Source organism: Gavia stellata, chromosome 27 (genome assembly GCF_030936135.1).
Source record: "Gavia stellata isolate bGavSte3 chromosome 27, bGavSte3.hap2, whole genome shotgun sequence".
NCBI lineage: Eukaryota > Metazoa > Chordata > Aves > Gaviiformes > Gaviidae > Gavia > Gavia stellata.
This window is the reverse complement of record NC_082620.1, coordinates 5,384,202-5,637,280: the sequence shown is the minus strand read 5'-3', so window position 1 is coordinate 5,637,280 and position 253,079 is coordinate 5,384,202. Positions and strand designations below refer to the sequence as shown.

The following is a 253,079-nucleotide window of genomic DNA, read 5'->3' as shown; positions in this document are numbered from 1 at the left end:
GTTCAGCCGGAAGAAAAAAGGATGCAGAAAGATAATGTCGGAGATTATTGTTTAAGCATTCTCCGAGGTGTTCAAAAGGCTGCACTCGGAACAGCTGCAGTGGTTAAAAAGAACCAGCCTGGATTAGAGGTGAAGTGAAACAAACAGTATAAAAATATAACAAATGAACAGGGGAAAGCTAGTGTATATTGAAATCTAGGGATTATGGAAAATCGGTAAAGGAAGCAAAGCCCAAAAGGAGATGTGTGTGACCAGCAAAACTAAAAGGGATATTTATAGAGGAAACACTTTAAAAGGAGGCAAACCAAAGATTCCTGACCATGGTGTGAGTCCCTTACTGTGTGGAAACAGAAATAATAATAGTGAGTAGTTAATGATAATACAAAAGGTAGATGCATAACAAATAGTTCTGTTCTATGGACTGAAAAACCCAGGAAGTATAGTCATAGGAAATGACAAAGCCCTTGTCACTCCATGGTACTGCAGGTGGGTGTTAAAAAGCAAACACAAAACTTAGATGCTCTGGATTGGAAGGGCCAGAGAATTCACATCCAAGAATTTTACAAGACTTGAACAACAAAGGTCTTGGATCGCTGCTGTTCATTTGCAGTAAGTCTTGCAGGGCCATAGAATTTGCAAAGAAATTGCATAAGTTAATGGGGATACCAATATTTCAATGGGTAAAGAAGACCATCCGGGTAGTTATAGGTTTGTCAGTTGACACTGATTCCCAGACAAATGATGTAACAGCTGTTAGGGAGTTTGATTAACGTTAAGAATTAAAGGAGGAGAACGTAATTAATACAAATCAGCTTGGGGTTATGGAAATTAGATCTTGTCAAACTAATTTAATTGCTTCCACATTTGAAAAAAAATCATATTTAGTTAATATAAATAACAGTGCTGATCTAAGAAATTACTGTAAAGCACGTGATGTGGCACATCTACGCATAGTAAGACCCTGAAACACTACCGAGACTGTGAGATCCACAAGTACATTATAGACTGTCCAGCCGGTGAGAATCAATAGCAACCGTGAACAGGGGCTGTTCTCTGGGAAAAGCGTTTCTGCCGGCTGCTCCAGGGAGCAGGTTTTGTCTCCAGACTGTTTCGAGTGACAGTCCAGCAGCTCCATCTTGCTACGGTAGCAGAGAGGCTACAGGGATGCAGCGAGGCTGGAAGCGCCTGCATGGGGAACGGACCTGCGACAACCGGCTGGCAATGAGATAACACGAAGAGGTGCAGAGAAAGTGAAGCTGGACAAGTTGAACCTAGGAACAAGGCGTGCATTTTTAACAGGAAAGGTTATTTCTTACCGGAACAACTCGCAGAGGAGGCTTCTTCAACAAGGGATTTTTAAAACCAGGAGAGGATGTTTTCCTAGAAAATGTTTGAATCAAACTGAGATTTGCTCTGTGAGGTCTTACGGACATACTGGATGTGTTGGACTCTCTCTATTTGCATCTGCCTTGTCTCAGAACCGAAGTCACCCTGCAGTAACAAAATCAACATATCCCCAAAGAAGTAATTGGACAGTCAGGCAACACTTGCCCAGAGAGGGTTGCTGATAACGGACATGCCGTAAAATTTCCAAAAGGCCTCCGCATCTTTGACCTTTAAAAACAGCCTCTTTACCCCCCTCCCCTTCTGTCTTGTATAATCCATTAACCCTTCATGGCCGAGCAAAGCAACAGGACACCCTCCAGAGGGCCCCCATCAGAAACTCCGTCATTTTTACGGCAGGGTGCTTCTGCAAGCTCCGTTCTCTCTGCACAGCTGTGAAACAACTATCCGACAGCAAAGCCACATCCCAGCACCTCCTGGCAGAGAACAAAAATTACAGCGAACAGCAACAACTTTTATTCAGGAGAAGTATGATTCCTCTTAAGATCCATGGCTAACACGGTCAGCACTGTGACCAGAAATGTGCCGTTCCTCCAACATGTTTGTTCTAAATAAAACCTTACAGCTCAAAACAGTGATATAACTGCCTCTCTCCTGCTATTAATGCAGGTCCTGCCAATATCCATCATCTTGCTGACTGGGACACGGGTGACACCACCATGGCTGGCAGGGCCGGGTGTGACCGGCGGCTGGGGACAGCTCGCTCTCTTCGCGTGCTGGGCGCTCAGGCTTGCAGGGCAAGCTGCTCTCCCGGACCCCCATTGCTCTGCTTCCAGAGCACCGGCTGGGGAAGCAGTTAGACTCCAGACTTTGGAAAGACTTTTACAGCACGGTAGTTATTTATAGAAGCCCGAAACAGAAGCAAGAGCCTACAGAGCAGCGAGAAGGAGGACACGGCAGGGCTACAGCCAAGCCTGGCATGCCTCCTGTACAGCATCGCGGCTTAACTGCGGGGCTTGCAACACATGCATGGGAAAGTTCCCTTTCGGGCCCCATGGGATGTTGCCATGCAGCTTCTCATTGCTCTTTTCACCCCCTGCACCCCCACCACCGTGAAATGGGCTTAGTATTTCCCCCACAGGCAGCAGTGACCGGCAGCAGCTAGTGAAGATGCATCTGAGCTGTTGCAGAGCCTCCATGCTGCTGAATGGGGCCAAGCAGCTACGCCTGCCCCCAGGCAACACCCGCCCCCAGGCAAAATGCATCTGGCAGCTGGAGGTAAAGGAGGGTGTTTCCCACCTGGTTTTCATTTCCACTGCAGGGGAAAGCTGTCAACAGCATTGGAGATTGGGAGTCCTAGGGAGGCCAAACTAGATTTTAATGGTGGGGAGAGGTGTAAATCACAGAATCACTAAGGTTGGAAAAGACCTGTAAGATCATCAAGTCCAACCACCAACCCAACCCCACCATGCCCACTAAACCATGTCCCGCAGAGCCACATCTACACATTCCTTGAACCCCTCCAGCGATGGCGACTCCACCACCTCCCTGGGCAGCCTCTTCCAGTGCTTCACCACTCTCTCAGTAAATCTGCCTCTAAAGCCCCTATGCCTTGGGCTGGGCTTTTCCCAGCGGTCTCCAACACCATCAGCATCTTTGCCCTGCTCTTTCTGGGGTAGGGTGAAGGTGCATAGAGCAGCGGATGGCCCCAGCAGAGCACCCTCTCTGGGAACACGAAGCACCTTGTCCGCAGGACAGCAACCTCCCCAGCCAGGCACCCGGTACCAGCCAGCTGAGTGCAGGGCTGGGACCTGGGCTAAGAGCCGCTCCTGTAGCGCAGCAGTTCCTTCAAAGCTGCCTTTGGCTCCTCTGGCCTCCTCTACTAATGTCCACAACGGCAGGGCCAGTCCGAAGTGGCCTCCAGATGGGTGACTGTCCCTGCTCTGTGCAAATGCCTCGAAGCCTGGAGTGGCTGCACCCAGGCAGATGAGATCGGTGGCTGCTCAGGCACAGACGCACAGCAGCCTGCGCAGCAGCCTGCCACGCACACGCTCTGCCTGGGGCTCCTTCCCCACCTCTGCACAGGGCAATACGGGGAGCAGCTCCCTGCCTCCACAGGAGTGGGGCCAGGGAAGTGAAAAGGAAGGATGCCAGAGGCAGGATCCGGTATTCAAGAAAACGTCTTTATTGTACATGTTGGCTTCTATTGCTTGTATCCCCTCCCCAATCCCATGTAGTGCAAAAAATTCAGAGAAACAGAGTTCCACATAAATAAGTCAGATAACTTACAGAGAAATCAAAGTGACGACGGTTTGACATGGAGTAGACCGGGTCTGCCTACCAGTAAGGCCAAGCGAACCTCTCCCCCCACGTCGGGGCAAGGGCTCCTGCCTAGCCTTGCCGTCTCACTGCAGACTGACACCGGGGTCCCTGGGCGAAACACATCAACACACACAGCCTGGAGCCACCCGCTCAGGGATGCTCCTCCGCTGGGAAAAGCTCACACGGGAAATCGCACAAATAACATTTTGGGTGAGACATCACTAACTAAAACTGGCAGAGAAGCCACACACAGTTGACAGTTCTCCTCCCCTCAGATAGGGAACTACGCACAGACAGACAGACACAGACGCACATCCCCCCCGAGGCCTCCTGCTCAGCAAGGGATGTGCAGCACCAGAAGCAATTCCACCCTGGGATCTCCCGGGGCAGATGCTGACACCTCGTGTCCACACAGTGTGGGTTGGGGTGCTCTGGACCCCTGCAAGCTGCTGGGGAACTATTTTGCCCTTTCCTTCCTTCTTTCTCCTTTACAGGAAAGCAGTGAGCACCTGCATAGTTAGTACATCAGAGACACAAAAGGCTCCCTCCTCCCCAGGTTTCTGCAGAACAGGCTCAGTGGTGATATTGCTCAGGACCCAACCGGCGGGTGACAGGAGTCACGCTGCCTGTTTCCCTGATCCTCAAGAGGCAGGACAGCATTGCACGCCATTTGTAGTGTAAATTGCTAAAGATTACAAGTGGGGCCAAGGGCACACGGCATAAAAATTCTCCTCAGCCTGCTACACTGCTTGCTTCCCCTCTGGTTTTGCCTGCCTGCCGCCCCCCAAGGCAGCAGCCCCCCTCCGCGCTACGGCAGCCACAGTTGGACCAGACGCTGAGCCACTGCTGTAACGACTCGATCGGTGTTAGAAATCAGCCCTGTTTCTCCCTTCAGCAGTTCCCCTCTGGCCATGCACTGCCCCTCCTCGTCGTACAGTACTCCCTGCAGCAAGCTGGCTGGGCTCCGCTGCCCTTTCGCCATTCCTCACACAGAAGCTTCAGCAGGACCTCGGCACGTCGGGCCAAGGCCCAGCACCAGCACCTTTCACTTCTGACACGGCCATGGGGCTTTTAGGCTGATTGTCCTTCAAGGAGGACCCTAGAGCCAGGGGCATCTTGAATGCGCTGGTCTATATGAGTCCAGCAGAAGACCAAAATCCTGATGTTGCTTATAGGAATGGGAAGAAAAGGATTGAGACCTCGCTCACGCATAGGCACACGCATGCACACGCACACAACAGAGCAGACTTCACCGATTTCATCGTTACTTCGAACAAAGCAGATTCATGTGACCAACTTAGGGCAGCCCGACTGCCATGTTGACCAAGAGGCAACCGGCGCGAGCAGAGCCTGGACATTTGCAGCATCCTCTGCAACAGAGAGGAATGGGAGAGCTGTTGAGCTGTGACAGGCTGTGGCGGAGGCTTGGCAAGTGAGAGGGGAACGAAAAGCAGATTTAGAGTCTGTTCTAAAAGCCAAAAAGGCCGCCTCAGCCTGAGAAGCCCAGACTGTCCTTGGGGAGAGGCTGGGAGGAGAAGCAGCCCAGATTTTCAGAAGCTGCTGGTAATTTCAGGTGTCCAACATTAGGCACTGTAAGTGGGCTTGTAAAACATGCAGGCACCTGTCCAGGAGAAATCAGATCGCCATAAAAATCGTCTTAAGTTGGGGAGTCCCTGTCTCGTCTCAAATTCTCCTTTCACCCCAAAGAAAAAAGAAAAGAAGAAATCCCTAGCCACTTGAAAATTTAGGTCAACAAATACCATCACAAGTGAAATCTGAACTCTGCAAATGAGAAATTAGAAGGAGCAGGGGAAAAAGAATAAAGGAATTCGTTCAAAACAGACAGTTAGACCATATTTCCAATGCTACATTTGAACACTGTTGAGGTACCAGTGGTTGAGTCACTCCTCTATCATGTGGAGAACACCTGATAATACGTCTCAGTTCAAGGCTCATACACACACCCTACAGCATACGTGTTGAAAACACCACCCAAGAGGTTCCATGGCACAGGTGGGTCTAGGACAGGCCTGTGACTTACAGTACTAATTTATTCAACCTTTAGTTAATTAAAGTGGTTGCTTAATTGCCAGTGAGTCGCTAATTGCAAATGGTCCCTTCCATGCTGTTTTCACTGTACGTACGGTATCTCACACATGCACACACACCCACACATCTATAGAGAACGTCTTCCAGGACACAGTCATCATCTCATCAACAAATGAGAAAAGTAATTGCATCCCTTCTGCTGCCTTAAAAGCAGATGGGATGGGGTATATCGGAATAGTGTAAAAAATAAAGGGATATGAAGTCATTAAAAATTAAAATATTAGCATTCAAATAAAAAAAGGCAAAAAATTAACACCCAAAAGTGTAATGCCAGGCAATCTTCCTCATTTAGAAGGCTGGACTGTTCCTGTTTAAGAACCGATACATTTCCATAAACCCAGAATCTGCTTTGCAGAGAGGGGAACAGCGAACAGGCCGATCCGTTCCCAGCCGACCTGTGAACCAGGACCACGTGCAGAGAGCAGGCAGCCGCAGAGTCACTTGAACCGGGGACAGCGATGGCATGGATGCAAACAAGGTCATTCAACCCATCTGCCTGGCCGGGGACTCCCCAGAGCAGTGGTCAGCTGGGCTCTTAGTGAGTGAGGTGGGGCCAGCTGAGTATGGAAACACTGGAGGGTTCAGGATGCTGCATCCAGTTTTGTCTCCAAACCTCACCTCCTCCAGGCCCTGTCCCTTAGCTGGGCTTCGTTTGTGTATTTTAAGGCATCAATTAGACACCATTGAGAACCATACGGCGGCCTCAGAGTCTTTAACAGTGCACAATAGGCTTGGTAAAGAGTTTGGCTACAGTGACATTCAGAGGAGCGGTTGCACATTCAGCCGTGTCCTTGGGAGGAGTGCTGTCCACCTCTGCCACCCCACAGGACTCCGGGAAGCCTCCAAGGCTGGCTCTGCTCGCATGTGTGGCACCGGCTGGATCACGTGAATCCAAGAAGCAGCAATGGTTTGAAGTTTTCCCTCCCCAAAGAAAATATACGCCCTTTGGGTGAGTGGTGAGATGGGTCTGAAGGGAGGAGAGAGCACCCCCTCTCCTCGCCCTCTAGAAGGAGGGTGCTTGTCCAGGAAGCACATTTCTAACTGCTGTGGTCGTGCTGATCCGATGGGTGCACCAAGAGTGGGGATGGCTCCGGAGGTTCACAGGAGTGCTGGGGCTGGAGGCAGCAGCCGGTACCTTCGCTCTCCTCCTACAGCGACCGGCTGCCCCGCGGGACGGGCCACGCTGGCCTAGCGCTCCGCCAGGCGCCCTGGTCCCCTTGAGGTAAGGTAGGTCCTGACTCTTTGTCAAAGGCTCGTTGAAGACACCGACAGGGTGGGCGAGGAGGGGGGCGGGAAGTTGAGGAGTTCCAGCACAGCCACCCCCACGCTGCTCCGGCGTGTGAACATGCAGGAGGCTGCTACCCACTTGTTGGTACGGGGGTTGTACTTCTCGATGGAGTTGAGGCTGGAGCTCCCATCGTTGCCACCCACTGCGTACAGCCACCCATCCATGGCCACCAGGTCGTGGGTGCTCCTGGAAAGATCATGCAGAGACCACCGGGGTGTGAGGCTCGAACACAGCGTGTGTGGGGGGTAGGGGAGCTCAGCACCTCAGATGAACTGGTCAGAGCCCTGCCACCCTACAAACGGGAGTGCCCAGCCTCACAAATGCCCAGTGAAAATGAACTACCGGGGCTCAGACAATCAGTGGCAGAGTGTGGTATACAGCTTCCAATCTTCCCCTTCACTCTGATACCCTCCTCCCACTGGAAAAGTGCCACCTCTAAGTAACAGGCCCTAGGAGCCTAAAATCCTTGGACTTCCAAGCCTTAAGTCCTCCTGCAGCCCAGAAACATCTTCTACGTGGCCTCAGCCAACTATACCACCTGGGTCTTTACGGCCACACAGGCTGCTGAGAATAAATCCCCCTGCAGAAAACGCGGGCTGCAGAACGTCCCTGCTCTGCCCTCCTGGCACACAGGCACCAGTCCCTCGCAGTGCAGCGGGGAGTGTGGGCTGCCTTTGTGCAAGCAGCACGGAGCCAGCCAACCGCAGCGTTAGCCAGACCCTGGGGCACGGTCTGCATGTTACGGTTTGCCGTGCAAGGCAAGGCTCTCTGCGAGATGGGATCCCCATTCCTGACCGCAGCAGCTGAGGCTCCCCTGCAGCTCGGGAGTGTGGCAGGGGCAGAGCTCCTTACCTACGGATGTTCATGGGCGCCACGCTCTCCCATGTGTTGGTTTTGGGGTTGTAGCGTTCAACAGAGTTAAGGCAGCTGGTCCCATCATTGCCGCCAGCTACATAGAGCATCCCCTCCAGCACGGCCACTCCAGCACTGCTCCGGCGGCTTAGCATATTGGCAATGGGCGTCCAGGTGTTGATCTGGGAAGAGGCAATGTTTGTTCGTGAGCCAGATGTACGTGTCATTTTCCACGTACCTCTGCCAACCCAGTCCTGCTCCAACCACACAGCTCCTGACATAACGGTCCTCCCCAAAAAGACTTTTGGGAGGACCCCACTTCTTTCCCTTCAACTCTCCTGCAGGAAGAGCTGCAGGTCCCAGGAAAGACCTCTGCCGAGTGGCTCAGGAAAGCGCAGCCGCAGCTGGCTGGAGTCCTGCCACCCCAGGGGCCTGAGCACAGAGATCTCTGTGCCAGACCACCAGTCACGTCACAGCTGAATCCCAGCCCAGTCATGGGGGTTGAGCTGTATCTATTTCAAATCTGTACAAGCCACAACTGTGGCTTTACAGCTCATGAAAAACCTCCAGGACCTTCTCTTTGATCTTTTTGCAGTGATCCAGCCTGCCCTAACAGAGCCGTGAGACCTCAGGCACAACACATGTCCCCAGCCTGCCACAATCCCCGCTAACTGCTCTGGATGCGCACGCAGCAAGGACCTCAGCTGAAAGCTGGAGACAGCTCAGGGCATGAACAAGAACTGTTCTTCCTAGAGAACTTGAGCTGGCCTACCAGCAATGGGGACAGAGCGTGTTGTGGTGGTTGAAAATCTCAAAGAAGTATCTTGGATGAGCTTTGGCTCATTTTGCTCTGGATTGCACCCTGGATACTCTACCCCTGCAGAAGAGCTGGGGAGAGGGCTGATACCCACTCCATCTCATAGTCACACGTGATGGCTTAAGTCTCCAAGGAGGCAGGCAGGTCTGTGCAGCACAGGCGCACGTGGGCACACCTTCTGCTCCACTGCTGCTGCAGCACTTTGCTAGGAAGTGGTCACATCTCTAAGCTACGGCAGCGGTTTGCTAAGACACCACGCTCACTGCCTGCTAAGTTCTCTAGCAACTTGTGCAGCCCTCAGCTTTCTGCAGGGCCCTTTCAGGCACCCATAAGGAGGAGAGAAGGAAAAGGGTTACCAGGCACGCTCTCTCTTGTATTTACCTGGGGCTCATACTTTTCTACTGTGGCTAAGTGGGATGAGCTGTCGTATCCCCCAACGGCATAGAGGTTGCCTTCTGCAAAGACAGTCACACACGCACAGGAGTTAGCTAAAGAGCATGGCCCCAGTCCCAGCACGGCCTCCCACAACTCTTGCCCAGGGTGCCCCCATATAGGTATCAGCCGAGCCGCAGTGCCTCCCGCTCCCCAGGCAGCCAAGCTCCCCTCAGCAGGGCTCCCCCAGCTCCCCCTCCCTTGCAGCATGGAGCATTGTGAAATATTCATCAGGCAATTTCTCTGCCGCACTGCAAGCTTCCCAAAGAGCTCGTTCACCTGCCGCTTCTTGACCTCCTCATTACGGGAGCTGCAAGTGCTCCCCGCCAGAGCAATAGGTTATTTTTAGCAACGAGGCTGGAGCACGGGAACACCAATAAAGGCTGTGGCAGGCAGAGAGTATGAGCTGGTGATGGAGGGGAGGGAACCTCTGAGTCAGCACTGAGAGCTGAAACCAGAGAGCAGGGCAGGGGAGAGGCACCACAGGGACATGGGGACACTGAGCAGCAGTTCCTGGGACGGTGGGGAGCAGCATGCTACCCTGGCATCCCCAGGGAGGTCCAGCACCTGCTAGGGCGGAGAGTGGTACTTGCATTAACCCTATAGCTGCACTGAACAATGGAGTGGCCAGTCCTCACACTGCATCCTCCTTAAGGACAGAACTCATTCAGTGGAGTCAGGAGACATCACAGCATTGCACCTAATGTTGTGACACCCCTGGCAGAGGCAGTTTTGACCCCACACTACTGCTTGGATCATCGGTGAAAGGACTGTCCTGCTTTCATAATGAAGGAGTAATAAGGTTGTCTCTTCCTTTCTAGGGACAGGTGATCATCCACAGCCAGCCCGCTTGCTCCAAAGTAGAAGAGGCACAAAGGAGCTGAGGAACAAGCTGTGGGTCCCCTCAGGAGCTGCCTCCAGAATGTGATGAAACCCAATTACTAGGGAGATGGAGGAGGAGAGTAGAGGCAGGGAGCATGTCAGGACATGGCAGAGGAATGGCTGGGCTACCCGGACTTCCTGCTAGGGAATCTAGGAAGAAGGGGCAGGAACTAGAACAGAAGAACATCAAAAGGAACCACCAGAAATGCAAAAGACAGTCTGCACAGAAGTCAGTCGGGTCCTCATGCCATCACCCACCTAGTGTTGCCACACGGACGTAGCGTCTCCTGGTGCTCATGGCAGCGATGGATGTCCAGGTGCCTGTCAGAGGGTCGTACCGCTCTGCGCTGCAGCAGGCAGGGACACAGGAACATAAGGTGTGACACTGGCAAAGCCCAGGTCAAAGCTCTTTGACACAAGCCCTCAGGGGCAGCTCCCAAGGAAGCTTGGGAATAGACAGGGAAAACGGAGGGAAGAACTGACAGAGGCTGTATTCTGTTGTGGCAGAGGGCTACAAAATGGTTCTTTTCCCTGAAGAAACTTTGCCTGGGCCAAAGACACTGGAAGACAGCACTGGATTGCAAGACATCTACTCTGGGGCTAGTCCATCTGTCAGGAGCGGGCCTTGTGGGCTCCCCAGGCACCCAGCGCCAAGGACAGTGCATGCAAGAGCAGTGGAGGAGCCTGTAGCAAGGCAATCCCCTACCTGTTCAGGCACGAGGCCCCATCGTACCCCCCAGCAGCATAGAGAAGCCCATGAAGCGCTGCTACACCCAGGCAGCTCCTCCTGGTGCCCATGGACACCTCAGGTTGCCAGGAATTGGTGACAGGATCGTAGGACTCCACTGTGGCCAAGTCAGAGGTCCCATCGTAGCTGTAGGGAGAAAAAGGGAGACCGTGTAAGAGCTGGGAAGCCTGGATTGCAGGTGAGGCTGTGGGCTGGTCCTAGAGCTCTGGAGCTGACCAAGAGCCCAGATAGCACAGCCTGCCTTGGGTCCCGGTCACCACCCCTCCCCTCACCCCCCTGCCCAGCTTCCTTAAGGCAGAGTGCACCGAAGCACCTGCGGAAAGCGCAGAGCCCTTAGCTGAGCTCTCCTGGGGGTCTGCAAAGAAAGCAGGTCTCGGAGGGCCCCGCACGCCGCGGCAGAGGTGGGCTGGGGGGTTAGCAGGCTCGTAACAGCCTGCAGCGTAGGGCTAAGGCAAACGGGAGGAAACAGCGCAAGTCCAGGATGTAGCCACCACCAAACCGAGAGCAGGCAAACTCACTACTTGGAATTGCAGGGGCAGGGAAGTAGTTTTCAGTTGCTACTCTGCAGTTAGTAACCCAGAGATACCGGATCGCTTCATCCGGAGGCTGGCCCGGGGAGGCTTTGCTGGCCATCCCTGCTCCCAGAGCAGCTCTGTGCCGCTCTCACCGCCGGCTCTGTTCAGAGGCTGCCGAAGGTATCCCTGCCAGCTCCCCACGCACGGCTCCCGCGCCCGGCTCCCGCGCCCTCCTTACCCGCCCACAGCATACAGCTTGTTCCCAATGGCAGCAACGCCCACTCTGGCCCTGCGAGTCGACATGGAGGCCACCATGTGCCACCGATCCGTCCGTGTGTCATAGGCCTCGCAGTCCCCATGGATGGCGAACAGGCTCCCCCCACCTGCGCACGGGATGGCAAACAGAGCAAACAACGGCCCAAAGCCCTGGGAAGGGGTTTGCATGTACATGAGCGCATGGCAGGGCCTTACCCACAGCAAAGAGCACAGTGCTGGCTCCCTCGCAGCGCCGCGGCCGCGTCCTGCTGTTGCTAAGGACCCCTCTCTGCTCCGGCATGAGGTGGTACTTGAGGGCTTCGATCAGCAGGTCTTTGCACTCCGAGTGATGCCGCACCAGCAGTTCCGTGTCCACGTTGCTCATGAGGAAGTCCCGGCTCAGCAGGGGCAGCCGCACGCACTTCATAAGCTGAGGGGAGAGGGGTCGCGCACCGTCGGCAGGGTGGGAAGGGTTCGTCCCAGTGCTGCCCCCACATCCCCCCTACAAACCCCGGGGACCCTGGCAAGGCTGACTCCACCTGGAGATGTCATCCTGCTCGCTTGGCAGGACAGGCGCCCAGTGACAAAGGGCACCAAAGCACATGCCGCAATCCAGCCTTGATGTCACTGCAGAGGCAGGAGCCCTCATCCTGGCCGTGACACGTCCCACAGCCACCCCAGATCCCCACCTTGCCCTCTGCCAGTACCCACATCCTCTTCCCGCACTCATGCTCCAAGTAACAATCCTCGCTGCGGGGCTGCAGAGCCCAGACACCACCTCGCTCTGCCCAGCACGCCCCGTGTTGTCTGCATTGCTCACAGAAGGGATGTTTGAGCGCACACAACCAGCAAAGGTGGAGACGGAACTTCTCTAGGGTCAAGCCCTGGGGTAGGTGGAAACCCAGGAGAAACCCTCAGACAGAGTCTTCCTCATCCTGCCCCACCTCAGTCCCAGCCTTCAGGAGGACACCTAGGATGCTTCCTCCCACTGCTCCCGCCCGCTGCCTGCCTGGAAGCATGGGAGAGGCAAGATGACAGGAAGCCAGGGCTGCTGGAGGCACCAACAGCCTCCACTGCAGTGTGAGGCTGCACCCATGGGAGAGTGCCCACGCTGTGCCAAGCACTGGCAGCCCCACAGGAAAGAGCTTAACCACCTCTTCTCCAGTTGCACCTTTGGAAGGCAGGAGGCACGCGGATCCATGCTCCAAGGTGCAGATGCAGAGAGACAAAGGCATGAGTTAAAAGAAGTCCCTGCTCAAATTTGCCTGAGCTTTTTGTTTGATGATGCACGTGAAAGCTCAGGAAGGCTGCAGGCAGGGCTGAGCTCTCCTGCTGCCCACACCCTCCCCAGAGCTCTGTGTGCCCAAGCTGCCAGGGGTCAGACAGACATCCCCCTCGGATTTGTCAACACTTCGATACTTTGGACTTTACCCTATGAGACCGAACTTTCTCAGCAACACCCTCATCTACACCTGGAGTGGAAGTGGTGTGGCAGGGACCTGCTGTCCCTGCCCTCTGGCCACCCTGCAGCCGTGTATCCACCCAGACCAGGCACTCGGAGCTGGTGGGTAGAACCAGGCCACCTTCCCCAGCAGACTCACCCTGGGGACATGCTGTCTTCTGCTGTCCACATCATGTTTGACCCAGCTGAGCACAGCCCGGTACACCTCCTCCTCTGATGGCACATTGAGGCTGTCACTAGAAATGAGGTCCAGCACCTGCGGAGCGGGGTGGAAAGAGCAAGTGCCGGTTGGTACGGTTTGGGAGGAAAGGACACATTCACACACCCACCAGAACAGCAATGCCAGAGGTAGAGCCCCTGCCTCCTGTAGATGCTGGCGGTTGAGGGGTGTGCAGCTACTCTCTCTCACTGGACGTAGAAGGATCCAAAGAGCAACTGGGTCCCCCAAACCAGGCAGGTGCAGCTGTGCCTCCCCTCTCCTTGCAGCACTGGTGTGGAGACAACTCTGTGCTCCATCATCCTCCTTGGCTCATTCCCCGCCTTCTGTGTCTGAAGCTGCTGCAATGCTTGACACTTCCAATCAACATCAGTGAGATCAGGCAGACGACTCTGCTTGCACGCGTCCCTTCAGTATTTCATAGGATAGAGCCAGGTGCCTTGGCTGTTCCCAGCACACTCACTTCACCTGCCAAGGACGACGGAGCTGGAGCAAGTGGAGATGTGTACTCTTCTCTTGCTGCCATGCACCCCACTGCCCCAAGAATGGGTGAAGGGGAGCGTCTTGTCTCCTGGTGAAGGACCCTACAGCACCGGGTGATGCAGAGCAAGGACTGGGAATGCCTGCTGTCTGGGGCACAGCACCCTGCAGGCAGTGATGAGCCAGGAGCCATGCTGGCACCACATGAAGAGCAGCAGAAAACATTAGCTGAGCTCTGAATTAAACATCACAGTTATGTGACCAGGGCAGCCAGGACTTATTCCTTGGCCTGTGCTCGCACAGAGAGGGCAGTGTGCTCAGAGCTCACGTGGCAAGCACCAGCGACAGCAATTATCCTCCGTGCTACCCTCCCATCCCTATTTCACATGGGATCAAGCTCGCTCTCTGACAGCACTCTTCCCATGTATTGTCTCTCCATTGAACAGAGAAGACCAAACCACAGAATCTGGGTACATTCCCCCACCAAACCTTGTCCCCTCAGTGCAGGCTCCTTGGGCTCCTGACACACACACCGTGCCTTCCAGGACAGAGCACGAAAAGCCTTGCCACTCCCGTACCTTCACACTCCCATCAGGACCTCACCTGTTTAAGAGGCAGTAACATGAACTCCTCTGTTTTGGACACCTCCACGAAGTGTTGGAGGACATACTTGTGCGCAGACTTGAGGAGGTCGCTGCAGGAGTGCGTGTCAGCGAAACCCCGGATCCCCAGGCAGTTGGATGGGTCGAGCTGGCTGAGTAGGAACTTGCAGCAAGCATCCCGCACACCATTGAGCTGAAGCAGGCTGGCAGCAGGAAGAAGTGTCTGGCAGTGGAAAAGAATGGGGGAAAAGAGAGTTTCCAGGGCACGGAAACAATTTTCACCCTCGTCTCACTGCAAGTCAATAACAGAACAGGTTTACTGAACACCTTCAGGCACACAAGCACAGAGAGGACAAAGCGTTCTTTGTTTCCAACAGGACTAAGCTAAGGAAGAGCTGAGAAGGACACCCGTAACTCCCCACAGGGCCAGGAAACAGCAGGAGAACGGCAGGAGAACGGCAGATGCTCAGGACTAGACCTGGCCATTGCATAGTGCTTTGAGGAGCCATTCCCAGCCACAGCAGTCGCAGGAGCCACACCTCTGGGTGCAGGGGAGCAGATGAACTCCCTGACCACTGCTAGATGCAGGTGCCATCACAGAACAACAGCTGAAGGGGCTGAGCAGAGGGAGAGAAGAGCCCCCAGGAGGTAAGTCTCGTACAGAACGGTTTTGTGGAGAAGAGAGATTTGGGGGGAAGCTCCTACCTGCACATTCCCCTCGCCCACCACAATCTCAGCCGTGTAAGCGTATTGCACCAGCTGCTCCAGGGCCTGTGGGTCAATGTCGTGCAGCGTCACATGGGTCTGGCGGCTCTCACTCATCTCATCTGGGGCAACACAGATACTAGACATGAACAAAGTCCCACAGCAGGATTGTTTCCCCTCAGGAAGACTTGACCATGCATGGAACAAGCCACATCCACCTCCACAGCCCAGCATCACAGCCCAGAAAGGTCTCCTGCCCACATCTTAGCAAGGAGAAACAGCAGTATACTCTAGGGAATGGGGTCCATGTCTGCAGGATGGGCATCAAGATACCTGTGCAGGGGGTTATGGGCACAGGGCTTCATGGAAAGGAGCCAAATGAGGAATATTACTGCACTTGCTCATATACAGGCATCATATTTCCATAGGGTAGGGCAGTGAGAATAGGGAGCGGGACAGAAAGAGAGGACACTACTTGCTTGTGAACATGGCGTGGAAGTACGGGCTGCACGACGCCAGCACCACCTTGTGGGCCTTGATCTCCTTGGTGCCCACGTGGAGCACGATGTCGCAGAGCAGCCCACGCTGACGCATGCGGTTCATGCACACGAAGGCGTCGTGATAGTGCCGCTTGGAGTTGTGGGAGATGCTGTGACCGTCACGGTTGAGGAGCTGCACACCCCCTTCCATGGCTGCAGGTGGTAGATGGTGGGCTTTCCCTTCTCAGCGGCACTGACACAGGGGAAAACCAAAGCATTACCCAGGCAGGAATAGCTCTAGCCCCAGACAATTCCCTCGGCCCCCAACTATGCCCGCCACTGCTCAAAGACCCTGTGCACAAACAGCTCCTGTCTAACCAGCCCCTGCCAGGGAAACATCATCCTGCGCGTAAACCAGCGATAGAGAGGAGACAGTCCCTGGAAGAACACGAGTAATGCAAAGTGATGCTGAGACTCTTCTCTGTTCGGTGTCCAGTGCTGACACTCACTGCTTCCCAGCTGTGTTCATCTCTGGATCGATATCCTCCTTACCTGCCTTCAGAAGGGTACTGCTCTACAACATATGCGCTCACACTGGTTTTCCTTGAAGTTGCACAATCTCCAAATCAGCCTAACAAGGTGCATTTCCACGCAATATCAGCAGCAACATTGATCTTAGAAGCCTCACCAGGGCATGCCAGTCGTGCATTGATCAAACACAGCTTAAATAGACCACTAGAGACAGCAAACATGACCACCCTGATTAGCCTAAACAAAAAATAATGAGGGAATCCCATATCCTAAAAGGCAAGAGTCATGTTATGGACCACAGCTCTTTGAGCAGTGGCTGTTCCCTTCCAGCTTCCAGAAGATGCTAGGAGATTTGTAATGCACATACCTGCCTTCAAAAGTTAAGCTCAGAGAGCTGCTGCCCTTCCCGTGCCCACACAATTCAGGAGGATAAGGCAGAGGGCAAAGGCGATTGCAGGACAGAGCTCTACAGTTCCAATACAGAATCCTGCAGACCTGGGATTTGACTCTTCCTGCCGTTTTATATTTCAGGCCTCTTTTTGGACAGAGGTTGGGGATTCCCAGGTGGTCAGTTAAGGAACGGGATCCTGATCTCCACTTCCCACCAGCATCCTCTACCCAGGCACATCCAACTTCACCACAGCCTCAAGACTGCACCGAACGGTCCTGCTCCAGCACCAGGCTCCTGTTCTGCGCCCGCCTAGCAGGCAGTTTGGGCAAAGCAGAGCTCCTAGATCTCCCTGGAAGCAGCCCCAGCTGAGACCCTGGCTGTCCTTCCCAGAGGTAACTTTGAACTTCAGGTAGTTTTGGTTTGACAAGGCTGCAGGAGGGACAGACAGCAAAGTACAGAGATGCTGATCGGGCGGCTGGGGCCCGATGCAGAACTCAGTCTGCACGCACACGCCGCTGAGCGTGGAGCGGGATGGTCCTTCCACGCAATCTGGGACAGCCCAGGCAGGGAGCAGGAGTATAAACTTGATCGGCTCGTAGAAAACAAAAATTGCCTAATCAAGGAATAAGGGCATTTATTTGTGCAAAGATGTTTTCTCTTTCCATGCTGTCTGCATCTAGGCTGCTCACGGTGTTTCGAAAGGCGTTTGACTGTCTCCCTGCCAGCAGAACCCAAAGGAAAGGTGGGGGAGTGAAGAGAGAATGACTGAGCAGCAGGAGGAAGAAGGGGGAGGGAGCAGAGAAAAAGGCAGCTTGAAGAAAAAAAGCGCGTGTGCTGCACTCGTGCGCCTGCCCCCGCATCCCTGCGGCGAGAGAATCCCCTCAGCCTCCGTGCTCCTCACGACACCTACACGTCGCCAGCCGTGCTGTGCCTAAAAATAGAAACCCACCATGCTGTGCCTGCTCAGCCACGAACGCAGCCATCTATTGGTTTTTAAATAGCAATTGTATCGTGTACTAGAGTCTGGGGGAGGAAAAAAGATGAATAAACATCTTTCCTGAGCAGGAGAGAAGCCTGCAATGCCCTCTTCTATTTGCATCATCCCGCGTGATACGAGATTCCTCATCTCTCTGTCAGCGGGGAAGATTCACAGGCACACAACAAAGGCAACGCCTGTTGATGCTTTCCAGCAATGAGAGTAGGATGCCATTGAGCCCTTGACAGGAAAGAAGAGCCCATGAGTTAAGTAGCCTTCTCCTCCCACACCCCTCAGATGAGCTTTTCAGAAAGCTGCAACATCCCTAGGACACCCTCAGCGCATTAATTCACATGCGTGGTCACTGTTGGATGAGAGGTGCCTGCACAGAGGTGATTTATAGCTATTAGCATCTCTACCTGGGCTCAAAAGCTCCTTTCCCAGACCTGGTTTAGTTGCAGAGAGCGGATGGTGCTTTCACACCTTTATTCCCCTCCCTAGCTGCAAGCCTGAGGGTTATCCTGATCTGCTCGAGCTGGTTTATCTTTCTAATACACTGCTGAGCATACTTCTCCCCATCAGTATTAAAGTCATGCCCCAGCTCTAACTGAGAGCACTCGCCTCACCCTCCTGGGCGCTGGTAGCAGGAGATGGGAGCTCCCAGCTCCATAGTAGTGGGAGGACCATGGGGACAACGCGGGTCAGGACAGAGAGGCAGGGAGAAGATGGGACTGCTTCTCCTTGAGCTCTCGGGGACTTGTGAGGAAAGGTTTGCCACCCCGGCTGGGCAGGGAGTAGCACACAACTCGGCTCCAGCGGTCGGGGGGAGACACAGAGGGCAGAACCGACTGAAGGTTGCTGTAGCCGATGCATTGGCATCACAGCAATCAAACACATTTCCAAAGAGGGTCGGAAGTGCTGGGCTCTCTTCCCAGCCCTGCCACTGAGTCATTGCACAACTCTGGGCAAGTACAAATGCAGAGAGTGACAAGGGTGACATTATCGTTCCTTGCAATGATTCCCATGGCCAAGAGGCTATTGCTCACTCCCCTCTCCACCCACACCCCCCTGCTGTCACCGGCGAGGGCTGGCATGCACCTCACAGAGAGACTGAAACACCACCAATGCCTCCCTCGCCCACGCCGCTGTGCAGCACCCTGAGCTACACCACCGCTGTGTCACTTGGTCTCTGACGTGACGGAGCAGGGAGCAGGGCCAGAGGGAGACGCCATCCCACCCACCGCACTGCCACGGGGCTCCCAAGAGCATCTCTGCGCCAGGGGACAGTCCACAGCTGACCTGACCCACAGCTGCAGGCAGCCCGAACCAACTCTGCTCGATGGTTTTTGGCTACAGCCTCAGCAATCCCTCCCCTGGAGAGCAGCTCACCCACCCACCAGCACCTTGGGAAAAGGTCACCATCCTGAAGCGCAGGGAGCGCTGGCACGGGTCTGGCCTAACGCTTGCAGTGGATACAGCCCGTTCAGTCCCACTTCCCAATGTCCCCTCCGCTCTGCAATAACTCGTTCCCATCAGAGCTCTTTTGCTTTAACAGGTCAGAATATAATCAGTGGGGAAAAAGGGAAAGGACACCCCACTGCTGCTTGTGCTGCTCCCTGTGACTGAGTTCTCAGCCTCACTGGCAGCACTAAATATTCCTGATTTACTTGTAAAACTTCATTCCCAGGAAATGAAGGTCTATGAGCACCGCTAAGACATAATTAATGGGGAACAGTGCCTGGACCACAAGAGACAGTAAAGCAGTGTCCAGAGCTCCAGCGGAGGGAAGTAAATACAAGCCCACTTTTGTGGAGCATGCAGCAGCATGAATGCACGTGTTACGCATCAGCTATAATGGATGCGGTGGCTGACTTGTAATAACTCTTAGGTTATGACAAAAAAAAGAAGGCGTTTGTTTGGCTCCTATGCGACAGAGCGTGGCCATGCATAACAGCTCTGTTAATTAATGCAAATGATCCCTGCCCAAAGGGAGGTCTGTTCTCTCTGCACAAAAAAACATATTTTGCCGAGAGTGAAAAGAAGCGTGCTGAGCAATAAACAGGGAACAGAGTATCCTCCAGGGAAAAGTTCAGAGCCTGCCCTTTCCCCAGGAAGGCCCTGGAGAATGGCTTCTTGTTGACAGCCTGGATGGAGATTTTGTGTCCGCCGCGCTAGCTAGGAGACCGCAAAGACACGTCCTGTACAGCTGGTCAGATGTTGGGGACAAGTCTTGGCTGTGGATAAGGTGACATCCCCTACGCTAAGGCATGACATGTCCTAAGGCCTGACATACAATTGTGCTTAGATCCATCACTTCCACGTGTGCCCTATCCCTACGTTGATATCCCAGTACCTCTTTTCTGGTAAATCCGCTCCAAAGCCCTCTTTTGTGCGCAGCACGGCATCTCCCACAGAAGTGCTGCCATTAGACCTTCAGGATAAGACATGAAGTCCTCGCTGGCGCTCACCGCTACCCCAGTGTGTCACGGCACTAAGGAGCAGAGTGCAGCACAAGCTAGGACAATAAGGCGGCACCACGCTGCCAGTTTCCCTTTCAGACGAGTGGTTCCTTGGCGTTGGGGGGCCATCTGCCAGGCACAAAGTCCTTTTTTTGCCTACGACCTCCTCTGGCTCTGTCCCCAGGCAGGAAGGGGCTGCTGGCAGCGCTGCGCTGTTGTGCCCAGCAGCTTCAGATCCCCATCCCGAGCGGAGGAGCCAAAGCAGCGCCCTCCACAACAGCACAGCTAAACTCATCCTGGGGCAGAGCCACAGCATGGACCCCTGGGGAAGAAGGAGCTTGACAGTGGAGTCACAGGCAGGAATCGCTGCTTCCAAGTGCATCTCCATCTCCCCTACACCAGAAATCAGAATTCTTATTTTTAACCCCTCTGAGAGGAGTCCCAGGCCATTTGCCAGTAAGCAGCCTCCTGCAATTCAGCATTCCCCCAAAGAACCGAAACGCGCAATATGCATTAAAGCTCAGGGCAGGACTGGAGCGGGGCAGCCTCGGGGGGCACAGGCAAGCCCCTGCCCAGCCGTGTGGGTGTGCACACAAGCACAAGTGGCTTCTTTCCTCCTGGGAGCAGGGCTGGGAGGAAGATGTGCTCCTGTGTTCTCTTCCTTCCCTTCAACAGTCAAGGGACACAAACAGCTGAGCCGGCAGTAACAATAGCTGCTGTTGTGCTGTTGCAAAGGAAGACCACTAATACGGCTCGTACCAGCATCCAGAGATGCAGCTGAGGACACTGCAGGCCTGCAAATTTTCACCTTCCTTATTGCTTTGGGGAGGGCCCAAATTCGGCTGAGCTATCCCTTTTGTCGAACCCTGTCCATGGCTCTGAAGCCTGCGTCTGAAGAGAAGCTTTAAACTACCAGATGACTAGCAGTATTTGTGCATCAGTAATCCTCTTGCAGCAGGCGTGTCCAAGACACCAGGGCTGTTTTCACAAGCTACAGCAGATATACACTACCTGCTCTTACACCTCAAACTTGGATATCCCAAAGTCTTGCTTCTTTCAAAGGGTCTGGCGCTGCCCATTACAAAATATATTTCATTCCTACCTTTTCTGCTCCCTTCCCCACAATAAACACAATCAAAGAGGGTTGGAAATCATCCAGCTGTATATGGCCAGGACTCAGATGCAAAGCAGGCACTAAATCTAGGCAATTGTCCCCACCAGGACCCGTCACATTAGCGTCACTGATACAGACAGAAAACTATCCCCCTCAATACAACACTTTGGGGTTCAGTCCCTTCTCAGCCCCTGTAACACTTTACCTGCATGCAGGGAATTCAAACAGACACTGACAGTGTGCAGCAGCTCACATTCAGTCTTTTTAACATCAGGTTAATTGTGTGCTCAGCCTAGAAGAGCCAGCAATTGTGAGGAAGCAGAGGGACCTAATAGTTCAGGACCCGCAAGGGAACTAGATGCTCTGAACTGCAGGTCCAGCCACCGCTACTGTGATGGTTGATTTACGGCTGTACTATACAGAGGTCAGGACTGCAAATACTGATGGAAATGTGACTTAACGTGACAAGGGGAGCTGTCATTCCTGGCACCAGCTCTGCCTTCAGAGGTGGCAGGAGGGACAGTAGTATTAAGAAGCTGGCAGTTTCAGATAGCCAGATTGAGGACTTGGACACCTTGCACCCCTCTGCCACCTCCTGACGGACACGGCGGAGGACACGAGCACGCCAAGAACACACAACTGGGGTGAGCTGCAAGGAGAGGTTAGGAGCACACATCTCAGCCCCAAACACTTCTCTCCACCTCCTCTCCTCTCTCTTCTGCTCCCACTGCCAGCACTGCCCCTGACCACGTCTGCCTTCTATTCCCCAAGCTCCCCTGCTACGGATGGGAGGGCAAGGCGCGTGCTGCTCCTGCCGATCGGTGGAATTAATCTGCTCTGAGCTAGCCTCAAGGCAGCACGGGGCACCGCAGACAGCGCTGAGTCTGCAGGACTGAGAATCCCCAGCTCTCAGTAGGGTTTGGGTTTTTTTAATGAATTAGGCATAACTGACACGCACTGAATCCTCCTGTCTAGACATCTGCAGAGAAGTGACAAGCTGCCAGAGAGGATGTGGAGCCTCGGCAAGGGGGTGGGGAGGATGGGGGAAAACTGCACACAGTTGCCAGCTCTACAGCATAGAGACAGTGCTGGCTTCAGGCAAGAAGGGCATTCAGCACATTGACCTAGTCAGTGTCTTTCAGCAATTCAGTGCGTCGTAATCAATCGGCTCTGGTGCACACAGAAGGCTGGAGGTCTTTTCTCATTAAAGCCTCTCTCCCCATTACTCGTGGGGAGTTTTGTTTGGAAACACAGCTCAAAGTTGCTCTCAGGTACCCCAGCTCAGGCTCAGAATTGCTTTACCCGAGAGAGGAGGGAGTGCAAGGCAGAGCCTCAATGCCTGCACCGGGACATTCCCACAGCTGAAAGAGAGAAAGGGTATCCAGCGTCCTTAGTGCCTATCTGGGTACACAATCTTCTCCCTCTCTCACGCACACTTTGCACAGGCATAAACCCTTCCTGCAGACATCTTCAAATTCAGCTTTCGCTTTCAGTATTTTGCACAGAGGGGACCGCAGCAGCTCCCAGCAGGACTCCATGGTTGAGGGATTTAGAGGCATCTGTGCTAGTGTTTGGTTCGCTTTAAGTAATTGGTTGTACGGGTCAGGACTCGAATAGGTTTGGGACTGCCGAATTCCCAGGTTAGGGAGAAGTAGGAAATGGAAACTAATTCATGCCTCGAGATGCTCAGCAAAATGCGCAGGTCTCCGACTGCACTGGGATTAGACAGCAGTTCCTACAGTCCAGCACAAAGCACATCAAATCTAAGCGAAAGGAGCCCTTTGCCTCTGCCAAAGGCTGGAAATGTGGGTCATGTCCTAATTCCCCCCTCCCAGTGTCCCCCAGCGGACACGGGAGAGGAGCTACTGTCGCATCCAGGGCTATTTTATGGCACAAGCAGTGCCAAACCTCTACGCATAGGCATCAAGCAAGTCTCCTCTCCAGGCAGCACAGTGATGGTTAACAGCTTCAGCTGCACTATCCATCACTGTGGTATTCCTCGTCTCCCTCTAGCCGCCTCTGTGACAGATATCTCTCTCCTCAACTCATTTTTCAGACAGGTAAACGGACAAGACGAGAGCGCTCAGGTCATTGGAGGCAGCCTGTATCAGAGGATCTCAATATTCCTTGGCTCCTAGACTTACCCAGGAGCTCCCTGCCTGCAATGTCCTTGCCCAGCAGCTATTCAAAGAGGGATTGTGCCCTTTATCTTGTCTGCTGTGCAAGGTGATGGTGTCTCGAGTAAGTGGCAGTGGGCCAGTTCAGAACGGGTCGTTACCGCTCAGCAATGAGGTCAGACGAGAGCGATGAATCTGGTGAGACTCAGCAAGAGCTACCACTTGGCTTCTAAAGGCAAAGTTGACTCCACGACGTGAGGCAGCGTGGCCTAGCGGCTCCAGCACCAGGAAAGAAGGAAAAAGCACTCAGGTCTCCTGGCTGCAAACAGGCGAGCGGATCTTTTAGGGATGAATAAGCCAAGGAACAATGCTGCTGCCGCCAATGTGCTGTGAAGCGCTGCCCATGAGCGACTCTCCAAACCAGGAGGTCACCAGCTGCACCCTGGCCTCATCCCTTTCGCAGAGACTGCATGGCCCACGCCACTGTTAACGGACAGCTTACAAAGCTTCCTACCAGCCGCAGTCGTAGTGTGGGTCGGCAACGTAGACGTGCCGGACCACGTAAGCAGATCTGCATTTCCTCTTCCGAACAAGCTCAGTGCTTCACGCTGTGGAGCAGTGGGAGCCTGTTTTCAAGCCAGAAAACAATTAAGAGAATTCCCTCACATCTTCTTGCAGGCAGCAGCACAGGCCACGTACATGAAAACCGAGCTGTGAGGAGCACGTGACATAACGGCCTTGAGTTTGCCGGTACACTGGGGGCCTGCCAAGGCCAGCGGGACCCAGACCCTGGGAATTTCAGCTGAAGGAGCTTGAATTCCTGTCCCTGAGGAGTCACATCCTTTAGAGGAGGCAGCGTGGTTTGTAGCCAATTCTAGCAGGCCAGGAGGAAAGGGTGAAGCCTCTCTTCCTACCAAGTCCAGCTTGCCTAAGGGTCTGGAGACAAGGCTCCCGCACCTGAGAAAATACAGAAGCCAGCACTGAAATGTGCATGGCTGTTTGATTTTTGGGCTGCTGAGCCTGAAACGCAGCAAAGCAAGACTAGAACCCAGAACAGTCTCCCCAGCAGATCTCCAGTCTGCAGAGCACGCCTGCCTTGATTTTCACATGCCGCTCGATCTACAGAGCCCCAGACCAGTGCTGACGAGAGCAAGGGCGGATGGCCACCAGATGGGCTGGCAGAGCAAAGAGGTTCCATTGCCACCCTCACCAAGCTGACCTTAGCTGACAGAAAGCAGAAGGGATCATCCTAGCCACCCAAGATGCTAAGGAATGACTCCATTTGGATCCTAGCCTGTCAAGCCAAAAGAGCAGGTGACTGTTATGCCTGCCAGCTCCTGGTCCGCTCTGAATTAGATGCTATTTGCTGGGATTCATGAATCAGTCAGTTCTCAGGAAGGAAACTCAGATCTTTACAGCCAAGATCCCTAAGAGTCTTACTCACTGCCATGCTGCATAAAGTATTTCCAGCAGATGCTCATGGGCCAGGAGAGAAACTTGGGCTGCAGAGGGGAGAGATTCCACAGAGGTGATTGTTTGACTGTAGCGATTGTAACCAAAAGGCTATTGTACATTGAAGTGTTAGAGGTCCACATAACAGTGAACTTGTAATAAACCAGCACCTCCTGGTGCAAAACACTAGCACACAGACATCCTGAATCTGTTGCGGAGGCCCTGTCCCTCCTCCCATCCTTAAATGCAGCTCATGCCTTTGGACCATCCATACTGAGAAGGGGCAGTAGCTCCCTGAGGCTCATTTCAGCTGTGCCCTGTCCTAGGGACAAGTTACCTGCATCAGCCTGGCACACCTGGAGACTGTCAGGATTAAAAGCACCCGAATATCCACGTGTTGCTGAATCACTCCAGAACTAACCTCCCTCCTTGCGGTCTCCAGCAACGGAGAGCGCCCCAAGATAGCGCTCATTGGACAGCAGCCATTGAAGTCAAGGGAGAGCTGGCTTCCTTTAGAGAGAGACCCCATAAAAGCAAGGCCACTGTTTCTGCAGCTTGGCACGAGAGTCCGCTCAGTCGGTGGCCGTGAACGGACACACAGAGAGCAGGAGCAGCCACCCGACCGCCGCATTTCTTCCTTGCTGTAGAGAAGCCGAGGTGCCAGGGCCGGCACTCCTCGGCGAGGGAGGTATTTGCTCAGCCAGCAGAACCAAACCAGCTGCCTGCCCTGGCCTGCTGCCGCCCAGGACCACCTCCGCGAACAGGGATGCTGTAGCCTGAGCGGAGCCCTCTGCCCTAATGGTCACTGCAGAGGCCAGAAAAAAGCTGCCTCCTGCGTCCCCCCCTGCAAGTTACCAGAAAACCCGAGGCAACGTTTCTCCCTGTGCCCTTCAGCTCCCCCGCAGCCAGGGATACCAAAGAGCCCGTCTGCTTCCACTGAGGGGGAGCAAAACCGCCGCTGCCGGATCCTCTCTGCAGCGGCTCCCTGGGCCCCAGCACCTCGCAAGGCTCTGGAGCTGCAGCGTTTCCCTTTCCCAAAGGGATGGCTCCACGACTGGGCAGAGGACAGGGAAGGAGACGAGGCTTAGCACAGAAACGCTGCCGGCCTCAGCTACCGAGAGGTGCCAGGCTGAGAGAGCGGGCGGCCCTTCAGGAGCGGCACCGGTTGTCCCTCCCGCCGCGCTGCGCTGTACCCCGGCAGGCGAACTTGCTCTCCGAGGCGGGACGCGGCACCAGCAGCGCCGGAGCACCGGCGGGCAGCGGTGGAGGGCTCCTCCGGGGGGTCCTCCCGCCGCCGGCCCCCCCCCCCGGTTAACCCCGGGGCGCGCCCGCGGGGTGCCAGTGCCCGGCCTTTGCCCGCCCCGGCCCGGCCGCTGCTGCCGCGGGGAGAGGGAGGGGAGGGGGCGGCGGCGGGGCCGTGCCCCGGCGGTACTCACGGCTCCGGCGCAGCGACGGCCCGGCCCGGCCCGCGGGATGCTGCGGGGCGCCGCTATGCCCGCACCGCTGCCGCCGGCCCCGCGGCGGGGAGACGGGGCGGGGCGGGGGCGGGCAGGTGCGCGGCTCCTCCTCGGGCCGCGGCGGGACGGCAACGGGGCCGGGGCGGCCCCGCGGCTGCAGCTTCCTCCCTCACCCGGAATAACCCCGCCGCGGAGCCGTGCGAGAGGTCCCCACGGCACGGCACGGCACGGCACGGCACCCCCCCCGCAGTTAAATCCCGCCGCGCACGTGTCACCGGGCCGCGGGGGAAGGGGAGCTCGCCCCGCCCCGCCCCGCCGCTCACTTACCGGGCGCGGGGGCCCGTCCTGCGGGGGGGCGGGGACACGCGCGGCACCGGCCCCGCTGAGGCAGCCCGCGGCCCGGCCGCCGGAGCCGGGGGGGGGCCGGGCGGGGGCGTGGCCAGGGCTGGGCAGGGGCGGGGCCTCCTCGCCCCGCCCCGCCCCGCCCCACGGAGCCGCGCGGCACGCTGGGAGCGGAAGCGGCGGCCGCGTTGGGGCGAGGCGGGCAGCATGGCAGCCGCCGGCAAGAAGAGGTGAGCGGCGGTGGAGGGTGGGCGAGACCGGGGAGACCGCGGGCGGGGGCACCGCCGGGCTGGGGCACCGCCGGGAGGCCCGCGGGGCGCCGCCAGCCCCGGTGCGGCCCGTCAGCCCCGCGCTGCTGGCCCCAAGGCCGCCGTGAGCGGCTAGGCCCGGCGCTGCCGGCCCGGCTCCCCCTGAGCTTTCTCTCCTCGCCGCCCCCAGGAGCCTGGCGGAGCTGAGCCTGGACGAGTTCCTCGCCGCCGGCTCCGAGTCGGAGCGTGACGGCGGCTCGGAGGAGGAGGAGGAGGAGGCCGCCAGGCCCGCCAAGGGGGCTGCGGCGCAGCGGCGGCAGAGCGGGAAGGCGCAGCAGGAGGGGAAGGCGAGGCAGCAGCTCCAGGCCCGGCCGGCTGCGAGGTAAGGGCGCGCCGCTTCCCTGCTCGGCCGGGCCGTCCCTTCGGGACAGCCTGCCGTTAGTGCTCGCCTCTCGCCCGCTTTGGGTGAGGCTTGGCACCTCTAAGCACGCGTTCGTGGGTGGGTGGGTGTTTTACTTTTGCCTGTTCCTATAAGCAACGGCGGGACTTCCTTGCAGCATCTGTCATAGAGTGAGCTAGTTCTGGGACGAGCTGGATCAGAAGTGCCAAAAAGGGCTGCGTTCAAGACTGTAGCGTGGTTACAGGGTATGGCACAGTCAGGTTTTTGGTCGTACCTGTGTCAGTTCGGTAACTGCAGCAGAGAAAAGCTTGTGTTTGCTTTTAATCTTTTACAGGGTATATTGGAGTAAGGCAAAGCTTACTTTGTTTTTCCTCGGTTTGTGTGTGTTTGCTCTTACTGACAGGCATTGGAGTATCTGCAAGATAGGAAATGATGAAGTAGTTCTTAGGCACTGCTAACCACTATTAGAAGCCAAAACAATTCTTTAGTAGCAGATAAGATTTTACCGAGCTTTCATTGTCAGATTTCTCTGGCAGTATAGCTTTCAATATTCTTTATAAAAAGCTTGCGAGAGTAATTCTGAGAAATAGAGAAACAGATTTTTTTGGTTTTGCAAAATGTTTTCATGACCTCTGGTCAGCATCCCAATACAACCTGATAGTTTGCTATCAAGATTTCTCAGTGCTGAATGAAAATAACCTTTTGTAAGTTCTCTAGAGCAGGTGTTAAACGGGACACAGAACTGTGGCCACAGCCCTGATAAATCCATCACTATTCAGATTAGCCCCAGGTGTGCTTTAGTGTCCAGAAGTTGCTTGCTTTTCTTACAGCATCAGCAGAAGTTTGAGCAATGAATAAACACATGTTCATTCTTACCTACCAGGAAGAAGGGAAAGGCGTCTGAACATAAAGATCAGCTCTCCCGGCTGAAGGACAAAGATCCTGAATTTTATAAGTTTTTGGAGGAAAATGATCGCACATTGCTGAATTTTGATGCTTCAGACAGTTCTGATGAGGAGGAGGCATTGCACATACCACCTGATACACTGGAGGTACTAGGCCCTACTTTGGAGTGCTGAAGTCAATGATTTCAATTAATTACATGTTAAGTACTTGAGTTTCAGTGCAAGGCCTAAGTGTATTTGGGCTTATAGTGGCACAGATGGCTGGGGAGGAGCTTCCCCAAAGATCATCTGCAGGTGTGTGGGCTTGTAATCCAGAAATCAGCTGTGGATTTGAACTGAGCCTGAGGAGTTTGTTAAAGACTGAAAGCAGAGCCTTAGAGTGTATTTCCTCTGTGGCTTTGGTTTTGTGTCTCCTTTCCCACGGAGAGTTTGTTTTGCCTCAGGTGATAGCCTTCTCCTTGATGTTTTCTGTTATTGCACATTGTATTTTTGTAGCAAAGCCGCAGGGCTTAAGTAGCTCTTTTGGAATTTCTAATACCCACCACTTCATTACTGCTTTACACAAGGTGCTGATAACAGCATTAAGAAAATTCACTGCTGCCTGCCAGCCTTCCTCTTCAGTAGCTACTCAGCAAAAGGGATGGGGCCAGAAGAGAAGTGTATAAGCCTTTTCTCAGTCTTGGTACCGACTTCTCTAGGAAGCAAGTGATGAAGATGAAGAAGAGGAACATAAAACAGTCAAACGGAAGAGAGCTTCTTTCATCCCTGTGAGCTTGAAAATGGTTGAAGAATGGAAAAAAGCTGCAGAGGTGAGCAGGGAGTTGTTGGAATAGAAGGCACTTGAGTGTTCTTTAAACATTCTTCCACATGTGTCGCTGCCTCTAAAAGACCAACTTTTGATTTGTTCATCTTTCACAAAAATCTACAGAGATAATGTATGTCCTATATATAAGGTCGTACTCCTAGAGGTCTTGTTACTTCAGCGTGATTTGTCTTCGCAATTTTTCTTGGGCTGCAAGTTTAGAGTACTTACACTCTATCTGAGGGAGAAGCTGGAGAAACTTGTGTGGCTCAGAAGAGGTCAGAATGGTTAACTTGTGATTTTTCATCCTCTTGCTAAGCATTGTGCCTTTAGCAGCTCCAAGAAGTTTTTTAGTCATGTTTTGAGTAGTGATGAAATGGCTTGCTGCATCTGACTAAGAGGGGGAGGGAAAGGTCCAATTGGATAGTTGCTTGCAGCTGATTCATTTCTTCTCAACCCCCAACCAATTAAAAGCCCTAGAAGCCCATTTTAAAGCAAGTGAAGGCCACTAGTGTTTGTTAACAGTCTTGACGTTTTTCCTTGGCATTATAGGATGGAGCTATTTTTGCAATCAAACTTACAATGAATTCCAATGCTCCTGTCCCATGAAGTGCGTAGGAGTTTCAGAATATTGCTTGCTTTTTCTCCTCAGCAATCCTTTTTCTTCTTTCCCCAGAGAAGGCTAACACCAAGACTTTTCCATGAAATCACTCAAGCCTTTAAAGCAGCTGTAGCAACCACCAAAGGAGACAGTGGTGGGGCTGATCCCAGCAAGTTTCAAGTCACTGATGCTGCAGGTGAGTTGCTCACCATACTACTTCTGTGAGACAAGGGAAGTCATTTGGTAGGGAAAGTTTAGCTATTGGAAGAGAATGGAGATAAGTATTGGCAGGAGTTAACTTACCCTTTCATGGGCTTCATTTCACTTAAGTAGCTTATCTTCCTGGCGGCGAGTCTGTGCAGTGGTATTTCTTCTGGTGTCCCAGTGTGTAAGTGTACCTCATGGTGTGTGTGCCTGGAGCAGACTTATTAGAGTGAAGTTGAAGCCAGGTACTGTTTATATGTTTGTAGTGCGCGTTTTTTGGACAACTTTTGCTGCGGCTTCTTGCTGTTAACTCTTAGAACTAATCCTACAAGACTCTTTTAAGTCTTCTTACCAAATAGTGTTCTGTAACCTCACAACAGTTCAGAGGTCAGTTGCACCATCAAGTTCACATTCCCCTAGCCAGGACCTCTCAAAATACTGCATGTCTAGATCTCTTTCTCTACAGGGTTATCATGCCTGTAGAACAAATGAGATGCAACCTCTCTCTCCAGCCTAGCCCCCTTTTGCATAAGGTCCAGGTTTTGCAGACAGTCCTGTTTTAGACTCGCAGCAGCATGGCTGAGTGGGAAACATCTTAGTGTCTTGGAGGATGTGACCTGCAGCCTGCCTGCTTTTACCACTAAATTAGCAGGTACTTTCCTGCTGTGTTTTATCAGCTTCTTGTTGTGTGCCATCTGGAACTGGCACTGTGGGGTGGGACTACTTAAGCCCACATGTTGTCCTTAATCCTTTCTTGCCTGGCATAGGGCTTTTTATGTCTTTCATTGCTTTTGGTAAAATCTTATTCTTTAATGTAAGGCATTACATAGAATTCACATGTCCATTTCTGTGACTTTTTTATTAAAAGGTGCCTTTAATTCTTATTATGGTTTGGGGGAGATTGGTGGTAGTATAGACTCCTAGTCATGGGTCAGGCTGTTTTTGTGCTTGGTGCTGTTTACTGAGAGCAAAGAGATGGCCCCTGTGCCAGAAAGCTGTCAGTGATAATCTTGCTCTTTAGATAAAGTCTAGAGTAAGACAAACTGATGCTTTCGGGAAGCTTGTGGAAACGCAGTAGTTCTGCTATGGGAATTACTGGCTTCTTTTCTTTGTGGAGCTCTTCTCAGATTAGCTGAGAAACCGGGAATATATGGAAAATAATTTACAAATGCTTTACTGACTTTTTTTAACCAGTGTTCAATGCCCTTGTGTCCTTCTGTGTCCGGGACCTGTTCCACTGCCTGCAGAAGCTGCTTCTTCTGAAAGCCCCAAAGAACAAACTAAAGTAAGTCTGAGAACTGTGGGTGAGAGGAAGCTGGTTGGGGTTTTTCAGAACTGCAACCTGGCTGTGAAGCTGGAGAAAGATAGCAGCTCTTCCCAAACAGCAGCAAAGTTGCCTGATTATATCCACAGTTGTCTTAGCCAGGTTCTTCCCTTCTTCCCCAGAAGCGCGTCCTCTGTAATGTTAGACCCCAGCCATTTGCAGAGGACATGTGGCTTCAACAGGAGGAGATCTGGAATTGCATATGCTTGCACTCAGGAGCACTGTTAAGGCATTGTGAGTTGGCTTTCAGCGAAAGGGACCAGGCCTTCTGCCTATACGTAGGCAGAGTACCGCAAGTATGTGACTTCAGTTAATCCAGGGCTTTAGCAGCTATATTACACCCTCAAGTCTGGTGGTCTGAGGGCTGGATCATCTGAGTTTGAGCTGTTCACTGCTAGAGCCTAGATGGGATGGAAACAAGCGTGCAACTGGGCAAAGAGTTGTACAATTCATTTTTTTCCAGAATGGCAGCATTGGTCAAGTACCTCTGTATCCCATTCGCTGATGCAATTTGATTTGACTAGAGAGAAGGAATGACAGTTTTAAAATCTCAACTGCTGCCTGGGAGCCAGGAATTCTCTGGCTATTGTGTGGGTTGGTGCTCAAAGAGTTTTAGAGTCGGGCTGGGCCCATAATTGAATAGGTATCAGCATGGCTTACACAGGAGCAACTGGGAAAGGTGCTGGAAACTCAGTAAGTACCAGTCTGAACTCTTGCTGGATGAACCAATACCATAGCTGGGGACTATGAGCTCAGTTTCATAAAGCAAGCTGTGAAGTTCCCAGTATGTTTTGCAAGCTGGAGCAACTTTATTTAACTGCTGTGTCTGATTCCTACTAGACATTCACAGAAGCTTTTTTATCTCAGTCCTCTCTGGAGTTTCAGCAGGACACAGTTATTACTTGCTTCATAGTCTGAGCTCTTTTGTTTTTCCTGTTGTTGGGTAGAGTGCGGATTGAATGCCTTTCAGAAGTGCTTTCAGTTCCAGGGCAGTTATTTTTAACTTCTCGGTCACAGATGAAGGGAAGGGTGAGCTATACTCTAGATCCCTTGTTGACAGCAATGCCTAGTCTGAGAAGTAAATTCCAGTTCTTTGCGTAAATACCAGTCTCTTCCCTCCCTAGCCCTGACTTGTACAGACTGAGTCTGAATTTTGGGATGGCCTGGGGGTGCTGCTTCATGAGTGCGGTGTCAAAAGTTTAGAAGAGACTGAGCACATGTCTCACAACTAATTTGATCCCTAGACTTTCTTGCTACAAGCTAGCCTGCTCTCTTCTCAGGCAGTGGCTGCAGAATGCCTGGGTAGAAGATAACATCAGTGTGAGGGATTCAGGTCTCCACCAGGCTTTTTGGCTGTCAGCACTCCTTGTATCACACTTCCAGAGATCTGGGTACTTTGAATTGATTTTCTAATGCTGTGCTTCAGGCAGTTTTTAGAGTAGAAGTACTTCTTTTCAGCTGTAACAAAATTGTTACTTCTCTTCTTGCTTTGCAAGCAGTTGTTTTTACTCACTGGCAATATCGAGGAATTGAACTTACTGTTCTTTGTGCTGCTGAAATCTAATCTATTTGGGGTTTTTCTTAAAGCTAAACCCAACTCTTGCTCACTTCCAGAATGGTCCTCCCTTCCACCAGCCCACTTTGGAGCAAGCTGCGACTGGACATAAAAGTGTACCTCAGCTGTGCCATACAAGTAAGAAATTTCAGCATGTTTGTGTTACTGGTGTCAGTCTGTGCATCACGGGGCTTTTGTTCAGGGTATTTTGGAATGGGGCAGATGGGCTTTTGCATCTGTAAAGAACACTGCTAAAAGGAGAGCCAAACAATCAAGAAGATAATTAATAAAGCAGGTAACAGTGTAGCCTCAGGTGCTTTTCCTTTTGAAAAGACAGCTACTCCAGTTTCAGGGTGACTTTGTGGTCATCACAATACTGGGAATCTTGGGCGTTGGTTTCTATGCCTTCTTCTGTAGTGGAAAATAAATAAGACTTAGTGGCTGAGACTGCAGTGGGCAGAAGCAATCTCACTGAGTCTCGAAACCTTGGGCATCTGAGATTTGTGTGTCCGTCCAGTTCCCTGTCTTGTTATGGAAGTATTTGGTCTAACTAACAATTTGGAGGTCCATAGGACAGTTGGGTCACAACAGGTAGCCTGTAAAGAAGGGCCACGTTAACATTCTGGCAGATCTTTCTGTTTTAATTTGTCTGACAAATTAATATTTAGTGGGCTTTAAAGTAGTTTGCAGTGCTGTGCTCCTGCATGCTGCATCTTTAATCCAATTTTTGGCACTATGATCTTGCCACTTCTTGTAGTAAATACTGCGAAGATGTTATGTTGATAACTTCACATTCTCCCAAGTATGATTATGCTCCATCCCACTAGGATATCCCATCCATCCAAAGTTGCCGACATCTGGTGTTTCAGAGATAATTAATGGATTATTTCTGAAGGAAATTCCTGCCCCCAGTTAATTTTTTTTGATATTGCTTCATCATGCATCCCCAAATTTGGAATGTTAAAAACAAAACAACAACATTGAAATACTCATTCTTCAGAAGCTGAGGGAAGGGGATATAAGGCAAGGAAAAGAAAGTACTCATGTCTCTTAGCTGTAAGCTGGCAGAATGACTTAGCAGAAAGAGCATTTTGATCATTAGAGCTTTTTTCCTCAAGTCGTGGTGCCTCTCGCCAGCAGCAGAAGATTGCAGTAGAAAAGGAAAAGCTGGCAATGCAGTCCTGTTGAAGTAATCCCTGGTCCTGTTCTTGCTTCTGAGTGCCCTCAGTCCCAGGCTTTACTACAGTGTTTTTCTGGCGTAGTAGTTTCTGAACAATATCTTCTTTCCTTCTGGTGTGTGAGAGACTTTGCAAAGGAGACCCGCTCAGTCCAGAATCTTTGCAGAGCAAGGTGGAGAATGAGGAGGAAAGTTAAAAGTAGAAAAAATGCCTCTGCTTCCAGCAACTGGGATTGCAGGCAAGAGGGGGAACTGCATCACACAGAACCTTTCTCAAATTGAAGTGACTTTGAGCTTACCATTGTCTTCAAATTAGAAACTGCAAACATCTCTGGGTTTGGCTGCAGGTGAACGGAGCTGAACAACCTGGAAATCCCAAGATGTTGTTTCTTAAATAGTTTGTCTAATCTTTTCCTTGAGCTAGAGTTAACCTCTTGATAGCCAATAATATTCCAGCTTCCCATTAAAGAAATCCTAGTGAAATCCAGTAGGTCATCAGATAGCTCAGATGGCCTGTTTCCAAGCCTTGTGTAGTCTGAGGGAGTCTTCATCATGCTTTGACCATTTGTAGTGAGACGACCGAGGCATTGGTGTCATGCCATCTGCAAGATGTCTTAAGCTGTATATGGACTTAGCTTTTGAAGTATACACAAATGAGGTTTTATGTGATGAGCTCAGGTGCCATTAGCCATCCCAGTCCAGTAGCCTGAACTCCCATTTGCCAGGATGATGTATTTTCATGGGACTTATTTAACCTGCTATGTGCCTGCTCCTTTCCTGATACAGCTTTTGGGGGTTTTTTTTGAGCTACTTCCTAGGGAAAGCTGGTCTTCCAGTCATTTGGTAACACAGAAATACTTGGAAACAGCAAAATACGGATGCTTAATGGTAAAGGAAGAGGTGATGAGGGCTATGCACTAAATGTGATCGTGTTTTGTTTTTCCTCTGTAGCTCCTGTCTTGTTTAACAGAAGCCTCAGTTGGTGCAGCAGTCCTTCAGCATGTCAGTTCTATAGTACCTTATTATTTGTCCTTTCCAAAGCAGTGCCGTGCACTTCTCAAGGTAAGGTGATGTGCTATGATATGTCATTTGGATCTGAGGTACTTTCTTTACCCCTTCAGATGAGCCTCTCATGGTATTTGGGCTGGATCCCATGGCAGTTCAGTCTCTTGTAGTCCTCTTCCCTTGCTTTTCTTTTGGACCTGGAAAGGACTCCTGCTTCTCTTGCAAGGCCTTCTAGGTACCGTGAAGCGCTGTCATGCTGAGGTGAGCGGGCATGTGGCTCTGCGTGTAGCTGCTGCTAATCCCCATGCAAAGTGACACGGAGGTGTTCTGGGGAAGCTGTCTGCTTCCTCATTGCAGATGGAGTAATTGCTGCCTGTGTGCTGAGTCTGTGTGTGCGTCTGTGATAGTATTTCACTTTCAAGAGCTGGGGGTGGAATATTTTTGCAGAAACTTAGTCACAACTGCTGAGTACTTAAGAACAACAAAGGAGGTGTGGAAGAGTGCAACAGGGTGACATTTAAATGAAAAGCTGCAACGCAACATTTAAATGAGGCTGAGAACCCTTTGATGATAAAGATGACTGGTATACAGTGATGGTAGGCTGGTATACCTCATGTCTGAAGGTGTAGCACTCTGCTCACTGCCACACAGATTCTGTCTCTGGCTCCAAACCCTGCTGCTGCTCTACTGTTTGAATTAATACAGTGGATGTCCAGGGAACTGGAATTAAGTCAGAACTACATCTCCGTGAGGAGGTGTGTCTCAGGAATTGCAACCTATTTGCCCAGAGGGAAAACACGTTGGTAAATTCAGAAATCAAACCCTGGTGTCCCCTGTCCAGAGTCAAATGCATCTTTAATAACATTCTTTGAGAAACTAGAATTTGGTGTTCGTGGTGAGAACTGGAGTGTAATTGCAGTGTAGTTGTATTCTGAAGAGTTCAGTGTAAGACATAAAAATTACTTTTTTTGTTGGGCTGGAAGATGTATTGGCCAAATGTGTAATCTAGTGTGGTGTTGCTGTTTGGGGGATGGTGAGTAAGCTTTGCAAAGCCTAGGAGACTGAGTCACATGCACAGGCTGGTGCCTATGCTCAGAAGCTCAAATGTGTTTTTAGGCACGTGAATAAAAGTTCATGTATTTTTCAGAGATGCTAGTTTTGGACAGTTTCCTTTATTGATTGTGGAAACATCAACCTTGCCTTTTGTGTGGTCTCACAGCTAGAGTGGGAAGACAGAATGGCTATCAGTGCTGTTGTGACTGATTGTGTGACAGCCTGCCATCTTTGTGTCATCTTCCTCCTCAATTGTTTTTTTGGTGTGAAGGAGGGAAGTGGGAAGCTCAGGCCTGTGTGTAACCAGGAGGGGGCTCTTTGTCCCGTCACTCATCTGTATCTTTTTATTTTCTGTTCCAGCAAGCGATTAATTTGTGGAGCACAGGTGAGGAAACAGTGAGAGTACTGGCCTTCCTTGTGCTGAACAAGATCTGCCGCTACAAGAAAGAGGTGTACCTAAGTCCCTTGCTCAAGGTAAGGCTGGTACTTGCTGCACTCTGCAGCTTTTCTTTCTCACATTATATGTGAAGATCTTAGAGCATGAGCTGCAGCCTATTAGGTAGGGTAGGTGCTGGAGATGGTGCTGGCTACCTCCAGAAAATTAAACAGGGAAGAAATTCTATGTTAGGTCAGAGTGATATCCTGCTTCCTACTACTGCCCTTCCTGCTGGAGGCACACAGGGTCTTAGCAGGGAAGGCCTCTGGTACTCATCTGTCTACTGGATGAATACTCATCTTCCAAATTCTTGAGGGCTTTCATCAAGTGCTGACATGCTACTCGGCACTACTGAGCTGCTCTGATCTTTCAGCTAATAGCTGTGGTTCCCAAGTGTAGTTTGCTTAGGTACCACTGTTACAGAAAGAGAACTGTGACCAACCATAAGCATGTATGGCTCAAAGCCATCCCACAGTTCCTCTCTTCTTGCAGAGACGTGATGATAGGGGCATCTCCAAGTCTGTGCTAAACAATGTGTGAGTGCAAAATGATTGTGACTTTCCTGTCTCCCCTGAAGAAGGAGCAGACTGGATTACTATTTTTGCATATTCCTTTGAAGTGACTTGTCTTCTAAAAGGAATACCTCACCCCTGGTTTGGACATATCTGGGTGGAGAGGGTTAGTGAAAGAATGTTTTTGTTCTGGTTTATGTGGTTCTATCTTGTTGTCTTTCCTGCACAGCAAATGTACATCGCATTTGTGAAGAACTCCAGGTTCACCTCTCCCAATGTCCTGCCCATGATCAACTTCATGCAGCGCACACTGACAGAGATGTATGCCCTGGACACGCATACCTCTTACCAGCATGCCTTCATCTATATCCGTCAGCTTGCCATTCACTTGCGCAGTGCAATGACGATAAAGAAGAAGGTAGGTGCCAGTCAGTGTGGAGGGAGTGTACCCTCCTATGGGGAATGTGTGGAGAAGGGAGATTACAGTAGCCACTTCAGGCTTTCAGTAGTGTCTCTAAAGTATCAGTACTTGTGTCTGACCTGTTTCATAACGTGCCAAGGAATTTTTTGCCAAGGGCTGGGAGCTTTGGACATCACCTTATAGTAGCCTGTGTTAGTTCAGAATTTCAGCAAGGAAGGAGAGAAGACAACTGCAGGGTGGGAGTCACTTTCCTCTCCCCAGTTTGCAAGAGTTTGTGATGCACTTTCCATCTTTTGCCTTGGGCACCCTTTTTCCACTCTGTGAAGCTGCTGTTTGCAGCCTCTGTTGCAAAACCTCAAGGTAAAGAAGATTAGGAACCATCCTCATGTGTGCATCTTTCCAGTGAAGTCCATACTACTTAAAGGACAAAGCAGCTCAGACCTTTTGGGAGCAGCCCTGATTTCAGCCACCTCCTGTCTGACCTCGGAAATCTGAGTCAGATTGCTAATCCTGGCTTTATTCATGTTTAGCAAAACAGACCCCCTATAGATTAATTGTTCAGCTGCTCCCAAACATTGCAGGATTGGTGACCGGTTAAATCTCCTGGCTGTTCAGACATGGGGATAAATGAGCAGAGATAAATGAAGTCTGGGCTGCACATGCCCTAATTGGATTGCATTGGCTTCTTACACCCTCAGTCCTGGCCCAGACAAGACCTAAATCCACTTGATTTCATAGCTGGGCAGGGTTGTAGGAACTTTACATGACAACAGCACAACCAAAATATACAACTCCAAGTAATAAGCCAATTAATTTAAATTGAGCAGATTGCTTAGCTGTTCTGTGTGAGAGAAGCTGGGAACAGAGCTGCTTCGTACATCTCAGTGACCTGGTGAGAGCTGGGAGAGCTCTACCACTTCCAGCTGTGGCTTAAGTCCCTACTGCAAGGTTTGGTCCAGCAGCTGCATTTGAGGGTTTCTGTCCTTGTTTCAGGACTTACGCATCTGGCTTCATCCATGCAAAAGAGGAGATGACCTGGGCCTTGAAAGTCTGTCTGAAGCAAACACAAGTAGGAGCTGAGGCACCTTGTTAAGTGCAATCTCCTAAGTTCTTGGTGCAATTCTGGGGAATACATGGGCCTGCAGAACTCTTTGCAAAGGGTGTCCTTAAGGAACTCCTGCACTCTTCTGGGCTTTTATTTGATTTGGCACTATGGGCTGCTTAAGCACATGGCAGGGAGAGAGTAGGGGCTTGCCCAGACATTATTGAAAACAATGTCTCTTGGATTGGTGCAATACCTGACCCACACCTACCCATGCTACTGAGCCAGCCTGAAATGCTGGTTCAGTGTGTCATTGCCTGTCAGGCACGCTGCTGGCCTGTTGCATTGGTTTTTCTGGTAACCATAAAGACTGGCTGAGAATCAGAGCTGAAAGTTTGTTCTCAGCTCTGCTCTCTGTCACTTTATTCTATTCTACAACTGTCCTGGGTAGTGGCTTTTCCAAAAGCAGGGAGGAGTGCTGGGTTGATGATGCTTTGACAGTGAATGTTTGTAGGAAAATCTTTAAAATGAACACTGATACTACCTTTCAGAGTTAGTCGGGTAGTGGTTAGGGGATTAATACAGCTGAGGGAAGGGAAGCCTCAAGTGGGAATAACAACCAAAGGGGTTTGAGTGCAGGGAGGGGAAATCCAGATGAATTTCTTGCTAGCTTGAATCTGAGGTGTAGCTTTAAACACCCTTTTTCCCCCCTGTCTGGTCTGCAGAGGCCAGAAGGCAATTTACAAGGGTGTCAGAGAGGTACTACTTTCCATCCTTCCTCCCCGTGGGAGACCAGGGACTGTCCCACGGGCTGTGGAACAGTTAAAGGCTTCCTAATGCTTGGCCACATCCCACCATCTGCTGTGAGCTGGATCATTAAATCATCCTTCTCAAATGAGCCATACTTGTGAAGAAAAGCAGTCTGTGTGTTGCTCATTATTTCCTTTAAGGCACTAACTGGTACCAAATCATGTTGCCAGTGCAGCGTCTGAACTTGCTGGATGGTGGGTCAGCCACTAGCATCAAAGCGACAGCTAGAATGTTAGTTATTCCTCTCTAAACAGTACACAATGTCCTCTAAGAGAATGCTGGATAAAATGAGTCCTGTAGAGAAACCAGAGTGAACTCCTCTCAAATGCCACATTTTCAAGTCTTGTGCCTGTGTTTTTCCCTTTTCTGCAGGAGAACTTCCAGTCTGTTTATAACTGGCAGTATATCCACTGCCTGTATTTCTGGTGTCGAGTTCTCAGCACAATCTATCCCAGTGAGGTCATGGAGCCGTTGATCTATCCTTTGACGCAGGTCATCATTGGCTGTATAAAGTAAGTAGGATTTTTTTCTTCTTCTGTCTATACTTCTTTCTCTTGCTTGATGACACAGAGCAGTTACTAAGGGATGTTACTGCTACGTGATTTGGATTTAACCTTGCATTGTAAGGAATTGTCTGAGAGCTGCTTTCGGTTGAAGTATTCCAGCTGAAGATGTGTTGTGAGGACCTGTATGTTTAGGTAGTGAGAAAGTCTAGGAAAGAATAACCTACACCGCAACTAAATTCTCTGCATAAGGAATTTCAGTTCTGCCTGATTTGGTGTCCAGTTCAAGTCCTTCCACGAGCTCCCATATTGAAGGAGGACCAAGCAGTCTGTGACCCAGTGTCAAACTGCAGCCATTTCTGGGCTAATCTGAAAAGTAGCTAAGTAGTGCCCAGCAATGAGAACAGAAAATATTGTGAAATTCCTCTTCTTTTACACTCCAGAATATTTGCAGGATTTGTGTGGACTGGGCACGCTTCTGAATAATGCAAACACTTTTTGCTGTCATCTAGTGGGGAGCTGGGGAGACCCAAAGCAATGCAGTTAATTTAGGTGCTAAAAAACACATGATACCTCTGCTGCTGGGGAACTGTATTTCCAAGAAGACGTTCCAGGTAGTGTTGCCTTCTTCTGAAGGAAAGCTTAAAATAACTGAATTAGTCCCCAAGCATTTATATGAAGAACTATCCCAAGTGGGGAAGCTTAGCTTTTTAACATCCATCGGAATGCTTTGTCATGCGTAGAGCAGTTGCGGCACTAGGTAGTATTTGTATGTTGCTGAGTGTTCTTTCCAAGAGGTTATAGCTGTCGGGATATTTCCATGGAGAACAGTCCAAGTGCGAGCATGCCATGTGTAGCAGTTTCTGACTCTCAGAGCTGAGCTATTTGGAAAAAAATGAGGGAGGAGATGGGAGACTTGATTTTCGAATCTAAGTGTGTTTAGATTTTTTAAAACTACTTTTTCTCAAAATATGCACACCGGTAGGAAAGCCTGCTCAGGTATCTTTGGCAGTATGAAAGCTATTCTCATTTGTGGGTTGTTGGGTTTTTTGTTTGTTTTAGGGGTTTGGGTTTTTTCCTCACTTCCAGAGTATTGGCCAGGTATAGTGGTCTGCGTTTAAGCTTGCTGAACTCCACTAGTTCCATTAGTGGCGTTGAACCATGGTGGAATTTCTCCCAGTGGTTATCACGGAATCCCAGTGGTGTTAGTGTGCGTGCAATCGGAGACCAAGGGGAGATGAACTCTTCACGCCAGCCAGTAATTGCACATTGTGCAGTAGTGCTGCAGTAGTAAGGCTCTATTTTGAGGTGGTGTGCCGGGTAGACGGTGGCTCTCTGCTCCACAGAAGTTGCAACCTGAATAGCCTGGGCAGATTATCCTCCCAATTGTACAGAGTGGCAAGGAAAAATGTACTGACTTGCCTCAGGACCTAATAGTGTCAAAGTACAGAATCAAGTCCTCATTTCTAGCTCTGTAAATACAGTTAGATGCATTTTTTGGTGCATATTTGTTAAAATTTGAAAAACTAGGACGCCTTTATTGTTTTTAGTATGTCTCTCTGCTGAGAATTTCTTTCTTTTTTCCATCAGTTTATATGTTTATTACGAAATTTTTGTGCTTTGAAACAGCTGTTAATAATGAGTATTGAGGGAATTTCTGCATCTCTGGTGATCTTTGAAATCCTGTTAGCTCTGTTAACCAGATTCTCAGCTTTAAAACATCACTGCCTGGTCTTGAAAAACTCCTAAGTGGTGATGAGGATAAGCAGATTTAAACGATCGTTAGAGTATACATACATGCCTCTTCCCATCCCCCATGTGCACAGGCTGCTTCCCAGTGCTGTTGTAGAGCTTTAGTTGTCCTGCAGACTAATCTAGGCAGTTTTCTACCTGTCCAGGCAGATAAATCAGCTATCTGGGGCCAAGGAAAGGTGAATCAGGTGAGTCTCAGCAAGGGCAGCAAATAGAATTTCTTAGCATCTGCGATGGCCTGGGCTGCTTGGTATGAAGTACAGTTACTGTCTGACAAAGCTTCAAAGGTTTGGGAACCTGACAGATGGGTTCTAGGGTGGGGAAAATAGAAATAAATCCCATCCTGGCTTCCTTGCTGAGCCAAGTCAGCATCCAGGATATAAAAAAAGGGGTAGGCAGGTTAGCAGATGTGGGAATGGTGTGGCTCCACAGGCTTCAGTCTATAGCCAGGATCCCTAGTGGCTCCTTCCTGAGTATAGATGACCTCTTGTCCTCAGTTGGTGGCTGTGCTGTCCAAACTGAGACTAGCAAGAGTCAGTCTCTGTGCCATATCCCCTGGTGTAGGTATGTCTGTAGCAACTGAGTGTGATGGAAGAATTCAGGTTGTTTCTATTTGAGGTGAGAGGATAAAATAATCTGTCCTGCAGGTCAAGGGGTTTTTTTGCTTCATGTACCACTTCATGCCATTCTGGAAGGCCCATTTAGGGGTGTGCATCTGCTTGGGGGCTGCTTAGTATCTGACTGCTGCCGGCAGACTTTCTTGTGGAGGTGGTGTGGATGAGCTGGACCCTTCTCTTTGTTTCTCTTTGCTGCTCAGCTTTGAGAGGTGTGTGCATGTCATCAGATGGTGGGGCAGGATGCTGTGTAACATCTGGAATACCTTCTTGCATTTCTGCTCCTGATGTGGTGTGCTCTGGGGCGCATCCGGAGGGTGGTGGTGCTGGGAGACTCCTCTTTCCCCCTGCCTTTTTTACCGGGAGGTGGCGCCTGGCTCCAGCGAAAGGGTGGTGAGCGGGTGTCTGTCTGTCTGTGGGACCCAATCGATCGGCTCCCCGTGCCACCCTGGCCTCTTACCTGAGGGGGATGGGGAGAAACCACCATCCATCACAGGCTTTTTGCTCTAGGTAGGGACCAGGGCAGAATTTGAAAAGTGACTAAACAAGATAACTAGTAGAATAGGGTTGCCTGCTAAAATCAAAATTAGCTCCCTCATTTTCTTGCTCCTTCTTCTTGCTTTCCAGTATATAAAATGCATTGAAACAATTTTTAATAATACATATTTCAGAAATGGACCCCATGGGTGTCTGGAAGTTACCTGTGCTCAAGATGTGGTCCATGGAAGTTGGACTACTGAATGGAGAAGTGCTGGAATTGATGGTTTCTGACTTTTGTGATGCTGGGAAGAGCCTCATTGCTGAGTTTGCTCATGTAATTGCCATGTAATGAGTGATGCTATCCTCACAAACAGCTGAAAGATTGCAGTTAGTTTGACCAGTGGGGCAGTGTTGTAGGTATTCCCCCTTCCTTTCTCTGCTTTGTGCTTTTTCTCTGCCTCCATAGTCCACAAGTTCCTCCTTTTGATCTGTGTGCTTGTATTTGTCAGAGTTCATGGTTGGTTTTTTTGCAGCAGAGTTGTTGCACGAGCTCCTGTTATCCCTGTTAGCACTATCCTATGTTAGCCCTGGCTGCATGGGAGATGTAGAGCAGGCATTCCAAGACATAGTGATGGTAAGACATTAGAGAGCATTCTCTGCTGAGATGAAATGTGAGTCAGTTTGAACCCCACGGCTGTGCCCTGGAGTGACTAGACAGTTGGACCTTCCTCAGCAGAGCTGGGACCCAGCTGTGTTTTGTATTCCCTGTACATCCAGCCATTGGGAAGTTGAACAGATTGTTGCATTGCCACGCACTCTAAAATTAATGGTCTTGGTTTACAGTAAATCTATACACTTAACAGGTTTATTCCTCGATCAATTAATTCCTGAGAATGGCTTTCGTCATCTCCAGTGGTGCCAGATCAGGGGTGCAAAGTAGATTTATTTCTATAATGGATCCAATGATAATTATTTCACTATTTGGGGGGGAGATGCAGGTGATTTATAGTGCCTGGTCAGGCAGTTTTTTTGCTCTCCTGGATTGCTCAGCAAGCTCTCTGGGGAGGGGTTCATTTATCAGACTTGAGCCTGTTGTCTAGGAACTGTGTTTTTTAAAAAAAAATAAAAATCCTTGTTAATGCTGGAGGCATCCATGTCTTCAAGTACAGGTCATTCAGAGTGAGAGGTTTCTAGAGTGGTACAGTAATGAGGTCTGGTGTCTTTTAGGGATAGCTTTGCATTCTCCCTTCTGCTGGCTTATGTGGTGCTGGGGAGCTGACCCTTCTCGGTCCCAACCTTACAAAGGGAGTTGGCTCTACTTCTTTCTTAATATCTAAGTGCGTAATGGTTTGAAGTGTGTGTCAAAGAAAGGCTGGCCTCTTCCCCTCCATGCTGATTACTGGCTGTTCAAATGTACACATTGTCTCTCTGAAGGAGATAGGAATAGCTCAGGTGCTGCTCTGGATTGGAGAGAGCTGAACAGATTTGGCTGAGTGAGGTCATACTCATTCCCACTCTGTCCTTTCTGATATGCTGGTTGCTGCCAGTCCAGCTCCTTCTGCCTCAGTGACATTCCACAGTAAGAGTGTCACTGTTCAAGTGACAGCATGAACTGTGGGTACACAGAGGGTATGTAGCCTGAAATGGGGAACATCTTCCTCCTTGCAGTTCCTCTGGTATGCTGGGGGAGCTCTTTTCTTTGTCAAACTTGCTGCTTTAGATGGGCATTTTACTGCTGGTTCCTGCTACTTTTTCTTGCATACCTACCTGTGCTGGGAGCACGAGAGCCAAGTGTTGAACATGACTAAATGGCATCAGTGATAAACTTCATCTGCAAAGCTCTTGTCTTGTAGCACTTTCTCCCAGCAGAAGCTGGAAACCTAGTGCTTTGGTTGCAGGAATTTGTGTGTTAACGTTACAGCTTTAACACGTGTGAATTTTATTTCCAAATGGGATAGCTTCAGCAGCTCAAACAGTTTGCTGGGCAACACTAAAGCTTTCTTGTCTTTTGTAGAGCAGGAAGGGCTCTCAAGTGTCACTGAAGTCTGCAGGTGCAGTTCCTGTATAAACTTGGCCTAATATCCTTTCTTCTTTTTTCCTCTCTAGGCTGGTACCAACGGCTCGTTTCTACCCTCTGCGCATGCACTGCATCCGTGCACTTACACTGTTGTCTGAAAACACCAGGACCTTCATCCCAGTGTTGCCATTTATTCTGGAGGTTAGTTGGTTCCTGCTGACCTAGCAACGGCTGATGCCTACTACCTAATAAGCACACTCACTCACTATACCCACCAACAGCTCCCAAGGTTGCCCGATTTGCTTACTCCCTAAAATCCCTGGCAAACAGCATCAGACAGAATGTATTGTTTGGTTAGCAAATAGGATTAAAGTTTTATTGGCCTGTGAGCAGAGAGTATCTGAGATCAGCTGGGTGTAAACATACATTCCTAGGTGGTTTAACTAATGCAGCTGGAGTAGGCAAAGGGTTTGCCAAAGAAGAGATTCAGAGGCTTAACTGGTTACGGTAACTCCCCAAGCTGTTGTTACTTGATCCTGCTGATGTGTTCCTATCTTAGCAAAAGGAAGAGTTTCTCATAACTGCAGACAAAGGGAAATGGAAGGAAAAAGCCCTTCAAGAATTAAGAATTTATTTAGGAAAAAGATCTCTGTGAATGCAACCTGGCAAAACACAGTACGTTTGAAATACTGGTGCTAAGAGGCCATCCAGCTTTCCCATGTATCAGATGCCTGGCATCTCTCCACGTAGGTCTTTCTAGCCTTGCTGCTGTGAGAAGGTAGTACAGAAGTGGTGCAGCCAAATTTCACTGAAGAAGCATGAGCAAGGCAGGGTAAGGAATGCAGAAGTCCCAGTAGGTCAGCATGAGGCTGGACACTGAAGAGGAGGAGGGAGGAAGACTTCTATAATAAATGGCCTGAGTCAGCCAGGCTCATTCCTAATCAAGTTCTGTTGAAGCAAAGGCTTTTGTGGTTTCGTGTTGTTGTGAACGTCCTTTGCAAACCACATCCTCTGAGCCTGTGGAAGGCAGCGATGTTTATAAATCTACTGCCTCCTCCACTGCTCCCTGGCCTGTGTGGCTTTGCCATTCGCCTGCTTCCTTCCTCTTGTTCATGCATATTTGAAATTCTGCCAACCAGATTTAGTGATAGAGGCATCTCCATTCTGGGGTAGTAGAGCTTGGGGCAAGGATGGCTTCTCTGCTTTTTACTTCTTGGTACTCTGAGAGATAAAGCCTTTTTTTCACCCTCGGGGCCTTCCCCCCCTCTCTGCATTCTGGCCCCAACACCTCTGCTGTAATCTGTGTGTCGGGCCCCAGCCAGACGTTACCACACTGCACGCTGAGCTTCCTCCCAGCTTCCACAAGCCCCTGACCACATCCGATCCTGCTGTGTTTGTTTGTGAGGCACTACTCGGCTTAGCTTGTCCAGGTGTTGGTGACAAGGGAGGGATGGGGGCAGGGTAGATGTATGCATGTGTGTTGCTTGCATACCCTTTCACATGACTTTAGCAATTATTTTGCTTTAACTTCTATAACCCAAGGTGACTGGCATGACATTAAACTCCCAAATCTCCCTGCAGCTGTCAGCCTTTCCCTTCTTCCTGCATACATTCTACATCCCTCAAATATTCTGTGGCGTTCCCAAGAGCATTCAGAGCTATTCCCTTTGTACTTCCATCTCTTCCCAACTCCCTTCTCTCTATTACAGAGGTATCTGAACACTCTTACAACCCTTAGTGAGTCTCCACAAGCTGTCTTCAGGCAGGAGATGTATTCCAGCTGTGCGGATGAATAGTAGGAAGCTTTAGCACACAGGGGGGAAGTGACCAGCCCGAAGTCCCAAGGTGGTTGTGGTGATGTTGGAAGGAGAATCAGCATTCTGATGCCCAGCCTAGTGCTTTAACTATGAGCCTGTTTCTACCAGCTCACAAATTCACCAGTGACTTAGTCAATAGATATTAGTCCCATGCTACCCCATGTCATGGAACAAAATCTATTTTAAGCCCCTTGTCCAAACCATCATGAGATTGAGGGATATGATCAATGTGTTGGTACTAAGCAGGAGGGGACTTGAGGGGCGTGACTGGCGTTGGGGCAGCAGAATGAAGCCTTCCCAGCATAAGTTATGCTCCATTTGATAGGAAGGAGGAAAGGCTGCTCTGTCAGCCACTGTTGCAACTGAATCCAAGTGCAGTAAAAGAATGGCTGTGGAGTTTGCGACCCTATGTTTTGTGCACTTTTTGGAGAGGGCTTTGCACGGCCTTAAGGTGTAGATTCTGTGAAGCTTCTTGTGTAAGAAGTGACTGTAAGTCTGTTTCCCTTCCCCCTCTCCATCAAGGAAACCCAGCCCTTGCTACCTCTTGCCTCAGCCCTGTTGCTGCTGTGCTTTCAAGAGATGGCAGATTCAACGTTTGTGCAATTCCCATAAGCACAGGAATTCCCCAAGATCCTGCCAATAGAAATGAGAGCTGGCTGCTTGATGTGTCTTGACAAGGGCTGATGCTCTTCAGCGTGGGTGTCCAGTGCTGTCTGCTCCCTGACTCCACTTTCCAGGATGGAGCAAAAGAAGCAGCTTGCTAAAATTACATCTTAGATAGGAGGTGGCTTGTGAGAAAATATAAAGCAGGCAGGCTTTTATTTTTGTATTGTTACTCCCCTTGAAGGGCCTGTGAGTTCCCAGGCTTTTTTTTTTATCGCTTCAGTTATTGCGTGACAGGCACTAGTTTCTGCAGCAGGAAAATTGGTGGCTCATCTGCTGGAAGGCAGGTGTGGATAAACAAGGTGGAAATCTCCCCACAGGCTGACTTCGCATGCCAATTTAAAATTGGCTTCCCCTGCGGAGGGATGGGAGAGGAGGTTAACCCTGACATGCTTAGGAAGGCACGAGTTTTTCACTTTGACACTTAAATGGCTTGAGTCTTGGTTTGGATGTGCAGCTTGCTTTGGAGAAAGTCCCCAGGGGCTTGGAGTGCAATGTATATGGGAGTGGGCAGCGGATTGTGTCAGAGGAAATCGGGTGATACGAAGATTGTAGTTAGGGAGTTGATAATGCTGGACATTGTCATACATTTAAGCACAGATCTGGAATTAGTTTTCTACAAGACATGGGCTCTCTGTCCCCTTTACACAGGGAGGAAAAACTGGAACTTTAGACAGACTAAGCTGAACCACTGCACCGACTGAAGACGCATCTTTCCTTTTCCTCATTCTCCTGGCTCCACCATTATATTGTAGCTCTTAAATTCTGCATCACAGCCCTGCAGGTACCAGGGGTTGTTTGAGTGAAATCATGCCTGACCAATCTAACAGGCTTCTACAATGAGATGATTCCCTCAGTGGATGAGGGGAGAGCAGTGGATGTTGTTTATCTTCTCTCCTTCAAGGTTTTGGATACCATCTCCCATAACTTCCTCACAGACAAGCTGATGAATTACAGACTAGATAAGCAGATTTTGAGGTGTATTGACAGCTGGCTGAACTTCCAGGCTCATGATGTGATCAGTGGCATGAAATCTGCCTAGAGGCTAGCCACTGGTGATGCATCCCAGGGATCAATACTGGGGTTGATACTGGTTATCATATTCATTAATGGCTTGAATGGTGGGGCAGAGTGGCACCATCAGCAGGCTTGCAGATAATACAAAGTTGGGAGGAGTTGTTGATACACCAGATAAGTGTCCTGTAATTCAGAGGGACCTTGATATGTTGGAGAAATGGGCAGGCAGAAACCTCATGTAACTCGGAGAAATGCAATGTCCTGCACCTGAGGAAGAGTAACCCCATAATAACAATATCCTGGGGGCTGACTGGAAAGCAGCTTTGCAGAAAAGGACAGGGACAACATGTTGACGAAGAACCAGCGATGCACCCTTGCAGTAAAGAAGGCCAACGGCATGCTGGGCTGCGTTAGGCAGAGCTTTGCAGCAGTTTGACTGGTCTTTCCCCTCTGCTGAGCACCAGTGAGACCACAGCTGGAGTACTGTGTTTAGTTCAGGGCTCTCTGGGGCAAGAGAGACACGGACATACCAAAGTGAGTCTAGTGAAGAGCCACAGAGGTGAAGGGGTTGGAGCATCTATCATGAGAGGAGAGGCTGCAAGACCTGGGACTGTTTAGCCTCAAGAAGAGAAGGCTCAAGAAGGATCTTACTAATGTGTATAAAATACCTGAAAGGAGGGTGCACAGAAGATGGAGCTAGGCTCTCTTAAGTGGTGTTCAGTGACAGGACAGGATGCAACAAGCACAAACTGAAACATGGAAGGGTCTGTCTGAACAACAGGAAACACTTTTTTAATGTGAGGATCACTGAGCACTGGCATGGGTTGCCCAGGAAGGTTGTGGAGTCTCAATCCTTAGACATACTCAAAAGCAATCTGGACATGGTCCTGGGCAGCTGGCTCTAGAGCTCTCTTGCAACCTCAACCATTCTCTGAATAAAGAGGTTGAAGCCAGATTTTTCTCCATGACACTTAGTGACAAGATGAGAGGCAATATGCAGAAAATGAAATACATTTAAGCATTGGAGAGAAAAAAAAGAAGCCAACAACTTTATATGGTGAGGCTAGAACAGGTTGCCTAGATAAATAGTTGAGTGTCTGTCCTTGGAGATACTCAAAATCTGCCTGGACATGGCCCTGAGCAACCTGTTCTAGTTGACCCTGCTAGATGACTTCCAGAGGTCCCTTCCAACCTTAACTGTTTTGTGACTGAGTGCTTCAAGCCAGCTTCTGCAGAAAGTTGGCCAGCTTGTCTGAACTTGACCATAATCAGAGTCTGCTGGAGCAGCTTCACTGAGGGAAGGGCTGAGAGAGCCTAGTTAAGTGGGAGGGTGACTGACAGACCTGAGGGAAAGCTGCCAGCGTGCCCAGCAAAGCACTGTGTCCCTGCTGGGAGCTGACCGTGGGCAGCCAGCTTTGGGGTGATCAAAGCAGATGCCAGGAGGCTTTTGCTAGAGCCTGAGAGAAGGAAATGGGGGGCAGATGGGGCAATACAGTGGGAGTGCTGTGGGTGCAGAGTTGGTTCTCTGTTTTGCGCTGTGGTAGTGTAAACTGTATATCTGAGTACCCTTCCAGCTAGCCACGTGGAAATCGACTGTGAGCTTGAGATTGCCAAAAATCCTTCTCCTTCCTGCCTGTGTTGCCCTGTCCTTTCCTCTGTCTGCTAGTGGTTATCACTTAAGCCAAATTGCTGGCTTTTGACATTTTCTGGCCCTGTAGTCCCTCATTATTGCATTTCCACCCTGCCACAGGATTCCTAGACATCACTCATCCTCTCCTTCAGTTTGGCCGTTAGCTGATCCATTCTGCACAGTCTTGAGATGGGAACCACATTTTCCCCTCTTCCCACATGTCCTGAGCAGCTCCCTAGCACCTCCTGGGAGAGTTTCAAAACCTCTGGTTGCATTTCCCTGCTTGCCTAGTGGCACGTTAGGATCCCACAGAGCCTGCCACCTTTCGCTTTAATGCGTCTGACCTCGGGGATCAATACTACTGTTTTGGCCAAAGAAATAACCGTGCATAACGAGGTTTATAGCATCGATTCCCTAGGCTAGGGCTCTTTGTTTTCACAAGCCACCAAGCTTGTCCCTCCCTTCCAAATAACCTGGATTGACAAATAAAATGTAAAAAATCAATAGTCGTCTCCATGCTTTTCTGGCCTGGGGGCATCCATGTGACCTGAACACGCTCCCTTTCCTCCTCACCTCACCCTCTAGCAATCAGCACGCTGCATCCCCATGTTGCTGGGCTGGTTGGGGTCTGATGATGAATGTGTTGCTGCTGCATAGCGGGAATAGAAATTATTTCCTGCTCAGGAGTCTGATTTAAAAGCATTGGGGTCAGGGAGAGGAACTGTAGGTTGCTTCTCAGGTGTTCAAAAGTGTGGGTGGGCAAGATTTGTTCTTCATCAGCCCCCCTCAATGGTTGTCATCAGATATGCAAATGATTACTAATTGTTGGCTGTTTTGGTTTTTTTTTTTTTAATCAAATCCCATTGCTAGTGAACACCTCCCTTGATTGCCACTTGTTACCCCCTGATGGGGGTCTCTGGGAATCTGCCCCGAATCAAATAGTTTTTGTAGTTCTTAAATCTTTCTCCTGAGGTCTGCCCCTACCAGGCTGGGAAAGGGCATATTTGCATTGCTGCTCACTTTAGAAACCTTTTCCTCCTTCCTGTGTCACAGCTTCAGAGGAAGAGCAGCACAGCGCACAGGCTTACTGGGATAGTGTACCCCGATGTCTGCCCAGGGTGGTAGGGACCAAGGCAGATTCTGGCTCTAGCTGATTTCAGCTGAAGAGAGCTTTCCTGTGGGCCAAATGTAGCCTTTCAGGGAAGCGAAGGATGGAAATTCTTATTGATTCATGTTATGCTTCCCCCAGTGAAGCTGGGAAACCCCTTCCAAAAAGGAGGGAGTGGGGAAAAGGCTTTCGTAGTTCTTGGTCTTGATTACAGTTTGTTAAGTTTTAAGGAAATAATGGCTCTTCTTAATTAAAACCAAACTCGAGATGCCACCCTGGAGAGACCGTCACACACACATATGTAAACTTCCTCTCTGTTTTCTTCTTTCTGCTGTGTAAGCTTCATAGCTTCTGTTTTAGAAACACTCCTCTCCTCAACCATTATCATTAAACAAGCTCTGCAGAAACACAAAACTGAAGGTGCAGGTCTGCCTTTTGATATTACGTACTAGTCTACTGGGCATCCAGCTATAGCCTAGAGCTTGTGTGTGCGCATCATTTTGATGAGCAGGGTGGATGGTCTCCTCTCAAACTCTAGGAAGGGACGAGTTTTTCTCCATGTTCCTCGCTATAAAATGAAATGTGTCCATGGAGAATAATACGCACTTATTCAAAGGCTGTCAGTTATAATTGGTACAAGGGACGCCAATGGGGAATGTGTTAGAATAGAAACATTGCCTGGCAAAGGGTGTTTGTGAAAAGGACTTACCGGTCTCTCTGCTTCCTGGGACAATTATTTAAGTGACGATCAAAGGGTCATGGATTTGGTGTAAGCAGCATTTAGTCTTGCTGTTGAAAAGCTTCTCACCTTAAGGGACAGCTCCAAAATATGCTCAAGCTTTGTAGTACGATCTTTCTGACCATTAGAAACGTGGGTCTGAGGAACAAACCTCTAGTTTCTTGTGTTGTTGCTTGTGTTTGGTTTCCTTTTACCTCATACTTCTGTGGCATCTTTGACACTCAGGTGTCTAAAGCTTCAAGTGTGGTTGGTGTTTGCTCCCTAACTGTCCCTTGCTAGGGTGTTTAAGAAAGCTATGGCACAGTGATCAGAACAGGCAAGCAGGAATCAGGATTTCTGGATCATCTTCTCAGCTCTGCCATCAATTGCATGATCTTAGTTGAGTCATTTGGTATTTTGTTTTGCGGTGTGATCATCTTCGCACTGTTTTTTCTGTTGTAGGTTTTCCAACAAGTGGATTTCAACAAGAAGCCAGGACGTATAAGCGCTAAGCCTATAAACTTCGCAGTAATCTTGAAGCTTTCCAATGCCAACCTGCAGGAGAAGGCCTTCCGAGTAAGTGGAACCCCAGCAGCCAACAGTGCACAGCTTCTCTGTAAACAACAGAGTTGCCTAGCAATATGCTTTGTGTTCCTGCCCCATAAGGCTGGAGACTCATTTCCCAATCTGGGCACTGTAGGGTTTAGTTCCTATCTGATATCTCTATTTCTACTTCCCCTACCCAGGATGGACTCATTGAACAGCTCTATGACCTGATGCTTGAGTATCTCCATTGCCAAGCCTACAGCATTGGATTCCCAGAGTTGGTTCTCCCCACTGTCATTCAGGTAAGGTGTAAGATGCTTCTTGGCCATGCCATGAATACACACGAAGCAGGATAAAGTCATTTAAGCTAACAGTGAACTCAAGGTGGTCCTCACAATGTGAGGAGAGAGCCATTTACCTTTTCTTAATTAGAGTTTTTCTTTGCGTCTTGGGGGATTCTTGGGGAGGAACAGAGGCTTTACATCTAATTAGGAGGCTGAAGGTAGGTGAAAGTGGCTGTGGAGTTAGCCACTCTTGGGAGCCAAAGCGGAACAGAGGGCTGCGTAACTGCTGTGGAGATGTGTTTCTGACTAGCAAATGCAGATGAGTTCTTGGCAACTCAGAGTTGTCCGAACTGCTGCATTGTCTCAGAGCAGTACCTGTGCTCTGTGAGCCCATACTTTTCCTTGCCTTACAGCCTCCCTCATGTGCTCTCCACAAGATGGCAATCTTCCCTCCTTTCACAGCGTCTCCATCAGCTGGGGCACTTTCTCCCTAGGTCCCTCTATACAAAACAGTACAATTCCTGTCTCCATCCCTCCTCCTTGCTGCACCTAACTGCAGTACTGCAAAGTAGTCTCCTTTGCCTCTCCCCTGGCATTCCACCGTGCAGGGTGTTCTTCCTAGCTACTTCATGTTTACATACTTCATTGTCTGCAGTAAAACTGCCTAATAGTGCTGTGCATCTGGGTGCATAATCCTTCCCTAATACCTTGCTAGCTGGGTGGCTTCAGTTTTGAATGAGCAGTGATCTCTCTGCTTTGAACAGTAAGATTGCTCAGTGCAAACGTGTTGGAACTTGTTCCCTCCCTTCCTCCCAGTCCTTTCTATTTTTAACTCATAAGTGGCAGGCGTCATACAAGTTTGGCAGAGGGCTGCTGTCGTAGCCGCCATGGGGACACGAACCTCTGCTTTGCTTTAGTGTCTGCCATGAGCCCCTGTGTCTGCATAACTTCTTGCTATGATGCCTCTGGTTGACGTGGGAGCAATGTCTCGGCTGGGACCCACAGGCTGCTTGGGAGGCAAATCTTCTTCTTTCTGCTGTATGTAATAGGCTGGCATCTGTCAGGCGCATGACTCTTGGCTCGGTCCCGGCAGCCTGGCACAGGCCATTGCCTAGCTGGCAGTAGGCTGCTTTGGCTAATGTGAGCTGACAGGCACTCTCTGTGCTAGGAGAGCAGCTCCTGTGCTTGCTCTCGCTTTGCGTGCTTCTCACTTATCGGCAGCGAACAAAGCCTTTCCCCTCAGCCAGCAGCTGTTGAGAGCATCGAAGCTGTCGGAGCCGATGTTCTAGCTGGAATGAAAAACGGCTGACGGCACTCTGGCACCAAGCGGCCTGTGGCTTCCAAACACACCCTGGGACCAGCCTGTATTTCTGCAGAGAATTAATGCTATCGTATTCCTATTTGGCTGCCACTAACCACAGCCTCGTGGCGTCTGCTGGGCTGGGGTGCTGAGGTTAGCTTCCCAAAATCTCAGAGTCTTCGGGAAAGTGTGGGGGGGAGGCTTTTCTCCTGGAACAGTTCCAGTTAACTGTAAAAATCCATCTGTCCTGATTCTTCCTCCCCGATGAGCTCACGCTTCTCACAGTGCCGTGTCGTAGGGGCTGTGTTCCAGCTGGCGAGGGTTGCGTTCCTCATCTTCTGGTCAGCGGCTTTGGGAGAAGCTAGGCTGAAGTGCCTTCAAGCTGAACTTTGAAACCTCCTTGCCTGGAAGGCAGGAAGCACCCGGGCAGATCAAAGGAAAGGAGAGCCAGTTGGGGCGGGAAACAGTTCAAAGGCTTCTGTTCTGCCCAGCCGCTGGGACGACCCCATGGTGGTCACTGCCTACACAGGCTGGTAAGGAGCTCAGAGGGCAGAGCCTGCGTGGCTGGAGCCTTGGAAGAGACTGCCTCTTCCCTTCCCTAGAGCCCTGACAGGCATCACAGAGCAGAGGTGGGATGTTAAAGGGAAAAACTGGGCAGGCGTCGATAAGGGGTAGGTACTGCTGGGTAGAGGCAGAAGATGGCATGATCTAGGCATGACTTGCAGCTAGGCAGAAGGGCAGGAGGTGCTGGTTTGCCTTGCCAGCAGCCTTTTGTACTGCTGCTTGCTCTCTCTCCTGAGTCGAATGGTACCTCTGCTTTTTGTGAGTGGGGGATTGGGCTTGATTTGGGTTCCCTGCAACACACACGCCCAGCTGCTTCAGATCATTTATAGTTCCCTGCGTCGTTTACAGTAAAGAGGAGCTAGATTTTCGCTGTGGTCTCTGCTGGTATAAACCATTGGTGTTTAAGGCTGGCAGTTCGACAGAATCAATCCCGCTAATCACAGAGCTGCTTAGCTAGGAACCGATGTGAGATGTTAATGACATATACTCACACACACATACACGCGTATGTTCTGATTGCTTTTATTCTGGAAAGATATGGTTGTTGTATTTGGCAGAGTGGAAAACGGCATACACAGAGTCCCTTTCTCTCTCTCCTCTGTCTTCTTTTACCTTCTTGGTTGTTCCCTGCCTCTTAACACAGGACTGAGATCTCATTACATTTCATTAATATCTGTGGCAGATAGTGGTGGGACTGTGAGGGATTGCAGGGGTAGGAGAGAGGAGGGGGAAAGAAGAAATGAAGCATACGGCTGTGAAAGCGAACACACAACACCAAACTGCACAGATAGAGCCTGAGATTTTGCAGGATTTCTGGTGACACTTCTGCAACGAAAGAAAAATGATAATGTATGTGGCAGCGGATGAAATGGATCTGGGGCTGCAGCTGTGGGGATCAAGTGAGATAAATCGAATGACAAATGCATCTCTCAGTGGAGATAAATATGCAGCACCTATAAAAAAATAAGTATTTTAGAAAGGGAGGTGAAGGTAGGACAGGCTTCACCAGCAGAATAGTTTTGCTGATGGTTCCTTTGTACTTGTTTGATGGGCTGTTTGCTTTGTGGAAAGGGGGAGGGGTGTTCATTTTAACTCCCATTTTTGAGTTGGATGTATGATGGCAGGTGGGCGTATGCTGGGGATAAAGGGACGAGAGAAGCCCCTGCTGCTAGGTAATGGGGGACATGCTCCATGTGTAGCAGAGAGCAGATCCTGCAGCAATATACCCATCAGGAAAGCAGTGTCCTGACAGAGAGGGGCTAGGTGTGACTGTCACCTCTTAATTAACATTTAATACCTACCAACTTGGCATGTAAGATCAAGCCAACATGTAGGCTTGACAGGAGGGAGACATCTTCCTCCTTCCCCCAGCTCTGTCTTTTGAGGCAGAACATTTGAAGCTGTAAATAGAGAAGGCAGTACTGTATTTGCTGACTAGAAACCCTTTATCTCTATCATGATAGCATCTGCAGGTCCCAGCTGAGATGAAGGTTCCATTGTGGTTAACCATTTTCTTTTGCCTTGTTGGATCTATTCCTCTAAATCAAGTGTCTGTGTAGTGTGTGTGTGTATATATATATATATGGCTCTAGCAAAGAGCTTGGCTTGCAGAATTTGGACAGCACTTTAGAATCTTCTCTTGGGATTGGTGAAAACTGTTAGCAGACAGTGTAGTAAACTGGAATTCAAGCCACGAGTCAATCTGGACACCCCCATCTCTCATTCTGTCAGCAAGAGTGTCCACTGCTGCTTCAGCTTTTAGTTTGGAGGTGTCAGAACAGTGCAGTGGTGTTGGAGGGTGGTTTGTATTGGGAGGGGAAATCTTCTTTGGTGGGGAGAAAAGAGGTTTGCTTGAGGACAAGGCTACTGAGATTAAAAAAAAAAAACACAACACAAAAACATGCCCTGTTTATAATGAATTCTCATTGTCTGAGAATAGTGAGGTGTGTTTTGGATGCAGAGAGAGGGCAGGAGCAAATTCTTTAAGTAGGATGGTCCTTGCCCTTTCAGGCAGCATTAGGATTTGTGGTTTCCTGGCAGACTGGCTCTTGTCCTGAGGGTTACACATAAGGCCTTGGGTCTAAAAGAAAGAGTTATCTAGGCACATGCTGCACAAGTTGTCCACAGAGAGGGTTATTTTGTAAATTTTTGTGTGGTGGGTGTGTGGGTTTGCACCCTTAGAAAATCAGTGGTGCCAGTTGGAGCTGGGTTGGTACACTCAGAGGTTAAGTAAACTTCACCCCGTGTGACTCTGCAGATGGCTGTCTGTCCAGACCCATGGCTCTGCTGCTGTAGCAGCACCAAGTTTTCCCACCGAGCTATGCCAAAGACCCTTACTCCCAGTCACAGACACTTCCACCCCAATTTTAAGTCTCTTCTCAAGCTCTGCCTTCAATTCCAGCCATCAGTCTCATCCACAGCCTCTCGTATTTGGTATTCCCATTCCAATATCCACTGGTGTTCCACAGTCTTAACCCACAGACACCTTTCCCATTCTAATCCTGCCTTCCCTGTGGTTTTGGCCATCTAGCATCCATAGGCCTCCACTGTTATTCCAGCTCTTCATGCATCTGGTCCACCATCCCTCTTACTAGTTGGCTGAGCAGGAGACAGTGATATTGTAACTACAACGGCAGCTAGGAGCTGAGGCCTCAGAGAGCATAGACTTTTTTCCTGCTGGCTCCTTGAACTCCACTGATACATTTTTTTCAGAAAGAAGTAGTATTAAAGGGTGCAAAAAGCTGTTTTTGAGCAAGGCACCTGTGCTGGATTGCATACAAACATCTGGCCTGTCGCTGCAACTCTTTGCATCCTCCCAGCCCAGGGTGGCAGGACCCCCAGGGCTGATTATGGGTGATACATTGGAGTTTGGTATGAATTGAAGGGAAAAGGTGCCCCATGCTGTCTGTCACTGGGGTAGGAAATGCTATTTTGCTGATGGGATCTGTTTATGGAAACTATTACATTGCTTTCATTCTTCCTTTCTTTTCCTTCTCCCAGCTAAAATCTTTCCTGAAGAAATGCAAGATTGCCAACTACTGCAAGCCTATCCGGCAGCTCCTGGAGAAACTGCAGGAAAATTCTGCCTACATCGCCAGCAGGCGTCAGAAAGCTACCTTTGGCGTGGCCAGCGGGGAGTCTGTGGTGAGTCTGCTACTTCGATTTGGGCTTCCTGGAAAGACAGTCAGACTCCGGCTGCTGGGGTTGAGCGGGTGGCAGAGGGAGGAGGGACGGCGAGATCATGGAAACGGGAGTGTGTGGGGTGGGGCAGATGTTCACAAACAACTGAACTCGGCAGGGCTCTGATGCTATAGCGGGCAAGACTCTGCAGCTACGAGCCTCATGGAAAACAGAGTCCATAAATTATACCTTTCTATTATTTATAATGCACACACATGCATGGAAGCGCCCTTGCTTTGCTGGGGCATCTCTTTTGCCGAGAGGTTTCTTGGTTTTCATCATCCCATTCCTGATACGTGGGTGCCAGTTTGTGCCTAAAGTGATAGGGGGGATTCTGCCGCCTCTCTAAGTGTGTTGTTTCCTCCTAGTCTGTAGAGACCAGTCTCCAGCAGTGTAGAACCAAGCCACCGGCAGACTGATATGTAGCTGTTTAGGATCCTGAGGCAAACCTTTCCCCATTTTCCTGGGCCCTTGCGGAGACAGAGCTATAGAATCAGGAAAGTTAGGAGCTGTAAGAACAGTGATCAGGCATCCTGGGCACTGCAGTTGCTTCTCAAGAGAGATGCTGGTACATTCTTCTGTCTGCAGCCTAAGCATCCAGCCTGCTGAGAAAATGCTGAGGATTCTACCTTAGTGATGAGAGGAAGAGGAGTGACTAAGGTGATGATGGAGACCCCCCTCTTATCTTAGGAAATGAAGTGTAGCACAGCTAGAAAACAGTATATTAGAGGGTGTGTTAGCTAATAGTTGGCCATCTGGCTGACAGGCTTTTTTTTCCCTGCTTCAGGAGTCTGCTTGCTCTGAGCCAGGTCCTCTGAGGGATGGTGTAGCATATTGTCAGGACATTCCTTTCAGTGTCCTTGCTTGAAGCTTTTTTTTCTTTTGCTTTGCGCCATCCTTCTCTGGGGACCTGTTGACCTGACCTAAACTCCGAGGTATTTGAAATCCAGGCCCTATGTATATGAAGCCCAAGGGAAGGAAGTCTTGTTAATGAAGCTTTGTTTGTGTGTCCTTTGGGTTGGGCATTTTATCTTTGCTTTTTATCTAGCACAGCAGCCTTTGCAAGCCTGATAGCTGGTGAACTCTGTGTGTGCATGCCTCTCTGTGTGAGAGGACGTGGTGGGTCTGACTCTTCCTTGCCTGGCAGGAGAGAGGTGAAAATATTTCTGTCTGCAAGGTAATTGATGGGTCAGAGTGGTCTCTCTGGCCACATGGTATCATTGGAAAGTCTGGAGTTCCGCATCACTGAAAGCTCCACCTGTTGGCACGGAGCTGAGCACGGAGCAGAAGTTGCAGTGCACACTAATTTGTCTTCAGACACTAAGGGGCAGGGGCTGCAGGAAAATTAGCCTTTGAAATCCTGACATATCAATGGCAGGACACAGCAGCGCTATTCTGGGATTAAGGGGTTTGATGGAACTGGGTTTGAAGTGACTGAGTAGTCTTTGGTTCTGTAAATGCCATTCTGGGTTGGACTGTTTTGCTGAAGGGATTATGCTTCCCATCTGGAGTGAAGTGGTTAGGGTTTTGTTGTTTTGTATTTTTTGCGGGCAGTGCTGTGACCACTCACCCACTCTGCAGAGGCAGAGATTTCAGCCTCTAGAGCTCTCCATGAAACAGATGAGGCGGGGAAGGTCGTTGGCTAAATAAAACAGCGTTTCCAACAACTCTGCCACTGTCTGCTTTTCCCAGCAACTCTGGCTGCAGTCCCTTGTGTAAGAACTACATGATTATTTTAACATCTTGCTGCCTGTATGTCTCCTAGTTGACATTGGTGCACTTGCTTTCCCAGGGATATCTGGGTGGCTGAGCAGCATGAATCAGGCAGGGTTGGCTCTGGAGGGGCAGGAATGGGCACCTGCCTTGAGTAAGGGAGGTTGGTTAAGGGAAGCAGGCACCGGTTCACCAAGCCTGTTTGGAGACGGCTGTTCTGCCATTTAAGGGGATAGAGCAACAGTGTAAAGTGCTGCTCGGGGAGGATACCTGGATTGCCACTGCAATCTGTATTTTTGCACTGTGGTGGTGTCCTATGGGAGAAGGGAACCTTTCTCTTCCTTCGGTTAATGGGATATCAGTGCTCCTGGGAGCAAAGGAAACAGCCCACTCGGTACTTCTGTGGGGTGGAAGAGCCGTAGTGGCTTATCTTTTGTGCCCAGAGGTCAGGTTTTGTGCTCAGGTGGCCCTGTGTTTTCCTCCTAAGCCTTTGCAAGCAGATGGTGTAGATTCCCAAGAAGGGCCAAAGCTCCCACAGAGACTGGGCTTCCCAGAATGACTTGGAGTGTCCCTTGAAGTCTGGGTTGAGTTTGCCAGGCTGTCTCCAAGATATGTGGGGCATTGGCACTTACCATGAGCAAATGCTTCCAGAAAAGGGAAGGGGAGGGCTGAGGGGAGGTATTTGGTTGTCCCCCTTGCCAGCAAGAGCAATTGAAAGCAAATGCTCTCTGGTATTCACATCCATGCATTTGTGCCTGCTTTACTGTAGGGAGCAGAGTCCAAATTCTGAACTAATTCTTCCATGCAACATGGTAAAATGCAGCTTTAATGGGGGGAATTACAGAGAAATAGGTTTAAATGAGAGGAATAAAGGTTGTGAATGCGATTGGATCTGCACTCCTGAGTAGTGGGCATGCTTTAGAAAGCTGGATTTTACCTAAGGGTCTATATTATATAATTTTAAAGACGAAACAGTCTGTGGATTGAACTTAGTGCTGCGGGGGGAGCATAGTGGTGCAATGTTTTACTTAATGTTGCGGGACTGTGGAGAGATACCTCCTTGCATCCCAGGAACTGTGGTATGGAGAGATAGGCACACCAGATGTGTTCAGCCTTACTTCTTCCACGTTGTTTTAAGATTGAGAACTTTACTGTTGTGTTTTGGTTTTTTTAAGAAGCAGGTTAATATTTGAGAGTCAGTGCTTTTTTGAGAGTACAATGCTAATAGGTTACTACACTATTTAAGGTCTTTGTGAGGGGAGCCAGAAAAGGTGGAGCCTGCAGCTAAAGTTGAATCCAGATGCATAATGTGCAGCTCTGATTTTAGGTTTGTCTGCACTAGGTGTGGGCCCTGGATTGGCAGGGGAAAACGTAGTGAAGGAAAAGAGTGCACCAGGACCCACAGTGTGTGCCGGGCTGTGTCACAGCTCTGTGGCTCCCAGGCAGACCCTTGCACTGAGCTGGGGAACCTTCGTTTAAGAACAGTACAGCCCAGCAGGCTGTTATGCTTAATGAAATGTGAAGTGAGGGAATGAGCTGATGGAAAGCATTGCCTCATTTCCATGGGATTTCCAGATCTTCTGCATTCATCCCCATCTCACATTTCAGATGGGTGATGATCTTTGTTACATTTGTACAGGTGCTAGCACTGCGGGCTTGATTCATGCTGGGTGTTGCCCGACAGCACAGTGGTGCAAAAGCAGTAAGAGAAGGAGAATTGCAAATGGTTGAAGTGGGTGTGATGGCATCCACTCTCTCAAAACTCCTGTTGAGGTGTTCTCAAAGAAAGATGGGAGTGTTTTAATGGTCTTTTTAATCTCTGGATTCCGGCACACTTTAAAACCAAAAAAGCTGTATCAGACAGAACAAATAGACTTTTGCGCTCTGTAGGAAGAGTCTTTCTCAGAAGCTTGTCTATACCAAGCAGCATCAACAAATTGCCTGATTACCGCTGGCAGCCTGATATGAGCCTGATCTATAAATGGGGTGACTTTGTACTCCTCGGGAGGTACTCCTCTTGCGATAGTGGTGGGTCAGATTGACAGCAAAGCTGTGCTGTCTGCTGGCTGGCGTCTCCGCTGCAAGTGCTGCTGGAGTCGGCGATACATCAGCTATGCTTTCAGTCCGCCCGCCGGGGAGGAGACCGGAGAGCAGACGCAGGCTCCAGCCGTGCAGACCTGGAGCCGTGTTTCAAACGGTCCCGGGGGGGCTGTGAGTCTGGGACCTGTGATTACCAGAAAGGGCCTGTTTGGCTTGATGCAGTATTGATAGCGCCTGTTGTAGGATGCATAAATAGATTCTGCGCCATTAGAGTGCAGGTGACACAAGCTGGTCGCCGTTTAATTGCCAAAGTTCAGCTCCTGGTGCCAGCTGCAGAGACCACAGATCATCTCTACTTCCCTCCCAGTGACGGGCCAAATCAAGAGCTGGCGTAGACTGATGTATTTCACTTCACTATATACACTGATTACTTGCTTATTTGTGTAAGCTGGGAGCTCTGCGCTGCTATCCGTTGTGGAGACCTGCCCTTTCTGTCTTCTTGTTCACACACTGCTCTTTAAAGAAACTTTTTCCCGCACCTTGGTTCACAGGCTGCAGCCAACACATCATAGCTCCCTAGTTTTGGGGCTCAGCTCCCCAGAAACAGTTGATTTGGGATCTGCTGAAAAATATTTGAGCTGCTGCTGTGCTTTCTGCTGTGAAGATGGTCTGGCCTTTTGTTTCCACCCTCATATGGGAGCATTGTGTACACACAGCTGCCCATAACAGAGCTCTGGATTTGTTCTCAGCCCTGGATTCAGGATACTGGTTTTGGATCTGTGTTGACCTTTGAGTTTATCTATTGTAACCTTTGTTCCTGTTGCTTGTTCCCTCCTTTGCCTGTTTCAATTTCTACTTGCATGTCATGTCTTTCAGCTTACATTAGATTGACTTTTTACTGTGGGGTAATGCAAAGCCTCTGGGCACTGTGGTAATCCAGTTAACAGGTACAGTTCTGTGTGGGTTTTCAGTTAAAGGGATGTTGGCAGGTTAAGAAGAATGTGTTTTAATATGACATACCACCACCCCCCTTTCAGCACTAACATGCCAAATGATTGAAGCGTAAAAGAATTTTTAACCATCTCATTTGCTATCCACCATTTACGGAGTTTGCACCTCGTTATTCTCCCTGCTTGGACAGCGGAAACAGGCTCGGTACTTCTTCATGCTCTGCTTTCTCAGGGTTGGGATGAGTCCAAGACCCTGCAGGGGAATGTTTGTTTCAAAAATAAACACTTAGCTGTAGAACAGGGGGAGCAGGCAATCAGACATCTTTGATACTGAGGTCTTGTAAAAGCTTGCGTGAGGTTTTTCTAAATTAAAAAGTGAGAACTGAGCAGGTGATCAAATGCCTCCATTGAAGGAGCAGGGGACAAATTTTGTCCTGATAGATCCTCTGATCTGTCCCTTTGATTCCTACCTTCAGGTTTCAGTTAAAGTAATTTCTTTTTCATTACAGTAGGCTGCATCATCTGACTTGACTTCTGTGTCAGTATCTTCTCACTAGAGCTAGAGTAGAAGTGAATGTTCAAGGCCAAGATAGTAATAGTGGATCCCAGAAGGCATTGAGCTGATTTTTGGAGAGCCTGTTGTGAGTTCTCAGCAATTCTGAGAATCAGGCCTCTTCTAGAAGGGAGAAATAGGAATCTGGGAACTCACATTTCAGGCCACCATGCTGAGAAAATGTAGTGATCTTCCATAAGCTAAAGCATCTTATGCACCACCATACAGATGATCCTTTCTGAGGAATTTATGCTGTCCTTCAGTGCCATTGGTATCCTGTGCTTTGGAATTGCATAAGCAAGCTGTTGCATTGGCCAACCTGTCCATTTCATCTTTTGGCTTGCTTTGATTTCCCTGCAGTACCCAGGCATTGTTTTACCTAAGGAAGGCTGTCAGTCACACCACTCCTGACTCAGTAGTTGCTTAAATGACTGTGATGCCTGAATTCACACTTGGTCCTGCTTGCATTCTTAGTCATGGTTGCCATTTTCCTCCCCAGAAGCTGGGAAAAAGGTGGTTTGGGAAAGGGTCGTAACCTCTGCTCTTGACTCCCTGCGACTTGCTAAAGTTGTATTAGAAAACTGCTTTGAAAACCTTTCTTAAACTTGCACCCTCTCTCTCCACAGGAGCAATGGGAGAAGCAGGTCAAAGAGGAGGGGACACCTCTGACCAAGTATTATACTCAGTGGAAGAAGCTAAGAGAGAAGGAGATACAGCTGGAAATCAGCGGCAAAGAAAGAGTAAGAATGAAATGCCTAACTGAACTGGACATCATCTATGCCACGGGAAGACAAGAGAGCCACGTCCTGGCAGCAGGATGGTGGCTGGTCAAAACCTGCTCCTCTGGTGTGAGCTGAAATTGGCTTGAGCTGTGTGGGTGCGTAGGCTGGGCATTCTTGGAAGGAGCATGACTGTGGCTGGACAGCAGCCTAGCCGATGTCTTCAGCTCCCTGGGGATTTGTCTTGCTGGGATCTCTAGGAGCAACATCTGCATCCCCTGCCTGTAGCCTGTTCATTTCCCCAAGTTAATAGAGGATAGGTGAGATAGGGTGAAGTAGTGCTATGGTAAATTTCCCTCTCTCCCTCTTTAGGCTCATGCTGTTCAAGACCCATTGGTACAGCAGCCTTTGTAATTCAAGGCTGGGAAGCTGAAGACAGTAGTGATGGAGCAATTGTGTGTACTGGCAGGGGTAGGTTGGGTAACAGATTCGATTGTGCCTGAGCAGCTGGGGCAACAGCCTTATTGCGGATGTTGCTTTTGGAACAAGCGTGTGATGTAGTTTTGAAGTTTAGACTGTACACACAGTTCCTGTTCTGTGTGTTCATCCCCACATTCATGGGCCTTCTCACATTGCTTTGGGCAGTTTGCATCATTGCCTGCAAATTGCATTGCTTTCTTGATAGTAAAACAGAGTGGTTTGTGCTCCTGTAGGCCTTTAGCTCTTTTTCCAGCTCTGCTGAATGTGACTGGATTGCCATGCTAAAGCCTAACTTTGCAAGAAAGTAGGGAGGGGAAGATGCCTATCTTCTTACCAAAGGGAATATCAGAGATTAGTTCTATTTTGCATTTTCTTTTTTCACGCATTTGGGGGTGGCTGGTTGTGAGGTGGGACTTGCTGTCTGGACAGAAGTGCTCACACTGCCATTTCCCACATCTCCTGCCCAAGGGAAGGATCCTTGGCCACTCCTCATGGCACTGCACTGCAGGATGCAGAAGGTGGGGGTGGAAGCTTGCTTACATTAGGAGTCTAAAGGAAAGCTGTCTCGATGCTAATGCAATGAAAGTGGCTGAGCTAGGCTCTTGGCCAGGGAGCAGGAAATAGATATAATTGGTGTCTCCACCGTATGGCGGGGAACAATTAAAATAATCGATGGGACATGAGGATGATTGGCTCTGAGCCAAGTCCCAGAGTGTGGTAGAAGACCTGGGAGATCCTAGAAATGCTCAGTATCATATACCAGCCTGAGATAAGGACAGGAGGCTGAAATTCCCTGGGGCAGCCATGCAGAGGGAGCAAAAAGCACGCTTGTTTTCTGTGCAAACCCAGCAGGAGAATGTGACTTTTGCAGAAAGGAAATTGGTGGGGGGAGCTAAGAAACAGCAAGAAGTGGTGGCTGTGAGTGGGGCTAATCTCTTGCCTAAAACTGGCCCTGCTAGTGTGAGCTGACACTTCCCTGGTACTGAAGCAGCTATCACAAGGGGAGAGGAGATCAGGCCTCAGTTTGGACAAGCCCCCTCTCATGTTAAAGGGAGGAGGGGAGCTGGAGCTCCCTGGGGTGGCCAGGACCAGCTGAGGTGGAGAGGTCCCCTTGAGGGGGGGTTGCTTTCCTATAGCAAGGCTCAAGAGGGTGACTTCTGAAACCAGGGGAAGTCTGCAGGGCAGTGACAGGGACTTTCTTGGAGAAAGTGGGCTGAACAGATAAACTGTAGGGAGAGACAGACTTTGGAGTTAGCTTTCCGAAAGGCCTGTGGCTGCCTGACATCTTTGCTTGGTGAATGGGGCTGTTGTCTCTCTCGGTGGGGACTGCTAGCTTAATGATGCGGCATTGTGAGCCCCAGCAGGAGAGTGAACACCATGAGGCCCATTAGGGCTGGGAAAATCCATGTCCCATTAGCGGCCATTGGGGGGAAAAAATAATAACAGAAAAAAATCAGCCTGGCTCTCAGCTGCTGTGAGCTGCAGCTTGCCTTATATAACAACGCTGACCCCGTCTGCCCATTCCATTTGCTTTTCCCAATGGTTTTTAATGGGATGTAGACTAATCGGCTTCGTGAGACTCAGTAGATAGTAACCTTCTAGCTGGGGATTAAAAGACTGGCCCCCAAATTACCTAATTACTGCTACTGTGTGATGAACATAGGCTGTATCTGTGAGCTGTGGCTCAGTACAAGTCTCATTCCTTTGCTTTGTGATCACTCTGCAGCTAGTAGGGTTTTCTGGTGCCTTTATTTTGAGGTGCCCATCTTGAAGGCACTCCTGTGGAGTTGGAGATAGCACAACTCAGCATGATTCAACACTAGGTCCTTTTTAATATGCTCAGGTTGAGTTCAGCCAGTACTGATGTCACCCAAAACTGTAGGCTGCCTTTGGAAATGGGGACTTTTCCTAGGCAGTATGAAAATACAAAGGAGTCCCAGTTAACAGCTCCCTGCTGTACGTGCCCTGCACAGGATACTGGGGAAAATTTTCACAATATTGAGATAAATCTCTCTCTTTTGCTCCCTTGGACTGGAGAAGTTTGGAGAATTGGAGAAGACCGTTCTACCGGAGACATTTTACTCATACGCAGTTCCATTTCCACTTTAAATCTACTAAGTGATGTGTTCCATGGAAACATCCCAAGCTCAGGATGTGTGAGGAGGGAGAATAAGACCTTGGATGATTTTTGCGTTTCATTTACTGCTGCTGAGCTGTAACAGTGACCGGGGCCATGGAGAACAGGACTAGCCAACAGGGACTTGGGCAGTTGGTGCAGCAGTTGTTTCTTGTCAAAACTGGGTTTCTGCTTCTGTTTGTGACACTTTCAACCTCAACTATTTCCTGGTTAGGCAGTGCTGGACTCATATTTAACTGCTGCTGTTGCTGAAGAGTGATAGCTACCTATGCTGCCAGACAGGGACTCTGCAGGTAGCATGGCTCTTGGCACAGGAGAGGGTCCAAAGGTGCTGCCTGTGACTGGAGACTGCCAGAGTCAGCTCAGCCATACTGATGACATGCCACAGGGTACATTTCGCACTGCCTGTTGATGTGACCATCTCTGGGACATGAGAGGCCTTGACCCAAATGGAGCTACTGAGGGAGGAGGACATGGTGGTCCAGGTCTTGAGCTGCAGGAAGCACCGGTGCTTCTTCCTGAGGCTGGGATGATGTCAGCGTGACCTGGCTGAGGCACTTGCAGAGGCAAGGAACGTATAAACTGAAAGGGATCAGATACAGGGACTGTGTCTGTGATCATAGCCTAATGCTGGGTTAGAAGCATAGCTGCTGATATATTTTAGCTTCTGAGACCTTTGTGTTTTATTTCTGGAGCCTCTCATTGAATCAGTATTGCTGGAGCATCTCCCTCTGCCCTCCCACCCTCCATAAAGTTGTATGCCAGAACAGATGAGAGGAGTGAAGCATGATCCTGTCTTGTCCACCAGAACTGGTAGGGGCTAAGGAAAATGTTTTCACCGTAGCAGCTGCCCTGCCCCACAATGGAGATTGCTGGAGCATAGCCACCTGAGGCAAGAGGATGGTTACAGTTTGTCATTAGGTCAGCTGAGGGCAGCTGTTTGGCAGTGACTCTGGATTGCTGCTCTTGCTGCGTTTTGCTTCTCAAGTCTGTTCTCTGGCATGCAACGACTGCTGTTCGGAAAGCCAGTCATGTGCTGCTTTCTTCACGCGTCTTCCCAGCACAGAGACAGCCCAGCAGGTCTCTGCAGGGCTGGTGGAAGGAGAGGCATGTCGTAGTGGAAAAGAGCAGGTGGGAAGATGATTTAAAATTAGCAGCCTGCAAATGGTGGTTGGTGATTTGCTCCACTCTACCTTTCTCTGCCCAGCTTCTGACTTTCCATCCTGGTGCTGTAGGTTATTGCTTGTAAGTGCTCAGCTCCCAGAATCAATATTGCCCAGCTGGGGACCATAACCGTGAAACAGGCTGGGAGAAATTGCTGGAATTGGCTGCAGGAGGAAACGCGTGTCTCCATGTCTCTTGTTGTCTCTCCCCCTCGTCCCCGTACTCTCACTTTTTTTCTGTCTTTGGTGAGAGCTGCCTTTCTATATAGACTGTGCGTTGCTGCTGTTCCTGCTGGGGGAAGCTCACGGCAGGGTTGAAGTGGATGTGGTCAGAGAGGAGTGTGTTGAGGGGTGGTCTGACGGGTGGGAGAGAGCAAATGAGTTATTACTCGCAGGGCGAATGTTTCCAAGCAAGCTAATGTGTGCTAATGCATGAGTGCTTCCCAGGAGGTGTGCAGCCAGGCACAGGCAGCGGGCAGCTGATGTTCAGAGAGCACTTGGGATTTAATTTGCATTCTGATTATCTTTGCCCTGCTGGCCTGAGCCCTTGCAAGTAAATCCTCCCCCTAATCCCCCTCCGGAGAGGTGTAAAGAGCAGTGAGGTGGTGTCAATTGCAAGTACTTAATGGCATTGATATTGGCTGTCTGCAGCAGCAAGGCTCTTGGCCCATTGATCTCCTTAAGGGCTAGCAACCAGGGAAGCCACGGTGTAGACAGACCTTAAGCATCTTCAGCACCTTGCCATTTAACTGTGCTGAAATCTGCAGCCAAAAAGACAGTGGCTTTGCTATAGCCGTCACAGCTTTTGGCGTTGGTGGAAAACTGCTACTTCAGAGATGACCAGCGCAGTCTGGCTTGGTTGTGCTTGGCTGCCTAAACTTACAGGGCCTGTGTGGCTTTCACTCCAGAGACCTAGGACAGCCAGCTTGTCATGGATGTCTTGCATTTTTATCCATGCTAAGGTACCAGCAGTAGATGGCCCATTAGCAAAAGTAGTTTAGTAGGTAAAGATCAATAGAGCAGTGGTGCTTTGCATGTATCGTTCACCTTTGTAACTGACTCACAAATCTATCTGTTGCTCCCTTAGCTGGCAGCAGGCAGACCCAACTGTTCTTGGCAGTGTGGCTTACACAAACTGGGCAAAGCCAAGTTCCTGTGTTTAAGCTCAGCATTTTATGTTTAAAAGTACAAATTAAGGTTGTTCTTACTGTTGGTTGTGGTTTTTTTCCAGCTTGAAGACTTGAACTTCCCAGAAATTAAGCGTAAGAAGCAAGATGAACGCAAGGAGGAAGATAAGAAGGAATTCAAGGACCTCTTTGAGCTGGAGAGTGACTCTGATGAGGAGAATGTTGGATTCCCTATAAAAGGTATGGGGCTGGGCTTCTCCTTGTCCAGAATTCTGTATGATGTGGGTCAATATGGCCCTGCCCTAAGGGGGATGTGTGCTGGCCATGTTCAGTTCAGAAGATACAGTGTCAGGGAGAGACCACAGGATGATGGTGCCTTTTGGAGGCTTTTTAAAGTGACAGACAGAAGGTAGGTGGTAAGCTTTTATCTTTCTCTCCCTCTCCTACTTTGTCACTCCAGCTCCTTTTAAAGCCTTAGTCCTGCATTAGTCGTCTTCTGTACATGACCCATACTCTCTCCTCCCCTTAGCACCTTTCTTTTGTCACAGACACTGACCTCAACATGACAGCCCAAGAACCAGGGGATCTTTTGCTGAACACAGAACCTGCTTTCATAGGCTTCAAAGTCGCAGCCATGGTTCATATTGTAATTCCCAAAGAGCGAGTTCTCCTTCTCATGCTTATAACCTCTGCAGGTTCTGGGCTGAAGTCTCACCTTGGAGAACATAAAAGTGTTTGCTGTCTTTTTGCACTGTGAGCGGAGGTGCAGAAATTCATGTTTTGTTTCCACACCTATAAAAGAGGAGTAAGAATGTTGTTTTACCTGACAGCATGCTCGGTCTTTGCTGCATACGTCATTGCAAACAGCAGCTATCATAGGGGCTGGCTACCAGAACAAAGATCTTTGATGGAAGAATGGTTATCCTCTGTTTGCGTGCACTTCTGATTTGTTTATTTTGTAGTGACTGATGTTGCAAGTATTCTTGACAAGCCAAGAAAGTCTAGAGCCTCTAGAGAAAACGGAGTGATGTCACTCTCTGGCTGTGACCACGAGAGGGCCACAGTAAATTGTGGAACCTGCCGGAGAAGTTCACCACATAGTTGGAGGAAAAAATTAGATGTTCTTTTTGTAATTTGGAATGTTTGGGATATCACAGGTTTTCTAAGTGCATTGTCATTTATATAGCAGGAGGACTTGCAGGAATACAGAGTTTTCTTGTTTGGAGATTTAATCTATGGATAAAGTCCTAGTCTGTTGTGCACATTGTAAGGCGTGAGGATAAACCTTGAGACTTAGCACAGAACAGATGAGCATTGTCTTTCTCACAGGCATCTGTGACACAGCAGGAAGAAAAGGTTGGAAAACTCTTGTTTGATAGCTTGAGATTGAAGTCAGTAGATTTTTGTAGGTGACCCGGCAAAGAATGGGAGGAGAGCAGAAGTGAGCACATGACCCACCAAGGTACTGAGGGATCAGTGTGACATCAAAATGATTTGCTGAGATGTATCCTTGAGTTCTGGGGTTGTCCTGCCTGCCATATGAGTCAATGTCTTAGAAGAATCCCAGTGGCTTCTAAAAAGGCAGTGATAACTGCAGTTCAAAAGGCAGGTTGCTGGGAGCCAGGGAAACCCAGGGTCTCTTCCCGTGCTTCCCAGGAACTGACTTTTTATACGCTTGGGAGGTTTCTTGGACTGATGGACTTCTGGATGTGTATTGGGATCCTAACGAGGCACATCTGTGATGAACGTCACTGATGATACAACACAAGGTCTATGGCAGCTGTCTGTCTGGCACTTAATGTACGCAGCCTCTACCTTGTTTCTGGTGCTTGCCTGCTCACTGTAGAAATCTGCTAAATATAGAGGTTTGCAATCTACTTGTTAGGCATGGCTTTTACCCCCCTGCCTGTGCATGTGCTTGTGACATCTGTCCATGAGGTTCTTTGGCAGCTTTAAGGGGCTGACATGTATTGTGAAGGGAGTGCAAATGAGGACTAAGGTCCACGTGATATCAAAGGGCTCTCTCTGCTCTGTTTGTGTGAGTCCCACAGCTGCGGTATCTCGTCTTCCGTATCTAGTTGCTGAGCATGTATCAGCACTGCGGTGTCAGTAATGGGTCTTGCCTTCCAACATTCCTGGGTCAGCTGCCTCTCCATAGCCTTTGTTCTTAGTAGGGTGTTTTCTGGAGGGAGGGAACAGGACCTGAAGGCAGCTTCCATCTCAAGGAGCAACTGTGCTCAGCCCCACCATGGATCCTGAGGCACTGGGTGGAGACAGCGGAGCACTGGGTCTGTGCTGTAGCACAGGGTGAAGTCCCCTCCAGGCAATGGTGTGACTCCACAGTGCGAAAGGGACAGGGAGCAGGGGGGCTGGGAAAAGCGCGTGTCTTGGGAGATGCATACAATGAGCTCTTGTTCTTACTCTGTGTGGGGTGTGACATGTTCCCAGCCGTGCTCTGCATTCAGTAACTGTTAGGGCTGGCTGCAGATGGAAGTCAGAGGAGCCAGGGCTTCAATTTGCTGCAGTTCCCTGTCTTTGTGGCCATTGTTCTACCGGGTGGCCAGATACAAGGGAATTTGGGAGGCCCTGCAGCTGCTGTGGCCTGTGTATTAGCTTCTTTACCTGTGAGGTCTGAAGGCATAACAATCTCCTCTCCTCAAATAAGGCAAAAGGAGAATCAGGGACAATGGAAGGACTTTGGTTCATCTTGAATCAGCCTCAGACTACTTCCAAGAGAGATGTGTTGAGCAGTTGATGGCAGAAATCCAAGCAGGAAGACTGCCTGGATGGACCTTCTGGGAGAGGAAAACAAGAAATATAGCTGAGAATGCCCAGTGATGCTGACCTCCTTGAAAAGTGACAGGGAGAGACCTGATCCAAGACAGGGTGATTCTATGAAAGTATCTGTGACACTGATGTGTTGTGGGGATCTGGGAAGCTCGTCAGAGCAGATCAGCCCTTCTGACAACACTACTTCCAGCCGTGGGCAGGAAGAGACGGGGCTGGTGGGCTACGCCCTCCCTGCTCTGGGAATGGAAGCAGGGGCATGGTTTGGGAATGCCAAGGCTGATGTGGGAAAAGAATAGGAGGCTCTCTGGAAAGGTCAACCATACCCAGAGACATCCATGCTCTCCTCATTAGCAAGGCTTGGCAGTTGTACCCAAAACTCTGTTCAGAGTTCTTACTGGAAAGAGCCAGTTCCAGAGTCCTGGGGATATGTGGGTCTCTGCAAAGAAGGGGGATGGAGGGACTTCTGGAAAGGAAGGAATTCCCTGCTAGATAGTTGCAGTGGTCTGTTGCTGTAACTCATCCTCTTAGGCAACCCCACGGGTTAAATCTGTGAGGATGGTTGCCCTGGCCATCATTGTGGCTTTCTGGTGGGATGTTGCATATAGAGGCATAGTGAGAATGTCTCCCATCTCTCACCAACGACAGCATTTGGCTTGGCAGAAGCTTTCATGTGTTGACAGGATGTTCTTCTTCTGATTAGTGGTTGTTTTGGCCTGTCAGGTCCCAGACTAAATTCACAGGAGTGGAAAATTGCCTGCTAAAAGCTAGGAAATCATCAGTTTTCTGTTACTCAGTTGCTGTTCAAAGCCCTCCTCACCTTTTCTTTTGGTTTAAATTAAGTACTGTATCGGTGAAATGTTGATTTCAGTTTACGCTGTCCCTAATCTCTCTGGAAGAGGGTAGGCCTGGAGAGCGGCTAGAGTCCTTGGGTTAACCCAAGGACTAACCCAATTGCTAGCCAAAACATCTTGCTCATTAACTAACTTCTCCCTCAAAGACCTTTTGTATTTCTCAGAGCGGAGCAGGCTTCTGAAGAGGTCTTTCCAATCCCAGGCAGTGAGTGAACGGCACATTTTTCCCAGACTGAGGGTGTTGGGGAGCTCCCTATTCTCACAGTTTGCCATTACTCGTTCCTGGGGGGAGCCAAGGGTAGATGATGAAAACTGTCCGTGCACATGGGAAGGGGGGTAATGTGTTGTCCTCCAGCAGCACTGGTGCAGTTGTGCATTACCTTCCCTTCTGTTCTGAGCGTCCCCCTCTTGTCCATCCCCACCTCCACCATTTTCAGTTGTGCTGTAGCAGAGACGGGAGATTTGCTGCATCCAGCCCCAGGCACTGCTGCAGGAAATGGCCGCCAGCAGTTTGGTGTTTGCAGCTCGCACAGCCCTTGGCCCCAGTCTGTGCTGCTCCCAGATGGGAACCACGCGCCCCTGCTCTCCTCCCCCGGGGGAGCAGGAGCAGCAGCAGCATCTGGCAGAGGCACCTCCTCCAGAATCCTCCCGGAACAGCATCCCTTGCGCAGGCATGGAGGAGCCGCCGGGGACTGCCCTGGAGTTGAATAGGAAGCATCCTAGATTTCCCGGAAAGTAGGAGAAACTGTGGCATGGGCTGAGGAGCAGATTCAGATGGGGTAGGTTCCTGTGGGGAGAATCAGTGTGGGCATAACATTGTGGTAGTGGATTCTCACGGGGCAGGTGCTCCTGCAGGTATCCTTGGAGTGGTTCAGAGGCGAAAGTCGGCTCCAGCCAGGTGTTACAGCCTTGAATCTTTCTGCCCTTCAGCTCCAGGGCTGTGCTACGATTGCGTGTGTTGAGGAGAGGGGTTACAGGCAGGCGCATAAAGATGCAGGTGCAAGCTAAACACCTTGCAGTGTACTGAGATACCAGGGAAGAGGAAAATGTTATGTTCCGGGCTAGGGAGGTTACAGGGCAGTCAGCAGCTTGGAGATGTTCTGAACCAAGGATTGTGGAGAGACCGTTTTGTTTAATATCCACTGATTAATCTGTTAGTTCCCTGATTGTGCCTGATGCTCGTTGTTAATGTGGCTTCCACAGCATCCTCTGGTAACACGGTAAGACATGCCACAACTTTAACTTAAACATTATTTGAAAAAAGCATTTATTTTTTTTCTTTAAGCCTACTGCCCACTGAACTCACTGATCAACATCTTGTGCTAGCTACAGCAATCAGCCTGCTTTAATGGACCGTGTAGGATCCAGGCATAAACCTATCTCTTAGGCCTGTCGTCTTCTGAATCCTAGCCCCAGGTTTGCCTTAGGCCAGAGATGAAAGGCTGATAGCAGACCATCCTCTCCCCTTGGCCCAGGCCTTCTTCCGAGTCCTTCAAGTCCTGTAGGACCCAGCAGTAGTTAAGCTCTCTGATCCTTCCTTACCTTAACCTTAGCAGCCTCACAGCAGCCAAAACCATAAGCCATTTATCTTTGACAGCAGAAGCCTTTTCCCTGGCTCCGTAAGCTTTGCAGGTCTTCGGTCTCTTCTTTCCTGAGTCCCAACCCTGACTTCAGCCTTTACAGTAGGGAACAGGTCCCTGGTAGAAGCAGCCTCCCACCCATCGGAATCTTCATCCTCACTTCTCAGGCCTTGCTGAATCCAACAGTGGATGAATCAATCTCCTCTGAATCCTAGCGAGACTAGCAATAACAAACCTTTCTGTGTCTGGTGTTACATTTATAGATGTCTCATTGGGTTTCTTTGTGGTTTGAGCCCCCTGCTCTGTCAGTATGGGCACTTCTCTTTATTTTAGGGGTTTCTGAAAGAACAGAGAGGGTGGTGGACAGTTCTTTGGAATTTGGTCAGTGAGTTCATCAGCTCGACTCCATATGCGCTTCTTTCAGAACCTGGAAGTTAGGAGAGCTGGTTAGCTCCCTCTCAGTGCATCTTGTATTGCACTGGGAGACCTATAGTGAGATCGAGTTTGGTGGAGGGTGCTGCTGCATAGGGGGAAGAGTAGTCCCTGCTCACTGAGTCAATCTCAGAAATTCAGGTGTAATAATTGAGGCAGGGAGATGAGAGATGAGATCCCTCAAGAGAGGGATGTCTCGGCACAGTTGGAGTGGGGTTTGGGACAGGACTTTTGAGTTCCTATGTCCCAGCACAGTGGTCCTTCTAACAAGGCTACGCTGCCTGTTGGCTGGCTGTTTCTGCTTGGCTTGGTTTGGTCTGCACCTGGCTGTGGTGCAGCTACACCAGGGAATAAATTGCAAGCAGCGTATTGGTGTATGCAGCAGATATGGCCGCACAGGTAAAAGGAGAGTGATGAATTTGCAATTGTTTTTTAATCTTGTGGACCTGAGGGGAGATTCCCCCTACTCTTGCCTTCTGCAGGTGGAGCTGAAAGCTGCCTGCTCGTTTCAGCAGGATTGCAGAGCCCCGGCATCCTGCCCGAGGGGCAGGAAAGGTGCTGAACGCAAACAGTTCCATCGCATCAGGACAAGCTGCCCTCTGGAATGGAGAAAGCATTTGGCAGGCAGGAGAGACTCTTGCTTGGGTCTCTGCACGGTCTGAAGAGGGGAGAGAAACAAGTTTGCACATTTCAGGAACCCCTGAGCAGGCAAGGGCGGAAAGAGCCAGGAGATGGGGAGGAAAGAGCGTGGATTTGATCAGTCTGTGTGTCGCTGCTGGGGGTGGGGAATTCATGCATTCCTCTCATTTACCAGCTGACAGATCTCTGGGAGGAAAGGCGGCTGCTCCTGGAAATTATTAATGGCTTAGAAAGAGGTGCTGGACTGCCTCGTCATGAGGCAATTAAAGGCGAGAAGGGAGTGTGGCTGCCGCGTCTCTCCGGGCCTGCCTGTAATGAGTGATCTGTCCGCATTAGGTGTTGGTGTGCCTCTAATGAACTTGAACAGGTTTCTTCATTTATCCCTCACGTAATCATATTACATCAATTTAATGCCAGACCGGTGGGGGCCAGGGATGTGTGGAAGGAGAGGTCAGACATTTTCATTTCCTAGCAGAATAATTGTGGCTTTTTTCAGTGGCAAAATTCCTGGTGTGGGCTGTCAGCTTGAGGATCTGGAGGCAGAGTGAGGAGGAAGAGGGGAGAAGGCTAACCAGAGCACCCTAAGCATTGTCTTCTGGAGTCTTGCTGATACACTTCTGTCTCAGGAGACGGAAGCTTGAGTTCTGCGTGAAGGCTGTATCGGGGCGTCTGTGCGTGTACATCGGTGGAAGGGGAGGCAGGGGCTGAGCTTAGGGGAGGGGAGCAGGAGATTGGAGACATTCAGTAAATTCCTCTTAGTGGCCTGCTGCCTGTGTTGTAGCACGTGGGAATGACCCGAGGGCCCCATACCCAATTCCTGCCCACAGCTGGTTTCTCTGCATACTCCCAGATGAGCTGGTAGCTGGATCTGTCAGTGCTTTCGCTAGTGCTGCTTGATGGATGAGAGCGTGCCCCTCTTGGTTGTTGCCTGAGCTGCTCAGGTGCCCATCAATATGATGTGGGGAGGTGAATAGCACTGCAATCTATCTCCTGTGGAGCGGGTGCTCTCCGCATGGCTGCGGGCGCCCGAGAGAGCTCCGTCCATGAGATGTGGCTTCCCATCCCTCGGGGGCCAATTGCACAGAGGCTGCATGCTGGCAGAGCTGACAGATGGGTGAAGGCAGAGCGAGCAGGGTGATGACGGGGAGCTGGGAATGCTAGCAGCCAGCTTATTAATGGCTCTGTATCCAGTTCAGTGAGTAGCATAGGTCAGCTGCTGAGGAGGGAGGATGGGGCAAAAAATAGATGCCATGGTGGGACCCAAGAATCACAATGTGAGAAAGATGTACAGACAGTTTCCAAGCAGAGAGTTTGAAGTGTGAATAAATAGCTTTTTCAGCAGTTTTGTAAGCAAGGGCAGGCAACCTGCAGCACTGAGCTGGGCTTAGCTCAGGCGCGGTGGCTGGAAGGAGGCAAGACGAAGCTGGTTCTTTTGCTCCCTCTGTACAGAATTTGTATTCTGTCATCTAAATGCCTGGTGACTGACACTGTCTGGAGGAGGGAGAGAGGGGAGAAGCACTCCTCCACTGAAGTGAACTCCACATGAGTAAAAGAAGTCCTGTTCCAGAGGCTCAGAGGCAGATGATTTTCCCACAGGCCAGGCACTCAGAGGCTCTTAATACTCCCTGCCAGGCTCCCTGGGACCTGGCTAGCCATCTGCAGAGGGAATTTGCAGCAGTATCTGTTCCTAGACCTTTTTGTTGTGACTAACAGAGGGAATAAAGCTAAGAGAGGTTTTGAAGGATGCCCTGAACCAGAGTCTACTCCTGTTTTCAGTTACATACAACCATGGAGGGTTGGAGGTGGATATACGCAGGCAGTGTCTTTCAGTGGAACCAGCCCTTCTGTGGTCTCAGCTTCGTGACTTATTCCTTCTGCTTTCTCACATCTGTTTGGTAGGCCCATTTCGTCTCATTGTACTCTTCTGGCTGTCTTCCTCTCCTAGCTTTCCTGTCTCTCGGAGCAGACAGTTAGGTTCATGACAGACGCTTGGGTGCTGCGCTGGTGGTGCTCCATAAATACCGGGTAGCAGCAAATCCTGGGCTTTAGCAGTAAAACCCTGCTCTGGGCTTCTGAGGTGATTTCTCTGACTCTGTGTCGTGGCCTTCCTGGCCTCTAGAAGGTGCCCCTGAAATGAAATGCATCCTTCTCTGGGCCTCTAGTGCAAGGGGACATGGCTTTTGGAGAAATAGGGTAAATTTCCCCTTCAGTCTGTGTATGACTGTACTCCTGGATGAATGTTGGGATGAATGTTGGGATGGCGGTACTTTGCATATACTGCCTGCATGTATGCTTGTGTGCTGCTCTTTATGCTTTCATTTACATAGTAAAAATACTTGCAGGTAAAGCCAAAGCCAAGCAGGCATCAGACGACAGTTCAGAAGCAAGCAGCAAGGACTACGGCGAGGATGATGATGAAGAAGAAGGAAAGTATGAAATTGAGGAGGACGAGGAAGAATTGGAAGAAGACAGTGACTCAGATGGTAAGTAGTGCAGTTGGGCAAAGGGGAAGGGAATTACTAACAGCACTGGTAACAGAAGGCTCCTTTGCATTCTGCGGGTTCCCCTACAAAGGAACCTTATCCTCTTTTCTTGCTGTGCTGCTGTTCTGAGCTGTAGGGTGTCAGGAGGGACTTCTACACACAGACACACACACGCCCTGGCCAGGGAGACCTGGCAGTTCTGAGTTTGTACTGGGAAGAGAGTGAAAGGGTTAAGGTCTTTGCAGGCCTTGCTCTAACAAGCCACCAGTCCCTTTCATCTCTTTTCAGGGGCCTCCTGCAGAGAGGCTCAAACAAACTCTTGAAGTACAGCCCACCCCACCAGGGTACAGAAACCTTGCTTCAAGGCTCTCCACAGGTTACACATGCATGGGGGCGTGGAGGGTGCACTTCACTTCTCATGGAGCAGTGCCTGGGGTATGGGGTGCTGCACAAGGGTAACCCTTTAGCTGCTGCTTCTCAACAGCTCCTCCCAGGATAGGATTGGTGGGAGATCTTGTCCAAGTCCTGCATTCATCTGGGGTTTCTGCACTGGAACAGTGGTATTTGCCAGTATGTGTACAGACCCTGCTAGAAGTGTGGGCTTCGCTCTCTGCTTGGTCCTGATCACTTCTGCCAGTTGGTAGCTGCTGCCCAGAGACAGAATCGGTGAGAGTGGTGGGTGTCAGCATGAGAGGCTACCAGTATCGCGTGCTCTTAGCAGGGCAGAAGAATGGCTGTCTAAATGGCTACTGAGAAAGCTGCCAATGTGTCACCAGGGCTGTGCTAGACACCAAGCCAGGCTTTGTTGCAGCTGAGGAGAGTATCTTCCCCTTCTGTCCCTTGCAGAGAGCTAGAGAGCCTGCTCAGCACCCCAGCAGAGTGCAGCTCACCACGTTCGGCTCAGTCTTGCCTGTGTCTGCCAAGTCCCTCTGCTAACTTAGCAGACGGAAGCTGGGCCTGCCAGGGGCTCTGGCTGCCGTGGTGTTCCTTCGCTGGTTTTTGTGTGCCGCTTGCTTAAGCCTTTGTATGAGAGTGCCAAGCCTCTGTTCCTCAGCATGCCATTGGGTGTGATGTGTGGTTGTGGGGAACAGCCACAAAAGCTCCTGTGTGCAGGCTTTCTTTACTAGTTTGGGGAGCAGGGAGAGCAGGAAGGGGGAAAGAGTCCAAGTGAGAGCAAAATCCGACTGATTTAGCATGGCAGATGGCTGTGGCTTGGCATGCACACCCAAACCTCGGCGCCGAGAATAGATGGGTATTTGATGCATGTTCTGACAATGCTGTAAAGGATAAAAAGGGAGCGTTTTCCCTCTCTGCCTACTGGAGTACTCAGGCAAGCTGAAGGAAAAGCACCTTTCCTTGGTGTCTGGGGGAGTGGGAACTCTGATCGTCCCTTCCTTCACCCCTAATGGCAGCTTCCTTCGCTTTGGGCTGTAGGAGCACGGCGTAGAGCCAGCAAAGTCTCTTGGTGCCTGGATGCACTGGTGTAGCGGGAGTGACATTCAGGCCTGGGTGCTCCTGGCCTGCAGCACTTTTCAGAGATCAGGCAGGGCAGACAGGCAGATCCACCCCTCCCAAGTCTTAAGCTCTGTGTGCTGAGTGTTCTTGTTGTGCTTTTTACCAAAACACACGTGCGTGCAGCCTGGTTGGGCAATAGAACAGCGAGGAGCTCGTGTCCGTGACAGCTTCCCACCCTCCAGCAGGCCAGAGCCTTAGGGGAGAACTCTGCACGTGCACTCTGTGCCCTGGAGAGGCACGCACTTCTGTGGTCCTGATGCTCTGGTGTCACCAATGCGGTTTTGAAAGAGGTGACCTGCAGTGAGCATCCAGCCCCCCGATCCGGGCAGCCAGAGGTAGCTTTTTGTCCTTTTTGGCGAGTGAGCTGAACTGGCAGAGCCTGGCAGCTGATCCAGGGAGTGCCGAGGAGGAGGAGAGGCAGCCACGTCCTGCAGCTGCTGCTGCCGCTGCCCTCCGCAACCTGTGAGAGGCTGTGCGCATAAGACCGGAGGTAGGAATTGGTGCTGAGCAGATGCTTTGCTGGTAGAGACTAAGAAAGATGGTCTGCAGGGCCCCCTTTGGATGCAAGGTGTAGGAAGCTCAAGCCACGCTTCTGGAATGAGAGGGAAGGGCACCGGGAATGGGGACACGTACAGTCCTGCACAGCCCCTAGAAACCAGTTCTCACTTGTGCTCCCCACTATTAAAATATCACTTCAATAAAGGAGGGAGCTTGGGGCTGGTTTTGCATTTGGGAGTCTTGCATTTACCTATGACAGCTCCTTTGTGTCAGCTTTTCATGCCCAGCCTGACATCCCCAGTGAGGAAGACTGACCTGAGCTGTGAGGGCTGAAGGTTTGGAGGCACTGCCTGGCTCATGCCCCCAGTTCTTATTTTGCGTTTCTGCCTCAGGCACAACAGTTAGTTAGGCCTCATCTCCTATCGCCCCAAGTGCTTCAGAGCCAGTGCTGTACCGAGCACCCTGCAGCGCTCTCCTACCACTATCTGGGAGCTGCAGTGGCGCCGATAAATTAATGAGTGTCTGGGATTAATTAGCAATGAGTTGCCTCGACTCGCCTCACTCTCACTCCCAGTAAAACAGGATTTACACCTCTCACTCTTTCCACCCACAGAGGAAGGCACGGAAGCCGCTCGGGTTTCCCAAGGGTCACAGAAGCAGAGGAGCTGCACTCGTGGGATGTCACGCTCTGACCTTGAACAGCTAGCCCAAGGAGAAGACGACATCGTGGAGGACTTGGCTTTCTCTGATGATGACTGAGCACCCTCACGGCCACCCCCTCCACGCTTATCCCTTACAGAGCTGCTGTGTACTGGCTCACCCAGCCTTCAGCACCTGTAGCTGCTTCTCGAAGAGGTGGTAAGAGCTGGGGAGCACGGAGGGTGGGAGGCCAGCCTCCGCTGCCACCAAGGACTTTCTCCGTGACGCAGCAGAGACGCTACTTGGACTTTCAAACTTTTTCTACCGGTTATGTTTTTGGTAACAGTAAAATTGTGGTCACGTCAAAGCCAGTAAAACTGCTCAGCATAGGTAATAAAAAGCCCTCATTAAAATCTGCTGCTTTAAATAGCATAGGGTTCAGTTTCAGCTCCTGCTGGAGCCTGAGCGAGCTGACCAAGGGGCAGGACAAGTTCTTTTGTCTAAGCATCCTCCTGTCTGTTCAGCCAACCACCCATGTGGCCCCACATTTTGCTCTGGGGCCCTCCCCAAACCCTCCCTTTTGCCAAGACCTTCTTAAGGATTGCATAGGGTGTTTCAGAGCTTTGTAGCTATCTTCTTGACTGCAAATGGAAGCCTTTATCAGTAACATCAGAAGCAGCTCAGTCAGTTCAATCAAGCTGGCTCTAAGTATGATAAAGAAGTTAACTTTAAGTAAGTGCCTTAGGATATGGGATGAGGGGGGGAGGTTGTACAGGCAGGAAGGAGTAAGAAGAGGCAAAACTAATAATGTAGGAAGCATACTTTCATTTCTTTATTACCTCAGAGCCAACCACTGCATCACCTGGGCAGCTTCTAGATGCAGCTCATTACGTGTCTTCCTGTAGGAGTGGTGCTTGTGGGAGGATATTGTGTAGCTCAAGGTGGGTAAGGGCTATTTGTGATCTGCTGGGAAAATACAAACAGCTTATCTCCCGAGACCACTGTTAGTTTGCAGGACTGGCAGCTAGGAAACATATTTCTTTGGAAAATAAAACTGGAAATAAAGGGTATTTACTGAGAGAGGTAGGAGAAGTTAAGTATTCTTAGGGCATATCTGACAGAATCACTCCTGAAAATTAACTGTGCCTTTCAAGAGCACTGTTACTTGTTAATGCAGATTTTTGGAAAAGAAGATAGAAGGCCAGGACTAAATATGGTCTTTATTCTTCTCTGCCACCATTCAGTGAGGTCAGTAGCTATTGGTCAGCACTGGGGGTGGCCAAGCTACCTGTGCAGAGGTGTGCATCTCTGCCTTCTGCACTGCCTACATGTTCCCCTCCAGGCATCCTTACTCCTGCACATCACACGAGGACAAGATGCCTTTTTAAAGAACATTTTAAAAGAACAACTTTTTTTTTTTTTTAAAGTTCTATTCTTTTCATGGAGTCAGAAGAACCACAGCTCATAAACACTGCCTTATGGCAGATAGATAAAAACCCAAAGGTACTGTAGCCTGACTAGTGGTCTCCCTCTCACCCACGTGTGTGTGTGATGATGGCAACTCAGTGTACGTAAAGAGGTAATTATGCTCTTCCTGTCCTACAATGAGTGCTGCTCCTTTCCTGCTTCCAGACATCATTACCGCACAGGTAATTACTGCTGTAGTACAGTGTTGGGGGGTGTTTGCTTCATTCAGAGTTTGTTATGTCTTTTTGGAGCTTAGCGGCAGGAACAGGGATGGGGAGGTCTCTTTTTCCCAACTGCCAGTTACAGTAATTACTAGACCTGCCCTTCTTAGTCATGCATCCAGATACTCTTCGTCCCATAAGAGGGAGGACGTAACCTCAGAAATTAGTAATTACTAAGTAAGTATGTTTTACTATTATTAACAAACATCATTGTTATTATCATTTATAGCCCACTCTGAGAGGGCCAAAGCAGCTGCTGCCTCACTAGGCGTTTCAGAAGTGCTCAAGACTGAGGTTCCCTACGGCTGGTAAAGCCTGTGTCTTCAGGCAATTACATACGGGAGCCTGGGATATGACTGCAAAGATGAGACTTGTAAGGCCCTAACTATAAGAAAAAGGTTTTAACTTACTTACTTACTTACCTTTGCTTCCAAAAGAGAAAGGAGTTTCTCTAGCTTAGCTGGGCAAGGTGCCGTCTGCCTTATAGCAGCTGTGACCCGACCCTCAGCTTGGCTTTTAGGCCAGAAATGTAGCAGCTGGAATGCACCAAGAGTTACCAACACCAGCGGTAAGGTGTATGGCCCCAGTGCACACCCAAGGAAAGAAAGGAGACTTCTTGGATAAAGCAACCACTTACAAGGAGCTCAGGAAGCTAGGTACCATTTGTAAATTAAGTGTTTTTCTTTTTTATTTAAATTGATTGCTGGAAAGCATTTTTATCGTGATGTGATGGATAATGACTTTTTTTTTTTTTTTTTTACAATATAAAGAAGCTAATGTACCACCAAGCTATTTTGTAAGAAAAACGGTAGCACGTGCAACGTTTAAACAAAAAAAAAAAAGAGGGGGCGGGGGGAGAGAGAAAAGTACCACATGTGATTGTTGTTCACAACTGTACAAGTCACAGGTCACCCCCAGGAGTTACCATCTCATTCACAGTAGTAAAAACTCTACCCATTGTTTTTTGCCTGAACCCCCCCAGCATCCCTCCCCCGGGAACGCACAGGTATCTGTCTCATGGTCCACAGCAGGCCAGAATGTGCAACTACATCCACCTCTGTAACAAGGCTTTAAAAAGAACAAAACCAACCCTACAAACAAAAAAAAAACCCACCCCAAATGTATAAATGAGTCTGTTGTACACGTGAAGGGGGAGGTGGCCACAGTGGAGTGAGGCCTGTGACCCTTCATCCCACCAAAGCACATACTCTTTTCTTCTTCTCTTTAAAACAAAACATCTAAGGAAAAAAAATACCGCAAGACCTCTGCAGGGCTGGAGCACAGGCAGAGTCCATTCTCTGTGCGTGCTGAAAGGGACAAGTGCTGGGGAAGCGAGCAGCCCCTAGCTCGTGGGACAGCACTGAGCCGCCTGTGCCGTACCATCCACGCTGAAGTAAACATGGACCGGAACTTGCCTATTATTTTTTTTTCTTTTTTCTTTTTGTCTGTCTTTGGTATTGTTTTAAAAGTTGCTAGAGATGCATAGACACCTGAATGAGGAACTGAGTACAGTTTCCAGGGAGGAGGAGATACTTGGGAAGGTTGTTGGATTCAATTTTGATGGGTTGTTTTTTTGCTCAGGGGTGCCGAGTACCATTGGGAGGAGCAGTGCCCGTTCCCCTTCCCTGCTTGGAGTCACACCCGGAGTTCCTGAAAGCCGTGTTTCTTTTCTTTGAAGGCAAAAAAAAAAAAAAAAGCTTTCGTTCCCTGTCCACGGCTCTCCATCTCAGACTCGTGCGCGAGAAGGGGTGTGAAAGGGAACAGGAATGCTGCTGCCATCCTCTACAAAACTTTCTTTCTCTTCACTTGTGTTGTCTCAGTACATCTTTGGATAGTTTTCTTTCCTTCCCTTTTTTACAGTTTTTAAAACTTCTGTGTGTTTGTTTGTTTTTTTTAAACAAAAAGAAAATGCATCCAAAAAAATTAAAAACCTCCCTTCCTCACTCCTGTGTCTCACACTGCTGAGGGAGGCTCTCCTGGTCTCTCAAAATGCATTACCTTCAGTTTGTTCAACTGACTCTCAGTTCCAGAAGCAGTCAAGAGCTGTCCTGCAGTTAAGATGGAGGTTTCGTGGTGTCATTGATCCCAGCAATGATGGAGGGGTTTCCGTTTTCCTGCTTTGGTGAGACGCGGCTGGCGGAGGGCAGGCCACTGCTGAAAGGGGAGGCCACGCTGCCTGTGGAGGATGGCCGGAGATCAGCCGGGGGCAGGTCCCGCTCTGGTGGCCGTAAACCAGGAGGCTGCAGTGGGAAAGCCATGGGGAAGCCTGCCATGTAGAGAACGCGGCCCACTCTCTTGGCGACCTATTAAAAAAATTTAAAAAAGGAGGAAATAAATGCAGGGGGGCAAAAAGGGATGAGAATGTGCACAAACTGTCCTCAGAAATCCATAGAAGCTGCATTTTCATGCAGCAAGCCCAGGTTCTGTACTCCAAAGTGAATTGCAGATAGAAGACCATTCCCAATCCACAAAGAAAAGGAAAAATCCTTGGTGACCTACCAGAGAAGACTAGAGGAGGTTTCCTTCTCTCACCTCTTTTCTGAAGGACTCCATCCTGCGGTACTGCTCCCTAGCTCTGTTATACTGGGCACTTTGGTGCATGGCACCAAAGTGCAGCTGGAGCTGCAAGGTCTACCCTAGATCACGGCTCAGGCTAAAGATATGCTGGGCCTGGCAGTGCAGGCCCTTTTCCTGTGACGTGTTTTGCGTCCGTCGGTGTTCTTTGGCCAGAATGAGACTGACGGCCTTGCAGGTGCAGGCTGAAAGGCAGCGTGCAGCCCAAAGCTGACCCAAGTCCAGCCGCTGAGCTGAAATAACCAGGGCTCACTGTCTCAGCAGGGGACTATGGAAACTTGGGGCCTGTCTGCCTGGCTAGATAAGGCTGCATGGACAACGGTGATAGTGTTTGTCATCTTTCATGGACCCCAGCTCATCCCCTTCATGAATGAAACACGGTGGTGGTAAGCAGCAGTTCCTAGGGCATCTGCTACACAAGGCATTGGGAACACATGCCTGTAGCTGCCCTCAGGTGAAGGGTGTAGCAGGTGAAGAGGGCTGACCGATTCCTGCCACTTCTGTTATTTATTTCCTTAACAGGCGCCGCTGGATGGACTATTTGCTAGAACTCTTTGGCTAAGCCAGCTGGGGTGCTGTACAGCAGGACAGCACACGATGTCCACTTCTGAGGAGCGGGAATTGCTCTTAAGGGGACCCGGGGGGGGGCTGGGACAGCATGAGGGAGGGAAAAAAAAAAAAAATCTGGCTACAGGGTGGCTGCTGTTAACTGCACAGGAAACTATAAGGCTGCAGCCTCCCTTCTTCTGCAGTACCAAGAAAGCTCTCCTGAAGCAGTTCTCGCCTCCCAGCAAGGGCCAAAGGCCCCACAACTTTCCAGCACCTACACAGCTGTTTCACATTTAAGCTTAAACAAAAACACAGGCTTGTGTTCAAACCAGACAACTGCGGCATTATTCAGTTAGCAACATCAGGACTTTGCTCCCCACTTACTCCCCCCCTCCCAACCATGCCTTATTATAGAACTTTAAACACTATTGATTAAATCGAAGCAGGGTTTTTCTAGTTTCAGCCCATACCTCATATTCCCCCCACCAAATCCGAGCTAAGAATGTCTGTGAGCTATTTGGTGTTCTCTGTTTTTTAAGAAACATAAGAGTTTTATTTCCTACTGAATTGACCCACAGGGAACAATTGCCCACAGAACCTTTTTATTAGACCCCTCATAAACAGTGAGGGCTGTAGGGAAAGTAGTAAAGTTGCTCTTACTGTTTTAACATAATGTAACAAATGTATAGCTTGTGGCTTAGGGAAACTATGCCAGAATGGTTACTATCTGTGCAACCCGTGTATGTGCACATGCACATTGCTGTCATAACTATTTGCATGACATGATCCCCTGGGGAACACAGTAGAACAGCCTGTTCTTGACATGTGTCAGAAGCCATTTTCTGATCATTAAATGGAAAAAAAGAAGCTAGCGGAGATGTTCTTCTAGATTTGAGTCCAACCAAGGGGAAGTGGAGGCAACCGAAATGGAAGTCACCATGACCATGGCCGCCAGCTAGGGAAGGCAGGAGAACAGCAAAACAGCAAAGCAATTTTAGGAAAGCAGACCTCTACGGGCAGAGACTGGGAAGCCAAGTCATAGAGGGGGAAAAAAAAGGTAGGTCTTCTTTTTGAGAAGAAGAAACGTCGCTATAAGGGCACAACAGCAGACTAGTCTGTTGAGGAGGAAATACAATACCCTAAAAGAGAGAGTTTGACTCAATCAACAGAGGCAAATACGATTCCTACTTCCAGTGCATCAAAATACAAATGAACAGCACAAGCGGGGTGGGGGGGAATGGGGGCTGGCACGGCCCATCAGCAAGACCAGTAAGCTATGACTAGCAAGAGACAATGTTACAGAAGTCTATTACTAGCACAGCAGAGAAGGGAAAGAGCTGGTCCATTACTCACTGGGGAGGGAAAGTAATCAACAGATGATGCTGAGATGTGTTAAATGTATTTGTGCTTCAAGCCTTGCTAAAAAGGAGAACTGCCAAGAGCCATCTAGTCACAAGGAAAATGAGCAGCAAAAGGACCTCCATCCAGTCTAGAAAAAAGGCACACCTGGTTCCTGAGATGGCTTTATCCAGTTATCATAGAATCACAGAGTCGTTCTTTAGGTACTTCGGGATGACTGTTTTCAGGCTCGACTGATACAAAACCATCTACCTTGCCTCACCTGTTTACAGCTTTTCTTTCCTGCTGTTATTTGTGGGAACAGCCTAACGCGTCTCTTCTAGCAGGAGCTGGTCCATTTTAGGAGTTTCCCACTGCATCCCTGTTACTCCCTCCCGCCACTTCAACTGAACTATTTGCTTCTGCCCCTGGGCACTGACTACTGTCCATGTTTTCTTCCTGAGAGCTATGTGACTGGCTCCAGCTGAGCATGTGGAACATTTTGGAGGACTGATAAAGCTTTCTTGAAAACCAGAATTACAAATAAATAAATAAACAACTATTGCTTGATAAATTATATTCAATAAACCAGGTCTCTTGACAGCCCTATTCCAGCTAGGGACAGCTTTAAAGCGTGCCACTTGCTACCACACAGGACATTTTCCTACCTGTGACCTTATCTTCAGCGCGGGTCCGAGTTTCAGCCCCATATTGTTCAGTAAGTGCTCTTCCGTCAGGAGGGGCAGGGTCTCACCATCAATAGCCTGCTCTCGGAATACCTGGAAGAAACCAGAACACAGGTTCAGGCTTAGAAATGCCAGTGACATTCCTGATGCGCTCATCTTGCCATTGCACAGAAGGGCGCTGTAGAAAAGGTAGACTCTAAAAGAGCCTCAGTGATGAAGTAGACCCATAGTAACACACGAGAGGTACATACAATCCTGTATCCACAGCTAGGAGCCGACATGTAAAAGGAGACACACGTGGGAATGTGAATTAGGGCTGCTTGGGCCAGTTTAGATAAAGCAATAAATTAATATATTTTTCTTTAATGTTGGGATAGGGCGTCGAGTTTTTTTCTCTGGGGAACGTCCCCAGGTTTAGCAACCAGAACAGCTGACCTAAGTGCAACATTGTGAGTAAGCCCAGCTGATAGCTTATGATAGCAGATTTGAGAAAGAAGAGTGACACGCCCAGGGGCCCTATCCCAACTCCAAAAAGGGCGGAAGACATAGGAGAAAAGATAAGAATCTAAATTTTGGCAAATCCTAGGTCACTCACACTTGGGTGGATATTTGGAAAAAGTTGACCCAGTAGACTTCAAAAGTATTTGCAGTCTTCAGTGAGGCATATGCAATTGAAAAGGAGGAACTCGCTTGTTCATGCATTTCCTTCTCAAAGCTGCTAATTTCCAAAACAGTCTCCAGGCAAAATACATAAACAGATCTGTGGAGCACATTCTGCAGGTTAGATGGATTCATGTGCAACACTCAGTTTCGCATATTATTTTTTTTTCTCCTCCTTTGCCTGTCGTATATTACAACCATTCCTAGAACATGCAAGCAGCCTGGAGAATGCAGTGACTCCTGATACGCAGAACACCGTGAGCCCTCCTCACTGCTCTGGTTTAGCACTCGGCCCTTTCTTTTTCCCCAACGCTTCTAGCAACATGGACTCATAGATACTGCAGTGCCACTGTACGGACTGAGGTAGCCAAGCGGTACCGCTAAACGTGGCATGATCCTACCGAGTCAACGGCACTGGCCTTTCAGCCAGTTTCCATTAACAATACAGCACGTCTCTTATCCCGCTCCCTGTTAGCTGAGCGAAGCAGAACCTGGCAATGTCATACATACGATCACAGAAATGACAGCAGGGCTAGTGTAGTCTTATAAAGTGGCAGTTTCGTATGAACACATTCTAATACACCCAGCCATGCAGAACTATACCATTTCAACACATTCTTAAGGACAGAAAAAAATATTTTGTTTTGCCTCTATCTATTTCAAATGACAGGGTCATGCAAGAGTTTTCCACCTAATATGTACCGTGTTATAAAGGTTAAAGCCTGGATTATTGCTCCATTCTTCATATATAGAGCAGAGCTACACTTACACCAGTCTTCCCTGGGTGATCACTCTGGATGTACAGGCTCAATACTTCAAGAGTAAACTGCCATCATCTGGTAATTCAGCCAGCGGGTTCCCCTTGGTTCCGGGAGGTGTTGGTTTTTCTCACTAAACCACACCTCCACTCCCTAGCATTTTTTTCACACCCCAAATCATATCGGATGCTCGCCCAAGTGACCTGTCTGTGGGGCCTGATCCTGCTGTCTCTCCATGCAGTGGCTTATGCGTAGCATTATTATTACTAAACACTATGGCAATGGAGGGGGGGTTCAATTTGCTCTAATGGCTTCTTTTTCGGCAGCAGACCGTAGCCCAGAGCCATCCCTTTGGAGAGTGGCAGTGGCTGTTAGAGCCAAGGCAGCTGAGCTGTTGCAAGTGTTTTTTATTGCTGGACTCCACCAGCAAAGCTGCTCATGACTGCAGCATGTGTTTCTGCTCTTTGACCTAGCAAAACTTACGGTACTGATTTCTTTTCCTTCCTCTGAAGCCAATGTGGCTGGGAGCCAAAAGCCTCCCTTCGCTCGGCACTAAAACCCTCCACAAAAAGCCGTAACTTGAGAAAAGCATCCCCCTTGGGTGTCCCACAGGCCTTGATCCACTGCAGGGACAAAGCTGAATATTGTCAAGGGCTGAAATCAGGCATGGCAACTTTTGTTTTTGCTGAAGTTTTCTTGTTTGTCTGAAACATGTTTCTAAATGCACAGCATACCACCAAACTCTTGCTGGGTTTTCCTGGCAGGAGAAGCCTGCAGACCAGTGCCAGACCTCCCCGGCAGCTGTGGTTTTGGAGAAGAGAACACAGACAGCTCTGCAGTTTGGAGCCACGGAGCTGGGTCGCTCCTGAACACTGGCATTTTCACATAGTAAAAAACCTGTTAAGCATATAACCATAGCGCATTAAAAAAAACCTTATCATCCCTTAAGCCATGAACCCCCTACATAATGCAACATAGCAAGGCCACGACAGGAGGCTGTTTACAGCAGCTCCCATTATCGTAAAACATTTTGTTTGCAATGCATTGAGAAGATTGCGGAACCTTAGTCTCAGCAAGCTATTGATTTCCTCCCCACTGGTATACCAGGAGCTGGTATGGAAGGTGTAAATGGATGATCCTTCTGCAAGGTGGTTGTGTTAAAGATTTCTGCACATTTCCTCCTGGCCTAAGTCAGAAGCTGCCACGCAACTCTGATCTTCATTCCCCCGTGCAGGAATGCAGACAATCTGCAATACCACACTGTTTGGGGTGGGGGGTAAGAGAGAATGCGAGTAGCCGTATATTTTGGGTTTAGAGCCTTTTGCTTGAGCTCTCTTCAACACATACTGCAGCCCACACATGTACACTCCTGAACCCATCACCCATCCCGTTATCATCCTCGCTAAACCCAGCTCCTGAACTCCCCTCTACATGCGCAGACCTGCTGCTTCTCGCTCCTGTAAACACACCATCCATCCACCATCTTTTTTTAACCTGTGTCCTTTCCCTCCCTCTCTCCATAATCAGAAACCGACCTTTCTCTCTTTCACACTCCCAGTCACCCTGATCCACTCCCAAGCACAAGCCAAATCCCTCTCATTTCTCTTGGGGAGTGCTACACGTACCCCATCTCCGTAACAAGCATTCGCTTTCCTAAATACTGCCTCTCGCATGCATGCACGTGCAGCTGTTTGCTCCAAAGCAGCGCTGGTTTTACAGGTGGTTTTAACAAAGCATGTTGTGACGGGATTAACATCATGGTTAGGGGGCAAGGAAGGACAGACTTTAGATTGAAAGCATATTATCCCGTCACCTCAGCAAGAAGGGGGAGGTGTGGGGCAATTCCAGGTTTCCACTTCCCTATCCCCTCTGGAGGGATGCAAAAGCATGCGCCTTTCCCCACGGCACACTACCAAATCAGCATAACCTAAAGGGAATCGCTTCCCTAGGGCCAGACATGCGCACTGCTCTCCTAACAGGCGGTCCCAGCAGAAGCAGGGGTGCTGAGCTTTACCCTTCTCAAAATGTTCGGGGAGAGGACAACACTTGCCTAACGCAACTAACAGAGGGAGAGACAGCAAAGGCCAAAGAGGGGGAGGCGGCAGATTTTTAGAAACCAGATTTCAGCCAGCCTGGATGTCAAAGCACAGCTTTGCACTCCTTAGCTGTCAGTCAGGGAAGCTCCTCTCTTGAAGTGGCATGTCCGGAAAGCTCGACTCCTGCTCTCCTTCCTCCCTTTCAAGACCTGTTCTCCGCCTAGGATGTCTCTCTGCTGAAAGGCTGAATTGTCCTGAACTTTGGCCCTTTGCCTCTCTATCTCTGCTACTTTCAGTCCCTCCCTTCTAAGCACACTACATCCTCTTCACAAGGCTGTCCCAGACAGCTCAGGAATCTGCACCTTCGCAGTTGGTGCGTTCTCTCAATGGGGCGTTTATAATGGACTCTAGCAGATGCGGAAGCAAAAAAACACAGGGTTGTTTTCTGTATTACACCTCATGATCTCACACTGAGCAGGCTTTATGAAGCCCCCATTACTGATGGATGTTTCAACTCTGCTGTAACGAGCTTTAAAAATCACAGACACCATCGCTCTACAGTGTAAGCACGGAGGTTACTCCGAGGCTTGTGCAGCCAGGGTTCTCCCGCAGCCCCGCTCCACCCCTGCAATGCTCTGGGTGCAGCAAGAGAAGGCAGCACCTTCCGCCAGGCTGGCTGGTACCCCGAGCTGCCCACCCCGATCCAGGCACCGCCTGACAGCCCATCCCTCGGCACAGCTGCCTCTCACAAAGCCACCGCTGTGTTCAGCTCTGCGATAGAGTGCAGGGCAGCTTCTAAAAGCATGAGCTGGACAGTGAGAGGTAAGTGACATTAAACCTTTACACGATCAACCCTGCAACTCAGATGCTCACTCCTAACTGTGCCCCTAACTCCCATCCTCTCCCGCTGGACTCTCTCCTTACTGCTATCAATCTGCGAGGCCCATCACACACCTTCTCAGGGTCTGCACTAGCAGCAAGCAGCTATTTAGCAATCCGCTAGAAAAAAAACCAAAAAGCTTCAGGCCTTGCAGGGCCCCGAGATATACCTTCTCCGAGGAGGGACAGTGCAAGTAAAATAGGCACAGATGGGAGGGAGAGAATAGGGACTTTTAGGGAGGACGTTCCTCCCATGATGTTCTTGAGGCTGTGAAGAGATTTACCTGAGTGTACTCGGTGCAGCCAGACAAGTTGGACACAAAGCTGCATACATCTTCCACCGTCCATTTGCTGATGTCTTCCAGCGCAGGGCTTTCCTCACCGTCCAGAAACAGACCTCCCATGGTGCCTGGATTGTTTGGAGTTGGGGGGTAGGAAGGAGGGGAGGAGAAAGAAACATAAATCATTAAAATCCCACACGGACAACAACTAGCTTGCAATCTGAATATTTTTCTCTAGCCACACATTCATCTTTAATGACCTGTCAATTAAAGCACTGGGCAGGGTCAATTCATAGGCCTCTTCCTCCTGGAGGTCCCCAGCTTAGAAAGGGGGGCAGGGGAAAGGAAAAATCCTAGCTAATGCATTTCATGTGTTTAATGTTCTTCAGCTGCGGGGAAGAAATGGGGGGAGGGGAGAGAAAAGAAAAAACCCTGAAGGAGTGTTTCTCCACATGCACCGCAAAGCGGAAAACTCTGACTGCCCTGTGGGTTTCTTTCTCCCAACCCTTCTCCTGGCTACGTGCTCCGAATGATAACATTCATGAAACATAACAGAGGCCCCGGCACCTCTCCCTGGTGGCCCACCGCCTTGCCGGAGCGTGAATCACCAGAGAACATGTTGCTCTTTCAAAGTCTTCCTTTGCAATCCACCCCAGCCTGAAACATCCATCGGATCGGTCTGCTCCAACACTGCCGCTGCCTCCGAGTACACTGCCCTCCACCCCACCGCAGGAGCTGGGCACCTCTCCCGGCCCAGCATCTGACGGGTGACGGGATGACCCCTGCCAGCCCCCGCGACACTCTGAAGAGAGCACAGCTCAGTTCAAGCCGGTACGTCAATTCTCCGAAACGCAACAGCGGTTCAGGTCCCAGCCCTGTCAGCAGAGACGAAGGTGATGGGCTCCAAAAGGGTGGAATAGAGCCCCCCCGCTGACAGCACAGGACGTGCATGCGGGGAGAAGAACGGACTGGAAACGAGAGAGGAGCTGGAGGAGAGGCGCAGAGAATAAGAAATGGCGAGAGAAACGCCAGCCAGTGCTCCTATCTACTGTAGCGCGTAAAAGGAAAAACACAGAAAAAGTACTGAAGAAACCTAGTTCCACAAAATGCCACTTCAGCGGGGGAGGGAAAAAAAAAAAAAAGGCATTATTAACCTGTGGAACTCACTGCTGCATGATATCATTTAGACCAAGAGATCAAGAGGATATTTATAGGGATGTGAACATCCGCGATTATAGTGGGTAGAGAAAGAGTTTATGAGGGGTATAAACTGTTATGCTTCAGGCCACAAAGCAACAAATCACCAGCAAAACATATTTCTCCCAGGGGTCTATTATGACAAAATTATCTGTCCTGTAGGCCTAAGGTTTTTCCCTGAGGCATCTGATCAGCACCATGGACGGAAGCCCTCGCTGTGACTCCTCCGCTCCTGCCCACAGCAGGTCGGTCGGACAGCACTTCTGCAAGTAATGACAAGATAAAGTGAGATGCAACAAAATGATGGTGGGGAGCACAAGCCCAGAGAACGAGGAGTGGCTGGTTCCCTGGGGAAACACACCAGGTCAGAGGCAAGAGGCACAGAAAGAGACACAGAGAGAGCAAACGGCAGAGCCACACGCCGAGTCTCCACTAGCTAGTTGGCAAAGCCACCAGCACAGTCCAAGGTAACAGGAAAAGGAGAGGACTTACAGAGGAAGTTATCACGCCAGTAAGATGCTTTTAAAACAGCAGCAGTCTGCACAAGAAGCAGTCCGACACTATGCAACCATTTCCTCTACATTTCCGCTCCCAACTTCCTGCTTCCCTTCCCAGCCTCATCCTCCACCACTTCCCCTCCCGCTGTGCCACCTCCTCTTGGGGACGGAGAGAGCAATGCCCTGCCTGCAGCCCACCCCCCCGCGCAGCACTGGGGAGTCGAGGTGCATCTCCTAGTGCAGCGATTACACAGGGACCATCAGCCCGCCGTGGCCAGAGGGCCAGCCGCTGCTCCCCAACGCCCCCAGCAAACGGGGACGAGTCCGCGGCTCTCCTCGCACGCAGGGGCCAGTGCAAACAGACGAGTGCCAACTCCAGTGCCAGAACATCTTGGCTGGAGCCGTGGGGAGAGACAGGAGCCCTCCAAGGCCTGCTGCCTCTGCCAGCTCTACCTGTCCCTCTGGAGTAGGGACAGGGCTGTCCCTCTCTCTCCCCATGCCTCAACGACTCGGGCACGTCTTTGCAGGTCTCCTTGCCAGCGCTTCTTACCAGCCCGGGACCCTCAGGGCGCTCGCTGTGGGCAACTGCCAGACCTCTGACACCCTCTTCACATCCTTAGTCTCTACCCCAATCTTTCCTTCCTGCAGGCACAAGGCCCTCTCCGCTCCAGTGTAAGTACCCGGCTTGCAAGACGCTCCGCTTGCTGCTCCCGGGGACAGCTCTGCCCGGCTGTGACGCGCGGAGCACGGAATGCTCCTTGCCCCCCGCCTCGCCACCCTGTGCCCCGCCGGCAGCTCCTCACTCTCTTCACACCCCTTCTTCTTCCAGCTAGGAAAAGCTTCAAATACTTTTGTGTGTCTGATAACAGCTGCAGAGAAAACGAGCGGCTTTCCTGCGAGCTAGGCGCCTGTCAGCGCAGGAGGTGGAGGCAGAGGCTGTTGCCAAAGAGCCAGGGAGCACTCTCCTTCCCCTCGCCACCCCCAGCTACCAGACAGACAGATGGACACGAGCCCTCATTCTCATTCCTATTGCATTCCATTTTCCAGGAGACAAACTCGCAGCTGCTTATGTTAAAATTCACAAAACCCTCAAATGGCTGAGAGCTTTTTTTCCTTTTTTTTTTTTGCCATTTCAGGGGAGGGGTTTTCTTTCTCAGGGTGGGGGGTAATTCTCTTTCTCCTTTTTGGAAGAGTGGCTGCAGCTTGGTAAATACAGGAAGCGAAACTGAACTCAGTTATTCCAGGCACAGTCAATGCTCGGGCGAGACACCTCCATCTGCAGCCAGAGCAAGTGTCTCTGAGGGGATCTGACTGTAACAGCCAACTGCTTTAAAATTAGGTACTTCCTTATTCCAAAAGCAAGCCAAGGATTGAATTGCAGCAACACAGTGCTTGGGAATGAATTCTCCAGTCACCAGCGAGCCATTCCCATCCTCAGGGTTTAACCTCAGCCTGCACAGAGAGAGGCTGGTCAGTCCCCACCAGTCACGTGCGCTCGCCAGGTCCCCTCCAGTGTGGGCAGAGATTTAGCCCAGATGTTGCCTTCACAGCTGGCAGGGATGAGGGGAAAGGTGTAAGGCTTCCCCGTGGTCCCTCTCCTGCACACGGGCTTGCAGTCCTAGAAGCGCACCGAAGGCAGGATCATTTGCAGGGTTACTGACTTCGCCGGCAGAGCTGGGCTAGCAACTGCTTCTCCTACAGAAGCCTTTCTCCTCTGTGGTTTTCTTTCCTTTGTCTCTTCGTGCCCCCAGAAGAAAGAAAGGGAGAGGTCAAGATGCACACAGATGCACACACAGTAAGCCTGCTGTGTCCAAGACTGAGGGCAAGACAGGCACGCTGTATGGGAACAAGAAATATTTTCCATGGACCCACACACAGAGAAATATAATAGGGCCAGAATATTTATCTCAGAGAGCTTGTTCTCCCTTCCCATTTATACCAGGGAACAGGGACTGACTAGTGAAAATACTCTTGGGAGCAGGAAGGTTAAATACCAATACTTTGGGATCTGGCCTATTAGCAATTTCTGTGCCACAGAACTTAAAAGCTAGAGGGTGGAAGCCTATTTCCACTGAAGTTAGTGGCAAAACACCCCTGTCCCCTGCAGAAAAGCCCAAAATCTCACAGTGACTGCAGAAGAGCTCAGCCCTAGTAGTTCCAAAGACTCAGTTGCTATTCTGTGTACTCAGCACCCCTCAAGGCAGGGTTGTGGAGCCTGGTGTTCAGGCATCCCCCCCTGCCCTTTTGCTCCCACCTCAGCTCTGTCACCGGTCTGAAGTCCTGGTGATGCAGGAATAACCCCAGGAAGGACTTCTGTAGGACGACACAGCAGCTGATTACAGTGGTCCCTCCGGCCTCAGTGTGTATCTAATTTGCAACTAGTACAGGACCAGCCCTCAGCACACTGCATCCAGTCCCTGGCCCTTTCTAATTTTAAAGTCCCTAGAGCAGAAAGGCTCCTGCCCTTCCTCCCGTCCCTCCTCGGGAAGATACTGCACCGTCTGCTCCAGCTCTGCGCATGGCTGCACCCGCTCACCACTGCTCTGGCAGTTTGGAGAATGATAACAAATAGGTGCCAAGTGGCTGGAAGGGACGCACCTTCTATTATAATAATGACATGTCACTGGATCCTGCTGGACTGCGAGGATGCAGAAAGGGCAGCATCTATTCCCTGCCAGGCCTCCTCTGTCTTGCTCTATGATAAATGACGGTCCGAGAGACTGGTAATGGATTACAGAGCATTTCACCAGATGGGGCCCAGCGTGTAGGGACTGAAAAGAATCCATCGTCCCAGGCCGGTGTCTTGTAGACAGGTGTCCACGTAAAAGCCCTCACCACCCATGCCGCAATCCATTTATAATTTCCCTCCCTCCTCCTGATATCCAGCTGCTTCAGAAGAGAAGCCAAAGGCTGAACAGGTCAGGGAGAGCAACCCTTCTGGCCACCCCAGTAGGAGAAACCTCTGCTGCAAACCCAGCAGCCAGGCTGCAATGGGGCTGTCTCTGCCACACAGAGACATGCGAGTTTTTGCTCCTGGCGTCACAGGAGACAATTCAGGTGCCAACTGGGAGACCAGTGCACAAAGCGAACCCACTTGGAAGTCAGCCCACCTATGGGTTTAATCAGTTTTGCTACCACTCTCTAACCCCTCTCCCATTCCTCCCTGTGCGTGCACCCCCTCCTTCCCGCACACCGGGGAGGGCTCGGGTCATGGAGCAGCACTGGAAGGCTTGCGTTAATTGCTCTCCAGACTACAGATCGATAGAAGGATTTTAGCCTCCTGCACACTCCATCCTTCACCTTTTCCAAAGGACGGGGCTGGAGGAGGGCGGCGGGAGGAGGAGGGGAGCAAGGCTGCTGAAACCTTGACGAGATGAGGTCATCGAGCAGCCGCCAGATCCCCAGAAGGCAGCTCAGGGAATCGACCCAGCTCTGGCTGCCTCATCGATATTCTTCCCAGTAGGGACAGAAAACAGCTCTCTGCCTCCAAAGGAGGAGCCTCCCCTTGTTGGAAGACCAGAGGAACTGCCTGAAACTCAGTGGTCATCTTCAGCCAGCCACTTCTCTCCTCTCTTCCCTCTGGCTCTTCCTTTTGGCCTGCCGTGTTACCTGCCTTGTTTAGGTGGTTACTTTACAATACCAGCCTCCAGCGTACAGCACAACATCGCAAGCATCCAGGCCAAAAGAGCAGTCCTCGTGCAAAAAAGGATTGTGGAAATTATCTGGCAGTGGGGGAGAGGTGGCTGCAGTTCTGTCTGTCTGTCTGTCTTCAGGTGGCTTGTGTTCCCCAAGGGCCAAAGGAACACATTTTTCATTGACACATGTTACCCCAGCACACCCCACGATCCCCACAGCGTTTGGATCAATATAGCCCTCAATATCTCAGTTGCTGGACTCCCAGTTCTCCTATCAACCTGCTGTGCTGCATCAAACAAGATGCCCTGTCTTCCCAAGGCTGTTTTAGGTGAGAGCTTTTGCTACGGAGTCATACAGTGCCTAGCACAACAGGGCCTAAACTCAGCACGCTGTCCCGCAAACAGGCAATATTAACAGCCACGACAACACGCGGAGCCAGCCAAAAGCAAAAGAACCCTCAGGAAAAGACCCACAGCTCTGGAACAGGCTCCACAAATCAGAAGTGCCTGGAAACTGGGCAGTGAAACACAGCCCTGATCTTTGCCGGGGCCTCAAGACACGATCGTGATATAAATTCAAAGTGATAATAATAAATGGCCTATTACAGTAACTCGCGCATTGCTGGGGGAGGGAGGAAACCCATCCACAACCCAGGCCTCCCTGCAGAGCCTTACACAAGCGATGAGCACCACAGAGCCGTGCATTTCCCTTTTTAATGGCCGGGAGAAAAAGGCTCCTGCGAGGAAGCCTCAGCAGCCCAAGGCAGCAGGAATATTTATCATGTTGGCCACCTGCCTGTCATAGAAAAATCGCTTCCTCCTTCCTGGTTGGAAGGCAGCTCTAATGAGCGATGGGCAGCCGCGTTCACAACCGCGGCAGCTCTTTGCATAGAAAACAGGCAGCCTCAGCAACCCACATGCTACGCCCCCCTTTCTCCCTCCTCTACGTGGCAGGAGGTCCTACCTCCTGCTAATTGTTCAGCCAAGTAATTAGCTGAGGCAGATTTTGGCTCTTGGCTAGGCTAGCAGGGCTGCCACCCTGCTCTGCCCACAGGAGACCCCCGGGCAGACCAGCTACCAGGGTTTGAAACCCCGCTTTGCACCACCTGTACTCACTGCTTCCTTCTGGCACCAGCTGTGCCTGCCTTTGCTGCCCATCGCCACAGCCCAAGGGACTGCGCTGCTGGGGACCAGAGAGCTGGCAACAGCTTCCTTGCCTGCCTGTCCCTCCAACAGGCACCAACCCAGCTATACCAGTGCCTGTGAGACAGAAATACACCACTCTGCCCTGGAAAAGGGGCACAGCAGTGGTAACTCTGACACCTCCAAGGGCATGGGGCAGCCAAAACGTGTAAGTCACTGCTGGGGAACTCTTTGACAACCCATCCCAAAGGTGCTGTCTCACACGCTACCCGGGGAACGTCCCAAATATGGCACTCAGCAGGGAGGAAAATGCTGCAGCCTTAATCCTTCACTTCCCTCTCCCCGAACCATGGCAATGAGCAGAGGAGGAAGTGAGCATGTGGGAACCACCAGCCACCCTCCAGCCCTGCACATCCCCAGTGCCATCTGCACCTCTCCCGGCAGAACAGCCTCAGCCTTGCGACCAGCCTGCGGCCTCTGCCCACGCAGGGCAGATCCACGCCAGCCTGGGAAGCTCTCTTTCCGTTCCTTTGTCCTGCTGTACCTGGGTGTTTCCCTCCAAGCTGGCCCCTCCAATCCCCACTGCTTGGAAATCACGTGAGCGCAGCCCAACAGACTTCACAGTCTTTCAGGCCACCCTTCCAGATACAGTAATCCTGACCTTTTACTTTGTAGGACAGCACCTTGCAGCCATTAATAATTTTTGTTGCCTCTCCCTGAAGCACCCTATAGTTTACTGACATCTCTCCTGAAACACGGCTTCCAAAGAAGACCCAAGCAATTGCAAGATCCCTTAGTCCACCATATTGCGATCTCCCTTCTCATGTGCTTGGGACTCACTTTGTCCCTGCTGGCCCTCTTTATATGACCCTTGATTTGCTTCATTGCAAATGGAGTCCTTTATACTAATTAAAAGAAGGTGCTTGGTTCCCTGCAGAGAAAGAAGGACTACAACCACACTGCAGAACAGGAAGGGGGAAGAGTCCCACTTTTAGCATGCTTCAAAACGTGACACTGCTCCAGCCAGTAACTCAGGGACAGGCCCCCATGCACTCACCTGCATGGAAGTACGGGCTCATCGTATAAGGGAATCCGAAGGGCAGCGGCTGAGGTGGTGGGATGGAGGCTGGCGGGAGATATTTCACCTCAGTTTTGTTGATGCCTGGGCCAAGCAAATGGCTGGGGGACTCGGCGCTCGAGGAGCTGCAGGGGGCATTTTGGCCAGCAGCCGCTTCACCCAGCTCCTTCGCCCCTTCACAGACTTTGCCTGTCTCTTTGCACTCCTTTAGCTCAGCGGCCGAGCTGCTGCTCTCAGCCTTCAGGCTCTCCGGCTTCTCGTCGCTCACATCCGCGTCGCTCTCAGAGTCCTTCATCTCCTCATCGTTACAGTCTGGCGCCCCATCCCGCGCCCGGGGCTCCGCCAGCTCCTTGGCCTCGCTCAGCCCCTGCGGCTCAGCGCGGTGGTGCGCCGATTTCCGACTGCCCCGCCGGGGCTGCTCCTTGGGCGGCGTGGCACTGCTGGGGACGCTGGGGTTGAGGGAGAGCAGGGGAGTGTTATTGTGCCGCAGCACCAGCATGGCGTTCCTCCGGGAGAGCTCCTCCCGCAGCGGGTGGCCCTCGGGGATGTCGTGCACGTTGCGCAGGGCCGGGTGGTCTGGGGGCAAGCCGGGATGCAGGCTCAGCGGGTCACCAGCCAGTAGCCTTTGTCTGTGGAGATTCTCCAGCTCCTTCTGGCGGATGATCTCAGCCGACATCTCCAACCTAAATTGGGAGAGGCACAGAGGGAATGTCGGCGGGGGGGGCTCTGCAAGTAACTTGCTAACCCCCAGCCACGCTGAACCAGAGCTTGCGGGATCGAGGTGGCACCTTCACACCCACATGCTGTTTCCATTGGTCTCACTTGGACACCGCTCTGTCGCCTGCGCCCAGCTCATCCAACACAGCACCCCACATTACTCTGCCTGCTGCTAGGAAAGGGAAGGAAAAACCCAACCCAAGCCCAGGCAGGCCAGCCCTCTACACCCTTTACCTTGCCAGGTTTTGCTTTCGTAGCATCTCTTGCTGCCGTGCAAACATCTCTGCTTGTGCCGGCTGCAGGAACCCGTAACCTGGGGACAGGGAGAGCAATAATATGGGGTTATTAATCTCAGCATTGACTCTTTGCTAACTCAGGGCCAGCTCCCCAGAGGGCTAACGGAGCAGGAAAGGGCAGCTGAGAGCTGCCTTTCTCTTCTAGAGCCCCTCATTCCCAAAGCAGTGCAGCCTGCTGCTGAAACATGGGACCAGGGAGGCTGGTGGGGATTAAAAGAGAGAGCAGCCAAGGCAACCTGCCCCTATCACTGCAAAACAAGAGTGAAGTCAGCACAACAGTAACGGGGAAACACAGAAAACGTGTCCGGGCTGTTTGGCTAAAGGACAGTTTGTCACAGCCTGCATCTTCACTCTACCCACTTCCCCTGGCTGACTGCAAGCATTTCTTACGCACTCACCTGGTGTCTGGCACAGAGCCGAAGGCACCCCAAGGAAAGGAGGTCTCAGGTGGGGCCCCAGGGCAATATGGGGCGCATTCTGGGGTGAAAGCAGAGGCGGTGGGTGGGATATCTCCCTGCAGAAAGCAGAAAATAAATTCTTGTTGAAAACCTGGAGGGTCCATCCACAGTGCCCAGAGGGCCCAGGCTCAGGAATCACAGAATCAGTAAGGTTGGAGAAGACCTGTAAGACCATCAATTCCAACCATCAACCAACCCCACCATGCCCATTAAACCATGTCCTGCAATGCCTCGTCCACACGTTCCTTGAACATCTCCAGGGATGGTGACTCCACCACTTCCCTGGGCAGTTTATTCCAGTGTCTCACCACTCTCTCAGTAAAGAAATTTTTCCTAATATCCAGCCTGAACCTCCCCTGGCGCAACTTGAGGCCATTTCCTCTTGTCATGAGGACATCCCTTCTGCAGATGACCCGCGTTCTGTACCAGAGGCTGTTCTGAGATAGAAAGATGCCTTTTCACCCATATGCAAAACTTTTAAAAGGGAGAGAAAAGAAGCAGAACCAGAAGGGTAAGAAAGCAGCCAGGACTCCATAGGTCCCACATACTTCCCACCTTGATAAAGTTTGCCTTTGTGGCCTTTCAGCTGGACACTTCAAAGGGTTTTTTGGCTGTCCAGGGCTAGCAAAAGCAAGGCTGAAGATGCTGCATCTACCTGTCCCCTTAGCAAGCTTAGGTTTCTATCTCAACTACCTTACAACTGAAAAGGCATTCTATATTTTGGGAGCTAGAGAGTGGGTCTGGGAAGATCTGAAGGCATCACTGGCATGCCTTGCAAAAAAATCACTCCCCTAGCTGGGAGAAGGGGTTATCTTTAATTCTGCAGAGAAAAGCTGTAAGTGAGGCAGAGAAAGGCACAGACAGGAGAGATGGGGAGAGGGATGGGAGCAGGAAGTGCCACGGGGTCGGTGGAAAGGAGAAGGGGTGGGTGATGCTGGCCAGAATGGGTAGAGCAGATGTAAGGTGGTGAGTAAGCTGGAAGAGGCAGGTTTGAGGGGTGGGGAAGGGGACAACGCCTGGAAGCAAGGCAGGTAGCGCTTGCTTGCGGGGGGGGGGGGAGAGGGGGGGAAAAAAAAAAAGGGGGCAGGAAGGGAATAAAAGCCAAGGTCTCTTCCATTAGTCAAATCTGCCCTGGGAGCCTGCAAGCAAATCTCTGCTTTCCGGCTGCACATCTCTTAATTCCTTTTGATGGCCACTTACAACATTATTACCTTCACCAGGGCATCTAGAGGCAAAGCCAAGTGCTGTGCCGTTTATTTTCATTTTACAGTATCTCCCTATAAAATCTGCTTCAGGACAGACTGGAGGGGAAGAGAAAGGGAGCAAGAAGGTGCATGTGACTTTGCAACAAACAGACCATACGCACAACCATGCTCTCCCTTTCAGTGGGGAGATGACGTGCAAGCGTGGGGTAATGTGAGGATCCCAGCCATCCATGCCCCCATCCCACACAGCTGGGGATGGATTACCACCATGGCTCATGAAAAGCCAGACAATGACTCTTTGGGGATGAGGTGGGCAAGGAAAGGATTCCTGTCCTTTCCCTAGGTCTTCCCAGCATAGTTTTATCCTCATTCTATGCAACAGACAATACAAAACACTGCCACACACGGATCCACAGCACAGAACGGGCTGAGATACCCCTCCGAAATTCCTCCTTCTCCCTACCCCTTGCCCATCTGCCTGTCTCTGCCTCCCCCCCTTTCCCGTCTGTCTCTACTCCCCTTCTCCCCTTCCCCTGGCTGTCTCCATCTCTCCTTTCCTCCTCCTTCCTCCCCTAGCTCTCCTCTAAACTAATTGCACAGCTCGCTGTGTCTGGAGGAGAGCCACAGATCGATCCGTCGCTGTTGAAATGTTAATGCTAATCGTATAACCGCTCCGCCAGCACCTCGCACTTCAGTGGCAGCTCCAATTAATCTCAGGTAACGCAGCGCGTGACCTTCGGCTCAGAGCCGGGGCAGCAGCCAAGCGATGCTTATGTAATTACACCATGAAGTGTGTAATCACCTGCCCTAATCCCCGAGGCCTCACAATTAGCCGAGGCCTCGGTCGCTGGGCTGCCAAGTGCTTTGCCACCCCGGACAGCCTGCAGATGAATAACGGACAATTAAAGCGGCATGACGGGGGCTAGGAGGTGTCCGTTCGATCGTAATTAGCTGTAATCATGGGGAGACGAGCCTGGCAGACGTGCTGTTCGTTTTATAAGAAGCAATTTAGGAAATCAAGTTGCTTTTAACCATTCCATGGCCAGGCAAGCGGTGGCCATGCCCTCCCTGCCTTTTATAAATACAGAAAAGGGGATCCTGTACAAGAGATAACAATGCACAGAAGCCCCAGGTGCAAGCTGCACACAGAGAGCTCAGAAGGAAATGCTAAAAACAAAGAGACCTTCTTGATTTTGGCCAAGACGACACAATCTGTGCCCAGGAAGCATACTGTTTGATGGGGATCAGGACTGGGCAATGGAAAATAAAAGGTTCTCCCCTTTGGTGGCAGCCCAGTGTTAATCAGAGGCTATTTTTATGCTTTAATGTCACGCTACAGGGCCTAACTTTGATCCCTAAGGAATTCACATCTGCTCGAGACCCTGCAGTTCATTCCCTCTGTCCTCTCATCAGAGCTGCGCAGCTTCCCTGCCATTCTGGGCCAGGGATTAACTCATACGTTGGACTGGCCGGTGAGCGGTGCCCCGGCTGGGGAAGGGGGGGCGGCAGGACGAAGCGATTGTTCTGGGACCCCATCACACTGCCATGCACACGGCTGAGCATAGCAGCCTGCGGTGGCTCGGAAGGGGCTGGAGGTAGTTGAAAGAGGGGCTGTAAGAAACGCATCAAGAGCGACTTCAAACATGAGAGGTCAGTCACTGCTTATTTTACACACACAACACATGCTGAGGATGAGTCCAAAGGTTTAGAAAATTCAGGGAGACACATTTGCACATGCTGTCATCATCCCTGCCTGACACAGCAGACCACACGGAGACCCCAGGGTCGTTCTCGCAGCAACACTGGAGCTCTCCAGCAAACACGTGCATAGGGCAAAGCTGCTGGACCAGGCAAAGGTCCTGCAACTGGCACTGTTACAGCCGTGGAGACTGTGGCCTGAAGTCAGAGAAGGGAGGCTGCATAAGGCCAAACAAGAAGGAGTCATTGCACCTCACCTGCCATCCCCCTAACACTCAGCATCAGTCCCCAGCAGTAGATAACTTAGAAAGAAAGCAGGCATGCTCATAAATATTTGGAGGACAAGGGACTCTTCTCCCTGCAGATAGGCTGATACTCCCTAGCTCATGCTGCAGGGCCCCCGAGGAGCACTGATTCACACCGCCTGCGTTACCACGAAGGACAGACGCTTTCTGCCCTCCCACAAACCCAGCCTCCTGGCCATCCAGGCGGGGAACCTGTTGGAGCCTGCCACTGCTCCCTTCCAGCCCATCTGCCTGATCCTTGGCATGGAAACCTGGCACAGGAGGGAAGGAGTACGACCAGGTCGTGTCCTGGCGCAGAGCTGGGAAGCCCTCCCAGGCTGCCTGGTACAGATACAGCCAATTGCTTCCAAGCAAGCTTGGAAAAGCACTGGCAATCCCAGAGTAAAAAGCCCCAGAGACCTTAACAAAGGCTACTGTGCTTTTAGACAGATGTGCACCAAAATACAAATCCTTGCATCCTTTCTCAGGTACACATCAGCCTTCAACCCCCCATTAATTTCCTTCCTCCTCTTCTTCCACCTCGCAGAGTAAGGGCTGAATTACAGCCCCATACTCTGAGAACGTGAATTTAGCCCTTGGCAATTACATCTGATAAGCCTTGTCCGTACCTTGCAGAGAGCAGTTCTGTGTTACTGCATATTCCTCCCCCACCCCACCCCCCTTTTTTTTCCCCCCTAATATGCCAGCTGGAGGCTTGTGAGCAGGGTATTAGGGGATTTGCACTGCATGCTGCTAAATTTGATATGTCCTTTAACAGGAGACAAATGGTTCACAAGGCTTAAAAAGTATCGACTTTTCTTTAACAATAAGCACTAATGGCCTTCAAATAATCAATATTTAAAGTCATTATGGGGTTACACATTATACTGTTAAAACCAAGCCTTTCACTTTAACCCCATCGTATCCTCCCGAGCCCAGAGCAGTGCTCCCCCCTGACTCACTTCAAGCTCAAAAGGAAGGCTCGGAGCACAGGCTGTGACTGGAGATGTGAGAGGGTCAGGAAATGCAGATTGAAACCGGCAAGGCATGGAAATAAATTTAGAACGGATGGAAGAGGGGGGGGAAAAGAATGCATGAAAGCTCTGCTTTCTTCTGCTTTGCATTTGATAGGAAGAGACACTTTAAACCTGAGGTAATAGGCAAGCAGCACACAGCTCCTTGCTGGGTCACCATCCGCAGACACTGTCTGTGCCAGGAAGGGAAAAATAAATAAAATGAAAGGGCTTTCTAAAAATGGCGTTTGGGATTTCCAGGCAGAAAGAGACACGTACTGGCACTGCCCTTCTAGGGCAGCAGTGAGGTCTGGACACAGAGGAGGGCTGGTTTAGGCTGCCAGGGGAAATCACTCCCTCAAAATCCAAACTGGTGCTAAAACCAAATTAGTTAAATCAGGTCAAGCTCTTTGGCCTTTGCTCTGCATAACATTCAGCCAGATGGGATCTGGTGAGGAATCCTCCCAGTGCAAAAATCAGAGAAAGAGGGATACAGTGTTCAGAACAGAGAGGGGGACGCGAGGCTGGGGTAGGTAAGAGTAGGAGAGAGAATGTGTCCAGGGAGGACAGGAGAATGTGCGCAAGGAGCGCCAGAGTGAAAAGAAAAGCCTCCGCGATGCAGGGGGGAGGAATTAGGTGGTGAAAGAAAAAATGGTAGCAAGAGCAGATGGAAAGAACCCAATCCAAAAATCCTTGCTGGGTATTTCAGGCACATCTTTGCCCAGAGAAAGGCCTCTGGCTGATGCACAATGTTTGTCAGCTTTTTGCAAGGGAAGGGCAATGAGTGCATCTTTGAGACTCTGCAGCTCCCACTGCCAGAACACTCTAGCCAAAGGGCTCGGCTTCCCAGGACCCCAGCAGACCAGGATGCTGATGGCATCTCACGAGGCAGTATTTCTTGCTCCTTAGCATTTCTCCTGCCTTCACCCCATAATTGTCTATGGTCATGGAAGATGAATTGTGTCCCTAATGCTTCTGACAGACAGTACCAGAGACAGCTCAATGCTATTACCAAAGTATCTGCCTCAGCACTTGCCCTTTCTCTGCCTTCTCCCCATCTCACACAGACCCCATGCCATATACTGTACGAGTGGGAACAAGCTCCTAGCAGCTCATAACACAGAACTGATGCATCATATTTAGCCAACAAGCTTCACCACACTGATCACACTGTTAACCACCTTGTCCAGCCTGGTCTGAGCACCCGTGCAATGCCTTCCATTTGCAGGGTATAAAAGTTTTTCCCTAAAGGGAGGTGAACGCAAGCGTTCCCCAGGCTTCACACACACTAGCCTGCCCTGTGAGAAGCAGTCTGCTCAGTTCAAGAGCACAATCAGGAGTGAGTTCTGCAGCAGGTACCGCGAGATGAGCACCCTGGGTAAGAACATGCCAGGCTAAACGAACCCAGCAAAACCAAGTACATTGCCAACAAATTTTGGAGACAGGATCCAAGGAGTAGGATCCAAGCATCTCTGCAGGGCACAGCCACCTGCCATTTTTGCAGGAGATAGAGCAGTTTGGAGATGGGAAGTACTCCAGGCTGGAGATGTTATAATGACACCTTTTAGTTGTACCCTTTCCTCTTCCAAGTCTTTTTATAACACTGAACTCAACAATCTTTTCAAACAAACCACCAGGTCCTGGCACTCTATAATCCAAGCCTGAATCAATCTAGAGAAGGATCTAGGAAACCAAAACCATGAAACCAAATGGATTCTCAAGCCTGCAGCTTGAGTCTACTTCTGGCAAGATGTTATCAGTTTTACTAACTCTTTTGGACAGATAAGGAAGCTGGAGCAAAGAGGTGAAGGAACCATTACTCCGCTAAAAGGACCTTGGAACCTGGTCCAAGAAAATCCCTATTCAGTCTGTCTGTGTGCACACATGTGCGTATCATCCCCTTCAGAGCCACTGCTCACCTGCCTGCCTTGTGCTTAGTATCATGAAACCCAACAGCCTGTTTCTGACCAGCAAAAATGGATGCTAACTAGCTGACAAATGCCTGAACGTACCTATCTTCCCAGGTGTTCCCTGGCTCAGACTCATCACCCACCTCTTCACACCTGGCAACTGGAAAACTGTATATACAGTTCCTACCAGCCGGCAAAGGTCTCCGCATTCCTGTCTTTGCAAAAAACAGCAGCACTGCCCTGATAAACAAAACTGGGTTTTCCCCCCTTGCTTTGCCAGATATAATGGCTGAAGTCTGGAGTGACTAATTATTCTTGCCCACAAAGCTGCTGCACTTGAGAGCTGACCTGATCCCCACAGATCTCCCGATAGGACGCTGAAATGGAATTTTAACACCATGCCAAACAGTTCACATCCCCTCGCATCATGCGTTGTTACTTCTGCTCCTGGGAAAGGAGATGCCGTAAATCTACCTACAGTTTGCCGACATACATGATCCCGCTTCCTCCATCGCCTTCTCCTCTGTCAGTGCCTACCTGAACCTTTTAAAATTTCTATACCTTCATAATAAAGGTGCACAGAGGCTGCTTTGATTTACCCTGTTGACAAAGACCATGGCAGCCAAGTTCAAAACCCAAGGCTAAGAGCAACAGGGAGAATAAAAGGGAGAAATTAACCCATACAGCACTTTACGGCTTTACAATACATGGCCACGGCTTCTCCTGGCATACCTAAAAATGCCCACGGTGCTTTGGCAAAACAGCAAGAAAGAGTTTGCAGGTGACAGCCCCAACCAGGCCATTTTTGAGTGGGAGCAGAGGGATACATGCTGACCCTCAGAGACATTCAGGTGGCTGGGGACCTCTGGGGAGAAGTAACGATCATGTGAACTAGCATCAAGCAGACTTACCAAGTCATGACTATGGGGCATAGGTGTAGCTTCCCGTTTCCCAGCAGGACTCCCCAACTCTGCTAACCGAGGCTTAATCACACCTGAAAGCCTGGCCAAGGAGGCAGGCCACACAGGGCATTCTCACACCCTCCTGTGGGAGCAGATAGCTGCAGAAAAAACAGGCAGTCTGGTCTGCCATGCCTTGGCATGGTGGAAGAAGGAAGCACGGGACGTGCCCATTCAGGCCCACCATGGTGATGTTCCGCACCGTTTGTCTCAAAGCTCCTTGGAGAACTACCCTGCCCAGGCGTTTAGAGCAGGTCCTGTACCTACGGTCTGAGGCGGGAGCAGTGTGGGACAACAAAACCAGGGCTGGTAACGTGCTATGAGCCTTGTTTCAGTCTGCAAAGTCTTGGACAGAAACGAGACTACAGAGTATGTATCACAGACAAAAAGACAAGCTGGTCTTGCTTATAGGCAAATAACTAGACCTTTACAAGTGGGTGCAAATAACCTTGCTCCACGCAGTATGCCACATTATACTGCTCTTTAAACTGAGGTGCTCAAAGGCCTTCCGAAACATTGAGCACAACCTGTTTTCAAAGTGAGAACCACTGTCACTGGGCAGCAAGGGAAACCGAGACACAGAGTGACTCCTGCAAACTTAATCTAATGTCCCACAGACATTTCTCTCAACATCAAAGGCAGGTTGTGCCCCTATGCGGTTCCTTTCCCCCACCTCACCTCGCCAGGATTTCCCTCTCACTTATACGAATGCAACTATTCGTAGGGCTACTTGGAGAGCTGAATCAAGATGAAAAGCAGTGGTCTTTTCCAACCGTAACTCCTGGCCTTCAGTCTCTGTCCCCTGAGCTAGCGAGTAACTTCTCTCTCCCTCCCATAACTGGGGAGGAACACTGGCCCTAATTCCAGTCCTCTGCTTAAACTGCTAGATAACACCCTCTTCCCAAACGATTTAACGCTTCCTGGCCTAGCCCAGCTCCATTAGCTAGAACACCTGTCTGGCAACGGCAAGCACCTCTGGATTTGATACACATCTAATTCATTTTCAGTTTGCCCCTCCTATGTGCAGCACCTCCCCATAAGCAACCTCCACCCTTCCGTACGTGCCTTTTCAGCCAGGCCTCCGGCTGGCCTGGCACTTCTCCAGGCCACACATAGCTGGAGAAATGTTCCTGATGACTGGCTGCACTGAAACTCGGCTGTCTCTGCATTCCTCACAGGTCTGCCGACAATCCACATGGACTGGGTTGGATTTTTGTTTAGGTGGGTTAGCCAAAGTACACCCTGTAGGAGAAAGGTTTACCAGGTCTGCCCAGCCCCTACACATTGCAAACCCATTGGTCAGAAAGAAGGAAAAACAGACAGGATCTCCAAGGCTATAAATGGAGGGGGGAACCAACTCTGAACCCAATGTATACACACGTACGCTATAGAACTAATATTGCAGCCTGCTGCCTGCCCCACCCCAAGATGAAAGCCAAAAAAGTCTAGATACTAGAGCCTTTCACCGTTTGCCCCGTGATATCCAAGCCTTTGCGTCCCCGTGGCTGCCAGCCCCTCTCACACCTCTGCTATCCTTGTCAGAAACGCACACAGCTTTAATTTAATTTCCTTCTGAAGTTCTTGATTGTGGAGGGAATGGCTTATGGCATAGAGCAAGATAAATGAGCTAGAGTTTCCTGGGAGGGAGGGGGGTGGGGAGGAGGGAAATCAGCTTTCCAGCACTCCTATCAGTGCTAAAGGGAAGCCGTACCTCCTCCTTCCTCAAAAAAGAAAACTTCTCTTTTTATTCCATCCTTGAGCATCTGTTCTCTCTCATTATCTGGGGATGCTATAAAATGCAAACTTAAACATCTTAACCTGCTCTGTGCCAAAGAACAGGTTAGAGTCTAGCGTCTGCCCTGGAGAGCCAAGGCAGGATTGGGATTGTTCCCACCAGCCAGACAGTCGCCAACCTGGATGCGAACGCATACGTGCACAAGCACAAATCACCTCCCCTTGGTACAGACAGCCCCGCATGTGGCACACAGGCAAACCCACGCCTTTGCACCTGCATAACGCCCGAGGGAGACGTTAACACGTCACCGGGGCAAATCGATCCTGCCCACCCCCACGGGCACCGCTACCCCCACCCAGGCGCACCCTCCCCTCCCCGACCCTTATGGGTGCACACGCCTTTCCAGCCGGGCTCTGAGGGTGCACACCGCTCCGACAGCCCGCGCTGGGCGGGCTCGCACGCTTCGCCCCCGCCCCGCTGGCCGGGCTGCCCGGAGCCCCCCCCCCCCGTACCCCCCCTGCGATGCCGTCTTGGCTGGAGCAAACCCCGCCCCGGGGCGTGGGGGAGCCGCGGCCGGCCCTTCCCCGTCCCCCGGCGGAGCCGCCCCCGCGGTACCTCTCGGGGAAGTGGGTGTCCCTGTGCTGGGGGAGGCCCTGCTTCCTCCGCTGGCTGGAAGAGTTGCTGGCCGAGGGGATGTGCGCTTCCATCGCGCCGGGGTTGCGCGCCGCTGCCGCCGCCGCCACCTCTTGCCGCGCCCGGAGGAGATCTGGGGAGAGGGAAGGGAAGGGATGAGCTGCTGCCCGGCACGGGCCCCGACGCGCCCCCCCCCCCCCCCGCCCCGGACCCGCGGAGGCACCCACCGCCCGCCCTCCGCCGCGGGGGCTGCTCCGGTTCCCCGCCTGCAGCCGCGCACCGGCCCCGGGGCTGCTCCCGGCTCCCCGCGGGCGACAGGGCTGCTGCCGGGGCTGCTCCCCTCCCCTCCCGTCCCGTCCCTCCCCGCAGCCCCTCGGGCGACAGCCGGCTCCCTTGCTCCCCCCGCTGCCCGTCTCCGCGGTGCGGGCAAGCTGTCAAGCGCCGGGGAGGCGGGGGAGCGCGGCCGGCCCCGCGGCTCCCCTGCCCCGGGCTGCCCCGGGTACTCACCCGGCAGAGCGGGCTCTTAGCGGGATCCGCCTCCGCCGCCAAGGGAGTTTGGCAGCGGAGGAAATTGTGCAACTACGGGAGGGGGTGGATTGCTGTTTAATTGCCTTCCTGTTGGAGGGAGGGAAGGAGGGAGAGAGGGAGGGATGAAGGGAGGGAAGGATGGATGGGGGGAGACAAAAAGGAGGGGAGGCTTTCCCGAGCCACCCGCCTGCCCCTCTCTCCGTGGGCGCGCAGCCCCGGGCCGCGGCTCGCAGCGCACCGGGGGCGGCACCTCCCGGTCCCCGAGCGGAGCCGCGGCGGCACCTGCCCCGGCCCCGCCGCGCCCGGCGGGGAGGGGAGAGGGGAGCTGACCCGACCTGCTACCGAGAAGCCAGCCGCGTCCTCCCGCCCGACCCGCTCCCGCCGGCCCCGGCGCCCCCGCCGAGGCGCACGGACGGCGGCGCGCAGCGGCTCCGCGACCCGCGGGGCCCCCCGCTGGGCACCGCCGGTTGTAGCTGGCCCGCCCCCGGCGCCCCGCGGTTTGCCGCGGGCAGCGCTCTGTCCCCGGGACCCCCGGCGGGGCAGCGTGTGTCGTCCCCCGTCCCCCCCTCCAAAGCCACGGCCCAGCATCTCCCGCTGTGAAGCCTTCCCTGGCCCGGCCTCTCCCGCTGCTGCCGAGAGCAGGGGATGGGGGGCCCTTTCCCTGGGTGGCCCCTACACCCTCGGCCGGGGAGCACCCGCCTCCCCGCACTCACCCGGCTGGGGAGCACCCAGCCCTGCTACCAGGTACAGCCTAGCAGCGCACCAAGGGCCGTTTTCCGAAGCGTGGCGAACCCCCCCAGCCAGCTGCCCAAAGCCCCGGGGACTCTGTGGCCCTCACCTGGGCAAGGGCTGACCCCTGGTCCCAGCAGGTCCGTACCTGCCTAGCACAGCTCTGCGGCAGGAAAGTAAAGGGCTGGGCCGCAGCGCAGATGCGGCTGGGGTGCAGAAGGAGGCCCCTTCCAGCCTTAGGCACAACACTTCCATCAGACCATGGGCTGCAGGTCAGAAAGAAATGCACCCCTCGCTAAACCTGCGCTGCCGTGTTAGCAGTGCCGAACCCTCTACCCATTACGCAGACGGACTGTGCAATGACAGGTTATACGCATGTACAGTCTTTCCAGCGTGGGTGTCAGCGTAGACAAGCTGCCCACGCAAGTGCCACGTGATGGAGAACGCAGGCATGGCCAGATGCACCACAAGCACACGGTAACGGGGATGACAGCGTACGCCGAGGAAGAGCAGGGGATGCAAGCACAGCTGTCTCGCTATTGCACTTGCCTTCTCAGGGAACAACGCAGCTGGACAGACCTATGAGAAGGTCTAGTGACAGGGACACCCGTACCAGCTGCACTGAGAGAGGCTTCTTCCAGAGTGCTACTCTCTCACAGTTAAGCATTAAGAGTCCCTGAGTTTCTACACCTATCTGAAAACACCCTACACCCAGCTTACTTATATCCCACAACAAAACCTCTGCTGCCATTCACACGATACACAGGAAACGCATACACACAGATGCACACTTAGAGGAAACCTCCTTCGTACACTCACTGTGTACCACTCTGCAAAAGGAAACCAAAACACAGCTGGGGAGAGGAGGAGAGGAAGATTTATCTTAATGAACACGCACCCTGGTCAGGATCAACTCACATATTGAGATTTCAAAGCACTCCACATCCAGCAGCGTATTAGTCCTCTGCCCACAACTGATTCATAAAGCTAGGTTAATATAAGAGTGTTGCATGACCTTGGTAACGATACACTTTCCATCTCCTTTATACCACCCACACTGCCTTCCTTTGGTTCCGGAAATCCCAGCCATCCATATTCCTATTAGCCCCAAGATGTGCCCAGCCCAGCTTGAGCTTCACCAATCACTTCATCAAATTATTTCGGTGACGGTCAGGGCTGAAGCCCCGTGGTGGGACTGCAAGTTGGGGTGGAAACGCTTACACAGCTGCTATTTTTGCTGGCAGTAAGAAGGACATTGGTACCCGAACGCTTCTAGCCACGTTCATGCACGCACAATCCCCATCCCCACACCCCCAACTGAGGGGACAAACATTAAAATGACGGACCATTTTGAACTGCGGAAGTATGTAAGAAATAGTGAAACAACAAACCACATCAGATCACATAAAAAGCCTAGAGAATTCTCCGAGCCAGAGACCGTGCACCTTCAATGTTTATAAATTAATTATCTGAAAAACCCAGGTCACTCCTTATTGCCACAGTGCCTGTAATTTAGAAGTCTGGCGTGCAGCCAATTCCAGAAGCCGCATTGATCCTGAATGACCGCAACAACCCCCCACACGCACACCCTCTCCTCTCCTCTTTCTCTCCCCTCCTTCCCTCCCCTGCGCCCCTACCCCCTCGCACAGCCCCCCCCGAGGATCTGTTATTTACAATCCTGCACTCTGACAGTTGGGAAATCAGATTGATTGACAGTGGGACGCTGGCGGATGGAGGTTCCAGGCACGGAGACAGACTGAATTCAGAATGTGGGATGAATGCCACTGGGAGAATGGGGGTGGAGGAGGGGGGCTGAAAAGCAATTAAAAAAAAAGATTTCTAAATTATTAACATTTTTTAAATTATTAATGTTATTGGTGCCTCCATGTGAGCCCGCAGATAAACTGCGCTTTGTACCGGCACTAATAATTTATAGCCCAACCAGAGCCCTGTGGCGTGGAGACAACCCAAAATACACGCAGTTTTCTCTTGTCAATGTTACACGAGAGAGTCTGTCTGTGCAGACCCCTCTTGTCCCCCTGCCCACCCCAAAACCTCAGTGTGACCCCTCCCCTAACAAATGCTGATGAGACAATTTAATCATAATCATAAAAAATACGTCAGGCTTTTAACGTAATGAGCTACTTTACTCATTACACGGGGGGAGAAGGGGGTGATACCAGCTGTTGTGCAGCACACGCTCTGCCTGGATGGCCATGTTCCGCACGTCCAGCCGCCATCCGGTGCCCCGGTTAAGTGGTCTATCATGACTGTCTGTTACATTCCCGGTACACATAACACGTTTTGTGCTGAGTACGTGCCCTGTTGTATTCAACGTGGTCTACACAGACCTGCACGTCATGGTTGAATATTCAGCGTTTGCACGTCTGCATGTGTTAGCCTTTTGTGCGCGATGCATGTTATATACTGTCCTCTTGCGTACTGTGCTTGCGTTGATTGCATGTATGTGTGGAAACTCCAGCCCTATGGTGCATGGCTTTGCCCCTGTACCTATGCATCATGCTTGCAGGAGCTCTGCACCTCTGTCAATGTCTGGGACGGGCTGAACACCACACACAGAAGCATGTGCCATGTTCACTACGGTGTGCCTCAGCACAGGTTTACGCCATGCCTCTGCTGATAAGCAAATCCTTACTCCACAGTGAAAGGAATTGCCGCCTTGCCCCCAGAGAAGCCAATCAAATCAAACAAGAGTGGAAAAGAAGACAGCCTCTTCATTAACCTAACAAGGAGCCCTGGGGATTTACGCTGTAGACCGGAGATTCTCCTCTAGCTCTTGCTGGATGCTTCGCCGATGTTGCTTGCGCTCCTTCCCTGGATCACCCAGGCAGGTATGTGTCAGCCCTCCATGCCTTGGGTAGGAAGCAGCACAGGGGCTACCAAACTCTTGCACAGCACTGCTTTTCAGTGACGCTTCAACCCTCTGCTTCCACGACTGGAACAACATCACCTCTTCCGTCTCCCTGGCTTTGCCTGGTCCAGACAGCTGAGTTACTTCCCTCACCCCCCACTCCTGCACAGAGGATCTGGGTACAATGCACAGCTTTACTCTGGACCAAGCCGAGCCAGCGCCAGCACGCTTTGCTCGCCCGAGGGAAGGTGGAAGTGTCCCTGTGGGCTGAGGAGCCTTTGGCCTGTGGAGGGATGCTTGTGGCTCCTGCGCTCTGCCAAGCGGTTCCCGGGGTGGAACCTGCAACTGCCTAGTGCCCCCTTTAGGCACAGTGCAGGATGCTGCGGCCGAGCCGGATTTAGCCCGCTTCCTCCACAAGCCAGGCAAAACCTAGCAGCAATCCTTCAATTCCTGAGGGACCTGTTAGATCCTGGTACTGCAGGACCCTTATCCCCGTAGGACATCACTCCAGCCCCAGGACAAGGCAGCAGCATTGGACAACGGTATTTGTTAATGAAGAGGCTGCTTCAGGACCAGGTTTTGGATTTTCCCCTCCTTGCACTAACATAACTGTACAAGCGCCAGCCTCCTTTTAAAGAGCAGAACGGCAGCATCTTCCCTTGAACATAGATACAGGCACAGAAATAATCCTGTGCTGCTAAAGGCTAGGAAGAGCAGACAGGCAGGTACAGAGGCACAATCTGCAGTGCACACAACAGGCCTTAAATAAAGAAGGGCCGGGGTGTCCCTCAGCTATCCCTAGTGCCCAGCTCAACCTCAGAGGACCACACCATCCTGGGAAGGTCTGGGAACAATGTCTGAGTGCTGGAAGCTGTGACCTACAAGGTCCTTACAGCCATGCTCTGAGGAAGCCCTCACCGAGCGAGCATACACTGGGTATGGAAGAAGCTCCCTCCCTTTCAGCAACACTTCCCCTCACTTTTCCACAGCAGATCTGGTTTCGGCTAGTGAAGGACCAAATCAGTCCTTGGTGATGTAAACAAATTGCTTTCAGTAGATGATACCATGGATGAACCTGTCCCACTGACTTCAGCATTTGCCTGCTAAGCTGTCTTCACTGCAACTTACCTTCATCTGCATATTTTAATTGTCCGTAAAATCATAAGACATCTAATTCGCATTAAGGTGAAAAGTCTTTAACACCAATTTATGCTATTGTCTGTGTGTAGCAACTATTGCATAAACTTTCTAAACCTAGCACTATCAACGCTTATCTAAATCCCGCAACATCGTCTTTCTGTTTTAGATCCCATCGCTATATGGCAGGAGTATCTGGCACCGCCTACATCGCCCCCCACTCCTGCATTATGCCTGCACTCATTCCCTTGCTCCATGCTATGACCCAAATAAGACTTACACCACAGATTCTGAGTATTCAGATTGACATGAGCTCTTGAAACAAAGGAAGAAAAGGACCCCCCCTCACCGCCACTGCAAAAAACACAGTAGTGATGTTGCAGCTAATCTATTCCAGTAAACAAATGTGTAGCCCCCACTGATCGCTACAGAAGGTATTAGCATTTATAAATGGCTGAGGGTAGGTGCCCCCACAGAGACAGTGGGAGAAACGGTCTGTAGGATACTCTTCAGCACCACCTGCATTCAGTGCATGATAAACATGCAACACTGCAGCCCATAAATCCTTCTCACGTGCACACAGGGGTTAGGGACATCTTGTAAGACTTATACCGAATAGCAAAGCGAGCCCCTTCTCCCATTTGTAAGGGCCTGTACCTCCATGGCTGGGCACTGCCATGCTGTTGGCCAGCTGGTAGAGACGTTGTTGCTGCTGTTCTTCAAACGCGCCGTGTTCATTCAGTGCTGACATCATGCGTCTATAGTGCTCCTCTGGGGTCATCTGAGTCACCGAGTCCTCAAGTAGAGGCGTATGGGAGTTTTCTGAAGAGCAGAAAGATTTGGTCTTTTTTCCAGACAGAAATACAGTGGAAAATCACGTAAGTATAGGGATAGCACAAAAGAAAGAGAAAGGGGCGTAGAGGGATATTAGCACAATTTCCCACAACTCTGTAGCGTACCCACTGAACTTCATGTACCAAGCTGCCAAATGCAGCTGTCCTTGTGCTCCGAGATGTACCATTACATGCGGTCAACACACCTAACAACTTGCTAAACCTCCAAACATGGGCACACTTACATACAGAAAAGTCTACAGCTTCAATTGCCACAGCACCCAAAAAACTCATGAATAACTTTTTTTCTTCCCTAAAGCAACAAGCATTATAATAACACAAAATTACCAGCAAACTCTCTACCCCCAAGGTGGCAAAGAGGGCAGGCAGGATGAAAGCGTTCACTGAGTTCTCCCCCTTTCATCTTAGGGGACGCGAGTTCTTTTTTTCAATTAATACCTGATCCGACACGCACCTCTTTCCCCCACCTTTCTGAACGCCCGCAAGGACACAATAACGCGCGAGATGTTCAAGCAGTGTAGGTGATGCTGACAACATAGACAGTGATGACAGTCCACCCGCTCAGCTCTTGGAGGGAAGTCACAAAAGCAGGTTGTTTCAGATCTATACATACGGCTAAGCACCTGAGGCCATTAAAATTACACCCAACATGCCTAATTCTCCATCTTCCCGGAATGACTGCCCAGCCCAGGAGGGAGGCGCAGGAAGGCCCTGCCTGCTCCCTGGGCAGTAGGGATCCCAGTCTAACGATCAGGGAGATAAAACCACGGAGGCTTTGTGTTTACTGTAAGCAGAACTCAGAGTAATTACCGTTCTCCTCCTTGGCGGTGGCTGCTCCAACACTATTTTATCTTGGATCTTCCCCACAGGCAAAACCTTTTCATTACTCAGAGAGGAACTCCCAGTCACAATCCAAACAGGCAGAAGGGAAGGGAGGGAGCGGGAAGGGCTCCCCCCATGCTGCAGTCACAAGACCACCGCTGCGTTCAGTGAACGACAAGACCACCCTACCGTGTGCCCCAGATTCGTGCTCCTTCATCCACCTCATTTCACAGCCAGAGTCCCTCAGGGCTCATGGCAGGTGACTCTGCTGCCAGACTGGCTCCGAATTCAAGGCGGTGGCTCTGAGCACAGGCCACTTATTTTACACGAGCATCAGCGCTGTAACGAGTATGCAGGCACTGGACACCTTGCTGGGAAAAGAGCTGTGGGTCTCTCTCAGGCGACAGAAAGGCCTCTAAGCTAGCTATCAGAAAAGATAGCCTGTGGCAAACAAATACAGTCCAAGAGACAGAGTACCTGTAAAACGGGGCCCTGCGACAGTAGCTTAGGGACTGGTTCACTTCTGCCTTGGCCAGAATTAGAGGCCATTAGTGGCAAGCGCTGTCTTGCCACCAAACTCATTACACAACCAAGCATACAGGGGCTCAGATTTTGGGGATGCAATCTTCACGTGTAATGAAACCACCTCCTGCCCAAAACATAGGAGGGACTAATAATAATAATAAAGAGTCTGAGCTGCACAAAATTTCAATAAAAAAGGGTTGCCTCACCGGCTCCCAAGGAACTCTTCCTCTGCAAACGGGCAATTACTTCAGTCTCCTCCAGCTCAGGTCAGCTGTCCAGCTCAGCAAAGACTCTCAACAGGCATAGCAATTTGTGGCCATATCTGCAACCACTGATCTCTACCCCAGTGACATGTTATCTGCATCTCGGGGACCACAGGCTTCTTGTGTAAATCACAGGTTCACGGCTTGCTTCAAGCTAGCTAGTACCAGGAGCTGGGTCGCCACCCTGTACTGCGTGCATCACACTGGGAAACCAGACCCAAAAGAGGGAGGCTGCACAAGAAGACAGCCATGCCATGCCTGCTCCCTCCCACTCCTCACCTACGGTACCCAAGCCCGCAAGACACCAGTGGAAGGAGCAGGGGTGTGCGGGGCAGAATTCCTTTCCATGTCCCCTTCCCACCAGGTCACTCTGTGGGCCAGATTCCCACATCTTCCTCCTCTCTCTTACTGCTCTTGCCGCCTCCCCCAGGAACGCAGGAGTGCACCAACTGTTTCAGTTCCTTTCTGATGCTCTTAACCAAAGGTCTAAGGAGCCAAGCCACATGCCACAGACCTGATTTAGAAAAACACTGATTTTTTTTTTCTACAGCTGTGTCATTAGAGAAAAAAGGGAGGGGGGAGGGGATTTAATAACACTCAATTACCATAAACTCTATCCGATCAGCCGCAGAGCAGATTTCAGGTGCAAGGAGGGGAGGGAGAATGCGGGTGGCAAGGGGAGGCTAAGAGGAAGGAGGAGTCCAGGGAAAGGCTGGATTTCCACACTTAAAACTTGGAAGATTTCACATGACTCAGCCAGCGATAATTCCAGCTTTGCTGAAGCTTTGCTGTCTGCTTTTGTCATTACCAGGGGGTAATGCGGGAGACTGATCTCGTCAAATCTCTTCCAGCCGCCAGGTGTGAAATGGACTCTGGCACGGTCACTGGGAAGGCACAGCCGAGGCAGGCTCTCCGGCGTGCCTCCCTGTTCACCCAAACCAAGGATCGCCCACCTCTCCCACCCACCACCAACACTGCACAGTCCCGATGGTAGCAGCCAGAGGGAATTCTGGCTCTCAGAGGAGGCAGGTTTTCTGCTCAGCCTGAAGCACTTGTCATTGCTGCAGAACCTTTTCACCAAGCTTTTATAAGGCTCGACCTCCCCAAGCAATCCCAGACAAGACAGGAGCACCCAGCCTGTCCATCTCCTCTCCTTTGCTACAACAAACCCACGACAGCCTGAGCCTCCCTTTCCTGAACCACAGTGAAGGCTCAAGGAGCCTGCTGCAAAAGCATCTCACCCCAGGTTCAAAGCCAGGTCTTAGTCAGTAGCTGTAGGGTTTTTGCTGCCTCAGCTGTCATTTGCCAGGGCAGAGAGGGCCCGTGCCCACTCCCACCACATTCAGCAGTATGGGCTTGGGGGGGCAGTGAAGTTGTGAGCAAGAATGGGGCCAAACATTGTTTCTTCATTTGGCCTAACTGGACAGCTGCCAAACCAATCAACATATGGATATTCCCCCCCCCAAATAAAAAAAAGAAAGAGGAACAAACTGATGTAGGCTGGATCTGAATTGCTCAGCTGTAGTCCAACTCCAGTTCTGATCTACTTCATTAACCAAAGATGCAGTTAAGATTTTGGTTTGGTTTAAATGATCTACAATAGCAAAGAAAAGAGAATGGCAGAAGGAGCAGCATATGAGCTCATCAGCCCACCCCATGGAGCGAGTGCAATATTGTTCCCTACGTGTGTTTTCCAGCACTTAGTCCAGCCTAGTTTCAAATCTTCCCAAACGATGAGGCTTCAACTAGATTTATTTTTCAGCAGTTCAAATAGGAACCAAAATACTCTTACTGATCTTTCTCTTTTTGCAATTGTTCAGTTTTATTTCATGTCTCAAGGTATCGGAGAAGCAGATCTCCAGACATGCTCTTGCTGCAGGAGTGAGGATTTTACTTGGGGAATTGTCTCCCAGGGAGAAAGCCTCCTCCGTGACCTGCCAGCACAGCCCTCACTCCGAGCCTCTGATACGCTCGCATTTCCATATTAGACGCGAGAACGTTCTGCTCTGTTTGACAGCAGTGCTGGCGCGGCCCTGTTTCCACCGAGATAGGGCTCTCTTTTGATCTCTGGTGCGCGCACTGCGAGCGTTGGGGAGGGGGGAAGGGAAGGTTACTGCTTCCCCGCTGGAAGGGTTTCCAGCCCTACAGGTGTTTTTTCACTCAGTCAGAGAGAGGGAGTGATTTACTTGGCTGCCTCTGTTCTCCTTGCCCTGTCAGGCGCAGCCACAGCAGCACGAGATGTGCCGCGGGCACGGGGTCACTTCTCCTCTTCAAAAGGCTGTTTCAGAGACAATGCAGCTGTGCCCTGAGCAAGAGCTGCATCCAGGGCCAGCGTGCAACCGAGAGGGGGAGAGTCCCCACCTTGAGCCGCACACCACCACAGCAGAGCGCAGAAGGCGGAGGACCAGCACCCACACAAGGTGCACCACCGGGCCGGAGAGAAAGGAAGGGTGCGTCCCAGGGAGACACTGCAGACCCGGCTCCTACCGGAGGACAGCGTGGGGTTGCACGGGCTGCAAAGCTCCGATCGGTCCTTGTTTCCCTTCCCACTCCTAAATCACAAACTGCACTCACAGCATCTGGGTCCCAGCCAAGCTTGGGGCTCTAGCACAATCTCACACTTGACAGCACTACTCTACAGCAGTAGTGCCCCAATTCCAGGTAACTAGCCACTAGGGTCCATCGTGTTTGAAAATGGCTTGTCACATAACGCGGATCCTTCTGTTTCCAACCAGCTCCTTAGTATAGAGCTGGGAACACAGGGATAATTTCCCTCCCGCCTCTCCACGGTACCCACCGGAATGCTGCCTGACTGCCAGCAAGATGGGAAGTCCCCTGGGAGTTCTCAGCTGCAAGGTGCTCGCACTGTTTGGGGCCTAAGACACAGAAACACTGGCTATAGCCCCTCCTTTGACCCCCTTTTCATAGCAGGGGGTGGGTAATAAAGGCTCCAAAAGCACAAGTGTCTCTGCCTCTATTCAGCCCCTCACTATTCTGATGATATTCCAGCATCAGCACAGCCTAAAAATGCCTGCCACGGTGTCGGAGAGAACAGGGGTTCCCCAATGATCTAATATAATAAAAAACAGGTAACACGGGAGAGTCGTAGAAGGCCCAGCTCAGAATTTCCATTCTGTCTCACACTCTTTTCAAGGGCAGGGAAGGCTTTCTGAGAAAAAAGTGGGAGTAGAAAACAAAAGTTTGCTTTTATTCAGGGCTTCCTAGAAACCTCTCTCTTAATGAGTTGGGGGAATCCCTGAGTCATTCAGAGTTAAGGAGCTGGATTTAGATCCTGAGTGCATACGGCAAAGCCAAGGGCTGCTTATCTGCCTCACACTGCACTCAACCCACTCAAGCAAACAAAAATGGTGGGAAGGCCACAGGAAAGAAACGGAATGGGATCATTTGACCCACTGCTCCCATGGCAAAAGCATCCATTTGTGCAAGTTCAGCCACTTTATTAGGGTGAATCCAAATGCAATAGTTTGGTTTCAGATGGCTTCATTAAAGTTTAGCCCATTCTCAGCCAGGCCACATAGGCTGCTGTTACCTGGATTCATACCTAAGCACGCACTGTCTTGGAATTACAAAGGATACAAACTCAGCAGAAACAGCAAAGATGACAGCAGGTGTATCAAGTGCGTTACAGGAGTCTCACACCTCTATATAACAAATGTGTTTCAGAATCTATACAAGCATCCTGCTAGAACTTACCTGCACATCTACTAGAAACATTTCAAGGATAACAGGAATAGGGCAGATGAAAAAAATCAAGGAAAACAGATAAACAGTAGCAGTATATAGGGTTCCTCTTTACATCTTTCAAAAAAGCCCAGTAAAAAGCTAAGGCGCTTTTACTTGTATTAAAGAGTTAACAGGCAGGAGAGGGTTACTGAAAGAAAAGATTTAGTATGTTCTTAGGTAGTGTTAGCAATATTATATCGACACCCGCATTCAACGTCCTCTCAGAGTATGCTGCCTTTCAGATCATAATTTGGGGACAGGGAGTCAAGAAGGGACAATATACAGGAACATCATGCGAAATTAGGATGCAGTACAGGTCCCTACAATATATCTTTATATAGCATAATATAAGGTATGTAGTTTAAGGTGGCTTCAGGACAAACTGCTGCAAAAAGTCCCCTTTGAGATTCCCTGGATTGGTTACTGAGAATATACACCTTGAAGGGTCTCAGCTGCTGGACTCCAAACCCATGAAACAGGATCTAGCTTCAGACAGCTAGTCTGCTTTTATTTTTTTATATTTTTTTTTAGCGGCCAAAGAGTACAGGTTAAGCACAGTGATGGAGATAGGTATTACTGACAGCTAATTAGTTTGAACTTAACAACAAAGCCTTTAAGTGAACGGCCTGCAAAACCTCATTTACGCAACCTCGAGACAAACTCATTAACTGCAGGCTCCATTACCCACTCCACTTTGCCAGTCGTAAAGAAAGTTTAAAAATCATGTTTATAGGAAGGAACCATAAGACAAATAAGGAGATTAAAAAAAAAAATCCCTAAAAAGAGAAACCTTCTGCAGATTCCATCTCTATAGGAACAGTGCCATAAATGCATAAGAAAGAACTAGGCAGCCCTCTTCTCCCTGCTAGGCTTCTTTTTTTTCCCTTTAAAGGAACAGATGCAAGCATGATAAGCCTGCATGTATCTTTTCTATTAAAGATGTAATCAAGACATTCTGCCTGAAAAGTAGAAACACCCCTAAAATCCACCTCAAAAGCTGCAGCTTGTTTTTAATCATAAAACAATTATTCTAATTAAGAGGCAATCCCTTCCTCGCACTGCAAGCTTCCCTCCGATTAGATAAAGAAAGCACAGAGCACTGGAAGCCTCCTTCATGCACCCTCAGCACTGGATACTTACAGCTCCCACACCACAGTCTCTTGCAACCCTCCCTTCCCTCCCTCCTTAATTTCAATTAAGTTCCACTCTTAAGAAAGGAGAAGAAAAGGGAAGGGGTTGGGGGAGCGAGAAGCAGCACTTACCCTTTGGGGACTCACTTCTGGCTTTCTTGCTTTCTAAAGGACACTCACTGCTGCTGTTGGGAGAACATACTCTTCTCTTGCCTAAAATTTCATCTAGAAGAGAGATGAGAAACCTGAGTATCAGATAAGGTTGTACTTTCCTCTTTGCAGGAGCAACCAGAGAGACTTTGGTATTTTGCTTCTCTCTCTCTCTCACACACACAGACACACACACTCATATATTACAGGCAGAGGAAAAAAAAAAATGAAAGTAAGAAAAATCATCATCTTGACAGCCTTGATCTGCTTTCCTAATCACGCAGTCCAAAAGCACATAATGACTATTCACACACTGATCAATGCAACGTTTTAAAGCTATAAATTCTGAATCCAGTTGATTTCCTTACTGAGTTTCATCATTTGTTCTGTTGCCTTTTGTCCCCCTGGTATTTCCACTCCTTTCATGCCCTGATGCAAAGCAACTGGGGGAGAGAAAGGGGAGGAAAAAAACAACACACAAAAAAAAAGCACAACAGATCTCTGAATCTTCCTACCACAGTATCTCTCTCTCTCTCTCTCTCACTCTCAATCTCTCCCCCCCCTTTCCCCCCCTCCTCCTTCAAAACCTCAAGGTCCTTAGCAATCTTCCCCCTCTAGATTGTACGGAAACACTCAAGCCTTTTGCATTACTGCAGCCCTACAAACCAACACAAAATATCTAATATACAATTACAGCGTCCCTGAACAGATTTAAAATCAATATCCTCCCATAATAATGCTGGGGAAACTGAAAGCATGATGTTGCATATGGGCAGGAAGGAAGAGACTGTTTGTCATTGCAAGCATCAAATTCTCATCTATCAAGGGCTTGTTAAAGATGCAGCATCTTAAAATAAAAAAAAAAAAATCTCACAAACAAGCACCGTATTTGAGCGAGTATACGTTGCATCTGCCTGTGAGTCAACACTCATGCAAAGCTTCTGCAATTTGCCCAAAGTGTCTTGCTTAAGAAAGGTTACAAACCCCCTTGGTGCCATTTATAAGAACAACAAAATTATTTATGTTCCAGGGGACATTTTAAGCCAAGCAACTGTCCCTCATACTCAGAATCTCTCCACATTATTTTGAATTCAGCTAAGCGAGCCCAGGCTGCTGCCTTGGTATTGTATTTATCAAGAGATCCAGAGCACAGACCTGTGGCTGCCACAGGCCGAGCAGTGCCGAGAGCAGCCAGTTAACATGCCGAGGGCAGAGCCTGCCAGGCAATGCCGTTATCCAAAGAGCAATTCTGGAACTCTGCAAAGTTACAAGTGGCATTTCAAGGTTTTAAAGAGCACAAGCTGCCTCCGATCTTATCTTGCCATGACCCCGTCACCCAGCCTGTTAACAAAACTGGCACTCGGAGACAACTGCAGAGGCTTGCAACCATCCATAACCAAAAGCAAATACAATAAAACAGTGGCAACTGGAAAGCAGATGGGAAAGGACAGAGTCAGCCAGTGACAGCACTTAAGTTTTTTTCAGGACTTCACATTCCAGGTATTGAGTCAGCCTTTCAACACAATTTGAACTTCAGCAATCCTCCTGCCTCAGTTTACCCTTTAAATAACTTCTCCGAAGCCACAAACAGCATCAGCTTGCCCAGCCAGCATCAAAGCTAGGAAGTACCTGGCCACACAGCACCAACAGAGTCACAAGCTCCCTCCCCACGGAACTCTTCATTCTTCATGTTGATTTTCCTGGAAATGTCAGTCTGATGCTGCAAACCCTCAGCGCAGGAGGCCAAGACCATATATCCTCCTCAGAAGTGTTCTCATCCGGGATACGTGGCTTTGAAAGAACAAAGTCCCGTTGCTCTGCTCGCCCCTCCCAGCCTAGCCAGGAGGCAGCAAAACCCAACAGGGCTCGTTCTTATGTACTTCAGGCAGAAGAGACTCCATGGAAGAACTGGTGACAGAAGCACCAGTTACATGTGACAGCAGTTAGAATGTGAGCAGTAAAGATTCCCTGATTTCACAACTCTGCCAAGGCACCTCATTACCCTCCTATCACTCCTTCTCTCTTGCTATTCCACTCCCACCCCCAAGCGCCCATCTGCCAGCAGACGTTCGCTCTGACTAGCACCATGCCCTGTTATTCCCAGACACGTCAGCAGGACAGGTTGCAAATCCCATCTCACTCCCAACCGGCTGCACTTGTGCAGGGGAAGACCGAGATCACACAGTAACTCCAAAGCGGCACCAACTCCATCAGACCCATGCCCCACCAGTCTCCAAAACACCCACTTCTTGGCACACACGCAAGCGAGCTGGCAGCGGCATGAACAGTCAGGTGTGACAGCCTGCCATCACCGGCATGCCATGGGGAAAGGTCCCAGATGTCTTTCCATTGGGACTTGAACTTGGCCCTCCAGAGAGATCCCACATTAGCGTATTGATCGCTAGGATGACCTCCAGCATCTTCCTTCCAGCATATCCCAGGTTCACATTGTACCAAAGCACCGAATCCCACACACTGAGTTTGGATTTGGGTTGCCCCCCAGCAGTTTTTATGGCAGTCGGATCACAGAATGAAAATCTCCCTTTTTTTTTTTCTTTCCTCATTTAAGGTAAAGTCCTGGGATGTGTCAGAAACTGCCTCTGTCTCCAGAAGTGCAGGGACTAAATCAACAAGATATATAGTAAGCAAGGAAAAGGGAATAATTATCATCAGTAGCCAATATGGAGGCACAAAGATCTAACAATCTGCCCCAAATTTACTCAGTCAGTAGGAGAGCACAAGACTGAATAGCAATCTCTTGAATTCCAGCCCAGTGTTATAAGAAGTCATACCCCCCACCCACCCCCGCTTAGCTTTCTTAGCTGCAAAGCAGGGAAGAGGCAAATCAAATCTCCATTAGTTATTTAGTAAACTCACAGATTCTGGGGTACAACCTCAATGGCAATGTGTTTGTATTATAGCACCAATCCTTTCCTCTTTACAGCTTAAACCATATCACAGCTTTGGCATACCACTTACACCTGGTAAACACGTGCCCTTTTACAGGACCTTATACTCTAAATTCACCCCTTTATGTGCACATGGCATTCATCCAACCATTCTTTGCACTCACACACAAAGAACCAGGACAGTAGTTGAAGGCACTGGGGTGGGAGCATCCACAGTCCATCTCCCCCTGCAGCAGCAAACCAAATACGTTTTGCAAATGATTTGGCAGTGGAGCTTCTGGATGTCTTACCACCCTCACAGAGACAGGTTGTGCATTTAAAGTACACTGCTACTCATTGACCAGAAAGCCAAAAGAGCCGTTTGCTCAGCCCACGCACCTGCAAAAGGCAACACTCCACCTTAGACAGAGGATGGGGAGGAATAGTTGGGGGGGGCTTTTCTCCCCCCCCAATCCCTGCTTTCACCTCCTCTCTCCTGCCTTCTACAAAGAATTTCAGTTGAAAGGAAGCCAAATCAGGGCTGTTTTTTAGTATCGAAGCTGAAAATGAAAGACATCATCAGTAGAACTGTAATGCTATGAAGCTAGGCCGGGCAATAAAACAAGTAAGGAGCAACAGAGGAAGCCCCAAGCATGCTGATCACTTACTGCCACCCGTGCAGCACAGCCCTGACCACACACGTACCCCTCACAGGTCCCCAGATCCTGCATTACATTCAAGGCTCCTGCTAGCCTGACAAGGCAGTACAGAAAGTGATCCAGAGAGGTTTTTGGGCACAAAGTCAAATATTTTCCCCCACGATCTAGAAATCAAAGTGGATTTCCACCCCCCCTCTTTCACAGGAAGAGAAAGTCCAGCACTCACCTGCTGCACTTCTACAGTGAAACACGAATAGAGACAGACCAGGAAAGTAGGTCAGCTGGAGGAGGACAGCACTTCAGCCTCCATACAGAAGTACCACCCAATGGCTTTGCCACCATAAAGGGAAAGGATGTGGGTATGACACCATAAAACGAGCTTGTGCAGATGCCCGGGCAGTGTGGGTTTTATCTAACCACAGCCTTCTTTGGACTTGAGAGACACTGAGAAGAGGCCATGGGTGGAAATGTCACCTGGAAGCAACAGTGCTTTGTACTCCCTGCACTGCCTCTAACCATCAGCCTCCCAGCACTCAGCAGAGCTGGGTGACTTAACAGTCATGTTCACCAACACATCTAAGAATCCCAAGCCTCATTATCAGCTTTGAAGAGAGAACTTGGGAGCCTAAGTCAGCTGGGAAGATTAGAAAAACCTATCTCTAGGTTTCCCAAAGAGAGAGGGACTTTATCTCCACTCTTTACAAGGGAATCTGCAGCAGAGAAGACGCACCAAGGACACACACGGCATCAACAGCAGGGTGAGAACTGAGCCCATGTCCCAGTGACTGAACACAGAGTTTCACCTGGAGAAGGGAAATGAACAAGTATGAGGTGGTCACAGCATTTTTGCCCTCCCAATGTTGTCAAATGGGCGGACTACAGAGCAAGTCCCAGTTACGGCCAAGGGACTGCACCAAGTTTTCCTGCACTGTTGTGCTACAAATACAATGGGAAGAGATCAAGACCTATCTCACGCTCCCTATCCATATCATTGGTTTTGCTCTGAAAGCTTCTTGGACCCAGAAGTCCTGAGTAAACAGAGAACTGAGCCAACTTACATGGGAAATCACCCAGGCTCAGATAGCCAACGTCTAAAAAGAAGAGTCCTTTTTTTTTTTACCTCCTTTCACATTATTTTAAGAGGAGGAAAAGATCTTCCCTTGCTCTTAACTCCCCCATCAAACTTAAACCCTGGAGATGACAATTCCCACTGACCAGTCTGAAATGTCTTGGCAGCATCTCCGTTTATTCATCTCCCCTTTCCTTTGGCACAAACAGGCTGCCACCAGAGGAGCTGCTCTGGTGCTCCAGCCCTGCTGCTCAGTCCGTTCCTGTGCCGAACGTGACAGGTTTGCAGGGACCCTGGAGACTTACTTCCCCAGCGATGGGCTTGTGCCTTTGTAAGAATCAGCACCAGCTTGCCGAGTCCCAGCAGGCCCAGAGCTGCTCTCAACAAAGGCTGGCGTACGAGGGGCCACGCAGTAGGCTGCACAGAGCAGCGTGGAATCTGGCTGCACAACGGCCCCATCCCTTGCCAGCAGGAATCAATGGAACAAAGGGAGAGTGAAGCACAAGGTCATGGGAATAACGGGCCATAATTTAACTGAGGGCAACGAGAATGGAAAAAAAAAATATTGGGGAAGCTGGGGGAAGGGAAGCAGTGGGCTTCTGGAACTTGGGATCCTAGAACAATACAAGTGCATGTCAGCTCATGGGGCAGGGTTAGTTCTTGCAAGGGAGGGGGAAATACTGCTGGATCTTGGCAAAAGGGATGTCGAAACAGCTGCAAAATAAGGGTAGAGTCCTCCTCGCAGCAGGTCAGCTTATTGGCTTTGGGGACATGGCAGGCAGCAGGCTTCAAACCTTAGCTATTGCATTATCTCATTGTTCTTTTATGTCTCCACATCTACATCTATTTGTTGGTTGTCACTGAGGTTTAGATTGCAAGCTCTCCAGGGCAGGAAGCATCCTTTTGCGAGCTGCTGTACCAATCTTAATAGTACAAATAGTAAAAACAGCAGAGCAAGCTGGGCACTCCTGGCTCAGGACTGTCCCTAGCCTAGACCAAGGTATCTGCAAACGTTCCCTAAGCATCACGCTTCAAGTTCCCTGTGACAAGAAGCTCTTGGAAACAGGAAGAAAAAAGGGAACAAAGGGGAGGGAAGAATGGGACACTCTCATGGTTTCTTACTACAAAGCAAGAAGGATGCAGTATCAAGTAATCGGAGGTTTTTTCTCCTTCCTGCTCACTTTGAGAGAACTTAACTTTAGCAGACTGGTTGTGCAGTCACTCCTCTCAGTAGCAGAGAAGGACTCCAACAGGCAAGTCAGTGACCATCACTCACTGATCTCAATGCATTACATAGAAAGCAGCACCCCAAAGGTAGGCCTAGAGTCACTAACCCCTTCCTAAATCTAAGTTAACCGCAGCATGTACGAAAGCTGCAGGAGCACGCAACAAGACAGTAGTTGAGTAGAAGGATTCCCAATGTATAACATATCAACCATCCTTTCCTAGGCTTGAGAAGGAGCCTGCATCCCCCTTCTCAGCTCTAACCACTCGGCCATCTGCCTTTCCTCCTACCATGCAAACAGTATCCTGCTACTTCCCACCTCCTCGTGCTCACTCGCTTTGCCTAGCTGGAACTAAGCTCCTAAAACGACTGTCCAATATTTCAGTTCCCAAGGAGTGAAACTGAGGGAGGTGCAGGTCATGCTGGAGCCATACTCCTGACTGTCTGTAATGAGGCCATTTATTAAAGAAGGTGCACCAACATCCCCTTGTCTCCCAGATTCTTACAAAATTCATTTTTACAGCATGCAGCAAGCCATAGGAAGGTGGTAAATATTCATAGTATGAAAAACACTCATGGAGAGGATATACTGCACTTAAGAGAGAGATCTGAATTAATTTTACGTGCTGCAGAGAGGCTTTTTAGCAATTGCAAACTTGTGAATCCCCATTCTCTTCCAGAAAGATTTAAAGAATGAGGCTGGGAGGGTGGGCTGGAAGTCCAGGCCTTTTGGAGACTCACTTTCCAGCTCTAGAAAGAAGCATGTTCTAGTGGGTAAGACAGGAGAAGGGGGAAGCTTGTTGAATCAGAATATTTAAGCACCGTTCCAATAAGGATCAGGTTTTCCTTGAGGGACCACAAACCTCTCAGGCAAAGGTCATTTGGCCTCAATTTATGTATCCGTGTTAAAAAGCTATGAAAACTGGCATCAGTCCCCCGATACAGATACGTCCCTCAGTCCTGGGAAATGCCACACAACACCCAACCATGCCAAAAGGTGGGTAAGGCAATGTGGCAGCGACAGCACTCACACTTCCCTGTGGGCTCCTAGGTGCTGAGTCTTCTGCGTGTGGTCTGTGCCAGCAACCCGGTATTCCCTCCAACACCCAGGACAGCTGCTCCACCTCCTCCGGCTGCTCCTTCTACAAGCCTCCCAGCATTTCTTTAGAAAAGCAAATGCTGAAGATAGTGATTTCCAACAGAGCTGCTGGTGGTGCTGTACCCTTAGCACCATTTAAATGTCCGATTGCACTCATTCAGCCCCTGAAAAAAACAGCGCTCCTCCAGCCCGTGACAGCTTTGACAGCCAGACTCCTTAATTCCTTTTTCTTATTCCCTTAATCTGTCATCTTTATCAGGCTGGGGAAGTGCCAGGCAGCAAGCAGGAGCCCCGGCCCCGATCAATCTCCACATTACAGCTGACAGAATGGTGCTAATAACTTATTGATCTAATGTTTGCCAAGCCCCACTGGGGCTGAAAGGCTGCCATTGATTGGCTTGAGGGAAGGAGCCTCTCAGCTGAGAGCAGAGCGGAAAGCCTTCAAATTGTCTTCTTCCCGAGGAGCTTGGAGATGGAGGGAGGGTGGGGAAGGGAGAACAGGGAGGAGGACAAGGGAACTAAAGAGAGGAAGAGAAATGGAAAGGAAGAAGGGTGCGTATGTGAGATGGGGATTAAGAATGGAAAAGGAAGCAGGGGAAAAGGGGTTGAGAACCAAAGAAACGCGAAGAGTAGGGAAAAGAGCAGGAAAGGGGAGAAGAGCAAAGAGAAGAGAAGGAATTGGGAACAAAAGGATTGTGCAGAGGTGAAAAATTAATGAAAAAGGCAGTTGACCCTCTTCTTGCTTGCAGCAAATCGTTAATAAAATCTTTCCAACCCTCAGCCCTCCATCCTAGGACAGCTCCTCCCAAGTCTGTTCATGTCCAACGTAAAAAGCATGCAGCACTGCTGACTCCCCTGACCAGGTCTGAAACCACAAGCTTGCATCTGGGGAGAGGGCAACATTAGGACAGATTCCAGTTTAATTTATGACTCTGTTCCCCACAGTGATACACATGCAACTTAACCCTCGAGAATCCCTGCCTGTCTCCTTGACTTGCACTGAAGAGGCTAATAACCGTAGAAGGTCATCAGACATGCTTAGCAGAGGGAAAGGAGTTGAGGGTCTTTACTGTGCTCCTGTGGGGAAACCTGGGCTTACCTGTAAATGCAGAGACAGGAGGAGAGAAAAAAACACCAACATGTGACCTTTCACAAATTACAGTCATGGCTATCGTCGTCTTTCCCATTTGCCTGAGATCAGCCCAGGGCAGGCCAGTTTTGCCAAAGGGTACACGTGTTGGAGCAGTGCTGTAAGGCAGGCACTGAGCTGGCAGGGCTTCAAGAAAAGGCAATCATGGTCACACACTACCCTGGCAGGTTTGCCTGCCCGGGGGCTCTAAACGCACAGTGCTCACTGCGGTCAGGTCGGTTTTCCTGGTGGACCTCTCTCAAGTCTATCAATCCAAAAGCCTGGGTCAACATTTTCATGTGTCGTCTCCAACACATCTCTCCCCCACACACAGCCCTGCACCCTTTTCTCTTCAGCAGGACTTCTCCCTCACTTTCACCAGAGACCTCACCAAGCTGTGAGCCACAGAGCACCCTGCTGATTTCCTGAAAAAAAAAAAAAAAACAAGGAGCAGAGCAGCAGTCCAATGCCTGCTACCAAGGCATCTAAGCACAACGCAAGCTTTCCAGACACTCAGCTATGGGGAGCTTGTGGGGGGACAGTGTTATTATGCCTGCTGTGCAGGGTAACAGGACTAAATCTGTGCAGGACTAAATCCACGGCATCCAAACCTGATGACACAGAGATACACACACACACTGGAGCAGGAACGGTGTCAAACCCCCGGCTCTGAAGTACCAACTTGACTTGTGGCAGGGTCAGGAGCAGCGACTCACTGCCTCCTCTCCCTGCGCTTCCACCCAGCAGCAAGCAAGAGTGGACAAGTCAGGTGCCTCATTACAATCTGCACTGGATTTCTATATATAACATCAGGGAGATGTCACCGCACCAATGATTTGTTTTCAGCTCTTTACTAGCTGCCTGTAAGGCACCTGGGAAAGGAGGTGGAAGCAGGGGGTGGGGAAGAGGTTATTTTTGGAAGCAGGATAATCTTGCTCTCCTTAGAGCTGCAAGGAAAGGAAGAAAGAGTCGGTGTTTATTTCAGTTTCAAAGCCGCAACACGTACTGGCCATGAGTTTGGTGGCTGATCCAACTGCCAGAGAGCGATGGACTCATCGTCCTGCCTATGGCCAGTCTGCCCTGTTCACACCAGGCACAGAGGAGGCCAAGCTACGAAGCTGCTGTGCTGAGCCCTGTCCAGCTATGGCACTCCTTTTCTAAAGGTGAGGGAGACACACCTTGAAACACATCACTGACCTTCCCAAAGGTGTTTGCAGAGCCATCCTACAAGAACCCTCCTGCCAGAAGCAGGCTTCAAATCCCTGCCAAGAGCAAGGTTTACTGAACTCCAAGAACAGGGCACTAAACTGCCTCTGCTCTAAACTGCCTCTGCTCCGTCTCCTCCTGCAGTGACAAAGCCAAGAATAAACCCTTAACATTCACACCAGCAAAATCCCATACACTAACCTACGCTGCAAGTGCAGTTGCAGGGCGCAGCAAAAGGAAGTGCTTCCATGTTGGGCTTTCCCATTTTTCTTTCACCTCCCAAGACCTCTGTTTGTATTACAAAAGGATTCTGGTTACCTCCCACTCCCGCAAGGCTTCAGAAGAAATAAAAATTAACTTAAATAGAGCACAAAGAAATGACAGTCCTCCAGATTCAAGCCAAGAAGATGAATGGCATTGACAGAGCCTAGACCCTCATGTTGCCTAGGTAAACAACTGTCCTTCATGGTAAAACACGTAAACAAATGTGGCTGGGCTTACAACTTCTAGATGCCCATTTGGTGCTGATTTTCTGCTCAATTTAAGGCAGCAGTTCAATAAAGGCTTCTGCTTTTTTTGTTGTTGTTTGGCTTTGTTAAATGAAAACATGTCTGCATGCTAGCTCATTATCACACGCTCAGAAAACAGCCGTTCACTGTGATTCTGTCTCTAACCATTAGCTGTAACATCCCTGATCCCAATTCTTTTTCACCCCCAGTATTAACTCCTCCTTAGCAGATGAAAGCTCTAGGTCTCAGTGCAAAGCCAAACAAAGTTATTGGGAAGCCCTCCATGGCAGGCACACAGAGTTCAGGGATAAGGCCAAAGAAAGTGAGACAACTAGTTTCATCAGCTACAGATCCATGTGTGTGAGCTACAAGCACTGCCTTGTCAATAAAAATTCCAAGACCAATTTTTAAATGGGAATCTCTTTACAGTTCACTCCTGAAATTTCTCCTTCTCCCTTGCTTAGTCAACAGAGCATCGACTGGAAAGATGAGACAGGAGCATTAATACAGAAGAACAAATAACCTCGCAGAAAGAAAAGAGATCTCTCTCTTTCAGGATGTTTTTGAGACATGTAGATGAACAGTGCTTTTCCAGGACTGCAAAAGCACCAAGTATACGTGGCCTCCAGGGGAGCAGGACTCCTCGAGGGACACAGATGTCATGTTCTCCCCATCACGTGGGATTTCCACAGGAATCACTGCAGGTTAACATACAACTATACTGGTCACTGAGGACACCACTGCTCTGAGGCCAAGGCTCTCAGGGTTTGTCATCTCCATTACCTTGACCAACAGCCCCTAGAAAAAGCCCAAGCTCTCTGGGAGCTCTGCCACATCAAAAGCTGGCCTTCTGCTGCTTCCCACACCACAGCCAAAGCAGCCTCTAATCACTGGGGAAGGGGTCTTTAATCCTCACACAGTCCCAAATATGGTATGCAGAAAATTGCTTGCTGTTTGGAGCAAGACCTGATATTCTGCCATGTCTCCATTAAGTGCCCTCTCTCAGATAATATTCAGACATCAAGCCAACTCCCTCTAATCACAAGGGGCAGAAGGAAGAGAGGAAAGATCTACCCACCCTCCTCTAGCATCAGTGAGCCTGATCCCTCCACTTCTATCCATGCAAGGAGTCCTACTGCAACTGGAAAGTCATGAAATCTGGTGCTGCAGCACAGAGGGTATTTGAGGAAAGAAATAGGAGAAGTTACCAGGATTTCTGCAGGGGAGAAACTGTTTCGGGCCTCGGGGCCAGGACTCTATTGCAAAATGCTTGTTCAAATGTGAAAGCAGTGTGCAAAGCACACATACACAAAGGAGATGGCACTCATACTTTCTCTACAAGCCATGGAGCCCCGCAAGACCTCCTCGTCCTCCCCCACCCCTGCATGCCCTGGCAGACTGCATTAGCCAAACTGGATAGAGGGGATTGGACTTGTTTACAGACACACCGCTAGCTGCTTAAAGGGGCTCTAAATCCGTGTTTGATGTGCAAACCGTCAGCTTTGCTACTGTGCCTTTGTCAAGCAGCCCTGGCGCTGCTCATCCTTGTGTGTGCCTCTCTCTCTCAATTAAGATTAAAAGCGCCTTGTGCCATCATCCGCTCTCAAGGTAAGCCCCTCGGTAGTGCCAGTGCTGTACCCTGTCTGCTGCCTCACCTTTATCTGATCCATTTGGAAACGACTTTTGTATTCTCATTAGGCTCATCGCCTGCCCTCCCCTCCCACATGCACGCTCCCCCTGAGGCATTTGAGCGTACTTGCTCTACCTTTGCAGATGTTGTTAAGCCTCTTACTGAATCTCACCAATGCAGGCTGCCTCTGTGTGTTCCTAAGGAAGTACAGACCCCATTATACGTACTTTTCCTTTCTTCCTCCATTTGGCGTATTATATCCCCATCGTGACTGCAATTTAATTAGCACCAAGGAAAGCATTCTCCAGCATTTTCCACTGCAGAACACCACCAGAAGGGAAGGATGCAGCAGAAAATCAAGTCCACAGGGTCAAGAGAGGAGAGACCATTCACGTCTCCCAGGTAAACTGGCCTGGGAGCTCTGGGAATCACCAAAGCCTATTTTCCCATGTAGGCTCTACATACATTCCCCCCAGCTGTGGTTCTGCAGACTGTCAGCACTGAGGTGAAGTAGCTCACCTCTCTTCTCTGCAAAGGGAGTACCTCTGCCCAAGAGCCAACCTTACCTCTCAGCAGCTGGATTAGCTAGCTCCAGGTTTGTTTGGTTGTTTTGTTTGGTTGGGTTTTTTTTAAATTTTAAAAAGTCTGACACTGGTCAGAGAAGTAGGAGGAGATTAAACCTAGCAGCTGGATATAAACCCAGTGTAGACGTAACAGACTTCAGAAGAGGAGCTGGATATCATTTTGATCAATGAAGAGCAACAGAGCTGGCAGAGAGGCAAGTGCCTTTCCTTTACACTACATTCTCTGATCCTCCACAAGAATTTACTGTTTTTTCAATCTGTGCTGGAAGCCACGAACACCTGCGCACTTGAAATTTGCACAACCATTTGGTGAACAGACATTATCCAAGGACTGTAGAAACCAGTGCTCTCCATTTTGAAAGCACAAGCACCTCCACTCCCAGTCATGAAGAGAGGCAGAGAATGCAGAAGTGGCAGAATTTTACTATTCTTAACAGTCTGAGGACACATTACTGTCAACAGCGAACCCAGATGAGAAGAAAGGAAGACTAGTGTGAGAGGGTGCAGATGGGTAAAATCCTAAACCAGTAAGATGGATTTCCTCAGCCAGCTAAGAATTCAGAGTTACAAACAGGGCAGCTCTTCCCGAAACCCAGGACCCCCTGGGACCTAAGGAAATCCAAGTGCATCAGTGGTAATTGTAATAAATCTGTAGTGTCGCAGAGCAGGCCCAAAACCCGCAAGTTTACTCCACGATTAAGAGATCTCTGTAATACCTTAAGGTCCCCAATGGGCCCAGAGCAGTGAGATACAGCTAACACGCATCAAACACATAAGAATATCTCAATCATTACCACAGCTGACGGTGGCTCCTAAGCCAATCGATAGGACAATTAGATTTTATCAGTACCCGCCTCTCGGCCACCTACTTTTGCTGTCCTTGCAAAAGCCTCAGGTTACCCCTGCCAGTTCTGGGTCTCCAGATACCTTATACTGAGATGCACCGGCTGGAGCAGATTTTTGCTTTTTTCGTAGATTTTTGCTGTGGTATTCTTTATTTCCTTTAAAGGTCCAGTATCAGGGGACACTTCAAACATGAGTTAAGCTGTCAGCTATTCTTATCTATACGTCTTGCTTCAGTACACACAGTAGCAGGGGGGAACATCACCCCCACCCCCAAATCTCTCATATGCTGAATCTCTAGAATTAGGCTATAATCCACACCTATTCCATATTGTCACAGTGGAACAACAACATAGAGGTCTAGCAGAGAAGTTAGGGAGGACAAGACAGGAAACTGAGCTCCATTGTTCAGTCATCATTTGCTTTATGATCTTCAGCAAATTTGCCTTTCTGTGATGCACCTCTACAATGTACTTGAAAACTGGGGGAAGGCATTATTCATCTTGTCCAACATTTCTGATGAATCTTTACTTGCTGGCAACATAACTACTTCCCTTTCCTTTTTATCACTGTAGACTAGCAATAACATTCTTTCCATTTTTTATGATAAGCGTATTTTCAAAGCACTGTAGCTCTCAGATTTGCTAGCCCAGATTTCTGTAGATGCTAAACTTATCAACATGTCACAATCACTACACTGGTCTTAATCACACCTAAGTGATGCAACAAGTAGCATAGCCATTTCTTTTTGATGACTCCAGACCCTGCCTAGCTCTTTGGGCCTCACAAGATCCAAAATACAGTGACTTTTTTTGTCCCAGCTACCCCAAGCCCTAAGACCATACCTCCTCTAGGCTTATTGTTCCGAACGGCTAGTGCCCACCACTGTAGGTTATTACACCCACCGAGGTGAGTTATTAAGCCCTTGTCTAGTCAGGGCCAAACCCTATCTGAGTCTTTCAGGACCCAGTTATTTTCTAAGTCTTTCAGCTTCTGCTGTCCCAAAGTAAGTTCTTCAGTCTCTCTGTTCCCAAATACAACGATCGCCATTGACATAACGTGACCTGTTTTCACTTAAAAATTATCTATAAGCCTTCCAAGGATATTAGTATCAGTGCTGCTCTTCCAGCCAAAGGTCTCATATGTTCCAGCAATACATCAGTCTCTTCAGCCCCTTTTGACCTGATTGTCAGCCCAGATCTAGCCTGAACCCTGACTCTAGTCTCACCTATCTCCCAGAACTCATGAAAGTCCCAGAACTAACTATATGCCATTATTTTCCATTAGTTTAAGCCCCTTTCTACATTTCAAAGACCGTTAAAGATCCAGCAACACTTCTAATTTTCCAGTCCATCCTGTTCAAAACTACAGCACTGCCTGTAATCCTGGTTTTAGCTATAAATCAAGGAACTCCCTCACAGAATTAATCATAAACCAACCAACTCTGCCAACTTCAACCCTCTTCTTAACCCCATGGGCCCTGAAATAAGCAAATCTATTTGTGCTATCCTTGTTCTCAATCCTCTACTTAGCTTCAGCCGTAGCCAAGAAGCCATGTGCACTTCTCTATCCCGTTGTAAGCAGTATGCACTCACCCCTCAGCCTGCACCCGTAGAATTTGCAGTTTGAGCTGGAGAGCAGCCTCCGGAGTGTTCAGCCTCTGCTGGCTGGGACCGTATGCCCAACTTCAAACCATAAATGCTAAACCAGCAACAGAAAACATTTTAGCAGCAGATTCCAAACTTTGAGAGCGCTGCAGCTTAATAGTCATGAGTGATGTGGGAGTTTTTAAACATATTGGCATTCACATCATTTATTCAGCATTGTCCATCTCCAAATGCCTTTTTGAGGGCGAGATTCTCATAACCCAAATACACGGTATTGTTCTCAAAGGCATACAATGCAAACAGCAGACAACCGGGGGCACATTTCTTTTTCCCTTATTGTTGTAACTAAGCGGTTTAAACAACGGTCAGTTGTTTAAACTCTCTTAAAATTATATATGTAGCAATTAGTTATACCATTCTCCCCTTCCACCCCGCCAGTAAAAACAAACAGAACCAAGACATAAACCCAATATTCGGCATCAGCTACAAATCCCAGCACATTTTGTTTCTCATCCCTTGACTTCCCCGTCCAGGAGGTGGTAACACAGGTACCAGTTCTGCACATGCTCTAAAGTCAGAGCTGGCAGGTTCTGCATAGACTTTGGCAAATGAGTCTTCCCTTAATCAAACAAGCATGTAGAATGAGCCGGCTCCAGACAGTGGGGAAAAATCAGAGTTAAACTGTCCCTGTGGAGATGTGACAATGCCCTCTCTCCCTTTAGATACCTACTCTCCCCACCATGCCCCCTCCTACTCTCTTGCTGGTCAACTGTTAGGCACACCGAATCTATCACCTCCTGAAAAAGCTCTGTCACTTGCTTGGTGGCTTCTTGTGTGAATGAGCCCTCTTTTTCATCGCTCAGACTTTCACTGAGGTCAGAAGCAAGCACTGCTGTCCTCACTGCTACAACACGTGTACAGTGCCTGTGTTTTATATTTCTTACTGTTTCTTATGGATAAGCTAACCGGAGAACCTCAAACATAAATTCTAGCAAAAAAGAATGGGGACTTCTACATCTCATCTTTTCTACTGCTTAACACTGATGGGAATGAAAAGTACCCTTTGCATTTCTGGAATGCTATGGATCTCAAAGAATTTCAGCAATCCTGATCAAACCCAGCAGTTTCTCGGTAAAGCAAACAATATTAAAAACCATTTTAACATACAAGGTCAGCTGAGACATACAGACTCAAGCAAGGTCATACAGAAAAACGTATGTCTCAGTCCAGTTTGGCTCTTAGAGCTGTGTAGGAAAAGGGGCTGTGGAGATTCGTTAATGAAGAGAATATGGAGATTCAGCTGTAAAAGCAAGACTGGGAGCTGCCCATGGCTGCTTTACAGACACCGCACAAATCCCCCAGTTCAGCACAACACATATATGGGACTGAACACTTCACTGCAAAAGCAGTCACACCAGTACAAACTTCACTGCAGGCAGGAGGAACCTTTCTGGAAAGGGGTCAAGTCTCACACAAAGGGCAAACCAGGTACCTGTCATGGTACTGAATATCCTCCAGAGCCATTCCCAAAGTATATTAGATGTGGTGCTCCCTTCAGATCCAGAGTTAAGTTACACAGTCAACAGAATGACTTACAAGAAAATATGAACAAAACCACAAACATACAGAAAGGCCTACATTAACATACACAGAGAGATCCAATTCTGATTTGGAAGGGCAGGGATCACTCAATATAAAAACTAGCATAACTCCCAGTTTTTCCTCAACTTTTATTTATCATCAAAAGCAAATTGCAGATTCTGCAAACAACAAGCAGATCTCTAGTTTATTACCAGTGCCTCACTTGCTGACTGGTGCACATTTACCACCAAAGCATCCTTGCCCAAGGTTCCCTCACTGACAGCCAGAGAGGCACGGTGCAGGATCCAAGAGGAGCATTTCTGGTTTCACCACGTTAAGTCGAAACCGGGTGAACTTCCCAAAAAAGTCAGGTAGCACTACAAAACCAAACAATCACAAAGGAGTTGGCAGGCACAGAGGCAGCACGGGGAATCTCTGATTAATGAAATTACAAATCAAACCATGCTCTCTGCAAGGCCTTTCTGCTTCGCTTGACAGCAACCCTGGGGACATTCCACTTCTTTGCTGGTGCAAGCTCCTTTGCAAGTAGTTTAACACAGACCACTAGATTTCAGAATAACACAGGGCTGAGATCTCAAAAGGACTTTAACATCACCATGAAATCCTTTCCATGTTAATCTTTAGCCAGAATATTAAAAGCTTTCATATAGCTCACTCCAGAGTGTAGCACAAACAGCCACAGAAAAAACAGCTGCTAAAAAAATGAACAAATGAGGGAGTGAAAGAGAGAGAAGTCAACGAACCCAAACCAGCAGGACCTGCTCCAGCTGCTTACCTGCTGCTCCCAAGCCAACGTCGATGCTATTTCTCTTGAATTCACAGCGGCTCTGGGTCTCTGGCATAACGAGTTGACGGCTCTGATGCAGGTTGGAGATGATAGTGGAAAGGTCGTTATCACGGCTGCAACAGAGCAGAAAAGCACCAAGTTAAGGAAATCCTATTTGCCACCACATAATTGATTTTTGTGTGTATGAGCGCATGTGTGTGCGCACGCAAGATTCTTTTGTTTGCCCCTGACATAGCTGTATTTCAAGAAAGGTTCTCCCCCTCCTACCCATCAGGTTCCTAGGTAACCTCCTCTAGTTTCGGGGAGCGGAGACGAAGTGCAAAGCACTTCCCAAACAGCACTCTCATTTCCCATAAAGGACTCTGCAGCTGCCAGAGCTCCTGATTTCAGTTTTGCCAGATATAACTTGCGTGGGCCAGAACTTACATCTCAGATGGAAAAACTGAAAGTGTAGGAATTGGCAGATCTATTCCAGAATTAATAGGAAACTTGAACTGAAATAACTGATAGTTTTCTATCAGTTGCCACCCTTCTATTCTTAAAAAAAGTAAATTTTTCCATTCCATCACTGTTGGAACACAAGACTACTTTATTTACTTGAATAATAGGTTTTCTTTTCAGAGAGAAACCCACCATGAACCCGGACATCAGCATTACTCAGAGCTGATGGTACAGATTTATTTACAAAACTCATTTTCAACTCTTCACTCTAACAGATCCTGAAACAATGCTCTCTTCCTTCTGGGACAAGAGAACGCATTAGGGCAGTTCAGCATTATTTTGCCTGTTATCCTTGTATCAGATTGCTGCTAAGTAGGCTAGTTTAGTGTTTTTTCTTTTTTTTTTTTTTTCCTTCTATGGAGAGGAGAACACAAACACAAAAAGACATTCACTGTAGCAGATAGTGCAGTTCAGCTGGCAAATGCTTTTGCTTGCAAACCGCTGTCCACTTGCAAAATATTTCTGAATAAATTATATACAAACACTGAAGAGGAAAAACAAGCTAAAACATATACATGATGCTAAATGGAAATGCTGGAATGTCTCCCTTTTGTTTGTTTGCAGTATATGTCAAATCACCCACCCTTCTAGCACAAGGTGCTTGCCCCAAGCTAGATGTGGCTATTTTTCTTCCTCTCTTCTTTCTAAATGGAAGATGACAGCCCGAAGAACCAGAGACCCTTACAAAAAATTATACGTATTAGAAATACCACCCTCCCTCCCACATCCAGAGCTCCCTCCCAACCTCTACTCACATCACAAGTGCACCCACTCTGTGCTGCTGTGATACCCAGCACATGACCACCAGCTCCCTGGTGCAGAGGAGAACGTCCTCACCTGGGACCAGCAGGACAACACGGAGGGTGCATTATCTGCAGAATTACCTAGCAATGATCTTCCTTTAAATATCCCCCTCTTATCCCCCCTTACCTCCTCCCCACCTGCTGCACCCCCACCTACAGGCTATCAGCACTAGCAACAGGAGCAGATCTGCTCAAATGCTCCAGAGAGCCCATCCCTGGTGCAGAAGCAGGGGCTAATCTGTCGTCTAGCTCTCTGCTAATCAGATAAGTTTATGACAGAAAGTCTTTAGACAGAGGTACTTTCAGCGGGCGTCTGGCTCCAGATTTTCACAAGATGTAGCAGACAAAAACAGACTCTCATTTCAGCAGCCGCTGTCATGTTCCCTGCTGCTCCCCCCGCGCATTTCCCCCCCCCAAATCTCAGCAATGAGATAGGATGCTTGGATCTCAAAGCCTTTGAGCACCCATTGCATCTTCCTCCGCTAAACCAGTTCAGATTCCTCCTTATGCAAGCAGAAGGCTAATTACTTAAGCAAGCCCACAGGTGAGTGGGAAGCCCATTTCTCCTGTGCCAAGCAGTTTTGGGTCTCATCCTCTTTTAGCTACCACCTTTAAGATGCATTATGCAAATATTTTGGTGTCTTAAGTCATTTATGGGATTAATGTGAAGTGATTATCAGTTCTTTTTAATCATGCCAATCAATAACTGGATGTCAGGGACAGAGGACAAATGCAGATAAACGCTGCCATCAGCACAATGCTCAGGAAAGGGCGGAGGAGATGAGCCAGAAGCGCAGAGGGAGAAAGGCAGGGAGTAGGAAGAGAAAAATGGGATAATTACATCTTTGCATTTGCAGAGTGTCTTGCATCCCAATTGAGCCCAAACAACCTCTGATATGTAAACACGTCAAGAGAGCTATGAGAAGAAATTGGTTTATCCACCACTAAAATGCAACTCTCTTTCTGGAAAAGAGCATAGCAACTCCTTAACATGACTTGATTCTCCAAAACGCAAAGAGTGCAGAACACTGTGATATATCCACCGTAAACTAAAACCAGGGGCTCTACGTGGAAGGAAACATGACCACGCCAGAAGTGGTATTTTTCTTCCCCAACAGTCTTGTGTTTTTAGGAGATCCTCCATGGCCTTAAAATTAATATCATTATGGTATGCAAAGGTGCGTCAGCAAGTCATAACTCCACACATGAGCAGATGCGACAGGGCTGATGGGTACAATCTACCGGCTTTGAATTCAGCTCAGTCTACCCATGCAATTAGGCAGGATCCCAGGAAAACATAACTTTGCTGGAATACCTTTGCAGAAGGCAAACTGAACACCAAGGGGACATTGAGCAGAAAGGGAAGAAAGACTAGAGATAAGGCAAACAGGCTGAGACAGCTTTTAACACATCAAACTCTCCCCAAGAGTTGTTCCTTTTGCCTTAGTGCATAGGAGGTTTAAGGCAGAGACTGCCTTTTTATTTGGGGCTTGTTCTACACCTGGCACAATGGGAGGTAGCTTATAACTGGGGCTCAGTCTTAGTATGAGAAAGGAGAGTGAATGGTGACCAGAGCTTCTCATGAAAAACTGAGATACCTTTCTGCATAGGTGAAGACTTCCAGTGTTTTCTAAAATATGCAGGCCAAGCTAGCCCCAGCAAATACAGCTCCACACAGCTGCAATCAGACTCCAGTGATTGCGTGGGCTCTCTAGTAAGGGACATACTTGCCTAAGGCTCTGCTTAGACCACAGAGGACTTTCTACCACCATGCTGGATCAATGAAATGAAACACCAGCGTTGGTTCTGCAGCTAACAACTCTGCCACCTCCTCCTTACCCGTGACTGCACGAGATAGGAAACAAACATCATTTTCACAAGAGATCCTCCTGAACCTCCACGGAGCAAAGTCCAACTAACTGCTTTCATCCCAGTGCCACTTACTAAAGCTAGTGAAAGTTTAACTTTTAATGGAGTCTCAGTTCTTCAGGTACTCCACCAGTTACTTGATGTCTTAGCCAGGAAGAAGGGCTCTGCCCAGCTACCAGCAATTTTCAGAAATTACCCTGCTTTTGCACACACACTACCACGGACTGCAGCACTGCAACTGCATTTCCAACCCTCATACCACATTGTCCACTGCTGGTCAGCTCAGCAGGACGACAAAAGACACAGCACTGCCACAGGCTTTGGGAGGTCTGCTCGGTCCATATACCAAAAGCTGCAAAACATGAGTTATAACTCCAGCCTGGCCAAACACCTTCACAACTCAGTCCTGCCCAGGCCCTCTCCCTACCCTCAGCCCCGAGGGGAACACCTCAGCCAGATCACAATCACTGACACCAACCCTACGACACAAGGCAGGCAAACATCTACCGCAGCCCTACCTCATCCATTTGCCATAAAAATCCTAGAAACAGCCTAGCATGTTTCTCCACAGAAAACAGCTATCTGAAAAACTCAACCAACCACTTACCTTCTTCTGGAGGCAAACTGCACACTGCAGGACGTGCTCCCCTCGGCAGAGCAGCCCCGTCCCCCAGCGACCGCCTACAGCTCTGCGGAACAGGGAGCACCTGTGCTCCGTTAGTGGCCACACCTGCGTGGGGCAGTCCCCGGGCTGCCAGGCAGCCGATGCTCCGTGCTCCAATCCCCTTTCCCTAACTGGTGCCCGATTCCTCAGTCCCATTCCTCATTCTTCACTCCTAACCATCGGCTCCGGACTTTTGTGCCCGCACCCTGTAGAAGGGGCCCAGTCCAGCACCCAGCAAAGCCCATCTCGCAGACACGGCTAGGAGGCCGGTTCTCGACATGGAGAGCTAAGCAGCGCAAAGTGCAACCTGAACAAGCAGCACAGCACAGAAACACGACCCTCTCCCTCAGCCCAGGTTACAGGGTATTCTCTGTGCGTTCAGCTTGCTTACAATACAGGACAGCATTTGCAAAAGATGGCAAGTCTCTCGGGGAAAAGGCTATTTGTTCCTCTGGGTTTATACGCCAACTAACTCGCTCACAGTAATCCTGTCATATACAGAACAGGCAACAAATTCATGGGCTCAGGGCTCCAGCAGGCAGAGCCAATGTAGGATTAAAGATCCTTCCCTCGGAGGGAATACAACAGGCAAAAGAATACCCAGCTTGCAGGACCTCAGGTCAAGATCCAGAACACGCACTTTGGGGATACCAACATACACGTAGTAATGCCTCAAACTTAGCTGCTTGGTTTGGCACCGTGATTAAAGCAACTGAAGGCGAGGACCTAGGCTCACGGGAAGGGAAACTGAAATGGGTGCAACAGCATCCCCTCTGAAGTCCTCATCAGCAAGAGCACAACTCTTGCATGGCCTCGGTGGGAAGGAGCCTGCATTAAGGGGACTGGAGAGGGCCGGTCCCTCCCAGGTAGAGGACTCCCCCACCTGTGTGTTGAAGCCAGTAATTCCACCCAGGTGCTCACTTGCAGCCCCAGCAGGGCAGAGTCGCACTCTGCTTTTCCTTTGTCTTGTCTCTGAGCCGCTGCTGGGTGCCTGTTAATGCAGGCACTCCCCCATACATGCGCTGACACATGCACACACAATCAGATTAAAGGTCTGATCCCTTCCAGTGGCATACTATTATATTTTAAAAACCGGATTAGAGAAGGGGGCTTGAGCAAGATACGGATCTCCTGAAAGGTCAAGGAAGAGACAAATAGCCTTCTGTAGGGCTGCAAGTTGCCATGGCAACATTCAGTTTGCATGGGTTTTGGTAATTAATGGTTTGGGGACCCGCAGTAATACAGGTATGTTTCCAAGCAGCAGAGGAACATGTTCTGAGGCATGACTGTCTGGGCACTTCCATCTCATAGCAGCAAGTTTTGCTCTTGCGGTAAAATGAAGGGTAGAAAACTACTTACTGTCAGGGATTCCAGAAGGCATGTGGCTGCTTGGCCACATCCAGATTTGCTTTCAAACTGGGAAGTGACTCACTGTTACTGACAGTCTCATAAGACCTTTCTTCTGCTATCTGGCTCAGGATGATCAAAGCTCTGATCACAAGACATGTTCTTCAGGTATTTCTGCTATTTTGGTGGGCAAAGTTTTACAAAACAACTTGCACTACAAGATTTTTGAGTCTGAACTTCAAATCCAATACACGTTTAACCTCAATCCAGAACGCTAAAATTCACCCTGTCCTATATCTGAACAGTGAATCTAAACATGTCTAGTAAAGATAAACTCCTGTTGTTGCTTTCAATTACAGCTGATGTGCTGTTGCTCCTTCTCTATTTCAATCCATCGTCCTGTTTTTGTGACACCATACTTAGCAGCTGTGGAGAGGAGTAAAATGTTAAAAAAAGATGAGGCTCTCATGTGGCAAGGAAGTGCGTGATGATGGCTGATGAAAGAGTGAGATCCCATCTTCACAAAATTCATCCCTCCTACTAAGAAGTAAGGGAAAGGTAGCAGCTACCTAACAGCACTGCAGACTTCCCTCAAGGCCAACTCTGTAGCTTTGAGAACAGCTGCAAGCGGCACAGAACCTGCCCTCATAAGGAAGACACTTTAACAAGGAGTAAAGCTGGCAGTGGCGATGTGTAAGTGCTTGTTTATTATTGTGCTCCATGTAGCACTGGAGAAGTAACCATCCCACCAAACATGCCATGTATCTGTCCTGCCTTTGCCTTGCCCATTTATCCACTGAAAACAATGTCCTAGGCTTTTGCAAGCTGCTTTCCATGGAACAGGATTCCCGTTCTGCCACCAAGCTCTGTCTTGCTGCCAAAAGCAAGTCAGAGAAGTGGCTGGATATTATTATGGCTGGGGCAATTTTCAGATCCTAATGAAGAGAGGGCACAGGAGCAATAGATCCATTTACCAGGAACACAGGAAAGCTGTGATAAGGGTTTTGTCTAAGCCAATGGCAACTGAGCAGCTCACCAGTGCACCGCAACTCAGGCCACGCGTGCTGCAAGCAGCAACCACAAAGCTTTAAAGGCCAAGTCCAAATGGCTCCTTTACCTGGATGTAGTACGAAATGAAAGCTGCTTTCTAACAAAATGGCCACCTGACCTTGGAGGGTATTCCTGAAAACACTGTACACTTGACCTGTTACACCGGCAACAAAAGAAAACTGCAGGGAAGTACAGCATAGGAGGCATATGCCGCAGGTTCCACGCTAGGTCTGGGAAACAAAAAAAAGTCTCATCCTAAAACCTCACACCCAAACCCAATGAACACTGGTGCAGGACTCTGGGAGTATAGTCAGGACAACATGGATAACTGTGCAGCTCAGATACAGATCAGAGCTGATAGTCTTAAAATTCCCTGTCACATCCCAATGCTCTGATATAAGGAGTCCGCTCTGCAAAGCAGCAATGAGACGTACTAATAACTAATGGCTGCAAAAATTACCACTGGAGGAAAAAAAGCATTGCTAATGTTCTCTACGAATGCTTTGATTGCCGCACTGTCTATGTTTAATGGAACTAGCTGGTCCTCTGTCTCCCCCAAAGCTGGTTGTTCTGATGAGACTTTCTGTAATGGCAGTATAATGGTCCACCAGTGGTCATCTGATAGCTGCACTGCTTACAGGAAAAGGCACTCCAGGGGAGAGACAGCCACATCAACAACTGGTGGAAACGTCACCCAGCCAGAAGGTGTCTGTGTGGGAAAAGATGCCACGGTAATCCACTGAAGCCGCAGAGGAGCACCTGCAGGACAACAGCTAAACCAGCAGTACTATCATTTCTGGCACACACTGCATGAGCAACATCATCTAGCCTAGCTAATGAGCCACAACCTGCGCTCAAGGAAGGAGAAGTCTATCATAGGGACTGCCACTGAACTGTCAAATTTGCTAAGTGTCGCCTTCCCTTGGGATGTATAAATGAATTAGGAGCAAGCCCTTTCAGGGAGGCTGTGGTAACCAGACATACAACAATCCTGTGTGACAGACTTCTGAGAACAATAATCTTTTTTTGAGCAACATCTGCACCATAAGCCTCCATCTGGCAGTGTTTGAAGCCAGCAGCTATTGCTCCAAGACCCCTTCTGGTCCTGTCTTGTCCCCTGGTCCTCATGCTGACCAACATTCGGACCCTCACTCTCACCTCTCCTCAATCTCAAATGGCCCCAGCAAACTAGTCCCTTACATCTGCTGAAAGCTATCTTCCCAGCCTGGTTCTGGAGCCAACCCTGCCAGCACATTCAGGATGGAGTGACTTACAGAGGGGACTAGATAAATGGGGCAGACACCTCAGTCTCTTGGCCCCTCTGGCTCTTGGCCCCTTGAGTGAGGGTAAGCAGAGAGGCGCTGACAAATGCCTGGGCTGCCCTGCCCCTGTAGGGCACCGGAGTGGAGGCATACCCCTTGAGATCCTTGGGAGGTGGCAGCTTCCAGTGATTGTTAACCCAAGCCGGATGCAGACTGGGAGCAATGCCTTTTAAATGTGTTTCGTTTACAGACATTAGCAGCAACTGCATCTTTAACAAGGAGAAGCATGAGGAGACTAATGGATGGAGACAATTAACCAAAATATAAATCAGTGTCAGAGTCTCTGCATCTAGCAGAGGCAGCCAGGCGCCCGCAGGGTCTGGTGATTCTCGCAACACGCTGCTCAAAGTGACTGCAAAGAGTGATTGCAAGGAGGGGGAGGGAGAGGGGAAGGAGAAAATTTGGTCAAAATTTAAATAATTTTCAATAATGGCTGCCTCCCTGTTTGCTGCAGCCCTCTCCACAATTAAGGAGGCAAGAGTAACGGTAACCTCGCTACAAATGTCATGCCCCATCCTCCTCAGAGGGTGAGCCAGAATGAGCCCTGTGTGCCTCTTAGAGATTGCCCACCCTGCCAGCAGACAGGGTTTGCTCTGCCCGTGCTCTGAGCTGCAAGATCACATACCTTTCAGTGCTTGATATCAGGGCACAAGAAGTGCAGGTCACTCTGCAGAGGAGGTATTTCACCTGCGGTGCAGTACCACTCAGCAGTGCCCAAAAAAGCCTGCTCCAGTGGTTAGGATATTCAGCACAAGTTTGAAACTCAAGCTGCCATTTTTCTGCTCCAATTTCCTGCCCAGACTTTGCTGGCATGTCAGTTAACCACTTTGTGCTGCTGCTCTCCATGCACATGGCGATGCACAGGGGCACTGTGTGAGTGGGAGGCATTAGACACCAAGAGGCAACCTGGTACTTCAGCAATAGGAGTTCCAGATCTATCTGAGATAAGAAAGTGGGAGTGATATTCTCAGTAGACACAAAATTGCATAGATGCAGAAGCTGCAAGACAGTTAGCTGAGGAAATGGTGAATGACTAGCACTGGACCAGACTGGATAAGTCTTTTCCTAAGACTTAATCAAATCAAAGGCAAACTGTGAAAATCTAGTCAAAAGTGTATAACTGTCTTTGAAGGGATGCAAAGTAGGAGATTGATGCCAGGTTTGGAAGAGGAGAGAGACTCCGAAAAGTAGCATGGGAGGAAATAAAACTAAAAAATATTTCTTTTTAAATATGTTTCACTGGCTCTCCATCCCCTTAACGATCACACAGTAAGTGCAGGGATTATATTAAATTTTACTGATCAATACAGCTGCCATAAAACTGTCCCGACCCTCTGCCCCTCCCTACAATAAAGAAAAAAAAATCCAATATGCAAAAGGAGGAATGTCAGGGCTTGCAGGGGGAAGGACGCAAGGACATTGATTAAGCCAGGGAAACTGGAGATCAGCACAGGCGTGTGCCCATGCATCCTCCGCACAAACCCTCCTACGTCACTCTGAGGAACACACATGGGGTTTCTTTTCCTTCCTCATTCTCAGCCTGACCAGATGCAATCCAGTTCGAGCGTAGATTTCAATGGTACCCCTGGCTTGGGTAACAGATTCACAGACTCTGTTTGCTCTGCTGTGACCTCCTTCTACATACCATATGCACCCATTCTAGCCAGGCCAAGTCCCTTGCGGGGCCAGGCTGATACGCCAGGAATGAGAGACAGTCTGCAGCTCCAAGGAGATGACAATACTGCCAGAACCTGCAGAAACACAAGTGATTTTCTTCTTCTCTGTCGACCTCCTCTCCCCTCTAATCACCACCTCCCCAAAAGACAAGTTTCTGGTGTAAGGATCAGACCAGCGTCACAGCCAGACTGTTGTCAGAGTCATTTAGCAACAAGCAGACAGTGTGAGTGTGTCGCTCAGGGCTACCCAAACTGGAGCGTACGCCCAGGGATAGGACAAGCATGTAAATCAGTCAGTGACTGTGGGAAGGGAATAATGAGCTTTTTATGGAAGCCATTAAAAGGAAAACCCAGATTGGTCTATAAATACTGTTGCATCATTATAGCTCTGAGAAACAACCTTATGTAACAGCACAACTATGTAATGTCAGGACTGGTGTAAAATAACCACTCAAAGGCTCTTGTATTTTTTACTTAGCATTTTTTTAAACCCAAAACAAAACTAATAACCAATTTCCATAGAAACATATGCACTCCAGCCCAGCCCCTGAAAAAAATCCACCTTCTGTCTCCCTACTATGCGCAGGTAAATCTGGGGCTCGTTAAAAGGACCTAGAAGGACAGACATGACCTGGGGATTGCTGGCCATTGTGCTGCCGCAAGAGAAATACCTGACCGCAGCTCCCACATAAAATGCCACCAATATCACTCCTTTTCCTTTAACCTGCGATGTCCAGCCTCTGTGGGCCATTTAATCACAGATTCATTGATTTTAAGCCCCAGAAGGGACTGTTATATCTACCTCGCCTGACCTCCTGCACAGAACCTGTCAGAAAATCACCCTATCGTACTCCCAGTTAATAGTGGCAGCTCAGAGTGAAAAAAATGTGTGACCTGTGTCTCTGCCCACCAGGAAGGAAATAGAGACCCTCCATCTCAGAACCCTGACCACACTGAATCGAGCGCTCTGGGAGTAAAATAATCTGTTTATTCCCAAGAGCTGATGAATCCTCTCAGCTTCTTCCTTACTAGCACGGAAACCTTCCTACCCAGATGAAAAAAAGCACATCTCACAAGATGACCACTCTGACTCCCTGTCACATGCACAGCACCACATCAGTGCAGGATTAACCATCTTCCTGTCCGGCAGAGCTGAGAGTCATCTTGGGATAAGAAATTCTGCAAAATAACTTTCTCCTCAGCATGTCTTGGTTTGCCCTGGCATGGCCTTTGAGTGCCAGAGGTCCTTGAGCAGACGGGCAAGGTCACTGTCTCTGACACTCCCAGGCAGTAAAACTAGGGTCACTGAGTCAGCAGAAACAGAGAAGGGATGTGGATCAGGGAAAGCTTGCAGCTCAGACCGATCAAGGGCTCTTCCCCTCCTCCCTCACTCCTGCTTATCACCTTGCACACAGCTCAAAACATCCAGCAACATCTCCCTAATCACATAGCGCACAGCCAATACCTTTCCTCTCAGGTCGGTGGTGGACAGAACAGCCAGAGCAGGATAAGACCCAAAGCTGGGCACAGGAGGATTTGGGTCAAGGATTTGAAGGCTCTGATCAGGGGACTAATAAAGAAGTGGATGGGGCCGGGGGGTGCAAGGGGGAGCAGCAGAGTTTGTTTCACTATTAAACAATAGGCAGCATGACCCGCTGACAGGCTGTGTCACTTTTCCATCAGAGATAGGCAGATAAGCCCCAGGCAAAGAAGCTGGATGCAAGCGAGCATGCGTATGTGCATCTCTGAGGAGCAGAGGGGCTGCCTCCTTCCTCCAGACCTCTCTGTGCCTTACTGCCTCTCCCCATCCCACTTCTCATACTCCAGGACCTCTCTGGCATAAGCTGGGCAGCCTCAGCTCCTCTGACCTGCCACTTCATGAATTGCAATGCGGCAAACTGCTGGGAGGCAAGCTACCTTGTGATGCACTTTGTGGCTCCCTCTCCTTATTTCCTGAGTTCATCTCTAACTTCTCTATTTGCTGCAAAAACCTAGACCACACATCCACCTGGCGACTGACCTTTGTAGCCAGCAATGTGTTCAACAGCACCTTCACATGCTCAACCAAGTGCAACCTGGCCCTGTTGCTCAGGAAACCAGCTTAGGGCCTGCTGAAGCTAATGGAAAGACTCCCACCTCCCTCCACTGCTGCAGGAGTAAGCTGTACCCCATGAGAATTTTGCACTCTAGACAGAAGACAGAAGCATGATTTCCAGCAAGCAAAGCTCAGGGCACAGTTGCCTCTCATTCTTTGGCCTTGGTTATATTTTTATTGCTCAGTCTTTCAGTTGCCTTTTAAAACTTCATCACTGATTAAAAAAGCCTCTCAGTCACTCTCTGTCCTTCTTAGACATCACAGAATTACAGAATAATTAAGGTTGGAAAAGACCTGTAAGATCATCAAGTCCAACCTCCAACCCAACCCCACCATGCCCACTAAACCATGTCCCGCAGTGCCACGGCCACACGTTCCCTGAACCCCTCCAGCGATGGTGACTCCACCACCTCCCGGGGCAGCCTCTTCCAGTGCTTTACCGCTCTCTCAGGAAAGACATTTTTCCTAATATCCAGCCTGAACCTCCCCTGGCACAACTTGAGGCCATTTCCTCCTGTCCTGTCGCTTGTCACTTGGGAGAAGAGACCAACACCCACCTCCCCACAACCCCCTTTCAGGCAGTTGTAGAGAGCGATGAGGTCTCCCCTCATCCCCCTCTTCTCCAGACTGAACACCCCCAGCTCCCTCAGCCGCTCCTCATCAGACTTGTGCTCCAGACCCCTCACCAGCTCCGTCGCCCTTCTCTGGACACGCTCCAGCACCTCAATGTCCTTCTTGGAGTGAGGGGCCCAAAACTGAACACAGTTCGAGGCACAGCCCCACCAACGCCAAGTACAGGGGCATGATTGGTCTTGATAGACCTTGAAAGACAACAATTTACAAGCACCCAACTTCTGCCTCTCAGGTATCTCCACCTTCTGATGAGATGTCACCCATCAGGCACAGGCAAAAAGGGAAGGGAAAAGAGGAAAGAGGGAGGGGTAAACAAGTTTTTCCAACTGGAGGGAGCTGAGAGGCCTGAAAATCCCAACCCCAATCATGGGCAATACAGCCCTAATTCTCCCTGCAGACTTATCTTGGAAAAAAAAAAAAAAATCATCCTGCAATGTCCCAAGCAAAATGCTCATAAAATTTCATTAATGCTCATGACAGTTCATAAAAATGATCCACAGAGCTGGCAACTCCAAAATTAGGTGGAAATAAGTATAAAGATGTTTTTATTGTAATCCTGCTTTGTCATTCGGCTCTCTGCAAGCCCATAAATAAAAATAAGATGGAAAAACACCACATTGATGCTGGACTAGAGATGAGGAAAAGATAAAGCACTGAGATGAAGTGCAAACCCAGTCTATCACTACCAGCACCTTATTCCGATAGTTGGTTTTAACATGTGCCCATCCGCTAAGGTGCCACAAAAGCATTTGGCAAGGGGGATGCCCATGCTAGGCATTTTGGCCTCGCATTTCCCCTCCTGCCTGCAGTAATGCAGATAGGGCTTCTGAGTTTGAAAAACTATCAGACAAGCCTAATGCATCTTGAATCCTGCATTTCCACCACAGTTGTAATCTTGGAGCCAAAAAGCTTACTGTGCAGCAGGATAAAGGAGCATGGTGACTTCTGAGAAAAGGAGAAGAGCACAAGGTATTAGAAATGATGAGAGCCTACCAAACAAGGTAGGGAAAACCTTAAACTCAGTCAGTCACTTTACTATTCCTCCATCACCAGCAAGATACACCGGCCCTGGCCCTCCAGATGAGACACCTCACGCACATTTGTAAAAAGTACAGGGGTTACAAAAGCATGGTGTAAGCACTGTGCAAGACTATCGCTGGCAAGGTGCAGCTCCTGGGAAGCACCATCCCCGTATGATGCTTGCATTGCTGTTCATAGCAGTCTCCTGCTCTTTGCACCAGCCTTACTGCCCACGGCTCTCTTCTGAGGCAGGAAACCTGAAGGTCTTGTGCTTTTTTCCTCTCATAAGGACATGGAACCCAGGACCCCAAAAGCTGGCAAGAAGCCTGAAGGTTAGTTACGGACTCTTTTCTCCCGCCTGCCATTTTTTTCTTAATGCAGATGTGCATCCAAGTACACACATCACTAGTCCCTTGAAAACATCTTTGACTTCTACCTTCTACGCACACACTTGTTGGGCAGCAACCCAACACAAATTCACCAGAGTTCAGAAGGATTTTCTGTAACAGTCCATCTTCATCAGCTCATCTGCCACAACCACTACAAGTGTCTGTACGTTTTTCCTCTGAACATCCATCAAGCCCCTACTATTGATCACCCCCTCCCCGAGCAGAGGCTACAGCTCACCTTGGCCACTAATAAGAAACGTTTCACTAAGAGAATAATGAAGGCAACCACGGCAAGCAGAAGTGCAGTTGGAGGGTGGGGTGTCACATACTTGTGAGAACCCCTTATTGTGAGTAAAATGCATTTTATGAATACCTAAAACTGTCTCCATTTTGCTCTTCCCTGCCTCCTCACTATACAGACCTTGTGAGTCAACCTCCAATACTCCGTGCCTCATGGACTCCTGCAGCTCACACTGGATCCCTTCCTCATCCTAGAGCTTCAGTGTCTCTTCATTTTCCTTTCTATCATTTCCCAGGGGCTTAGTGTGTTCCCATGCAAATTTATAAAGCCTTCTTTCAGTTCCCCAGTTTGTCATTAACGCCAACTTAATCATCCCTGCTTACCCCAAATTTCCCCAAGTTCCTAGGTCTCCCATGCTGCATCTCCAAACTGGTCCCTTAAAAAATACTTCTGAAACTCTGTTGCTTGTCAGAATCCAAGTCACACCCAGCCTTGCCCTCTAAGCTAAGCAGCTGCTCCTGCTGCATGCATGCAAGTGCAGGAAAGGGCCAAACGATTCCTCTGCCTGCAGCACCAGGGAGCCTGGAGGTCCTGATTTTTCTCCTGACAGGTTTTTTGGCACATCTGATTTGCACCAAAATCATCGGGCTTGTCCTGCTGACACATAGAGCGTTCCCTGAAGTTTTGGACTTGTCTAGATACTGCGTTCCAATGTTCCTCAGTAACAGGCAAATAGAAATGTTTTGCTCAGCCAATAAAAAGAATGTGTCGCTGACACGCAGCTGGTGTGCCTAATGGATATAAGGTCTCTTTAAATATCCCAAATCCTCCTCATTTTCTCAATTCATTAAGCTGCCTGCTTTGAACTGATGAAATATTAAAATACTCAGCTGAGCGATTTTAAACAGGTGATAGGGTGTAAGTTTAGACAGTGAACAGTGGGAATGGATGATCTACAGGAATCACTCCCATATCCATGTTATGAAGGACAAGACAGACTTATATTTGAATCCTTTCAATTTCACAGTAGGGTGTGAAGAGGGAGGTCAGAAAACCTCCTGTTTCAGAAACATGCCCTTCAAGTTTTGATCCAACATACAAACTAAAAGCAGAAGGATATGAGTCTCTTTTCGATCACAGTATGCAGCTGAAACATATCAAGAATGCTCCCCAAAAGCTGCAGCCAAGCTTATGTGTATCTCAACAATATACCAAGGTCTTAAAATGCCTTCACATGCTTGGTTTATCCAGAATCCTTTCAGTTGCCCTACAAAAGGTCCATTATACCCCGACTCCCATGATAGATACACTAAAGAGATGACAACATACAGGGGAGAAATATGAAGAGCATTACTCTTGATTAAACGTTCCCTCTTGCCTTGTAGGTATCTAACAGCTTTTCTCACCTACCTTATTTGAAAGATAACTGCATTCTTCTAGCTTTAAAAAACTAGTTTATCAGCTACCTGTTCACCTTTAGCACTTCTCTGAATCTCTGCCAGAAATAAATGGTCTCCTTTCCCTAACTCATCCCTGTAGTCAATGAAGCTTCCTGGGAATGAATATAAGAGCAAAAAGTACTGCTAATGAAATAATGAGGAAATAATTATTTCAGATGAAATAATACTTTTCAGCAAACCAATAGGTACTAATTTTCTCCTCCCTCTTCATCCATTCTTCCCTACAAGTATGTTCGTTCCAGAATCTGCACAAACAAGGCCATAGATAAGGCCTTGTTTGGCCTTATCCCTACAGGAAAGGGAGAAGCAAAAGCTACTCAGGTAACTCTGCTCTACATGACTCCTTGAACATCCCAGGCCTAATTCACCCAACTCACATGGGCCTTGGGGAGCCTCCTGCCAGCAGCCTCGGTGGAGTCTAGGAATACAAGCAGCTTCTGGAACTGAATTTCATCAGTGCTCTCCAGCAAGACAGTGTCAAGAACGACCTTCTTTGTTTCCTGCCAGTACCAGTCTTTTGGGGGTTCCACAAATAAAAAGAAACCGTATACGCTACAGCATAGAGTGAGAAGTCTGTCCTGTTGCCATTTGAAGTCCCCAAACAGCAGCTGATGGAACATCAGGCCCATACGTAGCAGCTCCTCCCATTTTATCTCAATATCCACACTTACAAATGTCACACGGATGCTTTGTGGGTGACCAAACACAAGCAAAGCAAAGGTTGCTCATATTTTTTTCTAAAGAACTGGAGGGGCTTAGCTCCTTGGCTGAACCTTCCCAAATGCTCTTCATTGTGACACAGAACATTATTGTTAATGTCTATCAATTATGTGGATTTGGTGTGGATTTACTTTACTTCTCTTCTTCCAGTTAAACAAAAGAACACATCCATTTACTTGTTGGGCAACTATTGTCTAAAATCAAACAGGTATGTCACTGTTTGATGAACAAACTGAGTTCACCCATCTGGAAAGTCTTTTCCTTCCAACATATTGTCTCCACATCACCCTGCCTTGACTGCCAACAACAGCGGCATTAGCCAAGAGCTTCCTTGTATTTATTGGCTTTGCCTTCAGGAACCACGTCCTGGTTCACAGCTTTAACAGTTACAAAGGTGAGCGCTCTTTGTATATTCCGCCCAGATGAGGATTAAAACATTTCCTTAAACAGTCTACATCCCAAAGCCACCACAGAAATAATCTGGAAGGGCCAAATTCAGTCTCATGTTAAATAAGTGTCCTCCCCATACCAATCCAAAAGTCATGGTTAATACATTCTGGGATCTTTCACTGGGGTCTTTTTAAGTTTTTTATAGCACACAGTCAAGAGTCAGCTTCACAGTTGTCCTCCAAAGTCATCACGAGTTATGGAAACAGCTCTGTAGGTCTACATACAGTTGGTACGTCACCAGTCTTCTCTGCCCTTACTTAAATCAGACGGGCAAAATCTGACTCATTCTGTTTAGTTCAGCTCACTATCAGTTTTTTCAATTGCGGCTACTGCTTCAGCCCTGCTGTCCGTTGGTGTCGAGGCAGAAATCAGTGACCAACACGGAAGGGTGAAGGCAGGTCCCCATTTGAAGGCACTCTTGTCCCTCTGCCACTGGCTGATTTTTCTGCTGCAGCTTGAAGGTGCTTATCTGACAAATACCAGCTCTTTTAGCAGCAGATGCTAAAGACTGCAAGGAGTAAAGGGGTCACATCTAGCTTCCAGATGCTAAAAACTTCTTGTGACCTTTTAGTACCTACTTCAGGTCTCCTAGATTAAAAGGCAAAAGCTTACTAGGATAGATAGACAGACAGACAGACAGACAGACAGACAGCCCAGAAGCCATCCTCTATCAATCCTTAAAGGGCAGAGCAGCAGGATGCTCTGGCACTTGATAGCGTTACCTGCATCACACACCAATACTTTCTGCTGCGTCAGTATCAGCCTTGACATGTTGAGAACCATCTACTTTTCAATTCTCCTTTCCTGCTTTCTTTCTCTCTCCCTGTGTATCTTCCAAAGGAATGAGCTAAACCACTGAATTTCCCTTCAGTTTTCTTCTCCTGCCCCATTTCCCATGTATTTTTCATCTGCTTCTTCCACTTGGCCTTCTTCCTTCTTGACTAACCTGTTTCATTCCTCCTTAAATACAGCTTTCTAAAAAGTGTGCAGCTGTTCCACATAGACCAAATATGTACCTGGAACAAACCAGTGTAAGCACTGCTGTTTAAACTCAGTTCTGGCTAAGGGTTTATGCTAGGGTTAAATCAACATGGAAAGGCCCACTGAGTAGTCAGATTTAAACCTAAACACACACACATGCACATGGATACACAGGCTCTTGGCCAAATGTCTGCCTGTCTAAAATACATTCTAATACGGTTCATGCCCATCCAGAAAGGCTGGCTACACACCATAGTAATCTTTGTTTAAACGGTTGTCGTTAAATGCATTTTATTTGCTCTGAGCAAATGATGCCTTTGTTTTCCTTCCATTTCCTTATGCAGCCTTCAAGTGGCATGTACCTGGATAAAATTATCCCCTGGCAGGCCCAGTAAGCTTGGAGTGTCCCTCAAGTGGGTTTTTGTTCATACAGCAGAGACCAGACTCTCTTGCATGCTCCTGCTTCCTTCCTTTGTCACTCTTTTATGCCTGCACCAGTGCAGGACTTCGAAGACAGAGATCACAGAATCATTAAGGTTGGAAAAGACCTTTAAGATCATCAAGTCCAACCATCAATCCAACACCACCATGCCCACTAGATGCTGCCCTGGACATTCTTTCAGAGTTTGCTTCCCATACGGCCAAAAGCTAAAGCGTGTGGCTGAACGTCAAGATGCCTAGCTCAATTCTCTGCTATGCTCCCTCCTTGTCTTTTTTATGCAGCTTTACCCAAATTACATACCATCTTCTTTCCTACCAGTCAGGCCATCTTTAACAAGGGCAACACTAAACAACTCTTGATTTCCTTGGAAACAGGGATGGCTTAATTGCACTGACAGTATCTTGAAATTCTCAGGTGGGCAAAATGTTTATTCCATCCTGAGCTGCATCACTGCATGGTATTAACATGCACGGCTTCTTATCTATTTCTCACTCACCTCCCTGCAGTTCCCTCAAGACATCAAGTGGCAACAAATAGGAGGAAAATCCTTTTCCTCCCTGGAACTCCTTTTTATTCCACAATTTATTTTCATGAGATGCCTCAACCTCAGAAAGGTAATCCAGGCTGTGGTGCTGAGCAACTGTGACTCACGCTGAAATCAATGGGAGCAGAGAATGGACATCTTGTGGCGGAGACCAGACTTTAACCTTGTGTTTACTACTTCAAAATTTGACAGGCTTGTCTTGAAATAAAAGAAGTGCATCATTTACTGAACAACTTTAACACATTTCAGCAAATCATTCCAGGAACACTATGTCCAGACAAGGGAATTCTACCTTAAAAAGGCAATTTTAAAGGAACTCTAGCTGTAAACAAACCTTAAACCTGTATTAACTTCAAAGCTTAAAAGAGAAGGGAGCAAAGCAGCTGGCAAGACAAGGAGAGATCCTAATCTCCCCTTTCAGGACAATTCCCCTATCTCAAGCTTTTGCTTCTTTGCATATAGAATGATTTGTACCCAATTAAATGACTTTTTATCCAGGGCAACGCAGACAGCAATTCTAAGGTGGCTAAAGAAAGCCAATGAATCCAAGTACCCTCTGACAACTTGGAAAGGAAGATCAAAGACAAACTTATGACAAAGAGGCAGATAAATTAAGATGGCAGTTCTCAGACCTGCTTGATTTAAATAGCATGGTGACTGTGTGTATTCATGCAGGTGTGGTGCATCGTAATGGTTTCCTGGCATGGGTTTGGGATGACCTGTGCAACTCCCATGTGCTGAATTACACAGGTCACTGAGAACAAAGGTCAGCTAAACCTTTTTGTCACCCCGTGGTGTATTTTAGTTATGCCAGATGTTTTACAGAACTGTGTGGCAATTTAGGCCACTTAAATACATACAACATTTTTCTGTACTGACACAATCAGGCAAATGACTTACATAGCATAACACGTGTTGTCTTCTTCTGAACTAGCTGGATGGGCACAATTTTTGATAGTTAGTTTGTTTAAACTGCAAAAGCAAAGTTCTGTTCCCAGGAGGAATTACTCATGTTTCTGCCAGGAGAGAGCTAAACTGAAGGGAACAAACAGTTAAGCTGAGGAAGACGAAAAAGTGTATGTAATTGTTGACCTAAAAATCAGACCATTATTTTATTCTATGCATTGAAAGTTCAGAATACTTTTTTTAAGACAGGGATTCTAATTTCCAAAGGTGTTTGCACCCTTAGTTGCCATTGTGCAGAATCGTTGTTCACGTGGCTCTTAATTAAGGCTTGTGTCAGCACTTCCATTACAAACCTCTGCCTTTTAGGAGTTTATAACTCAGCCATAAAACTTTGCTCTAGGCTGAAATTTATCATGAAAGGGTCTGCCTGGAAGGAATCCATGCGTTTGTATTTCAGAGTCCCAAAAGCTTATAGCAACAAACCAGGGATTTTATTCTAAAGGCTGCCATACAAAAAACTTCAGCTGTTTTTAATAGGAGTGCTGGGTGAGATGCGCCTTCTAGACTGGCTTCCAGATGCTTACTGATCAGGGTGGGGTTCTGTATTCTTAACATTGTAAATTTTAGGAATTACGGGGTTTTATGCTTCAGGGCCAAAGTCTGTGCTTACTTAAATACCAGTGCGTACCTCTGCCCTCACTCTTTCCCTAACGGAGTATGAATCAGTACAGATTTCCCACCCTTCGCTCCCCACTACCTCCACTGAGCCTCATGGGGATGCTAAGACTTAATTCATAGTCCAGTACGCAATTAAATATAGATGAACTTGTCTCTCCAGGTGCACAGTTTAGGCTATGACCTTCACACACCAATGATGCCAACAGAACAGGTTGGGGAAGGGAGGCAGTGGGTATGTGTGAATGGGTTAAAATGACAGAGACTATTTGTCCTTCACTTCTCTGCTGCCCACTTTAACCCTTGTGCCACAGTTGTTTTTGGGAGCACACAGAACAGGGACAGAACTTGTTAGCACTGCATTTGAAGGGCATGTGATGGAAGTAATTTCTAATACTCTCTGCTCCTGTAACTGATGCTTACATTTCAAAACATTCTGAGGCGTGCAGATATAACAGAGAAATGCCCACATCAGCTGCAGTACTGATAGGTATGTCTCTCTAAAGCTCTTAAACAATGTTCTCTTGAGTAAACATTACATTTGCTGCACTGAGTCTTATACACGTTAAGTCTTGTCACAAAAGTCTTCAGATGAAATTATTTGCACCCCCTTGTCCAGACAATCTGATCTCTACAGAGTATGAATCGTTTCTTAAATGTTTGTGAAGTGTCTAGCACGCAGTGGGCACTTCCGTAAGGTATTTTCCTACTATTTTTGAATCCCTAACTGAACAGAAAGTTTACAAAAAGCATCAGGAACTACTTTTAGCAAAACAAAACGATTACTAGTGGACTGCTATTTGCAAGCAGATCCAATGGACCAGATCCTGATTTCTACAGTATCCACGTATGTATGAAGCACATACAGAACCGGCTTCTGGACTGCTCTGCACCCTATCTACCTCCTTCTGTTCTATGTTCCCCAACAAGTTTCACAGCTGCACAGATTAATTTTTCTTCTTTTAGAAAACAAGCAGCACCTGCCAGGCTCAACTATTTCACTCAGATGTAGCAACTGAGTATGAAAGAGAAATTTCAAAATTCCAGTTTTCTTTTTCCAGTGCAGAGGCCAATCTCTGCAGCTATATTTTTAAAAGGTTAGAAAAGTTTATGACTACTAGCAACACGTAAAGAAAATGCAATGTGGTGCATTGTATGCTCTGTATCAACCGACCCAGAGATCACAAAGGAATATTCAAGTTTGTAACTGGGTATCTTCAATGTATGAATTTCCACCATCTTAGGGTATCTGTTACTGCAGGAAACCAGACTTTAAAACCAATATACCAGACTGCTTTGGCAATCCTTCTCTTCTCACAATTCAGACTTCTATGTCATTTCTTTTATTTGTCATTTTTTGAACGTCGACTTTTTCCCAAGGTGACTTGTGAATACTCTCGCACTGCACTTTCGCAGCTGTAGTTCAACCCATTCATACTTCACATTGCAAATCACAGAGTCTTACTGGCTCCAATACTTCATACTTCAACACTGCAGTCAGACGTCTACATGCCTAAGTTTTTGCAGGACCAGGGTGTCTCAGTGGTATCGTATTATCTAAAGCATCTGTCATCCAGTGATTCTTGTCATTTGTAGTCACAGGCCCACCTTTTACGGTAGCGCTGCTTTAAGTTTGCAAAGCGCAACGCTGCAACTCCTGAGCAATTCAGGAGCATCAGTCAGTTTGGCCTCCAGTGAGCTTTTTGTGCAAAGAATCACTTTGGCAAATGAGATGCAGACTCCCATGTCTCTCATGTCGAGAAATAGATCTGGGCCACCCCAACCTTGCATCCTTCCAAAAAGGGACCAACATAATCATATCAAAACCAATAATGGGCTTTCTTTACAAGTCTAATCAATTCTCTCTTCCAACATAAAAGAGGCTGTTTCCCCCCACAGACAACTTTCCCCAAAATAAAAACAAAAGAAAGGATATGTGGTAAGGGGAAAAAGGGGAACAAAGGAGGAAGGAAAAAAACCACAGCACTGACAGTTAGAAATGTTCATTTACATCTAACAGCATCCATATGCCAGTAACGTATCATAAACTCTTAGCCTACCATACAAAGAGGGTGCCCCAAAATGGTACCTGCAAGAGGTCTCTCGGAAGGAGATGTTTAAATCCCAGTGGGTGTGTATCCTGTTAACAAACAAACAGAGAGGTCAATGGCACACGCTGAACACTGCATCTCTTGCCACTTAAAAGATCTGCTCCATCATGACAACCCACCCATGGTCCTCTCAAACTCCCTCTCGCTAGCTCTCAACCACAACTACTGCCTTCTTCTGAGCTGTGGGGTGCTGTGACGAGCCACACTGCACACACATGGCAGTCCTGAGTGTCGACAGCAGGACTCACAGTGCTGTAAATGAGAGAGCTGCAGGTGAGCTGTACAGCGCTGAGAGAACTTCTCTTTGCTGCATGCAGTCTCCCTAATAGGCATAGGGACCGCAGGATGTTGTCTCAACTAATAGGACATGTTCAGAGGAAGCAGAAAGAGCTAAGCATTGACATTTTATGAAGAAAACCCAAATATATCTGTACTGTATTCCCTCCTCCACACTCGCCCCAGCTGTAAATAAATTATTAGCAATTTCCCACCTCGGAAATTAATTTCACATATTCTGTCACTCTGCCTGCTGACAAGCAGGAATAGCAGATTCTAGATGAGCAATATCCTAAATTAAGACAGAGCAGCCAAGGGGGTTGGGGATTTGTTGGGTTTTTTCTTTATCCCTCTGGCTACTAGACAGCATCTACACCAACCCAGAGGGCTAAGGCAGATGCTTGACCTTCCACGGTCTGGTGTCTCCACTGACTATCAGGGAGCACCGGTCTCCCCCACCACCCAGAGACGGTCTGTGACCACCACTGTTTCTCCATGTCAGCGTGATTGATGAGAACCCCAGCCATTTGAGACCAAACTGGCAAGCAAGCCTGTATTCTTGCACAAACCCACTCCCACATCTCTCAGCATCTGCCAGTGAACCTGCTGGTTTGTAGCTATGCGTATAAATCAGCTCCTGCAGATGTAGGTTCCCAAAAGCATTAAACAGAAGTGGCTGCAAATATCACAAGTAGCAGAGGCCAAAAGAACTTTTGCATATTTTGTGTATCCCTATAGCACTCCTGCCTCTGTCCTCAATTAGAAAAAGCAACAATGTATAGCTGAAGACCATCTGACTGCAGAAAAAGCCTAATCTAAAACCCGCTGAAGTAAAAGAGAGCCTTTCTTCTGATTTGAATGTGCTTTGAATTGGGCCAGAAAACACTTAAGCATGACCAGTGAAGTCAATGGGACTTAACTCAGGTTTGAGTGTCTGTTTAAGTGCTTTCCTGAATGGGTGCCCCTGCATCAGCCTAGTTCAGAAATCAACTGAAAACAACTCTTAGCACGGAAATCATTTCACATCCAAGACATGATGCTGCTGCAAGTTTTACTAATGTGATAGCATATCTTTTGTGCTCTTCCCACAAGACTGGCTCAGAAAGAGAGTCTGGTTGCTCTCTGAGTAGTTATTTTAGGGGTGAGTAGTTCTTTTAGGGGATTGTTAGATTTTAGTAGATATTAACTTCCACCAATAAAGCTGCGCTCAGAACTGTACTTAGTAGTTCCGCATGTACTTAGTTTTTCCTATTATTCTTCTTCCTCATATGCAACAGTTTAGAAAACCCATCCCAGCTTTCCATCTTCCCAACGTTTTATTTGCAAATAGAAATGGAGTAAGTACTTCCCAACTACTGAGCTTATAGCAGGAACAGTTGTTCTGCAAAGTTAAAATTCAGACAGCATTTGAAAACTTTCTGGAAAGGACCGGCCAAACTGGGCATTGAGTAAAATTTCCATGAACTGAAGTTTGGTCAAACTCTGGGACACATCCGGACTTTCCAGGTAAGTTGATCTCAATCCAAAGTTCAAAGCAAATTCAAGGCAGCCAAAGCCCTTATGGCCCTAACAGGCCCGGAAGGGTCTGGCCTGCTCACAAGAGAGTGGAATTGGTGGAGGGCGGTAAGCCTGATTTCTCTCTGCTCCCTAGAATACAAGATTTCCTACATACACAAAACCTCCATAAACCCCCTGTAATTCCAGCTCAGCACCTTGCCCTGTGCAAATCACATCCTGGCAGCTGCACAGTGGAAGTGGGGAGAGCTCCAAAAACTGCACAGCAGTGAACTTGGTGGGACCAGCTGGAAATCAAACTGGAAGTCTGAAAAGGAACCTTGCGCTTCTCCTGTTTTGCTGTCTGTAAAACGTTCTTCAGTGCCCTCAAAAAAACTGAAAGGGTTTGACCCTGAGCTCTATGTAGGTTAAATGCCATGTTTGTCTGATTAAAACTCCATGGTCCCTTTCCTGATGAAAAAATTGTAATTCAGAAAACCTGGGGTTAAGGTAACCTGCCCCATGGGCCTCTCTCTGAAGGCAACATGCATTATTTCCTCCAAGCAGTGTTCAGAGCCTAACAGTGGGCCAGAGTCCACTTTGGACCACATATGTGCTCCCATTACACCCCTGTGCATGCTCCATAGGGCCCTCAGGGAGCCTGTGTAGCTGGCACCGAAAGATGCACAGCAACAGAGCATCCCGTTCTGCTGCACCACTAACCATTCTGTCTCACCCTAAAACTCAGCTAACCACGTGCCTCTCCTCACAACATGTAGGATATACATCTATTACAATACTACCTGGAAGGTAAAAAGTGTTCTTCATACTGGACTCTCAAAGCAGGGCTGCAACGTTCCTTTTATCCGTGCAGTTAATATACCTCATTCAAAAGCTCCCATCCACACTGGGAACTGCCGTCACTTCCAGCTCCCTGACTCGGATCCTGTACCTTAATGGGAGGGTCCACATCCCACCCAAATGCCAAGGAAGCAGGTAGGCAGGTACCTCCCAGCCGTGGCACTACCAAAGGGGGCATAAGGCTGGAGGGTGAAATGATCTGTTGAGGCAGCAAAGGGAACTGACATCAGAGCAGGAGCTTGCCTGGGCTCCTGGCTCTTCACTTGGCGTTCAGTCTGTAAGTTAAAACTCCCAGCCTTCCCTAAAATGTAACCTTCTCATGGTCTGTTGCAGCTACTGACACAGGTAGACTGCAGATCGTGATCCTCAGTGTCGGGCAAAGGCATGGCTCATAATGAGACTTAGCACAGCTAAACTTCAAAGTGTAAGAACACTTGCATCAGAGAGTTATAAGTAGGGGGGAGGGAAAACCTCATACCAAAGGAATAGCTCAGATCCCCATAAAGGCAGAAACATCTATCTGCCGAGATGGATAATTAACCACTCATATTTAGACAAACGAATAGGTGAGAATGAAATTAAATCCTAATTATCTTGGAGGGGGGAGGTGAGAGGGATAGGGAGCAGAACCAAGCACTCATTCCACATCTCTATGCTGTTACCACCAATTAGATTGCTGAGGCTAATGCACGTCTTGCTTTAAGGGGTTATTCATCCAATTGAAATCAAATTACTAATAATTTGCAAACTATCAGCTACACAAGCCCATCCTTGGGTTGTATACAGAGTGGTGAGCAGGAGCCAGTCCCTTACCTGACAAGAGCCTTGTCAGCTAGCCCAGATCCCAGACATGCTCTGGCTTTGGCAGCAGGTAAAAGCAGTGTTGTGTGGCGTATCCTGCCATGAAACTGAGCTCCCCCAGAAGGGGGGATGTCACACAGCTCTCATCCCGGGGCAGCACCAGGGTGGACTGTTTGGGAGCCTTGCAGGAAGAGGCCAAGCAAGAGAAGGAAGGCAAAGGCAGCGTTGTGTACATTGCACATCAGCTGAGAAGGCATCAGGACCTCATGGCTCTGAATTACAAGCAGGTGCATGTGACAAACATAATGGGGGGGTGCTTGGGTTTGATCTTCAATCAATTAGGGAGTCAAAGAGCAGCAGCCTTATGGGATATAAGAAATAGCTTTCCACTTAGAAAGGCAGGCAGTGGAAAGGCTGACAGACGCTAGCCATTAAGGCTTAGTGGAGGTCAGTAATTTCGCCATTAGAAAATGGACGCTGAGTGAGGAGAATGCTGTAAAGCTGGCCTGCGAGGTGAGGGATGTTCGGGGACCGGAGAGAGCAACTTGCCCCTGTCTGGATTCTATCCATGTTCATGTGTGAATAGGGGCAAGGAGACAGTGTTCCACCATTCCTTGAGTAAGCACCTTCATTTCAAATGCTCTCCTCTGGTTTGAAATAACACTAATCCCATGCCAGGTGCTAGACACCAGGGTCATACTGCTGACACAGCCAGAGAAGATTCGGGGGTCTGGGGGGGAGTGACATAAAAAAGGGAGGAAGGACTTAAGGGCAATATGAGGTTCTCCAGAAATCTGCTTCTCAGTGCACAGACACCCTGTTACAGGACAACTTTTGTTATTTCTCCTCAAAATGGCTTTTATTTCAGAGCAATATTTGGCAAGGAACCCAGGCCATTGTGTGCTCTCGTTGTACAATCTGCTCCTACTTTTGCTCCCAATCCTCTTGTTTTATTAAAAGAATTTCAAAAGCATTTTCACCATACATGTCCATTCGCACCTATCCTGCCCATTACTCAGTCCAGTGTACATGTTTACTGATATCCCATAAGGGTTCCTTCAGAGACAGGTCAGGTAAAAAACTTTCACCATTTTAAACAGGTGCTTAAGTATTACTGCCTCTTATTATTAGCCATGCCATCACATTTTGCTGGGGACTTAGACAAAGCTGTGCGTGAGCAGTTCCTAACCTACCCTGTTAAATCTCAGATGCTATCATCACATTTCTCCTCTTCTCTTTCCCTCCCCTCCCATACTAATGAAAAAGGCCAGTCTTTAAAATAGAAATTAAATTCATGTACCCACAAGACAATGCTGGGCTTAAATCCAACAGCATGTGAGGATCTTAGTGTTAAAGCTGAACCTTACTCTCTGGCTACACTGGCTTTCCTCCGTTTGGAGATTCTTGGGATAACATAATGGAGATCCTTAAAGGCCGTTTGAAGCTCAGTGTGGAAAAGCTCACAGGCTCTTCCTGCTGTAACGCATTTATCAATGCTCCCCAAACTATTGCAGAGCAATGGAATCCATAGTCTCAAACTTCCTCTGCATTGCTTATTTTGTGTCTAGGATAAACCAGAGAGCGGTAACAAAAAAGCAGACTTTTAGTTTAGCTTGCTGGGGAGAGGCAGCTTAGTTAATAGTCTGCAAGAAAGGAAAAAGGCTTCCTGAAGCCAAAGTTTCTAACTGAAGTCTGCCCTACATAGTTCTTGTACCAGTTCAGCTATGCCAGTATTACTATGACTAAAATAACCATACAGGTGACATAGCTGCATTGGTATAGAAATGCCCTATACTGATATAATTCTTTCCCCAAATAGGAAAAAATATTTTCATAGCCAGACAAGCATTCTCACCAGGAGTCAGTACAACTTAACCAAGCCATAGTAATTAAGGCAATGCAACTGTTGCATGTAGGCAATGTTGTGAAAGAGCAAGATTTTCAGGAACCTGAAATCTGATCAAAAGAAAAAGGATTTTCCTCTGCAACGCTGTCCCAATAATCTTCAGAGCTGAGTGCTTACAGTCTGGGTATCAAGCTACGGTATCAAGCTCAGCAGACGCCTCTGGTTATATGAGACAAGATTTTCAGCCCTCTGTCTTCCAGACAGGAGGCGTAACACAAAGGCTACTTAGCACACCCTGCAAAGACGGCTAAAGAGGACTCAAGGGGTCTCACTACAAGATGAAAACATTCACCTTTAAGCTTGGGTCACCTGGATTTCAAAGCAGATGAGCCAAGCTCACTTCAGTGTGAGGCTTGGTTTCCTTAACTTAATTACTTATGTGCAAGACAGCGAAGTGACACAGTTTTGCAAGGATGTGGTTGTGAAGTAAGTTGGCTTGCACTGAAATGCACTAACTTTAGTGGTAGTTACAGGTCTCTGCTCCTTTCTAGGACTGCAAGAACATCATGAGGCAGGTTTTCTCTGCCTCAGACCCTCTCTGAAGGCCATCACCACGGGCAATTGCCTTAGGTCACGGAGGAAATCACTGTCCAAGGCTAGGGTGAGGGACTAGCCAAGAAACTAAGTTCCAACTCCTATTCTAATTCCTAGAGTCTTTTCTTCACCAATGCCCAGACCTCAAAGTAGCAGTAAGCATTCCTTTGGGCCAACAATGGAAGGAAACAATCAATATAAAGGAAATTGGGAACAGGAGAAAAAACAAAATGCAACAATGTTCAAAGCAATAATGCAAGTGTTTATAATGTAAGCGCATGCAGGTGTGCACAAGGGCCATCCAGGGGTACAGGAGGAGAACACCCGTTTGCTCAGGCCCTGACCTTGTTTTCCTACTATCACAGTTTAACCTATTTCTTCCTCTCAGTGGGAGACAATAAAACCTCAGCCCAATCCATCACCAATCGGGGAGGATACAACAGGTGAATTAAAACCAGAAAGCAGATGGGGCACTGTCTCTGCCGGGCCCCAGCTGTCACGTCTGCGAGCTGTCTAGCCTTTATGATACTGCTGCTGTCTCTGCAGCCAGCCCCATCACACCTTCCACCCCAGTCCCGGGGCTGCTAATGATGCTGAGAACAGAGCCAGAGCTGCTCCCTCCAGCTGGGCTGTGCAAGAGTGGGGTCAGGTCGCTTTCCATCCATTGCTCTTGAGCAGGTGGAAATGGCCAGTCCCCTCTCTTTGGGACAGGAGGGTTGGGGGACCCATTTGCAAGGGACAAAATGCTTAGAAATGCTGAGGGATTTGAGCAGTAGATGCTCCCTGCCTGGGCACCAAGCACTGAATTATGTGCTCTTTTTTTCTGTTATTGCTGCACTCGTCAAGAGTGCTGCCCAGCCCCTCTTTGCCCCAGCTATTTTAGCTTTTCCCCCACACACTGTATCAGAGCTCCCAGGAAACTGAAAAGAACAATTGTACGAAAGCCATGAGAGTCTAGCCTACCTGGTAAGAATCATGCACTCCTCTAAGGAGTCAAGACAAAGCTTAAACAAGAGACCTTCAGACAAACTGATTGAAAAATACTGAAGAGCACAGAAGTGGTAAGCTGGGGGACCTTTGGCTAGTAACTATTAAGTATTTTTCCTTCATTTCCTAATAAACAAGGCAAAGCAATTACAGTAATTAAAGATTTAAGATAAGAGCACTTTATATTTGGGGGGCCCAGCATATCAATTATATAGTTATCATGTTGTTCTCCCTCCTAATGAGACAATCTAGCACTGTAATTTTGCAGAATTAAAAGCATAATTAAAGGGGGCAGGAGAAGAAGGGCAGTTTACCAAAACTGATTAGGAGGGATCCCTCTCCTCTGTGGCTCCTGTGCACACATGCACAGTGCAGATGCATTCCCTAAACACCTTTTCATTTCCAAGCGATAACCCTTGAACATGGCTGTTGGACAGCTGCAATGATAAACCCAGACTTTAATTACAGGCGGGTTTTATGAGAAGAGCTGGTTACTGTTTTGTCTCCCTACTTTCAAGCTCTCGGTTGCTGAATGTACCAGCATCTGCTGGAAGGCAAGGGGGGAAACAGCTTATCTACTCAGGAGCAAGAAACACATAAAACATAAGAAAAGCAATTACATGCCTTCGGTTTCCACTCCTCTGTTTTTATAGGGCTTGTCTTAGAATCTGAGTGATTTTATGCATCAGAGGAAGATGACAGTCAAGATGAGTTGCAATGATATGCATGGGATGCTGAGACACAGAGCCTTTAGGTATTTATTTTCCTGTAGTTACAGGTCTTCTAAACATCATATTTTTTCAGAGGGATGAGAGAACCCAAAATTTTGCAGCTGAATATTATCGGCACTGAGACTGTACGTGAGAGTCCAAGTGATGGTTACCAGAATGTAACTCAAGACAATCCCTTCTCCTCTTCCTTTAACCCTTCATGATTCCAGGATGAATGTATACGGTACTGAGAAAGACATGATCAAAATACGTAAGTATTGAGGTAAGCCCCAGTACCTGAGTGACTCTTTGCCTACTGCAACTCCATTACTTCGACTTTTAGACTACAGAGGCACTCAGGATCAGTGAGACATGGCTATGCTCTTTGACACTTGTAATCAGGAACATGTAACAACAACCATTGCTGCTACCTCCTTCCCAAACTGCGTTCCCCAACATTAAATTATCCAGTTTATATTACACCAGAATTTGGGGACAATTGAAAGCAAAAGGCAGAACTCTGGACCCATACACCTCAGCGTGTTTTCAGACAGCTATGTAAAAGGCTCACAGATGACTTCTTGGTCATGCAATTCATTGGCCTCACCAGGCACAAAGACACAGAATGCTGGACAGAGACTGAAATACAATTTACAGTCTGCAAATACAGACGCTTTTAGTACAAACACAAGGCCCATGGTGCAAGGCCCCATAGAGCCCTACTCGCCCCAAACAGGAGTAAGTAAGTAGAAAAGAGGACCCAAAGACTCTTTCTGAGCTATAATGCGACATTTGCACTTTAATTTCAGGCCCTGGAGGTGACTCCACTGGGCAGCCTGGGCAGTATTGGCCCACAAAGGTTTCTCACCCACTGTCCAGTTTTCTCTGTCTTTGCTCTTGCAATGCAGCACTCCCTGGCAGGAAAGTACCTTCTTTTCATGATACTGATATGGAGATCCTCCTCCTGCTTTACTTCAGGGTGTTGACCATTGCTCTTATCACTCTCTTCGCTGTCGTCACTATGTGAGAAAACTGAGGTCAGCTCTTTCTTCGGGATCCTGGTTGGAGGTAAGGGGATCGTCCTCTTCTCTGCCAGGCGACCCCGGTTCTGGCACAGCATGGAATTAGTTGGAATGGGAAAGGGCAGGAGGAAAAGAGAAGAAAAAAAGAATTTGGTTAGGCAACCCAGAACCAAGCAGCTCCTCTCAAATGGCTGCCCTGCGAAGGCAATGCTGTTAGTCATTGCAGGCTTCAGACTGGTATGGTGGGTGGGCAAAGGCTATGTTCGCTTTGCAACAGACTTTTCAGCAGAGGCACACCTCTATCTCATTCTTCCAGTTCTAATATTCAAGTCATGCATTTCCAACCTCTTGCTTCCTAGCTTGTGTCTCATCCACGCCAATAGGAAAGGAAGATGGCGGCAGAATTAGAATCACAGAATCGTAGAATGGTTTGGGTCAGAAGGGACCTTTACAGGTCATCTAGTCTGACCCCCCTGCAATGAGCTGGGATATCTTCAACTAGAGCAGGTTGCTCAAAGCCCCATCCAGCCTGACCTTGAATGTTGCCAGGGATGGGGCATCTACCACCTCTCTGGGCAACCTCTTCCAGTGTTTCTCCACCCTCATCATAAAAAATTTCTTCCTTATCTCTAGTCTGAATCTACCTTCTTTTAGTTTAAAACCATTACTCCTTGTCCTAACGCTACAGGCCCTACTAAAAAGTCTGTCCCCATCTTTCTTATAAGCCCCCTTTAACTATTGAAAGGCCGCAATAAGGGCTCCCCAGAGCCTTCTCTTCTCCAGGCTGAACAACCCCACCTCTCTCAACCTTTACTTTTCAGGCACCAATCTCTCTCTCTGGAATATTTCCTACCAAATGTTGCACGTTAGCATAGCAGAATAGGTTAAATTAAACCTTTGCAGTAGCCCCGGGGAAGACGTGATCCAGATAATCCAGAACCCTTTTGACTGCAAAGGGAAGACTGCCTATGCCAGCCAGCAGCAGCTTTGACTCTCACACCAGTGCACAGTCCACATCAGTTTCAACTTGAATTACTGAGGCTACTTTTCACCGTTCATTTGCATGTTCAGATGACTCTAGCAGGTCTTGCCTTGTGCAGACTTTTCCCTAGGTGGTCCTGGCAGTGTACTTCCCTCAACAATTCACTTCTGACAAGACCCAAATAAACAGGAGGAAAATTCCCAGGAGACGAAAGCTGCTTTTTCACTGCATGTGTATTTGTGTACAGAACCTAGCGCAAGATGACCCTGGTCCCAACCTCCTATCTTCTGCACATAGTGAGAATGTATGATAGATTACTCTGTCTCTGCACCCTTTGTGCCTGATCCACAAGAAGACAGGAGCCTAGTGCAGCCTAAACTAGACTGTGTTGGGGTTTTAGCTCTCACTGTGATAGAACATGTTTCCAGCACTTGGGGTGTTTAGCTCGATCTGTGATTGACCAAGAACCATAATACCAGCACTTACAGTGGTAGATGTACACTGGAAACCCAGGGAGACTGTAATGTCATTGCGCCACAGAATTTAAAATTTTAGCAAACAAGATCACGTAACTGGGAAGGGAACCAGAGCGAGGGGAAGTGAAGCACAGTTTTCATGCACATTCTTTGTACAGGTATGTAGGCATACTTCCTTCAATAGGACAGGTCGTAGAAAAGAAACATGTTTTTAGCAAGGACTGGAACAAAAGGAAGAAAGGTGTGTGAAACACATCGAATAAGTGCAGAGTAACATTTAACTAATAACAGTTTCTCTCAAACATCGACTCCAACTTTCCAAAAAAACCTGGCAAAATGAAAATGTCCTGAGAAAGCCAGTTGGGCTCTCTGCAGGGGAGAACAGAGCAAGACTAAGTGATAGAAGAGCCCATGTTCTTTTAATTGAACAAATTAAGAACTTTCCACAAATACAAAACAAAAACTTCTTGTTTACCTCTGTCAATAAATTCCAGTTGTGGTCATTAAGGGGAGCCCTAATCATTGTGATAATTAGCTAAATCCATCTGGAAGGCATCACCCCAAGGAGGCACATTAGCTTTCCCGTTCTGATGCACTTCCAAGCCAAGAACACAGCTGTCTGTGAACAGCAGACACCCAAAGGAAAGAAGAGTGCTGGGCCAAACTGGCTTAAAAATGGGGAAACAGGGAAAAAGACATGCACTTTCTTCTTGAGAGAGATGTGAAGAAGAAAAACGCACCCTTGGACAGCAACAAGGTGAATGCTCCTACATCTCTGAGTATCCCAAGTACAAAATTGGATCAAGCTGCAACAGGCTTTGTAGTGAGTCCAAATGCCCAGACTCAGACACAGGAGAATATCCTGACTGTGAATATTGCTGGGGACTCTCAGAGACCCAGCTGCACAAGGTGAATTGCTACGGTGTGAGGGGCCAACCGCATCTATGTGCCAAACAGCAAATGCTTTCCCTCATCCCTGTGGGCTCCCCCACACAGTAGTAGAGATCCACTCACATGGCCCTTTGCAAAGAGGTTTCTCACTGTCTATTCCCTGGAGGAACATGCGATACGAACTGTGAGTCTCCTACCCTTAAATGCTTTTCACATACTAGGTGCATTTCCACCCCTGCCCCCTTTCCTGCTCCAGTGCATGCAGAGAATGTGCACAGAGCTTACCCTCTGTCTAAAGCCCTCTTAGTAACTCTAGCTTGCACAGCATCAAAAGGACAGTGGGGAGAAGAGGAGGAGAGAAAGGGAAAAGCAAGGAGGGCAGTATTTGCACCAGATTTCTGTCACGCTGAAAAGCCAGGACTTGGTATCAGCATGAGCTTTATCATGCCAAAGCTTTATAAATTTTTCTGAAGTTGCAATTTATCATAACAATTAAAGGGGGAGGGGAGGGAGGGAGTGCAAATTTCCGCTTCAAAATAATTGCAATTCACTCTCTGCTGTGACTTCACAAGCTAAAGAGAACGGCACTGATCAGATACTAAAAATCATTTTATGGCCATTATGGTACCTTCGAGCAGTTACCAGGTCTCAGTGACTGCCCAGGGACTCATCAGCCTTAACAAGAGTGAGAGTGCAGCAAAAAGGGCGGCACTAAACCTAGAGAAACAGCCCACCAGACCAGGAACACAGGTTCCCCCTTTCCCCTGCTCTTCAGAAGGCTTATTCTTTGCCTTTCTGTAAATTGTATTCTTACACCTAAAGCTGCTGCATATATATACACACACACATATATATGCCTACATATGTAACACGCAAAAACATACATACGTACCTATACAGGTATCACCTAACACACAGAGAGCTTGTTCCCTTGAAAGACAAACGAATGAGCATGAATGGAAAAGAGAATCTGCATCTTCAGCAATCTCTGGTCACAGATGACCTGTCCTACTCTTGTTCTCACCAGGGAACAGACACGGACAACACTGGAACCAGGGCCACAGTGGTTCCAGTGCCCTTGTAAACACCTGCATTCCAGCACCAGCAATCCATTTTTTAAAGTTGTGTTTACTTTGTACTTTGTATTTTGCCATTAGGTTTGGGGCAATTTTTTTATTTATTTATTTATTACATTTCTCCATTCCCAGAAAATTAAAATAGACTGAGCCAATCAATTTTGCCTTTTATGTTCATCTATAGTCAGTTTTGAATCAATTTCACTTTCTTAATCTGTTTAGAGGCATTCACCAGTAGATACACATTACTTTTAAATTAAGCACAAAGGTAGCCAGAAACCTAGTCCAGAACCTGCTACAATCAATTGTCTTTCCATTGACTTGAAAGGGCACTGGTCCAAGCTGCAAATAAAAACCATTCCTTTGTGAGATGCATTCCATCCAAGGAATCATTCCTATGACTCTGGCTTTTGCTGAAGTCCTTTGCCAGTTGTACAGACAGCTTACAGCACAGGAATGTACCTACAGAGCTGAGCAGTATATTGAGATACCTACAGCTACTCAGATTCAGGGTTATCGACTATCACTTGGCACACGGTGGCAGATAGTAAAGTATGTACTTAGCAGAGCGGCGTTATGTGCAAGAGTACACCCAGAGACTGCATGGCATCGCTATATATGGGGAGGTACATTAGGATTTATAGATATTTTATGTAAGCCTCATAATCTCACATTAAAAAAGCTTGTATTTGTGTGACAGTGTCATTACAGGATGATGTCATACATTAACAGCATGCTGACGTTGAACCATGAATCGTGTAAGAAGGTTTGGATATTTTAAAAAGAAAACTGCCTCCCAATTTCTTGATACTCATTGGGACGTCTAATGCTTGGGAAAACAACGCAATCAATAGTCACCTACTGCCAGAGAGCCAGGCATCTTGGGACACTAGCTCCCCCCTGTTAAATAACTCCATTTTTACACACGTGAAGAGAAGGGGGAAGGTGTGCTTTGCCAGCTGGCTTGCTTGAACTAGTAGGGCTGTTTTGGCCAACAGGTCAGAAGCAGCATTTTCTATAGCTGCAGAGCCAACAGCTGACAGCACAGGTGCAGTACCCCCAGCAAAAAGATGAGGCATCCGTAGTGGTAAATACGTCTTATAGCTCAGCCAGCAAAGCCAGGTTGCCTGACTGCCAGCTCCCTGCCCTGGGGAGTACAGACAGAAGGTGGTATAAGGAACAGATTATGCCCCTGAGAGCAGGGGGAACACAGGATCCACACTAAGGACCTGTTCTCAACACATACATCTGTGGGTGAGATACAGCCAGCCAGCCAAAATGCTGCTGCAGAGCTACTGCACGGGTGCTCTCCCCTACCCTGCAACGAACCCTCCAACAACCTCTTCGGTGCCTGAGAGGAGTCAAGGATGTTTGCTTTCAGGACAAACAGTGACTCCGCTTAGAGGAAACCTCTTCAGAGCGTGCACCTTCCTTTCACAACACAAGGATTTCCCCCACCCCTTGGATAGAGGGTGGGGGGGTAGAGAACAGAATATCCCTTATCCTCTCTTTAATGAGCGTAACTAGAAAGCAAAACGTTTCTGCAATTCTCCGAAGCTTTTGCAAGGGTGAGTGTTGAGGGCACTGCAGAACTGCCTCATATATTAGGACTCCCTTCCCTTTATACATTGTTAAAGATTAATTTTGTGGCTTATGATACCAGCTAACGAAACACAGCTGGAGTTTGAGTCAATAACCCCCTATTCCCCAGCCACATTCAGCTACCCACCCAGCCGTTCCTGCGTCAGTCCAGCCCTCAGTCACTCACCACTTCACCCTCCCAGGGTCTTTTGACACCATTAATTGCTTTCATTGCCTTTCAAAGTATTGTCTGGGTGGGGGGTTGCTTTGTTTTTAAAAATCACAGACAGGCATATTTCCTTTCCCCAGGAAAAATCAGATGGGTACTAACATACAATTTAAAGTTACCCAAGTCTAGAGATGCAACTGCAAGTAAAGAAACCCAACAACTTGGGAACAGTGGTAGGTTACCTGAGTGGAGAAGCCTGGAAGCCCAATCGTTCTGTCATGAAAGCAGGGGACCATCAGAAAGATGGAAAAGAAAACAGTGGTGATATTTCTTCCCTTCCAGAGAGCAGGGGGAAAATTCCGCTCTGTGTGGCTAAGGAAGGTTAGTAGAGTTACAAAATAAAATCTTTCTCCCCCCACCCATCCAACCCCCTCATAGCTCTCCCCTGGAGCCCTGTTCTCCCAGCCAAGAATACCAAAAACCAAACTGTTGCATAAGAGCTCTGGGACAGCTTGCAGATGGAATGACGGGTGGAGAGCATAGGACTTGGGGGAGAGACAGGAAGGGAGGGTTAGGAAAGGTTTCCTGCCCTGGGAGCTACCGCAACAAGGTCAAAACAGCTGAACGCCCTGGTGTGACATTCAAAGTCAGCCAGAAAAGGAAAGATTCCTCGCAGAGAGAGTCCCTGGTGAGCATTTAATTGATCCCAGCAATGGAAAGGCCTTTGCTATGAGAGCTGCAAGGCAAAAAGCTCCATGGAAAAAAAAATGCACATGAAAGCAAAGGTTTTGCCAGTCCACATTAACTGCCAGCCAAACTCTGGACATCTGATCCCGTTGGGAATTGACCCAAGAAGACGAGCAGGTGCAGTCCCTACGGACACTGTTTCTTCAGCATCCAAATCAGTACCAGAAAAAAACCACCAAAATGCAAATGCACAAAGAGTTTGCAAGCTGATAAAGTATCAAAGCTGCTTGCAAGATGATTCACGTGCCCATGATTCGACTCTCAAAAAAAATTCCTATCGAATAAAAAAAAAAAAAAACAACCCTGCAGAAGCAACAGCACATGCATTCTTTCTGTATACGTCGATGTGGGGAAATACAGGGAGCAGACAGGGAATGCTGGGGGAAGGTAAGAGGGGAGGTTTGTGCGCTGCCAGTGCTGGGAGCTGAAGAATGCTAAATCTTTTCCATATGTGAAGGAAATCCTCAAGTCCAGACAGCATTTTCTCTCTTTTTTTATTGATAATAAAGATAGGGAAAAGGAAAGGGGGAGGTTCTGAGAGCCTGGAATATTTTTCTTCTACTTTTTCAGATAATAAACCTAGTCAAATGGCTTTAATTAGGGAAATTACACAGCAATGGAGCCCACACATCCCCCTGTAGGATAACTGACAGAGTTTGCGTTTACCTTCAGCAGTGATTAGTGTAAACACCTAAGAAAGGGTCAGTTGCCTTCCGAGATAATCCTCCACTCTCCCCTGGGCCTTCATTAGGCGTTCTAGGACAATGTGCTACCAGGCCGACTGTTTCGGTAGCAAATCCAGTACAGGCGCAGTCCTGCTGCCCTGCACTTACCAGCTTCTCCCTCAAAACTGAGGTCACAGACAGAAGAAGCTGTCCAACCTCTCATCTTACCTCCTGCTCCACCGTTCAGTAATGAACAAATTAATAAAACAACAGTCAGCAGCCTTCCGCTGCATCTTTTTTACTGCCGCCCTGCCAGGTGCAGTCCAGCCCTCTAACCTGACCACTAATACGTTTATTATTTATCATTTCTTTCCAGTGACACCAATGTTACACTGGAAGTTGTTCCAGCACAGGAGGGATGGCCCAAAGTACAGAGGGAGAAGAAGGGAACAGACAGCAATGGTCAGGCAAAAAATTAAAGCAGTACAGACCACGAAGACTCTTTCATGTTTTGGGGACTGTGTCGCACTCTTATTCAGAGTCTCATGAAGCTGGTTTACAATTTCTGGCAATGACTATAGTTAAGGTGAGGAAGCAATTTGGCACAGCCAGACAGGTCCAAGAGCTGTAGCCAAGGGGACAACAGATTCTGGGAATAACTGTACCCCAGCAGGCTCTCTACGTCTACACCTGATGATTCCTCATTAACAGTTTTGAGTTGTCATCAACTGGTTTATACAGAAGCTATCAATCCCAGTACAGACAGTCCAGGCCCATTTTTAGGGTATTTTATCTTTTGAGAGAGAGAGAGAGAGTATATCAAAGAAGAAAATTACTCTTAACCACAATTTCGCTGTGTGATCCCTAGGACACTCACTTGACCCCATTGTGCTCAGTCTCCCTGCTACAAAAAGCCATTACTAACACTTTCTCTCCTTTGTACCTGTTTCTCTATACTGTTTATATTGTAAGCTTTCTGGAGCAGAGAAGGATGTGTTGATTCTGAGGCTGTGCACAGAAACAGGGCTGTAGGTACTAGTACAATTGGAAAAAATAAATGTTTTAAACAAAAAGAAAGTTACACAGAAGGGAAGCTGCAGCTCTTCCCATCAATATTAACAACATTATTTTCTGAAGCCCTAAAGAAACAGATGAACAAGATCTGTGAACAGAAGGGAACATTTCCCATTTATTACCTCTGAGTGAGTTATAAAGCCTAAAGGATAACTTGTTAATAGAGTGAGACCTATGCTTTTCTGGAAAAGCCAACTGGAGTTTCCAGTCTTTGAAGGGAGGTAGCTCTAAGATAGAAAATCTATCAGTCCTTTGGCGCTACCTGTTTTCAAAAACTCTTTGGAAGAAGGCTGAAAACTGGCCTAGTCTTCGTTTTCTATGTCTGTTCCACATCAAATAACTTTGTCCATTTCAGTCTGAGGTTGCAAAGAAGCAAGCAGAGATGTGAAGCCAGGTCCTCAGGCAATGTAAGTCAGCATTAATGGAGTAAAAGTCAACTTACACCAGCTGAGGATGTGGTACACTGATGCTATCTCCTAAATAAAAGCAGAACTTACATATTTTTCTCTTTTTTCTTTCCTTTCCTGCTCCTCCTCTCTGGTGAAGAGACAAGGAGCAAAAGGGCACGGATGCTTTCAGACATTTTGCCTTCTTTTCACGCACCTCACTGCTGTACCTTTCGAGTAACAGACAGACAAGAGAACAAAATAACTGTCCGTCATTCCCCCAGGTATTAACGTTTCACTCCGAAGGTTCACTACATCAGGTCCAAGAGAACACAGCCTTCCCCAGCGAGTCTGAAATATTTCATCAAGAGGAATCTGACTGGGGTTTATACTTTTATTCTGCTCTGGAGGCACACGCTTAAAGCATTTCTTTGAGATCCTCAAGATTTCCAAGTGTGGCTTACAGCCTGCTCAGCCAAAAGGAGACAGACCCAGGCTTTGTTCAAGTCCTACAAGAATGAGGACCAGCCACTGTTAGCTTTTCATTGGGTAGAGTGCAATTTCTGCCTCAAGTTCTGTTTTGAGCTTTTTTAAAATTTTTTTTATAAGTCTTCACTGTAGAGCAACTTTCACGAAATCAAACAGAAATGTTAAACAGTTCCTCCCAAAATGCATGTTCTTGTTGTAATAGAAACCAAAACAGGCTTTATCTAAACACTTCAGTGTGTTTTACAAAGTTCAATAATTTTTATCTTCACTTAATGGGACAGACAGACCTGGATTTGTTGAGAGTCAGTTCCTCCTTTTCTTTAGTTGTCCATATGGAAGAAGATTCTGCTGCTGCTGTAGTTACTGAGAGCTGCAGCTGGTTCCTTTGGAAAAATCAGGTCCAACACCATCCTAAAAGCTGGGCTTCCAAAATTCTGAAGTGCTCCATGGTCACTGGTGACTTTGCAAACATAAGCTCCTAGGGGCATCAGCGGAACTGCCAGACTGTCAGTCCCTGACCCCAGCCATACGCACCTCAAACACCTTGGTGTTAGACCAACCCAAGAAACGCCTCCGGTCCATCCCCACAACCGGACCACTCTTGTCATGGCCAGAACGACATGGAAACTAACCAGAGGGCAATTTTTCTCAGCTTTAAAAAAATCGATTTCCCAGCAGTTTCCCTCAAAACTGAAGCAACCAAACTGACGAGAGCAGAGAAACAGCAGCTGCTCCACACAGCGGAGACAGAGTAACCAGAGCTTTGCATTACGTCCTAACGTTCCCCGGGGAGGCTGGTGCCAAAAATCAGTCACATCTGCCTCCATGACAGGACCACCCAGCAGCGCAGCACCATCCTCCCTGGATGGTAGACGTGCCGCTCCAAGAACCTTGAGCTCAAGCCTTCAGTTAACACCTGCACGGAGATCATTCAGGCTGGTAAAGGTACAAAAAGATCCACATACTGTAGTGTTTCAAGTGTGATCCCAGCACTGAAGAGCAGGTCAGTTAAACCTGAGGAGAGAGCTCTCACTTACTGGGGGAGCAACAGCCAGGTCTGCCCACAAAGTTTCCCCGGAATGACTCAACTCTCCCGACAGCCAAGCAAACTCTGAAAATCCAAAGCAAACATGAAAACTACAAATATTAATTAAGGCATTGCTTCCACTTTTGCAAAAAAAAATGCCTGATGTTTAAGTAGCCATCATACTCTTAAGCTATCGATACCAAAACAAAACAGAGAAAGGTGCGGTTCCTTCACGGCTGTGGTGCAACTGGCGGAGTTTGTCTAAACCAGTATTCTGCAGTGCCACTCAAGGCTTTGAAAGGACCCTGTTTTACAAATCAAAAGCTCTGACACCTGCTGCATGCAGGAGTGAGGCCACAGCCTCCCTGGAGCCCCCTCCCTCTCAGAGAGCCAAGAGCAAGCGAAGTCTCAGCCAACAGGCCTGTCCTCCGCCGCAGCCATACTGCCGTTACGCAACACTTCATCTGGAAAGCACAACGTGTTTTATAAACTTCTGTTATTTAAGGGCTTTTAACACATCTGGGAGGCGGGCGAGGAGCAGCAGATCCATTTCACAGTGGCGCAAGGTGTGATGGAGATACGAAAGCCGACGAACTACCTCATACAGAGAGGCCCACAGTGGCCTGTTGTGCTTCCAGAGCCAAAGGGATGATATATTCACATCCAGCCTGGAAAAGCAGCTCTGTGGACGCTTTTCAACTATCAGAGGAACTGGACTACAATACCTTAGCAATGCCTTCTGGTGCTGTGGTCATAAATGCGTCCTTTCATGTAAAAAACAGCTGAAGGAGATGCCCCTCTCTCTCCCTCCCTCGCTGCCCTCACAGGCGCACAGGCACACAGCCTCCACTTAAGGAAGCACCAAGGACCTGGTTCAGGTCATTAGAAGAGCCTGACTGACAAACTGATCCTTACCTTTTTTAACTTGACGGGTGTCAACACGCAGCTGTGACGAAGAGCTGTCCAGGCACAGCGTACCCATCGCTAGAGTCGGGAGTCACCGTTCAGAAACAATCAGTTCTGCACTAAAGCTGCAAATGGCATTTAGCACTGATGTGAGACTCACGGAACCACCTTAAAGTCATTTTGGGGTGATTATCTGATTTCATGCCACACACACAATGGAAATTCGCTGGGCAGGTGACAAAAGGAGGGAGAACCGAGAAGGGTTGTGTGTCCGTCACTCCCCCGCTCCTGCTGCCGGATCACACGTGCTTCCCGCCACGCCGCAGGGCTCCGCTTCGCAGCTCAGCCCCTCCCGCAGAGCTCCTCCCTTGCTCCCACACGCTGTACGGTGGCACTGCCACCTCCTTCCACCACCCTCTGCCACATAAAAACAAGACGACGACCGTTTCTTCCTCTCCTCCTTTCACTACCGCCTTCCCTTCAACTGGCTGCACAGCTACAAGTCCCCTTTGCTGTAGTTTTATTCATTTCCTCAAGCTCTGTCTCCCTTCCCCGCACCCCTCCCACCCCCAAACCACCACAGACTACCTACGAAAACCGCTGCTTCCATCTCCGCTTCACGATTTGCCTGCCACACCTGGGGGATTTCCCAGCAAATTGTATTACTTTATTTGGTCAATTGGCCTACAAATTGATTTTCCTGTACAAATAATGAACATTTATGGTTATTTTCCCCATAGACTGCTTTATTTTCCATGTAACAAAGACTGATTTCCTGCAGTTTTTGAGACCCGAGCATATGATCTGCAGTTACTGTGACCCCTGTTTGATGGATGGCAAGGACTCGAAGCACAACAGGAGCGTTCGGGGTATTTTTTTTCCCCTTACGCTCTAACAGTACTACAGACAGAGATGACAGCTGGAAGTAAGCACTGGTACCAGACCGAGCGACTCTACAGCATGTTTACTATGGGAATAAATGGTATTGTTTTAAACGAGACTCAGCCCTGGGAGCGGTCAGCCACAAGGCCAAGCAGAAGCTGATGAAGTTATCGGGGGACAGCGAGCAGACCGTCCCGGGCAGGGGTGGCAGGAGGCTGCGAGCCACCGCAGGTGCCTTCGCTGTCCGCCAGCACGCCCAGGCACCCAAAGCTTTCCCAATGGCAGCCCCTGCTCATTGCAACCTTTGGGGACACGCTGCAAGGGCTTTCTTTAATCTTAATTATGTTATTGTGGAGGGAAAGGGAGGAGGAGTCAGGGAGGAAGGGTTTCTAGAAAACCAACTGGGAGTGAGGCGGCCTGGCATGATCTGTGGGCAGGGACTAGAAGTGTTGTTCTGCACTCGTCTCCCCAGAGATGCAGAGACAGAGCAATAGCTCCACAATACATTTCATTTCCACTAATGAGAAAACGACTTTTGAGACAGAGCCTCGAGCAAGTTTTGAAGGTCACTCCCGCAGGTGTGGAAATGAATTGGACCAGATCGGGGTCCAAACGTAAGTTATTCTACTTAGACCACAACGGATTATTTGTGTGCACGGGGGGTTAATAGCCTCAGGGCTGTGATGTGTGTCTATGTTTAATTTAATACAGCTTGATGGCTGAGGCTGCTAGGGACAAAGGCCTCCCAGCCTTAGCACTTCGGAGAAGCAAAGACAGGGAGGTTTCTTAGGTGAATCTGAGAGTGAGGGTGGACACAGAAGAGAAAGTCAATTATCCAGAATAAGTCCCGACTGCCTGCAATTCCCCACCCCCAGTCCTCTAGGGGTGGGTTTGGCCCATCAAGTCTGACTTCAAATCCAATAAAAAATTAACTGATTTTGAACAACTACTAGACATGCCTCCTTGGAGTTTTAATACGTGCTCTTCAGCTGCAGCACAGAGTGGAATTAATGAAAGGAAAGAGTCTGAGAGTACCAGGCATGAGGCTAAAAGCATGCCAAATTCCTGCTTAGCTTCTTTGACTCAGGGGAATCCCTCCCTTCTTCTTGGCACTGCTAAGGACTGACATGCCCTCAGTCCATCAAAATGCTGCATGGCTGAGAGCACCAGAAAGAGGTATGTCATGACTGAGGATGACACTCACCCTTAACATAAGCTAGTCAGGGCAAAGATGCATCGCCCACAACCTACTGGTATAGCGTGCAGATGTTTCACTCCATGGTGCACTTTTATGGGCTGCTCTATGGCATTCACCAGAACACATCGAAAGTCCACCTCAACGGGGAAGTCAGTGGTACAAGATCCAGTTGCTCTCATAGCCCACTCCTACTCAGAAACCAGATTACACGTGCTGATTAACTCTGCCAGGAGAGAGGGAACATCATCCAGAGACAGTACAGTGAACTTCCTAGCTCTGGTGCTTTGTATTAAAAAAATGGGGTGTCAGACAGATAACTTGCTGTGAGTGTCACAACAGCTCTGACACGGACAACAAAAAGGAACTCATTATCAGCTCCGCAAGGTGCAGTCCCTAGTATCACAGTGTGAAACCCATTCTTCTCACTCAACAGACACGATGCACAAACATTAAAGTCCAACTCTGGTGTATCAGTAACAGCATTTCGCAATTGTCCATAGCCTTTCACTTCAAGGCCTGCAGCTTTTGCAAAAAGGGCACACAGTTCTTGCTATGAAGTACTTTTATATCATCACCTCGGTAAGTGAGACCAAGGGCAAGTATGGTGGCACAACTCGCTCATCGTCACACAGTAAACTGGTAGAGGATCCAAGATTGGAACAGAATGGTCCCGTGTCCAAATCTGGTGCTCCCACCATGTGCTGACCAGTGCACCCCCGAAAAAGAAACCCAGCTGAGATCTGCTTGTGAGTAACTGAAGGAAGATCTGCTTGCAGTCTGTACAGAGCTGTGTGTAGCACGCTGTGCCGGTATCGTTACCCTGAACTCAAGCAGTCTACCTGATGGCCTCATGTATGTGTCCCGCAAGCACCGATGGTAGTGCTCATCATTCACTGTGACGGTGCAGCACCTAGAACCACGGGTTCCACTTAGCCAATGTGTACTAACAAAACCAAAGGATAAACCAAAACTACTCACAGAAATATGCAACTAGCTGGCTCAGCACATTAGGAGCAACACGAGAAGATACTGCATGATTTACGATACATCTGTATATATAAATATAACACTGGGAAATAAATGAACAACAAATACAGTGGCTTTCCGATGAGTAATGAATGGAAGTAGGGAGTGTTTGGAGGTTGTATGTTAGTAGGGAGTGTTTGGAGTTGTATGTTTTAGAGATAAACACAAAGATAATATAAAAAAAACCCAAAACCCAAGAGAGGTAAATAATTCATCAAAAGAATAAAAAACAAGAAGCTGGAAGGAAAAAAAAGAAATACCAAAGGGAAGAGTTTTCTGAGCAGGCAAAAAAGCTTCATCTCTCATGGGAGTGAAAACCAGAACCAAAATTAATTGGAACAAAATTGGCGGGGGGGGGCATGTTTTTAAGGGTGAAACATTTTGTCTCAAAACTAGTATCTCCCCTCTTAGGCATTTAAGCATTTCCCTGAGGTGGGAAGCAAAGTCTGCGGCTAAGCTGCTGACAGAGCCAGTGTGGTCTTATGTGGCTTCCAGCAACACCAACCATGGACAGAGACTTCAAGATAAGTCGCATGAGGAAACAAACCTGCTCACACATCCAACACTTGTTCTGAAGCATGTCTAGTAGTTTCTTTCACCCAAAGCCACCAAATCATCAAACAGTCTAATGTACATAAAGCCGTGTTAACATAACTTGCCCGTAACTATTTGTAAATCTTGTAGGTTTTCTTCAGGTTTTTAAACAAAGAACTTGCTCCAGGAAAGGGTCTATATTTGGAAGCTTGCTGATGGCAACTTTTGCAACTGACATTCACTGCTTTAAAACACAGCACATCTGTAACCATCTAAAATAAAAACCACACAGTTTTCGGCGCATACACTTTTCCTTTCTCTTGCATGAGTATACCACCCCAGGCTGTGGCTCCTTCCCATCACGTGAATGACGCTGAGCTGTGCGTGGAAAGTACCTGGATGGGATATTGTTGTACCTTCTGAAGGAGGGGAAATCTGTGACTCAATAGGTGGCACTCTTCCTTCTTGAATAAACCTACTTGGGTCTACTTTGCCGTCAGAGGTGCCGGAGAGCAAATTTAAGGTCCCGACTTACTATTTACTTGGTGATTTTCTGGGCCTGTTAAAATAAAAATCCCAGCCAAATACAAGCTTTACCAATTACACTCTGCCAATCCTAATTCCCCCCCTGCAGTTCCAAGAAGACACAGACTTCTCTGCGGTCGCATGATCCTCTTGTGCACTGTTAAGCAGCTCTGTTTTACCCGGCAAGCATCTGCATTTGAGAAGTCCGTGAAAGTGAAAGTGAAATCCCACCCTAGGCATGTTTCCATCACATCTTCCTCCTGCAGAAATCACCAGTTCCAATTAACAGCTTTGGTCTTTCCTGCAGACAACCAGGCACGCAGTTTCAAAGTGTTGCAAGAAATGGTGCATACGCCTCCTCATAAGGGCGCCGGGCTGCTATGGAGGAAAACCTGCTTGAGGACTCCCTGTCTGCAGTTCAAGGGTAAGTCTATCTACGGGAGTTTCCCCCCTCATTAGCTAAATTTAGAAAAAAGACATACTGTTTTGTGCCTCAGAGTGACAGAGGACTTGTTTTCTAAACCTGTTTAAGGGCCCTCCACAGGGAATTAGTCACGGAGGTAATATCTATGATTTGACAAAGCCTAGGAGAGTGAGTAGTCATTTGGGAGGTTAAGAGGAGCATGGAGCAGCTGCTATATTTAGACGTCATTAGCACGCACATGTCTTCACACATTTCTACAGGCACACCTGTGTTCCCGCATGTCCAGAAGGCATGGGAAGGGAGCAGTTAAAAGCCAGTACCTTCCCCACATTTCCCAGGGAGGGGGTAAGAAATGAAGGTATTCTCTTCTCCCTGTCTTACCCCCACCCAAGCTTAGAGCCATTTAAATCCTGAAAGCAGACCTGACTCTTGCTCTCCATGATCACCACCTCCAGAGGAAGACAGGGTCAATTCCATTCTAGTTGGAAGAACAAGGCAAAGATACAGACCATATCTTGCTCCAGGTCTTCTGCCTATGTGGACCTTACCCCAGAGAGCAGCTTAGGTAATGCAAAAAACCTGGGAAGTTTAGCCACTGGTTTTCAATTGCTTCAGATTTGCTGAATCTTAAGTATTTTCAGTGAAGGACTGGACTCTCACAGACTGAACTTAAAATTCCTGAAAACGGTCTTGCTTTCCCTGATTATTTCCCAGAGACTCTCGGAGTCCATGCACCAGCTAGGATCAACAGCCGAAAGGATAAAAAACAGTGGTCTAGGCTGTGACAGTGACTCTTTGAAGCTGAGCTCAGGAGAGTGCTAAGCAACAGCTGGGGCAGCGGCCAACCTCCAGATCTGAAACGTACCTCTGCTGCTGCTCCTGCTCCTGTGTTCCCACCACCTTCACAGATCAGGAAGGACATAGCGAGGTCAGGGACCTTGGATGTCATTACATGCCAGGTCCGTAAGACAGCTGCAGTGGTACTGAAGATGTCCAGCAATGGCACAGTGCACAATGACATTAGCTGGCCCTGCTGTACCTACTACAGAAAGCAGAGATGCGTCAAGCATTAATTCATGCTCCCCTCCTCTTCCCCTCAGTGCCCCCCTCTCACCAATTCCTAAAGCCAACTGAAAACCATCTCCCCTGCACCCTACAAGGTCCCTGTGCTTTCAGCTGTGTAAAAAGAGAAGCAAAGCAAGCGGCAGCCACCACCCCCAGCTGCCTGGCTGCCCTGCCTGGGGGCCTTTCATTTCCCCGCACGCAGCCCCGGGATTCAGCCAGCGCTGGATGAGTCACTTTGCCCGTCTGGGTCTCTCCCAGGGTAGCGTGGGGGGGTGGAAGGGTTGGGGCTCATTGCAGGAATTTCCACACAACCCTTTCCTAACCGCACCCCGCTACAAGCAGCCAGTGAAGGAGAAGAGAGCAAACAGCAACACTCACCAAGGAAAGGGAGAGAAACAGGGGAGACAGAGATGAAGGGAAGAGAAAACGAGCAGGGATACAGGGCTCAGCTGCAGTCTACGTAGTGTGCTGGGATGGTACTGGTACGGGGGTCCCTAGTGCAAACGCAGCTCAACAACAGTCTTGCCAGGGAAAGCCCCTACATAAAGAGGGGAATGCAGATGGATTTCAACTATTTCTCTGCATTTTCCTCACTCCAGCTCAAAACCAAAGCAGAATACAAATGTCAAAGTACAGCACAACATCACTTGAACTCCACAATGTAGTCTCCGCACAGGCAAAAACAAAGCAAAACCAAAACCCAGCATAAGCACAAATTCTGACGGCTACACGGAAAAAGAGCCAAATTAAGAGTTAATCAAATCAGGGCCAAAATCTTACACCCATTGGTTCTGGAAACACAAGATCAGGTCTGAGAGACAGCTCTTGAGATCTAAATGCCCTATTAAAATAAATAGGGATCAGATGGACAAATCCCTCCAGACATTTCAAAAGGCTCAGCTGAATCTCCCTCTGCACCGTATTCAGGCAGGTGAGCCATTCCCAAACAGAAAAAGATAAGAGTAAGGCAATACCAGGCACTCCAACAGGCAGAGGTCTGGGTTTGTTTAGACACTGGGTGCCAGCTGGAGCTCCAGAAAAATCCCCTCTGAAATCACATTTAAAGTTGGGAGGGTAGAAGAAAGGCAAGGAATATTATTTAAAAACACAAATTAAATGAGTAATAATCGTGGATTCTTTAGCAAAGACTGTAAAGGTGGAATTTAGGTGGAAAGAAATTCTGACCCCTTGAGAGGCCACTCATTGTTCACTGATTCCTGCAGCCTCCTGAGATGTTATTTACAGAGCACAGGAGGTCAGCTGGAAGAGGGATAAGGGGAAGGAGATTAGAAGAGCTCCACCTCCCCTGGAGGAGGGATACCGCAGAAGAGCGCCTTATTTTCAGGCAGATCTGTTGTGCTGGCACCACTGTTGCTGCCTTTCTGACCTTGGAACAACTAGGCAAGCAGTGAATGTGCTTTTTAAATCAGGAACATGCAGCATGAGCTCCTGAGCTGTTGCCTCTCACCTGTTATCTCCTCCTCAGAGTCACCGTCTGGTTTTTACTCCTATCTTCCCTCACCTGCCAATCTGCAGCTGGAGCACAGCTTACTTTTTCTTGAAAATAAAGTTATATGCTGTCTTCTCTGCGAGGAAACAAAGCACACCAAGACCAAAAAGTTTGCTAACTGCTCCGTCCTGTCCAACGGGCTGCTGTCCTTTCATTTGCAGGGAAAATAGTGTACAGGTGGCAGGGAAACACGACGAGGGAGGTAGGAGATAGCTCCTCCTGTTTGTTACGCATCCTTGGATTCTCCAGGACCTGCACTAAACTCTGTGTCTTCTGGCTTACCTCCAGCTGATCTTGTCCAGTCACACACAGAACGCTCTCTATCTAATTCTGGCTGAAACTCAAAACACCTCATTAGTTTTCAGAAGACGTCTCCCAGTCTTCTATAAATTGTATCCCCCCTCTCTTGCCCACTAGCTCATCTACTGGTTTCTTTCTGCAGGGTTGCCAGACACCGGCTTTTTTCAGCCCCTTTTACACAGGTGCACATCATCCTTACCACTGTAGTTACCAACGTACAGAGAGAGAGCGCGAGCGCGCACTGAGGTATCTCTATCGCTGCAGCACATACTCCTGTCTAGATCATTATTATGTATTCTTTAGTTGCAACAACAGCTAGAAGTCCCCAAGCATAACTCCTTGGTGCGAGGTGCTGTATAAACAGAACAAGGGAACAAACCTGACCCCAAGATCTCTTGCTGTTTAAATAAAGACAACGCTTGTAAAAATATTTGACAGCTTCTTAACCTCCTATTTCCCTGGCATTTTCCCTTCTTGCTAATTTTATTTCAAATGCAACAGTGGATATTTCATACAGTGAAACAATTTCTTTTGATGCATGTTTGCAACTGCTTTGTTATTTCCTTCTAGATTTTAGTCAGCATTTCTGGTATGACAAAGAGATACATATGTATTTTTTAAACTAATTACTCAGAACAGCCACCTCACCTCATGCAACAGAAAGGGGCTACGCTTGACCTTTAGTCAACAGGAAGGGAGCTCACACCGCATTCTGTGGCAGCAGCTCTCTGCAGCCTATTGAGAGGTAATTCAGCAGTAACAAGGGGAAGAGAATTATCTCAAATATATTTCAGGCTGCTTTGGTCAAGAGTGCTTCATCCCAGTTGGGTAAATGCTCTCACTGGGCCTTTTGGCTTCCACCTACAAGAACCTGACTTTTTGCATATGCAAAACTTTGAAAAGGTCTGCAAATTGCTATGGGGTATGTATGTGGGCTAGATGTGCCAAAAAATAATAACCAGTATAATGTTGTATCTATAATTCTACCGAAAACCATGGTCTGGTGGGCAGGGGGGACGGGCTGGGCAGAGAGCGCAGAAGAAACCAGGAGCCAACACATCCTCTGTACCAAGCTGTCCTGCCTTGAAAATCTGCAGCATATCCTCAGTCTGTTTCTTAACAGCTCTTTGCTGACAGTAAGGCTGAAACTGGGGAAAGCAAGACAGGCTAACGCACATTCCCTTCCGAACCCCATGGGCAGCCCAGCGGGAGTTAACCCAGCGTTCACTCCCACACCCTCCCCTTTATGGCTTTTAGTACACAGCAAGAAGGAGGAAAGGTCTCTTTAGGGCTCCCTGTAAGAAGTGCCACTGCAGCAGCTCACAAAGAGGGGGAACTCTGTAAGCAAAGGTTCTGGGCCACATGAGTTGCCGAACCTCCTCCCCGTTTCCTCCAGGTCTAGATGTTTTGCCTCAGCTGCCTGGCCCCTCACCTCTTCCCCTCCTTCTTCTTCCCAGACAAACTTCGGTACAATTGTCTCCACTCCGTTAACACAGAAGATGGTCTTAAAGGTCTTTTCCAACCTAAACGATTCTATGATTCTATGATCATCCGGTTCCATCTGAGGCTCTTGAGGTTCTTCTCTCACCCAGCTTTCCCTCTGGAATGACTAGCACAGAGGGTGGATTTATTTGCCCAAGGTCACAGAGCCAGTTAGGACTGGGTCTCCTCCTCCACGCAACTGAGGTCCTTTGCTCTTGCTGCTGGGTCAAACCACTTCACTAGCCACAGCTCCTTCCTCAGTGACTTTTTTAGTGGCAACCTGTGACACTCACAAATCACCACTCCACAAAAGGTCTAATCCTGCGGCCCTGGCAACCACATCAGCGTGTAAAGCCAAATCCTACTGAAATCTCTAGAAGCAGTGCCAAAAAATGGCTGAGAGTCAGAACAAGCTGCCCAGAGTACCTCATCCCTCAGATGGTCTCCGTTGCGCTCCCTTTTGTGTCTAGGCATAAGCCTGGCTTGCAAAATCTCCAGGATAGGGGCTGTGTAATTCAGTGACGCTGTTCGTATAGCACCCATGACAGCAAGACTGCGATCCACGTTAAGGATTCTCAAAGCCCTCCTCCTGTAACGTGAACTTACAGCTCATGTACCTGCAAGCATATTATGAATTATGACAAGGCTCAGCTCCCCATCCTCCCCGTGTTTTATCCTGGAATTAGACTGAACAGGTTTATGGTGCTGGAAGAGACCTGGTTAGGAAAAGGAGGGAGTGATGAGTTCAGGAGAGAGGGATACTCTAGAAGGGCCAGAAAGGCAGTTTTGAATTTCTGTATTTTTAATTAATTGCACGGCACTTAGGAGCCGATGACAGGTGTTCTGTAAATCTAAAATAATTAAATAAAATAAGCAGAAGCTAAATAACAGTTTTGTATGTGCCATGCATATTTAAATATTCAAATAATGAGTGTGATATTAATAAAATATATCAAAGTTCACATTGATATAAACCAGATTTATTGTGCTATATATATTATAGCTGGGCCTTATAGCATCACAGAGGTGGCAAAAGCAATAAAAAACTAATCTGTTTGTAGGCAAGCAGCCATATTCAAGTTTGATGGGTTCACATAGACAGCCACAAAAAAAATGAAAAGCTAGCTTTATTTCCTCATTTTCAAATATCTGTAATGAGCAACTCTCGCTGCCCTTCTGCGTATGACATCTACAGAGCCTTCTCTCCTCACCTGACATCACTGCTATCTAACACACCACATGTGTGTGCTTTGCATTTTGATGACTAACTCTTCCGGGGCAGCCTTCACCCCAGCACAGCACGCTCCAGCCCATTTCCCACACATTCACTTATAAACCATTTAAGCCTTCAGCCAGCCCTAAGCTGCTCTAATTTATGCCACAGAACAAAGATGCTGTCAACTACTGTGAAAGAGCTATGTAAAAAAAAAGTATCTTCCTTTGCCACCTTCTCCTTCCCATTGAGCTCCGCACCGAGTGCGGCTCAGCTAAATCCCACGGATGCGATTTCATTCCAAATAAACAAGTTGTTCCAATTATGCGAATTCCAAAGTCCAGGAGAGATGAGGGCGTCGGTGAAAGAAGAAAAGGGGAAGCCACTTACACTTACCTTGGTATCTACAGCCAAACCCAGCCTGGTGACACTGCCAGGTGACTGCCAAGCAGGCGGCTAGTGGCCCGTACATTACCGTGGGTCAATCTCAATTCGGGTCCCTTTGACCAGCTCGTCAAATCACACCAAAGTGCTGCTGCAGCAGGGCCTCTCTTTTTGGTCAAATCTTACGTGACAGGTACAGACTGAGTGAGCGGTGGAGACTGAGCATCCCTTCTGCTCCCCCGGAACAATCCCTTCTGGTCAGGGAGGCAGAGGAGGTAGTTCTGGGGCTGGCACAAGAGAGCTCTGAGGATAACCAGGGCGTCTACTAGAAGGGAATGGAGCCTCAGGGACTGTAACACAGGGGCTGAACTCCATTTCCAGCTCTCTTCCCGGGTGATTACAAGGGGTCATTTCCTCTCCCCATGCCCCACTTCTCCCTCATCTCTTCCGTTTTTAAAACAGCGTTTTCCGTATTGAGGGCAAATAATGCAGCACCCAATATTGTCACTTCCTGGCAATAATAATGCAGCCCTCCTTCAAAAGCACAGCCTAGCTAACGCTGATACTACAAGAGCAGCCAAAAAAGCCCCAAGAAACACACACATAAATGCCAGCACGTTTCAGAGCGCTCGGTGGAGCAGACTGAGGGATGTCACACATCTTTTTCAGCTCTAATTACCAGGATTCTCTGATCAAGGTAGAATTATTTGCTGATCAAGGATATTATTGATTCTAACTCGCTGGCCTACTGGGATCAGTCTGAATGACATAGTAGACCCCGACAGATTAAATACTGTCAGAACATTCCAGGGAAGCTTTGAGGAAAGATTCTCTTCCCGTTACTGCCTTAGCATATGTCAAGTTTCACAGCTCGCAGGATATCAAGATGTTTCACGCCAGCCAAGGCTAACAGCACAGCATCTTAGTGCAAGCCAACGTTGGGGATGTTTCTCTGTACGGATGAATACAAGTCTTGTGAGGAGGGAGGTGGACGACAGGATATTTCCTGGTGGATGTTCTCGTAAGCAGCGAAGTTGAGAGTTCCAGATGTATCACATCTCCACCTCTTCTCTTGCACGTATAACCCTGTACCGACACCTTTCCAAGACCATTTAAAGCAAACATCGAAGGAAGGTAGATTTGATTGTTTAAGGAGTTGCAAGTTTTGACAGAACACACCGTGATCGTTTCTTTAGATAATTCAAATATCATCTTGCTTCGGAATCTGGCGGCCAGAAGGAAGACTTGACTGAAAGATCAGGAGAAAACAAAAGCAGCCAGAGAAGCAGTGTAAGCGAGAACAGCATCTAGGTGGGGGAAAAAGGCTTGGCTTTCAAGAGAAAGCCACAGAGGTCATTTTTTTGAAGCCCAACGCATCTATTCATTACCCGAACCCGCAAGCTGTAAACACTCCGTCTGGCAAGCAGCATACACCACATTGAGAAGATGAAGAGAAAGCATCCTTCTCTTCACAGAGGCGTAATGCTCCACCAGCTGATCCACATGCCAGGTTTCCAATTAATCCAACACTGAACAACAGGAGGTAAAAAGACAGAAATCCCACTGGAGACATGAAGCAAATAGTAAGGAGTAACAGACTTTAAGACAGTTGGACATTTCATCAGCATAACATGTGGTAAAGGGCCTTTGTAGTGGTGAAGGCCTCTCCTTCCCCACCCATTATAAAGATCTTAATCTTAAATAATTGCACGTGTAATTTTAGTAATTCCTTCATTCATTGGAGAACTCCAAACTGGTTTGTAAACACCGGCTTATTAAGGACAGGAGGTAATAATGGTTTCAGTCCATTACTAGACGGGAACGGTAGAACTGTCAGAAATGCTGAAAAAGTAAGACTATTCAATAAGTATTTTGTTTCTGCACTGGGAGAAAAAGCTAGCTCTAACATGGTAAGAAAAAGAAATACTATTCATTTCAGCAGTGAATTAGGAGGTTTCCAAACAGAAACTTCTCAAGTTATGTAGTTTTAAGTCAGCAGACTTAGATAACTTGCTCTCAAAGAGTTTCAGAATAGTTAGCCAGAGAAGTTCTTTAGGTACTTAGATTTTTAATGAGTCTCAGAACAATGAGGAAATACAAGGTAAATGGGAAAACTCAGCACTGTGCCTGTATTTTAAAAAGCATAAGCGTAAGCAGGACAATCCAAGTTATTTTATAACCCCCAGGAGAAATAATGAAATAGAGGAAACCAGACAAGTAATAATAAATTAAAGGAGGGTGATATAATTTATGCAAATTAAAGCTTGTTAATGGAAAAGATGTTAAACTAATATATCTTTTTTGCTGAGACAATAGTGCTAGCGTAATGTGCTTAGATTTCTGCAAGTTATTTGATCTAACACCACACAACTTTTCAAATGCGAAATTAGAGCATTACGAGTCAACATGGACGGAATTAAATGGATTAAAAAGTGATTAAAAGACCTCAGAATATAAGCATGTAGCCAATTTTCCCTAATATTTTTACCGGCGACCTGGAAGAAAACAGAGTCATCGCTGATGCTTAACAAAGAAAACGTAGGAGTTAATGGCAAGCAACAAAATCCTGGGGTCATAGCCACAAACCAGGGTGGGCTAGTGGGTGAAGTTGGCATTTTAAAAGCGGGGAGTATTATCCCAGGAAAAAGTGACTCCGAAAAGGGTGCCAGGGTCAGGGTGGGAATCAGGTGCAGAGGTTTATCATGGGCAATGCCCTAGCCATATCAATAATGTGGACAAACGCCAGAGTAGTAATCAAAGCAGGAAGATTATAGTGTGTGTGTGTATATATGCTTGACATTACTTGAATACGGTGCCAACAGTTCAAGACGGACGCTGATATACGGTGTCAGGGTTTTGCAGAAGAGTCATGCAGATGATTAAAGATTTGGGATTGCCTCATTATGTGGAGAGACTGAAGGACCTCACTATTGAACTCGCTAAGAAGAAAGCTAAAAGGTTTCTTGATGGTGCATGGCTACTAAAAGGGAGTTCCAAAGAGCGACATACAAAGCTGTAAGGAGACCAAGTGGCAGGACTGTGACTCTGAACAAACTCAAATTAGCAGTACCATCCCATCATTTCCTAAAAAATGAGAGTAGTTACCCACTGAAACAATTTACTTGGATCAATGCAGGACTGGACCAGGACATTTAATCGAGATCGGATGCTTTCCTTAAAAAGAAAAGTACAACGACAAGCCACCATGAACAGGAACTAGTTTGGGGAAGTCCTATTGCTTATTATAGCGCAAGACCTCAGTCTTGATGCTAACAGTGGTCTCCTGACCTTTTAACCCATAAATCTAAATATTTCAATTTCCATACGCAATACCAGAGGTGCTCTCCCCAGCCTGTATATGGGGACGCTGAATCACGGAAAGGTTAGTGCCTATGTTTCCAACGGCCATGCAAGAGTGCCAAACACTGCACAGGTTCCTGATGTGAAAGGGAATAAAAGGCACGTGGGCCCTGAGAAAGTATGTTTCTGGGTAAGCCAAGTTAAACATCCCGAGTAAGAAGCTGCATTTGAAAACAAAGTTTGCAGAAAGCGAAGTGGGTTATCCTCAGCAGGGAGAAGGGCAGAGGCCCAGACACCTGACTGCCAGCCCACAGCATTCACTACTCTGCTCCACACGTGAACAGTACCAGCACATGCAGGACGATTATCCTGAAGTGCAGGCTATGGTTTTGATTCTGAACTTACAAATCAGGTTTTCTTAATGAAACACTGAAATTTGCATAGTTATGTTTTGGCTTTAGATGCTCCTCCGTCCATAGGAACATGCAGTAGGACTGCTGCCAACTGACATCTCAAAATCTGATGTCTGCTATATTGGGTGGTATATTCAGTGGTAAATAGCAACCAGCCAAAGCAAAGTCTTTCTCTCCAAATGCTCTGTGCTTTGCCACTGAAGTGCATGGTTAGCAGCCATCTAATAGGACCCCCGACGCCAATTCACAGAAGAGCCCCAAGTACCCAAGTTCGTTATGCTCTTCAGTATCAGCCAGCTCCATCCAGACCAAGAACAAGCCTTTAGAAAAAGAATCGTGCACTGAGATGACATTAAAGAGTTCCAACAAATTAAGGGCAACTTCTCTGGAGTACCATTTAAAATACTCAAGCAACTTAAAGCTGGAGTGCAACCCTCACCACAAAGAATTCTGCACTGTGTATGTTTCCAATTGATTTTCCTTGTCAGCGCTGAGAGACCTCCCCAGGTGGAGGCTGGTCTCCAAACATGGGAAATCACTGAAGCAACCTATACCTAGACTTTATTATGTATTGAACTCATGTGTGGTCTTTACTATACTGCTACTGAAGTTACGAAGTCAGATTCTGCCCTGGCTTACATCTTCGATCCCCCCCAAAGCTGGACGGGGGTCATGTGGGGCAGATCTCTGGGCAACAGAGCATGATTATCCCAGTTGAAGCTGCCACCTCCAACAAACATGAACACCTGGGTCACATCCTTTCACACAGTATTTCCTACTCTTCCAGAAGCTACACTGGACGTGATACAGCAACAGCTCCTCTGCTTTACCCACTCTAGGTATGCTTGGGGCCTCGTTTCCCAAGGCAGCCAGAGCCAGTGAAGAGCAGAACCGCTGAGAAACTTGATCACAAGTTGGAATCGTCTTGCTTCTGTTGTGGGGTAAAGGTCTGAATCCCAGCTTTTTCTGTATTTTGGAGTAGTCCTGGCTTCGCTTCCTAGTGGGATTTGACACTTCATCACTCAACTCCTCTTTTCAGTGCACTTGAATCCTGGATAAAGGCAGGGGTGAGACTGCCTCTATCCTTATGTAGCAAGCAAAAATATTCTACCATCAATATGTCCTGTTACCCTGTTAGCGAGGGTGGAATTATAGACGGTACAGATCAAGACAGAGTTTGGTCTTAAGAGATAGTACTCACACACAAATGTTTTTCAGACTCCTCTGTCCTTCCCTCTCTCTTTCTTTGTTGCGTGTACTTCCCTGTGATATGGGGGTAAAAAATAGTTTTTGCTCTTGTTTCTAGAGCTTGCTGTGATAAGCAGTCCAGGGTATTAGAAGTCCCACCACAAGAACAAAATTACTCTCAAGATGTAAGTCTTTCAGCATCACACTGCTAAAGGAAAAGCATAGTAACTTGTAGAGCATGTAATTTCAAATATCCTTTAACCATACTTTTTTTTTCAGATTCTATAGTGGTTTAAAGACAAAGGCAGAGACATCAATGGAAGAAGTAAATCCTCCCAAAGCAAGGATGATTTTTGCTCTCTGCACACACCAGGGGAGCAAAATGCTTACCAGCCTCATAGAATTACTTTTACTGAACTTATTTCTGAGAAATCCATCACAGCAAGGTGAGACTTCAAAAAACCAGATCCACATTGCTGATGCAAACAAGTGCAGGTCCATAGACTTCCAGCCCTGAATTACCAGCTCATGAACTGGAAGCCAAAAAATGTTTTAAGGAATCACATTGTTAATTTTGGGATTAAAAAACCCCAGACCAAATGTATTATGTTTTTATTCAGAATTAAAAGCATCCTTACGAGGAATATGCAGGCTGCCCCTCTCATTCTGGATGGGCTACTTCTTGACTACTTTGAGACCACATACTGTCCACTCTGCCTGCAAAAACCTCAGCGGTGGTGTTTGGAGCAGCACCTGAAGGACAGCACCACCACCAAAAAAATAAATAGATCAGCCCTCTGCTCTGAAAGAGCCAATTTAGTTTGATAAGAAACAAAACTGCTTGCAGGCCAGAACACACCAAAATGTCCATGCTCTGCTAGGTGTCCTCTGGTGCACGCAAAATTTTGATGCAAGCCATGCCAGTCTAAAGATGAAAAAGAAGTCAACAGAGTTAAACTGATGTAAATCTAGAGTGATTGTGATCAAAGTCCAATCCTGCATTCACACTGCCATGCTCATTTTAACCCACATTTACTTTAGATCAGAATAAGATGTTATCAGTTCTATTGCAGTTAAGTAGGAACATGCCAGGCGTGGATGAGGTCCCAACAGTTACAGGCACTGAACACCCAAGGAACAAAAAACTACCCAGCCATTCACAATATACAACTTTTCTCTTTTTTTTTTTTAACTGACCCTAAAAACCACTATAATACTTAAGACTAGTGGTGTACAATTTTTAAGTAACACTACTATTGTAAACTCTAGCTCATTGAACCATTGCTGAAGAATCTTGTAGTGCCTTCCTTTGTAAGTGTACTTCACGGTTAAGTGGGTGAATCACAAGGGGGAAATAAAAGAGGAATTGATATCATAGTCCCCTCTGGGGGGGAAAAAAAAAAGAAATAAAAAAAGATATGTTTGTGTGGTTCACCCCATGTCACAGAAAAAGAGATCTCAAGAATCACAGCTGTGACGAATGGTGGGAAAAGTTATTGATCTAAAATAATTCGTTTTTACTATAAGGGCTGGTACTTTTACTTATTTAATAAAGGTCTGGCGTCAAATCACTGTGAATTTCAGGATTATCTAATTCTATCTAATCTCATTCAATCACTGATGCTCCAGACTGTGGCAGAAAGGAATGCTTGCCCTTTCCTGTCTTCAGGGGCTATCTCCGGTTACCCTAGCAACACAGCAAAAGCAGCTTCAAGAGAGCTGAGTACCACCTATCACATTCATCTCCAGATAAAAAGAAAGGATGGGGTTACAAGGGAGTTTTCGCAATTTGATGGGTAGAGATAGGCAGAACAACAGCTACCATTGGAGTGGAATCTACTCATAACTCTGAATTAGCAAGGCCCCAGAGACTGGGTGATAAATACAAGCTCCTAGGGGTAAGGCACTCACAGACAGCGATCTAGTCTGCCAAAGTGGTCTGCTTGCTTTCAAAAGAAAGAGAAAAGTTTTATACTAAGAAGCTGTGGTGATTAAGAGGCCCAAGTTAACTGAAGCTGTTTAAAATCCCAGAGCTGCTTTTTAAATTATCTTAAACAACCACACCTCCCAGCGTTAAACTGGGAATCAACTGCAAGAAAACACACAACTTTCTTGCAGTGTCATCATTAAAATATTTTAGAGGATGCATCTTATGCATCTTCTAGACCAAAAGGCTGTTGAGTGTCTCTTCTATCACCAAAAGCTCTCAAGTTTTCCTGCTTCTTAATTGTCTGGAAACCATTCAGAAAAGTTCTAACTTCCCAATTGATTAGCACAAAGCAAGAAATAACAGGCACTGCCCATCATGTTACAACTTAAGATAGAAGATGCTGTTGCTCTGAGAAATGTTGGTTAAACCTTACTATGAAGTCATAGGGTTTTTTCCATTTTACAATGTGATAAAACAAAAGGCCACATCAAGGCTCGGGTTCTTTTATATGACTGGGCATCAGTGCAGAACTCGCTCACAGACAACTGCCTTCAATTTGCACCGAGGCACAAGGTCTCTTGCTCCACAGCACTGCCCCACTACCCCTTCCAAAGAGCTGAGCTCTGGATGTCTGCTGGTAAACACAGAGGCTTTAGCCAAATACACAGGGCATCTCTACTAGCAAAAGCTGCTGCAGCAGCACACACGCAGATGAACACCACCTTTTTCTGGCAAGCACCCCACTGAAAAAAGCAAGGTTGTTTGCGTGAGCCCCCAGGCTAACGTCACAGTAGCAGCCATGGGGACAGCAGCCTTTGCTGATGTCTGTACGCATGACACCAAGGTGAGGCTGCCTCCAATGACCTGGCTTGTTGGTGAACGCTGGCACAAGTTTCTTTCTAGCTGAAGATGTAAAAGATTAAAAAAAGCCCTACTTTGCATATCGATTGAAGCTATCTTGACATCTTAAAACGAGGGATTTGATGTGGAGGAACAGTTTTGTACAGGTAATCAAAGAACAGGGCAAATTTGGGCTTGACAGTGTTCCCAGATTCTGTGGCTTTGTGTGCATGTGCAAAATAAAGTGAAATCAGTAAAAGCCAGAAGTTCCACATTGACTAGAGGTAAAATAAATGAGCAAGAACCTTTCTTTCCATGCTTGGGAATTCCCTCCATCCATCCCTCCTCGTCCTCAGACAAGTTACAAGAAAATCCCATATCAGATTATATTTATGACCCATGGGAATGTGCAATTTCCTCTCTGTTCTCACTGGTTTTGTTAAAATAACAGAGCCAAAAATAAAAGAAAGGAAATGCATTGCTCCAACAGCGGAGGTGGTACATACAGATTTACCTTCACACAAGAGCAGTGTAAGAGTAAAGCAAAGATGCTAAAGATTTTTCTCAGCTTTATTTACGAACCTGTACATGATTCCTGCAACAGTAAGTAACTCTTCAGCAGATGTCTTTCATTGCCCTCAATTGGAAAACACAGCTTTGGGACACAGAGCCCAATAATGAGTTTTTCACTGACATCTACCAGAAGTGAGGAAGGTGAGCATCTCCTAACAGAAAAAAGCCCTGAAATGGTGAGAATGGTGATTCTTCAGCTGTTGAATAAGTGAAGATGATGCATTTCAATATGGAGAAGGAAGAAGGGAGAGAAGAGGGCATAGATGCCAAACAAGAATCTGCTGTGTAGCAAGACGTTTTCCAGATAAAGGAAACAGACTGTGCGTAAGAGCAACAGAGTAAGACAATGCAGAAGAAAAAAAAACAACAACCAACAAAACCAAACAAACAAAAAAGATAGAAAAAGGAAAAAAAATATAGACAAAACAAAGTGATTTTGCAAGCATGAAGTTCTGACCAGGCATTACTTCATTAAAAACAGAGTGGACCTCTTTTCCAATAGGGCCAATAGGAAACTGCTTCTCCCCTCTCCCTGTCCCATACCTGAACCAGAACAAGCAATCTGAAAAGTTCATGATCTCTGCAAACCTGAACTAGTTGATAGTTTTAAACCTCAGGAAAAGAAAAATGAACAAAGTTTACGAGGGAGTTAATTCTGGTCCTGTAGTCACCTCTGCCATTTAGATCCCATGTTCACCAAAGGCATTTGCCACCAGGCTCCAAATTAGCACTGATCCCTTTGAATAAGGCCAGCAAGTTCGGACATAGACCACTGCAAATTAAAACCAGGTGTCTGTGCCCTGAAGCAGTGGAGACAGCCCTAAGCAGTTTAATGACATCTCTAAATAATTTTGACAGCAAAATTACTTATCCTATGTCACCTTTACACTGCCCTTGACACACTGCTAACAAGATGATGTTACTTTCCCTGCTTTTATATATTTATTTATCTATCTATCTTTCTTCCCATGCTTAACTTTCGTTTCCTCAGACCAGTAGATTTTCCAGGTCTGATGGAGTACAGTACAATTCACCAGGCAAGCAGGGCTAGCTGCAAAGCCCATCCTGCATCTGCTGACTTAGTGTCAGTCAAACCTGCTCCCAAAGGGGCTGAGGGCTCGGGAACTGCCTCTTCCTGCAACTGAGCCCACCAGAGAACATAACGCCACAGTGCCAGAAATGACGCTCTGTCTTGGCTCTTCCAGGGAATCAACATCACGCAAGAGTCCGTGGGATGAGGAAAGCCCCTCTGCAGCCTTTGTGGACTCCCAGCAGGAGGAAATTTGCTCACTCCAAGTAGAATCTCTCACACACATCAACCTCAGGCTAAGTATTCTTTCACCCTCTTTCAGGGAGGGTTAGCTTGGCCCGTTATTCACAAATGCCTCACAACCACTAAACTGAACTCACAGATGGATCTTCCTCTGTCCTTCCATCATGCAAGACCTTTTGCATTCAGTTTCTCATCACTGCTCACGGGAACTGCAGAAATCTTCACTACAGCTCTTGCACTACAGCTAACCTCCCCCACTTGGAACTCCTTAAAACCCACTGTAAGATAAAATTATTTTCCTAAGCCATAGCTGCTCATACATCTCTGCCGTTCACTCACACGACTCCAATCCAATTAATATTTTCCCTTCCAGAGGGTATTTAATAATCCACAAAATTAAAACCGTCAGTATTGTGCTGGCACTCCTAGTGCCATTGATCTGGGTTTGTTCTGCCTCTGCGTAAAATAATAGCGAGTCATTCTACTGGTGCAACGCCCGTCTTCCAAATGTCTGACAGCGGACGACATCAGGCAACTGTGGCGTGCCCTGTTCATGAGCTGAGTCCAAGGACCACGAGGAATAACCTCCAATGCAGAACACATTTAGGAGCACCTCTCCTGTCCACACCGATTCCCATTGCAAGCCGTCAGTTTTCCCCCACGAAGTGCTGTATGACCCTTCCTTTCTGGCTCTCTTGAACCATTTGCAATAGAGCAAGAGCAGTTGATTTTAGGGACCCTTCTGCGAGAGAAGCAGACATCCGTGTTCCCGCTGCCCTCGGATTAGAAAGCCTGGCAAGCTGAGGCTGTGGACTCAAACTCAGCACCTCTCCCCAGTACTGGATGGGATTGTGTGTGAGTCTCTCGCCCCATTTCAGAGCACAACGTACCTTAGATCTCCAGTTTCTCCATAAAGGTGATCTCTGACAGATTTTGAATAAACTTTTGTTAAGCATTCAAGTTTAACTTACAAGTTTGCAGTGCAACACACACACTCTAAAAGAATCACCTGGGTGAAGTCCATTAAAAAACCAAACACAACCCAAAACCCCCACAAACAAACAAAAAAACCCAACCAACTCAAAAACCTCCAGCAAACGCTAACCTAAACTAAAATGTGCTGGATTAAAAGCAACAATCCGAATCAGCATGAAACCACAAATAAAAATCAACAGGCTGTGCCAAAGACCTTGGGGGGATAAAAAGGTTTATAAGTCTGCTTTACAGAGGGGCTTTTTCCACATTCATAAGGCAGCCCCCAGAGACACGAAGGCAAAGTTATGAAAACAGTCCCCTTCACATAAACCCCAAGATTCTCCAGCTCCAATCCTTAAGTCCACAGCAGCTCAGAAAGGAACCTAAATCTAATCTGTTCAGTTAAAAGTAAAATTTCAGACTTAATCCTGCCTCTACAGCCAGCCAACTAAATTTTCCAGCAGGCAAAGTCCTCTTCTCATAGGAAAGTTCTCTTGGGAGACTCGTGTCCAGTGTGGGAGACTCCCCTTTCTGGGCCAGTCTCTGCATTTGCATCCCACTACACAGGGATCTACTCAGTAGCCCAGGGATCTCCCTTCTTTCCGCCCGCCCAGCTCTGTTCCTGGCTTTCCAGGCAAACTGCGGAGCAAGCTGGTGGCCCGGAGGGCATCACTGGGGAAGGGCAGCGAATGCAGCTGCAGCCAGAACCCAACAGCACGAGTCGCACAAAGCCACGTTTGGGGGAGATGCCTTCCACCCCTGCACCTCTGAAACAGGGAGAGAGGACAATGCTCGGAAATCTTAGGGCTAAATAACAGGGATTTTGCTGATTACTGGCATTCAGTTTTTTAAGTAAGCAGATAGTTACTTTTTCCATCCTTGACAAAGTCTTGGACCAATGCCTTAACCTCGGGGGCATCAAAAGAAAACAACAACAACGAAGACGACGAAAAGCAAACAAGCAGCAAATAAAAAGTATCACACATAAATCAAATCAAGAGCAAAACACAGCTCCAGTAAGCAAATGAGTTACCATTGTCATTGACCAAGTTATGCGCAATTACCATGTGTCCTGACACGCAACGAAGGAAATGGGGTAAAAAAACAAATTATCGCGCTTTTTGTTTTGTTTGAATGCGGCCGACAGCTTTTTAAAAGCTTGCCTTGCCTTCTTTACCTGGACCTGAACCTCCAACACGGGCTACCTTTTGAACAGACACCCTGTCCAAGAAAAGATGGGAAAAGAGGATGAGGAGCCGCCAATGTCCAGTCCTAACACACTTTCAGAGGCAGCATGGCTAGTATGAAAAACACGGTAAGGGTCACACTCTCTGATAAGCGAAACAAACAATGTGTATCTCTAAGGAATGCCTCTCCTCTGTTGTACTGGATATGCGATGCTGGACTTTGCAAATCCAAGACGTTTTGCTTGAGCAATAGATATTCTAGTGCTGTTCTCAGACCATTAGGTTTCCCCCTCCCTCTGGCTAAAAAGACCACTGCCAGCACGCAGCTTTCAAGACCGGCCCCGGCTGTGGGGTTGAAAGTGGAGATGAGAGAATGTGTGAGTGGTGTTTGGAGCACGGAGGGAAGTTCCATGGGGAGAGGGAACCCTGTAGTGAGCAGGTTTCACCAGAACAGACTGGAATCCACCCAGGGCTCCAAACAAGATGAACTGTGTCTGCCCAGAACTGACAAGTACGAGTTTGGGGGAAGACCCCTGTCCGCATCTGACAACTTACTTTGCGAACGCTTGGCATCCTGTGCCTCCGAAAAACTGAAGGGACCTGTGCCGCTTCTGAAAAACCTGGGGTGCAGAGGCTAGGGTACAAAGAAAAGGGGGCAGGAAGATCGGAGGCACAGCCACCCTCCAGAAGGGCACGGGGTGGCGGGGGGCACACAGTGCCCCGCTCCCCACCTCGGCAGAGCCGGGGGGAGAAGCAGGCACCGCTCCCCCGCCAAAGCCTCTGCTACGCTGCCTGCACACCCGGCCCGGGGAGGAGGACTCTGCCCTTTCTGCCCTTCCAGCCCCCGAGGCGGCGCGGGGGATGCCCTCCCCAGCCCCGCGGGGGGCCCCCTGCGCTCCCCCGTTCCCGGGGGGTCCTCCCCGCATCCCCCGCGGCTCGGAGCGACCCTGCGGCCCAGAGGGGCCCTCCTGCATCCCCCCTGCCTCCCCCCCCGGCCGGCAGCGGCTCCCCCCGCCGCCGCCCCGCTCCCCGGCGGCCCCGCCGCTGATTGATGGATGCCGGCGCGGGGGCGGCCGCGGCCGCGGCCCGGGGGAGGAGGCGCCAGGGCGGCCGGCGCGACGCGGCTGTCCCCCCCCCCCCCGCCTCGCAGGAAACCGGCGGTCGGTGGCGGAGCTGGCCCCGGCGCCGGCCGCTGTCTGCAGCTGCAGCAAACGAGCTGCGACGGGGCGGCGGGGGGCGGCGGAGCCGGGCGCGGCGGGGGCCGGGCGCCGCTCTCCACGGCCGCCGCGGGGGCGCCCCCGGCGCTGCCGGCACCGCGGCCGGGGGGAGCGGGCGGGGGCGGCGCGGCGCCAGCCCCGGCGGGCCGGGAGCGGGGGGCCGGGGGCCGCGCCCCGCTGCGTCGGTGCTCGCCGGGCTCGGTTTTGCGGCGGGGACGCGGAGCAGCGGGGAAGGAGGCAGGCGCGGGGGGGCCGTGCGAGGCTCCCCTTCCTCAGGCGGGTTTTCCAGCCCGGCGCTGTGGCACGATGCAATTTCCTTTCCAGCTCAACCCCTCCTCTCCCCAGCCCCAAAAGAGACCCAGACCGGGCCCCAGAACAATCGCTGCTGCTGATTAAAGCCCCTGACATTACCAGTCTGATTGGACAAGGGTGGCAGGGCTGGATAAATTGGACGTAACCTTTCCCGAAGGAAGAGCCGGGCCGGCTCCTTGGAGCGGTTCCTTTTCTGCCTGCAGTCAGCAGAGGGGGGAAGATGCAGATGCCTACAAGCAGCTGGCTTGCCCCGTTACAAAGGCCATGCTTCGATTTTCCCGGACTATTCCCGCTGTCCAAGGACTGATTTCGGATCAGTAGAACCAGCTGCTGACAGGATCAGCTCCCCGTCCCCATCCACCCCGGTGATAACACCGTAGTGGCCCAAGGACCCAGGCATTGCGAGTCTCTACTTACCTACGCTATAAAATACAAAGCGTTTCTACATTTGAGGAGAAACAGCCCTATGAACTTGGTGGTGCTTAAACAGGTGATGACTAAATGGGGAAAGATAAACTGTGCCCAATTTTCAATCCTCCTTGTTTTGAATGTGTAGTGCACGGAGCTATGACAAGGCAGCACTACCAAAAGATTTCAGGTTCAAAATGGGAAATTGGTGTTTGGTCAGGTGTAGGTTCTAATTACAGCACAGAAAATGCAGTAAGCACCGAGAAACAGAGTTCCGATAAAAGCTCTCAGTGGGGTTTGTCCTTGCTGTGCAAACGCTGACATCAAAACCCCCTCTAATACAGCTGGGGAAGCGGTAGGAAGCAAGGCCAGAAGGATTTCTTTCTCCTTTCCCGAAACTGTACCAACCTCTCCTTTCCTCTATCTGAACTTCTCAAATTCAGTTCCATTTTAAAAGACACTTGTTTCACGCAGAGCTGCCTTCCCATCTGTAAACCCATAGCATCCCCTGTGCAACTGTTAAAAACGTTGCTGCTAGGCAAGTGCAATGCCTCATTTTGGCTACCACCTAAGGCAACTTGGTACCCAGAAAGTGACCAGTGGACAGTGTCATCTGGCCAGACGCTTCTCAACACCACCAGCAACTGTGGCACATCACCGCGGTCCGCAGATCACTGCTTGTTGGCCTCTGATCCGCACGACTGGTAACTAAAGCACACGCAAAACTCAAAACTGGAGAAAGCTTATTACACCGCATCGCGCTTTGCCCCGTCAACTCAAGAGAACTACGTGATTCCGTCGGAAAAGCCGATTTTCAGTCCATCTGGTCTGCTGGGTTTAAAATACCACGGCAATGCTGCAATACGACTAGTACTCGTAAGCGCGACGGGCAGGTATTGCTTTGGTACGGACTGCTGCTACACAAAACAGGCGCGAGGGACTCGCATGACCGAGATGGCATCTTCACATCAATTTACATAACTGTTGATTATTGCTCTAAGCCCCTTCCCACGTGAACGTGTATATTTGTATACATAAGCACGCACGCACACACATACTGTGCAGAAATAATTTAAATTCACAATTCTGTCTGTCGCGCAGAATCGTAAAGATACTGCGTGCAAAAAGAGATGGTCCGTTTCATCTCAAAGAAACAGTAAACGAAAAAAAGGTTGATTTCAGTGGATAAAGTACGTAAATTTCCAGCTGCATCTGTTCCCACGGGGCTACTGACAATATTTTAAGTCACTGTGCTTTTTTCAGACCAAGACCTGCTTTAGTTCCACAAACCAACAGCTTTGCCGTCCCGTTTAGACGTTATTGTATTTCACGGTTATTTTTACACACGATGAACTGGTTTTAATGCCTTAGTTTACTATGATTTTAGTAGCTTTTTATTTATAGCATCAACATCTTTTCCATGAAAATGCTGATGTCCTATAGAGATTCTGAAAGTCTCAGGATAAAGGCAGACAGCAGAAAACACAAGGAACTCAAAGGTTGGGAAGAAAAGATCTAAAAGCAGTAACTGTGATCTATAATGTGAATGTTGTAAAAGTTGTGAGCATTTTAAGATGAGTTTGTTTCTCCTGCAGTTTATCTAAAAGAATTCACTAATGGTTTGTAAACCGTGGCTGTTCTGACTCTACACGTGGGTGCAACTGTAATTCCCTTTTGCTTTATTTCGCCATTTTACACCTCTGCACAACACACAAAAACGAAGGGGTGAGAACAGGGAAGCGGCTGCCAAATCATTTGCCGTTTGCGTATAGACAGCTCCCCCTGAAAACCATACAATCACAGGGTGCGTTGCATCCTTTAGGTCAAACACAGCTCTTCCCATCTGCTCTGTTTGCAAACTCCTCTTCTGCTAGCCTTCAACTAGACCGCAGGTACGCTCGCAGTGCGAGCACCGCTTGGCAAAGACTCGATGACTGACAGTTCCTAGCCCTCAGAGATCACGGTTTCATGATCACAGAAGCAAAGGGACTTTTTTAAGGGAAGGAGGCGAAGGAGAGGGGAGATGTCTTAACTAGAGCACATAGTTTAACAATAATCTTACCACTGGAGACGAAATTCGACACCCAGGGCAATCACAGATTGGAGGATGTACCTGTAAGATTCCTTTGGACATAAGAGTCTTCAAACTTTTCCCTGGATGCAGAGGAGAGGAAAAAGACGAAGAAGAAAAAAAAAGGATCAGCACCTTTACAAAAGGAAAGTATTTAGGGAAGGGCCGGGGGCGGGGGGGGGGAAGCACGCGTCTCCTTCCATACAAACACCCCTCCCCTTGCCTGCCTCCCAGCACCCACCCACCCCGCCTGCCCCTCACCGAACCTTCTCCCCTGCAGCCCCCCGTGGAAAGGCGCACCGGCGCAACCCCCGTTAGCCCCCGCCTCACCTCGCTACCAGCGCTCCCGCAGCCCGGCGGGAGCCGGGGCAGAAGGCGCGGCCGGAGCCCGTGCGCGCACCCCCGCGGGGCTCCGCGCCTCCAGCCCCACGCCGGGGGACGGCCACGCGAGCGGGGCAGCCCCCTCGGCGCCTCCCTCCGCCCCTTTCACCTCGGTCCTCCTGACTCACCCCAGAGGAACCGAGGTTTCCTGAAGGCAGCCAGGAGCCCGGCAATAAAGGACCGAGGAGAGATGAGCGGGGTAACGGCAACGAGCGCGGCCCCCGAAGTTCCTCGCCTTTTCTCGGGCGATCAACAAACACGCGAGGTGTCAGCCACCTCCTGACCGCTCCTCGCCCCCCGCCCCGGGCCGACACCTCCGGCTCGCAGCCGCCTCGCCCGCGCCCCCCGCCCCGCTGCCCCCGGCCCCTGCTCGGCGGGGCCCGCCGGGTCCCCGCGCTCCACCTGCCGCCGGCACCAGCAGCTCCGCCGCGCCAGCCCCGGTGCCGGGACTGCGGCGCTGGCTCGGGCTGCGCGGCGGGCGGGAGGGGAGGGCGGGCGGGCGGGAGGCAGGGCAGGCTCCCGTCAGCAGCCGCCAGCGCCGCGGAGGTCCCGCGCCACCCAGCTGCGAGGGGAACACCCCCTCCGCCCCGCCCGCCGCCCCGCCGGTGCCTGGCCTCACCCGGCGCGACGGGGCTGCGCGCTGCCGCTCCCCGCGGCTCTGCCCGCCGCCGCCGCCGGCGGCACGCACGGGCGGGCGGGCTCCGCGCCCCGCCGCCCCCCGCGGAGGAGAGCCGCGGGGGGGGCGCGGAGCGGCGCCGGCCCCCACGCGCGGCGCTAACCCCGCGGGTTGCCTGGTGTTCGAGTCCCTGCCCGCGCGAAATGAAACTTCTCTCCAGAAGAGAGGAGACACACACACACACACGCGCGCCCCCCCCCCCCCCCGCCCCCCCAAAGCAACTGTTCCCCCATCGCTCGGAAAACTTCGCCGCTCTGCTCCGGAGAGGCCGGGGCGCTCGGCGAGGGGAGCCGGTAGAGAGGGAGCGGGGGTGCGCGGGGAGGGGGGCACGGCCGCGGGAGATCAGGTCCTGAGCCCCCCCCACCCCCGCCGCGAACGCAGCCAGCGTCCCCCCCGGCTCCTGCCCCCGGGGCGCGGGGGGGAGGATGCCAAGGCAGAGCCGCGCAGCCCGGGGACCCCGGCACACGCCGAGCAGCGCCCGTACCTTTGTGCCTGATGCTGCGCTTCCAGTCCTTGGCCGTCTCCCTGCCGCTGACGAACTGGAACTCGTTGGGGGTGAGCCACTCTCCCCGGTACCGGATAGAGGGTCCCTTGCTCCCCTGGCACAACTTATTGATGTAGAGCAGCGCCTTGTTCTCCCCGCACTCCACCTCGATGCAAGGCTCTCCGTTGTCAAAGAAGGGCTGGAAATCCGGGATGGAGGAAAACCTCTCCAGCATCAGGTCCTCGGGGAGGTGGTGGGGGTGGTGGGGGTGGTGGGGGTGGGGGTGGGGGGTCTCGTGGAAGCCCAGGTACGCGCGGTGGGCAAAGATCTGGTCGTAAGCCGGCGGGTGCGGGGTGACCACCGGAATGGCAGCGGCGGCCAGAGGGGCGAGATAGTCAGGTAAGGTGTCCATGGGCTGGTTAAAGGCTGCCAGGGCCATCTCTTCCCTGTCAAGTCGCTCCTTCTTGATGGCAGGCATGGTGCTGCTGCGCTCCCCGTGCGCCCTCGTCTCTCCAAAGCACAGTGGCTCTAATGTCTCCGGTTCAACTTGCCCCCGCTCTGGCTGGAGTTTGGATGAAATGCGCCAGCAGCAGCAGCAGCAGCAGCACAAGCACCTTTGGCGCTCGGGTGCCGGAGGTGGCTGGTATCCCCCGGAGCAGCCCGCTAACAAATCTCCTGGGCTGGCTCCCCAGCAGAGCTGTCTGGGATCCCTCTCCCACGGAGAGGCTAATGTACCGTAGACCCGGGAGCTGCTGTGTGGCTCGCAGATCTGCCCCTCCGGACTAATACCTGACATCTCGGAGAGGTCTCTGCTGCCGTAGACATTATTTTGGTTTAAAAAAAAAAAAAAAAAAAAAAGCTTATTGATTCCCCTAGATCGACCCACCTTCTCACCAGGCTGGAGGGTTCCCCGCCGCCCACCCAGCCCCCTTTCACCCTCCCCCCCTCCTTCCTTTAAACTGACACCTGGTTTATTTATTTATATGCAATAATTAAAATTAAACGCTGCGCCCCCGCCGCCACGCCACGCCGCGATCCCTCCCCTCCCCTCCTCCGCCGGCGCCCGCCGGGCGCAGGGAGGTCGGGCGAAGCCCCCGGCCGCTGCCGCCGCTCCCCGCTCTGCCCGCGGGGCTGCGGGCGCCGGCGGAGAAGTTTCCCGGGGGCCGCCCACCTTCACCTGCAAAGTGCAGACTCGCCCCGCTCCCACCGAAGCCTTTATGATCACTGCGAGGCGGTATTTAATTGCCACTCCTGCACAAAATTTTAAAAAACACGGTGTTACGTTACAGATAGCTATCTATCTATATATATATGCACAGAGACACACAGCCACCGACAGCCACAGCCCCGCGAGCTCCTGCCGCGGCACGGCATGCGCTCCCCACGCCGCTGCCCCCGGACCCCAACCGCCGCGCTCTGTGGGGCTACTGGGCCGGGCTCCCCCCGGGCCGGGACACAGGCTGATCTGTGCTCAGAAGTCACAGTGCAGTTCAGAGACTCTGACCAAACAAGATTTCCCTCCGCCGCCGCCGCCGCCGCTTCTCCAACTTGGCCCATTTAAACAGCCCAGGCGCTCGCAAGCGCCGCGCCGGCGGCGGCGGCGGCGGCGGCGGGGAGAGGGGGTGAGCGACGGACGGCGGGGCCAGCGCCGCGGCCGCCAGCCCGGCGGGGCGGCCCGGGGGCTCCCCCCGGCTCCGGCGGGGGGGACGGGGGCACGCTGCCCGTGGGTGCGCCCCCGCCGGGACTCCGGGGCGCCCTCCCCGGCAGGAATAGCTGCCGCTCGCTCTCCTCGGCAGACCCGTCTTGTGACCATACACCTTGAGAAGGCAGGCCGGAGCCTTCTCTTTTCCCATCTAGTGATGCAGCAAGACTTCGGAGACACGGTATAAATTTGTTTTCCATTACGAGCTGTGGCAGACGTGGCAGAAGGCCCGTGTGAAACTGCCCCGAGAGGACAACATGGCCCAAAATTAAGTTGCGTGGTTGTTGCAAAGATTTGTCACATCAGCAAGATGGAGTTCCCTACCTTTGGATGCTAAGTAGGCTCGACTGTGCAGGAAGAATCCTACCTGGAAGGGAAATAAAAATAAATTATCCCCTTAAACACAGTTCAAGAAATAGGCCCCACAAGTCTTACAAAGGTGGCAGAAGAGAGAGAGCTCTGTATGAGTTCTGTCTGAGAGTTCCCAGAAGGACAACAAGAAGTTCTTAGCTTTGTCCCAAGGTGTGCCTCCTGTTACTCGCTTTCTTACACGGGGAGGTGGTGGCAACTTGAACTCGCCTTCCAGACCGTGAGAAATGGATTTGCTGTTGTGACAATCAGCCATTGGCAGAGTTAGCAGGGAATTTCTGAGCAGTAACAGCCCCTGCCACTTCAGCACCATCTCTCAGACGATCTCGGGGCGTTCAACAGACAAGGAGAAAGACCACCACCTCCTAGCACCTTTTTGAGGAAGCTGCTTCTAGATTCATTTTACTGGTGGAGAAACTGAAGCGTAAAGAGGCTGAGATCCAGAACGTGAGCGCTGTACTCACGCTGGGGTTATGCAGCTCCTCAGTCCCACTATGAGTAAATACAGGCTAATACGGGTGACGGGTTCACATTTGCGCACCAAGTGATTTGCCTGAGATCTTACAGGTGTTGTTTTCTGCCCCCCTTAGCACTCAGCTGATAGGTACCCCTCTCTACAGAAAGTCCACTAATGGACCACTTGTGGGACAAGCTATTGCTTCATACCAGTAAAGGCAGAGGACACTGCCTCTCTGGGGTTCAGCAGATCTGGGAATGGACCCTAAGCCCCAAACCTGTTCTCTCTTGACACTACTGGACCATGATCCTTGTTTCTTGCCCATTTATTCTCAAGAAATGCAAGCTCTGGGAGCCATCCTCGCTTCTTGCTCTAATGAAGGAGGCAGATACACATACCCATCAAACCCTCTCATTTAGGCTTTCAGGCTTAGGCTCTTATTCTTAATGCTTCTGATTGCTGAAGCTGACAGGGGAAAAATCACTTTCTATTATCACCTAATGAACCAAGGAAAATGCTTGGAAGAGGCTCTGGGAGACACAGGCGTTCTCTGTGAAAGCATATAAGAGGATTCTGGATGGAGGTCAGGTGAGAAGGCCGTACAGCGAGAAGAACTGTTTGCTCTTACACGACCAGAAAACCTTCATGCCTGGCATACCTAGAACTGCACTAAGCTCTCTGCAAAGGCTTGAGAACTACTTCAGACTTCTTTTGACTCCATCTTCTTTGTAACTTGGCTTCATGGGACTGATTGCTTTTCACTTTTTACAGGGGAGTGGGTATTTTTTCTCAAAGCCTTCTTTTTTACAGCTGTAAGGGTTACTATTGTTCTTCAACCTCCATTCCTAATGGCAGCTTCACCTCCAACTGTAGAGAGAGCTTGGCCGCAGCCTTCTCCGAAGACAAGTCTCCATGCTTCCTCCAGGAGGGGTCACAGGAGAGCACAAGAATGGCCTTCACCCTCCAGGAACAAATCCTTCTGTGGTACTTTGAGACTTCTCAGATCTCTATGGTTTGGATGCACACTCAAATCTCCTAACAGAACCTTCCGTTACCATCCAGTCTGCCCCTATCAAACAGCTGTAATGAGACCTTTCCTAACCCAGAGAACTTTTATTTACCTTTTATTTTAAAGGAAAAGGTGACTTGCCACGGGGTTTTCCCACTGCACGTCAGCCCACACACACGTGAGATGTTCTGGCAGAACTCAGTGAAGTTTGGGGGGGGTTCAAGAGGCACAGATTCAAGCTGATTCTATCAGTCTCTTACAGCACTACAAGTTACTAACAAGTCCTCCCTACCCCTTCCCACTGTAATAAAGAACAAGAGCTCTGGATGTCTGAGTTCGACAGCAGGAGTCTGAAGTTGTTCAGCTCCAGTCTCTCAACAGTAGAGCTTTCAGGATTACTGTAAACAGATTCACCACTGGTGAGCAGATCAGGGAGATCTAAGCAAATCCATACACACCTGGTTAAAGAGAGAACCAGGTACGCTTTGCAAATTCCACACTGAGGAACTGGAACGCTTTTTCAAGTCTGGGGGCACAAATCACCATGTCTTTTTGTTGCGTGTTTCCACGGCACCTAGCAAAGCAAAAGCATGATTCTTAATTTGCTCACAAAGGCACTACCACAGTAAACATAGTAAATAGCGATCATTTTCCAACATTTAGTTCTCCACTTCTGGAATACATCATGTTGGAGTGAAACAAAACCTGGATCTTGTATTTCTCCCAGGTCAAATGTGTCGACAACTGCAAAGAGCTAGCTAGCTGTGCTGTAAAGCATTTTACAAGAAGAGATGGTGCTTCAAGCACAGGTCTGAAAGTTCGGAGATAAGGATTTTCCTCCTTATTCTATCACCAGTTTCATGGACAAATTACTTATCCTGGATATGCCTCCATTATTCTACCCACAAAAGGAGGGGAAACTTCCTAAATGTAATTTGTTATTTACATGTGTGACAGTAAACCTCTGAGTTTCTAACTGAGATCAAAGGTCCTTTGTGCTAAGTGTTTTAAAAACTCATTACAGATGCAGGCCCTGCCCCTTTACAGGAAAGACAGGTTGAGGCTGGGAGGAGAGAGACGCCCAGGTACATGTAAAATGACCAGCCTGAGTTCACAAACTAATCCAGAGCTTCTGTCTTTGCAGGATTCCAGCACAGACGCCATACATGCCATTCCGCCTCTGCCTAAGCTAAGCTAAACGAACAGCTAGAACCTTCTGTCAGCACAGCCGCATCTATAGCACTTGTCTTGCCGGCCTTGTCGTAGCAGGTCTGTAGTATGAGTTTCTCACAGTCCAAAACTAACTATGCCAGCAAAGTTCTGTCCTGTACACCAGAAGAGCATAGATATTAAAACAGGTCTTTCCACAACTGGTGTAGTGCCCACTGAATCATGTTGTTTCCCCCAAAGAAGTTGGGGTGCTTAGCCTTTTATGACTGCAAGTTAACAGCTCCTCTCGCCACTTCCCTATCTTTCCACAGAATTACCCTGACACTATCACACCAGTGATGGAAGGCAACGACTCTCTCCCTACCAAATCGCTGAACCTACCAAAAGACAGGGAAGGAGACCAAAGAGGCACACCACCACCTCCCGAGCCAGCCAGATTCATGCCTTCCCCAGTCCCTTTCACAGCCTCAGAGGGCATCAAGGCTGTCAAACAGCCAGGATTCACTGCTTTTTGCCTTTTATTCCTTGCCAGGTGTAGCCCAGCTCTGCGCTCACTGCATGTGAACAGCCAGCCATGCTGCCAGAGTCACGCTCAGCGGGATCAGCATTGGAGGCAGTAGTAGCCTCAGGCCAGACTGCTTCATTATGAGAGAGATTTTGACAGCCCAGCAGCAAGAGCAACAGCAGGGAGGGCACAGGTGGGTATTCAGGGGAGGAGAGTTGGGAAGGAGGACACTGGAAAGGGCTTTGCCTCTCAACAAATGCTTTCCCTGGAACTGCCGGGCTGTACCCTTTTTAATCCCACTTGGAACACTGCCTTTTACACCAATTTACTGGAGTGAAAAAGGAGCACCACGGAACTCAGAGTTTTTTCTGTCTTTCTTGGAAGTAGGGGCATGGTAGTATGAGCTTACACAACAAACCAGAGCTGTAAATTGCGTATATTCCTACCTAATGCAGGCATTTTGTCCGATTCCAAGAGAACAGCCTGGGACAGTCAGCGGTGGTTTAAGGAACTCTCTCTTCTCATCAAACTATTTTCACAAAATACCTCTTCCAAATCACGTTCCCTACAAGTGCCCTGTGTAGCTATGTGATCAGTCTAAGTAGATCAGTACCCAGGTTGAAGTTCAGGGATGTTGTGGTAACTTAGATCAGAATCAGCCTTGAGATCTCTACAACAAGAAGTTTAAATTAAAAGGGCACAATCTTATTTCCATTAAAACCGATGGCAAATTTTTACTGACTTGACGCTTCAGTGTTCTAGACCCCCATAATACAGCAAGAGGTTGCCCTTCTCTGCCAAGGTTTTGGAAAACCACAAGCTTAGCTACGCTCAAGTGATGCCTCCGTGACGTAAAAAAAGCACTTAACAAAAATCACAAATGGAATAAGGCCTTAAGTATCAAAGCTGCTGTTACAGTAACCATTCTCTCTGACCCTTTACTTTCAAGGCAAGAGCTGCCTTCTTTGCAGTTCCAATCGTTGGACAGCTTCCCCGTGCTTCCCTCTGCATTAACTATACTTCTTTGCGCATATTGCAATTAAAAATGCATCCTTCTCCCTTGTCTAGTCCTCTTTCCTCAGAAGTTATTTATTGCTAATTCGTAACTTGTGAAAGACTTGAGATATCAGAGTTGTAACACAGAAGAAGGCCTCCACCAGATTCTCTCTTTTTTTTCCTAAAGCCTTTGTTTGTGTTACTCTGCTCCACTGCTAAGAAAAACTCACTGTATCAAAAGATGGTGAAATGATGGTCACGTTGTATTAATCTAAAGCTTGGCTGTGTCCCAACACTTGTAGATCACTCTTTGCTACTCCACTTCCCTAACTTCCTGCCCGGCTTCCCTCCTACAATCATAGTAACAAAAAGATACGCTGAAAAACTGACTATCCAAGAATCTGGATATGGCTGGAATCTATTGCTGGGTTAAAACAATAAAAAAATTGGTGACCATTGAAAAGAAGATAACATTAGGTGTGCCATCCCAACGTCAAACACTGCCATAAAAGACTAAGCCACGGGTCTCTCCCTTAATTTACCAGTGTATACAAACACACATGCACAAACAGAGCACTTTTTTTAGGTTGGGCAGATGAACTTTGGTAGCTAATCCTTTGGAAGTAATGTGTCAGAAGAGTCTAGTGTAATCAAGGTGTGACCGCTTGTAGTACACGCTAGGAAGATCAAATTAAAGACTAGGTAAAACCTGTCTTGACCAACTTAGGAGGTGCTGCAGTACACACTACCGAGCTGGCTTACAGCTTTCAACCACATTAATTAGAGCTAACATGTTCTAAAGTCTTTAAATCATTGGGCATCTCTGCAGACAGGTTTTGTATTGTTCTAATTCTGCTCCTTTCTACAAATTGCTGTAGTGTAGTCATTGCCCTAGTGATGATGGGATTAGCATACATCACCTCTCCACTAGTGTAACGACACCCCACTAGAGAGCTGTGCAAATTCCACTAGGAATGTTTCTGAACAATTATTGTTACAGCAGCGTGAAACTTTACGTATAGATAGGCCCTAGTCAGGGCTCTGTCTGTACTGCAGTTTCAGGTACGACTGCGGCACGTGTCCATCTGCCGTAGCTAAATGTTGCTAAATTAACACTGGTACTCTGAGAAGACATCACATAGGAGCTCCATCAACATGGACCTATGTTTCTGCAGGAATTCTCACTGAAGTTTGTGCTGCCGTGCTTTCTCTGCGATTGTTTCATGGACTATGTAGGTCAATGCCAGTACAGGAAGGCAGTCATAACGTCAGCGTCACTGTGACGAGAACTCCTACATGGTCTCTTCTACATGTACATTATATTTGAGCAAAACGTACCCAAAGACATACCTACGAACAGTCACAGGCATAAGCAGAGTCTCCAGTCAACTCACGGAGACAAACGCACATAAACAACTTTGTACTCACTCCTCACTCACTACTCACTTGCGCCTCCATTTTTATGAATAAACGCTGGGTCAGGACCACATGAAGGCTTGTCTTGTTTGGGTTTGTTTTGCTTTTCTTTTAAATCTTACATTCCTAGAAAAACAGACTCATTCAAGTAAACCTGTTGCCATGACTACACTGCACCAGAGCGCTTTAATCAAACAAAAACTTAGATAAAAGAATAACAAAAACAAAGGGAATTTCAAAAAATATGTAAACAGGCATTTACACATTTGAATCTTCTCATGGTGATTTGAGTTCCTTGGAAGAAGAGCAACTTTTCTGCTCCTTCCCTTGCCTTGCTTATAGCAAATGCAGCATGCTTGTGGACAAGAGAAGCTGCCTGCTGCAACTAGTTAGCACCGAGTTTTATTTGTTTGTCAGACTTCCAAACTTGAACTTCTCTACATGTGGAGTCAGGCATTCCAACTTCCAGTTCTGCCTATTTTGCCTCACTATGTGGCTGCAGCAGTTCACCTAGTGACTTGAAACTCAGGTTCTTCACTCATAAAACAGAAAATGTCTCTGTAAAGCAGAGCTGGGAAGCACAACTCTTCAGGTGTTCACTCTCCGCACTCGTTTCTATCTCATACTATAGATTTCTATAGCTATGTTTTTCTCAAGTTCAGTAACTCAGTCGCTGGGCAAAACCAAGTAATCGTGAGCCATAACACACCACAAGTGGCAAATGCAGAAATGTCAGAGCAAGCAGTTTACAAGTAATTTTGATGCCTAAAATTGTTCATCTAAACTCCTTGGCAAATACTTACAAATAATTATTTTGTTCACAGCACAACTAAAGGATTTTGTTTGTCATACATCTTCCTTGCCTTAACCAAAACTAATCTGCATTCAGACATGGCACAAACTGTTTTCACTCACTCTTCACACTCGAAAGGCACGCATGCAAACATTGTCAGCACACACTTGAAAACTACTCTGTACACTGTCACAGTTTAAAAAGTTTTGCACCAAGAGGAAAGGAGAAAAGGGCATTTTGAACATTGTACTGTTGGCAAAAGCTATTCCTTTCATCTGTCGTCTGTAGCACAGAGTTAGCCGTAGCTGCGGACAAAATGATGGCAACAGCTACAGTCCTGCAGCAATTGACACACAGAGTAGTAGTGACAGCCTGGCACCAAGGGTCATCCATTGTTAGACACGGGCACACAGAGATGCACAGGCGTGTGCACTCAGAAAACAGATTCCGGGTAAACAAGAGAACTAATTTTTCTTTGTTTTCTGCGCTGAGAAAGACAGGAAGAGCTAAAATATCAAACCTGAGGTTCTGTGCATATCAATTGGTAAGAGACAGGCTGCTGAAATATTAGTTTGGCTTTATGGGAGCAGTCGTCAGAATTTCAGTCGCTAACATTTGAGCCATATGGTAACTTGTGTCTCATCCTCAGCAGACTAACAGATGTGCCAAGAGCTGAAGGGGCAAAAAGCTGGGTTCCAACACACTTTTCAGTTTTCAGTACCCGGGAAAGCCTTAGGAGGAAGTTGGGGCTAATTACTGAGGATGAGGAGTGGAGGAAAGAGATCTTTTTAAGTTCCTGTCTTCCCTTTTAAGTACATCAAGCATGCAGACATTTCTCACATGTGCTTTGCACCCAGAAGCAATGCTGATGTTAGCCATAAACCACTGCATATAGGGTAAGGCTGCACTGACCCTGAAATAAAAAAGCCTAATCCATTGTAAATATCCAGAAGACACTCAAGTCTATTACCACCCAACTGCTTGTTACCGTCCTTCAGTTTTGAGGAGTCTGTCTCTGTGGTATGGTCTCTAATCACAATTGCAGCAAAACACTGATTAGGATGCACATGGGAACATCATGGGAAACAAACAACAATTGTCTTGACAAAGTAACTGAATGCATTTATAGGGACGGTATTGCTTTTAATTAGCCTTAATTTCCAAAGAATTATTACTTGCTCAAAAAAAAAAATCCTTATGGATCCATAAATTATTGAGTGCAAGATTCTCCTCCTCTCTCCTACTAATACCTGAGAGAGTAGACCTAGCATAACTCACCGGGGAAGGTGCTGTATTTGACTGCAAGAATGCTCATTGTTCCAATATATTTGGTATTTTCGTTGTAACTACAAAGACTGTATCAGTTCTCACTAAGTGAGTATGGAAATCAAGTCCCAATCTGGATTAACCTTCAGACTGTCACAAACATGCTGTGCTTCTTAGAAGTAACCTGTGTGTTTGTACACATGTGCACATAAACACACACACACATTGGCCATATACACCTATGCAATTTTATACCTCGTTCTAATCAGATTTGTAGTCTGCTTCTTGAAATACAGTAATGCAAACTAAGCCATTCATTTCTCTCTTTATACAATGAATAACCCTATTAGCGTCAACCTTAAGAAGTCCAGGACATGGTACAAACCCAGGTAAACGGACTTGCTTAGGGACGTTATATCCTCATTATTCTGGGCTGAGCCTCCCGTTCTTTCTCCTCCCTTCCTCTCTCCCTTCCTCCCTTAGTTTCCTGGTCCCCATGGCTACTGCTCATAGTTTGCATATGCCCCTACCACTTGCTTCCATCCTCACAGAAGAAATACCCTATATTGTTGCTCTCGAGACACGTGGTGTGGTACAATAGGAGGAGGCTTTAGATACCAGAAGTCATCTGGCCAACTCTGGAACAGCAGCTTGGGAGTCCTTTCTGAGACAGCTGACATCTGTCTGGATCCTTAATTCTTCTGAGAGAAAAAGGGGTTTAAACTATTCCTCCATCACTAACAATACTGTATAAAAAAAGACTCTCTTTGAGAAATTTAAAATCCCATGGCATCCCATTCTTCACCTTTTTTTTTTTTTTTTTTAAACAGAAGTATGAAATGCCACGAGGCCAAACATCCTCTGAGAACAGACTGAAACCTACTGAATCATCAATGCCGAGGGGGCTTCTTTGGAGGAGGTCTCACCAAATGCAGGCATAGGCCCAGTCCTGCTTATTGCGGTGGCAGGAAAACAAGCAAGCAAGCACACAGTTCAAACTAAGAGAGAGTTCTGTGCATGCCCCGCACCTTTTTGCAAATATTTTGGACCTTTTCAGCAGTGTGGGTTTACCTTCACTTTGAATTGATGGCAGCCACTGCTGCATGAAAGCTCCAAAATGGCTTCAGCAGCCAGAATGCCTGTGCCGAGACAAAGCAGGGAGAGAGAATGACCTCCTCGAAACAGCGTGCACTCCAGTGCCCAGACATGAAGATTCACATCATCTAAGAAAACAAGAGGTTCCTAAAACACCCCATAAAACCAGCCCCAAATCTCAGCTCCAAAAGCAATAGACAACCTGCCCTTGATTACGGAGACTAGCACAGTAATGTGTCTGCTTAACTTTCAGCCATTCGTATTTGAAATTCCTCAATATTTGCTCTCTGTCATATTCTTTGTGGAGCAGAGCTCATATCCAAGAAGTCAAGGAGTGTGCTGCCCATAATGGATTCCCAGACTCTGCAGTGTGAACCTGTTCTAGATTCCACCGCTTGCCTCCTGAACTGTAATTCAAGAGTGTTTGGCTCCGGGTTGAGGGTCGCCCATCTCTGTTCCCTGTTCTACCACAGACGTCAGCTTTGGCACCCCTTGCTGAGGATTCTCCTGTGCACTTTGACCTTTATCTCAGGAGGCAAACACAACATTGTACAGAGGACAAAGGCACTCTCTCCCCTCTGTGCTCTTGTTCTACCTCATGAGTACGTAGGGATGATGGGTCCCAGCCTCCTCTCTATCCACAGTCCTGGAAGGGGACACAGCTCCATGCAGTGCTCATGGTCAACAGCCAAGTAAGATCACCAAGAGCGTGCATGCCTGGGTGAATGCAGCTTCTTCTTCCATCTGGAGCTATAAGCCTTCACGATAAACGTGTGACTGGGTGTTTTAATTCGTAAGGAGATACTCAAGAGGTTGTTACAGCGAGGAGCTGGCACATCCCATCTGTCGATGTCACTATGGCACCTAGGCACTGTTACCTCATTTCAGATTATAGCTGATTACAGAAAACATTTCCTTAGAAAACTGCTGGCCCTTCAGTAACACTAATGCCCTCTTTCGCGACACTCCGTGGGACTGTTGCAAGAGCAGGGTTTGTCTGCGCTGAGAAACGCACCATTAAAATTATAGAGCCATTTCATACTGTGTAACTCCCACTCGGGAAGCTTTTCTGAGAGAGGTACTTTTCTGATCTTATTTGCATTACTCAACTGGGGAAAGGCATTATTATTATTTGGAATAATAATAGAGATCATGCTGTTATACCTACAATACTTTAACTACACTGATACTTTTGTAACTTTTTTCCAAGAAAACAGACCTTCTTACTCAGTCCCTATCATTCTCCATTCTGCCAGCACTGTGCCACAGGAGACATTCTTCTGGAAATACTAAAGAAACCTGCAGTGCAATGACAGTCTCTCATCAGAGCTTCTGTGAGACCAGGTGTTTCAGGAGTGGATTTGTCTCCTCGTGGAACAGACAGGAAAAATCCTCCCCAGCTGATTTCTGCTAATACCTCGATCAGCGGCCCATTAATGAGCAACCTACTGCAAAAATTACATCTTTACATTTCAAGTTGTTTTGCTTAGGTTGGAGGTACTGTTCATGAAAAGACCTAGCTGCTAGAATCAGGCTTTCAACATGCATATTTGCAATGACAAATTCAAAATTCCCTTTCCATTGATGTTCTTGGAGCTGTCTTCAGACTTGCTGCTGCAGTAGCTACCACTAAATGCCACTAAATCAGTAAATCCATTTATTGGAATAGTCATACAGAACTGCAGCAATGAGACACAAACTTAATCGAATTCAAAGGTCTTCTAAGCAGGAGGAGATAAACATTCAGCTCTGTTCTCCATGAAACTTGAGTAAAAAAGGGTGGAACCTTAAGGATGTGTATGGTAAAGAAAAGGCGATTGAGGAGACGATACAAATAAACCCTAGCAGTAACTCAACAGGGACAAGAAGGTGAATGGTGTCCCAAGCATTCCTTTAGCAAAGCACTGAAAATACCTCCGGAATTGTCCAAGACCCTTGATTCAAGATATGTCTTTCCATCAGCTCCTCAAACACTCGGCAGAAACATCTGGAACCCCCATCCAATTATAAGATGAAATGCAGGAGGATCAAAGAGAGAGTTTCCCAGCTCTCATGAGAACAAGCTGGAGCATGGGATAATTAGCAGCTTCTGACTGCTGCTAACCACCTCTCACTCGTTAGCATTTTTCCCTGGCCTTCCCACCTGCGTGTGCAGTCCCCTTTGCCTCCAGAGTACCAAGTTCCCCTCCACGTGGCTCTCTTTTAACCTGCCTGTGACAATAGTTGTCCTGACACATGCTGGAAGTTTACAGCGCTCTCTTCTCTCCTCTCCCCGTGAACCAGAGGCAAAGCCTTTCGGGACTTACTTTCACTGCTTGGGAGTGGGGGTGAGGGCAACAGATGGGGGGGAGCGGGGAAGGATCCACACGCTCTGGGGATCCTGCTGCATCTGCAGACGAGCAGGTGACACCAGGAGAGAAATACAGCTAAACAATAACAAAATAGTATTCACTTTGCTTCTTGTATTCCCCTGTGTCCAAGGGGTTGCGGTCAGGATGAGAGAAGTATAATTCACTGGGAGAGAGAAACATTTGCTTGCTAGTTCCCGCTTTTTTCTGACCTGAATACATTGCAAGCAGCACAAAAGTTTCAAGTCTGAAAGGCACCTTAAAAACAGTGAGGAGTCAAGCTGTCAGGAGCAAGACTGAATTCTGAGTTGCTTGCCCTTGCAAAAGAAATGCAGGTTGCGTGTCTGCCACACGTGGGGACCCTACAGTTGCATCACTGGGTTGGGTTTAAGTGCCTGCTCTTTTCAGGAAGAAGAGCAGTCAGCAATTCTCCTCTGTCCAAGGGACAGACTAGTACAGAAGGTCTAGAAGGGAAAGCTTAGACCGGAATCCCCATCATAAACAGAAGCAAGGCCATTTTCCCCATACGCTGTGGCAACTCTCCCCAAGACACAGGCATTTCCTTCTGACAAGTCAACCATCAAATCAGGCCTTTCCCCAATGCTATGGTGTCCCTGTCCCATCACTTAGAGCAGGCTCAGGTCACAATCCCAGGGACAAAATCCATGGAGGCACCCTAGTCGCACCGACTACTGACAGGGGAAACAAACTGATGGGGCACACAAGAAATCTGCATGCAAAGGAAACAAACAAGCTGAAATAAGGGTGAAATGTTAATGAAGATCTGGAAAGCACTAGGAGATCCTCAGGTTAAAGGTATCCTAGGAACGTAACTCAGCCAGTAAGAGCAGATAAGGTCAGCCTAGGGATTGCATTCACTTTTATCTTAAAAATCCAACTTCACATACAGCGACTCAACAAAAATATAATAAATGTCAATCATGTAATGCTGTTGTCATGTGGATTTTGAGTAATTTCACATCAGAAACAGTATACTGTGTGGTTGCCAGTGTGACACAGCTCTGACCCCATTCTCCAGTCCAGAATGTCCACAACTTGAGTTTATACAGGCACACACAGAGACCAGAGCTCTGCAAAGGCTGTCCCAGGCACACCTATTATCTCACTCCTATCATTTGACCCGCAGGTATGACGGAGTGCTGAGGTGAGCTACAGCCCCATCCTTTCGCAACCCGCCTTCCAGAGCCGCTCTGGAAGCTGCAGAGCCCGATGGGTCGCAGTGCTCGTCGAGTGTGAGCTCGCTCTGACCGCCATGGAGGGCATGGGCTGCAGTCATCAAGAAGTCCGCAAAACCAAATTTTCCCCCTTGCTTGACAGAGACTTCTGAGCTCCTGAATAAGGAGGGGATGAGCTTGTTTTGGGTATCAGGAGTTTCAGCTAACCGATGGACAACAGCGCAGGCTGGGATGCTCTGTTCTAACGGTGCCTCTAGCTCCACCAAATCGAATCCCCATTAGAAATGCATTAGATTCCTTTTCCTCCAACTCAGCTCCAGAGTGCTTTTCAACAACCAGCCTTCTCCCAGCGCTCAGCAAAGCCTTTTCCCTCCTGCCTCCCCCCCGCCAAAGCTCCCGGAGACACCAGACCCGGCTGCACCGGAGGGGCGAGAGCCGCCGAGCGAAGGCGCGCCGGTGCCGAGAGGGGCAGGGGGAGGAGGGCACAGCCGGCCCGCCGGCTCTGGCGCCGGGCGGCGAGGCGAGCAGCGCTCCCGGCCGGCCCGTCGCTGCTCGGGAACCCCCCGGCGGGGCCCCCGCCGCCGCCGCGGGTTGCTGGCAGCAGCCCCGGAGCCGCAGCGCTGCCGCCGGGGAGAGAGGTAATAAATAACCCGGGGAGCGAGGCGCGGAGCCCGGCGGGCGGCGCAGACTCTGACCTGACAAATACCCACTGGAAAATCATCACCTCCCGCCCCCGGGAGCCTGGAGCCAGCCCCAACCCGGCCCCAGACGGGGGGTGGCTGCGCAAACACTGGGGCGCGCAGGAGCCAGCCGGCCCCGCCGCCCGCCCCGTCGAGCCGCGCCGCGCCGCCGGGGGTGGCGGCAGCGGGGGCGGGCGGCGGGGCCGCGGGGCCGGGCGGGGCCGGCTGCGGAGGGCGGGGGGAGCCGAGCGGCCCCCGGCACCACACACACACGCTCGCAGCACCTCGCCTCGCCTTCCCCGCCTGGGCTGCGGCGGCTCCGGGCTGCCGAGCTGAGCCCCGGGCCGGGAGGAGGGGGACGGCGCTGCCCCCGGGGCCAGGGCAGGCAGGGGTGCCGAGCGGGAGCCGGCCCGCACGGCGGGAGGGGTGCTCCTGCACCCGCCCCTGCGAACGGGTTTCCCAGTCTGCAGGGAGACCCTGTCCCACTGGTGCATGCCCAGCCTCCTCTCACCTGCTCCAGGAGAAGGCAGCACCCAATTTCCCAGGGGTAGCGAGGAGGAAAGGGGAGGGGGGGAGAGGGAGAGCCGGATGCTTTATTTTCTGCTCTGTGCAATAAAGTGTGATTATAAAGAATATAACAGGGAGCACAGCTTGAATTCCAATTGGTGGAGAGCCTGTTGTTAACCATCAGGGAACTATTTATTCTCTAGCCTTACTGATGCTCCTTGGTCAATAATGATAAAGGGGGGGGGAAGGAGAAGAAGTTGAAGCCATTATAAAGAAGCAATCACATTACAGAGAAGCAGCAGCAACAGCCCCCTCAGAATCTATGATTCCCTCAGGTCATGTCTGGTGTGCTCAGACCACTGGCCACTGTCAGTATTTACCCTGCATCATTAACCCACCAAACAGTTTTTTCTTGCGAGAAATGACTGATTTCTCAAGCCCCATGGCAGTCATCATTCAGGAGACAGAGCAGTGCTCCCCTGCTGCTGAACTATCTCCAGTGATACTTAATAAATAAATAAAATAGCTGGATGGTTGACCAGCTCCTCAGGAAAAGGGAAGAAAATGTGTCTGTTTACTGTGATTAAATACTCGCTACTCCCTAATTCTGACACTTACTCATACATACAGACATGTAGCATACATGTATGCTTGCCCTAAGCCCTCATCAACTCACAAAACATTATTATTTATTGTTCGCATTGCTGTTACATCTCAGCACCAGGACCATATTGTATGAGGTGCTGTACAAAGGACAAAAGACAGTCCCTGTCCCGAACAGCTAGCTGATGCACTCCAAGACTCTGCTCTTTTTTTGCATTACTGAATTCCACATGAGTTTTGCCAACGTTTCAAATAGGATCAGAGTCACACCAGGCCAGCTTTAGAAACTTCTGGCATCCAAACTGGATGCCAGATCAAAAAACCCAAACACAGTGCAGAAACCTAAGCTCAGAGTTTTCCTTTGCTCTGCCACAGGGGAGTTGGTTGTATTTGAAGGTTTTGGTTAACTCCTCCGTTACTCCTCGCTGGCATTGTTCCATCACGGGGGCTCCACAAGCCACACAGGGCTGCACACAGATCTGAATACCCAGCAAAGATTATTTATGCCATGTTACAATGCACAACCCATGCCAAAAAGCAAGCTCCCATGTTGCAAAACAGCACTTCACACAACTCGCTGATGTGTTCCCATCCCCAAAACGGTTCTCAAAAGTTTTTCCCGACTCTGCCTTAGACCCATTTCCCCAACAGATTATCCCTTGCTGCCTGCATCACAATCATCTAAATCGTGGCCAGTAAAGAAGCAGGAGGGTGGGGCATTGTTGTTTTTATTGTTGTCATGGGTTTCCCGTAACACAAAAAATCTGACCCTCCTTGCCATGAACAACATCAGCTCCAGGAAATCCAGGTTTTCTGACAGGTTTGCCACTTCCCGTGTGCATTCAGGGGAGTCCTAGAAGCACAGTAATGAGCGAGGGGCAAGAGAGCAGGAGGCCGCGGGGAGCGCAGCTACGGCTGAGGATGGGCTTTCTGGGGGGCAGAGCCTGCACGCTAGATCGCAGAGTGGACAGAGTACTATGGAGAAAGCAAACATGGGGCGTACAGGGAGAATCACAGTCACCTCAAAGGAAACAGCACCATTTTCTTAAGGAAAACTCCTGGTTCCTTATTCCTATGGTCTTGCATCTCCCCTCTTTTTTCTCTGTTACCTGCTGCAGCCTTGACTGGCATTTCCAAAGGAGCTCAAGGACTGGCCCAGCTTTAAATTTTAATGTGGATGAAGCAGTAAGGCCTTGGCCATAAAAAATTGAAGTTTATACATTTCAAAAATACACATATTTTTCTGAGTGAAGACAAAAGGTCTGAGGGAGTGGAAAGCACGTGTCCTTGGGCTCCCCAGATACTTAGTTCTGAAAGTCTCATTCTGAGACAGCTCCAGTCTTCTTTACATTTCTTTGAAGATTCTGCCTTTAGCCTGCAGAGCAGGTTCCTTCTTTCAGTTTTCTGGTTTGGGGAGCTGAGTTATTCTGTTACCAAAGAGAGGAGAAAATTGCCAGGGTTCTGGAGACATGGCACTTCACTGCTTTAGGTTTTTCAACAAAGCAACACAACTGACAAAACAGGGCACCTTTTTGCTCAAAACCAAGTGACAGGCTGAGGTTCCTTCAGGTGAACACTGTAACGTTACTGGCAACTTAGAAAGCATTACTCACTTGATCATTGTTGTCTACACATATGTACGCAAATGTAATGCTGCCTCTTACGATGTTTTGAGCTGTGGAAATGTCCCTAAATTGTGACTAATTTTAAGAGTAGCACTGAGTGAAGCTGTTGTTGTAAAGCAGTCCAGGAAAGTTCCTCCCCAACCACAACAAGGATCACCCTGCTTTAAGGGCAATCATTAAATGAATCTCTTTTAATAGGCAAGATGAAAATCAAGATCTAGAAGAATAAGCAGGAGAAGGGAGGGACATTGTTCCTTGCTGCCAGCAACGAGCAACTCCTGTTGACACTGTTGGCAGTTATTCACACTCAGCAGCAAAGGAATTGGGGACCATAACCTTGCATAAAAGCTTGACTTGTAGACTTGTACAAGTAAAACCAAATCCTTTTGCAGAAGCCAAGAAATGAGGTTCATTATAGCTTAGAAGAAACGTTAGAGACGCTGCTTAGGGCGAAAGCCATGTTTCTTCCCCTGTACAGGGATGCCTGTCTTTTTGCTATGTGATGCCTTCTGTAAGCTCTTTTGGGGGCAGGGGTATAAATCATAATAAAGCCATGGCATGGCATATAAATCATAATAAAGAATAATGATACGTAATAAGGATGAATAATATTAAGAGAACTGCGTGTGAGAGAGAGCAAGAGCCTGCACACATACATACGCACAACCGTACAAATACAGAGACAGATAGAAAAGATGGTTTTTACTGTTTTTCAAAGGGAACATTTTTTTTCTCAGTGGATATTTTGCTGTCAACACATTGATCTCAGCCTCCTTTCACCACCTTCTTTTCCTACTTTCCCTGCCCTGCTGCACATGAAGGCCAGTGAATAAACACGTGCAGGTATTACACTGCTCAGAGGGTCATGAACTGACATTACAGTGGGAGTTGAAAAACACCCAGCTCCCACAGGTCCTGTGTCTGTCTGTGTACAAAGCTTTCCCCCTGCTTTGGGTTGCGTCATGCCACCTGAACAAATCAAGGAGCAGGTATTACGCTAACCACAACACACGACTGTCCCTTTCCACTGATGCTTCCAAACAACAGGGTAACTCCCTGTCTACACACCACACTCCTGAGAGCATGCCTTGAAGAGCGACAGAGATCCTAACCTGCTGGAGGGCTGCTTGGCTGTTTAGGGTTCCCTGAAGGCTAGAAAAAAACTGCAGGAGGCTTTCTGTTACTTCACCCTTTCTGAGCAGTTGTAATAAAGGGAACTCAAAAAGCTGCCACATGGATAGCTCTAAATATCCAACCTCACGCTGCTGCGGAAAAAAAACTGGAGAAGAGAAGGACAAACGGCAAGAAAAAAGACCTCAAGAAACACGTCGCAGTTGTAGCAAGAAAACAGAAAGGAAAAAATCCTCGATGTCCAGCAGGATGCCCCATTCTTCATGTAAAACCAATGCATTTATACATAAGAGAGACAGAAAGCCAGGCCCATGGCTGGCTGTTAGGGTAGAAGCAAGGAAGGAAGGATGAGTAGGTAAAGACACAAAGAGGGAGGTACTGGGAGGTGAGAGAATTTAGATGTAGGTAGGAGTCTCCTTTTCTGACCTGGCTAAAGCAGCTGGCAGATTGTTGGAGCTATTCAGAAAGTCACAAGAACCACAGACAGTAGCACGAGGCATCTTAACTAGTTTTAATACCCTGCAGAGTTTGATATACTTCCCAAATCCCAGGATTTATTAAGCATGGCTCTGCTGCTTCCACTTCTAAAGCAATAAAGCTGAAAGTGTCAAAGAAAGAGGTTCCTGGTTTTATCTCCTTTGTTTTGTGAGACCTTTTTAATCTGAAGCTGAATTTAGGAGAGGCTATGCTGATGGTTCTACTACCTGTCTTATGCATTTGGGAGGGGCTTTTTCTCACCATTGTTTCCTGCTGGCTGCACAAAAGTAACAAAGCAAGCTGTCCTCTCAGAGAAGGGGAATCCTTTGCCCCCACACCCTGCCCAGCCTCTGGCACTCCCAAGAACCATTGGTAACCTCTGTGCATTGCTGTGTCATTTTTTAACTGCATTTAGAACCAAAGGCGGGCAGAACTGGTTTGGTGAAAGTCTGTAAAAGTCTGTAGTTACAACAGTATGAATGAGCATTGTAAAAAGCGGGAGAAACCTGACAGAAAGGAGAAGCTGGGAAGCCAGGCCCCCTGCTACAGGAAATCCAAACACAATGCTATAACCCATAGGCATCTGCTAACACACCTTGAGAAGCAGATAAAAACAGCACCGTGAGGGGTTCTCCACCTGGAAGACATCTCTGCGTACTTCTGCAACTGCAAATTCAGGCTCAGGAGTTGGGCGTGAGTAATCACAATTTTAATATGAATTCAGTGTAGGTGAGAAGGACTAGACTGGTCAGGCTAGAGAACCTTGGGCCTCTTCTGAATTCTTAAGGTTAGGGGAGCAAAATGGCCAGCTTGCCCCTACCACTGTCCTGCTTTCAGGGCATCACCCCCGGGGCGTACAGCCCAGCTCTGTGGGAACAGGGAAGCTTGCCACCCATCACCCAAGTCCTCACCTCTCTAATGAGGCAGATCATAGAAGTGGAAGTTCTAATTTCAAATTCTGCTAATTGCAGAACTGCATCAGTCATCCAGTTTTACTCTATACAGATGTGTTTGTCAATTTGCAGAGAAGGAGGGAAATAAATACGTGTTTGAGATCTGCAGGGCTAGATGCTAAGATCAGACTAAGAAGTAGATTTCCTAGTGCTTAAATAGCACAGCAATCTGCCTTCCTTTCCATGTCCTTGTCCCTTACAGGTAGATATGGACTTCTTGGCTCCTTGCAAAAACTGATTAATCTATTACCCGTAGACTAGCCTGAAGTTTTTTTTGTGTTGGGGTTAACTGATTCTCCACAAGAGCTTGACTAGAAAAACCCAGGGATAACTAGATTGCTAGCATATCTGATTAGCCAAAGGAAACAGGGTGGATGGGCTGGTGTAGCTTCACGGAGCTGACTAAATTGGGGCTACTGGTCAACATACATCCAAAATTATTTGCTGGCTGAGTTAGCTAGTTCCGTTTCAGGTATGATGAAACAGACTTCCCAGTCACTGAATATTAACAACAGAAACAGTACAAGGGAAAGATTGCTTAGCCTGTTAAATGTGTGTTTAAAATGCGGATAGCTCTCACTGAGATCCAAGAAAAAAATGTATTTATCATTGTTATTAATAATAATAGAAATAAACCCAGTTTTAATAGCATGCAGGGTTTGATGCATTTCCCAAATACAAAGATTTATTAGTTTAAAGCCTGTGTATTTATTTGTTTCTCTCTCCCCAGTCCTGCCCCCACTTCCAACCGTCTTGAATTTTTAATGCACACTGTTTCTAATGTCAGCCGTTTTTCTTGTAAAGGTTTTTTGACATAACTTTATATTGCTACATCCTTTTGTTGTTGCCATTCCCCATCCTTGTTAGAGACTCCACTCCCCTAATGAAGCTCGTCTCCTGCCAGGATAATAAAAGAAAACACAGAGCTGCAGTGAGCCAGTGAGAGGTGTGTGCATGTGTGTGCGTCTGATTAGAAATAAGGGTGACACAAAATAAGTGCAATAACGGCCTGTTCTCCCGGGACTCCCAAGACCGTCCCCAAGATCTGCGGTTTCTATACACGGCTCTGTGTGTGTGTGCGCGCACGCATATGGATGTATACACACACATCGTTTGTACGGATCTATAAGCACACATAGTTCGTATGGATCTAATTTTATATACACACACTGACACTGTGGAAGGACACGTCCAGAAGGTGTGTACTGCAGGTGCTAGAAGTAGGGGACATTCTGCCAAATTAAAAAAATAGGACTCAAAGTAGTCCAGTGACTTCCTAGTCCCTAAATTTTGGGGGTATCCTATTAGTGATTCACAGTAACAAGTTGCTGATTAAGCCTGTTCAGTAGCTTTCTAGCCATTGTCTCTCTTTTCTTTTTTCCCCCCATCCATCTTCATGAGTGTCTAATAAATGAGAAGGCACCTTACTCCTGTTGCCATTCAAAAGAACAAACAGCACTATTTTCACAGCCAGGAAATGACAAAGATCTCTGCTATCTTGCGTGTAACACCCCCTTCTCCTTCCCAGCACTCAACTTGCAAAGCACAGATCTGCTAGTGGCATGTATGTAATGGCATCTTTTGAGCGGTGACAGCCGCTGCCAAAAACATACTGTAGCCTGGAGAAGAGCCCCACCAACTCTTTAATGCCTTCCAGCCTAGGAACAGCCTCTTGTGCTCTTTTGGGGCAATTCATGGTCTCACTATAAGCTATGAAAAAAATCACCAAACTCTACAATCCTTCTTTCTCTTCTGTCCATTGAGAGTAAGAAACTTATTTCTGTAACTTCCCTCAGACTTCTAACTACTTCTATAGGTCCTTGATAACTAAGTCTGACAATTTCAATGAGATGGAGGTGGTCAGTGATTACACTTGTATTACAGTCCGATAAAGAAGAGAGGACTTAAATAAGGCTCCTGGGGACACAGAACAAGGAAGTGGCAGAGTCAGGGAAAGACCTGAGGTGCTGTGAGACCCAAGTCCTCCTCTTTCTGATACACGACATCTTCTGCTCAATGTTAATGCATGCTAAAGGCTATGCAAGACCTCTGTGGCTAATGTCGCTTCTCAGAAGAAATCTCCAAACTACTCTGAGAAGCTCAATCACTATGGCTCAGTGTTAATTAGCCCAGACCTGTAAAATTTCTAAAAAAAGAGAAGAGATTTTAAAAAGGCGATGAAACCTGAAGCCCCTTAAAAAAAAAAGATCAACTGCCATTTCAATTTATCCTGCATTCTCTATTCCTGCCTGGTGCAGAATGCCAGCAATATTATTCTTCTGTTTCCACAGCGGTGCTTCAAACAGATGCTTTTCAGTGTTGAAGGCGCAGAACGTGTATACTCTGCCTGCTGCTGTTAAGATCCAGAGAGCCAACTGTCTCCCCAAAGGTACTGGGAATCAGGCTTGCGTGTTTCAGCTGAAAACTCCCGTTTTCTAGCCCAACAAATGCTGGGACGCAGCCATACTGTTAGCAGAGGGAAACAACTAGGTCTGGTACTTCAGAAATAACAGAACTAACAGAAACAGTAAAGCAGTTTCAGCACACAGGATCCTGCCTCTCCTTTCCGAAATGGTTTAGACACTTGGCAGCACAAGTCTTATTTAGACTGTCTATAACAGCAGTGATGATGGGGGCTGGCTGTAGGTCCCTCTCCTTCCCGTAAAAGAGAGCACGTAGTGAAAAGCAGTAATTGGTGAACCATAGTTCCTCTATAGGAAATGCCTCTTCAAAAGTTGTTTGCTATTAGTCAGAAATTTTGAAAAGGGTTCAGCAATGCACGTATATGTATCCTGAGCCCAAGCGCACGTACAGATTGCTAGTCCTCTTGGATGCTTCAGAAAACCAGATACACATTAGATACACGTGCAGCAATGTTATCTTGGGGACTAGGCTGTTGCAAACTCCAACAGACACAAAGAGGACTGACTGGGTCTGTAGTTGAAATAGAAATGAGTAGAAGAATCTGTTTTGACTTGTTTCCAGTGGGATATCCAGCTTTTAAGCACATCAGACACATTAACATGAGGAGAACCTCTACATATTTGTGGCTTTCAACATCTGAAATATTTACAGCTATCTACAGCTCCACGCAGTTGTCTGTAGCAGTGCCACATACTTTAGAACTCAAGAAAGCTCCGTCTATTTCTTCCTGTCAGACCAATTCTAAAATTCAAAAGCCAGTCATTATGTCTAGGCTTGGTTTACATACTAACTCTACACTGAAAAGCTTAATTGAAATTTCAGGTGGAGATTAATCTAGTCACCTCTTGTTCCCTAATGGATTTTGATCTACTTCTCCACACTGTGACAATTTCTGGCATGGTAAGTGATGTCTGTTTTAAAGAAGGCCATAATTATGAAGTCTACAGGGAACTGTAGATCAAAACAGAGACGCAATGACGTAGCTCTTACTAGACCAGAAAAACAGGAATGACGAGGGCTACTGACACGCTGCAGGAACAACGACAGATCAGTAAGGAAAATACTTGCAGCATGCAAGATCTGGCTCTATTTTGTCCTTTTCAAGCTGTATCTTCATAGCTATGGAAAACATCCAACTAATTTTTATAACTAGGACATCATTCACTGTCCTCATTCCAAAATTCTGGCTGGAAATCCCAGAAGCAGGTCTCAAAACAGGAACACAATACCTGCAAACTGGTGGGGTAATCTAACTAACAACTTTTTATCATCAGAATCCAGAAAAGCAGACTGGAGTAGAAGCAAAGGGCAGCTGAACTTAGGCATGCCTTTCAGGAAAAATAAAAATATTTGCATGTCTCTTCATATGTGTGAGCAAGTATTACAACCAAATGGGTCACAATGATCAAGACCCAATATCGACACACAGCCTAAAGATAACCAAGCACTGGGAATGATGAAGTGCTGTTATTTCTGTAAAAGGACAGGTCACAGTTCTATGAAGTTCAACCAGTTTTGACAGAGCAGAGTAATCAGCAAGATCAATAGGCTGCTTCATGAAATGGGGAATCCAAGCTCCAGGATGGATGTGGCTCCTGGAGTAGAAGCATCCCAAAGAGCTAAGCTCTTGTCCGATTTTCTCCTTAATTTGCTAATGCCAGACAGGCAACACAAGTGGTCCCTCCTACACAACACGACACTGCAACTCAAAACATCTCTTTTCAATCCCAAACTCTGTACCAGCCCCTCGTTCCTGCTCTGTAGTATCTGCAGTGCTATTTTGAATCCTGGCCCTCCATCATGCAACCCAGAAGCTATGCCAAACCACGGGGGGGATGTAGGAAGGGTGGTGTGTGGCACCCACAAATGAGACCAAGAGCGTGAGACCAGCAGGTTCTTTTTCTCTCATCACCTAAGACAGCAATGCAAGCCCTCTACCCTTTCTCCCTGAATCACAGTTCCCCAAGCCACCCTCCTGGTATTTTCATGCATTTGAGACAGACAGAAAGTCCTCTAGCTTAAAAAAAACGGAACCTGGTGAGTGATGAAAAAAAGCTGCTGTCTGACCAGATTATGCCTCTCTCCATGCTATGCCATCTCCTCACAGGCACGCACGACACGCACTCACGCAGAATTGTGCCAAAGTAAACGGGAGCAGTCACAAGTGGACAGCAGGAGTGTTCTTGGTGCTGTGGGGTAGCAATGAGGAGATCAGACAAGAGGGAATTGAGATGATGGATATAGACATGAAAGAACACATGTGCGTGGAAGATTGAGGGCTCTTTTGTCCACAGAAGAGTGGTGGAGATATTAGGAGAGTCAGAGGAAGGTTTGGTATATAAGTGGCTCATTCTGGACCATCAAAATCCCCTCCAATACCATGTCATCCACTTCCAAAGAGCTATGATTTCTTCCATAGCATATCCATCCTTCCCCTATAATTAAACCGTGTGTCTCTGCTGGATCCTGACATGTTCCCCTCGGGCTGAATCACTGGTACACACTGCAGCCCAGAGGAGTCACGATTCCCAGATTATGCCAGCTCACAAGAGACCATGATCCAGAAGGTCCCAGGTACAGCCATGCTTAAAAACTTCCTGGGGGAGCTGTCACACTGAAGAATGGCAGAAACACAAATAACAGAAGTAAGCATTTGTGATTGGTGATAATCTCTCAAACAAGACAAAGTTCACCAAACTGTTGACCCTATTGATAACCAGGACAAAAATGGCCTGGATGCTGTGATATTCCTGAAAACTAAAATGTTACATTGCCTTGGCAGTGGTTACAATCTATAATCCAAGCCAATCTATCTATCTACTTTGCTTCTGGCACCACCTGCATTACGCTGTCAAGCTTGGAAGGTAAATACATTGGCATGATTCAGTGCCCACCCAAGGGGTTTGCGTGCGGCCTCCAGAACAGGTGAGGTTATGCAGCATCATTGGTTTACCCCTTTCGTTCTCACAGACACAGCCCTGAACTCAAGCTAAGAGGTAAAGCCACAGACAGTGCCCTCTGGGTACTGTGGCTCTCACTCTGGGATCACAATGACCAACGCAGAACAAGCGTTATGTTGTGCCCTTCAATCCCCAGTTAAGAGCAGCATTCCACAGGGGCCATTATTAAGTGCTTCTGTGGAGCTATGAGCCAATGCATGGGAGTCTAACAAACTTTACAACAGTGCCTCAACACTCCAGATTTCTTCCTGGAGAAGTGGAAGCCACTTTGGTGCTGAATCCAGATGCTTCCTGAATGCTTCAACAGGCGTAACGGAGAAGCAGGAATGGGAGGCTTATCTAGCTGACATCAATTACACAGACCCAGCACTGCAGCCAGTGTGCCTCAACCAGAAAGGAAGATAAAATCCCTGCCATAAATAGCCTGCAAATTAACGTCTGATGCATACCGCTTTTTTTTGCACCATTCCGTCCAAAAACAGGGGCAACTGTTCTCAAAGATGGCAGGACTCTAGATCTGCGTTCTTCTGAATAATGGAAATATTCAAACGTTAGTACAGGCTCAGCTCATCAATTTTCTTCTCTACTGACTTTGAACAGCAACCTTAAAGACATGTACCACAAACTTTGGAGAATGGGAGACCTCAAGAGGCTATGAAAATTGTAAGTGGGACCCACCTTGTGTCTAAAGCATACACCTCCTCTTTGTAACAGAACTGCATGTTTGCTATTGTTCTGGACAGCATTTAACATACAATCAACTAACGGCGATAGTAACTGACAGCAACAATTGCCCATTGTGTCTTACACATAGCAAGGTGCATATGTGAGTGCGCTCTTGAAAAGCTTTTTCGACATAAAAGCGAAAGACCTACTGAGACCTCTTCCAAATCAAAACCAATATGCCTGTCCCAAGGCAAGTTTTGATCAAGGAAAAGAGAGTCATGAAAACCACAATGACATTAAGACAAAACTATTGGTTTCACACAGACAGACTCCTGGGTGGCAGTACGAAGCCAAGAAAAGAAAGAATGGGTCTTTCATGGATAGATGGATCACAGAAGGGGAATATGCTACACAACCAGCAATTCTGAAGGGAAGATGATATTTTTCCCTTTGGCTGTCCTGAATAGACAATGGGACCAGCAGTGTTACGACCTAAGACAGACAATGGACACAACAGACAAAGGCACGACGGCACTGTCTGCAGAGCAATTATTTAAATGGAGATAATCCACACAATTTAATTTTTTTTTGGAGGGGGGAATTTGTTGTTGTTATTTATTTTAAATGAATTCCATCAGGAGGGCAAAAAACAGCCCTGCTGAAAACACCCCAATTCACAGAGATGCTAAAGGACACCCAGCAGGTTCACTGCCGCTGCATAACACATCTCGGCCATCTACGATTTTAATGCTTAGGAGGTGCGGGCTGTGCTGTATTAATATGCAAAGTGTGCCTGCCTTCCCAATTAAATGGAAAATGCTATGATTAAAGGCAGTCAGAAAATATTAGATGGATAGTGCTGAACTACGGGCTTTATTTTCCTACACACAGAAGCCCCACAGGAGTGCTGATGGAGTACATGCCAGGGAGATTACCAAAGGTGAAACAGAGCTAGGAAAGGAAAAATGCTTGACTACGTAGAAGAGGGAGAAAATAAGGAAGCTGTTTACAGGAGGACTGAATTAACATGGTACCTCATCCTGGTCTCTCAGACATGAGCCCTCTGGGCCACACATCTCTGGAGGGAAACCAAGCACCACTCACTGCTCATAGAAGCCAAATTCTGGCACATCATTTTGAGGGAAGAAGGCCTCAAAAGCTGGGTGAATCACAGCACAAGGCCCAGAGAGCTTCACAGTTCGCCACTGCACAACCCTGAGGCAAAGCTCAGAGGGGACAGGTCTCTCCTATGCCCCCTCTTTCTTTGTTAGCATCAGCATGTTCTCCTCCACCACCTGTCTGGGATGGGAGAAGAAAACACAGCGGAGAAGTACAGCAGGCTGGATAATTTACAGTTAAACCCATGAAGATGAGAAGATAAACCAGGAAACATTAATAACTGATTGGAAAGTTCCCTTTGCCTTGCTGTGAAGGGCCAGGTCTAAATCACCCACACAGCTTTAACCCTCCTGGCTGTGCTCTGCATCTCAGCCCCAGGCCATGGAGCCAGTTCCCCCCACTTACTCTTCCTTCCTGCCTCTGAACACTGCTGCACCCCGTCACCAACGCACTCTGTGCCCATGTTTCATGACTTGCATTTAATTAAAAGAGATGGCAAAGTCAGGTATATTTATGGGGACTTCTAATCCTCACACTTACATTTTCAGTTGCTATGCGTTTCCTTCCAGAGTTCGCTCTTTCTCCCCCACCCCCACCACGTAATGTGCACCAGAATAAAGTCTAATAAATTCTGCTGTGTAATTGGCTGTATATTTTAGGGGTCCATCTATCCCAGTGCTGTGAAAACAGAGGCCTTCAAAAAATTACTGTAAGGACAGAAAATCCTGGGGGAGGGAGTCCGAAGTGCTTTATTTCCTCAAATGACTGCTGCTAAATTGTTACAGGTACGAGGCTGGAGTGCTGAGCGGAACAAAGCCAGGGCCAGCGGCAGCTGCGATGTCAGAGGACAGCACCTGAAGGAAAGCAGTTGCCAGAAGTCGCACCTTTGTCCAAAACCAGAGTTTGCTGTCCTGCTTTGCCTGGCTGAGAGCAAGAGAACCACCACAGGGGCTAACCAGAGGGCACTGCCTGCCTGCCCAGCGTGAAGTTCAAGAGAGGCACAGATACCTGATGCATATTAATGCGATAACTCTTCAGGTTCTAGCGCTGCTCTCACCTGCTAACATTCCGAAGACACTGTAAAGCCCACGATACTCTTTAAATGAGCCACTTCCCCCGCAGACTCTCCTAGAAAGGTTGGGAAAAGGTCTCTGCATTTTGAGGAATACAGAACTTTAGCTGCTCTTTGTCTTTAGGGAGGGATTCCTTTTAGCAGCAACGTGCCCCCAGGAGAAGCCACACAGAGGAAAGGATGCACATTACTTCTAGATTGCCAGCTTAGCTCCAGCATGGGTTGGCAGAGCCATGTGTAATGATGGTGCATGTTACTGACTTACCCTCTTAACCGCAGAGCTGGTCGTAACAGGTAGGATGCAAAGTACGCTGGAGTTAGCTGGGTTTGAGGAAGGCTGCACTGCTGTCTGTTGGAACCCTTTTGGAGATAAAGAGAAAATATTGGTTCACCACGCTGCAAGACTATGAAATACTTTTCTTCTTTTTTTTTCATGTGCATTATCTAATGGACTAACACATATAAGTGAGGAGTGTTAAAAAGGTGACATTTATGTAAATGAAAGCACTAACGATACATGAACATTGGGTGCTATATTTGAGGAGGCAGCTCCACTCAAAATATTAGAAATACTACTAGTAGCTCCAGACTATCACAGGACTCTCTTCTACAATGACCTGTAAAGAGGAAACGTGCATACACAAAAAATTATCTGACCGGTTCTACCAGCATTTAGGATGACGCATCTCAACTGACAATAGGAATTGTCCATATGCAATGGCAGCACTGACAGATGGGCCTGCTGCACCACTCTTAACATGTTCAGCACTTCGCAGGATTTACTGGTTGTAATCTTTCTTCACACAAGGAAACCCTGCTGCATGAGTACCCACACCCGATATCAGCACAGCAAAGTCTCCCCTCATATCCAAATTCCCACCGACCCATAGACGTTTCAAATCCCCCATTCACTGCTGAATCCAAATAAAACAATGCAAAACAAGAGGGGGGGAGAAATTAGATTTCCTCTGCGTTGTTCATTTAAGTAAAAGAAGAAAAAGGCATAAGAAAAGAGGAAGGAATTCTATGAAGTTGGCACATCTGTGCCTGCCCCGAAAACACACAGAATTATGGCCAAAGCTGTATGCCTGAATGCCACTGCACAAACTTTTCTATTTTTCTATCATTTCTCCATGATGTTAGCAGAAGCTAGCACCCCTTAATTCACAGTTTTCCACATTCTAAGTTTATGTCCAATGTTAATGTTATTTAAACGGCACCTTATTTTTTTTCTTCTCTCTCCTGTGAATTTCATGCTGGGTTTCTTATTTCCCTCCATTTTTTAAAGAATAGTTTATTAAGAAAAGCTGACTGTACCTCCACTCTGTCTGCTGGAACAGCACTGACGAATAAAAAACCCACCTCACAGGAGACAGTTTTATTCTGTTGATCGGAAGTCTGCCAGCCCAATTTATGATTGGACATAAGATCTCCAAATCTGAATTTATGTGTTGTAGTATAACGACAGGTCAATGAGATTAAAAGTATGTTCATGAGAGAGCTGTAAGGCAATTTGAGTTTCATGGTTCTGTGGTGATTGGGCATTCAGTCTAAGAAAACCTGCGTTAATAAAACACTTGCAGTCCCCGGGAACAATCTGCACATTATTCATTATTGCAGCCCGGCTGCGGTCGCCTTCACCAACACCCCCTCACCATAAAAAAAGAGAGAGAGAGAGAGAGAGGGAAAGCAACTCTCCCCCTCCTCCCTATTCAGATGAAGCCATCAGGGAGATAGTGCCATTGATAACAAATGGGCTGAATTAACAATAGAAACACTTTTCTTCCTTATCATATGGTTCACATAATCGAAACGGGGAGGGGGAATAGGAGGGGAGAAGAAGTCTGAGCCTCACATATGGGTCTCCCCCACCAACTGAAAATATATGGACTCAACACAGACCAGCAGCTTCTGATCGCATACAGAGTAACTCCCTTGCCCTCAAGGAACCCTGTTTATTGAAGAAACACCACCCCACAAACCTTAAACACGGGGCTTAAACGAGTCTTAGCCAGGTCACACAGGCTTGCGTAGGTCATCTGAATCAGAGCAAACCTGCCTAAATCGTAGACATGGGCCTCGCAGCTGCGTTTGGATCTAGGACCAAAAAGCCTTGCCATTCAGAACACAGGCTTGGGCTTCAAAAGAGGGCTGGTTTGGCCCACAGGTTGGATGCAGCAAGTCCTGCAAACTTTAGGTTCAAATTCAAATATCTCCCAGGGTTGGAACACAGACCAAGATTTAGGTTCAGTACGTTACCATGATAAGTGAAGCTCAGATCTTGATCCAAAGTTACCTGTGGGCTCAAAGGTGTTTGCTTCTACCATTCTAGTTCACCCTGTGTCTCCCTGCAAATAACTACTAGTTCAAGCCCAAATCAAATTCCTCATCTTGCTTTGGCATCACACCCAAACTCCTACCTACTGCAGGAACACTGCCCCCCTTCAGATTACACAAAGCACCCAGTAAACAGAAGGGAACCTGCAGCAAATCCAAAAGTCATCATCTTTCCTCTTTAAGATGTTTCATTCTTCATTAATGCTTCTTTTCTTCATCATCATAATAAAGATTTTATTTCAAGAAAGATCACAGGATGTAATCATTTGGTGGTAGGGAAAATGTTCTGTGCTTTGTTTCCATATGGACTCTATCTAAATAACTCTCATGCTCCTTTCCCCATGCAAGTACAAGGCTGAAATTCACTTTGGCCTGATTTGAGAAGGGCTGAGAATCCACAATTCTAGTCTACTTCAGCAATTGCTGTAGGTGCCCGGCACTTCCAAATATTAAGCACAAATGCTGAAAAACTAGAGCAGAAGCACATGGAACGCAACAACAGCAGCCCTGAGGACACAGGAAGGACGTGAAGAAAGGTGCCTGAGAAGAGACAGAGCCAAGAGGACATGAGGGGGAGCTGTTATTTTCCTGTACGTTTTCATAAATAAAGGTTCGCTGTGCTGCTCTTCGACTGTTCCCATCACTATGCAATGGAGTCCCAAATCAGAGATCCCTGTGTACCTACAGAGCTGTTACGACTGAAGGGGCCAGAAAATGTTTGTTGAGTAAACCCATCTCTGATAGGCAATGAGATACCAGGACGTTCCTGTTTCATCATTGTTTAATCTGTTCTGTTGTCAGGCAGGGCACCGGGCCAGTAAAAGTTCCCATTGCCTCAGCTTCGGGGGTGGACCGGCTTCAGAATTTATACAAATAAAAGAAGAAACGAAAAGCGCCGGCAGCACCAATCTGATTACAGAGTCATTTATTTTCTGGTCGTTAATAATTTGTGCAATAAAAGATTGCGTGCCTTTCTGAGTTAGTAGGAGTTATTGGCACAAATTTCCCTCCACACTGGTGTGAGTCTGTGCTTGGAACATAAATTATTAGTTTCTTATCGCACTCCCCCTCATTTTTCATGCTGCCACAGCTAGATCGCCAGAAGCCAACCCCTCAGTCTCGGTCTTATTTTATGCTGCGTGAGAAAGGCAGCAAAGATGGCTATTCCATCTTTAATTACACAAACTTTCTTTTGCATTGCCTCTCCCCCAGTCTTCCTCCCTGCCTGAATACTGGCAGGTGTGTGCGCTGTATTGTGTCTGTGTGCATGCCACTGTCTGTGGAGATAGGCAGGTACTCTGCCATTTGCCAGCTACGTTTCTAATGAAAGCGCTGTTCTTCGACAACACCCAGAGTAAGGAAGTTACAGGCTTCCACCATCCTGCCAGCTTCTGTCAGATATCTGTTTGGAATACAAGCAAGAACGTTGCATACGTGCATCGCAGTGTGAGGATAAAAGGAGACTGGAATTCATACCATCCTTGAAAGAGTAAGAGGAAAGTACTGGCACAGAATTGGGTCGTACGCAAGATGGCTGTATCTACAGTTGCAGGTTCAGAAGTTTAAGTCTGGGATGTAGCTGAGGAAATGCTTGGGCTTTCTCTTCCTATAGCCTTAAGGAGGTGAATGATAAGAACGCCTCAATGCTCCTCTGTAAAATGAATGCTTTACTTACATTTCCAAAGTATTTGAAGTTCAGTGGGGGAAATACACTAAGGATTAAAACTCATTTAAAAAGCTACCAAAACATCCTTCTTGTTTCTCTGACACACAGCACTGAAATGCTCTTTAGTGATGCCGACTGTTTTGTTAAATACAGCAGTTCACATATAAACCATAGCAAAATACTTGGACCTTTCCATATGTCAGCCTCATGGTCTTCTCCATTCAACATGTCTCTTTCAATTGCGTCCCAGAAACATTTGCACCAACATCTGCTTAACTTCAAAAGAAGTATTGACAGATTCAGACGACAGAGCATGTCTGGCATTTGCAAACGTACTTGCCAAGGGCTGTGGAAACCATAAGCTTCTACAGATCAGTGAAGTCAGGAGGTGCAGGAGTAGCTTTGCCTTCTCTTCTTTGAAAGACAACTGCCCACCTATTGAGAGTGCTTTTCTATGCAGCACCCATTCACAGCAGCCTTTGGATCCACTTTCTCTTACTCTCTCCTTACACACTCCACTGGCAACTCTAGTCATGACTCTGGTCACAGCCAAAGCCCGCTACTCTCCCTCCCAGATTCCTGAAATGCCAAGTACCTGCTGCATAAACCAGGTTGTGGGAGGCCAAGACTGACCATGCATACTGGAGGTGTCTCTTACAAAGGACATTGGTGCAACAAGCTCCTGTGGAGCCACAGGTTAGAGATCACGGGGCATTTTATTCAGCTTTACAGAACGCTTTCTCCTGCCAATATGGCTAAGCACAAGCAGCCCTACTGAGGCCTGATGTTGTCTATCAATTAACAGGATGATGTGACATTCTTAGGGCACCCCTGTGTACGTATATATGTTACAAGGAACACATGTTCCTCCATTCCAAGAGGATTTATAACAGGGGTCTTGGGCAGGAATAGCATACACGTAAGGGTGCATTGTCAGTTCAAGAGTGATTGATGGCTCAATACTGGGCATGTCTCTGGTGATTACACTGCACTGGTGAATCAGTGATCATTTCAAAATTATGCGTACGTCTACAGGGTAACATCCAACACATCCATGATTCACGCTATGTTCCAAATATCCACCCTGAATTCTTACGATCTGCTGAAGGAGCATCACTAGGGCTCTGTTTCACTGGGTTAACTTCTGTCAGAATCAAAGAGCAGCCTTTCCCCCCACAGTACAGCTAAAACCTCACTAGCGACCAGCATGTCGCAGAGCTGCAGAGAAGCACACCATCCTCATCAAGTGTAGCAGGATGCCCACCCCACGGTAGTTTAGGAAGCCCATGTGCTGCAGAACATCCCCTGGACTGCTATCAAACTGGAAGTATTGCTCACACACAAAACCCCAGCCCACCTACCACTATCCCACTGAATACCTATGTTAGAAAGCTCCCTGCGCAGCCCCACCCAGGAAAAGAGTCTGTGTTGAAAATGTTAATGCAGGAGGGACTACGGCTGCAGTCACGTTACAGCTGTAATAAGCATATTTAAAACAAAAAATGAATGTAAACAAAATAGTTGCATGCTTTATCACTTATCAGATCTGTCCTTGAAAAAATCCAAAGACAGGAACATCAGCATCACAGAACTCCTTCTGAACAAAGATTTATAGATCAGAGTAGCAACCTCTCCAGTCTATCACAAAATTACACTTACGGACAGAAAAGAGAATCTTTACCTTAGCAAAAGCAATCATTTTGCACTGTGTATGTGCTCCTGGTTACCGGACACAAATCCTGGGCTTTTCCCTGATTCTCTCACTACCAGATTCAGATATCCCGTGCTATTTGCCATCACTACTCTGATTTTTTTCCTAGCTCGCTCCCAGTTCGGACTCTCCAGTTCAAAGCTGCAGACTAGGCTAGAAAAAACCCCATCTAGTTCCTTTTGAAATCAAGGATTGAGATCATGACTGGAAGTAATACCAAAAAAAAAAAAAAAAAAAGAATGAGTAGAGGTTACTTGGCTGCAGAAAGACCCAGAAATAAGGATGAAATAGAGCCAACAGGTTCAAACCCAGATCAACCGAGAGGGTACCTGAAATCAGGGCTTCTGATTCATTGCATTTAGAAGAAAAACCAACTGTCCCTTCAGGATCTGGGGACCCAAAATCCTGGGAAATCTATTTTAAGTCCTTGGCACAGGCAAATTTCTATCCTTGGAGAGAAAAATACTGAAAAAAACACTTAATGGAAATCTTCTTAGGCTTTCACCAGGCCCCCAGATTCTCTTGCAGCATTTGGTGCATCAGTGGACAGTTCCTGAGTGCTCCAACAAGCACATCTTCACTCTTCCTGTGATGAAACAGTTTTAAGATACTTATCACTCCTTTTTCCGCTTCCCAGGAGAACTCCCTTTATCACAACCTATTCCTAATTTGTTTTGCTGCCATCAACACCTGCCAAGGCCAAACTGTAAAGTAAGTTGGCAGCATGCCACAGGCAGGACTCGTCAAAATACCATCTCCATGCTGCCTCTTCGAGGACCCACACCTGGCGACATTTCCATGCCCCCTCCAATTCCTTAGTCACATCCCTCACCAAGACAGCTGGCCAAACACCAGCTCTCATGCAAAAGATGAAACCGAACTGCAGAAGTGTTTAAAATTTCTGGTGAAGCAATGACAAGACATTGAGGGGAGGTTACAGTGGAATTTGTCCAGCAAAATTTCTGTGGGTTTAAAAGCAGCACATACCTCAAGAAATTACTTGACAGCCAACATGGAACTGGGCTTCAGCGTCCAGTTAAAGGTTAAAAGCAGGCTGACAACTCTTCAGCTGAGTAGACTGGTTGCAAACCATTCTCAAGTCCCTGGAAATCCGGTCTGCATCATCTGCTCAAACCTTGCCAGCTTAATCTGAGTAATAACAGAGAAATGGTCCCTACAAGGCTAAATGCTATCCGTGTAGGACCAGCCAGGAAGATAAATTAAGCAGCACGCGTGGCTGAGACTCTTTAAAAGAAAGAGTGCACTTCCTATTTTCATGTCTTGAAATCTCAACACTACAGTAGTAACGCTGGCAGGAGTTCCTCAGCCACTCTCTTCCTAAGAGGTCAGCACTTCAAGCAGATGTCCTTCTCCAGATCCCTTTCTGTTCTTTTTTTCCTGTAGCCAGCATGCCATTGATTTAATTCATGATGCTTCTTTGCACAGCACTAGCAACCATCATCTGAAGTTCATGAAACACTTGGCAAACAGTCCTTTCTCAGCTTTCCAGCAGTACTGTGGAGAGCCAGGGAAGCACCAAACATGGGCAAATATTAGTACGATTTCTGATGTGCGTGGCAGTGATGTCAAAAAACCCCCATGCTTTAGGAGCCCCGAAGTACTAAGAACCTCATAAAAACATTTTGCTATTCAATATTCCCGAACATTTCAATACATAGTTGAGTTTCCAAATCAATTTCTTACAACTATTCTGCTTTTCGTTTTACTTCACAGTGTTCAATCCGGTGGATATTTGCTGCCTTACAATTCTGTGCACAAAGATTCGGAGAAATCAACTTATTACCCTCAACTCACCTATGGAAAAACAAAGGCACAGAGCAAGTGTTTGGCATTTCAGAATCAAGAGGCAGGAACAGCAGACAACTCTGTTCCCTTATACACAGGCACAGACCAGACTGTTCTAAAATGGATCGTGCATGTTAATTCCTACCTACTAAGCACTAAATAATTCAATTCTCTTGCTGATGTAGAATGATTCTTGACTTCAGTATTTCTAGAAGGGGAACTGTTTTCCCCCATTTCTCCCACCCTTCTCAGTCTCAGCTTTGCACGTATGTCCTGGAAAACACGCCACTGTGCATGCACAAGCTGTGCTGCACTTCACGAGGCACTCTGGGTTCAGTGAGGTCCTCCATCTTGTCAGTTCTAGCTCTGTGCTTCTCCCTTCCAAGCATCTAAGCTGGCTCCTGCATGATTGTCATTATGGTACTCCTTTTTCCTTAAGTTATAGCTCCATGGTTCCGTTCCCTCCTGCCTTAGGCAAGAGGCTAAGGGGTTAGAAATCCCAGGTTCTGCTTCCAAATCTGTCACCGAGCTGTAGTGACCTTGACAACAGGGAAGGTGGCCTTTTCCAAACTTAGGTGCCTAAATTTAGGCACCTTACACAACCTTATTTACGACGATGATAAGCATCCATAGCGCTTATTAAAAAAATGCAATAATTATGACAGTATCCAAAGCCTCATACTTCTGCCGCCCCTCCCGCTTTCACATTTCATTAATCCCAAACCTGCATCTCCCCCTTAGTTTAATAACCAAAGTTAATGCAAGCTTTATCTTCAAACCCAGTATAACCCATACTCCCAGTTCTTCCAGGAGCTATACTCTACTGTCAACAAAACCTTCACATGTATGCCTAAAAAGGTTAAATGAGAACCATAGATAGGAGTTTCTGATACCGAGCAATGCATTGACCCACCTTCCCTAATTCCTTCACCATACAACACCACAGCAGGAAATAGAAACCTCTTTAATTTTCCTCCTTGGGATCCACAGTACTTTTAACATCCTCAGCACTCCAACCAGAAAGAATAATACACATGCTTGGTCTGTAGACTATTGCATGTACATGTAAAAATCTACACCGCTCAGTTTTTAACTGATCTCACCATAGGTCCATAAAGCATGAAACCCGAACCTTCCAACCAAATACTTTACATGCACGCCCTTCTTACAGACCTGTAAACCCCTCATAAAAGGCTCTCTTCTCATCTGTATGGTGCCTACGCATTTTTTTTTTTAAGGAAAAAAAGGTACCAAAAAATAAGTGCCATAGATGTGTGACATTTCAAGGTGTCTATATGGTACTGTGTGCGAATCCACAGGGAGACAAGACAATACGTTATTATACTGTCCATGTATGGTTTTACATCAGATGGACTTTGTGAGTAACCAGATTACCTCTTCCATGACACCAAAACAGCCAGGGAGAGAGGTTTTACCCTAATCCCAGCGCCACCTCTGGGAACGGTTTATCGTGCGGAATTACTTAACAATGGCGATGGGGATTAGGGGAGGGGTTCCTGTTTGCCGCCGGTATCTCTTCCATTAGCCAGAGATCGGGGCTCCCAGCGAGGCAGCACCCCCGGGGCCCGGGCTGCCGCCGCCCGCAGCTCCAGCCCGGCGCGGAGCCGCAGGAGAGCCGCCCGCACAGCGGCCAGCCCGGCCCGGCCCGGCGGGACGGCGGCGGGGGCCGAGAAGCGGGAGGAAAGCGAACGCAGAGCGGCACCCCGCGCGGGGCCCGGGGCCGGGCTCCGGCAGCGCTGCCTGGGGCCGGCCCGGGCTGGCGCCGCCCGGCCCCGGCCCCCCCCCCCCCGTCGGGGCGCTGCCGCCGCGGTCGGAGTCGGCCTGGCAGCGGAGCCGAGCCGGCCTGGATGAGCCGCCGACACGTTTCAATTAGCGCGGCGGCCCCGGCCGCTGCCTCCCCCGGGGCGCTGCGGGGCGGGGCACCGCACGGCGGGGCACGGCACGGCGGGGCACGGCACGGCGGGGCACGGCACGGCGGGGCACGGCACGGCACGGCGGGGCACGGCCGCCGCCGCCTCCTCCGCGCTCCCCGGGCGGCCGGGGCCGGGCCGCCAGCGGCGCGGCCGGTGCTCGGCGGGGAGCGGCGGGCGGGGCGGGGGGGGAGGCTGGAAAGGGCGGTATGCTGGGAACACGCACGCTCGCCAACACAGCTGCGCCCCGCAGCAGCCCCGGCGCCTGGAACCAGGCGAGGCGGGCTCGGGGGTGGGCGCGGGGTGACGCGGGGCGCTCCGGGCAGCGGCGCGCAGAAGCCCCTCCTCGCCCGCACGGCTGGAGCGACTGAACCCCCCCTCGGTGCAGCAGTGCTCGGGGCTGGGGAAGCAGCGTGGCGAGGGCAGCCAGAGACCAGCAGGAGAGGGCAAAGCTCACGGCACAGGTGTACTGCTGCAACACACGTGGGCAACCTCACAAAAGAGCAGAAATAAAACATGGAAGTTGCACATGCAAATACAGTCAACACCGGCACACCAAACGCTTTCACAAGAGAACACAGTGCTGGACTTCCGTCTTCCGTACATGCAACCACAAAGCACCAACCTACAGGAGTTCTCAGAGCAAGAACAACAGAGCAGTGTCACGCATGGTGGCCTCGTCTTCCCGAGACATCAAGATGCGTTGCTGGCACACAGCGCAAAGTATATGCAATGATCAAGCTACGCCAGCACAGAACAGTGCACCATTACTAGCATTTCACACATCAATATTGGTGCTTTTCTGAATATTTTAGCAATGAACAGCTTCCATCTCAAGATCTTCACATTCCTGTTTTGACCCTTAGACACATAGGTACAGGTGTCAGACACAGGAAAAGTCTTCTAAATTATTAAGTGCCACACTCCAGCCGAGTAGGAAACAGTCTCCAAGCACTGGTGGTGTGGCAAAAGGATGAAGTCACAATCTGAGCCCCATCCCTTCAAGCCACATCTGCCAGAAGATTCTCCACAGCTAGCAAGACCTTTCACGGAGGCAGGCTTTGGCACTAAGCATATAGTTTCAAGATTAAATTTTCCCCCTGTTCATCCTACAAAAGGATGTACTACTCAGCCGTAAGTTACATCCGCTCACCCTGGTCCTCACTGCCACCCACCAGAAGCTTTGCAAATTCAGATACAACGCAATGACACAAGGCTTAAATTCCTGGGCTCCTCTGCCCACGTCTCTCTCCTTTCAGCATGATGGACTGTCTTTGAGAGAGATGGGTCTCCATTCTACAAGGGATGAAACTGGGGCAAGCATCTTACTCTCTCGCTCCCTCACACAGAGAGACATCTGTTTCCTGGGAAAGTAAGGAAGATGACAGGAGTTGTTTCCCCTATGCATGTTCCTTTTTCCCTCTGTCAGCATTTCCCTTCATCAGAAGATCTGATGCAATCCCACCAAAGCCAGCTAGTTTAAACACTACATTAGGACTAGGAGTGTGTTTTAATCACCACCTTGTCTGACCTGCCAGGTTTTGAAGGAAATGTCCTCCTTCTGGCTTCATTTTCAAACAGTTAAAAAATATTTCCTGTATAAAAGGAAGGGCTTTTTGTATTTCAACAAGACAGTTAAAAATCTCACTCATTTATCATCACGGTCCCACTTTCAATTTCACCTTCCTGGAAATCATTTTGGGATGGGAAAGACAGATTGTATGTCAAGCCATGACATTTCAGGAAAATGCTGTAACTTCTCATCACCAAGTGATGGTGTTTTGCCCCATATCATCACATCATATATTGAGGAGAAGATTTTTTTTCTCTCTTGAGTTGGCATTGCAGAAAAAATTAAGCATAGCCATCTACAAACTATCTGACTAGACTCAGCCTAACACCGATCCAAAAAATGGGACAAAACTTACCATGGTTATCAAAGTCCCCTTCTGCTTGATATTACAAGGATTGGGGATGGAAGTAGCCCCTCACAAGCAACATTCAGCTCTAGCGTAAAGGGATACAACACCTCTTAAAGTGGAGCTCTGTCCACTACAGGAAGGCATATGATCTCACTGTTACGCAATACATAGGAACCAGGTGCTGTGGAAGGAGCTGTTCTGCCCAAATATTTAACCTCAACTCTAAATATACATCCTGACTTCAGACTGTTCCAAGTCACTACTTCAAGAAAGACTTCCTTCAGAATGAAGCTAATTTTCAAAATCAGATACTTTTTGAGGATAAAAGTGAGGTATTTGACATCTGATTTTCAGAGCTGTAGAACCTTTCCACAGGCTCCCATTGACTTCTGCTAGAGTTGCAAAGGTATCTGGAGAAGGACTTGCAGGCTATACTTGTTTCCATGCCAACAACCATAAAAAAGGGTTATTTCAGGTACGGAGTAGCTAATTTTCAAATGACAAAACTATCTGCCATTTAAATTATGTTTGCTTCCCCTAAGGGGGGCCTAATCCATATTGTGGATGAAATACCTGCAATATTTTATTATTATTAAAATTTAAGCTGGTTTGGAATCATGGAAACATGAGAAAGGGGCTTACATGTTTATGCCTGTAGACCTGAGGCAGACAAACTTTCCAGTAGAATCTGTGGTAATTTCACCTGAGCGGATCCCAGTGTAGGAACCTGTTGGCCAGGGACATGATGCTAGCCCTGCCAAAACAGGTGAATAAAAAACGGCAATGAGATAAGCGTGGAGAACTTTAGTCATACCGCTGTGCAAACAGAAGCCAGGAGGGCGCAAGAGTCCTGACAATGCAGATCGCATTCTGGCAAAACTCTCACTGACTTCAGTGAAAACTGTGCCTAAGGAGGGGTGGCGACTTTCACACCTTGTACTGAACCTCACCCACATTCATCACATCCGAGCAGCGATTCCTCTCTGCACTGATAGCATGGTGTCAGCATGTTTCTGGGCAAGAATCACAGGATCATTAAGGTTGGAAAAGACCTGTAAGACCATCAAGTCCAACCATCAACCCAACCCCACCATGCCCACTAAACCATGTCCCGCAGTGCCACGGCCACATGTTCCTTGAACACCTCCAGTGAAGACTGGAAAATAGCACTATATCAAATGGATAGGATTCTGCTCCTCAGTCCATCCCACAACTTACCTGGAGGTGGCCCTAAACACAGCAGCGAAGTATTCCCCAAAACTCAGGCCTCTGCTATGTACCAAGAGCACTCACTGCACATTGGCCCCCGGCACTGAACCCTCTTCCTCGCCAGCGCTTGCTGCGCTAGCTCAGAAACACTGAAAACCAGAAGGTGGGAACTAGGTTAATCTCTTAATTCCGGTACGGCCTTCAAAAGTTTTTTAGCATACCAATATCACATTGGAGAGTGAGAGGAGAGAAGAATTCGATTTTGTCAGTAAAGTTCTATCAGTACAACCCTTAAAAGCACGCAGCTATACCATCATGATACTGCTTTAGCTTAGCATAGCTTAGAAAAGTTATATGGTTCATTTCTGATCTAAAATGTAAATGAACTGTCTTGAAGGTGTTTTTGTGGGCCCTCAGCAGACATGATTTTAACTAACCTGTAGGTCATAGCACTGAGAAATACAGCACAAGAAAAAAAAAACATAGCACAAGAACATAGCACTGCAAAAATCTCTGTTCAAGCTTTTGCATCATTTGTTCTTTGTTTCAGGCAAGAAAATCCTGAGAAACTAATTTTTTTTTAATTCCAAAAAAATGCTGGGATGCAGCTCCCATTGGGAGAAAAAATGGCAGCGCTCAGAGCCCTCATGAGCAATTGCTCACTGAGAAACTCTGCCAGGAATTGTAACTGGGGGCTGGGGGGAGTGTGGAGCAGAAGAGGTCCAAAATGATGTGAGAAAATAATACCTTTTTTAAAAAGAGAGATGGGAAGAAAAGAGTTGCTCCCTAGATGAGTTTTAAATGCCAAGTTTCCGCAATTTTCAGTGCCACATTATAAACCCTTGAAAAATGAGATTTAAGGCTTCTTATCAATTAGATGGACTAGCCTTTGTGCTCATAATTTTTTACAGAATTGCAAATGCTTTTCACTGTCGTCTTCTCCTAGAGTCAGGGAGGGAAAAGCCAAGTTCCTTTCAGGGACGAGCTGTTCATTCTTGAGGCAGAAAGCCTGGAGGGCTCTGTGCAGACCCTAAATAAAATGACAGTGATGGCCTCACAAATTTGTTCCTAGGGTTAGCGCTCTAACTGACCCTTCCCCATTCATCATACCGATTCAGTCACTCATCATGAATGACACAGCACGACACCACATGAATTATCTCTGACCTTCAGGAGGAGTGGCTCCTTCAGATCAGGTTGGGGTCATGAGGAGGGCAGGAGGGAGAAGTTGGTCTATTAGGCCTGGGGATTAGCAGAATGCTTCAGCCTCCAGAGCAAAAAGGTGATGTGTTCACAGCATAAACCCGTCCTCACGGCCCAAGTAACAACCCTATAATCTCAGCCATCAAGCCCAGAGGTGGTGTGTGGGGTAACAGTGTCTCTAGGATCGTGAGAAGCCCATGTGAACTGCTTTAGGTGAGTCAATTACGGAAACAGCAAAAACGCCTGTGCCCCGATCCAGGTTGATTGCAACACAGAAGCCACAACCAGGACGGGTGTCTGGGAACTGGGCAATCCTGGTGTCTACTGCAGATTGGCTTGCCACAATGCCAAGGAGCTAACAGACTGTCGGCATTTCTATGAGAAGCACAGATTATGGGGTGTTCATCATTTGTCTGAAAGTTGTGCTTTGCTTCTTGTAGAAGGATGGAAGATTTGCCCCTAGATCACCTCACTGCTCCAGGGAGTTCAGCGTTCATCCTGCCTCCTGCGGCAGACGGTGCTTGATACTCCCAAGGAAGGTAAAATCTTAGGACTCATCCAGGTTTGGGCCCCATCCTGACATTCCTACATTCAAAATTTGGACGCTTTTTCTGTGTGTTGAATAACCAGATCTCACCTGTACAGTATTATAAATATAATCCAAATGTCCTTAGGTACTTGTAGCCATAGAGAATGACAACACAGTTTAGTTTAAGGCATCTTTCACACACAAAAACTGTGGGATGAAATACGCAGAAATAAATCTGCTCCTTTCAGATGCTCCTTATCTCATTCAATGCCCCAAATTTTCACTATTATAGGAATGTTTAATATTAAGTAGATGAACCGTACCGCTGAATTCATTAATACCTCAAGTCTAGCAAACACTTGTAGTTTACAAACAACTCCACCCAGATAAATCTACAAGTCTCTGTCAACTAATCCCTGAGTAGAGTTACCCATAGTGCAATACAGTCGTCAGGATCAGAGCCTAATGATTTAATCCAGGTAATAATTACTAACTACTGATGCTAGTGAATACAATGGGGCCATTCATGTACAGAAGTGTTCAGTGGATTGGGATTCAGAAATAAAATAGGGAGAGTGATTTTTCTGTAATAACATTTAAAATTAAACAATGAATCTAGTAAGTTCTTGATGCAGACCAGCAACAAACAAAAAAGGGTTGCAGTCCTTTAACATAGTGAACTAATCACATATTTCATCTGCTCAACATTCATTCTTGGAAAATCCAAAGTTAAAAGTTAATGCTGCCGTTTTTGTCATTTTAGTGTGTAGGGGGGGTATCTACTGTCTGCCAAACCACCACCTCTTGCTAAGTTATTCTTTCATGTTTGTCCAAGACCATGGCATCAATAAGAACTGAAATGACACTGCTCTCATGTCATTATCTATAGGGAGATTCCCTTGTCACCAACACTAGTTACAAACCCCAGAAAATTCCCTCCAGGCAAATCTAACATGGCAGTTTTTACCCAGTATTTACCCAGAATATTTACTAAAGCAGCGTTTAAGGGAAGGCATGTTATTCTGCATGTGGCACTAGGGAAGTCTACATCTCCTGCTTCCCCCAAATCAAACAAAGCAGAGAGCCAGCAGTGAATTTCCAAATATTTCCATCATTTAGCTGCAGTCTGAGAGGGTGCAAGCACTCCCCAGGATTTTAATTCCTACTCTACCTTTGTGTGGGCAGAAAATGGAAAGGAAGGAACTGCTCTATCGTTTTGGCAGGTGATTGAGCTTTCTTTGCTGCATCCTGGCAATTAGTTTGCATTATTGCAAGTCGGTGCTGTAGGAAAAGCTAGAGTTGCAAGTCTCTGCTTATGTGGGGCGGGTAGGGAAGCTAAAGAAGGACTCAACACTGGCAGCTGCTCCCCGAGGCACTGTGCCTGGGGCTAGACTCCATTCTAGTCTGGACTAGATTCCCACAGCACCATACAGTGTGTATGAGGAGTTTCAGAGGTGGTGCCTCCTCCCTGCCCCCTGCACAGAAGCAGCAGTAAGAAGTTCCTTGCATCCATCTTCTTCCCTGTGCACCTGTACAGGGTTAAGCATATTCTAACCCACTGTCTCATAACGTATTATGCTAGGGCACGACCTTACAGCTAGGGTACCGTCATGCAGGTGCCGTCCTAGGAGAATGGCTACAGACTGATTCCCTGCAGAAGGCGGCAGGCTAGAGAGAGGGGGGGAAAAAACCCAACCCTTTACAGGAAAGAGATGAGCATGTAGATTCCTAAGCAGTAATTCCATTAGAGATTATTAAATCTACTACCCCTAAATAAGGTCATTGGCCTTTGGATTTTTTTTTTCAATCTATCCCTCCTTTGCCCGTTTCCTCTAGGCAGGCACCAGCACCAAGGTTCTTTATACATTATCTGAATCTATTTTCTTTTCAGCAAAGCAGATTCTCAAAAGGAAACAAATTCCCAACTTTCTGTTTCGTTGGCTGTAAGCATCAGAGCATGAACTGATCATACAGGAATCAGGAAGAAACCTTGTATTTCTTGTATACAGTAATAAACATTCAACTACATGCAGAATATGAGAGGAGAGATTGTGAATTGGAGCTACTATGGCAAACAGGTTTTGTTAGATTGAATCTGTAATCCTTTAGCATAGCAGAAGTCTCTGTCCTTTTCCTGATAGTGACATTGCCCATTGCCTGGCACCTGTGTGCCAAATGAAATAACACACATTGACTGAGGCATTCCCAAATGAATTTGGTCTCCCACTCTCCTTCGCTCTGTCTCTTGAGTTTACTACAGTTAGTTTTGCATTTTCTGCACCCTTATATGCAACAGTGGTGCTTACACAGATAGAAATCCCCTCTCAATTAAATGGGATTTTGTGTGTGAGTACTCGCTCACAGTACGCTGCTGTTGTGTTTTCACGCTCTTCCTCGCGTTCTGTTATGGGAGAACAGCTTTGGGTGGGCGAGCGTGGACACCATGCTCTGAAAATAAACCAGTCAGTACGAGCTCTATTCTACTTCTTAACGCTCATGCCACAGCCAAGAGCTATCCACTACAACATCACAAACAGGTAATTCTGAGAACTGTTAGTTTCAGCTTTACCATCTGCCCCTCTGACAGCCAAACTTCAATTCATGAGGAGATTAAGAGTTATCGCATATGTTGAGGGATATCAGATCAATTGAA

The 253,079-nt window shown here is 48.4% G+C and overlaps 3 protein-coding genes across 3 annotated transcripts; 1 reads left to right on the top strand and 2 right to left on the bottom strand.

Moving 5' to 3' along the window:
- Positions 1-7,015: 7,015 nt before the first annotated feature.
- KLHL17 (kelch like family member 17) lies at positions 7,016-15,720 on the bottom strand. The gene is made up of 11 exons (XM_059829926.1): positions 15,510-15,720; positions 15,031-15,152; positions 14,327-14,548; positions 13,166-13,282; positions 11,781-11,994; positions 11,548-11,692; positions 10,753-10,920; positions 10,305-10,393; positions 9,114-9,187; positions 7,916-8,097; positions 7,016-7,249 (listed from the first exon to the last, which is right to left on the bottom strand). Exons 1-11 carry the CDS (start codon positions 15,718-15,720, stop codon positions 7,021-7,023), a joined length of 1,773 nt encoding a protein of 590 aa, XP_059685909.1. The 3' UTR covers positions 7,016-7,020.
- A 10,835-nt stretch (positions 15,721-26,555) lies between these two features.
- Positions 26,556-81,791, top strand: NOC2L (NOC2 like nucleolar associated transcriptional repressor). Its single transcript, XM_059829938.1, has 19 exons — positions 26,556-26,578; positions 26,787-26,935; positions 27,873-28,048; positions 28,600-28,710; positions 29,380-29,500; positions 30,703-30,793; positions 32,447-32,525; positions 34,516-34,626; positions 35,983-36,096; positions 36,800-36,988; positions 39,216-39,355; positions 44,299-44,410; positions 51,625-51,738; positions 51,909-52,010; positions 56,857-57,000; positions 62,919-63,032; positions 68,023-68,158; positions 76,553-76,693; positions 79,320-81,791. Exons 1-19 carry the CDS (start codon positions 26,556-26,558, stop codon positions 79,463-79,465), a joined length of 2,313 nt encoding a protein of 770 aa, XP_059685921.1. The 3' UTR covers positions 79,466-81,791.
- On the bottom strand, positions 81,787-208,066 carry SAMD11 (sterile alpha motif domain containing 11). The gene is made up of 14 exons (XM_059829937.1): positions 207,574-208,066; positions 206,024-206,115; positions 169,241-169,419; positions 160,721-160,771; positions 138,832-138,956; positions 121,989-122,081; positions 115,176-115,340; positions 109,235-109,385; positions 99,756-99,871; positions 99,296-99,374; positions 98,324-99,027; positions 90,798-90,922; positions 86,163-86,273; positions 81,787-83,336 (listed from the first exon to the last, which is right to left on the bottom strand). Exons 1-14 carry the CDS (start codon positions 208,049-208,051, stop codon positions 83,088-83,090), a joined length of 2,718 nt encoding a protein of 905 aa, XP_059685920.1. The 5' UTR covers positions 208,052-208,066; the 3' UTR covers positions 81,787-83,087.
- Between the last annotated feature and the right edge of the window lie 45,013 nt (positions 208,067-253,079).

Bases quoted from the DNA above. Each gene is read 5' to 3' on its own strand.
- NOC2L (XM_059829938.1), top strand. From the start codon at position 26,556: ATGGCAGCCGCCGGCAAGAAGAG. The intron at 36,097-36,799 runs GTAAGGCTGGTA...TTTCCTGCACAG, and splicing joins ACCTAAGTCCCTTGCTCAAG to CAAATGTACATCGCATTTGT. The intron at 39,356-44,298 runs GTAAGTAGGATT...TTTCCTCTCTAG, and splicing joins GTCATCATTGGCTGTATAAA to GCTGGTACCAACGGCTCGTT.
- SAMD11 (XM_059829937.1), bottom strand. From the start codon at position 208,051: ATGCCTGCCATCAAGAAGGAGCGACTTGACAGGGAAGAGATGGCCCTG. The intron at 169,420-206,023 runs GTAAGATTATTG...ATGCTGTGCCAG, and splicing joins GTCGAATTTCGTCTCCAGTG to AACCGGGGTCGCCTGGCAGA. The intron at 99,028-99,295 runs GTAAAGGGTGTA...CTCCCAATTTAG, and splicing joins CGAAAGCAAAACCTGGCAAG to GTTGGAGATGTCGGCTGAGA.
- KLHL17 (XM_059829926.1), bottom strand. From the start codon at position 15,720: ATGGAAGGGGGTGTGCAGCTCCTCAACCGTGACGGTCACAGCATCTCC. The intron at 11,693-11,780 runs GTAAGGCCCTGC...TCCCGTGCGCAG, and splicing joins CACTGTGCTCTTTGCTGTGG to GTGGGGGGAGCCTGTTCGCC. The intron at 7,250-7,915 runs GTAAGGAGCTCT...TGATCTTTCCAG, and splicing joins GCGCCCATGAACATCCGTAG to GAGCACCCACGACCTGGTGG.